A 288,358-nucleotide genomic window follows, 5' to 3' on the forward strand; every position below is an offset into this window, starting at 1 on the left:
GCTGTCAGGCTTCAGGCCTGGGGCAGGGAACATGCCAGGTGTTGCTGGAAATGAATCAGCTCTCCTCTCTACATTAGGGGTGTCGAACTCAATCAGAGAAGGGGCCAAAATCTAAAATCCAGCCTAAATTGCGGGCCGAATGATTTACTGAACAGTCATAAACTGACAATGTCATAAACTGACAGCGGAGTGCAGTGATGACAGCGCGGTGCGGGCCACATTGCAAGGCCTGGCGGGCTGGATTTGGCCCGCGGGCCTTGTGTTTGACACATGTGCTCTACATAGTAGGAGTCTTTTCATTATAAAATGCAAAGCAGCAGCTGTTTTTCATTACTCCCATCCCCAGCCCTCCTCCCCCAGGGGCATAGGAAGGGGCTGGGAGGATATTTACTCTGGGCTCTTTGATTTCTCTTATGTAACTGAGCCCAGTGAGAGCTGCTTCTCTGAACACAATGCCAGCCAGCTCAGGGCTAGCCGCACCTGGAAAGCAAGTGGCAGAGCTGACCAGGGGCTTTGACCAAGCCTGAGTGCACGGGTCACAGCAACCTTGGCCGCTCCCAGCTCTGCACCCAGCTCCCTGCTCTCCCCCTTTCACCCACAGGCGGCACTGGCATGGTGTGCCACAAGGCTTGGTGTGCCAGCGTTGCAGGTTCAAGACACTCCACCTCCTCCTGGCACTTTGAGCCATAAGCTAAGGTGACCAGACGTCCCGCTTTTGGCGGGACAGTCCCGATTTTTAACAATTTGTCCCGTGTCCCACGGCACTTTTAAAAAGTCCTGATTTTCGGAAAGAAAATTTTTTGGCCAAAAGCAGGATGTCTGGTCACCTTACCATAAGCACAGGCAGGGAACTTTCCACTCGGTCTTGGTCTTTGGTCACTGTTGAGTTTTTTTTGGACTCTCTAGACCAGGTACAGCCAGGACCTTTTCCTCTGACCAACACTGTCCTTGCAGCCTGCCTGGGGTACCCCCAGCCCTGGGAAAGCATGGCCAGCCTGGGTGAGGGGCTGTGGGGGGGGGGGTAGGGAGGTTGGCTAGACACCCCACCCTCAATTGGGGTGGGAGAGGCAGATCAGGGGTGGGGCACGGGGAGGGGCAGGGCAGCCAGCTTTGACGGCATTTCGGTATGAGGGTCAATTTGCATATTACCACTTTATTATATAGAAATACTTGACTGGATGCTCTTAAAAAGTCACATATAACACTAATATTATACTCAGAGGGGCCATTTAAAACTTAAAAAATAACTAATCCTAATATATAAAATCCCTAGGTCCCTCACATCCACAATGACCAGTGGCTCAACCAATTGGAAGTCAGTCCTGCACTCAGTGCTGGGTTGCTGTGGCAACCCAGCACTGACTACTATTGCTGCAGGTGTGGTGACCCAGGACTGACTGCTGAGGGGGTTGTGAATCATGCCCGAAGAGAGGCCTGAAGACAGAGTAGAGTCTGATCTGCAGCCTCTGTGGCAGCTGTTGATCAGCACTTGCCTCTTTCTTTCCAGACCTTGCCAGCAGCTGTGCCTCCATTTCTCTTCAGGCCTCCACCAGGACTTCTGATCAGGCTCTATTAATAGGCCCAGAGATGCTGATTGGCATAGAAACTGACCAATCAGAACCAAATCTGGGTGAAGTGTGAGGAGCCAATGGCTGCCTAGGAGGCAGAGCTTTTGACACTAACTGTCATAGAAACTGACCAATCAGAACCAAATTGGCTGGCAGGGAGGGGTAGTTGTGGGTGAGATCAGGCCAACAATGGGGAGGGCCGTTGGGGATGATTGGGCCAGCAGGGAAGCAGTTAGGTGTTAATAAAGCCAGCCGGGGAGCAGTTAGGAGGTGATCAGGCTGGCAGGTAGAAGCGGTTAGGGGAAATCAGGCAGGCAGGCAGGCTAGTGGTTAGGAGCCAGCAGTCTTGGATTGTGAGGGATGTCTCCTGAGGGGCCCCAGATTGGAGAGGGTGCAGGCTGGGCTGAGAAATACCCCCACCCCCAGTGCACAAATTTCATGCACTTGGCCTCTAGTTGATAATATAATACACTAGACTTCATGGGTCTTCATAACATTTACCAATATTTTAATTGACAATTATTGAGAAAATTTACAATACTGAGAAAATTGCAAACGAATTTTTTATTCCCCCTCCCAAATTCTAGCAGATCCCCTTTCTTTTTGTTCACCCAAAGTTTATTCTGTCGTGCCTTCTCACTAATTCTTGCTAATGCTTTATATCATTAAAATTTTACTACTGGTATTTCTTTTCAGGCAAGGATGTTGACCATTCAGTTTAAGTGAAGCTCCTTAAATGTGCAGATCTTGGGTCAGAGGTAAGGGTGGAAGGTAATCTGTTTAAGGGTTGATTCACAAGGTTACTTGGGTGAATGTCTGTCTATGTGTTATCACAATAGTATAAGTAGGAGGCTGAAAAATAACACACTTCTCTGAAATTTAAATATTACAGTAAAGATCTACTTTATTTTGTGATTTCTATAATGTTTTACTGCACAAAATATTTTTTCATAGAAAGTTAGTACTAACAGTCAATCTGGTCTTGCCTCCTAATTCTTCCTTATATGAACCTCCTGTTTTGACAAAATTGACACCTTAATGTTGCACATGCTTTCATTCTTGGCTGGTGCCATACCTTTTCTTCAGAAAGCACCATGTCCCATCGCTTTCCATCTCTATCAATTAGAATTTGGTTAATTTTTTCTATGTCTATCTTAATATTCATCCTTTCCATGAAGCCTCTCTTAATTCCTCCTAAGTGCATATGATAGCCTCCTTCTTTGAGTCTCAATAATACTTTTCCATAGTATTTCTCTTACATTCTTTAGTATTATAATTGTTGGTATTTTTGACTTTATCCCTCTGCTTATCCAAAAGTGTCCTGAAGACAGAGACTATGTCCTATTTAATTATTTATTTATTACCCAGAGCACCAGGCTTCACACATACAGAAAAAGAAATTATTTATTAATTGATTTTTGAGCTGAATTCAGAAAAAAGATATGCCATTTGTGGCAAACATATATTTCATTAGAGCTATATCAGTTTGAGCGTCATGACTTATTATGGCAACAATGGCTTTATATAAATCAGTATGTCCCCCAAAAGCTTAGTTGCTTCATATCATATGTAATGGAGAGAGAAACACATGTCTGAATACTTTTACCAAGATAGCCTGTCTGGCATGCTAGCTAACTAAAGTTTCTTAATATATTCCTGGAAAATAAATATGACAGCACAGCTTCAGGCCCAGTCAATTTGTCATCCTATATTAAAGTGATTACACCTCTGCCTAATAAGGAATAATGACTTCTTCAAGTGTTACACTGGCTGACTGGGTTGAGCAGGTTAGTGATAATAAACTACCTGGGGGGATTATTTTCATTTCTGACAATCCCTTAACAACAGACAATGCTTTGCAAGGTACTTCACATATGGCATCCGTGGAAATACTCTCTATAGCATAATGGAATAAATAGATAAGGCTGCGAGTGGTCAGTGGTAACCCTGGATCAGTATACCCAGTTACCATGGGCTGTGCCTGGCCACACCAAGGACTAAGGGAATATCAATATATCAACACACTTGAAATCTATTCCCAGTTATGTGTGGCTTGGTATACCAGTTGAGAAACTCTCTCAGACGAGATAGAATGGTGGCATTCTGACAGTATCCAACTTGAATTTGGTAAACCAAGTAGTCGACCTGTTGGAGACGCTGGTTCTAGGAAGTGGTATGTAATGAAGGAGGGAGGTTGTATATAATGAAGGTGCAACTAGGGAAAGGGTCTGGTGCTGAATAAAATTTCTAGTGAGTTTCTAAATCCCAAGGAATTATATGAGCTTCTATGGCTACCTCTCTCAAATGCATACAGGGTTAAAAGCATTGATGAGACACACTTACTGTTCAGGCCATTGCAACCATTCCAGGTAGATAGTAAAATAAGTAACATAAGAAAGCCAGAGGATTTGAAGGAGTGAGGGAAGAAGCAAAATGAACCCTACAGTTATCAGGGGTTATCTGTACTCAATGAAAATCCAAATAAAGTTCTTTAGTTTACCACAATAATGCTAACTTTATAAGCCATACAATCATTGTGAGGGGTCAGAAGTAAATTTCTTGTCATAAAGAGAATAACAATGAGAAAGCTAAGGCTGTGATTATTGGTTGTGTATTTCACCTTTCCTTAGCAGTAGATTATTAGTTCAAATATCAGTATGAGAAGTCTGATCATGAGAAATTGCCTCTGCTTGGACCTTCTCTGAGCCCTTCTACCCCGCCCACACTATAATCTTACTTTTAAGAAAATGCAATTTTCTAAGAGTTCTCAGTAAGTCAGATAATCTTTGCACTAAAGGTCAGGATGAAAGATATCCTGAAAATGTGCTTGATTTTTTCACACGTAGCTCAAGTGCAAGTAGAAATTTTACATGTCCATGAAGTGAATGAAATATCAAAGAAAGTTTTAAGACATATGACCTTGAATGTTTATGAGCTCTTGAGAAGCAATGTGAATATATCTGTATTGCTCTGCTGCCCCCTTGCAGTGAATACAGATAAGAAAGCTGCTTAAAGAGAACAGCTGTACCATCTCTTTCATTTAATAAGCCTCATCCAATGTGTGAGATGAATGGGATGTAAGAATCCAGGCTTCCAAAAATAGAACAATGATCAATCACTCACCATCATCTTGCTGACCTTTATAAAGGTTGCAGGTACATGAAGCTTTCATTGGCTACTTTGCTTAAGCTGATTGATCAATTGAGTCATACAGCCAACTAGTTTGACAGATTCTTTTCTTCTAGCTAATAGAATTGATTGGTTATTTTTATATCAAGTAGGCTCAGCCTCACTATATTCAGGGAATTATTCTAGTGGGCAGATTGCAGATAAATTATTTCATTATAGGCAGAGAAAAAAACTTTTTTTTATTTTGTCATATTTTTTATTAACAAAACATTACAAATATAGTTGGTACTATCTACATAGTTCTTTTTTGGGGGAGGGGTAGAATAATGGAAAGGAGGACAAATAATAATGGAAGGAGACTTGACTTGGAGTGGTAAAAACAGAATACAATGTGCAAAATGATGCATTATAGAATCATATACTTGAAACCTACATAATTTTATTTGCCAATGTCACCACAATAAATTCAATAAAAAAGAGACAAAACTCTTTTAGAGAATTAATAGCTGCTGTTTATGTCAGGGAATTAGGAACTTTCATATATATACATATATATATATTGGGTCGGCAACTACGTAATTGCGGATTTTTTAAAGAAAATCAAAGACAATTTTTTTCATGGAACTAAATAACTTTATTCTGTAATGTATTGCCAATTTTGATCAATGACCTTTTGCCATCTTTCAGGCAGCATCATAATCCCACGTTCAAAAAACTTCTGGTTTTTATTAGCAAAAAACTGAATCAGGTACGATTTGACATCATCATCATTATTGAAATTTTTACCATTCAAGGAGTTTTGTAAAGATCGAAACAAAAAGTAATCAGATGGTGCAAGGTCAGGACTATATGGTGGATGTGGCAAAACATCCCAACCAAGCTCCATTAATTTTTGCTGAGTGACCAAAGATGTGTGTGGCCTTGCATTGTCATGATGGAATACAACACCTTTTCGATTTGTCAATTCGGGCCGCTTTTCTTCAACTGCATTGTTTAATTTCGTTAGTTGTTCAATGTAGACATCAGAATTGATCGTTCGGTTGGGTGGTAAGAGTTCAAAGTAGACAATTCTTTTGTAATCCCACCAAACTGATAACAAAACCTTCTTTTGATGAATATCAGCTTTTGATGTTGTTTGAGTTGGTTCACCTGGCCTGCTCCACGATCTTTTCCGCTTGATATTGTTGTAAACAACCCATTTTTCATCGCCAGTTATCAGTCGTTTTAAAAATGGATCATTTTCATTACGTTTCTTTAGCAAATCGCAGCTGCTAATGCGTTGCGTTAACTGTGATTCTTTCAGTTCGTGAGGAACCCATGTATCGAGTTTTTGAACATAGCCAAGTTGTTTTAAGTGATTTTCAATGCATGTATGTGATACATGAAGCTTCTCTGCAATCTCACGTGTTGTACTGTGACAGTCTGAATTGATTATTGCTTTGATTAGGGCGTCATCAACTTCAACTGGACGACCAGAGCGTTTTTCATCTTTGAGTGAAAAATCACCAGAACGAAATTTGGCAAACCAATTTTGACACTGCCGTTCTTTTAAGGCTTCGTCACCATAAACAGCACATAACTTTTTATGAGCTTGCGATGCGTTTTCCCTTTGCGGAAATAAAAAAGCAAAATATGACGAAAATGTTCCTTTTGATTTTCCATTTTTCAACGAACGCCAAACGAAAACTACAAAACAGATCAAAAAACTTTTTTTACTGATTAACAGCTGAATAGCCAACTATCAATAACAAAATGTGTTTTACATTTGTACTACGTCTGCAAACCTAAAAATTCAACTGAAGCCATATATGTGTGAAACCCGCAATTACTTAGCTGCCGACCCAATATATATATATATATATATATAATTGATTTCATAGAGGGAAGAGAGAGGCAGAGGGAGAGATAGAAACATCAACAATGAGAGAGAATCATTGATAGGCTGCCTCCTGCACACCCTCACACTGGGGATAGAGCCCTCAACCTGAGCATGTGCCCTTACTGGGAATCAGATTGTAACCTCCTGATTCATAGGTCAACATTCAATCACTGAAGCAGGACAGGGAGTTCCACTTTTATTCCAAGTGCAGCTTTCCTTTTTTGTTGTTGTTACCTCACCGGAGGATATTTTTTTCCATTAAATTTTAGAAAGATGTTTAGAGGATATTTTAATTTTTATTATTTTATTTTATTTTTAAATAAATCTTTATTGCTCATATTATTACAAATGTTCCTCTTCCACCCCCCCCCTCCATTGCTCCCTCCACCAGGTTCCCACCCCACCCTCTGCCTTTTCCCCACCCCTCATCCATTGTCTTCATCCATAGGTGCACAGTTTATGTTCAGTCTCTTCCTGCACCCCCCTCCTCTCTTCCCCGAGAATCATCAGTCCACTCCCCTTCCATACTAGAGGATATTTTTAGAGAGAGTGGAAGGAGGAGAGAGAGAGAGAGAGAGAGAGAGAGAGAGATGAGAGAGACACACTGATGTGAGAGAGACACATTGAATTGGGGCTGGGGTTCAAACCTGCAACCCAGGTACATGCCCTTAACTAGGAATTGAACCTGTGACTCTTTATTTTATTTTATTTTATTTTATTTTATTTTATTATGTTCCTTCTTATATGTATCAAAACTCATACTGAGCAATGAGTTCTGGGTTGCAAAAGAGGCTTTATTTTTAGCACTTGTATGGAACCTGTGACTCTTTGGTGCATGACTGGACAATCTAACCACTGTGAAACACCAGCGAAAGCCAGCTTTCAATTTTTAACATAACCTTGAGTAAGCCAGCCAAATAAACTCTGATAAGCTTTAATATTCTTCATTTACAAAATATGAAATCATATCAGCATCTTAATATGATATTTTATAGTTGTATTTTTCAATATCTGCTACGTATCTATATCAGTTCAAGCATCAAATCCACAAAATGGTCACTTGCAACTAATCCAATAGTTCCCTGAGATTATACAATTGAAACAGCTGGTGATTAGTATATAAAAGGGAGTTCATCATTGTTTGCACAAACTGGTTGAGAGGTAGCATATCTGTGGGTTCAATCTCTTGACTCAAATTCATGTACAGGTCCTCCTTATAGTCTTTATGAAGGTACAGGAAGAAAAATTAATAATTTAGTATTGATTAAGAACTGGAGAGACCATTGGGGTAGTGTTGTTTGGATCTCTGAAGAAATGGAATGCAGAATTATTTTTCACTGCTAAAAATGTATTCAATACCACCTCTTACCTTTCACATTTTGCATGTGCAAAATGAGGCTAATAATATGTATAATAGTACATCGTCTTACCAACTATGTACATTACTAGAGGCTCAGTGCATGAGGGGTGGGGGAAGGGAGGTGTCCCTCAGTCCAGCCTACACCCTCTCCAATCTGGGACATCCCTATCACAATCCAGGACTACTGGCTCTCAACCGCTCACCTGCCTGCCAGCCTGACCACCCCCTAACCACTGCCCTGCCAGCTTGATCAATGCCTAACTACTCCCCTGCCAGTCTGTTTGCCCCTAACTGCCCTCCCTTGCCAGCCTGGTTGCCTCCAACTGCCCTCCCCTGCAGGCTTAGGTCCCCCCAACTGTCCCCAGTCCTTCCCAACTGCCCTCCCCTGCTGGCCATCTTATGGCAGCCATCTTGTGTCTACATGGGGACAGCCATCTTTGACCACATAGGGGCAGGCATCTTGTGTGTTGGAGTGATGGTCAATTTGCATATTACTCTTTTATTAGATAGGATTTATCTACTAGAGGTCTGATGCATGAAAATTTATGCACTGGAGGGGGGGTCCCTCAGCCTGGCCTGCCCCCTCTCACAGTCCAGGAGCCCTCAGGGGCAGGTGGTGAGCCCAGCGATCAGGGGAAGGCAATGCCCCATCACACCTCTGCTGCTGCCATTGCCAATAGCGCAACCCTTGGCCAACCCTGGTTACCTGAGCCTTGGTCAGTGCTGGTTACCAGAGCCTTGGGCTGGCCCTGGGTGGCTGGGGGGCTGAAGGGACTGGGGAACTCAAGAAGCAGGCATCCAGCCTTGCCGAGCACCTGTTGCCCTGGTGGAGCTGAGGAAACTGGGTGCTGCCATCTTGTGGCTGTGGACACAGCCATTTTGAGGGCATGACAGTCAATTAACATATTGACTGTGGGTACTGCCATCTTTTCGATGGCATGAGGGTCAATTAGCATATTCCCTATTTATTAGATAGGATTATTAAGTACTATAGAAATCTGTTTTTAAATAATATTCCAGTGCATACTGTCCAAAGCAATACACACAAATTCAATGAAATCTTTAGCAAAATCCCACAGGCATTTTTTTTCTTTTTTCCCCTTCAATATTTATTTATGGTTTTAAAATTTAATAGATCTTTATTGTTCAGATTATTACAATTGTTCTTTTTCACATCCACCAGGTTCCCACCCCACCCTCTGCCTTATCACCCCTCCCACTCTCCTCATCCATAGGTGTACGGTTTTTGTCCAGTCTCTTCCCGCACCCCCCCTTTCCCCCTGAGAATTGTCAGTTTACTTTCTTTCTATGCCCCTGATTCCATAATATTCACCAGTTTATTCTTTTCATCAGGTTTTTAATTCACTTGATTTTTAGATTCACTTGTTGATAGACATGTATTTTCTCTTAAAGAATACCTTTCAGCATTTCATATAATACTGGTTTGTTGGTGATGAACTCCTTTATTTTTTTATTTTTTTATTTTTTATCTGTGAAGCTCTTTATCTGACCTTCAATTCTGAATGATAGCTTTGCTGGGTAGAGTAATCTAGGTTATAGGTTCTTGCTATCCATCATTTCGAATATTTCTTGCCACTCCTGTTTGGCCTGCATAGTTTCTGTTGAGAAATCAGCTGACAATTGTATGGGTGCTCCCTTGTAGGTAATTACCTGTTTTTCTCTTGCTGCTTTTAATATTTTGTCTTTGTCTTTTGCTCTTGGCATTTTAATTATGAAGTGTCTTGGTGTAGTCCTCTTTAGATTCCTTTTGTTTGGGATTCTGTGTACTTCCTGGACTTGTAACTCTATTTCTTTAACCAGGTGAGGGAAGTTTTCAGTCATTATTTATTCAAATAGGTTTTCAGTATCTTGCTCTCTCTCTTCTTCTGGCACCCCCATAATTCGGATGTTGGTACACTTGAGGTTGTCCCAGAGGCTCCTTACACTATCTTCATATTTTTGGATTATTTTTTTCTTTTTGTTGTTCCAGTTTAGTGTTTTTTGCTTCTTTGTATTTCAAATCTTTGACTTGATTCTTGCATTCCTCTAGTCTGCTGTTAGGTCTCTGAATAATATATATTTTTTTTATTTCAGTCAGTTTATGTTTAATTTCTAGTTGGTCCTTTTTCATATTCTAGAAGGTCTCACTAAATTTATTGGACTTTTCTAGGAAATTCTTGAAAAACCTTATAACTGTGGTTTTGAACTCTATATCCAGTCTTTTACTTTCCTCCATTTCTTTCATTTGTGATCTGTTTCTTTGTCTCCACATTTTCGCTACTTCCCTGAGTTGGTAGAGTAGCTCTGTGTGGTAGGTATTCTGTAGGGTACAATGGCTCAGCCTCCCTAGTTACCTGAGGTGGACACTCTTAGTGCACCACTTTGTGTACTGTGTGCTCAGCCATGTTGTAGTTAAGTCTTGATTGTTGTTGGTATCACTGGGGGGAATTGACCTCCATGCCAATTGGCTGTGAGGATCAGCTGTGTCTATGCTGGGCAAACTTCTGTGTTGTAGACCCTTGACACAAGACTTGAAAAATTGCAAAAGTCTCTGTGCTCAGCTTGGATGGGGCAGAGTTTCATGGTGGAGCAGATAACCTTGGCTTCTTGTCACCCCTGCCCTATGAGACCCCTGGGTCTCAGTGTCCCTTGGTAATTGCTGCAAGCACCGTTGAGAGAAAGCTGCCCTTGAGTTTCACTTGCTGCCAGACAGTCCTGTTTCTCCCCAAATGAGTTGTGGTTCCCAGAAACATGCCTGGAACTGGAGTTCAGCACTGTTGGGAGTTTTTGTCTCCCTTCCGCTTTAGAAAGCCACCTGCGCACTCAGCTTTTCTGCACACATGCTCACACGCCTCTGGACGTCTGCCTTCTGCAGTTCCTGAGTCTCAGTGAGTTTTCCCTTTCCTGACAGTCCAGATTATCCCTGAATGAGTCTAGTTTCCCAGCATTTTGCCCAGGACTGGAGGTCAGTGTAATCGGGAGCTTCTGTCTCCCTCCCACTTTAGAAAGCCAGCTGCACACTCAGCTGCCTGTGCACACAGCTGCCCATCCTCTCTGTGTGTGCATCTCCGTACCTCAGCCTTTTGAAGCTCCTCTGAGTTTCAATGTGCTTTCCTCGTCTCTTCTAGTTGAAGAATTTCCACTCAGCCAGCTTTCCTGTGGTTCTGGATGGTGTCTGTTTTGTCTTTTAGTTGTATTTTTGATATTGTTGTATGAGACAGCAGTTTAGGTGTTTACCTCTGCTACCATCTTTATTTCTCCCTCGGCATTTTTTTTTCTTCTGAAATTGGAAAAAATACTAAAATTCACCTGGAATCTCATGAAAAACCAAATTGGTAAAACAATCTTGAAAAAAACAAACTATTGTTGGGAGGCTTCACATTTACTGATTTCAAAATATATTACAAATTTACAGTAATCAAAATCTTATGGTACTGGCATAAAGGCAAACCATAGAATGATGGAGAAGAATAGAGTACAGCCCTCACTAGCTTGGCTCAGTGGATAGAACATTGGGCAGACTGGCTGAAACTGGTTTGGCTCAGTGGTAGAGCGTTGGTCTGCGGACTGAAAGGTCCCAGGTTTGATTCCGGTCAAGGGCATGCACATTGGTTGCGGGCACATCCCCGGTGGGGGGTGTGCCGGAGGCAGCTGGTCGATCTTTCTCTCTCATCGACGTTTCTAGCTCTCTAACTCTCTCCCTTCCTCTCTGTAAAAAATCAATAAAATATATTAAAAAAAAAAAAAAAAGAACATTGGGCAGACTGGAAGGTCCCAGGTTCAATTCTGGTCCAGGGCACATGCTCGGGTTGAGGGCTTGATCCCCAGTAGAGGGCATGCAGAAGGCAGCTGATCAATGATACTCTCTCATCATTGATGTTTCTATCTCCCTCTCCCTTTTTCTATGAAATTAATTAAAAATATATTTAAAAAGGAATAGAGCTCAGAAATAAACCCTTGTTTATATGGTCACCTGACCTTTGACAAGGGCATCAAGAACACACAATGGGGAAAGTAAAATCTCACCAATAAATGGTGTTGGATAAGCTGAATATTCACAAGCAGAATATTGAAGCTGGACTTGTAAGTCATATACAAAAATTAACTTAAAAATAGATTAAAGAACTATATGTAAAACATAAAACTATAAAATTTCTAAAGGAAAACAAGAAAAATTCTTCTGGACATTGATCTTAGCAATGACTTCTTGGATATTACACCAAAAGCACATACTACAAATTGTAAAAAAAAAAAAATCAAATATATGGTGATGGAAGGAGATTTGACTTTGGGTAGGTAGTAAACACCCAAGTGCAATATATAGATGTACACTTGAAAGCTATATGATTTTATTAACCAATGTCATCCCCCCAAATTTAATTTGAAAAGGTAGAATAAAAGACAAATAGGACTACATGAAACTTTAAAAAACTGCATAACAAAGGAAACCACAACAGAATTAAAAGGCAATCTGTGGAATGGGTGAAAAAAAATTTGAAGATATCTGATAAGAGGCTAATATAAAAATTATAATATATATAACTCAAAAATAAAAAAACAAATAATTCAATTAAAAATGAGCAAAGGAACTGAAAAGACATGTATTCCAATAAGGTATACATTTAACCAACAAACATATGAAAAGAAGTTCAAAATGACCAATCACTGGAGAAATGTAAATCAAGCTCACACCCATTAGGATGATCATTATTTAAAAATTTGTTTTAATGAGGTTGTGGAGAACTGAACCCTTGTGCATCGCTGATACAAATATTAAATGATGAAGCCATTATTGAAAACAGTATGGAGGGTCTTCAAATAATTAAAACTAGAATTACCCTATGATCTGGCAATTCTATTTCTGGATATATATATATCCTATCTAATAGAGAATATGCTAATTGATCATCACTCTGTCACAAAGATAGCTGTACCCACCCACAGCTGAGGCCAAGTTCCCATAAGGAGGGAAAGTTCTCTTAAAGAGCAATCAGCAGGGACCTGAGTCTACACCATCCTCCACCCCCGTGGGGATTGACAGGGGACCTCAGGTTGCAGCCCCCACCTGTCAGGGCTTGACAGGGGACCTCAGGCCATGCCTCCCACCCTGGTGTCACCCTGGGGTACCTCAGGCCATGCCCCCCAGCCTGGTGCCAGACCAGGACACCTGAGGCCATGCCCTCTGCCCAGCAGGGCTTGATAGGGGTTGTGAGGCTGCAACCTCCTGCTGGTGAGGCTTGATGGGGAACTTGACGCTGCTCCCCCTCCTGGTGCTGGGACAGGGGACCTGAGGTTGCACCCCCTCGCCTGGGAGGGCTTGATGGAGGACCTCAGGTCATGCCTCCCACCCAGCAGGGCTTAACAGGAGATCTCAGGCCATGTCCCCCACCTGGCAGGGCTTGACAGGGGACCTCAAGTCATGCCCCCCACCTTGGTATGGGCTGGGGGACCTCAGCACTGGGCCAGGGGACCTGAGGCTGTGTCCCCCTGCCTGGCTGGGCTTAACAGGTGACCTCAGGCTGTGCCCTCCACCCAGCGGGGCTTGACAGGGGCTTCAAGGTGAATCCCAGTGCTGGGTCAGGGGAACTCAGGCCACGCCCCCCACCAGGGGGTGCTTGACAGGGGACTCAGGCCATGCCCCCCACCCCAGCACTGGGCCATGGGACCTGAGGCTGCACCCCCCCTGCCTGGTTGGGCTTGACAGGGGATCTCAGGCTGTGCCCCCCACCCAGAGGGGCTTGTCAGGGAACCTCAGGTAGTGACCCCTCCCAGCGGGACTTGAAAGCAGACCTCATTGTACACCCCCAGTGCTGGGTCGGTGAAACTCAGGCTGTGGACCCCCCACCCAGTGGAGCTTGAGGGGGGACCTGAGGCTGTGCCCCCCTGCTGGTGGTTGTGCCCCCCTCCTGGGGCTGGGCCGGGAATATCTGAGGCTGTGCCCCCTTGCCTGGCAGGGCTTGATGGAGGACCTCAGGCCATGCCCCCAACCCAGTGGGGCTTGACAGGAGATCTCAGGCCATGTCTCCCACCTGGCGGGGTTTGACAGGTGACCTCAAGGAATGTCCTCCACCCTGGTCTGGGCTGGGAGACCACAGGCCATGCGCTCCATCCTGGTGCTGGGCCAGGGGACCTGAGGCTATGACCTCTGCCCAGTGGGGCTTGACAAGGGTGGGACTAGTAGGGTCTGGATCTAGCCCAATTGTTGGGGGTGGGGGTGGGGGGGGAAGGGAGGGGGTGGGGGCGGCCAGGTCTGGGTCTCACATGATTTTAAGGTGCATGTGGTTGGGCAGGTACTTGACTCTGGGTCCCATGGTGAACCCAAGACTCTGCCAGGAGGCAGGTTTTTATACATTTTACTAATTTACTTTCATTTCTGACACTTCTATTATAGCAATATTAAATTATTTCCTCTAATTAATCCCCTTTTAATGTGCATGATTTTTGCGCACCAGACTACTACCCTGTTTTCCTAAAAATAAGACAGTGTCTTATATTAATTTTTTCTCCCAAAGTTGTGCTAGGTCTTATTTTTGGAGGATGTCTTATTTTCGGGGAAACACGGTAGTATATATATAATTTCAGAATCTCAGAAATATATTTGCATACTTAAGTTCAATGTAGCATCCTATATAATAAAAGGATAATTTGCAAATTGACCCTAACAGCAGAATGACTGGGAATGACTTGTCAATGATGTGCACTGACCATCAGGGGGCAGATGCTCAATGCACGAGCTGCCACCTGGTGGTGAGTGCACTCCCACAGGGAGAGTTCAACTCAGCCACAAGCCAGGCTGATGGCTGTGAGCACAGCAGTGGTGATAGAAACCTCTCCTGTCTCCTCTGCAGTGCTAAGGATGTCCAACTGATGTCTTAGACCTGATCATTAGATGGGCATTCTCTGAGGGATCCCAGGCCTCCAGAGTGATGTCTGACTTCCATATTAGGCCTGATCCCCTGGGGAGCGGCCTTAAGTCAGCAGGTGGACATCCCCCAAGATGTCCCGACTATAAGATGGTGCAGGCCAAGCTGAGGGACACAACCCCCCCTCAACTGCGAGTGCATGAATTTTTATGCACCAGGCCTCTAGATACTATATTTATAATATTCAAGATGTGGAAGAAGCCCAAATGGCCATTAACAGATGAATGCATAAATAATGTGTTATTTACATAAAATAGAATATTATTCAGCCTTTAAAAAGAAGGAATTCTTGCCTCATGAAATAACATGTATGAACCTTGAAGATGTTGTGCTAAGTGAAAATATCTGGTCACAAAAAGACAAATACTGAATGATCCCACTTAAATAAGATATCTGGAGTAGCCAAAATCATGAAAACAGAAGTATAACTGTTTCTAGGGTTTGGGAAGAGGGAGGAATGGGGTGTTGTTCTTCTATGGGTATAGTGTTTCAATTTTGTGAGATAAAAAGTTCTATATATCTGTTATACAATGAAGAGAATATAGTTAATATTTTACTGAATTGTACATTTAAAATGATTAAGATGGTAAATTTTATATAATGTGTCTTTTTACCACAATTTAAATAATGTCATAGAAAAAATAATCAGCTTATTAAAATATATATTTATTGAGATCCAGACTGCCCTCCCTGCTGGCCATCTTGTGGTGGCCATCTTGTGGCCACATGGGGGCAGCCATCTTGTGTGTTGGAGTGATGGTCAATCTACATATTACTCTTTTATTAGGTAGGATAGAGGCCTGGTGCATGGGCGGGGGCCAGCTGGTTTGCCCTGAAGGGTGTCCCAGATCAGGGTGGGGGTTTCCTTTTGGTATGGGGCGGCCTGGGAGAGGGGCCTGTGGTGATTTGCAGGCTGTCCATGCCCCCTGGTGACCCAAGTGGAGGCCCTGGTATCTGGGGTTTATTTATCTTCTACAATTGAAACTTTGTAGCCTGGAGCGGCAGCCATTTTTGTTGGAATTTATGTATCTTCTATCATTGAAACTTTGTAGCCTTAAGCAGAGGCCTGGGTGGGTCAGGGTGTGTGGAAAGCTTGGCTTCCTCCATCTCCTGGGAAACCCAAGCCTTCCTCCTGCTCTCTCCAGGGCCACAGCCATCTTGGTTGAGTTAATTTGCATACTCGCCTCCTGATTAGCTTGTGGGCGTGGCTTGTGGGTATAGCAGAGTGATGGTTAATTTGAATATTACTCTTCTATTAGATAGAATAATGAACCCACAGAAAGAGAAACAAACAAAAAACAATTTACCATTGCACCAAAAAAATTAAGATACTTAGGAATAAACTTAACCTAGGAGGTAAAAGACCAGAACTCAGAAAATGACAGGACATTGAAAAAAGAGATAGGGGAAGATATAAACAAATGGAAGAGCATACCATGTTCATGAATGGTAGAATCAACATAATTAAAATGTCCATACTACTCAAAGCAATCTACAGATTAAATGAATTTCTCATTAAAATACCAATGGCATATTTCATAGGCCCAGAACAAATTCATCTAGAATTTATAAAAGACCTCAAATAGCCACAGCAATCCTGAGAAAGAACTACAAAGTTGGAGGGATCAAAATATCAGATATCAAGCTATTTTACCAAGCCATGGTTCTCAAAACTGCCTGATACTGGCCCAATAACACACATATAGACCAATGGAACAGAGCAGAGAACTCAGAAATCAACCAAAGCTATTTTGCTCAATTAATATTTAACAAAGGAGGCAAGAGCATACAATGGAGTCGAAACAGTCTCCTCAATAAATAGTACTGGAAAAATTGGACAGATACATGCAAAAAAATGAAACTCGATCACCAACTTACACATACACAAAACAAACTTAAAATGGCTAAAGGACTTAAATGTAAGACATGAAATAATAAAAATCCAATAAGACTCCATAGTTAGCAAAATAGCAGACATATATCTTAGCAATATCTTTACCAACACAGCTCCTAGGGCAATGGAGACTAAGGAGAAAATAAAGAAATGGTACTACATCAAAATAAAAAACTTCGGCATAGTAAAAGAAACCATCAACTAAACAACACAAAAGCCACTGCATGGGGGAACATATTTGCCAATGTTATTACTGATAAGGGTTTAATCTCCAACATTTACAGGGAACTCATACAACTTAACAAAAGGAAGATAAACAACCCAATAAAAAAAAATGGGCAAGGGACCTAAATAGACACTTTTTGAAAGAGGACATACAGAAGGCCCAGAGACATATGAAAACATGCTCAAAGTCACTAATTATCCGAGAGATGCGAATCAAAACAACAATGCAGTACCATCTCACACCTGTCAGATGGCTATCATCAACAAATCAACAAAGGACAAGTGCTGGTTAGGATGTGGAGAAAAAGAACCCTCCTGCACTGCTGGTGAGAATGTAGACTGGTGCAGCCACTGTGGAGAACAGTATGAAGTTTCCTCAAAAAGTTAAAAATGGAACTCCCATTCGACCCAGTAATACCACTTCTAGGACTATATCCCAAGAAACCAGAAACACCAATCAGAAAGGATTTATACAAACCTATGTTCATAGCAGTACAATTTATAATAGCTAAGATTTGGGAGCAGCCTAAGTGCCCATCAGCAGATGAGTAGATTAAAAAATGTGGTACATCTGCAGAATGGAATACTATGCCCCTATAAAACGAAGGAATTAATGAATGCTTTTGCAACAGCATGCATGGATTTGGAGAGCATTGTGCTAAGCAAAATAAGCCAGTCATAGAAAGATAAATATCACATGATCTCATTCATATGTGGGGTATTATGATCAACTTAATTTGATGAACAAGAATAGATACAGAGTTAAATGATAGGGGGGGGTGAGGGTTAGAGATTAACCAAATGACTTGTATGCATGCATATTAGCATAACCAATGGACATAAACACTGGGGTGCTGGGGTTTGCTTAGGGTGGGAATAGCTGTGGGGGGTCAATTGGGGCAAAAGGAGACATATGTAAAACTTTAGACAAATTATATATATATATATGAGATGCCATTCTATGTGGTCCCAAAGGCATTTTAATTAGTATTTTAAAAAGTTACATCTTTGCATACATTTCTAAGATATTGTATTTCAATCTTTAAAATATTGCTTAATTGTAACATCTGGTGTAATCACACAAACTGTGTAAAACTATTTTATTCTCTAAACTACTGCAGTCTCAGAAGTGTAGCTTATTCAAAAATATTCATTTTGTATTCTCATATTTATAATTAGGCAATTTCATTCTAAATATTTTTATATCCATGTCCTGTCTTTCAAACACATGTGCTTTATCTTACTCAGGAATCTCAAAGGATCTGTGTTATAGCAATTCATCCACCAAGGCCCTCAATCTTTTTATTTAATGTGATAGGATGCAGAAGGTTTTATTACAGTCCTAGGATGCTATCATTTTATGCCCTTTTAGTTCCTGGAATATGATTCAACCACATAGGGGTCAATAGCCTTGCTAAACAGAAGTAGTCCTTATCTGAAAATTAGCTATTAACTTATTATAAACTATTGGGATTGAACAGACAAATAAGTGGTGCTCCCATTAAAGTAAAAACTTTTTAAAATTTATTTTTTATTATTTACAGTCTTCTACCCCATACTTCTTCCTGCCCTGCTCTACCCTGCCCCACCTCCATTCTGCCCTCCTGCCCCCTACTACCCAGCAGCCCTGTTTCCAGGATAAATTGTTAGAACAAAGCTTTCCTTGGCTGGAAGAGACTGTAGGGAGCTGCAAGCAGAAAGGCGTCCTGTACCTGCAACTGCTCTGTCCTACAAGATGCCAATCACAAATTGCGTTTCTGGAGACAGCGGGTATCAAAGTAGGCTGCAACTGTATGTCCTCGTTGGTGAAGGGTCTATTCAGGCTCTTTGTACATTTTTAATTGAAATGTTTGACTCTTTTTTTTTTTTGAGTCGTATAAGTTCTTTATGTTTTGTAAATTAACCCTTTATCAGATTTATCATTGGCAAATATGTTCTCTCATATAGTGGATTCTCTTTTCATTTGGATGACAATTTCTTTTGCTGTGTAGTCCCATCTGTTTATTTTTTTTCCCCTTTGTTTCTCTTGACCTAGGAGATGTATCCATGGCAATTGTGCTAGGTGAGAGGTCTGTGATTTTATTGCTTATGTTTTCTTTTAGGATTTTTGTGGTTTCATAAAGTGCATTTAAGTCTTTTATCCATTTTGAGTTTATTCTTTTATATGGTATAAGTTGGTGGTCTAGTTTCATTTTATTGTATGTACCTGTCCAATTTTCCCAACACTATTTATTGAAAAGACTGTCTTGACTCCATTGTATGCCCTTGTTTCCTTTGTCAAATATTAATTGACCATAATGAGTCGGTCAATCTCTGTTTTTCCCCCCATTGATCTATATGCTCGTTCTAATACCAGTACCAGGATGTTTTGATAATTGCGGATTTATAGCATATTTTTATATCTGGTATTGTGATAACTTCAAATTTGTTCTTTTTCTTTTCTCTCAAGATTACTATGAATATTTGGGGTCTTCTTTGGTTACATATAATTTTTTGGAATATTTGTTTTGGATCTGTGAAATATGCTAATGGCGTTTTAACAGGGATTGCATTAAATTTATAGATTTATTTGGATTGTATGAACATTTTAATGATGTTGATTTTTCCAATCTGTGAACAGGGTATACTAGTAAGCTTCAGCTTGTTTGTATTTTCTTCTATTCCTTTATTCAATACTAGAGGCCTGGTGCATGAAATTCGTGTACTGGGAGGTGGTGAGGGGGGCAGTGCCTCAGCCAGGCCTGCACCCTCTCCCAGTTTGGGACCCTTCAGGGGATGTCCGCCTGCTGGCTTAAGTCCGTTCCCCATTGAAATTCCTCTCACAGTCCAGGACCCCTCACTCCTTACCACCTGCCTGCTTGCTGCTCCTTACCACTCAGCTCGCTGCTGCTTAGCGCTGCCACGGAAGCAGGAGAGGCTCCCACTACCACCACTGTGCTTACCAGCCATGAGCCCTATCTTTCTGTATAGTTGTCTGTGGGCCAACTGCTCTCTTCCTTCTCATTTAGGGAGAGCAGCATGTGAAGGCAGAGCATGCTGTCATGGAACACAGAGGGCTGCCTGGAGCTGAGGGGAGTGGCCAGGCCCACGGGATGAGAAGTGGACACAGAGGACACAATCTCACCCAATTGTGGGGTGGGCTGGCTGGCCTTCATCTGCCTGACCCCACCCAGGGAGGGACCGATCATGGTGTCTGCCTCTCCATTCTCCATCCTTCCATCTGTGACAGCTGTCAACCTTGCCAGGCCTCCCCCAAAGTGAGTTCAGCTCAATCCCTGAATGTAAAAGGGCACTGGGGGCAAGAGGAGGGGGATGCTTTTTTAAGCCTAAAGGACAGGAGCCTGTCTCCATTCTTGTTCTTTGGGATTTTTTTTCATCATTGGATAAAAGGATACATACATTGGGGCAATCCCCTCGAGATACAATATTCCAGTTACACCCATGTGACGATACACCCCTCAGAGGGAGGGAGCCAAAAGGTGGGGAGCAGAGAATTCTGAAAACCAAAGCAAAGGTTCAGAACACCGAATAAGTTCTTGGTGTTCTGCTGAGAAACTTGGACTCCTTCTTCTGTGGTAACACAACTGTCACATGTCAGGTAGTCACTCAGAAATATCTTGGCATTGGCCACCTTATGGAGTTCTCTCTTCTCTCCATTCTCCTGAGCCAGACTCTGGATGTTTACTGAAGCATTCTCTTGGTCATTGCTGTTGTTTTTTTCCAAAACGTTACACATTTATATGATTATAACATACAAAGATGCAGCCTCCTTTGTAGGAACAGGGAAGGAAGGGGTGGTTAAGTAAGGCACAAGGAGCTGCAGCAAACACTAGCTGTGGGGAGGGCCAAGGGGGAGAGGAGGTTGGCATTGGGGCTGAGGCCCTAGAGCCATTGCTGGGGAAGTAGGGATCCCCTCTGGGTTTCATGTTCTGAGGCTTAACTAATTGGTCAAGCTGAGGCAGAGGTGGGCGGCAATATCAGCCATCTTTGGTGCTGTTTACCCTTTCCCACCCCAGCTCTGTTGTAAAACCTCAGAGATCTGGATTCCAAAGGCCCCATCCAGAGGAGAGACCCTGTAAGGGGGTGAGAGGAAGCGAGTAGGGCAAGTTTGAAAGCCGATATGCCTGTGTGCTGAAGGATGGCTGGAGACAGAGGTGAGAGGTAGCAGGAGAAGGACTCTCATACAGAACCTTCTGTGGGGGCCACAGGTGAAGGGGGCCCGGGGAGTAGAGTAGGGATGGAGCACCAGCAGTGTACATGGAGGAAAGGGGCTGCCTCTGAGGAGGGGCCAGGCCAGGCCAGGTGACCATCTTGAGTTCTGGCTGAGGTGATGGTTCTCACTGATGATGGTTCCAGGCCTGACTCCCACTGCATCTGCCACCACCAGGACCCAGGTGTTCGGTCGTTCATCTGGTCATGACAGCCGTAGGCTATTATTATTATTATAGATTCTACAGTTTTTCAAGTAAAGCTCTTTTACCTATTTATTTAAGTTTATTCTTAGGTATCTTGTTTTATTTGTTGGTGTTGCAATGGTAAATGGGATTTTTTTTTAGTTTCTCTTTCTGAGAGTTCATTATTGGTGTATAAAAAAGCCATCAATTTCTATATGTTAATTTTGTATCCTATTACTTTGATGAATTCATTTATTAAATCTAGTAGTTTTCTTGGTGGAGTCTTTAAGGTTTGCTGTCATCTGTAAATAATGACAGTTTTATATTCTCCTTTCCAATTAGTTTATATGGTTTTTTTCTTGTCTGATAACTGTGGCTAGGACTTCCTGTACTATTTTGAGTAAGAGTGGTGAAAGTGGACATCCCTGTCCTGTCTTTGTTCTTAAGGGAAACACTTTTAGTTTTTTATTTATTGAGTATGACATTGGCCTTTAATATGTTGCCTCTATTCCCACTTTTCTAAGAGATTTTATCAAAAATGGGTGCTGGATTTTGCCGAATGCTTTTTCTGGGTATATTGATATAATGATGTGATTTTTATCCTTTGTTTTGTTTATGTGATATCTTACATTTATTGACTGGCTGATATGTACCAATCTTGAATTCCCAAAATAAATCCTACTTGATAGTATACAATATTTTCAATGTATTGTTGGATCTGATTTCCTTTTATTTTATTTAGGATTTTAGCATCTATGCCTATTAAGGATATTGGCCTGTAATTTTCATTCTTTGTATTGTCTTCATCTAGTTTTCTGAAGTAGCATAATGGTGGTCTAATAAAAAGAGCTTGGAAATCTTTCTTAACCTTGAATTTTTTTGGAATAGTTTGAGTAGGATAGGTCGTAGTTCTTCTTTAAATGTTTGGTACAACTCACTTGTGAAGCCATCTGTCAAGGACTTTTGTTTGCTGTTTTTTTTTATTTTCTTTTATTTTATTACTGCTTAAATTTCATTAGTTGTTATAAGCCTACTCAGGTTTCTTGATTGGTTCTGAATTTTGGAAGATTGTATGCTTCCAAAAATGTGTCCATTTCACTAAGGTTGTACAGTTTGTTGGCATATAGTTATTCATAGTATTTTCTTACAATCCTTTGTATTTCTATGGTGTCAGTTGTTACTTCTACTCTTTCATTTCTAATTTTATTATTTGGGTCCTCCCTCTATGTTTCTTGAGGAGCATGGCTAGGCATTAATCAATCTTGTTTATCTTTTCAAAGATCCAGCTTTTGTATTCATTGATCTTTTGTACTCTGTGTGTGGTTTTTTTCAAGTCTCTATTTCCACTCTGATCTTTTTTATTTCCTACTTTCTTTTTACTCTGGGCTTTTCTTGTTGTCCTCTTTCTAATTATTTTAGTTGTAGGGATAAATCTTTTACTTGAGCTTTTTCTTGTTTCTTGAGGTAGGCCTGTAATGCTATGAACTTTTCTCTCAGAACTGCTTTCACTGTGTCCCATATATTTTGGGTTATTGCGTGTTAATTTTCACTTGTTTCCAGGAAGTTTGTAATTTCTTTCTTGCTCTCATAGGTAACCTATTCATTATTTAATAACAGGTTATTATTTTATTACTGCTTAAATTTAATTAGTTGTTATAAGTCTATCCATGTGTTTGAATGTTTTTGAGTATTTTTATTGTAGCTGATTTCTAGTTTCTTGCCATTGTGATCTGAGATGTTTGATATGATTTCAATCTTCTTGAACTTTTAGAGACTTAGTTTGTGTCCTAATATGTGGTCAATCTTTGAGAATCTTCCATGTGCACTTAAGAAGAAGGTATATTCTACAGTTTTGAAATGAAATATTCTATAAATGTCAAGTACATCTAGTGTATCATTTAAGTTTTCTGTTTTCTTTCTGATTTTTTTTGTCTGGAAGATCTATCCAGCGATGTCTATGGGGTGTTAATGATCCCTACCATCGCCGAAACCGGTTTGGCTCAGTGGATAGAGCATCGGCCTGTGGACTGAAAGGTCCCGGGTTCCATTCCCATCAAGGGCATGTACCTTGGTTGCGGGCACATCCCCAGTAGGGGTGTGCAAGAGGCAGTTGATCTATGTTTCTAACTCTCTATCCCTCTCTCTTCCTCTCTGTAAAAAATCAATAAAATATATATTTTTAAAAAGATCCCTACCATTACTGCATTGCTATCTATCTCTCCCTTAAAGTCCTCCGTGTGTTTAAAATATATTCCATTGCTTCTGTATGGGAGCATATATATTTACCAGGGTTATATCTTCTTGTTGAATTATGTAGTGAACTTCTTTGTCCCCCACCCCCCTCTTTAGCATTATGTAGTGAACTTCTTTGTCCTCTCTCTCTCTCTCTCTCTCTCTCTCTCTCTCTCTCTCTCTCTCGGCCCTTCTTTTTAAGTAGATTTTGTCATATAAAAGTGTTGCTACTACCACTTTTTTCTCTTTATATTGGCATGGGACATTTTTTTCCATCTCTTTTTATCCTGTGTTCTATACTTTATTCCACAGTGGCTGCTCCAGTCTGCATTCCCACTCACTGTGTGAGTCTTTTGTTCTGAGGTGAGCTTCTTGTAGACACTATGTGTGTGTGTGTGTGTGTGTGTGTGTATATATATATACACACAAAACAGTGTATATATATATATATATATATATATATATATATATATATACTGTTTTGTTATCCATTGAGTTACACATTCTATTTTGATTGGAGCATTGAACCCATTTATATTAAGGTTGTTATTGATTAGGTACTTATTTGTTGCCATTTTTATTATTTATGCTTCTATTCCTCTCTCTATATTCTTTTTCTTACAGCATTCTCTAGTATTTCTTGAAATGCTGGTTTGGTGCTATTTATTTTATTTATTTACTTATTTATTTTTGGGAGTGTTTGAAAAGCTCTTTATTTCATCTTCAATTTTGAATGATAGCTTTGCTGGATAGAATTGTCTTGGTTTCAGATCCTTGCTTTTCATTAATTTAATACTTTAAGCCATCCTCTTCTGGCCTGTAATGTTCCAGTTGAGAAATCCACTGATAGCTTTATAGGATCTCCCCTGTAGGTAACTGACTGTTTCTCTCTTGTTGCCCTTAAGATTCTCTCTCTGTCTTTATCTTTATCATTTGCCATTTTAATTATTATGCGTCTTGGTATGGGCCTCTTTGGGCTCATCTTGATGATACTCTCTGTGCATCCTGAACTTGTGTGACCTTTTCCTTTACCAAGTTAAGAAAGTTTTCTGGCATTGTTTCTTCCAACATATTCTCTCCCCTTGATTAATTTCTTTTCTGTCTAATACTCCTCTGATGAGGATGCTTTTACATTGCATGTTTCCTTGAACTATCCTCATGCTTTTAAAGTATATTTTTCTGCTCTATTTGAGTGTTTTTTCTACCTTGTCTTGCGAATTCCTGATTATGTCCTCTGCTTGATACAGCCTACTTTTAAATACTTCCAGTGCATTCTTTTCCCCCTGCAGATGGAGGTGTTTTGTGTATTTATTTATTTATTTATTTTGATAACTTATCTTTTTATTGTTTAAAGTATTACAAATAGTAGTACATATTTCTTCTTTCTCCCCCATTGACCTCCCCACCCGCCTCCCCTACCTTCTAGCACATGTCCTCATCCCCCAGTGTCTGTGTCCATTGGTTATGCTTATATGCATACATATAAGTCCTTTGGTTGATCTCTTATCCCCCCCAGCCCTTCCCTGCCTTCCTGTTGTAGTTTGACAATCTGTTCAATGCTTCTTTGTCTCTGTATCTATTTTTGTTAATCAGTTTATTATGTTCTTTATATTCCACAAATGACTGAAATCATGTTATATTTATCTTTCTCTGACTGGCTTATTTCACTTAGCATAATGCTTTCCAGTTCCATCCATCCTTGCAAATGGTAAGAATCCCTTCTTTTTTATAGCAGTGTAGTATTCCATTGTGTTTTCTAATCCACTCATCTGCTGATGGGTGCTTAGGCTATTTCTAAATCTTAGCTATTATAAATTGTGCTGCTATGAACACAGGAGAGCATATATTCCTTCTGATTGGTGTTTCTGTTTTTTTGGCATATATTTCTAGAAGTGGTCTTACTGGGTAAAATGTGAGTTCCATTTTTAAATTTTTGAGGAAACTCCATACTGTATTCCACAGTGGCTGCATTCCCACCAGCAGTGCAAGCAGGTTCCTTTTCCTTTGCATGCTTTCCAGCACTTGTTTGTTGATTTGTTGATGATAGCCATTCTGACAGGTGTGAGATGGTACCTCATTGTTGGTTTTATTCTCAGATGATATTGTACATAAAAACCCTAAAGACTCCATAAAAAAAAAAACTACTTTACTTAATAAATGAATTTGGCAATGTATCAGGATACAAAATTAATACCCAGAAGTTTATGGCTTTTTATACACCAACAATGAACTCATAGAAAGAGAAATTTAAAAACAAACAAACCCATTTACCTTTGAAACAACAAAAAATTAAGATACCTAGCAATAAATTTAACCAAGGAGATAAAGGACCTGTATTCAGAAAATTACAGGACAATTATAAAGGAGATAGAGGAAGAAATAAACAAATGGAAGAATATATTGTGATCATGGATTATTAGGATCAACATCATTAAAATGTCCATATTACCTAAAGCAATCTATAAATTCAATGTAATCCCCATTAAAATACCAACAGCATACTTCAAAGACTTAGAAAAAAATTCTCCAAAAATTCATCTGGAATAAAAAAAGAAAAAATACCCCAAATAGCTGCAGCAACCTTGAGAAAGAAGAACAAAGTTGGAGAGATAACAATACCAGATATCAAGCTATACTACAAAGATACTTCTCAAAACTGCCTGGTACTGGCACTGGAACAGACATACACTGAGTGGCCAGATTATAATGATCTCTGAATGTATAATCATCTGGCCACTCAGTATATATATACTAGAGGAGGCCCACTGCAGGAAATCCATGCATGGGGAAGGGTGTTCTTCAACCCAGCTTGCACCCTGTCTAATCTGGAACCCATTGAAGGATGTTTAGTGGGATTGGGCCTAAACGGGCAGTCAGACATCCCTCTCACAATCCAGGACTGCTGGCTCCCAACTGTTTGCCTGCCTGCCTTCCTGTTAGCCCCTAATTGCTTCTGCCTGCCAGCCTGATCACCCCCTAACCACTCCCATGCCAGCCTGATTGATATCTAACTGCTCCCCTGCCAGCCTGTTTGCCCCCAACTTTCCTCTTCTGCTGGCCTGGTCACCCCTAATAGCCCTCCCCTGCAGTTTGACCATCCCCAACTGCCATCCCTTGCAGGCCTGGTCCCTCCCAACTGCCCTCCCCTGCTGGTCATCTTCTGTCCTCATGGGGGCAGGATCTTTGACCACATGGGGGCAACGATCTTCTGTATTGGAGTGATGGTCAATCTGCATATTACTCTTTTATTAGATAGGATAGAGACCTGGTGCATGGGTGGGGACCGGCTGGTTTGCCCTGAAGGGTGTCCTGGATCAGGGTCTGTGGTGGTTTGTAGTCCAGCCAAGCCCCCTGGCAACCCAAGCAGAGGCCCTGATATCTGGGATTTATTTATCATCTACAATTGAAACTTTGTAGCCTGAAGTGGAGCCAAGCCTCCTGCTTGCTTCGTGGAGGCAGCCATTTCTGTTGGAATTTATTTACCTTCTATAATTGAAACTTTGTACCCTTGAGCGGAAGCTTAGGCTCGCCATGGGGTGTAGAAAGCTTGACTTCCTCCATTGCCAGGGAAACCCAAGCCTCTCTCCTGCTCTCTGTGGCCACAGCCATCTTGGTTGGGGTTAATTTGCACACTCGCTCTGATTGGCTGGTGGGCGTGGTTGGTGGGCATGGCTTGTGGGTGTAGCAGTGTGATGGTTAATTTGCATACTACTCTTTTATTAGATAGGATAAATATTTATTGATTTCAGAGAGAGGAAGGGAGAGGGAGAGATAGAAAAATCAACAATGAGGAGAATCATTGATCACTTGTCTCCTACACACCCCCTACTGGGGATCAATCCCAAAATCTGGGAATATACCCTTACCAGGAATGGAACTGTGACCTTCTGGTTCATAGGTTGACACTCAACCACTGAGCCATGCCAGCCAGGCCCCCCTTTAAATAGAAAGCTCCTTAGAAACAAGTATTATTTAGCTTTATATCTTTCTCACAGAGTAGGCTATCATTAAGTATTTCTTAATTGAATGAATGATCAAAATGGAATCACTTTTTTAACATGGAATAAATATACTGCTGGACTTTATCTCTCTCATTTGTGAAATGGGAGCACTAACATTCATATCTAGTCCACAAGGATGTTGTGAGGACCAAATAAGAAAAGTTGAAAAATGCTTTTAAATTGCTAAATGAAATGAAAATGTAAGATATAATTATTAATATATTATGTGGTTAAAATGAAAACTATTCAAAGTCCTCACACACATATTTATTGACATTGTAGTAATATATAGATTAATCTATCACATTTTCTTTCTGAAGTCTCCAACCTTCTTCATAGCATGTTATAATTTCCTAAATTTTATATTGATTATTTTGTCTCTTCCCCTAGAATAAAACATTTAAAAAGATAAAAATATTTTCTGTCATGTTCAGTGCTGAAACCCCAGCAAATGTTTGTTGAATGAATGAAAGATTATAGCTAATAGACAATATAGAAGTTCAGAAATATTCAACATACATTTACTGAACTACTACTCTAACCAAGGCAACACTGTATGCAAAGGTGAATAGATAATGCATTCATCTGACACAGAAGGCAGAGTGTGAATATAAAGGTGAAAGAGGTCGAATGTGGGCAAGTGGATATGAGACAGAAAGATTCTAAGCCAGTGGTCGGCAAACTGCAGCTCAAGAGCCACATGCAGCAATTTGGCCCCTTGAGTGTGGCTCTTCCACAAAATGCCACCTGTGGGTGAGCATGTACAGTGTGATTGAAACTTCATGGCCCACGCGCAGAACTTGGTTTTCGGCTCTCAAAAGAAATTTCAATTGTTATACTGGCTCTGTTGACTAATGAGTTTGTGGACCACTGTTCTAAGCAAATGTAGCAGCATAAACAAAGGCATAGAAGATAGGAAGGTATAGGTGCACTTGGGAAATTCAGATAGGCCAATATAATTGGAACATAGGATCCAGAGGAAGTAAAAATGGCTGAGTCCATACTGTGGAGGGCTTTGAATATCAAGACAATTCAGGCAAATGACGTTTCCATCAGAAGAAAACGGAGTTTGGTACATATTACCTGGAAGCAAGGGTCAGACTTGATGATTTAGTTCAACCCAGACCCACACTATTTCCTCACCTTTTAATGTTGTTGCCAATATTTTAGTTTAAAATCCAATTATAACAATAGGTAGGGATCTTAAGGTCACTTCTATTCAAAGATATTTTCTGACCCTGTAGAAAACATGTTGGGATTTTTAGAGAATCTGCATTTTTGCTAGTAATGGAAAATCTGAAGTAAAACAGGGAACAAGATAAATAAGATATTTCCTTTTGTGGTCTTACTTTAATGCTGGTGACTAAATATTGTTTCTATTTAATTTTGTTTTAATTTTCATAAGTCAGTAAAAATCAAATAGTATTAAATTATGGCCAAGAAAATGTAAATTAGATTTTGGTCAAAAGAATTCCAAAAGACTAATCATCAGATGAGAGATATAAAAAGGTCACTAAAGTTAGTTTTTGTTGGTTGCTCAATTTTAAGAATAGTAGTGATATCTTCTTATAGAAATGTATGTAAACATGAAAACATTTCACTTTTTGATCAGATTTTTAAAAAAAATTAAATTTGTTGGGGTGACATTGGCTGAAAAAGAAAACAAAGGATATTTTTTGGTCAGATCTTAATAATAAAAAATTTACTTCTTCATTCTAGTTCCACATCTCTCTCTTTCTCTCTCTCTCTCTCTCTCTCTCTCTCTCTCTCTCTCTCTCACACACACACACACACACACACACACACACACATCTGTAAAAATTTGGAAATGTGAGCCATTGCTTTATTTCATTCTCACTGAAAATTTAAAGAATTGCCAACCAAATCAGTTGCTTTACTTTACCCATTGTATACTCACTCTTATGTACACTGAGTGGGCAGATTATGATATCCTAATGCATAATAATCTGGCCACTCAGTGTAGAACTTATATAATAAAAAGGTTAATATGCAAATTGTCCCCTTGACCAGGATTTCAACCAGCAGTCCCCTCCCCCCTGCCAGGCTGGCAGGACCCCACCTATGCATGGATTCATGCACCAGGCCTATATATATATATATATATATATATATATATATATATACACACACACACTGACTGATTGGCCAGATTATTATGAGTTCAGAGATCATCATAATCTGGCCACTCAGTGTATAACAAAGTGCTTGATATCTGCCATTTTTATCTCTCCATTCTTTATTCTATCTGTTTAGGTACTACATGTGTTCTCTTAATGAGGTGACATATTTATTTTCAGTATAACCACATGCAAACTTTTTTTGTTTGTTTGTTTGAACATGATTTTTTATGGTTTTATTTTTTTATTTTGTTAAATTTTCTTGTTTAAAATATTACACATAGTAGTACATATATCTCCTTCCCCTCGCCATTGACCTTCATCCAGCTTCCCCTAACCCTTGTCACATGCCCTCATCCCACCCACCCCCAGTGTCTTACATGACTGCTGCTCCATGGATCAGGGTGGCTGCACACTGCGGCTGTTCCTCAGATGGGGCAGGTTGCTTGTGAGACTGCCAATTCTTTAACAGGAGCAGTTGCTTGCTGGGCTGGTGCTCCTCATACAGGTGAGGGCTCCTCACACAGGTGCTGCTCCTCGGAAAGGGGAAAGCGGGGGGGGGGGGGGGGCTGCTTGCGTGGCTACCACTCCTGAGGCTGGAGTGAGCTACATGTGAGGCTGCTGCTCCTCAGATGGGGGCAGGATGCTCACTCAGTTGCTGCTCTTTAGACAGGTTCAGGCTGTGTGTGGCTGCTGCTCCTCAAATGGGGGATGGGCTGCTTGCATGGCTGCTGCTCCTTGGGCAAGAGTGAGCTGCATGTGGCTGCTGCTCCTCGGACCATTGCAGGCTGGGCAGGATTGTCGCTCCTCTGACATGGGCAGTCTTCTCATGTGGCTGCTCTTCCTCAGTCTGTGGCGGGCTGCTCAGGTGGCTGATGTTCCTCGATTGGGTGTGGGCTGCTTGTGGCACTGCTATTTCTCATACAGGTGTGGGCTGCTCACACAGCTGCTGCTATTCAGATGGGGGCAGGTTGCTAGCACAGCTGCTGCTCCTCGGACAGGTGCAAGGTGTGGGCTGTGCACAGCTACTGCTCCTTGGATGGGAGCAGGGTGGACAGGGCTACTTTTCCTCAATCATGGGCTGGCTGCTCTTGAGGCTGCTGCTCCTTGGATGGGGCAGACCGCTTGCATCTTTGCTGCTCCTTAGACGAGGGATTGGTCCACTTACAGAGCTGCTGATCCTTGTACAGGGGCAGGCCATGTAAGGCTGCTGCTCTTAGGCCTGGGGCAGGCTGCTCTTGCGGCTGCTATTCCTCAGATGGGGGAGCAGGCTGCTCACAAAGCTGCTGCTCCTTGGACAGGGGCAAGATACATGAGGCTGTTGCTCTTAGGCCTGTGGTGGGCTGCTCACAGGGCTGCTGCTCACGTGTTTGCAGTGCCCTGGGCTAAAAGCCTTGGGCCAGTCAGAGGGGAGCATGCTTCAGAACTCACAGGAGCCTGTGCCCACGGTGGCTGGAGACTTGTTGACCATGGGACCACAGCCAAGGTAGCAGGTACCTGGCAGGGGTGGCTGTGGAATCCCAGGTGTTCTCTAGAGGCACCCTGGGTGGAGGTGAGGTTGGGCTCCCAGTTACAGCAGCTCTCCCCTACAAAAAGGCTAGGCCTCTGAGGACAAGCCAGCCTCCCAGTACTGTCTGCAATGGTAGCAGAGGCGAGCCCGGTTAGCCGGTCACTGGAGGTCCTATGGGATCTAACTGTGCCACCCCCACACACACACCACATGTCCACACACTCCTCTTATGCTCCCTGCCTAACTCACTCTCTCTCCCTCATTACCACTTTCTTCCTGCCTCTATAACTGCACCTGGGATGTTATTGACCCATTCGTGGATGGAGTTTCCTCTCCACGTGTCTGGTTAATGTGGCTCACTGCCTAGCTCCTGGCCAGACAGGATAAAATTTACGTTGGCAAGACACAACACAAAGGGAACAAAGCATGAATATACTCACGACACTATAAGTAACAACCTGAGGAAAGAGAATCGGGGTGAGAAAAGAGCACAAATGATATCAAAGAGAGAAAAAAGACGAGAGAAACAAAAAAGGAATAAAAAGGAGAATATATATATACTATATATATATATATATATATATATATATATATATATACACATATATATATATGGAAAATACCACAGAACCAATAGATAAACCAAAAATATATATATAAACACCAAACAACCAGCAAAGATGGTGGGGATAGAATCTGTGAATATGTAGAGGCTGAGCTTATATACAGAAAACAAGGTTAAGAATTGAATGAATATGGGAAGATCCTCAGTTCAGTGTAGAGGAAGTAGAAAGGGGATGGGTGGATAAGAAGAAAGAGAACAAGAATAAATAATAATAATAATAATAATAATAATAAATTTACAAAAATTGATTTCAAAAATGGTATAAAAATAAAAATAGCAAATAAAAATAAAATAAAATAAAATAGAGTGATGGAAAAATAATGCAAAAAGAAATAGAAAATTAGGCAACAAATAAAAACAGGGAAGCAAAGAAAAAAGAAGAAAAATAGATAGAATAATAATAATAAAAATGAAAAAGTGGAGTGTCATTCCTTTGGCTGGCTTAAGACCTCAGTCTTCTGTACTGTCTTTAGGCCAGTCCCTTTGGACTCTCAGGGACTTTTCAGATTTTTTTTTAAATCCTTTGTGCCACTCAGGGTGGGATCTGGGAGTGCCTGTATTGGTTGCCTGGAAACTGGAGGGACAGACTATCTCTTCAGGACAAAATGGCTGCCCGGTCCCGGCCTCAGACATGACTCAGCACCAGACTCACTGCCACTTCTCCTGGACCCCTTTCCCTACTCAAGCTCGAAGAGTCCACACCTTCTCCCTCACCTCAGGCCCAGGCAAGTGTCTGCATCCGAAAAGTCCTGTGCAGTAAGTCCGCTGAAGAACGGCTCAGGCCACAGAGGGAAAAGATGGTTCCTCTGTGCTCCTCTCCTGCCAGTGCTGTGTGGTCCTGCCAGCCCTTCAGGCTGCACCCTCTGGTCAGCCTTTTGTGCCTGTGGGCCCAGATCTAGGATCCCCTGTGGTCCAGCAGTACTGTGGCCCTTCTTTCCACAGTCAGTCGCTGTACTGGTCCCCAGGGACATGGCTTGGTGCTGTGCAGGTTCCCTCTGACCCTCTGGGCCAGGGGTCTTCAAACTACAGCCCGCGGGCCACATGCGGCCCGCAGAGGAGTCTGATCCGGCCCGCCAGGTTTTTTGGGCAGTGAGCGCAGCCGAGGTGTTACGGTAGGAATTAGTAGTTCATATAGTCCGACCCTCCAGCTCTCTGAGGGACCGTGATCTGGCCCCCACTTTAAAAAGTTTGAGGACCCCTGCCTGGGCTCAGAGATCCGGCAGACTTTCCTGCCCAGATTCTTGATTTTACCTTTCTCCAGGGGTCCTCTGCCCTTCCCGGCTGCAAACTGTCTCACCTGCTGAGTCCCCTTCGCCAATTCCGGTTGGATGTTATTTGTTTCTGCTGCTCATTCTATCTGCTTTGGGACAAGTCTAGGGACAAGTCTGTTTATTCCGCTGACAGTTTGTCTCTCCTGCACATTCTTGATAGGTTATAATTAAGACGCTGCCCCTTTCTTTAATAATCTGGTCTTGTAAGTACTGTTTTCATATTACTCCCAATTTACAAGGGCCATAAACCAAGAATGTAATAGTTTAGCTTGAGGAGAGGTCACTGGTGCCACCCAGACCAGACATTTAGATACAATCTAATTTTCCCATTCTAACTGACTCAGGAGGGGCTGTGAAAGCCCACCACAACAGCCAGGTAGTTAGGAAATAGATAGGAAACAAAGAAACATAGGAATCTATAAGCGGTGATGGCACTGTATTAGCGAGTCCCCTGAGCCAGCAGCACTGCTTTCATTAAAGGCTTCTTTCCTGACACCTCCCAGTGCTCAACTGGTCCTTCTCTCCTACCAATTCCACAGCAGTGTGATTAGTAAGAATAATCCTTAGAAAGCAAACCATGTATTCATAAATAGACTGGAAGGAAAACCACATTAAATATAAAATGTGCATTTAGAAAGATCATGAAACAGTTTCAAATGATAAATAACACACACATGCTTGAATAAACTAGGTTAATTTATGTATTCCAGAACTACTAATAAGTGACTAGAATTCACTTCCTTTGCCTATTACTCTAAAAAGTTTCCTTGTACCAGCATCCAGTCTATTCCCTGTCCCTATCCCAATCCTTGGCAACCACTGATCTGATTACTGTTCCTAAAGCTTTGCCTTTCCCAATATTTCATATAAATAGAAAAATACAGTGTGTAGACTTCTGTGCCTGTCTTTTTTTTCCCCTTAGCATAATATCTTTGAGGTTCATTCAAGTTGGTGTATGTATCAGTAATTTGTTCCTTTACTCACTTGATTGTAAACTAATGGCTAGCCAAAACAAAGCAACCAATACAGAATTCCTGTAGATAACTTCAAAGATCTGTGTCATAAATTCACCTGCATGTGCACACAAATTAAACTGGAGATCAGCATTTGATATATAAAAAGTCAAATGAATGTTTAAAGAACTATCTTTTTCCACAATGAATTTTGTTCATAACAATAGTATAAAACTGTATACATACAGATAACAGATCAATAAAAGTAGGTGGAATATGTTACACAATATCGATGTTTTTCAGTGTAAGGTGAGTCTGATTCAACCAGATGTCATAGCAGCTCTTTGACAAAGAAGAATGACTATAAACTTTCTAAGGCAGTTAGAAGATGATTGAGGACACTACTGATAAAATTGTGACAACCCTGCTAGTAAGATACAAAATATATATGAAATTGTTTCAAGTTGTGTTTTGAAGATGTTTGCATTGAACCACTTTTGCACAGAACAAAATTGGTAGATTGGAATTGTATTTGAATCTCTTCAATATTTTTTTATTGAAGTAATAATAATAGCATTGGCTAACATTTACTGAGTACTTTTTTATGCTAGGCACTATGCTAACCATTTTATGATAGATTGTCATATTTTTACAGCAACTTTAAGATAAGTGCTATCATTATCACAGTTTTCAAAGAAACTTAAACACATAATTCAAATAACTTTTCCAAGATCATACAGTGTTAAAACTGAGATTTGAAACCAAGACTTAACTGCTATAGTATTGTACCCTAATCGTTGCATTATACTATTGCATATACATTTAACCTTCTAGATTTTAGAGTCTAGAATTCCCTTTCTGCTGCCCACCAGTCACTGTAGTGCCCTTTATAGTTATGCCTCCCTCAAGACTTAAATTTATTCCTCTCCAGCTTTTTAAAAAAATATATTTTATTGATTTTTTTAAAGAGAGGAAGGAAGAGAGATAGAGAGATAGAAACATTGATGAGAGAGAGTCATCGATCAGCTGCCTCTTGCACACCCCCTACTGGGGATGTGCCCGCAACCAAGGTACATGCCCTTGACTGGAATCGAACCCAGGACCCTTCAGTCTGCAGGCTGATGCTCTATCCACTGAGCCAAACCTGTTTTGGCAATTCCTCTCCAGTTTTAATGGCCCACCTTCCTAACTATCTTTCTCTCTGCACCCTGCTCTTCACCCAACTTTGCAAGTAATTCATCAGATTAAGCAAATGCCACTGTGGTATAAAAAGTTTATGGACCCCATTATCTTTGTTAGGGATGATTGCATTTTATACAAAATTATTTACAATTAATCACTACTAACAAACTTCTAACAGATGCATGGAAAGTGGGTGGGAATGAACAAGAGAACCTTCCCAGAATCCATTATTTTAAACGATATAATCAACCATAACAATTGACTATCCACCCATATATTGCCCATGCTCCTTTGTGACTTGTGAAAGACTATAAGACAAGGTAAGAAACACAGGAATGTGGTGGTCCTATAGCAGAGGCTTTCCCTCCTTTGTTTAAACAATCTGAATGGAAACTCAACCTGTGACCAGTTTCAGAATTGTGCCATATCCAATTTAAGCTAACAAGCATTATTGATACCAGTTCCAACTTTATTGAAACAGTGTATCAAATGGTCTCCTAACAGCTTGAGAAAAATATTAATAAGTCTCCTTGAAGATCTAATTTTTAATTATAGAGTCACCAAAGTATTGGGAAAGATTAGAGTTTCATGTGGCTTAGGTCACAAAGAAGTTACTTGAATATAATAATTTTAGTATATATTATACTAGAGACCCGGTGCATGAAATTCGTGCATAGGGGTTAGGGGGTGTCCCTCAGCCAAGCCTGCACTCCTCTCTTCAATCTGGGTCATCCCTTTCACAATCCAGGACTGCTGGCTCCCAAATGCTCGCCTGCCTTCCTTCCTGATTGCCCCTAACCGCTTCTGCCTGCCAGCCTGATCACCCCTTAACCACTCCCATGCCAGCCTCATTGATGTCTAATTGCTCGCCTGCCAGCATGTTTGCCCACAACTTCCCTCCTCTGCCAGCCTGGTCACCCCTAAATGCCCTGCCCTTAAGGTTTTATTGCCCCCAACTGCCCTCAGTTGCAGGCCTGGTCCCTCTCAACTGCCCTCCCTTGCAGAGCTGGAGCCTCCCAACTGCCCTCCCCTGCTTGCCTGATTGCCCACAACTGCCCTCCTTTGCAGGCCTGGTCTTTTCCAAGTGCCCTCCCCTGCTGGCCACCTTGTGGTGCCATCTTGTGTCCACATGGGGGCAGGATCTTTGACCACATGGGGGTAGCCATCTTGTGTTGGAGTGATGGTCAATCTGCATATTACTATTTTATTAGATAGTATAGAGGCCTGGTGCATGGGTGGGGGCCAGCTGGTTTGCCCTGAAGTGTGTCCCGGATCAGGGTGGGGGTTCCCTTGGGGTGTGGGGCAGCCTGAGCGAGAGGCCTATAGTGGTTTTCAGGCCAGCTAGGCCCTCTGGTGACCCAAGCGGAGGCCCTGGTATCTGGGACTTACTTCTACAATTGAAACTTTGTAGCCTGGAGCAGAGCCAAGCCTCCTGCTTGCTCCATGGAGGGAGCCATTTCTGTTGGAATTTATGTATCTTCTATAATTGAAACTTTGTAGCCTGGAGTGAAGGCCTGAGCTGGCCAGGGCTGAGAAAGCTTGGCTTCCTCCATTGCCCAGGGCAGCCCTAGCCTTCCACTCTTCCAGCTCTGTGGCTGCTGCCATTTCTGTTGGAATTTATTTACCTTCTAAAATTGAAACTTTGTACCCTTGAGTGGAGGCCTGGGTTGGCCAGGGTGTAGAAAGCTTGACTTCTCCATTGCCAGGGAAACCCAAGCCTCTCTCCTGCTCTCTGTGGCTGCAGCTATCTTGGTTGGGGGTAATTTGCATACTAGCTCTGACTGGCTGGTGGGCATGGCTTGTGGGTTTAGCAGAGTGATGGTTAATTTGCATATTACTCTTTTATTAGATAGGATTACATAATAAAATGTTGTCATTTTACAGAAAATCCAGAATTGGCAAAATTTATCAAACTTACAAACTGGCTGAAACAAAACACTATAATGAAAAGAAATAATCATATTCTTAGGAAAAATTTGAAAACGTGTTCTGACTTCAACACAGTTACTATTGCAAGTACATAACGGTGTACCTAATATGAGACCTTTCATACCTAAACATGATTTTTGTTTTATTTTTAAAGTTTATAATAGTTTACTGGTGCAGATAATAAAAATGGTACTTGGATAAAAATATTAAGGAAAGCTATCTTGTAACTTGCAGCCAAAATAGAGGAACTTTATTTGTGTGACGGTAAAGAAATAACATAATTTGTTTTAAATATGGGGTAAGAAATATAGTTTTATGTAATGTATGTAGTTATTTGTCAATCCTCTAGACCAGATATATTGTCATCATTAGAAAGTTTGCTTTTTTCTTGTAAATTACAAAAAACCCTTTAGGTCCAAATGCAATTGAGAGTGAAATACCTTGGTGACAAATCCTTACATGAGAAAATGCTCTGATACATCATTGAGAGAAAAAACTGGACATATTACTGCATATGCAATATAATTCTAGTTTTGTTGAATATATGTAATATGTAATATGCACATGAAATGATTAGAATGTGATATATTAAGATGTTAATGATTATTATTGGGTGGTAGGATTACAAGTGGATTTTTATTTTATTTTTTTATATTTTTATTGATTCAGAGAGGAAGGGAGAGGAAGAGGGAGAGAGATAGAAACATCAATGATGATAGAGAGTCATTGATTGGCTGCCTCCTGCCTCCTACTGGGGATTGAGCTGCAACCAGGCATATGCCCTTTACCCGAATCGAACCCAGGACCTTCAGTCCACAGGCTGATGCTTTATCCACTAAGCCAAACCAGCTAGGGCTTGTTTTTCTATATATGATCTACATTTTTTAAATGTCTGCAATGAACATTTATTACTTTCATAATATGGTGAAATGTAAACAAATGTAAAAAAAATAGTCTTAAAGGATGTGAAACTTCATTTAATCTTATTATACTCATCCATTGACTTGTCTTTTATATAGATTTATAAAGATTTCCACTCATTTTTAAAAACAAATTATTTCACCACTTTGTCGATGTTTTTACAAATCTGAAAAAGACTTGGATCATTGTAAGTGTATGTTTATATGTATCTCTTCTTGCAACATTCTTGAAAATTTATCAACTGGGAAGGAAAACTGTTGATGTGCTATTTGAAATTCACCCCATATCGTCCCCCATTATGTAATATGAAGACTTTTAATTTGTATAAAACATTGAGAAAAAAGAGCATGGGTGTATTTTACCCAAATTAAAGGCCTGTTCAACTGGTGTCAAAGACAGCTTAAAGATAGATGTTGTATCACCACTTTAAAAAATCAGTTGTAAAACATCATTCTTTGTTTATACTGTGGCAATTTACTTGCTGACTTAATCATTTAGGTATAATACCATGAACAAATCTGTTACAGAATGTTTATTCTATTTCATTGATGTTGTAGTAATTGATTGGTAAGTAAAGTCAATAAAGGATGATATATATGTCAGCTTCGAAATAAACCAAATTTCCAATTGAGTACTCCATATTATCCCTTTTGGACCCCCTGATACTTTATTATTCTCAGCATTCTTTGTCTTTTTACAGACCCTTATTTTTTTGTGAGGAAAAATGATCTTTTAAAGGAATACAGTGCTTATAACACAAAAACTTGAGAAAATAGACATTAAAATAAAGCAATAGATGGCTGTTAGTTGGAAATCATTTATTGCCTCTATAAAAGTAAAAAAAAAAATCATACAAAAGTTTACATTAGAGTCTGATATGGTTTTAAAGTGTTAGTATGTTTCAGAGGTAGTACCAGTAAAATGGGATGCAAGATTTCTAAAATTAATTACTTAACAAGTTAATGCAACATAAAATTTCAGCATGGAACAATATACTCAGTATATACTTTAATGGAACAATCATAATTATATTCCATGAAAATATCTTTTTTTTCTCTTTTACCCCTTAGCAAATCTGTTATTAATAAAGATTTGTTTGGGGCAATGGTATTCTGGCTGTAGACTCAAAAGTTAATTGGTTCCTCCATTATATCATCAACAGAGCATAGCTTGTGAAGAGCATGACACAGTACTGTCCACCAAGGATAACACCAACTTCAAAGATAAGCTTATTTACTCATCGTTTAGACACTCTGGTTCTTATAACTCCTTTAAAAGGCAAATTTATCAGAATCTGGCATTTTTAGGATATGAATGATAATCTAATATATATTTTAAAATAAACATTATTCCTGGTATACCATTACTGCAACATGTAGGAAGGACAGCAGTTAATGTCTCTTAAAAATGATCATAAACTATCAGGCTAAGACTAGGAAACTATTCCTTGGAAATGGGCTAAATGCTCCTTCCCCTCAAAAAAGGCAACAAAGTCCATCTTAGAGTCTAGAATTCTTTTAAATAGACATCTTACATTTTATCCTACAAACTTACAGATTGTTGACTATGAGAGTACCTTGAAATAGATGCTGCTGTCTTAGGGAAAAAAAGACTTCTTGGACATCTTTTGAAGTGTTGGTAGTATACAGAGCATGGGGTGTGATTTGGCTGCAGACTATTCTTCTCCAACAATCATAAACATTTCTTATCACATGATTGCAATGGTAGTATAAAAGTCTCACTATTGCCCTAGCTGGTTTGGCTCAGTGCATAGAGCATCAGCTTGTGGACCAAAGGGTCCCAGGTTCAAATCAAGTCAAGGGCACATACCTTGGTTGCAGGCTCCTCCCTGGCCTAGGCCATGGTCGGGGCTCTATGCAGAAGGCAACCAATAGATGTGTTTCTTTCACATCGATGTTGCTTTCTGTCTTTTCTCCTTTGTTATATTCTACCTAAAAATCAATGGAAAAATATCCAATAATGGAAAAATAATCAATGTAAGAATTAACAACAACAAAAAATTCCTGCTGTTGTAACTGATCTTACAACAAAACATTCCCAGGTTCCATAAAAGGCCAATTTTCTTTTTTAAGTTTTCCTTGCATGTGTTAATGTTCCTATTTACCAGAGTAACTGCAGTTTTATTTTTCTTGTGAATAATTTTAGCTTGGTTGAGATGAGAAAGGTATCTTCATTTTTTAAAATATATTTTTTATTGATTTTTTGCAGAGGGGAAGGGAGAAAGAGAGTTAGAAACATCGATGAGAGAGAAACATCGATCAGCTGCCTCCCATACATACACTGGGTTTGAGCCTGCAACCAAGGTACATGCCCTTGACCAGAATCGAACCTGGATCCCCTGAGTCTGCAGGCCGACGCTCTATCCACTGAGCCAAACTGGTTAGGGCGGTATCTTCATTTTTTGTTTGTTTTATATCTTAATATATATTTTGGAAGTTAAGTGCTCTTAGATGCATATTTCCTGCTTAGAAATTGGTTGACTGTCCTAAACTGAAAGCAAACATCAAAGTAAAAGAGAAAAAAAAATGGCTTTTCATGTTAACATTTGTTTTTGTGAGAGATGATTCAGATAGTGTGGTCTGTTTCACTATTGAGTCACAGTCCTATAAAAAGAAACCCTAGTGGGTTTTTTTCTCCCCTTAGTCATGAAGACGTTCACAAAAGAAATCACGAACTGATGTTTTTCCTCCACTAAAATGTCTCAAAAGCAATTCCAATCTGAAAGAAACAATTTTTCTTCATAATAGAGGGGTTTTTTTTAATACTTGACACCTTGGCATACACCTTGCCTGTTATGATTTTTCCTTCTGGATACAGATATTTCCTTTGGTTTCTGCTTTAGCATAACCATATTTCACTTTAGAAATGTTTAAATTCCAGCGATGATAAAATAAATAACTCTGGTGATGAAGTATAAATGCCAAAACAAAAGGATCCCTACATGCAGTTTCTCTTTTAATGGAACTTTAAATAGGGACAAGGGAATCATCTATGCTTTCTCTCAAAATTGTGGACTAGGGTTCTAGGAATCACACCTAGCAGAATCCTTAAATCTATTCAACTTCATAGTCAAATAAACTGTATTAATATACCTGAAAAAGTGATAAATAATTGGTTTTGAAGTTTATGGCTTGTTGAGGAATTAAAATCCAATGTCCTTAAAGCAGGAGGTCAAATAATATTTGATTTAGTGACTAAATGCTGAGATGTGACAAATAAAATCCATATAGTTGAAAGATATAGGGAAAAAATCATCTTTCCTTACTTTGTAATAAGAACCAAATAAGAAGGTATTTAAATTGAAGCAGAATAAAATTAGAGTTTAAAATTAAACTCAGTGATTAGGAAGGAAATCTTATGAGAAACTTAAAGGTCTGGAATTTGTTCCTGCTACATTAAGAAATGATTTATACATTTGCTGTATATAGTAGGGACTCTTTATCTCATGGAAGAATTGGTAAAAACAAAAAACTAGATAAATGTAATCTTAATATCTGATGTTCAATTGTTACTCAGCACTCTTTTTTTCTGAATAAAATTTGACTTGTCATCAAGGAGTACTAAACATTGTTTGCAATGAACCATATGGCTGTCAGCTAAACAGGAGCATACCTAACCATTTATATATTTCTGCTAACAAAAGAACCATAGTAAGATGACAGTAACATTACATTAAATCAATAGATGATAAAAGGAAGAATTATCAATAAACCTTAGTTATTTGTGTGTGTAGTAGGAGACATTTCAAGGTCAAAGGCATTAATGACCACCTTTCTGCATTCATAAATTGGTATCTGTGAATTCCAAGATCAAAATTGTTTTTCTTAAAAATTACAAAATTATCTGATATAGAAATTTGATGGCCAAGAGTCATGAAAGCTACTTCTTTAACATTTTTTATGTGTAGATAGTAATTTAATCATGCACATGATTCCACACTGTCAACCCACAAATATATGACACTGTGTGCTAAGGGAGAAACTGGCATTTTCCCTTTTATAGGCTTTGGTGATGCCATCTGGTACCCAGAATGAAAGGTCTGCAAATTGTCTACAGTGTGTTACCAGCTGGTACCTGCTAATAGAATAAATGGGTAGTGTGCTCATAGAAGAGCGTCCAGGAAATCCAGGAGACTGGATTTTACAACCAAAGTGGTATATTATCCTTGGCTGATAGCTCTGTGCAAGCCTCACATGGAAATGAGGTAAATTTTATGGCAAAGCTGAATGACTAAATTAAACACAATCTTGCCAGGCCAGCGTGGCCAGTGGTTAAGCATAGACCTATGAACCAGGAGGTCATGTTTCAATTCCTGGTCAGGGCACATTTCCAGGTTGCAGGCTCAATCCCCAGTAGGGGGCGTGTATGAGGCAGCCAATCAATGATTCTCTCCCTCTCTGAAATCGATAAAAATATATTTTAAAATAATAATCTTAGTGGCCTACCTTGATTTTGTGTCTCATAAAATATTTAAGAAGTCAAAACTATTGTGAAGATGATGATAAACTTGTAATATTTGTGCAACATTTTATGTAACTCCGTTATTCCATTTTACTAGTAAAATGTGAATATCAATATTTTTCGTTTTCAGTGATGAAGAATTTCTATTGACTAATCTTTTACAACATTTTGTTTCTGTACACTTAATTTATTTAACTTCATGTTGGTGAATTACTTTTCTGTAGTGCTCCCTCCCCTGAAATGTTTGGGTTAGATAATAGAAGAATAGCAACAATTTACAATTATATACTAATAATCACTTCAATATTCAATCATTAACTTAAATCAAATTTCACAGGGCTTGAAAAATAAATCCCAAGACTCGTACAGGTTAAATCACTTTCCAAGTTTCATTTCAATTTTCAGTCCACTTTCCTGAGTAAAAGTATATGTTAGCAAAGGAGAGAGAAAGAAGGAAGATGTAATGACTACAAAGACAATAATCAAGCTTCAGTAATTTGATAAAGCAATTTTGAAATACTTTTATTTTGTCTCTGGCCTAAGCTATTATTAAAACTAAGATTTTTCTATAAAACCAAACAAAAAATTCAAAAGTTATACATGATGCATTTCATAGCTAAGCTCTTCAAAATTAAATATTTTCCCACATTTCTATCAATTTGGGAAAAACTCTCAAAATATGCTTTTAAATTTCACAAACAATTTTTGTACTGTAGCCATTATATCTCATCCATTCTTCACAGAACATATTGGTTTCAACAATATGTTTTTCCAATTGAAGAATTTCAGGGCAACAGAATGCAATTATATTGGAATGCACTCCTGTTAGTCAGCGTAAAAGCTGTGTCATATATCATCCCCCTCAAATCACAAACAGTCTGAGGCATTTTTCTCTGACAAAGAAGATACACCGAGTGAGGTATCATCAGGTTCCAGTGAGGTATGATTGAAATCCATCTCTTCTAATTCAGGAGGTAAATCTGACAGCAGTGCCTGAGTTGGAAAAATCAATTATTTTGAATTAGTATGTGGACAGATTTCCCCCCAATTTTATGTTAATAGTTGCAGTTCTCTGGTGTTGATTTATTCTTATGGATTTAAAGAAAGGAACATTCTTTTTCAGGACTTTGTATGATATCTTACCTAAAAGATAAATTCTTAATACACTAGTATTTGAGAGTGTAGATTATGTAAAGTAGAATCTCAGACAAAAGGAAAACCAAGAGAGAGATGAACTATTCTGTATCAAATGCTTTGAAGTGTTTCAGATATGTAATTTCCATATGAGTTTTGAGTGTTCACTGATCACTGATAAAGGGCTTTAAAATTACATTCCTTATTAAAATACCCCTGCCTAGTTATGCTGTCTTTTAGAGAAAAACACATTTCACAAAAACCTATTTTGTACTTCAGTGGGACAAAGAACTTAACCATTGAGAAAGAAATTCACCTTTTTTTACTTTAGACTAAACTTTAACAATTCTAAAAGACTAAGTAATTTTTCTTTTCTTAGACTATGCCTATATATCCACAGATGACCGAACACCCACCAGGGCACAGCTGAACCAGTGAATCTAGCTGTGTAATGATATATTTAGAGTGCTGGTCATTTCTCTACCGAGAGTAATTAGGATAAGTCAAGAGCCATGAACTAAGCTTTGCTATGTGTAATCACTCCTACTAGTGATGCAAAACATGCATCCATACAAGAGTAATAAAGTATCAATCAAGTTTTATATGGCTGACAGTGTTGATGCCCACTTGACCATAAAAAATTATAAAGAAAACGACTGATTTGCTGCTCTCAATACTACCGTGTTTCCCCGAAAATAAGACATCCTCCGAAAATAAGACCTACTTACAGGTTTCCTTCTGAGTGAAATATAAGGCATCCCCCGAAAATAAGGCCCCCCCTAGGCTAAACATGAGAGATTTGGTCCATTGATTCTGAAAGAAATGGAGTCACAAGAAATTCACCAGGAAACTCAGGAATTGGATTGTTATGATGATGTTCCAGAAGATGATGACATGATTGTCATTGAATAAATGAGTAAATTCTTGATACTGTAGGATTCACAGTTTGTCTGGTTTGTGTTGACAACTACTGTACTACCGTACCGTATACAGGTAATAAATTTCCTTTATTTTCATTTAACAATAAATGTGTACCGTATTCTTCTTTATGGAAAAATAAGACATCCCCTGAAAATAAGACCTAGCTCATCTTGGGAGCAAAAATTAATATAAGACACTGTCTTATTTTCGGGGAAACAGGGTAAAAATAATGCAGCATATCAGAGAAATTTTTAGACAGCATTATTTGTAATGTGGGCTTTGGATGGAAGGCCCAAGGGAACCAAAACAAATGCAAGCTTCCCATGACCTAATTAAGGAACAGAAAAATGGGGCATGCCGCAGAACATATGCAATCCACTGTTGAAATAAGACAGTATGCTCCTACTATCCTTATTAAAGGAAGTGAGATCTACAAATCCTATGCTTTTTATCTTATAGCAGAGAGGCAACATTAGAAACTTCCTCCTTTTTGTCAGGCAACTAAGAAAAAAACTAACTCCTGTCTGAAAAACATTATATTATTAAATATTTCTTGGCCCTGGCCAAGTAGCTCACTTGGTTAGAGTATCATCCTTATATGACATGTTTGTGGGTTTGATTCCTGTCAGAGTGCATACAAGAATCAAACAATGAATGCATAAATAAGTGTAACAACAAATCTCTCTCTCTTTCTCCCCCTCCCTTCCTCCTTCCCTCCCTCTTTCTCTCCTGTACTCCCCCTCCCTTTTTTCTTCTCTGTCTAAAATTTTAAAAAGAGTTCTTGAATTTCCTGCTGAAATTGACAGTATTTACAAAGCAGTCACCTGAGAGTACTACATGATTTTTAAGTTGTTAGGTTTCAGTAATAGGACACGATGCCATTTTCTTCTATAACTGTTGCTTACCACTAACCCAGTCCAGGTAAAACAAAGCCTTTGCTGACATTGACTGATAATAGTTTGAAGGAGCTATATAAGAGAGGGCAAAGTGTTGCAATTAACATTCACTGAACATGTGCTTAGAGTATTAAAAAGTCAAGTGGATAGCAAACTTGACATTCCAAATTCTAGTGGGCAGATCTTAAAATCAAAGAAGTACTACTATTTATTTCTTTGTCATTGCACTTCACATAGGTGACTGACAAAATAAGTGTAGTATGAAATAGAAAAACTTTAATATTTGAGGCAATATACAACACTATTGCATAAAAACCTCTTCAAAAATGTTTTTCAGTATATTACTAGGTTGCAACACTGGTACACTGAACAAATATTTGGGGTATGCCAATTGCTAGAACTGCCTTTTTCTTAGATACTAACACAATTAACTTTTTCTTCACCTAGGACCACTGTTCCCAAAAGATTTAAAACATATCTCAAATATATCATCAATCTTGAAACACTTATTCTAGGACCTAAGGTGTTAATGCCAAGTTCCATGATATTAATCATTCTGATCTTACTTGCAAAGTAGAGAAACTGAAGTTCAAGAAATGCAATTGACCCGACTAAGTTTACATAGTGAATTATCAGGAAAAGAAAGACCGTAACTAATGACAGTACAGGGCTTGCAATATTATTTTTATCATAAAATGGCCATTTATTTTTTTAAAAAAGCTTTTGAGTAGTATAATACTTCAGTCAGACTGTATCATATAAGCCTGGACTGTTTCATTAGGGCAAAATTCTCTGTACCACTCATCTCACTTAACATCCAAATCAAGATTGATGGAAAAACACTTAGGATTTTTTAAATGATAAATCAATGAAACAAATTCCTTCTAGAAATAAACTTCTAAAAATTTCATAGTTTTAAATCAGTAATTTAAGATATCACCCATATAACTTTAGTGAGTACAATTAGTGTCTCCTGTAATTTGAAACCATATTTTAAAATCCATTATACCTGATATCAACTGTAGAAATTAGTAGTCTCTATTTGGGTGCTTATTATATAAACTATGACTTTTAGTAAAATTTTTGTATAACATTTTCTGTTTCTCAGCCAACATTTTTCCCATATCTTAGTTCAGTAGTATTTATCAGAAGAAAGTATAAGAGAAGGAGAAATGTAAAATGTAAAGAAGTTACTTTTCTTATTTGTTAGTGGTTTTAGGGAAAGAAGCAAGCTGGGGATAGGTTAGAATTAACAAAGAAAATGCAATCTGTATACTATTCCTAGATAACAAGAGATACAGAAACTGCTATTTAGTTGGTTGTATAACTCTAAATTCAAAACCATACTATGACTTTGGGGACCAGGACCGCACTCCAAGTTATTCCTATGGATGGACTAATTTTTTTACAGTTATTTAAAATTAAAGTACCCACAGGACCATGTTCAAGATTAGCACCTTATTCTATAAAAATTTTAGTTCAGGTTTTCAAATTTTCAGTATTCCATGGAACAAACATAACTAACACAATAAAGCAATAGGCTTAAATAAAATTGGCTAAGGGAGTAACTGAAGGTTACTAGGATGTCTGTGTGTGTGGCACGGGGGAGCAAATTTCATGAAAATGAACACATAATATAGATGCTGGTTTGAGCCTCATTAGTAATTTTTTTAGTTTAAATTTTGTGGTTTCAGTACTTCAGTGAAACATACATATATCCTATATAATAAAAAGGTAATATGCAAATTGAACCTAAGGGTGGAATGATAGGAAATGACCAGTCACTATGATATGCACTGATCACCGGGGGCAGATGCTCAATGCAGAAGCTGCCCTTAGGTGATCAGTGCGCTCCCACTGAGGGCGATCCTCTCAGTCACAAGCCAGGCTGACAGCTTCAAGCGCAGCAGCAGTAGCGGGAGCCTCTCCTTCTTCCTGGGCAGCACTAAGGATGTCCTACTATGGCTTAGGCCTGTAAGCCGTCAGCTGGACATTCCCCTGAGGGCTCCTGGGCTGCCAAAGGAGCAGGCCTAAGTTAGCAGGTGAACATCCCCCAAGGGGCCCCAGACTGCAGGCCAGGCTGAGGGACCCCTCCTCCCGCAGAGCACAAATTTTGTGCACCGGCCCTCTAATATATATATATATATATATATATATATATATATATATATATATATATATATATATATATATGGAGAATTTTGATATGCATAGACTCTAATCTCTTCCCCTGGAGATTTCTGGGATGGTACATGCAATCTTATTAGTATATAAGGAATAGATTTTTGTACTCTTGAGATTTCTTACTGAATATAAACCTCTGAGATTACTTCTTATTCAATGGTTACCTTTCTGATAAGGAATCAAGATTGGAGTATACAACTCAGAGATAAATTTGGTATCACTTAGTATTTTTTTCCTATTTTCTTTCTTTTAAAAATTTATCTTTATTGACAAAAGTATTACAAATGACCTACTTGACCCTCTTCCAGCCTGTACCCCTATCCTCACCTCCCCAGGCCTTCACCACACTATTGCTTGTGTCCATGGGCTTTGCATATATGAATATAAGTTCTTTTGTTAATCTCTTCCCACCACCCTCTCTGAGTTCATCAGTCTTTTCGATGCTTCTATGTCTCTGGATCTACTTTGTTCATCAGTTTATTTTGCTCATTAGATTCCATATATGAGTGAGATCATGTAATACTTGAATTTCTCTGACTGGCTTATTTAATTTAGCATAACACTCTCCAGGATCTTCCATGCTGTTGCAAATGTTAAGTTCTTTCTCTTTCAGAGATGTATAGTATTCCATTGTGTAAATGTACCACTGCTTTTTATCCACTCATCTACTGATGGACACTTGGGCTGTTTCCAGAGTTTAGCTATTGTGCTGCTATGAATGTGGGAGTATATACATCCTTTCTTATTGGAGTTTTGGGTTTCTTAGGATATATTCCTAGAAGTGGGATGACTAGGTCAAATTGGAGTTCCATATTTAATTTTCTGAGGCAACTCCATACTGTTTTCTATAATGGCTGCAATAATGTGCATTTCCATCACCAGTGTATTACAGTTTCCTTTTCTTGACATCCTGGCCATCATTAATCATTTGTTGATTTGTTGATGATAGCCATTCTGACAGGTGTTAAGTGATATCTCATTGTCATTTTAATTTGCATCTCTGATGACCAATGACTTCGAGCATTTTTTCATCTGTTTCTTGGCCATTTGTATGTTCACTTTGGAGAAGTGTCTACTTAAGTTCTATGCCCATTTTTAAATTTTTATTAATCCTCCCCCAAGGATATGTTACCATTGACTTTTAGAGAGAGTGGAAGGAAGGGGGAGAGACAGAAAGAGAGAAACAACAATGCAAAAGAGATACATCAATTGGTTGCCTCCCATATGGGCCCTGACCTGGGGACAGGGTTAGAGCATGCAACTGAGGTACATACCCTTGATCTGAAACAAACCCAAATCCCTTCAGTCTGCAGGCTGATGCTCTATCCACTGAGCAAACCAGCTAGAGCAGTCATTTGTCCATTTTTTAATTCGATTGTTTGTCTTCTCCCTTTTGTTAAATTTTAGGAGTCGGTTATATATTTGTGATATTAACCCTTTATCAGATGTATCATTGGGAAATATGTCCTCCTATACAGTGGGCTCCCTTTTCATTTTGTTGATGGTTTCTTTTGCTCTGCAGAAGGTTTTATTTTGATGTAGTCCCATTTTTATTTATTAATTTATTTCCCCTGCCCTAAGAGATGCATCAGCAGACATATTGCTATGAGATATATCTGAGATTTTGCTGCCTATGGCTTCTTCAAGAATTTTTATAGTTTCATGACTAACACAAGTATTTTATGCATTTTAGTTTATTTTTGTATGTGGTATAAGTTGGTGGTCTAGTTTCACTTTTTGCATGTACCTGTCCAATTTTCCCAACACCATTTATTAATGTCTCTGCTTCACTATATTCTCTTCCTTCCTTTGTCAAATATTAATTGAGAATCATAGCTTGGGTCAATTTTTGGGTTATCTGATCTGATACATTGATCTAAGTGAATGTTCTTGTGCCAATACCAGGCTGTGTTGTATACAGTGGCTTTGTAGTGTAACTTGATATCTGGTATTATGATCCCTCAAACTTTGTTCTTCTTTCTCAAGATAGCTGCAGCTATTTGAAGCCTTTGTTGGTTCCCTATACATTTTTGGAGTATTTGTTCTAGATCTCTGAAATATGAAGTTGGTATTTTAATGGGGAGTGCATTGAATCAATACATTGCTTTGGGTAGTATGGACATTCTAAGGATGTCAATTCTACCAATTCATGAACACTGTATAGTCTTCCACTCTATCTCTTTTTTCAACATCCTATAGTTTTCCAAATACAGGTCTTTTACCTCCTTGGATAAGTTTATTAATAAGTTTCTTAATATTTTTGGTGTTGTTGCAAATGTAAATAGGATTTTTAAATAACACTTTTGGCATTTAAAAAATGCCATTGATTTCTGGGTGTGAATTTTGTATCCTGTTGCATTGCCAAATTTCTTTATTAACTCTAATCGTTTTTTGGTGGCATAATTAGGGTTTTCTAAGTACAATATCATGCCATCTGCAAATAATAAGAGTTTTCCTTCCTCCTTTTCAATTTGGATGCCTTTTATGTTTTCTACTTATCAGATTACTGTGGCTAGCACTTCCAGTAGTATATTGAGTAAGAGTGGTAAAAGCAGACATCCTGTCTTCTTCCTGTTCTTTGGGGAAATGGTTTTAGTTTTTGTACATTGAGTATGATGTTGGTCATTGGTTTGTCATATATGGCCTCACTGTGTTGAGGTATGATCCCTCTATTTCCACTTTGTTGAGAGTTTTTATCAAAAATGGATGTTGGATTTTGTGAAATGCTTTTTATGCTTCGATTGATATGATCATGTGATTTTTGTCTTTCAATTTGTTTATGTGATTTATTACATTTATTGATTTGCAAATATTGTACCAACCTTGCATCCCTGGATTAAATGCCACTTGGCAATGGTATATAATTTTTGCAATATATTGCTGGATCTGATTTGTTAACATATTGTTGAGGATTTTAGCATCTATGTTCATCAGGGATATTGGCCTGTAGTTCTCTTTCTCTGTAATATCTTTATCTGATTTAGGAACTAGGATAATGCTGGCCTAATAAAAAGAGGTTGGAAGTGATCCTTCCTCTTGGAATATTTGGAATAATTTAAGAAGGGTAGGTGTTAGTTCTTCTTTGAATGTTTTCTAAACTCCCCTGTGAAAGCGTCAGGACCAGGGATTTTGTATTCTGGGAGTATTTTTATTATAGCTTGAATTTTATAAGTAGATATTGACCTATTTAGGTTTTCTGATTTTTTCCTAATTTAGTTTTATGAAACTGTATTTTTATAGGAATTTGTCAATTTCTTCCAGGTTTTCCAGCTTATTTGCATAAAGCTGTTTTTAATATTTTCTTGTAGTCCTTTATATTTCTGCAGTGTCAGTTGTTACTTCACCTCTTTGTTTCTTGATGAGTCTGGCTAACAGTTCATCAATCTTATTTATCTTTACAAAGAACAAGCTCTTGGTTTCATTGATCTGGTGTATTTTTTTAGTCCCTTTGTCATATATTTCCACTCTGATCTTTATTATTTCTTTCCTTGTAATTATTCTGGACTTTATTGATTGTTCTCTATTTAATTTTTTAAGTTGTAGGGTTATAAAGTTTGTTAGAAATTGTTCTTGTTGCCGAAACCAGTTTGGCTCAGTGGTAGAGTGTTGGCCTGCGGACTGAAGGGTCCCGGGTTCGATTCCGGTCAAGGGCATGTACATTGGTTGTGGGCACATCCCCGGTAGTGGGTGTGCAAGAGGCAGCTGGTCGATGTTTCTCTCTCATCGACGTTTCTAGCTCTCTATCTCTCTCCCTTCCTCTCTGTAAAAAAATCAATAAAAATATATTTTTTAAAAAAAGAAAAGAAATTGTTCTTGTTTTTTGAGGTAAGCCTGTAGTGCTATGAACTTCCCAGTTAGGACTGCTTTTGTTCTTTCTCATAGATTTTGGGTTGTTGTGTGTTCAGTTTCATTTGTTTCCATGAAGTTTATGTATTTCTTCCTTGGTCTTTTTTATAACACATACATTGTTTAATAACATTCTATTTAGCCTCCATGTGTTTGCATGAATGTTTTTACTGTAGTTGATTTCTAATTTCATGTCATTGTGATCTGAGAAGATGCTTGATATGATTTCATTCTTCTTGAAATTTAGAGGTTTGTTTTGTGTCCTATCATGTGGTCTATCTTTAAAATGTTCCATGTGCACTGAGAATAATGTATATTCTGCAGCTATGGGTTGAAATGCTCTGTAAATGTCAATTAAATCCATCAGACTTAGTGTATCATTTAGAGTCACAGTTTCCCCCTTCTTGACTCTTTTCTGGAAAAGCTATCTAGTGAAGTCATTGTGGTTTTAAAGTCCCCTACTATGACTGCATTATTGTCAATTTTTTCATTAAAGAGCTCCAGAAGTGTGTGTGTTTTTTTTATAAATATATTAAGTGTTCTTATATTGGGTGCATATATGTTTACCAGAGTTGTATCCTCTTCTCTGATCAATCCCTTAAGTATTATATAATGACTAGTGGCCTGGTAATTGAAATTCGTACACATTAAAAGGGGATGAATTAGAGGAAATATTTTAATATTGCTATTTGCCCTTTCTCTATAATAGAAGTGTCAGAGATGAAACAAAATTAGTAAAATGTATATGAAAACCTTCCTCCTGTTAGAGTCTGGGTAGCACCATGGGACCTAGAGTCAAGACCCCACCTACCCACTTGCACCTCGAAATCATGGGAGACCCGGCCAACCCCACTACCATTGGGTTAGATCCAGACCTAGCCGGTTTCTTGGACCAGTGCCAGGGCAAGAGGCATGGCCTGAGGTCCCCCAGCTCACGCCGGGGCAGGAGATGCGCCTTGCGGTCTCCCATCAAGCCCTATTGGGTGGGGAACATGGCCTGAGATCCCCCATCAAGCCCCACTGGGCCATGGGCTGGTCTGAGATACCCTGTCAAGCCCCACCAGGTATGGGGGCGTGGCCTCAGGTCTCCCCAACCAGTGCCTGGGTGGGGTTGTGGCCTCAGGTCCCCTGGCCCAGTGCCAGGGTGGGAGGCGCACCTTGAGGTCTCCTGTCAAGCCCCGCCAGGTGGATAGAGCAGCCTGAGGTCCCGGGGCTGGCATAGGAGCGGGGGGACATGTACTGAGGTCCCCTGTCAAGCCCTGTCGAGAGAGGGGTATGGCCTGAGGTTCCCTGCCAAGCCTTGCTGGGTGGGGGTTGCAGTCTGAGGTTCCCTGGTTTGACACCACGATGGGGGGAGTGGCCTGAGCTCCCCTGTCAAGTCCCATGGGGGATTGGAGGGTGAGCAGCTCAGGTTCCTGATGATTGCTCATTAAGGCTCAGTACGGGAACTCAGACTTTGCTGTGGGTGCAGCCATCTGATGTTATGGAAACCCCGACTCCGCTGTGGGTGCAACCACCCTGTATTACAGAAACCCCCCTGCCTCTGCTGTGGGCACCACCATCTTTGCGGCAGAGTGATGGTCAATTTGCATATCCCCTCATTATTATATAAGATCTTTAGTCTCTTGTTATGGCCTTCATTTTGAAGTATATTTTTTTCTAATATGAGTGATTGTACCTCAGCTTTTATTTAATTTTCATTTTGATTTGCCTGGAAAATTTTTTTCACTCTCATCACTTCACTCTCATCCTATGTGAGTCATTTGATCTGAGGTGGGTCTCTTGTAGACAGGATATATTTGGGTCATGTGTTCTTATTCTTTCAGCTGCCCTATGCCTTTTGATTGGAGCCTTTCATCCATTTACATTTAAGGTCATTATTGACTAGAGTCCCATTGCAGGAAGATTTCTGCAAGAATAAGGCTTCCTGTGGCTGTCTCAGCCACCCTGCCTGCTTCCTTCCCTTCTCCCTTGCCCCGCCTGCTTCCCTCCCTTCTAGACTGCCCTGCTTGCTTACTTCTCCACAGTTTCGCTCCCTTCTGCAGATCTTGGCTTCCTCCTACATTGTCTTCAGTCTTTGCACTGCGCTTGGATATGCAAATTAACTGCCAGATTGGTTGAGTTAATTTTCATATTTGCTCCTGATTGGCTGATGGGTGCATGGCTGGTGGGCAGAGCAGAAGTATGGTCCATTTGCATGTTTCCCTTTTATTAGATAGGATAGTTCCTTATTAATTGCCATTTTAATTAAGCCATGCTTTTCTCTAGATATACATATTTCTTATTATTACAACAGCCTCTTTAATGTTTCTTGTAAAGCTGGTTTAGTGGTAAATTCCTTTAGCCTTTTTTTATTGTTTGTTTGTTGTTGTTGTTTTGTTGTTGTTGTTCTGGAAAGCTCTTTATTTCACCATCTATTTTGAATGATAGCCTTGCTGGGTATAGTTGTCTTGTTTTCAAATTCTTGCTTTTTCTTACTTTGTACACTATATGCCATTCCCTTCTGGACTGAGGAATTTCTGATGAGAAATCAGTAGAAAACCTTATGAGATCTCTTTGTAGGTAACACATTTCTTTTCTCTTGCTGCCTTTAAGATTCTCTTTTTCTTTAATTTTTGGCTTTTTAATTATGATGTGTCTAGGCATGGGTCTCTTTGGGGTCTTCTTCCCTGGGACTCTCTTTGCCCCCTGAACTTATTTGACTTTTTCCTTCAACATGTTAGGGAAGTTTTGTGCTGTTATTTCTTCAAACAGATTCTCTATCCCCTGTTCTGTTTCTTCATACTCTGGGACTCCTGTAATGATTTCCTGGTGTCCCACAGCTCCCTTATACTTTCTCCTTTTTTATTTTGACTTTTTCTATTTCACCATGCTTTTTATTTATTTTTATCACCATTGCTATTTATATATTATTTATCTTTCAAAGTATTACATATGTTCCCTTTCTCCCCATTGTCCTCTCTCAGCCTGCTCTTGTCCCCCGGCCCCAGTCTTCATCCCCATCATTGTCTATGTCCATTGGTTATGTTTATATGCATACAAGATATTTGTGTTTTCTTTTTTGTTCTCCAATTGAGTGATTTTTTTTTTCTACGCTGTCTTCTAATTTGCTGATCTGATTCTCTGCTTCCTGTAATCTCCTGTTTATTCCTTCCAATGCATTATTACTGCTATGTCATTCTTTATTTCCCACTGGTCATTTTTCATAGTTTCTATACCTTGTAATGATTATTACAAGGATGTTGAACATCCTTGTAATAATCATTCTGAATTCTATATCTGATACATTGCTCATCTCCATTTCATTATCTCTTCTTCTGGAAAATACTCTTCTTCTTTCATTTGGGGCTTTTTTTTTGTCTCCCCAAGTTGGCTAACTCTTTGGGTATGTTTCTAGGTATTAGATAGATCTGCTACAACTCCTGGTCTTTTTGTAGAGTTTCTATTGCAGGATAATGTCAGAAGATGTTTGTGCTTGGTCCTGAGTACCCTGTTTGGAGATATCAGTAATCCACAGCTTTTGCCTACCAGTGCTGGGGTTGGGTGTATTTGGACAGGACCAAGATGTGCACCCAGGTCTGCTTTTCCTAGCCTTGGGTCCAAAAGCAGATTAAACACACACAAAGTACCCAGAGATCCACCTCTTCCTGCAGGTTGATTGTTATTCTCGGTCTCTTAATGAGCTTCAGGCTGTAGACCACGGCAAGGTGTAAACTCTACAGGGTGGGGAGAGTGGTTTTCTAACAAAGTGGGACAACTGCTTCCCCCCCTACCCCCAAGAAATAGCTGCCTAGATACTAAAGGTCTGTCTGAGAAAGATTTCCTCTGCTGTATGAGGGAATGACTCAGCACAGGAAACCAGGTGGCTGCCCTCCAAGTTGTATCTCCAGAAGCCCTAATCCTGGATTCTCTTCACACACCTTTAGTCCACTCTGCCCTCCCTCTGCAGGTGCCTAAGGTGAGTGGCTGCACACAAAATTTTGTGCATTGGCTCTCTAAGAGGGTGCTTGCATTTCAAGCCATCTCTTCCTGGCAAACAAAACTTCACTGCTTTTCAAAGCTAGATATCGTATGGTCATCTTTCTCAGTTCTGATGCTCTTGGCTGGGTACCAAGGGTGGGTTTAGACCCCAGAATCCTTAGTAGGATCCTCCCACAGCTGAGATATCCTCCCAGATCTTCAGTTGCTGTGTGTGGGGGCCTAAAAAGCCATCTCATGCTTCCACACGTTTTACTAGTTTCTATGTGGTCTTCACTTTCCATCCTTGGTTATCAGGGTTCTCTCCAGCTAGTCTTCAGATGATTAATAGAATGGTTTTTCTATATTTTAGTTGTAACTTCAGTTTGGTCCTGGGAGAGTGTCAGTGTAGCTCCAATTTAATCTGCCACCATCTTGTAATCCTGTATTTTCTTCCTTAATGAACAAAATGTTTCTTCTGGAGGCTAGAAGTCTAAGATGAAGGCAGGATTGGTTTCTTATGAAGCTTGTTTCTCTGGCCTATATATGTCCACCTTCTTGCTGCATCCTCACATGATCTTTCCTCTCAGTGTGTCTAGATGTCCTCTTCTAAAGACCTTGCATCATGACACAGGACTTGAGATGGGAGCATAATACAAATATGTCCCAATACTCTTAGCATCAGAAGTATATAGGCAATGGAAGAAAAATGGGTAAAAAATGTGTGGGGGTAGTTTTCATCTGTGGAAACTTCTTACAATCAGCAAACATGTAAATGCACTCTCTGCATGTGAGCCACTCTCACAACACATCCACATGTTTACCAAGTAGGAAGCACTCTCACCCCCAGTATCACATTTAATATTAAATGGAACATTATAATTCTATTGTTTTTGTTAACAAGCTTAATAATTATAAAATTTCACATACTAGTAAAATCATACTGAAAATGTCTTTTAAGAACAATTTGTAAATGAAACAAAAAAGCAACAAAAAAGCAACAAAAAAGACATTAATTTCACCTTTTGGGTAGGGAACTCAAATACTTTAGTTGAATTAGGATAAGTAAATGATACACTGTGGTCATAAAGAATTTCACAAAGTAATTTCATATTTTTTAGTTGTGAGCAATGTATTATGAAATAGAAGGTACTCAAACATTTGTGAACTCTAGTGTAGGCTAGAAAGCAACTGAAATTCAGAAAAGAAGTAAATGTTTCATGACTTTTATTCACCAAAGACCCCCCCTAGTACGTGCCTCTCCAATTAAGGTAGCTGCCATTACAAACATGTTGAGACTTTTAAAAATTATTTTTAAAAAAATTTAATTTAACTCGTAATAAAATATGTTAATAATTATATTGCTTTTCTACCAAAGCAGCACACAAAAATCTGAATATGTAATCTCAAGAAATCTGTACTAAAAAATGTTATAAGTAACAAAGCCTTCCTTGACGGAAAGCAGGAAGGTAGTATAAAAATTTGAAAAACCCAATTGTTACATGCCATTTACAGCTTATCATTTCTTCTGGCACCTACCTGCTGTTGTTCCTTATCCTCAGTTTTCATAGCTAGTATCAGGCTTCTAACAAATGTCTGAAGTTTAAAGTATTTTTGCTTTTGAATCTCTAGCTCATTTTCAATAAATCTGACTTCTTCATTCTGAAGGAGAAAACATCAAATGATATAATTACCCTATACAAACTGGGATTGTACATAGCTGATGCACAATAAAATTATTAAAAGCAATCAAATTAGAGAGACAATGAAGTAGATAAAATTTTAGCATAAAGAAATCTAAAGCACAGAAGGAAATTGTCCTTTTACTCAAAGGCTGTTTTTAAGCAAACCGCTAACAGAAAACAATTTGGAAGGTCAAAAGTCCCATGAAATTAATCCAGTAAGAGAAAAATCAAGACACAGTTCCCTTATTAGAAAGACTCCTCCTATATTAACCTAATTTGCATTTGGAATAGGATTAAGAATAGACAGAGTCTAATTAACCCCAAGTAAAAAGCAATTACAGATCCAGTAATACTGAATGTATCATTCACAAAACCAAATACTGAGAACTAGAAAGGTTAATATTTCTTTCTTTCTTTCTTTCTTTCTTTCTTTCTTTCTTTCTTTCTTTCTTTCTTTCTTTCTTTCTTTTTTTTTTACCAAGGAGAGACTTGAATTATTACTAAAACTGTCTTAAGTAGTTCTCTGAGTCCCCTGTCTTTATTTAAGAGTCTATTACTCAGAAAATATCTCCAAATATACCACTGTATCCTACTAATTTGAGACTAATTATCTTTTCACTGTTTTTGCTAGTTGTGTAAGACAAAAGCAATAGACTAGGGTTTGGAGGATTTTAGTGCTAAGTTTATTAATAATTGTGTAAACTTTGAAAGGTTATTCTCTGTGACTTTGTTTACTCATCAATAAAATAATATAATATTAATACTATTTGGATATTTTAGGTTTGAGGGTGAGTTTCAAATAAGAAAATGGCCATTAAAATGCTCTGATATATTTAAGAAATGAATTATATACTGAAAAGTAAATCCTAAAACTAGATAAAAAAGAAAATACAGAAGATAAAATCTTTGTGTCCTTGTGTTAGACAAAGATTCCTCAAGGGGGCACAAAAAGCATGAAACCTAAAAGAAAGACTTCATCAAAGTTTTAAAAAAAAGTTTGACCTTCAAAAAATAATGTTAATAATATACAAATACAAGCTACATATTTGTAAATCAAATATATGTTAAGGATCTGCATTCAGAACACATAAAAAAAAATCTTGCAACACAATTGTAAGACCAGAAACAAATAAAGAGCAGGCAAAGCCTTTGAACACATACTTACAAAAAGAGATATGTGAATGATTAATAAACGCATTAAAGTGCTTAATATCATTTGTTATTTAAGAAATAAAAATTAAATTTGATATAAGATTGTACTATTAACATACTACAATGGCTAAAATTAAGGAGACTGACAATAGTTCACACTGATAGCAATTTGGAACAATTAAAGTCTCATACATTGTTGGTATGAGAGTAAAAGGATACATCCACTTTAAAAAATGTTTTGGCAGTTTCTTATAAAATTAAATCTACTCTTTCCTATCATTTCACTCAACAATCCTACTCTTACCCAAGTGAAATGAAAAAAACATGTCCACAAAAAGACATACATATTCATAGCAGCTTTCTTTATTCACAATAGCCAAGTACTAGAAACAACACAAGTGATCATCAGTAGATGAATAAACAGATTGTACTCATGGTTACATGACTGTGTCCATTTATCAAAATTTATCTAACTGTATAAGGAAGTGAATTTTATTTTATGGAAATTTTATCTAAAAAAACTGATTAAAATTAAAAAAATAAATTATTAGCCAGCCTTTTTGCCAAAACACATGAAAATAATCTATGAGTATTCCTTGAAGCTGGAGAATATGTTTCAAAATACACAGCAAGACCTTTAGCAGCATCTTTTCAAAAGTTACATGAAATACATTAAAATAATTTTATGAGCATTTAAAAATATATTTTTTATTGATTTCAGAGAGGAGAGGAGAGGGAGAGAGAGATAGAAATATCAGTGATGAAAGAATCATTGTTTGGCTGCCTCCGGCACAACCTCTACTGGGAATGTAGCCTACAACTTGGACATGTGCCCTGACAGGGAATTGAACTGTGACCTCCACTGAGCCACACCGGCTGGGCTGGGCATTTTTCTTCTTTCAGATGAAAGGATGCAGTTGTATTAATCCCAATAAATATATGAACACGTTTATTACATCAATTTCATCAGCTCAGTTTAGAACTTATTTTACTTAGCAAAATTGCTTCCTTTTCAGAACACTTAATATCAAGTGAATCATCTGCAAATGATGATTCAAGTTAAATTCCTTATCCAAAGACACTTTGCAGCAATCATATTTACAAGCACTAAAATAAAATTCAATATGCTTCTGCCATAATACATTTGATTAATTCTAAATTTTGGTGTGTTTTTTTTGTTTGTTTTTGTTTGTTTTTTGTACTCATTGTCAGAACTATAGTATAAATAAAGTGCTGACCAGGAAGTCTTTTTGAATACAGGAGATATCTATCATCATTATCTTAGTATTTCCAATGAATATACAGTCCTTTTAAGCTGAATTTAGAGTTCATTAAAAAATTAAAAACAGTAATTCACATTTGAAAAAATCATGAAACACCTATTGATATGCAGACCTCTAATTTCTCATCTGAACATTCCTCTTCCTCAGTATTTATGCATTTGAAAAACATAAACAATTTTAAGATAATATTGCAGACATTTTTTCTTAGAGCTGCATTTTGCAAGCCTATTAAACACTTCCAAGAGTAGAAGCAGTAATTTATGTGTACTTTATTTTCCTAAGTAAATGGAGTGTTTTTGAGAAGAACTAGTATGACAACATCAGCCACTGACTTTCAGAAAAGAATATCTGCTCATTTGTGTTGTTAAAATCTTCCCTACATTCCAGTAAAGTTTGTCAGTTCTTCTCCAAGATATTGGAGGGGATATTCAAGTTGTTATTTTATGATATAGTACTCATGCCTCAGGATCACTAATTTGTCTCATAAGCATTTGGGTTAGTTAGAACTCCTAGAAATATGGATTTTTAGGAATATATCTCAATGAGAAACTCTAGTACACCCAAACTGAACACTAATGGTTGAACAGTAACAATTATCAAATGCACATCAGAAATATTCATTCATCCTGCTACAATAAATCCCAAGAATAATGAAAGATTGTTTAATTTAGTGTAGGAAAAAGTTATTATGATCCAGCGTCTTAACTTAATTGATTTCATAGAAACGAGTACTTGCATAATAGTATTAAAATATTTCCAAGGATACTTTAATGTATTTACTCAATCAGGAATTAGTTACTGGACACCTATGTGCTAAGCACTAGACCAGATAACACATAGATAAATATGTCTTTCCTTTCAAGAAGCTTAAAAGGAATTATACTTAAGAAACCTACAGATTTTGATTCCAAAACAGGAAGTACTAACGTGTATGAAAATAAAATGCAAATGTGCTCTGAAGAAAGATTAAATTTCCAAACTGATGAGATTGTTTTAAATCAATATCCTGAAATCAGCAATGAGAACTGTTACAGGAGGTTTCACTTACCCAACAAATTCACAGGTGAAATGAACTGAAATGTTTTTAATATTGATCATAAAAATATATGTTTCTATATAGGGGCTGTTGTTTGAGAGTTAAGTTTATGTAGGACGGTTATGTGTTATAAAAGTTAACCTTAATAGGGTAGTGAATGACTCCTTGTTCCCACTGCATTTACCACAGTGGAAAACCCTGGATCATTAAATGTCTTTTAGAGTTCAATGAAAATGTTAAATAATATTTCTGGACTGGACATTCTGCCCTGCTCTGGCCTTTAGCTCCAAAGTTTCTCAAGTCTGTTGAACGGAACACCAGAGGGGAAAGGTTCTAGAAAGAATCTCAGAGTTCTGGACACAACTTTATCTGAACTGCTTGAAAGTGCTAAGAGGAACACACTTAACAGTTATGCAAACCAGTCATCTTGTCTGTAGTTTCCATAACCCGTGCCAAGCAGTGGCTTGCAGAGGCATTTTAATCCTGTTCCTGGCATTTAGAAATACAGTATATGATCATGTAGGAGATATTAGATCATGTAGGAGAAATTACTGAAGGGAGGATAAGTGGGACATCTGTAATAGTGTCAGCAATAAATACATTAAATTAAATTTAAAAAGAAATTATTGTTATACTATTTAAAATAAGAAAACAAAACAAAAAAAACAAAAAACTATTTACAATATCCCTGAAAAAAAAACAACAGACATTCAAATTCTACTTAAATGTGCCCTCCAGTGACAAGGAAGTGTTTTCCTATAAGGGTAGTGTATTTAAAGGTACTCTAAATCTAGTACTTCAGAACAGACAACTTTATAATTTTGTTAGTTGGAAATACAGTTTAAATACAGGATTGTATTGTGCTTTTTGACCACTTAAAAACAAATTTCAAAAGATAATTTCCTTCTGTGTTTACACTATTTAATATTTTAAAATCTGACATGTTATGCACATTTGGAAAACAAAATTTGCTGAATGACATAACTTTGAATTAAAGTAAAAGTGAAAAAAATTGAGAAAATGACAGCTGTTGTGTTTTTCTGATTAGAGTTATGTTATTTTATGTTAATATCTAAATATTAGACTCTGTTTTGAACTCTTATGATGTTTCAAAAAAATAATTTTGTGTATGGAAACATGATTGTGTGACCAAAATTTCAGAAGACTCCAAAATTAACTTGTAAGATATGATACTGATTAACAAAAGGAAAACAATTATACATATATGCAGAAAATGTATTAACATATGGAGTGATAGCTTTCAAAATTGAATAAAAACAAAATTGTGTATGCCATGCTATCAAAATAAGCTTTTCAATTTAGTAACAAGTGATATTAAGAAAAGGTAATTTATATTCATTTGGTATTTGCATTAGGGATTATTTTTAAAATTCTCCTACAACAGATATATTACTGTATGTTTTTAAAATGGTCTTCAGAAGTTGTAATTCAAGATAAAAATAGCAAAAGAAAAATCTGGAAAAATCCCTTTTATTTCCATTTAAAAATGAACATTAAGTTTAAAAAAAGCATTGCCATAAATTTCACATTAATCATCACTATGCACAACATCAACTTGTACACCATCAATACCTACTCCTATTGAGCAAACCCTGTGCTGATAACTATAACCCCTGAACCAGCCAGTATTAATTAAAATGACCAGCACCCTGACTGATATCGAAGTTATCTGAGAGAGTCAATGTGGAGCCCCAACATGTTTAACTTATCAAGTGGAAGTGAAATAGACCAATACATAAGCACTGTAGATGTCTGCCTCATCTAATACCTTCTCTTAATGAATTCACAATTTGAAATTACTTTTACCTTATAATCCAAGAAAGAATTCACTTGTTCTACTTCAGAATTACTTATCATGTCACTTTCTTCATCGTCAATAATTTCTATTTTCTGTAACACAGGTAGAGAAGTTTTTATAAATATAGATTTTATCATCATCACTACACTCAACAATGTATAGAGTGTATACATTCAATATTCAGCTTTAGCTAAGAGATTATCTAGTCTACAATATCCGGAATAAACTCATGTAATTGACTGGCCCCCTAGTGTTAACACTCAGTATTGTGTCTAAGCCACTTCCCTCAATCTTTAATTAATTACTGCTTAGTAAATAGAAAATTACTGAAGGGAGGATAAGTGGGACATCTATAATAGTGTCAGCAATAAATACATTAAATTAAACTTAAAAAGAAATTATTGTTATACTATTTAAAATAAGAAAACAAAACAAACAAACAAAAAACTATTTACAATATCCCTGAAAAAAAACAACAGACATTCAAATTCTACTTAAATAGTGTCCTCCAGTGACAAGGAAGTGTTTTCCTATAAGGGTAGTGTATTTAAAGGTAACCATACCTAATTGGTTTAAATATTTCTTAAGTCCTCAGACATCTCTGCAATTTCTAATGTAAAATTTCAACATAAAACATGAATTCCAAAGTCAAATACATTTTTTAAACAATTCACTTTTTTACTGCACTCCATTGGCTAAACAATTGAAAGCAGACATGTATAATGCAATGATCAAAATAGCATGGCTATGTTTCTTTCACTGGACAGTAAGAAGGAAGAGTGAGAAAGATGCTAAACTGGCCTTAGCTTTAGAGTTAAGGTACAGAATAGTTTATATAGTATCTTGTACACAGAAGGTACTCATTAAATATCTGTCAAAAGAAAAACAAAAAAAACAACTTAGCACTAATGAAAAGAATGATCAATAAGCTTCAACCCTTGGGCAAGGCAAGTTCTCTAACCCTGGAACATTTTTCCAAAAGCAAAACCAAAACATAAAATCAGATCTAATTTTTACTTTTTGCATATGAAAACCAGAGTTAAAGAAAAACTATTCTAAATGTTTAAGCCCAACCAACCCAAAAGAAATTTTTAAAAGAGAAAAGCTAAGCTAGAATTAGTCACTAGGCAGTCTTTTTAGAAAGAGCACATTAACAGCAACATATTGTAGAAAAAATTGAAAACAAGTTCCTATCCAGCAATACATATAGCGATTAAAAGTCACAATCTCGGATTGATCATATTTCATATATTTCCTGGGAGAGTGCAATACCATAACAGGCGTTGTAACCTCCAGGCTTCTGAGTCAAGAGGACAACTGCAATGAAATTGCTTTCTACTACTGCCTGGAGATGAATCTAATGTTTTGTTTTCGATTATAATAACTATAAACTTAGGACTTAATCCTGTCAGGTCTCAGCAGACCTCTGATTTGATCATTTGTTAAATGTTATTTTTAAGAATCTCAATATATTTTGATTGGTTCTGGGATAAAGTAGCTAAATAATCTAAGGAGGAAGCCACCAATGGCCTCTGTACAGATTTGTGCATATAAATAGATCTTATATGTCTTTGTGATTTGATATCCATGAATAATTGGGGACACTCCAAAGCTACAGGCAGAAAAGATCAGCCTTTGAAAGTCTGGACTTTTGTCTCTGAAAATCAATTGCTCTTGAAAAATTAAGTGACTAAGTGACTGTGGGTCACCCAATGCCATTTCTTCATTCATTATCTTCAAAGGTCTGCTACAGGGGAGATCCAGTTCAGAGAAATTTAGGCTAAAATGAGCATGTCTTTAGGGGAAAAGAGGTTCAATATGTAATTTGTATAATGTAACTCAAATCTGTAGCAGAGAAGATTATTACTTGGTGGGATTTAAGAATACTAGCACTTGTTTTCCTATGCGCCCTTTGAATGTAGTGTTAGAAGAGTCGAACATCAACTTAACTCAGTACTAAAATCAATGAAATGCAATTCTAAACAATATTTTGCATGTAGAAAACACATATATTATTGATGTTTAACAAAAAAGAACAAAACTGTATTTTATGTGCTTAACTTTTATTAAGCAGATGTGACAGGATTACAGTGTCTGGTAAACAATGTTTGTAATTAAAGCCAAGGTAAATCTTGAAGTTACAGTAATTTTTTAACAGAAAAATCCATTATAGAGACCTCTTTTTTCCCCCACATGTAGGGTGCTTGTTCATAGAAAGGCCACAGGTTTTGTTCTCCTTGTCACAATGACTCCAAATTCCTGTTGGCTCTGCTGTGAACCAAAGAACCATTTCCTCAGGCCCTCTGCTCTGAGCATGTGCCATAGGGGCCATTTTTAAAAAGTTGCATTGAGGCACAAAACACTTATCCAAAAGCAAAAACAAAGCACAATGACATTTGCCTTTATGTCTGACTTTAATACCATCTTGAAATCAGTATTACTTGACAGACTCAGAATATAAACAGATATTGCTAAAACAGCTCCTCAGAGGACATCTCTATAATACCAACAATGCTTATATTTTTACAAAACCCAGTTTAATCCACACATAGCTTGTCTCTGACTGCTATTCAATTGCTTACTACTGTTTTTCTCCATTGCTGCAATTTTTAAGATAACAGAGGCCAATTAGCTAGAAAAAAGAAAAGGTTCCAAACACACTATGTAAGGTAGGAATGGTCTGAACAGAGAGAGACCTTGGAGTAAGGAATCCTTAGATACAAGTCCCAGAAGCAACAAAGGCTTCCTTCATAATTTCAAGCTAACCTGTTTTAATTCTGTCATCTATGAAATGAGAAGAAATCTGCTCTGCTAAATGTGTTGAAGAAAATATCTTGTTATGCATAAAATGTCCTATGTGTAGTAAGCATTAGATTTTTATATTTGCAATCCCTTAAACTGAAAAAGTCTGAGGTTAAATGGACAGTGCTTTAACTTTCATTTGTTAAACTGTCAAAGATATAGAATTCATTGGTAATAGTTCTGTTTTAATTTGTAAAGTGGAACAAGACTTTATTCTGAAACCACTAATGTTGTCACCAACTAGGAACATATCCTTAAAATCCATCATGTAATGAGAAAATAATTTCAAAATGTACATACCACATTATCCTCGGATACTGCATGGTGGTCCTCCTCCTTATTAGCCCTTGTTTCATTAGGGACAACTTCATTGGACTCTTCCATAGACAAAAAAAGCCATGATTTCATTTTACATTTCTCAAAACTTTATTGAGAATGCTTTATTCAAGATCAATGAAATAATTTATTTTAAAAAGACACAAATGGCAAATTCACTTCATATATGCTTTGTTGAGCCATTCTACTTTTTAAATGTGAATAGGTAAAAATACATGGATGGTCACCATTATATTATTTATAACTGAAAAAAATGAAAGCAACCTATATGCTTAACAATGAGAATTGGAGAATTCATTTAGGGCCTATCCCTACAATAAGAGCAATGAAGCTACTAAAAATGAAGTAGAAAAATAGTTGATATTAAATAAAAGATTCATGACATAATGGAAAGTGAATAAATAAAAGTGACAGAACCTACTATGTAGGTATACTAAAAAATGTGTACATATTCCTGGAAAAAGAAAACTAACACTATTTACATAAAATGTTTCTGGATAAAATTACAGGCAATTATTATTTTTCTTCCTTTTGTCTAATTTTACTTATTTCATTTGCTCTTTCATAATTAAATATTTTTAAATGAATATGCATTACTCATTGCAATAAGAGAAAAGTGATAATTTTCAAATACATGATATGATATAAAGCTATAAATATAGTAAGTTTCCAATTTTATAAAAAGGCAGGGTTTGTGAATGCACACCCACACCCACCCACCCACACACACACACACACACTCTCACACTCCTGTCCATATGTAGAGAAAACACTGTCAAAAACTTTCCCCAACCTCTGTTTTTAGTATGTTTATCACTGAGGGGTAGGGTTATTTCCAAAATTCTTATTGTATTTTCCAATGTTTTCTATAATGAAAATATATTCCTTTTGTGATCAAAATTCAGTATGTAAAAAAATGAGAAACAACAGAAAAATTAATTCATAGAAGCCAGTTACTAAAAAGTTTCCTGTGTTGAGGTAGAGGAAGTGGCTCATTCACAGCATAGGATATCTACAATATAACCACCTGTTTTAATTACTCCTACCTCTACTTAGGAAAACAGGGAAGCAACGTTTTTCTCTGTTCCTTCTGCACAGCCATATTATGGAGATTATTTGCATACATACAACTGGAATTCTTTAGCCCCTAGTAATGACCGACATTTTATTTTGCCATTTGAAGCTCTTTTTAAAAAAATATATTTTATTGATTTTTTACAGAGAAGAAGGGAGATAGAGAGTTAGAAACATTGATCAGCTGCCTTCTGCACACACCTCACTGGGGATGTGCCCGCAACCAAGGTACATGCCCTTGACTGGAATGGAACCTGGAGCCTTTCAGTCCGCAGGCCGAAGCTCTATCCACTGAGACAAACCGGTTTCGGCTTATTTTGCCATTTAAAACAGAACAAATATATTTTCCAAATGCATTCATTTCCATGGAAAGACATATAGGTGCGCTCTGTATGATCACGGGGATGATTAGGAGGAAAACATGGTTGATATAGAAACTCACATATGAATACATAGATAATTAGTGTTTAAGCATCCAGGGAAGTTTTTTAAAATAGCCCGTCTACAGAAGTAATAGATTACTTGGTTTCTTAATTTGGAGTTTAAATGCAATGTTCAATTTATTTTTTAAAATATATTCTTTGTTGCTCTTCAAGAGAGGTTAGGGTGGGAGAGAAAAATAGAAACATTGATGAAAGAGAAACATAGATTGGCTGTCTTCTGCATGTCCTCTACGGGGATTGAACAGAATCCTGGTTCATGGGCTGATCTTCAACCACTAAGTCACACCTCCTGGGCTATCAAAAAAAAAAAAATGGTTTCTAGACAGAAGAAGCTATTATCTATTTGTTATTTAGAGATTTCAAATCATAGACATTTCAATTCTTATATAATCAGCAACTAAATGAAATGGAAGGAAAATTGTCATCAAGTTTAGTTTCATAGCTGGTATTAGTACTGAATATACGTTAGTTTGTTTATCAACATCATTACTGGAATTACACAGTTCTGTTTTTCCAGAAACATGCTCATTCATAGTTAATTATAAGATGTAAACAAAACTGTTTTGAGGATTCCTAAAATAAAAAGGTGTGAAGTGATACAGCTATATAAGGCATGTTTTCTTTAACTTACAGATGGTTTCTATGTTAGTGAAAGCTTGAAAGTTAAACATTGCCAATGTGTCTGATTATCCCCTGCCCTTCCAAAATAAGCCTTAAAATTGGAAACTAAACAAGTAAGTGGAATTATTAATCAGTGAATTCTCTAGAGAGTATTCTATGTGGCGACCATAGTAACTATATGTAGATTTATCTTTCATGTGCACACCCACATAATAGACACAGCTAAAAAAAGGTTTCATTATGAAACTTAATGTTATAGATATTCATTTTCCCATACTTCAAACAATTTGCTTCTCAGAGTAGTAGAAATCTTGAAAATTGCTCAGCCATAAACATGAAATTAAGAAACTGAGTCATCTATTACTTCTGTAGCATTTGCAGTTAGGTGAGGGATAAAGACAGGTAGCTAGGTTTGTTTTTTTTATTGTGGTTTCTTGTTTTTTAATCAATACCAACTACACCTTCTTTCTCTTTCACTCCATACAGGAAAAGAAAATGGAATAAGTGAAGAGAGGTAAAAGATGAAAGTTAGAGGTAAGTCAGAAGTTCTTTATCAGCGAAGTACCTATTCTCTCAGAAGCAAAATAGTGAAATTGAAACTGCTGAAAGATAAACTGCACCTTTTGGTGACTTTGGTTAAACCTGTCTTTTACTGTATTTTTTAAATGATCCTTAATTTTGCTTGTAGAAATTTTTTCTAGAAACGTTTTTTCATCCTCACCTGAGGATATGTTTATTGATATTTTTAGAGAGAGGGAAAGGACAAAGAGGGAGGGAGGGAGGGAGAGAGAGAGAGAGAGAGAGAGAGAGAGAGAGAGAGAGAGAGAGAGAGTTGTGTGAGAGAGAAACATCCATAAATTGTCTCCTGCACCCTGATCAGGTATCAAATCTGAAACCTAGGAATGTGACCCAACCAGGATTCAAACCTGCAACCCTTTTGATGTACAGGATGACTCTCCAACCAACTGAGCCACCTGGCGAGGGCTTTTAATGTGATTTTTAATAAATTTTAACATGTAAAATATAAGACCTGATTTAAAAAAATACTTCTTTCTTCTTGAAAATTTGGAAGACTACCAATAGCCATATTTTAAAGAACCCTGAATTTCAAGTTGTTATGTTTTTTAAATCGTATGCTCAGGTACTCTTTATTCTGTCTCTCTAGATCTACATTGTCATGCAGTTAATGAAACTCTCAAAGTAAACAAAAATGTAACTACATTTTCAAAACTGAAAGGTAATATATTTAGTGTATTTTAAAGGTATGATATTAGTCTAGGCCAGATTATACAATTCACTTAATCATCACAAAAAGATCACCCAATTAAATGACTCAGAATCCTATTTTGCATCAGCAAAACGAGGAAGCGAATAGGACAGTATATATTAAAAAAGGCTCTTTTCGGTACTTGAACATTCTTTTATGATCTTGTGGTGCAATTTGTGATGAAAATGAAAATCTTACCATGCAGCTATAAAAAATAAGCAATCAAGAGGAATTCTAGGCAATCTCACTTCCCATAAAGTATTTTTTTGTCTTATGCATTCAATTCTCTCTCCTGTTTTACATTAGATCTTGATTACTATGCCGGGTCTCTAGAGAACACACTATTAAATGACAAAGGATGCCAGTAGAAGCAGTGGTACATTAGGAACTCTAAAATTTGCTCATTTTTCCCATTAACTAATTTTTAAAATTCCCTCTTGGAGGGGGGGCGGGGGAGTTAGTGGGAGTTGGTAAATGAAACTCTCCTTAGGGGTTTATGTAATTTCTTTCTATCATATTTATATTCTTACAGCTTTCCCATCCATCCATAGAAACACACAGTCATTCTCTAAACATCTGTTTATGAATCAGTGAAAATAGTCAAGTACTCCAAGGCATTTATATATAATTTAGTAAATACAACCATTAGGCAAAATGGTTTAATGCACCCACTAGATTAGAAATAGGGGCTTGAAAATCATAATGGCTTCTCCTTTCATTCTGCTTCACAGTTTTTCCATACACTAAATTCTCCGTTATGATCATCAATATCTATAACAAATGTTGGTAAGAAAGAAAATACATGGCCCTCTCAATATTAACATCTTTTACATCCCTTTCATTACTCAACCTACTGCAATTTGGTTGCCTTTCTCACCCACGCAATTGCTTATTCAAAGAAATCCTTAAACACTGAATTCAATGGTTTTTCATTCATTTTTGTAAATTTTATTTTCCCGCTTTATTGAGTTATAATTGGTATGCAAAATTGCACATAATTAATGTTTACAATTTGCTAAATTTAGACATATGTATACACTCCTGTTACTATCACCACAGTCCAGGAAATAAACATATCCATAAGCTTAAAAAATTCCTTTGTTACTATTTTGGTGTTCAGAACATGACATGAATTACCCTCTTAAGTTTTTAAGTATACAATCCTTTATTGCTAACTATAGGCACTATATTGTTCAGCAGATCTCTGGAACTTACTCCTCTTGTATAACTGTAATTTTTAATACCCCTTGAACAACAACTCCCCATATACCTCTGCCCAATTCCTAGGTACCACAATTCTATTGTCCACTTGTATACCTTGGACCATTTTAGATTCCTCATATAAGAGGAATTTCTACTCAACCTATATGAGATAGTTGAGAGAATAACCCCTCTTCCTCATGAAATTTCTCTCTTTGGTTTTATAAATAATATAATATCCTGATTCTCTTGTACCTAAATGTTCTTTTAATGGCACCCTGTTATCTTCCAGTCCCCAAATATAGATTGTTTTTAACACACAGTCCTTGTCTATCTTACTCTTTTGTTTTCTATGTTCTCATTTAACTATATTTTCTATATCTATGGCCAGACATTATTTTGGCCTCACTGTGGGTGACTCCCAGATATTTTCTCATGTTTCAATTCCTCTCTTGAGTTCCATACCCAAATTATGAAAGGGTATGCTGTAAAGCCCCATATGGATGTCCTGCCATCATCTAAAACACAACATATGCAAAACTGAATTCTGAATTTATCTTCACACATCATGCTATCCATTGAATGCAGTGCCAATAAAAATCCTAAATGAATTATGTGGAGGAGGCTTGTGGAAAGAAATTCTAAAGTTCATCTAGAAGAATCAGGGTGTTTTTGTTACTGAGAATAATGTTAGCTAAGAATAATAAGAGCCCTACAAAATATTTACAGATTTTATAAAGCCACAGTTATAAATAATCAGATCAGTGTAACATAAGGAATCCAGAATTTGACCCACATGATATGAATGTATGCATAAGTGAATGTGCATGTACATTTATATGTGTACTACAGGCACTGTACATGAAAATTCATGCACTCAGGGGGATCCCTCAGCCTGGCCTGTGCCCTCTCATAGTCCAAGACCCCTCAGGATGTCCACCTGCCATCTCAGGCCCACTCCTCAGGGGATCAGACCTAAGCTGGCAGTCAGACACCCCTCTGAAAGCCCAGGATCCCTTGGGGGATGTCCACCTGTTGGCTTAGGCCTGCTCCCCAGGGGATTGGGCCCAAGTTGGCAGTCAGATATCCCTCTGGCAGCCTGGGAGCCCTTGGGGGAGGACTAAGGCATTAGTCGAACATCTTTAGAGCTGCTGCAGAAGTGGAAGAGGCTCCCGCCACCACGGCTGCACTGGCCAGCCATGAGCTGGCTTCTGGCTAAGTGGTGCTGCCCCTGTGGAAGTGCACTGACCACCAGGGGTAAGCTCCTACATTGAATGTCTGCTCCCTGGTGGTCAGTGCACATCATAGAGAACCAGTCATTCCCTGCAGTTCTATAATTAGGGTCAATTTGCATGTTCTCCTTTTATTATATAGGATATGTATTAGCCTGACTACTATCATACTGTCTTTCATAAATATATATGCTTTATTTAAACTCACTGGAAAATGATTAATTGTTTAATAACTGGTTTATGAGCAATTTGCTAATCATTTGGAAAAAATAAGATTGTGTATTTTCCTCATACATTTTAAAGCAAAATAAATTCAAATGTAATAAGTATCAAGTTGTAAAAATGAAATCATAAAGATATAAGAAGTAAATATAGAGGTATGTTTACATAATTGTAGTATACAAAAAGAATTTGTAATTATGACACAAAAGTCAGAAACCGCAAAGAAAGGAATTGGTATATTTGACAATATAAAAATTCAAAGAAAACAATCCAAAGTCTATGGGACACAGTGAAAGCAGTCCTGAGAGGTAAATTCAGAGCTCCACAGGCCTACCTAAAAAAAAAAAAAAAAAAAAAGGTAATAAATTATCTAACTCAAGAACTTAATGAATTGGAAATAGAAAAACAAGGAAAGCCTAGAGTGAACAGAAGGAAGGAGATAATAAATATCAGAGGAGAAATAAATGACAAAAAAATATAAAAGATCAATGAAACTAAGAGCAGGTTCATTGAAAGGATAAACAAGATTAATGAACCTGTAGCCAGGCTCACCAAGAAGTAAAGAGAGAGAACCCAAATAAATAAAATCAGAAATGAAAGAGGCAAAATAACAAACAGACCCCACGGAAATACAAAGGACTGTAAAAAAAAAATACTATGAACAACTCTATTATAACAAAATAAACAACCTGAAGAAAATACACTTATTCCTAGAAAAATACAACCTTCCAAAACTCAATCAAGAAAATTCTAAAAATCTCAATAGGCCGATAACTATGGAGGAAATTGAAGCAGTCATCAAAAAACTTCCAGGAAGCAAAAGCCCCGGGCCAGACAGCTTCACAGGGGAATTTTACCAAACATTCAAAAAAACAACTACAACTTATCCTTCTCAGACTATTTTAAGAAATTCAAGAGGAAGGCACATTTTCAAACTCTTTCCACGAAGCTAACATTACCATAATCCCAAAACCAGATAAAGACAACACAAAGAAAGATAAATACAAGCTAATATTCCTGATGAACATACATGCTAAAATCTTCTCCAAAATGCTAGCAAATTGGATTCAGCATTACATTAGAAAGATCATACACCATGACCAAGTGGGAATTATTCTGGGGATGTAAGGCTGGTACAATATCTGCAAATCAATAAATGTGATACATTACATGAAAATTTGAGATAAAAATCACACAATCGTATCAATCAATGCAGAAAAGGCATTTGACAAAACCCAATACCTTTTCCTGATAAAAACTCTCATCAAGGTGGGAATAGAAGGATCATACCTCAACATAGTAAAAGCCTTATATGACGAACTTACAGCAAAAATCATACTCAATGGGCAAAACCTAAAACCATTTCCCCTAAGAACAGGAACAAGACAGGGATGCCCACTTTCACCATTCCTGTTCAACATAGTACTAGTAGTGCTAGCCATGGCAATTAGACAAGAAGAAGAAATAAAAGGCTTCCAAAAAGGAAAATAAGTAAAATTGTCATTGTTCGCAGATGACATGAAACTGTACATAGAAAACCCCAAAGACTTCATAAAAAATTACTAGTCTTAATAAATGAATTTGGCAATGTAACAGGATACAAAATTAACAACCAGAAATCTATGGCTTTTTTATACACTAATAATGAACTCACAGAAAGAAAAACTAAAAAAAAAAAAAAAAAAAAAAAAAAAATCCTATTTACCATTGCACCAAAAAAATTAAAAGACCTAGGAATAAATTTAACCAAGGAGGTAGAAGACCTGAACTAAGAAAATTACAGGTGCTAAAAAAAGAGATAGAGGAATATACCTTGTTCATGGATTGGTAGAATAAACATTATTAAAATGTTTGTACTACCCAAAGCAATCAATATATTAAATGTAATCCCCATTAAAATACCAAGGGCATACTTCAAAGAGCTAGAACATACTCTCCAAAAATTCATCTGGAATAAAAAGAGACCCTGAAGAACGTGAGAAATCTTGACAAAGAAGAACAAAGTTTGAGGGATCACAATGCCAGATATCAAGTTAGACTACAAAGCCACTGTCCTCAAAACTGCCTGGTACTAGCACAGACATATAGACAAATAGAACAGAACAGAGAATCCAAAATTTGACCCAAGCCATTATGATCAGTTCATATTTGACAAAGGAGGCAAGAGCATACAGTGGAATCATGACAGTCTCTTCAATAAATGTGTTGGGAAAACTGGACAAATCCATGCAAAAAATGAAACTAGACCACCAACTTACACTATACACAAAAATAAACTCAAAATGGATAAAGAACTTAAACATAAGATGGGAAACCATAAAAATCTTAGAAGAAGCCATAGGCAAGAAAATAGCAGAAATTTGTCATAGCAATATATTTACTGACACAACTGCTAGGCCAATGGAAACTAAGGAGAAAATAAACAAATGGGAATACAACTAAATAAAAAGCTTCTGCACAGCAAAAGAAATAATCAACAAAATAAGAAAGCCCACTCCATGGGAGAACATATTTGCCAATGTTGTCTCCCATAAGGGTTTAATATTCAAAATTTATAGGGAACTCATACAACTTAACAAACGGAAGACAATCCAATAAAAAAAAAAATGGGTAAAGAGACACTTTTCAAAAGAGGACATAAAGTAGGCCAAAGGCATATGAAAACATGCTCAAAGACACTAATCATCCAAGAGATGAAAATCACAACAATGAGGTACCATCTCACACCTCTCAGAATGGCTATCATCAACAAATTAACAAACTACAAGTTCTGGAGAGGATGTGGAGAAAAAGAAACTCTCTGCATTGCTGGTGGGTATGCAGACTCATGTAGCCACTGTAGAAAATAGTATGGTGTATAGTCAAAAAATTAAAAATGGAATTTTCATTTGACCCAATAATGCCACTTCTAGGAATACTTCCCAAGAAACCAGAAGCACCAATCAGAAAGGATATGTGCACCCCTATGTTCATTGTGGCACAATTTACCATAGCTAAGATTTGGAAAAGCTTAAGTGCCCATCAGCAGATGAGTGGATTAAAAAACCGTGGTACATCTACACAATGGAATACTATACTGCGGTAAAAAAGGAGTTCTTACCATTTGCAACAGCATGGATGGAACTGGAGAGCATTATGCAAAATAAGCCAGTCAGAGAAAATAAATATCACATGATCTCACTTATTTGTAGAGTCTAATGAATAACATAAACTGATGAACAAAAATAGAACCAGAGTCATAGAAGCATTGAACTGACTATCCAATTTATGAGGGAAGCAGGGGATGAGGGGGAAAGAGGTCAACCAAAGCACCATTATGCATGCATATAAGCATAACCAAAGGACACAGATTAGGGGGTGAGGGCATGTGCTTGGGGTGTGGGCAGTCAAGGAGAGGTCAATGGGGGAAAAAGGAAACTTACGTAGTACTTTAAATAATAAAGAATTGAAATTTACAAAAAGACAACTAGCCGAAACCGGTTTGGCTCAGTGGTAGAGCGTCGCAGTGAGGACTGAAAGGTCCCAGGTTCGATTCCGGTCAAGGTCATGTACATTGGTTGCGGGCACATTCCTGGTAGGGGGTGTGCAAGAGGCAGCTGGTCGATGTTTCTCTCTCATCGACGTTTCTAGCTCTCTATCCCTCTCTCCTCCTTTATAAAAAAAATCAATAAAAAAATATATTAAAAAAAAAGACAACTAGTGTTGGTGCTGGTATGGAAAAAAAGGAATCCTTGTACACTGTTGGTGAAAATGTAAATTTGTGCATCCATTATGAAAAATAGTATGGAGATTCCTCAAAACATTAGCAGTCCCTCTTCTGGTTATATAACAAAATGATATTAAATCAGTACCTCAAAGAGGTATTTTCACTTCCATGTTCATTGCAGCAATATTTACATTGACTAAGATGTAAAAATAACCTAAGTATCTGTTGACAGATGGATAGGTAAATAAATTTATACACATTTTATATACATTTATATATAAATTAATATATACTTATCTATAATAATAAAAGCATAATATGCTAATTAGACTGGACATTTTTCCAGATGAAGCCGGGGCTGCAATGGCTGAACCCCTTGCATGAATTTTGTGCAAGAGTAGGCTTTCCTTCCCCCAGCTGTCAACACTGGCTTCCCTCTGGCACCTGGGACCTGGGCTTCCCTTACAGCCCTGGCTTCATCCAGAAGGTCATCTAGAAGGACATCCAGAAGGATGTCCAGTCTAATTAGCATATTATGCTTTTATTATCTATACTAATAAAAGGGTAATATGCAAATTGGTCATGACACCCTCACAGTAACAACCAAACAGCAGATGACTGACAAGCAGGCTGTGTGGGGCAACCAGGCCAGCAGGGGGGTTAGCAAGGGGCAACCAGGCCAGCAAAGGGGGGGCTGTGAGGGGCTACTAGGCCAGTGGGGGGCCACTTAGGGGTAACCAGGCTGGCAGGGGGGCCAGTTAGCGGTTATCAGGCTGGCAGACAGAGGCGGTTAGGGGTGATCAGGCTGGCAGGCAGGTGATCAGTTAGGAGTCAGTGGTCCTGGGTTGTGAGGGATGTCTGACAGTCAGACATGCCACAAGGGGTCCTGGATTGCAGAGGATCCAGGCTGAGCTGAGGGCACCCCCTTTCTCTCCTGCACAAATTTAGTGCACCAGGCCTCTAGTTATTGATAAAGGATTATTATCATATTAGCTATAAAAAAGAGATCTTGCCATTTGCAAAAACATGGATGAAAATGGGGTACCTTATGCTAATTGAAATAAGACCCACAAAAAAAAGTACTGCATGATCTCACTTATATGTGGAATTTTAAAAAGTCAAGTACATAGAAGCAAAGAGTAGGATGATAGTTACCAGGGTGGGGAGGTGGGGAAAATACGGAGATAGTTATTAAAGGGTATAAAGTTGCAATTACATAGGATGAGTAAGTTTAGAGATTTAAAGTACAACACAATTATAACTAGTAATATTATACTGCTTACTAGAAATTTGCTAAAATATTAAATTTCAGTGTTCTTATCATACACAACAAAAATGTCACTATTTGAGGATATGTGAATTAGCTTGATTTTAGTAATAATTTTACTATGTATATGTATATCAAAACATATATTTTAAATATAAACTGTGTGGCCAGAATATTATGATCTCTGAACACATAATAATCTGGCCACTCAATGTATATCCTATATAATAAAAGGCTAATATGCAAATTGTCCCCTCGACTAGGAGTTCGACCAGCAGACAGGCCAGCCAACCACCCAAGTCCTCTCCCTATGGCCAGGCTGGCTGGACCCCACCCATGAATGAATTCATGCTCTGGACCTCTAATAATCTGAGTGGCCAGATTATTGTGTATTCAGAGATCATAATAATCTGGCCACTCAGTGTATATGTATCATTGAAACATAGAAGAAAATAAATCCATTTATTTTAATATTTTTGACCAAATATGAGTTTAGACTTGAAGTCCAGTATGCTGAAAAGAAACTAAAAATGCATCAAATTTACAAAAGCTATAATTAGGATGTGCAACATAAAAAAAAATACCTTGAGAACTTCCTTCAGACAAACAGATGGATGCTTCATCATTTCTATCGTTATCTTCTTCTACTTCAGGACCAGCTTCCTCTCCTGTTGTGAGTGCAGACAAAGAACCAGACTCTGGATGCTCAGAAAAATCAGCAGGGCCTCCCCTTGGAGGTGGAACTTCAATCCCCATTAAACGATATTTTCTTCTTCTATTCCCAATCCAAGTCTTTATAAGAGAAATATAAGAGGAAGCTTTGTAAACATAGAAACTTAGCAGTCTGATCATTAAAATAATGAATGAATGTTCTATAAAACATGATTAAAAAGATGAAATAGGTATTTAGAATAATGAAATTTTATTATGGCTCAATAAGTTAAAATAAAATAATTTTCATTTTTTACTATCTTATTAGCAGAAATATTTATTTAAATATGCAGACTTTCAAGAAATATTTATTTATTTATTTATTTATTTATTTATTTATTTATTTCGGTAGAAAATAATCCACCAAATATTTCAAAGGGAACACTAATTGGTTCCTTCTCTAAAGGGACCAGGCATATAGCTGAAATTATAATTCATCTCCTATTTTGAATATTGCTCTTCATAGGTGAAAATGTCGTTTATATTAACTTTGTTTGGCTCCATGTTACCTGGTTATTTCAAGTATTCTAAATTTTCACTTCATTGGATTTAGAACCGTTTAAAATGTTTTTTTTTTCATTAAAATAAGTTTAAACTCACAGGAAGTTGAAGAGATAGGTCTTCATTCAGTTGCCTCCAATTACCTTTTTACATAATTATAACATAAAAACAAAACAGGAAATATATTACAAAATATGTGTATACACTTCCATGTTCCTTTATAACACCACTAGGGGCCCAGTGCACGAAGTTAGTGCACTGAGGGGGGGGGTGTCCTTAATCCCAGCCTACACCCTCTCCAATCTGTGACCCCTGTGGGATCAGGCCTAAACCAGCAGTTGGACATCCCTCTCACAATCTGGACTGCTGGCTCCCAACTGCTCACCTGTCTGCCTGCCTGATTGCCCCAACTGCTTCTGCCTGCCAGCCTAAGCACTCCACTGCCAGCCTGATAGACACCTAACTGCTCCCCTGCAGGCCCAGTTGCCCCGAATTGCCTTCCCTTGCAGGCCTGGTCAACCCCAATTGCCCTCCAGTACAGGTCTGGTCCCTGATAACTGCCGTCCCCTGCCAGCCTGATTGCCCCTAACTGCCCTCCCCTGCAGAACTGGTTCCCCCCAACTTTCCTCCCCTGCAGGCCTGGTCAACCCCAACTGCCCATCTCTGCCAGCCCTGTCACCCCGAACTGCCCCAACTGCCCTCCCTTGCCAGCCTGTTCGCCCCTAACTGCCCTCCCCTGCAGACCTGGTATTCTCCAACAACCCTCCCTCCCCTGCTGACCTGATCACCCACAACTTCCTATCCTTGCTGGCCATCTTGTGGTGGCCATCTTGTGACCACATGGGGGCAGCCATCTCATGTGAGGGTATTGTAGTTAATTTGAATATTCCCTCTTTATTATATAGGATTGTTATTCTCCTTCCTTCCTACCATTTCCAATATTTGGCAAATAATCTATATTTTTAAGAATTCTATCTAATAAAAGGGAACATGCTTGTTGACCCCCCCCCCACATTGTCGCAAAAGATGGCAGCACCCCCATCCAATAAGGAGGAAATATGCTAATTGATTGTACTGCCCTCAAAGATGCAGCACCCACAGCCAATAAGGAAGAAATATGCTAATTGTCTGCCATGCCATACTCAAAGATGGCAACACCTTTAGCCAATAAAGAGGGCATATGTTAATTGGCCACCACATCCTCAAAGATGGCAGCACCCACAGCCAAAAGATGGCAACCCTGCTGGTGCACCTGCCTCTGGAGTCCCTCAGTCCTTTTAGTCCCCCAGCCGCCCAAAGTCAGCCCAAGGCACAGGCAAGTCACAGATGGTGGCTGCCCAGCCGCCCATGGCTGCCCAAGGCACAGGTAACCAGGACTGGCCAAGGCTTGCGCTGCCAACAGTGGCAGCAGCAGAGGTGTGATGGTGCGTTGCCTTCTCCTGATTGCCGGATCACCTCCTGCCCTGGAGGGCTCCCATACTGTGAGAAGGGGCAGGCTGAACTGAAGGACTCCCCCTCCAGTGTCTAAATTTTTATGCACCGGTCCTCTAGTGTTATATAAATGGAGCCATATAGCACGTGAACTTTAATTTTTATGTATTTATTTGCTAGAGGCCCAGTGCATGAAATTTACGCACTGGGGGAGGTCTCTCAGCCTGGCCTCCTCCCTCTTGCAGTCTGGAACCCCTTGGGTGATGTCCACCTGCCAGCTTGTGACTGGATGGCCTTCTGTTGCTGCATGTCTTGCTGCTTGAGCTTCAGTAGCTACTGCATGTGCACAGGCTGGGAAACCACAATCTGTCCTGTGAACACCATCGAGTGGGAGAGTCAAGTGTGGAGGCAGGCTCTCCTTGAGTTTCCCTGAGTCACTGAGTTGTTCAGATTGACTGCCTTCTACAGAGAACAGCACCAAAATTGGACCTAAGCCAGCAGTCAGACATCCCTCTCACACTGGGACCCATCGGGGGATGTAGCAGTGTACCAAGCAGCAGGCAGCCAAAAAGGAGTACAAATCAGGACTGGGCACCACACTGCTGATACTCATCTTGACCCACTTCTGTTGCTCAGTAGTGTTGCCATGGAATCAGGAGATGCTCCCACTGTGGCAGCTGCACTCACTATCTGTGAGCCAAGCTTCTGGCGGAGTGTTGCTCCCCCTGTGGGAGTGCACTGACCACCAGGGGGAAGATCCTCCATTGAGTGTCTGTTCCCTCGTGGACAGTGTGCATCATAGCAACTGGTGTTTCCATCAGAAATTCTGCAGTTCGGTCAATTTGCTTATTAAGGTTTTATTATATAGGATTTTGCATGTGACTTTTTTTATTGTATAAAGTTTTACTTATGTCTCCTTTTTTCCATGATTAACTCCACACCAGCCATTCCCATCTTCATGAGCAACCCCCCAGAGCCCCATTCACTGTGTCCATTGGTTATTCTAATATGCATGCATACCAGTTCTTTGATTGTTCTCTAAATCACCTCCCCCCCCCTGCTCCCCGCCCCCTTCCCTGCCATTTATCTCTAGATCTATTTTTGTTCATTAATGTTTATCATTATATTCCACATATGAGTGAGATCATGTGATATTTATCTCTCTCCAACTGGCTTATTTTGGTTAGCAAAATGCTCTTCAGTTCTATCAATGCTGTTGCAAATTGTAAAATTTCCTTACTTTTTATACCATTGTGTAGATATAACTACAGTTTTTTAATTCACTCATCAACAGATTGACACTTAGGTTGTTTACAAATCTTAGATATTGTAAATTGTGCTGCTATGAACATCGGGGTACATATATCCCTTCTGATTGATTGGTTTCTTGGGATTACAAGGTCAAATGGGAGTTCCATTTTTAACTTTTTAAAAATATTTTTATTGACTTTTTACAGAAAGGAAGGGAGAAGGATAGAGAGTTACAAACATCAATGAGAAAGAAACATCAATCAGCTGCATCCTGCCCACTGCCCACTGGGGATCTGCCCACAACCAAAGTACATGCCTTTGACCAGAATCAAACCTGGGGGTCTTGAGTCCACAGGCCAACACTCTATCCACTGAGCCAAAACACTTATGGTGCATCTTTAACTTTTTAATGAAACTCCATACTATCTTCCACAGTGGCTACACCAGTCTGCATTACTACCAATAGTGCACAAGGGTTCCTTTTTCTCCACATCCTTGCCAGCACTTGTCATTTGTTGATTTGTTGATGATAGCCATTCTGTCTGGTGTGAGATGGTAACTCATTGTTGTTTTGAGTTGTGTCTCTCTGATTATTAGTGACTTTGAGTATGTTTTCATATCTCTTAGCCTTTTGTATGTCCTCTTTCAAAAAGTGCCAATTTAGGTCCATTCCCCAATTTTTAATTGAGTCATTTATCTTCCTTTTGTTAAGTTGTATGAGTTCTCTGTACATTTTGGAGATTAAACCCTTATTGGAGATAACATTGGCAAATATGTTCTCCCATGCAGTGGGCTTTCTTGTTGTTTTGTTGATATCTTTTGCTGTGCAGAAGCTTTTCATTTTGATAGTCCCATTTGTTTATTTTCCCTTTAGTTTCCATTGCCCTACAAGTTGTGTCAGTAAAGATATTGCTATGATATATTTCAATATTTTGCTGCCCATATAATCTTGTAGGATTTTTGTGGTTTCTCACCTTACATTTAAGTCCTTGAGCCATTTTGAATTTATTTTTCTGTATGGCATAAGTTGGTGATCCAGTTTCATTTTTTTTTTTTTTGGATGTATGACCGAATTTTCCAGCACCACTTATTGAGACTATCTTGACTCCATTGTATGTTCTTGCCTTCTTTGTCAAATACTAATTGAATATAATGGCTTGGGTCGATTTCTGGATTCTCTGTTCTGTTATGTTGGTGTATATGTCTGTTTTTGTGCCAATACCAGGCTGTTTTGAGAACCATGGCTTGGTAATATAGCTTAATATCTGGTATTGAGATACTTCCAATTTTTTCTTCTTTCCCAGGATTGCTGTGGCTATTCAGGGTCTTTTTTTATTCCAGATGAATTTCTGAGAGTTGGTTTTAAATCTTTGAAGTATGCCATTGGTATTTTAATGGAAATTACATTGAATCTGTAGATTGTTTTGGGTAGTATGGACATTTTAATGATATTGATTCTATCAATTGATGAACACGGTATTTTCTTCCATTTGTTTATGTCTTCCTCTATCCTTTTTTTTTTTTTTTTGCATCCTGTAATTTTCTGAGTATAGGTCCTTTACCTCCTTGGTTAAATTTATTCCTGAGCATCTTCATTTTGTGTGTGTGTGTGTGTGTGTGTGTGTGTGTGTGTGTTGCAATGATAAATTGGATTATTTTAAAGTTTCTCTTTCTGTGAGTTGATTATTGGTGTATAAAAAAGCCATAGATTTCTGAGTGTTAATTTTTCATCCTGCTATCTTGCCAAATTTATTTATTAGTTATAGCAATGTTTTGATAGAACACTGTGAAAGCAGTGCTAAGAGGAAAGTTCTTAGCATTATAGGCCTACTTCTAAAAAAACAAACCACAAGAAAAACTGGTAATAAATCATCTAACTCTGAAACTTTAAGAATTAGAATGAGAGCAACAAGAAAAGCCCAGAGTAAGCAGAAGTAAGGAAGTAATAAAGATAAGAGTGGAAATAAATAACATAGAGAACAAACAAACAAAACAATACAAAAGATTAATGAAAGCAAGAGCTGGTTCCTTGAAAGGATAAGACAGACTGATTAACTTATAGCCAAGATCACCAGAAGTAAAGAGAGAGGACCAATATAAACAAAATTAGAAATGAAAAAGGCAAAATAAGAACAGATCCAACAGAAATATGAAGAATCATTAAAAAATACTATAAACAGCTCTATTCCAACAAACTGATCAAACTAGAAGAAATGGATATTCCTAGAAAAAATATGACCTTCCAAAATTCAATCAATAAAAGACAAAAAAATCTGAATACACCAATAACTATGGAGGAAATTGAAGCAGTAATAAAAAAAAACTTCCAACAAAGGCATTGGGCCAAACAGCTTCACAGAGGAGTCTCATCAAACATTTAAAGTAGAATTAAAATTTCTCCTCCTCAGACTATTCCAAAAAATTCAAGAGAAAGGCATACTTCCAAGCTTTTTCTATGAAGCCAGCATTACCCACCCACGGCCACCTCCGCCACCATCTCTGCGGCTGTGCGCTGCCACCACTGCCACCTGGTATGCCCTATCCGCTGCATCCGCTGCCTTTGCTGCCTCCTGCAAATGTCACTGTGCACCTCACCCCACCCTGCCCCACATTCAATGCCGGTGCTTTCCCTCCAGCAGCTGCAGCCACCTTGCTTTCCACTTTCCCTCCCTCTTTCTTCTATGCTGTCTTCAGTCTTCACTCCTCCCTTCTTCCTTGTATACAAATTAACCGCCGTTTTTGTTGGGTTAACTTGTATACTCACTCTGATTGGCTTGTGGGTGTGGCTTGTGTAGCAGAGTGATGGTTAATTTGCATATTACTCTATTATTAGGTTAGATGTGGTTCTTTGTGACTAGCTTCTTTCACTAGCATAATGTTGTCAAGATTCATCTATTTTGTAGCATATTTCAGTATTTAATTTCTTCACATGGCTCTATAATAGTCCAATATAGGCATATGTCACATTTTGTTTACCCATTGACTTGATGGACATTCGTGTGTTTTTTTCCTACTCTTTGGTATTATGAATGACGCTGTTAAGAAAATCCATATATAAGTTTTTAAGTTGACACATGATTCATTTCTTTGGGTTATATACATAAGAGTGCAATTTCTGGGTCATATAATTAATTTGTTAAAATTTTAGAGGATGGTTTTAAAAAGTGACTAAAACATTTTACATTTTCACCAGAAGTGTATAATTGTTCCAGTTTCTCCACATCCTAGCTAACAGTGGTAATCTGTCTTTTTTATTCCAACTATCATAGTAGCTACTAAGTGGTATCTCATTGTGGCTTTAACTTTTATAATTACAAGTAATGTTGAACATCTTTTTGTGTGCTTATTAACCATTTGTATATCTTCTATGGATAAATGTTTATTCAAATTCTGTGCTTATTTTACAAACTGCATTATTTGCCTTTTATTATTGAGATGTAAGAGTTCTTTATATACTGTGGATATATGTTTCTTATTAGACATATGATTTGAACATATTTCCTTCTATTATGTGAGTTATTTTTAAAAATGTATTGATGGTATTATTTACATAACCTCATATAATTTTTAAAGCTTTCATTTAAGATGCTCATCAACAACACCATGAAAATTATTGAAAATGTCTTACCCGAACTATTTCACAGTCAACATTTAATTCAGTTGCAACTGCTTCAATTTTTTCTCTACAGATAGATCCAAGGCTGGTCATGCCATTGTCCCAGTACTTCTTAAGGGTGGCTAAGTCTCTGTCACTGAACTGAGTGCGGTCTTGTAGCTGTAGAACAAATTTTAAAAATTAGAAAAATCAAAAGAAATACTACTATAGATAGGATCATCCTGGTGAGATGTGTTATGTTACTTTCAATATATACATTAGTTAAATTTATGTAATTCTTACTCTGTGTTCCCCCATTTTGAAATGGACATTTTCATGACATTTATAACATGAAAATTCCCATGATATTTATAACATGATTTTATAACATGAAAGTGTACTAGAATAAAAATTTTAGCTGATGGCAATTAAGTGATGTTTATTGTAAAGGATTATAATCACACAATTTATGTCATTGTAAAAACTACAGATACATTTTAAAAAGAAGAGAATTTCAATTACACACAATCCTGAAAATAACATTTGTTGACATTCTAATGTATATTCTTTCAACCTTTTTTCTATGTTATATACATTTACATTCACACTACATATATTTTAAAAATAACAGGGTTAGGTGCTGGCCAGATTGCTCAGTTGGTTGGAGCGTCGTCCTGTGCACCAATGAGTTGTGGTTTGATTCCCAGTCAAGGTACATAACTAGGTTGCAGGTTTGATCCCCAGTTGGTGCACCTCCAATGTATCTCTCTCACCTGTATGTTTCTCTCTCCTGCTCTCTTCCTCTCTCTAAAGTCAATAAAAATATCATTTGCAACAACATGGATGGAATTGGAGAACATCATGCTGAGTGAACTAAGCCAGTCAATGAAAGAGAAACACCACATGACCTCGCTCATTTATGGATAATAAAGAACATTATAAACTGATGAACAAAAAGTTAGATACAGAGACAGTAAAGCAACAAACAGACTGTCAAACTACAGCGGGGAGGATAGGGAGATATGGGGGAGATAAGAGATCAACCGAAGGACTTGTATGCATGCATATAAGCAAAACCAAGTGAAGAAAAACTCGGGGGGGGGGAGGGTATTTTTGGCAGTGAAGGGGGGGGCAATGGAAAGATATGTACACATATAATACTTTAATTAAAAAAAGTTAAAAAAAAACCTATATCTTGAAGCATGGATTTAAAAAAAAAAGGAAAAAAAAATAAAAACAGGGTCAGGATTACATCACTGTGCTGCCTTTTGATAACTTAATCTAAATTTCCATACACATAGCTTCCTTACAAATGCTATAATTAATTAAAAAGGCATATAAAAATCTAAGAAGATAATGTAGTCCTAAGACAGCAATCATATTTATGACTTTAGGGAGTTTCATAATTAGCCTATCCTTTTTGTTCTTAGGGTTTTTAAACAAATAAATTATGGACTTTATATATTGTTTTAATTCAATAAATCCTGGCTGCATCCCTAGGAAGTAAATTAGAAGCAAGATAGAATATTGATCTTCGATTTGCTGATAAAGAGTCAGGGAAAAAAAGGGTCAAAGGACACATTCAACAGGGCATAGACATAGAGAGTCCATGGCAGATATAGAAATAGGAATATTCTGATTTTATTCTAGTAGCTTTATCCATATGATGTCTTCAATTATCTTAAGAGGTGGTGAAAAAAACTAAAAATGAATTTTAATTAAAATATATCCTGTAAAGCCATATATGTGTATGTGTTTGTTTATGATGAGAGTAAGTGTGAGAGAGCTAAAGAGCAAGAGAAAGCCCATGAGAGTGAGTGAGTTGATAGCAACAGTTACAAATAATGGCATGAGGAATAAGGCTGCCTTTGCCTAAGAAGATATGGTCTGGTCCCACATCGAAACTAGACTTCAGATCCTTCCCATACACACACTGCTTTCAGCATTTCCTTTCCTGCAGAAATTTAAAGTGAAATAATGGGTAATAATGGAAAATAATGTATATAATATATAAAATATAAATAAAGTTATCATAGTTAAAACTCATGTAATACCACACAATAGGAACAAATTTGTTTTGAAGCTACTTCCTTTTGAAAAGGAATTTTAGCTATCATGAGGAAAATCAATATGTGAATTCTTCATTTTCTACCATGATATTGGAGATAGAGTATATAATTAATGTGTCTCTTCATAAGAAATATAGTACATTTTTGTTTCTGTTAATTTCCTTATTGCTAAATCTGTTCTTCCACTTCTTAAAAAAACACACTGATAATAACATTTACTTCAAGTACTAATACAAATGACATGATCTCAATAAATAAACCAAGACATGCCATCCAAAGTTTTAATAAAATGGAATAACCCTCAAGTTATTTACAACATAAAAATCTCATTAGGTACCCATCCTATATTGATTGTTCAATACTTGTGAAGATAAACTTCTGAACATAAAACTGAAAGCAAAATAAATGGTAGTAAGGTCCATCATAACAGCCAGCATAAATATTCTCATATTTTTCCATTGCTATTGCACCAAATTCTTCAATGCAAGCTAGCCTAAATTACTGTCAGAAAGGAAGAAATGAACAAAAACTGAAACACACTCAGGCAATTAATTTGTAATTCATTTAGAGGACATCCAAAGCTGATTCATCTCTTAAAGTGAACTAAATAAAACCTGATTTGATTTGTTAGAAACATGCTGGATGTCATACTTAGCAACGCTGAAAATGACTTATGGCAATACCTATGAAGTAGAAACTTATGGAGGAAGAATGGTTATTTTTAAAGCCCCTAAAAGCTTTAAATAATAAAATCTATAATAATAAAAGCCTAAGCGACCATCACAACTGAACAGACGACCAAACAGGATGTGTGGGATGACTAGGGCATCAGGGGTGTTAGTGAGGGGCGACTGCCGAGGGGGCTGCGGATCAGGCCCAGAGAGAGGCCTGCAGAGAGAGGCAGGTTCTCCATAGCAGCTGTTGATCAGCAATTGCCTCTTTCTTTCTCTCCCAGCTGTGCCAGCAGCCGTGCCTCTGTTTCTCTCTGAGCCTTCTCCGGGGCTGTGATCAGCTGTGCCTCTTTGATAACCCAGCGATAGGCCCAGAGACACTGACTAGAATAGAAACTGTCCAATCAGAACCAAATCTGGGTGAAGTGCCAGGAGCCAATGGCTGCCTAGGAGGCAGAGCTTTTAACACTGATCGGCATAAAAACCAACCAATCAGAACCTAATCTGAGTGAACTGCTAAGGCAGAATCTAAGGTGGGGGCTTAGGAGGGAGGGGTTTTAAGGGCAACAGCTGTTTGGTGTAAGGTGTAAGAAAGCAGTTCAATTTTTTCATGACCAGTTTGGTAGTATATTGCATACGGCTGGTTATCAGTCCAGATATAGGGATTATGTGTTTTTGTCTGCCAAGAGCATCTCCTCCTGCTAAAAAAGGCTTTCCCACTCCCCACCCCCATTTAAGCAAACCTATCCTATATAATCTATCTATACTACTAAAAGGGTAATATGCTAATTAGACCAGGTCAAATGGCCATCTTCTGGACTTCCAACTTTCTTCCAGATAAAGCCATGGTGGAGGGAGCCGAGGCAGAGGCAGTTAGGGGTGAACAAGATGGCAGGGAAGGACAGTTAGGGGTAACATCAGGATGTCAGAGAAGGTCTGTTGGGGTCAAAATCAGGCCGGCAGGGGAGGGCTGTAGGAGGAAAAATCAGGCCAGCAGGAAGGGCAATTGGGGGCAACCAGGCTGGCAGAGGAGGGCAATAAGGGGTGACCGGGCTGGCAGGGGAGGGCAGGTGGGTGTGACCAGGCCAGCTGTGGAGGGCAGTTGGGAGCAATCAGGCCAGCAGGGGAGCAGTTAGGCATCAACCAGGCCAGCAGGGGAGCGGTTGGGAGAGGGATGTCCAACTGCCAGTTTTGGCCTGATCCCACAGTCGGACATCCCCCAAGCAGTCCCTGATTTGAGAGAATGTAGGCTGGGCTGAGGGAACCTCCCCACCCCCCATCATAAATTTTATGCACTAGGACCCTAGTATTAATTATATTCTCTATGCTATATTTACATCCCTAGGTAGTTGTAACTACTAACTTGTATTTCTTAAACTCTTCACCCCTTTCATCAAGTTCTCCAAACACTCTATTCTGGTAACATCAGTCTGTTCTCCTTATATATGAGTCTGTTTCTCTTTTGTTTATTTTGTTCTTTTAGATTCCACATGTAAATGAAACCATGTGGCACTTGTCTTTCTCTGACTTATTTCACATAGCATAATATCCTCTAGGTCCATCAAAGCTGTCACTAATGGTAATATTTCATTCTGTTTAATAGCCCAATAATACCATGTATATTTGTACCAACACTTTCTTATCTATTCATCTATTCATGGGTACTTAGTTGCTTCCATATCTTGGTAATTGTAAATAATGCTGAAATGAATATAGGGGTGCATATATTCTTTTGAATTGGTGTTTTGGGTTTCTTTGGATAAATATCCAGAAATGGAATCTCTGGGTCATAAGACAGTTCCATTTTTAATTTTTTCATAACAACATATTGCTCTCCACAATGACTAAATCAATCTGTGTTCCCACCAACAGTGCACATCTAGATCAACATGTAATTGCTTGTTGATTGATTGAAGACAACCATTCTAACTGGTATGAGGTGACATTGTGGTTTTAATTTGCATTTATATGATAATTAATGTCATTGAGATCTTTCAATATGTTTATTGGCCTTCTGAATGTCCTCTTTAAAGAAATGTCTCTTCAGGTTCTCTGTTGATTTTTCCACTTGATTTTTTTTTAGTGTTGAATTCTTCAAAAATTTTAGATATATAACTACTAAGGATGTATCATAGGCAAATATGTTCTTCCATTCAGTAGATTGTCTTTTCATTTTGTTGATGATTTCCTTGCTTTACAAAAACTTTTTAGTTTGTTGTAGTCTCAATTTGTTACTTTTTTCTTCTGTTTCCCTTGCAGAAAATATATTGCTAGGAGAAATCTATCTATCTATCTCTATCTCTATCTCTATCTCTATCTCTATCTCTATCTCTATCTCTATCTCTATATCATCTATATCTATATCTATATATATATAAATCAGTATCGGTCTTGACCAGGATGACCAAAGGACTGACCATTAGTCTCTCCCTGGCCCATAGGGGACTGGCAAGCTGTGGCAGGTGGCAAACAGTGAGTGGCTCATGCAGGGCCAGCCCCGACCTTTCCCTCTCCAACAGCACAGTGGAGCCCATGCCAGGTGGAGGCAGAAGAGTCACACCCCACACCCCACCAGGTTCTCAGACCCCTGTGCCAGCATCGAGACCTCAGATTCCTGTGCTTTGTTATCCGCCACAACTCCATGGCCCTGGCACTGCCCAGGCAAAAGTTTTGCATGGCTCATCTATCCAGCCCGGAGCCAGTTTCTCCATCAACACTTGCCATCTGCTGCCCACCTGCTGCTAAGACACCCAAGTCAAGGACTTGCTGTAGGGAGGGCCCAGATATTCCTTCCCACCCCCAAGGGTCTGGCGGCCTTGGCAGCACCTGAGCCCATGACCTGCCCCTGGTATGATGGGTCTGGGCTAGAGATCCACAGCCCCTCCTCTGCAATGTCCCACTCATCAGTGGAGGAGGGGGCCGCCTCCCTCCTTTCCAGCTCCAGGATCCCAGAACAGAGGCTTGGGTGCGTCTCCGTCTCCAACACCCTTCGAAAACCTGGGAAGAAGTGCCTGCCCACCCAGCCAGGACTGGTACCTCAGGCTCCCCATCCTTATGAGCCCACACCCAGCCTTGCCAGTGGCTGCCACTCCCCTCAGCCATCAGACTACAGGCACTGGAGGAGAGGAGGAGTGAAGCTATTGGTATGACTCTGTGGGGTTCAGTGAGCCTTCCTGAAAGCTTTCCCTGTGTGCCTCCCTGTTCTGCTTTTGTCCAGAGGACCCCACCCCTGACACATGTTCACCAGGGTTGCCACCATCTTGGGAAGGTTAATGCCTGGCTGACTGCCAAGGCCTCAGACAGTAGATGCCCCGCAGTTGCCATGACAAAGAGGTCATGAAGGGTCAAGACACTGCCTCTGATCAAAGCAGGTGCTGTGGGAGCAAAGGGACAAAAAAAAATGCTTATGTCCAACAGCCATCTAATCCACACGTAGTGTGCAAATTAGTCATTGTTGGAACAGAATTTAGTACTGGTGTGCCCCATTTTAAGCAGACCCCCCAAATAAACTTACCATATTGGTAATCCACTTTACTACAGAAAGAATGCATAAAGATTCTTAAAATAAGCAAAATATTTTACATCTCATATTAGGAAACATTTAAACACCATTAAAAATAATCTCTATGAATAAAAAGAGTTGATATTAGCAAACTCTAATATACTCAATTCAAAATGTCATTCAGAAATACATCTTCTATGTAAAATCGAAGTATGGGATCTAAGATTTGGAAAAAGCAACTTTACTCCATTCTACAATACATGCTCATCCCCTCAGCCTTAGGCTTTGCACAAAAGTCTAAATAAAGAGATGGATCAGAAGAAAAAGTAATACCTTATGGCACTGAAATTTATCAGTTTCTTCAACAAATATTTATAAAAGTTGTATTAACTTTGTGCCTGTACTATAGAAACACAATACGTACAGCTCTGTCCCTATCTTCAAAGAGCTTAAAGTCTGTGAGTTCCCAGTAAGGTAAACCTCTAAACAGCCAAAGAAGGAGAAAATCCCAATACAATTCTTATTATAAAAATTACTGAGTAAAAAACTGTCCTCACTCTCCCTAGAACAAGAATTAAAAGGAGCAAATAAATATAATGAATGAATCCAAACTCCTTTGGGGACCCCAACCTTCAGGAACTAACACAGGTTTTGTGAGGCCTAAAGTTTACTGAACCTGAAGGACTAATTTTAAGGGGGGGGGGTGAATTAAGTTTCAAAAATGACTTCATTTAGAATAAAAAAAATAAATTACAAATAACTATAGCTTGGGGAATCTGTCCCTTTCTCTTTTAAATCAATTCAGGCTGGTTATCCAAAATACTGCTGGTTGCATCTTGCTTGTTCTCTTCCCAATAACAAATCCAGCCCTCACACGGGCTCTGAAGCTTCCTTAGCATTGCCATAAAAAGAAAAAATTAAAAAATTAAAAAAAAATCAACAACACTCTTTTCTGAACAAAATTCTTTCTTTTTAAACTTTTTAATTTTATCAAAGTAGTAAATGCATAGTTCATAATATATCATTTTTACCTAATAGGTGTGTAGTGTAGTGGTATATCATTGTTGCTTTTATTCTATTGTTGACACTGTTATAGATGTTTCCCATTTCCCCTCCTTTACTCTCCTGCACCCAGCCCCCCCCCCACCTCTAACCATCACCACACTTTTGTCTATGTCCATCCCACTCCCCTCTGACCTGTCAGTCTATACCCATCCGATATAATACAATAAAAAGCTAATATGCAAATCGACCCAATGGTGGAACAACCAATCATTATGATGCACACTGATCACCAGGGGACATATGCTTAATGCAGGAGCTTCCCCTGGTGGTCAGTGTGCTCCCACAGGTGGAGTGCCTCTCAGCCAGAAGCCCTGAGATGGGATCATGGCTGGCAAGTGCAGAAGTGGTGGCGGGAGCCTCTCCCACCTCCATTGCAGAGCTAAGGATGTCTAATTGCTGGCTTGGGCTCACTCCCCTGAGGACATCCCCGAGGGTTCCTGGACTGCTAGAGGGCACAGGCCAGGCTTAGGGACCCCAGCCATATGCACATTGGGGGCGACCAGGTCAGCAGGAAAGGGCTTTTAGGGGTGACCTGGCAGGCAGGCAGAAGTGGTTAGGGGTAATCAGGCAGGCAGGAGATCAGTTAGGGGCAATAGGAAGGCAGACAGTTGAATGGTTAGCAGCCAGTGGTCTTGGATTGCGGGATTGGGCTTAAACTGGCAGTCAGACATCCTCTGAGGGGTCCCAGGTTGGAGAGGGTGCAGGTGGGGCTGAGGGACCCCCATGCACAAATTTCATGCACCAGGCCTCTAGTTTTAGATATTTTACTGCTTATGCTTTCTTCTAGAGTTTTATGGTTTTGAGTCTTGACATCTTTAATCCGTTTTGAGTTTATTTTTGTATATGGTGTAATAAAATGGTCTAGTTTCACTTTTGGATGTATCTGCTCAGTTTGCCCACACAATTTATTGAATAGACTGTATATACACCATTATATGTTCTTACCTACTTTCTCATATATTAATTGAGCATCTAGGTGTAGGTTTATTTCTGGGCTTTCTATTCTGTTCCATTGATTCATGTGTCAGTTTTTATGCCAGTCCATTGCTGTTTTGAGTGTTATAGTCTTGTACTATAGTTTGATATTTGGTAGCCTAATACCTCCAAGTTTGTTCTTCTTTCTTAAGATTGTTGTGGCTCTTCATGGTCTTTTGTGACTCCAGACATTTTTAAAAATTATTTGTTCTATTTCTATGAAAAATGTCAAGGGTATTTTGATGAGAATTGAGTGGAATCTACAAATTGTTTGGGGAAGTATGGATATTTTAATTAATGATTTCATTTCTTCCTACCAATAAGCAAGTTATATGTTCTATATATTTGTAGCTTCTTCAGTTTCTTTCTTCAGTCATATAATTTTCTGAGTACTGGTCTTTTACCACTTTGGTAAAATTTATTTCTATGTTGGGAGCCAGCAGAGTTGAGGCAAGCAACTCAGTCTTAAGAAAATAGAATTAAGTTCCTTCTAGCAGAAGTTATGCGGTGCCCTGAGGGCTTGGCCAGAAGATAAGATTAACCTGCAGCTTAGCATCTTCCTGCTTAGCATCTTCCTGCCACTTCCCCTTCCTGATCTTCCCCCCTAGATAGCCCAGCCTTGGAATGTTGCACCTTGGACTGTTACACCTCCCTGGTAGTTAGCCAATCCTGTGTTGCCAGATGCCAAAGACCCCTCTGCACAGGCAACCCTGCCCCCCTTTGTTTCTGCTGTATAAATACAGCCATTTCAGAGAATAAAATTGAGGCTTGATCAGAACCTTGTCTTGCCTCCATTCTTTCGCGTTCCTTGTTTGCCTCATTCTCTTAGGTGGTTCCTGCGTGCCCCCGTTGTTGCCCCGCGGGCCGGGACAAAATGGTGCCCAACCTAATGAAATCTGGTCAAATAGATATCACTCAATTGTAGAAAGAGCCATTCATACTCTTAAAATCATTTTTAAAAACAAAAAAGGAGGAGACAGATATAATGTGTCACCTCAAGAGAGGCTCAGTCATGCTTTTTATACTTTAAAAACTTTTTAAAATTGTGATACAGAAGATCGTACAGCAGGCGAAAGGCATCAGGCCTCCTGTACAACAGCCTCCACCGAGTCAGCTAGGTAGAAGGAAGCATAAACCAGAAAAGAGTTTTATCAGATTCAGTAATAATGCGGGGCTAGGAGTGGCTGTACATTCTTATACTAAGTTATCTAATCAAGTAATCAATGATGTCCAAGCCCTCTCTAGTATCATTAATGATCTCCAAGACCAAATTTACTCCTTAGTTGAAGTTGTTCTACAAAATAGGAGAAGGTTAGACTTACTCAGAGCAGAGCAGGGAGGGATATGCTTAGCCCTACAGGAACGTTGCTGTTTCTTCCCCAACAAGGCTGGAATCGACCGAGACAAGAAAGCAGCGGAAAGAACCCTCTCTGGAGCGGACTAAACGGACTTCTCCCCTACCTTCTCCCCATTCTGGGCCCCCTCATAGGTTTCTTATTAATCCTATCCTTTGGCCCCTGGGCTTTTCGGAGGTTAACAGATTTTGTAAAACAACATATTGACAGCATCTTGGCCAAACCCATCCAGGTACATTACCACCGTTTAGCCGTAGGTGACCATGAGCAAGATTATGAACTTTATCATCGCTCCCTCCCTGCGGGGACAGCATGATGACCAGAGGAATGCTTACCTACTCCTCACTGGGAGAAAGGTATGGGTACCGATATGGGTGCAGAGCAAAGCATTGCAAGGGAAGGTCCAAAAAATTTTCCGACCCCCTCTTCCTAAGGGAAGGTCATGGGAAAATTTTGACCCCCTCTGGATTTCCCTGTGAGCATACCTGGTTTGCATAGAGGTTGGTATCAATACAAATCCAATTGGATCTGCCTCTCCTCCCCAAAAGATACCAAGAGCTGCTAACACTGGTGGGCCTGGGAAACCCACGGAGGAACCAGGTCACTACTCCCCCAATCGATTAAGGCCCACCCTCAATTAATACAAAGGGAGGAGATGTTGGGAGCCAGCAGAGTTGAGGCAAGCAACTCAGTCTTAAAAAAATAGAATTAAGTTCCTTCTAGCAGAAGTTATGCGGTGCCCTGAGGGCTTGGCCAGAAGATAAGATTAACCTGCAGCTTAGCATCTTCCTGCTTAGCATCTTCCTGCCACTTCCCCTTCCTGATCCTCCCCCCTAGATATCCCAGCCTTGGAATGTTGCACCTTTGACTGTTACACCTCCCTGGTAGTTAGCCAATCCTGTGTTGCCAGATGCCAAAGACCCCTCTGCATAGGCAATCCTGCCCCCCTTTGTTTCTGCTGTATAAATACAGCCATTTCAGAGAATAAAATTGAGGCTTGATCAGAACCTTGTCTTGCCTCCATTCTTTCGCATTCCTTGTTTGCCTCATTCTCTTAGGTGGTTCCTGTGTGCCCCCATTGTTGCCCCACGGGCCGGGACATTTCTAGATATTTTATTTTTTATGCAGTTGTTAGGGATCATGAGATGCATAGCTTGTGTAACTTTCTGCCATTTTGTGGGGACAAAATACCATGTAGTTCCTCCAAATTTTGGAGTCCCTAACTAGTTGCTTTCTTTCCATCCTTCAAATTCTACTTTGGTGACCTCCTGTAAAACTTGCATCGTATATAGTTCTATTTTGTGCAGGAATAAAAGGAGTCTATATAATCCTGTCCAGTACTACTGACCTGGCTTCCATTTTATTATATCCAAACCTATCTAACATACAATAACTTGAGTTATCTTTTTAAAGTCAATTCATGTCTCTTGTATATTAAAATATTTTAATAATTTTCCATGTATAGACTAGTTACACCAAAATTTCCTGATGTACTTGTTAAATGCAGATTTATTGTCCTCTACAGACCAACTGAGCAGGCTTTGATGAGAAAACACAACTTCAATGTAGTTCTGTTATATTCATATTATAAACATCACAAAAGTTATATCATAAAAACAAAATTGTTAAAATATTAGTTATTCATCACTGGTAAATACCAAAGTGGACTACTACTAATATAGATTGTTTAATGTTGACTGAGATGTTTATATCAATCATAATTCAATTATATGATCAAATTAACTGGGTTCATTAGAAGTAAAAAAGTATGATGTTGTATTAATTATCTCTGAATGCTTTTTAAAACTGCAAAAACCTTCTCAAGGATTATTTAGTGTGCTGATTACTGCATTTTATTTGTTACCTTTGTAGCATGTATAAATAATATGATCACAAAATATGTTCTTTGAGATAATGCAGTCTTATTGAGGTTCAGTTTTGCCAACTTTACAAATATTATTATAGTTCTCTCAGTGACATTCCTACTAACACCATAGGAGAAAACACATTTATTCCTTTAAATGAAAGATTACTTACTGCTCTTTTTCTAGAACACCCTGTAATCCAAGGCACAGTTAGATTTCCTGAAATCTGTGGAAACAACAAATGGAATCTCAGTAAGGTATGCATTACTCCGACTTGGAAAGGTGATCAACACACACAAAAAAAAATTCATATAAGACTTCAAGGCAAGTTTTCATTCAGAGCATATTCCCCATCTAGACAATTCTGTCTTCTTACTGAATGCAACAGGCTTAAAGGGCCTTCTTTGGTGGGGAAATTTTTGAAGTGGTGCAAAGTTCCCCTGAAAATTTAAGACACATTATGGGACATTGTTAAGGCCTGGAAATCTATGGACAATAACATTTTTATAATAAAATTGCAGTGTTCTGTGAGATGAGTTACAATAATTAAATTATTAACTGTAGTCATGTTGTATAGTAGGTCTCAAGATTTATTCATCCTACATAAATTTAAGTTTATTTTAAAGCAGAAACTGCTAAGACAAATAAATACCTAGCAGCAGCTTACTATGTCAGCATTGCCAGACAAGTAGATACTACTCCAGTTGGATTTGGGGGGATTGTTATAGATACCAAGCTGATTCTATGAACTATGCCTCAGGTTAGCCTGTACTTTGCCATACTTTTTTCCTGGGGATAGACAAAGTTTTGAAGTACTCCAAATTCTCACTTGCCCTCTCCTTTCTTCTCAAATGCATACCTCCTGAGAAACTGATAAGGCAAATCAATATTGCTAAGTGGTGGGAAAATGGTATTCAATGAAGCATTTATTGTGTTTGATGACTTATATTCAGACGTAGCCTATGAATTACTATTATGCCTACTAATAAGAAGTGATGATTAGTCAATGTAAATAGTTAAGTAATATTGTCAATTATTTAAATTACTAGAGGCCCAGTGCACAAATTTTGTGTGTGTCCCTCAGCCCAGCCTGAACCCTCTCCAATAGTGGACCTCTCTCACAATCCAGGACTGCTGGCTTCCAACCACTCACCTACCTGCCTGCCTGATTGCCACTAATTACTCCCCTGCCAGCCTGATAGAAACCTAACTGACCAACAGCCAGCCCGATTGCCTATAACAGCCCTCCTCTGCTGGCCTGGTTTTTCCCAACTTCCCTCCCCTGAAGGCTTGATCTCCCCCCCCGCCCAAATTCCCACCCTGCAGGCCTAGGTCCCCCCCAACTGTCCTCCACTGCTGGCCTGGTTTCCTCAGCTGCCCTCCTCTGCTGGCCAGGTCACCCCTAACTGCCCTCCCTTGCTGGCCTGATCGCCTACAATTGCCCTCCCCTGCCAGCTATTTGTGGCAGCATCCTGTGTCCACATGGGGGCAGCCATATTTGATCACATGGGGGCGGCCATCTTGTGTGTTGGAGTGACGGTCAATTTTAATATTACTCTTTTATTAGATAGAATTACTATTCTTAGTTATTTTACTTACCATTTTACTTTGAGTTCAAAATACGCCAATATGATAAGGATAGGCTACACTGATGTAAACTCCAAATAATATTTTCAAGAAAATTTAAAAAATATATTTACTCAAGTTAAAATCCCACTACAGTAAAATGCCAATTAACTAGAATCACTGAGGGTCATGAAGTTTGATAATTTATTTTTAAAATAGTAAACTGAGAGTGATAACAAAACTTCTATGGAAATATTATTTAAAATATATACAATAGTTTCTTGTCTTCGCACCAATAATTGGCATATGATATAATGTTTATAAGCTAAATTGATTGCTAACCTCAACGAAGGAGGTAACGCTGCTAAAATTATCATTTAATATACTCTTGAAATAATAGAGATATCCAACTATTATGGACTATCTCTTTACATACTCCCATCTATTAGGATAATGTTTAAACTGACTATATAATGTTCTTAGAGAAAATATGTTAAACCAAATGAATTACAAGAGACCCAGTAACTATTAAAAACTTACATATAAAATAGTACATATAATAAAAACACTTAATGTAGTATCTTTAAAGATGGACATCATACATTTTAATAATATAAAATGTGGTTTTTTGCTTAAGCCAATTGCATGTAATGAATAAAATTGAAAACTTCTGTGACCACATTAATATACCAATGCTATAAATTCCATGAGATTTGTGAAGAGATGACTTTCACTTTTTTGTCTTATAGCCCTCTATTGTTGGCTTTGAATCTCTTCTTAAGTTCTGTATATTTCTGGTAAAACTCAAAACACCCAGGTATAGTAGTTGAATTTGTAAGCTTTTTTGATTCAAAGTACTGTATAAATATGTTTCCCATCCAACTTGGGAAATTTTCTTTTGTGCAATAGTGATGGCAAAGTTTCTCCTTCACTAGAAACTATAAAATACAATATTTCCAAACAGCAAGAAAATATTATTCTTGTTTAAATAATATTTAAATTCCAAATATATTTTTAACATCCTAGTTTAGAAAACTGCAAAATTCTACAAAGAATCAAGATGCATTTGACAAATATGTTATAACTCATACATTCAAATGAGTACTGTATGCTTCAAACTAGAAAACTTAGAAAGTTATAAAGTCATTACAATGATATTGTAATTATTGAAATCATTTAGGGAGCTCTCCTTTTGAAGTTTTTTGTTCATAACTCATCCAGAGATTCTATATCATTGCTTCATATTTCTTTTTCAATAACTGAAAATATAACAGCTCAGATTGAACATTTATATTATTCACTAAACCTGACTAAGAATAAATTTTACTTTCCAAAATCAAATTTTCCCTAAAATGATGAAGATGTGTCACAGCTGAAAGCTTTTTAAATAATCCCCTAGGCCCTTAAAACAATTGTGAAGGACTTCAAAAACTTTTTGACAAATTGAACGTTATTGCAATAAGTATAGATAACTTCCAAAGGTAACTTCCAAAGGTAACTTATTTGAATTCTGTTCAAATATTTATCAGGCATCTCTTCTGTACTAGGTTCTATACATAAAATAAAACTAAGATAGGTAAAACATAACTTCCTGAAGGGCAAGACCTACGATCTGAGAGGGAAAAATAAGACAGGTACACGAGTGACTTTAATACAAAGAAAGCTATGATAAGTGTCTTAAGGGAGGTACAATAAATGAAGTGGTATAGAAAATTAACATATGGAAAAATTGCATCAACTTGAGTATTGATATCTTAGACAAATCTTAAAAGATGAGAAGAATTTTGATAAGCAGAAATAAAAAGCACTCTGGGGGAAAAGAGTAGTATGAGTAAAAGGATAAGGTATCTTTGGGAATTGTCAGTTCAACTAGAACTATAAAGGGAGTTAGGGGTCACTTTTTGAAGGCCATGAATACCAAGTACATTTACAATATATCTAACTAAAGTCTCAGTGCATGAATTCATGCACTGGGGAGGGGGGATGGCTCATCCTGGTCAGTTGAATGGCTATGGACCGCCCTCTGAGTGGCTGTTGAATAGTCTGAACTGCTATTTCAGGGTAATGTCTTGGATAAAGGCATGTTCTGTGTCCTGGAGGAACCTGGCAGAGAGCTTTGCACCACAAAGCCACTCAGTGAGTGTCCTTGATGTGTGATGCCAGGTAGGTGACACCATCAGGGATGTTCAAAGCAGCTGTGCTCCAGTATTTTCAGCCATCAGGACAGCCTCCCTGGGGTGTCCACAGTCATGTCCCCTCTTGCCATCCACCTATGCAGCTCCCTGTGCTCTTTCTAGAACACACATTAGAAGGCCTGCATCAGCTGGTGGGGTCAGGCCAGAGTCTAGATTGTCTCTGGTTTTTGATAGGTGCAGAGACTCAGTCTCACCCTGGGCCTGCTAGCAGCTGCTCCTGCTGTGGGAGTAGCCATTTTAGTCAAGAGGTAGGTAGTCCAGGCTTGGAACTAAATTAGTGGAGGTAGAAACTGAGAAGAGAAATATAAAACATATTTCTAAGGAAAAATCTTGTGCATGAGATAGACTAAAACTAGACAGTCTATTGATTACTGAAGTAGTCTTTTTATGGACATCATAAAATTGAATGTAAATGCAGGAAGTGCCTAACAGAAATCTGCTATTTTTGGCTAATAGTAGATACACTTGTTTTAATATAAACGGAAATCACATTATGTGGCTAGTTAAGGTTTGTGAATCCAATTATCAATGCTTATCTTTTTCATGAAAAATTATACTTACAATAGATACCATAAATACCACATATTAGAATATTAATTATATGTTATATATAATCATTACTATATATTGTTACATATTCATAGAAAGGCATCTATATAGTTACTTTGATAAATTATATAAAAAATTTAAAGAAATTTTACTATATTTATTTTTATACAATTTAGACCCTAAATATAATTCTGCTATAATATTTCTGCTAAGCTATGAGCTTATTAAGGGCAGGATATCATGTTTAAAACAGTTTAGTCTAACTATTTTTATAGAGTTAGAGGGGATATAGACAAAAATGCATTTGTTTGATTTCAAAAATTTGTTCTATTATAAAGACAGTTCTACACATATGTTGGATATTCTATTTAAAATATTTAATGCAAATTTAGGAGGTTAGTAAAGTTCTTATGTGAAATAAATTTTATGTTAGGAAAACAAACGATATTAGTAATACGTCATTAAATGAAATTTGATTTACTGAAACAATCAGACAATAACTATGTCTTTCAGCAAAGTTCAGCAGTAAGAGATTCATAAATCAATGTTTTAGCTTTCTGTCAGTTGTTTTGTTATCAGTTGAGCATTAAAACCTATCAATCATTCTGTTTTAATAAGCAGTGTTTCCTAGATTTTTTCAATTATGAGGGATAGTGCACAGAGGGCATGGCTGGGCATGTGGTAGGCAATCAATACATTTATAGGCTGATGGATTGGTTGAATTCACTTGAGCCTTCATTATTCACTAGCTTCACTTGCTGAAATTTAACAAAAGGCCAAGAGTGTAAATATACAAGGCTCCGTTACATGGAGTAGGTAATGGGAGGAGGGAAATAGGTGCTTCAGGTTGAAAACAATGTGCTCAGGAGCAAAGGAGAAAAGATGTAGTGCCTTATTTTAAAATATCCACCACCCCTCTTCTCTCTACCTACTCTGGAAAAGCATTTAGAAGTAAATAAGCCTTACAATTGGTAATTTCAATCGACAACTTTTGGCCAAGCATCTAACACTTCCTCTAAGCACATGACATTTTCTTCTATTAAGTAATATGAAACTAGTGTTTAGAAAATTTTACTAGCCAGAAAACGTCCTGTAGTTGACAACCAAAATGCTAATTGAGATTTTTTTTCCTACATGATTTTAGTAGTTATACTTTTTTCCAAATCACAAAAAAAAAATAAGATCAGAAAACCTAGAATTACAAGATGTTTCAAATAAATGATAAAAAGTACTCATACATCACAAAACAAACCTGATTTTACAATGCTGATTCTAAAAATGCTAGCTGTTTTAAAAAAGTGCAGAGATATAAGTAAAACAATATAAATTAATATGTGAAATGATTATTTTCTAATCCAAAAGTCCTAGGGAGTATATAAATACAAATATTTATCTCCTAAAATTATTCTTTCTAACATTGTAAACTATATTAATTCTACTCATGTAAAAATACATTTGAGTATATATAGAAATTCTTTACTAACTTAGGAAAATAAATTGTTGAGTGTTAGCCTTAAGTCCTAAATGTACTTATACAATTGAAATGAAATGTCTTATGACATGTGTATTCAGAGTTCAGCTCCTTAAACAGCAAAATATTTATTGCTCTTATTAAGCTACAGTTCTTCCTGGGTTTGGACTTGTATTCTTAACATAAATCATGGTTCTATGTCTTCTCTTTGCACATGTCTCTTTGTTGTACCAAAAGAAGCATTTAAATTAAATCAAACAGAAAATAAGGTAGTAATAGAGAAAATTAGGGATGAAAACATAAGGCATACAAACAACAAAATATAATGGCAATAGTAAATCCTTTGCTATCAGTTATTATTTTAAGGGTAATTGGATTGAATTACCAAATTAAAGACAGATTAAAATAATGAATTAAAAAACAGGATTCAACTATAGTATGTCTATAACAGACCCATTTAATAAAGACCTTTACCTAATACCATATATAAAATTAGCTTAAGTGAAACAAAAGTCTAAATATAAAGGTTAAAACTATAAAATTATTAGAAAAAGACAGAGAAATAATTTCATTCGACTTGTCAATAATTTCTAAAATATGACACCATGGAATACTACTTCTACTTGGCCATAAAAAGAAGGAAATACTACCTTTTGCAACAATATGGATGGACCTTGAGGGCATTATGCTAAGTGAAATAAGCCAGAGTAAGACAAGTACCATATGATTTCACTGATATGTGGAATTTAATAAACAAAATAAACTGATGAACAAAATACAGACACATAGACTCATAGATAGAGTGCAGGCTGACTAGCTTTCTGGGGGTTGGCTGGGTCAGGGGTAGAGAGATTGAGCAAAAAAAAAAATCTCATGGACAGGGACTATAGTATGGTAACTGCTGAGGGAGGAGAAAAGGAGGAGTGGAGAAGAGTAAAAGGCAGATAAATGGTGATGGACTGAGAGTTAATTTGAGTTGGTGAACACACAATACAGTGTACAGATGATATGCTGTAGGATTGTATACTTGAAACCTGAGTAATTTTTTAACCAGTGTCACCCCAATAAGTGTCATAAAAAGGAAAATAAAATAAAATAAAATATAACACCAAAAGCATAGACAACAAAGGGAAAATAGATAAAATACATCAAAGTTTAAAACTATTGTGCATCAAAAGACACAATCAATGGAACAAAAAAGCAACCCATGGAATGGAAGAATATATTTGTAAATGTTATATCTGATAAGGGGCTAATATCCATAATTTATAAAGAACCCTTGTAATTCAACAACAACAAACAGGCAATCTGGTTTAAAAAAATGGCAAAGGAAGATAAAATTAAAGGAATAAATGGGTAGGGAGGGAATATAGATAATGGAAGAAACTTAATAGAAAAACCAATGAGAACAAATGTTTCTTTTTTTTAAAAGAGCAACAAAATTTAGAAAAATTTAGGTAGATATACTGTAGTGTATTAAATGGTGACATTATCCCAGTTTATTCAGATGGGACTCAAATCCAATGACTAGTACCTTACAACAGAGAGAAGAGGTAAAAGGAGAAAGTCGTGTGAAGAACAACTAACATCTATTCAAGAGCACGACACTACTGGGAAAATACTTGAACACAAAGTTGAGGCTAAAATACCTCCTGTAGGTGAGGGCATTAGCTTGGGGGTGGGGCGGCTGGAAAGATGACAATACGGGGCGGGGGGGGGGGGAGAGAATGGAGACCAAGTAATACTTTAAACAATAAAGAATTTAAAAAATAAAGTATCCCCTGTACCTCAGAGACCAAAACAGACTGCACTAGAAAGGTAATAACTGTGGCTACACATTGACCATACTGCTTCTTCTCCAGGATAGAACAGTACCATAGAAAAAAAATCTCTACTAACCAGGTATTCTCCAATAAAAAGAGATAAATTGGAGGGGATAAACATCCTCCCTCAGCACTGTGGGAGCCCCTGCTTTGATATTTCATCAGAGGGACTTCAGGGGAATCTGTGGGTCTGGCCACTGGGAATCTGATTGTGATGGAGAAAGGAATAGAGGTTTGCATCAGCTAGTACATGGATCTTGGCAGACTGTGTACATACATGTAATGTCTCAATAACAATCTCATCCAGCAGCTTTGCTCATCCCTAGAACCAACTTGGATACCCTCAAGTCAGGGAACTCAACATGGTACAGATATGTTTGATTCAGATCTACAAAAGAAGAATTTTCTGATCCTAGAGCTGGGTTTTCCCATGCCAAACTAGGTGCTCAGTCATAGCTACACTCAATGTAGAAAGTGATTTCTAGTCCCATTTGACCATAAGCGCAGTGACTATCCTAAAAGTTGAGTGAGTGGAGCTCAAACCTATAGACGGATGAGCAGAGCAGATCATCCCCAGAACAAATCTAATACCAGGTATGGAGGCTTCCAGGGCCATGTCAAAGCAGAATGATAAATTCATAGATAATCCTGAGATTGGTCCCCAGCCCCTTCTGATCACAGAACATGTTTGAGAAATTGAGAGTAGCCTAAAGCAGCCCCTCTTTCTCCTGCCCAAGCAAGGAAACTGAGACATAGTCCCATCCACTTTATAGTGTCTTTCAGCTTCATTTGACCAGAAGGATTGGCAGAAAAATAACTGAATAATGTGTGGCTCAGAAGCACTTAAGCTGTGAGATTAGACAAAGCCAATCAATTTCAGAGAAAAGCTAGTACAGCCATGGAACTGGGGTATGAGTTGGTTTGAGTTAAGACAATAAAGAGTTTTACTGGTTTTAAATCTGACTCTCCTGCTGTGCATAGGCAGGGTATCTACCCTGTTTCCCCGAAAATAAGACAGTGTCTTATATTAATTTTTGCTCCCAAGATGAGCTAGGTCTTATTTTCAGGGGATGTCTTATTTTTCCATAAAGAAGAATACGGTACACATTTATTGTTAAATGAAAATAAAGGAAATTTATTACCTGTATACAGTATGGTAGTACGGTAGTTGTCAACACAAACCAGACAAACTGTGAATCCTACAGTATCAAGAATTTACTCATTTATTCAATGACAATCATGTCATCATCTTCTGGAACATCATCATAACAATCCAATTCCTGAATTTCCTGGTGAATTTCTTGTGACTCCATTTCTTTCAGAATCAGTGGACCAAATCTCTCATGTTTAGCCTAGGGGGGGGCCTTATTTTCGGGGGATGCCTTATATTTCACTCAGAAGGAAACCTGTAAGTAGGTCTTATTTTCGGAGGATGTCTTATTTTTGGGGAAACACGGTAATTAGTAGCCTTGCTCATAACTTAATACAGCCTTCAGTCTTTCTTACCAGGGAACCTAACTAAGAGCATACAAGAAGCTGCACCACCCAATAAACAGCACTGTAAACAGTGGCACTGGAACAAACAGCATAGTCCATGGTTTCCTGCAGAGCAAAACTGGGTGCTTCACTAATCAAGGGATTCATTCCTCACACACTCTTGCCTGATTCAGGTCCCCAAACAATAATCAATATAAGTCCTTGGTCCCATCCTGATGAATTGCCAGGGAAGGGAAACTAATTCTGACCCTCATCTGCTACTGAATATATAATCCAGTCCCAATCATCTGCTAATCTGATCAGAGAATCCAGGCACCTCCAGAATCCATATTAAGGCCTCACTTGGGTTAGAAACCAAGCCAGCAGTCTTATCCAAATGTTCCTCCATCCCCATTCCTCAGAACTGGAAGAGTAGACTTGCTTCCAAATAGAACACAAAAGCAGGTTCTGCCTGCACAACGACATCATCAGAAGATACAACCAGAAGCACAATCTGGGTTAACTGGTGAATAATTGTCTGCCAAAGTGGACCTATAAAGTCTGTAAGAGGAACCCATTATTCATAAGTGCATATACCAACATAAGGAATCAAGAATAATGAGGAATCAGGTAAATAGGACATTACAAAAAGAACAAACAAAGATTCAATAATTTGTACTAAAAATTGATATCTATGAATTGTCAGACAAAAAAATTCAGAATAATTATCTAAAGGAAATTTTGTGAATATTAAGAAGACAGAGACAGAAAACTAAACAAAATTAAAAAAAAAACACACACAATGCATGAACAAATAGAAGGTTGACAAGGAAATAGCAATTATCAAAACTCCCAGAAATCCTAGGTTGAAAAATACAAGTACAATAAATTGAAGAATTCAATAAGGTTTCAAAAGTAGGCTTGACCATGCAGGGAAAAAAGAAAAATAATCTGGATGATAGGGTATTTGAAATATCCTAAGTCAGAGGAGCAAAATGAAAAAAAAATGAAAAAGTGATAAAAACCTATAGGAATTATGAAACACGAATAAAGAAACAGTATTAAATTTATGCAAATTCCAGAAGGAGTAGAGAAAAAGAGAAACACAAAAAGTATATTTAAATGAATAATGGCCCAAGTTTGGGAAAAGAAATGGGCATCCAGAATCAAAATAGGATGAACTTGAATAGGGCTACATTAGGCACATTATAACTTGTCAAAATTCAAAAACAAGGAAAGACTTTTAAGAGAAGTGAGAGAAAAGAGAGAACTTAAATACAAGGGAATCATTATAAGATTATTGGTGGATTTCTCCACATAAACTTTGCAGGCAAGGGAGAATGGGATGACAAATTCAAAATATTGAAAGACAATAACTGTCAACAAAGAGTTCTATACATGGCAGAGCTGTCATTCAGAAATAAACGAAGAATAAATACTTTCTGGGACAAACAGAAGCTGAGAAAATCATTACCAGCAGGTCTGTCTTGCAAGAAATGCTAAAGAATGTTATTTGAGTAGAAGTGAAATAAAGTTAAGTAAAATAAAACACAAAGAGGTAGTGTAATTGTAACATATAGTAAAATTTAGATTCTATATTATGGTAATAGTGGTGCATAACACAGAATTCTAGTTTAAAGGTTAAAAAATGGAGTGCCCAGGAGAGAAAAAAACAAAAAAGGTTGACAGATAGATCTGTCATGCACCTGGAAATACAACAAAATTGGAGAACATTCACCTGTAATTACCAACTGAGGTCCAGCTGAGAAGGATAATTACATCAAGGAAGGACAGAAAACACCTGGAGACCAGAAGAAAGGGTGAGATATTAACGGGAACTGACCCAGCTCCCAGCGGTGGCAGGCCAGCAGGCCAACACTGAGGAGGAATTGCTCGGTCCACAGTCTGAAGCACCAGAGCCGATGCCCATGATTCATGTGACATCCAGCCATGAAAGGCAGCAGGGCTGCTGGTCCAGATGGAGCCTGGAGCTGGTAGATCTGAGCCAGTCAGATAGAAAGTCGCAATTTTGTTTTTTTGTTGTTGTTTTTGTTTTTTAACTCAGAGCACAAATTTTTTTATTTGCACTTACTCACCCAAAGCTTTGGTGCAAGATACATGTACTCAAGATGTCTAAAGAAAAGCTGGGGTGGAAAGCATTTCAGGGAGATGTGGACAAGCAGCAGCCAGGAGTATTTGGTCCTAAGCCCCCAAACTGAAATGGCCATTTTTTCCTGAGAGAAGTAGCAACTCCCAGTAGACAAGGGGTAGGAAAAGGAAAAAAAAAACAACACAAAAAACCTTAAAAACTTCCCTAAATGATACAGCCTGTTCCAACTTCAGGAGCCCTGCATTCTGAGATTTTTCAGAGAGAACAAAAAAAGAGGCAATGCCTATGGGTTTGGAATAGTCTCAGGGAGCATCCATGACTGAAATAGGGGAGGGGCTGTCTGCCCCACTATCCTGACGACAAGGACTGATAGTTTCCCCACACTGGAGAACTGATAAAAACTCCAGGTTTCCAGCAGACCCCGTTGATCTCCATACAAGGATCTCTGTCCAACCCAGGGCAGAGTAATATTTTTTGGGTCACATGAAGTGCAATGGCTATGAGAGAGGGAAACACACCCACCACATTCCCTGAAAGCCAAACAAAACCTCCTCTGCCTAAAGGTCTTTCAGAAACAGACTTCTGAGTGATTGAGATTGATAGCTGGATAGCAGGCAAAGATGAGCAGAGGAGGAGCCATGGGAACAAAGGATGTTTGCTGACCCAGCCTTGAGCCCTAAACTGCTAACAAAAATACTTTACAGGGCAGATTGACACCTCCTGCCTGCAGCCAAGTTCTATGGAGACAGAGACAAAAGGTGGGTCTGTGAATCTCTTGGAACTTCAAGTAGGTTGCAAAAAGACAGAGGAGGACAGTTTCTGAAAGTAGTTAGTACTGAACAGCTCACAGGAAGCCCAAAAGTCCAGTCAGAACAGAAGAGTAGGATCCAAAGGGATCCCCCATGAGGCACTAAACTCTGCTGAAACAAATGCCACTTCACTTTTTTTCTTCATTTTTAATTACATTTTCTGTTTTATATTTTATATTTCCTTTCTTTCTTCATTTTTCATTTATCTTTATGTATTTGCTTTATTTATTTCTTATTATTCTAGTCTCTGTGGTTTCATTCAGACAGGGTTCAGAGAAATAATGGCAAAGATGCCCAACAGCATGAGAAAAGACATACTAACTATGAAGTATGACATAGCATTAATAAAGAACACAGTGGAAAAAATACACAACAGATTAGGGGAAACCAAGGATCTGATCAGTGATTTAGAAGACAGGGTAGAAAGGTCACGGAGTCAGAGAACCAAAAAGAAAAAAAAGAAAAAACTAAAAAACAGGAGGACAATTTAAGGGAGTTGTTGAAATTCTCACCAAGATCCTTGAAAGTCTCACTAAGTCCCTTGAATCTCTCATTAAGATTATTGAGCAACCTTATAATCATTCTTCTGAACTCTGTATCTAGTAGCTTGCTTACTTCCTTTCCATTTAGTTCTTTTTCTGGGGATTTCTTCTGTTCTTTCATTTGTGACATGTGGTTGTTTTTGTTGTTGTTGTTGCTGTTTGCTTGTTTTATCTCTGTATTTTGGTTCCTTCCCTGTGTTTCTTTCTATGTATTAAGTAGAGCTGCTATGTCTCCTGGAATTCGTAGAGATACCTCGTGTAGTAAGTGTCCTGTAAGGTCCAACCTCCCCAGTCACCTTTGCCTGGGATAAATTCATGTTCTTGTTCTGATCTCAGACAGTCCAATTCTTCCCCAAATGTGTCAGGTTCCTTTCAAGCTGCCATCCCAGTATGGGAGCCTAGAGAAATCGAGTATGAGTAAGTCTGCATACCAGCTCTTTAAGAGAAACTGCCTAGGTCTCCAGGAGCTTCTATGTCACTCAGCCACAATTCATACTGGTTTTTACAGCCCAAACTGATGGGAGTTTTTCTTTCTAGCTTTAGATCCCAGGGTTTGGGGAATAGTGTGGGACTGGGACCCCTTATTCCTCACGATAGGCCTCCACATCCACAATATTCCCACATGAGTGTGTCAGACCAGCCTGTTCTGTGCCTCCACTCCTCCTACGAGTTTCGATGTGCTTTCCTCTTTAATTGTCTAGCTGTAGTACTTCTATCCAGCCAGATTCCAGGTGGTTCTGAATGATTACTGCTCTGTATTATAGTTGTAATTTTGATATGGTTTTGAAAGGTGCCAATTACCAATGTTTACCTATTCTGCCATCCAGCAACATTTCTTTACATTAACAATAAATTATTTGAAAACGAAGTAAAGAAAATAATCCAATTTTAAATAGCATTATAAACAACAAAATAATCAGGAATAAATTCATCTAGGAGGTAAAAAGTATCTACTCTGAAAATCATAAGGCATTGATAAAAGAATTTGAAAAAGATACAAGTATATGGAACAGCATCCTGTGTTCATGGACTGAAAAAACTAATATTGTTAAAATGTCCATAAAACCCAGCCCATCTATAGATTCAATGCAGTCCTTATCAAGATTCTTAATGCATTTTTTAGGAAAGTAGAAAATAATCCTAAAATTTGTATGAAACCATAAAAGACTCTAAATAGACAAAGTAATCCTGAGAAGGATCAAAGCAATAGGGACATCACAATTCCTAATTTCAAGCTATTTGAAAAAGCTATAGTAATCAAACAGTAAGGTACTGGCATAAAAATAACTCTTATGCAAATATGCATAACCCATGGACACAGATAATAGTGTGATAAAGACCAGGGGCAGAGGATGGAAGCAGGCTAGAAGGGGTCAATGGTGAAAAAATAGGACATATGTAATACTTTCAACGATAAAGATTAGAAAAAAGATGCACAAGCCAACAGAACAAAATCAAGATCTCAGAAATATACCAGTGCATTTACTATAAACTAATAGTTGATAAGGAAGCCAAGAAAACTCAATGGAGAAAGTATTTTCTCTTCAAAAAATAGTACTGGGAAAATTGGATATTTGCATACAAAAAAATGAAACTAGATCTCTATCTTAACCCATTCACAAAAATTAACTCAAAATAGACTGCAGACTTAAATGTAAGACTGGAAATCATAAAACTTCTCAAAGAAATCATAGGAAAAATCTACTTGACATGGGCCTGAGCAATGATTTTTGCATGTGGCTGTTAAAGCACAAGCAAGAAAGAAAGTAAACAGCAATATATGTGGGACAACATCAAACTAAATAACTCTGCACAGAAATAAAAAAGATCAACAAAATGTAAAGACAACATAAAAAATGGGAAAATATTTTAAAGCCATGTGTCTAATTAGGGATTAATATCCAAAATATATAAAAGACTAATAGATACATGAAAATGTGCTCAACATCACTAATCAAAAAAGGAAAACGCAAATAAAAAACACAGTGGTGGGTGGGAGGTAATCAACCAAAGACCTTGTATGCATGTATGCATAACCCATGGACACAGATAATAGGGTGTTGAAGGCCTGTGGGGGGGAGGAGTAGGAGCAGGCTGGAGGAGGTCAATGGAGAAAAAAAGTAGAAATATGTAATAGTTTAAGAAAAAAAAATTATTTAAAAAACCACAATGGGATATCACCTTAAGTTTGTTATGATAGCTAGCATAAAATAATTAGAGATAAAAAGTGGTGACAGAATGTAGATAAAAGGCAACACTTGTGCATTGTTGTTGGGATTATAAATTGATACAGCCACCATGGAAAACAGTATGGTGGTTCCACAAAATATTAAAAATAAAGCTATCACACAATCCAGCAGTTCCACTTCTGGGAATAGATCCAAAGTCAATGAAAACATTTTGTCAAAGAGATATCTCCATCGCCAAGATATGGAAATGGCTTATGTTCATTCATTTAAGCTGTTTCCATATATTGGCTGTTGTAAATAATGCTGCTATAATATATATGTATTAGAAAAACTACATAATGTATTGTATTTTGTAGTTTTTACTATATATAGGGTGTTCTCAAAATGTATACATATTTTAAAAATATTTTTACTGATTTCAGAGAGGAAGGGAAAGGGAGAAATAGAAACATCAATAATCTTGAGAGAGAATCATTGATTGGCTGCCTCCTACACACCCCTTACTGGGGATAGAGCCCGCAACCCAGGCATATGCCCTTGACCCGAATCAAACCCATGACCCTTCAGTCCACAGGCCTATTCTCTATCCACTGAGCCAAGCCGGCTAGGGCTGTAAACATACTTTAAAGCTGATAACTCACTTAATTTTCACTTTTTTTCAGGTTTAGCTGATTTAAAATAATGGGTGAAGCCAGACTAAGCATTGAACAGAGAAAATTTAGTGCCACTAGACTTTTTCAAATAAGGATACATAAAAGATAAGGTTGCAACAGTTGATGAAATGAGGGTGCACAAATGCCGAATAAAATGATTATTGATGTGTGCAATTTCATTGCTTCACATTATCAGCAGTGCCCGGACCAGAAAAGTCATCAATTTAAAAACAGGCATTGACAAAAAATAAAAGTTACTCATTTCTGTAGATTCTTTTAAATGTTGAAAATGAACTGTGTGTTAATAAACACTGAGTTTATAATCATTCAAATTGTGTATATGTTATTTTGGGACACCCCGTATGTATTGGATAAATATTCAGCTCTGAAAAAGAAGGAAAACCTGGTATAAGTGACAACATGAATGGACCTTAGGGACATTATACTAATTGAAATATATCAGACAAAGATAAATACATACCATATTATCTCATTTATATGTGAAACGTAAAAAAAAAAAAATTAAAATCTCATATAAAAAGAGATCAGACTGTGGGTACCAGGGTTTGGGGGAATTAGATGAAGGTGTTCAAAAGGTACAAACTTTCAGTTATATAAGATAAATAAGTACTAGGTATATAATGTACAATAGAATAATTATAGTTAACATTGCTGTATAGTATATTTGAAAGTTGTTAAGAGATTAGCTCTAAGAGTTCTCACCACAAGAAGAAAAACACTGTTATTAACTAAAACACTCTATATTGACTAATCTTATTATGGCAACTTCACAATATAAGTAACTGAAATAATTATGGCTGTACAACTTAAGGTATACAGTGCTCTATGTCAATTATATTTTAATCTGAAAAATATACAAAAATAATTACTGAAAAAAGAAAAAGAAAAAGATGTAATACTCTATATTGATAAAATATAAAGAAATGCACAGAATTTCTCATTAGATACAGAAATATCATTTGACAAAAATAAATATCCTTTCACGAGAAAATCAGTTAACATACCAGGAATGAAAGAGAACCTCCTCATCCTGACAAAGAGCATCTACAAAATTCAACAGATGACATCATATTTAACGTTTTCCACCTAAGATCCATAGGAAGAGAAACATATCTTGTACCATTTCTATTCAACACGGTATTAGAGTTACTAGAAATTAGTCAATAAAAAGAAGTAAAATTTTACACAAGTAAAAGCTATCTGTGCTTGTCGATGGGATTCCCTGTTGTTTACTATAAGTAATATATTAGTTTTCAGAATTTGATATTAAAAAATTAATGAGCAATACAATTAAATTAGTATAGAAATTTCATTTAAAGTAGCATCAGAAAGAGTCATATACTTCAGAATAAATTTAATAGAATAAACGCAAGCATTATCTACTGAAAACTAGAACAAATTATTTAAAAATTAAAGAAGATGTAATAAGTGGAAAGGCATATATGGATCAGAAGACTCAATATAATTATAATGGCAATATTCCCAAATTGCTATACAATGGAACATAATCTCTATAAATAGTCCAGGTGGCTTTCTTTTGCAGAAAGTGACAAGGTGATCCTAAAAGTCATATGTAAATGCAAGGTACCTAGAACAGACAAAATTAATTTGAAAAGAATTCAGTTGGATGACTCACTTCCCAATTTCAAAACTTCTAATAAAGTTACAGTAATCAAAACAATGTTGTATTGACATAAAAATACACATATACAAATAGATATGCAAATGGATAGATTATATACCCAGAAATAAACTCTTACATATGATCAATTGATTTTGAGAAGAATAGCAAAAGCATTATTCATTGCGGAATGTATAGTGCTTTCAACAAATAGTGCTGTGATACCTGAATATACATATGCAAAAGAATCAAAATGAACTCCTCTCTCATTCCATATGCAAACACTGTATCAAAACAGATGAAAGGCCTACATACTAGTATAAGATACACAAATATAAGATTTTTAGAAGAAAACATAAATGTCGGTCTTTGCTACTTTGCCTTAAGATATTATTTTCTTTGATACAACACTGAAAGCATAAGTGACAATAGGTGTATTGAACTTCATAAAAATTAAAAACATTCATGTATAAACATTACCCTCAAGAAAGTGAAAAGACAGCATATGGAGTGGGAGACAATATTTTCAAATCATAAATATAACAAGGACTATTATAGAGAATATATAAAAAAAACTGAACACTTACAACTCAAAAAGAAAAAAAAAGAAAAACGTACCAATTATCTGAATAAACATTTCTCCAAATGAAATACTCACATGGCTATTAAGCACAAGAAAAGAGGGTTAACATTAATAGCTAACAGGGCAATGCAAATCAAAACCTCTATGAGATATTTCACACCCATGAAAGCAGCTAAATCAAAAATGACTGACATAAATATTGGTTCAGATGTGGAGAGACTAGATACATTATACATTAATATGGGAGTGTAAAGTGGTACAGGCATTTTAGAAAAAGTTTTGTCAGTTTCTTAAAATGTTAAGCATAGATTTGCAATATGAACTGGACATCCATTCCTAAATATACATCCCCAAGACTTGGAAACATAGGTCCATACAAAAATTTGTATGTGAATGTTCATAGCATTATTCACAATAGACAAATGTAGAAAAAATCCAATGTCCAGCAACTAATGGATGGCAGTATACATAAAGAGTAATAAAATGAAATGCTGACACTTACTACAACCTGTACAAATCTTGGAAACATTATGGTAACTGAAAGAAACCAGTTACAAAAGAACACAAGTTGTATAATTCCACCTGTAATAATATCTAAAATAGCTAATTCTGCAGAAATAGGAAAAAAAGATTAGTGATTGTTCTACTGCTGGGATGGGGGATTTGGTGTGCTAATGGGTACATCATTCATTTATGAAGTGATTAAATATTCTAAAATTAGATTAGGGTGCTGCTTGAACATCTTCCTGAATATATAAAAAATAATTATACACTTCTTTTTAATTGATTGATTGATTTGAGAGAGAGAGGAGAGAGAAACATCAATTTGTTGTTCCACTTATTAATGCATTATTGGTTGATTCTCGTATGTGCCCTGACTGGGTATCAAACCTGCAACCTTGGCATATCAAGACATTCTAACAATCTGAGCTACCAGGCCAGGGCCAATTATATACTTCTAATATGTGAATTCTAAACTATGTGAATTTTATCGCAATGAAGTTCTGTAAAATTATATCTGTTAACTAAAGCCATTCAATACAGACTACTGTTACTTTCTTGAAGTTGAATATTTGCCTGAAAATTATTAATATTTTAACAGTCACTGAATATTATTGACCTTCATTTTCCTCAGAGCAAAATATCATTTATACTGGTTTAGAATGCCATGATGTTTAAAATTTTTGCAACTATTAAACACACACACACACACACACACACACACACACACACACACACACATATATATATATATATATATATATATATATATATATATATATATATATATATATTTAAATGCACCAGAATCCAGAAATACTAATGAAAGTTGGAAGGCACTACCAAAGCACTTTTACTAATAGGGATAAATCCATTGAACTTATAAAGTATCTTTTAAAAGAAGCTCAACCCTTGGCTGGTTTGGCTCAGTGGATAGCGCGTCAGCCTGGGAATCGAAGGGTCCTGGGTTCAATTCTGGTCAAGGGTACGTAAAAGAAGAAGAAGAAGAAGAAGAAGAAGAAGAAGAAGAAGAAGAAGAAGAAGAAGAAGAAGCAGCTTTTAAATCTTTATGAAGTTCAGGAAGGTTGGGAATGCAGTTAATTATTAAGCCATAATGATAATTGCAACAAAAAAATCTTATAGCACTTATCTTCCTAAATGTTCCTATATCTTTACATAAATTCTTATTAATTATAAATCTTTAATAATTAAAAGCTAATGATAAATAGTGGACTAACAGCAATGGCATAAAATGTGAATGGCACTTTAGAGACCAATAGGGGCTTCAGTATGTCCTCTAAGGAGTGAAGTTAGCCTGGAAAGTTTTTTAATGTAATTGGGCTATGGTATCCTGGTACAGCAACCTCCTAACAGTTTCCTTACTACTACTTTAACTTTATTATGATTCCCAAGGGACTGCAAATAAGAGCAGATTTAAACTTGTTAGCATCCTTTAGAATTCCCTCAATTTGTACTTATTCACCAAGATAGCTTGGAATTAGACTATCCTTCAGCACTAAGTTGAAGATACGAAGTGTAACAAAATGAAGAGACAAATATCTCTGTTACATATTCCCAGGGACAAAAATGAAATAGAATTGTATGCTTAGTTTCACATCTAGAAAGCTGCCAAGATGGCCAGACATTCTATTATTCTAAGTCATGATGTTACAGAAATACAGCTTGGTAATGAGCTTTATTAAAATCTTGGAGAATAAGTAACATGGACTGAATGCTTGTGTCCCAGCTGTTGAAACCTAATGTGATAGTATTTTTGAGATTGGGCTTTTAGAAGGTAGTGAATTCTCAAGAATGGGATTAGTGCTGTTACAAAAGACACTTCCTTACTCCTTATAAAGACACAGTGAGAAGATGGTCTTCTTATGCATTAAGAAATGGAATCTTACCAGACACAGAATCTGCCAAAAACTTGATCTTGCCTCCAAAACTGGGAGAAATAAATTTTTGTTGTTTAAGCCACCAGTGTATGGTGTTTTTGCTATACTATAGCAACCCTAATAAACTAAGATGCTAAACCTGATTTATAACACTTCCCCAGGCTGCCTTGTTTCCCCCAACCATCCACTAATTAAAAGAAAGGCGGGGTAATGATGCCCCAAGAGTTCTCTGCAAACATACTGTCCCAAGCCAAGTTGGAGGAGGTCTGGTATAATATAAAGAGAAATGCATGATGCCGAAACTGGTTTGGCTCAGTGGTAGAGCGTCGGTCTGCGGACTGAAAGGTCCCAGGTTCGATTCCGGTCAGGGCCATGTACATTGGTTGTGGGCACATCCCCGGTGGGGGGTGTACAGGAGGCAGCTGGTCGATGTTCTCTCATCGACGTTTCTAGCTCTCTATCTCTCTCCCCTCCTCTCTGTAAAAAATCAATAAAACATATTTTTTTAAAAAGAGAGAAATGCATGGGATTTTAATTGATAGATGACGACGAAGTTGATAGCTGATCTCCAGTCTCCTCTCAGCCAGCACTACATCTATTATGTCCCCAACTACAATATGATATTGCAATATTTTACTTGAAATCCCATCTAATAAAAGATAAACATGCAAATTGACCATACCTCCACTAAGTCCACAAGCCACACCCACAAGCCCATCAGGAGCAAGAATGAAAATTAACCCAACCAAGATGGTGGTTACTTTGCATATCTTGGCACAGAGGGAAGACTGAAGACAGCCTAGAAAGAAGCCACGCGCTGCAGAAGAGAACGAAGCTGCAGAGAAACAAGCAAGCAAGCAGGGTAGTGGAGAAGGGGGGGAAGCAGGCGGGGTTGGAGAGAAGGGAGGGAAGCAGACCGCAGCAGGAAGCCCTATTGGAGGAATCTTCCTGCAACATGCTTCTAGAATATGAAGTCCTAAACTAGCAATTTCATTAACTGTCTAATTGTGAGGTTGTAAATATAAGAAAATTTAAACCACGGAGCAAGCAAGGAGCCTGGCACGGATTGTGCCATTTCTTGATACAGCATTCCTGAAAAGTAGGTGTTACTAACCATACTATACAAATGAGGAAACTGTCACTTGCCCGAAATCACACAAGTAGAAAGTGGCAGAGCCTAGATTGAATCCAGGTATATTAAGCTCTAAACCCATGCTCGAAATAATGTCAGACTGTTTTTCTTTAAAAATATCACTCTTTAAAAATTAGCTAAGTTTTATTCCACTTAAAGTTATTTTATGTAAATTAAATCCCTTTAAAAGTTTTTTCAGGAAAAAATAGAGACTATGAAAAATAGAGACTATAACTATAGGATAAATTGTCCTTATGGGAAAAGTTTCAGCTTATGAAAAATTAATTCTTCAGCTTATGAAAAATTAATTTTTCAACTTATGAAAAATTAAAAATTTAAATTTTACTCTCAGACCTCCAAATACTCTAATGCATTTAACATTGTTAGGGTTTATGGTAAAGCAGGAGAAAAAATGGTATATATCTGAGTTGTATCGTGGCTCTCACATGTACTGGCTGTGTGATCCTGGACAAGTTATTGGAATGTGGATCAAGTATCTGTATGTCTAGATAGCCACAGAGATTAAGTGAGATCAAGTATATAATGTAACTGATGATGCCTGTGTAAAACTTTCGACAATGCTAAACATATTGTCAATATTGTTATTAAACACAAAACTGAAGGGGTGAAAAAGTAAAAAAATAAAAGCAGGGAATGAAAGGGGTGTTGAGGAGGAACTTTATGGTATGATTCAATGTTAGTTTAAGTATGCTTTAGGAAAGAGCAAATACAGAAAAATTGGTAGACTCTCAATAAAAATTATGACTAATGATGATGATAGAGTCCTCTTCTGTTAAGGCTAGGTGCCAGGGGGATGGCTCTCATACTCTAATATTACTTTTCATTTTGAAGTAGAGTATTATAAAATGAAGGGAGATAAGGTAAGTTTATTTTTTATGTTAATTGAGAATAGCCAGGAAGCATCTTAAATTCAGATAAAATTTAAATATTGTGTTTGAACAAATTAAAGTCTAGCTAGTAGCAAGGAAAAAAAGGCAAATATTCATGCTCTGCAATTCAAATTCTCTGAAACAGATTTTTAAGAGGTGATCTATGACTTTAAAGGGTGTTCTGAGAAAGTTTTATACCTCACTCTTGAGAATATTTGAAGCACATGTAGATAATTAAATATTTGGGAAAGTAATGTAATTAATTTTTTCACAGGTACAATTTGCTGTAATTTTTATTCTGAACATGCCTTATACACATTTTTTGAAAAGATTCTGTGATTAATGTTCCACTGAACATTTGAATAAAACACTTTCTTTTAGAGAAAGGAGTTGGCTCTGACTTCCCAGCCATCACCTAGAGAAATGACTAACTTCCCTTGCAAATGTACCCAGGGAAAGCACCACTCATCCAGTGACATCCCCTCACACTACAAGTAAAAATCATTATAGGAATAAACTGTGTTCAAGGAGATGAATGTAGCCAATTGAGTCCTATTTTAGTGATGGCAAATAAGTTGCTTCCCATAAGGCTACTATTTGCTGGTCAAATCATTTTAAATGTCAGGAGAAAGCTGCCATGTTATAAAAATTATTATATTCCACAAAGAAAAAAAACACATAATTAAACATGACCAAAAAAGTGCAAGATTCTTCAAAGAGATGACCCCAAATCACCATTTTGAAGCAAAAAAGAAAAAGAAAGAAAATCTCAAAATGACTTCAAAATGTGAGTTATGGGACCCAGGTCTCAAGTCTAACTGGATACCAACACAGCTTTTTATACCAAACAATGCTTTTTAAAACCTTTATATAACAAACTTACACATTACCTGGTAATTGTTTTGGTTTTGTGATAACCTCAATTGGTTTGATGATGCAAAATGTGAAGAAAAATTATTCCGTGGTGGATTTGTATTACTGTAAATTGTTGTAGGTGCTGTATGTAATGAGGTCCGTGGTGTCAAATGGTAGTCTCTGTTTTGATACAGTACATTGTTTGACAAGTCTCTAATATTCACCATCTGTGAATTTGGCATATTTCTTCCTGGTCCTGGCAAAGCTGTACTTTGGTTCTCAGCTTGAAGGGAACTGCAACTTTCATAACATCTTGAGTAGCTTGGTATCTGTGCTCCCATCAGTGCTAACTCTTCCTCTCTGGCATATTCATCATCAGCATCTCCAGTCTCCATTGCAATGGACAAACAAGTTCCTTCTGCTGAACTAGACTTCTGTGGAGGATTTCCTCCCAGAATTCTCTGGGGGTAATCACTAACTGCCAATGAAAATACTTCACGGATTTCTAAGTTTTGTGTTCTACAGTAAGGATCTCTAATAGGTGGTTTTTGCCCACATAAGTTATGTGATGTTAGACGCGTGTGTTCAGGTTTATATGGCCTTTGAATTCCAACTGGTTCAATTTTGCAAGGTCGGTGGCAAGATGGCTTTTGAGATACCATGATATCAGAGGCTTGCATTGAAGAGCTTCCGTAGTTTTTCTTTGCATATACGGAGTTTCCAGCATTTAGCACACTTGTCTGTCTTGACAAGATAATCGTTTTTTCACCCAAGAGCAGAGAGGCATTTTTACAGTGTGCTACTTGTCTTTGAACAGGAATGTGCAGCTGAAACTCAGTACCATTTTCACTGGCCGTTTTCTGAATGGGAATTTTATGTGCTTCTGTAATTTGTGTATTTGTATATTTAGTTGTTCCTTGCCTACTTAATGAACTGGCTGGACTGTATATTCCAGTCACAATAACATCATTATTGGCAGATGACCAAGAAGACTGTTGGCTTGAGGGTTGAGAAATATTAACCACATTTTTTACTGTAATGTCTGGAGCTGACAAAGAGGTACCAGAAATAGTTCCTGTTGTTGCTGCTCCTGATTCAGAATTTTTACTGCTCATTTTTCTTCTCTTATTGCCGACCCACGTCTGGAAGAATAAAAAATATATATATATATATATATATATGTTATAGAAAAATTCTTAACAAAAAAGACAAGATAAAACGATTCCTGTATGATAAATTGTATTTTCATCTGTCAGAGAACCAAGGCCTATACATATTAAAGACAAAAAAAGAGAGATAATAAAATTAAAAATAACTAAAGTATAAGGTCCAGAATAATCAGGGACTTGTATTTAATAAATACCAAGGGACTTTGATAATGGAATTGTATTGTTGCTCCTGTCCTCAAAACCCAACCAATTAATTTATCCATAGCAAGAACTTTAAAAATGTTTATATCCTGCCAAAACCAGTTTGGCTCAGTGGTAGAGCTTCAGTCTGCGGACTGAAATTTCCCAGGTTCGATTCTGGTCAAGGGCATGTACATTGGTTGAGGGCACATCCCCGATAGGGGGCGTGCAAGAGGCAGCTGGTTGATGTTTCTCTCTCATCAACGTTTCTAACTCTCTACATCCTTCCTTTCCACTCTGTAAAAAATCAACAAAATATATTTTTAAAAAAATGTTTATATCCTTTGACCTAGTAAATTCACTTTTGTGAATTTATCCTAAAAATAATCATAGATGTATATAAGTTTGTATGTATTGATGCTCATCATATGTTTCTTTATAATAATGAAAAATTGGAAGCATAGTTAAGGTAATGTCATTGGAAAATGTTTCTAATAGTGTTAAATATATACTTGCAATTTTCAGGTTTAAGAATTTTTCTTCTATTAATATTTTATAACTTGGTTAATTTAATATTGTTAGATATTTAGGTTGTTTTTAGAAATATTCACTATTGCCAAAACCGGTTTGGCTCAGTGGATAGAGCGTCGGTCTGCGGACTGAAAGGGCCCAGGTTCGATTCCGGTCAAGGGCATGTACATTGGTTGCGGGCACATCCCCAGTAGGGGGTATGCAGGAGGCAGCTGGTCGATGTTTCTCTCTAATAGATGTTTCTAGCTTTCTATCCCTCTCCCTTCTTCTCTGTAAAAATTCAAGAAAATATATTTTTTTAAAAAGAAATATTCACTATTATGAAACACTACAACACACATCATTGTACATGCATCTTTGTGCTATTGGTCTGTTAGAATATTATTCTAGAAAGAAACTTGTGCTTTTTGATATTTTCAAAGTATCCTGCCATGTATTTATAAGAGTTCTGCTTTCTCCACACCCTTATCAAGACTTTGCATTACCTTTTTTTGTGGTCCTTTGTACTCCAGGAGTTAATAAGAGGTATATAATTGCTGTTTTGGTTTAAATTACTATGGTTATTAAATTGCTTTGATAGAATTGCTTATCCATTTCCTTTCTTTATTTTCATATTGGGTATTTGTTTTTTAATTGATTTATAGGAGCATTTTTCTACGAAAGGTAGCAATATTTTGTCATAAGTTACAAATATTTTCCTGTTTGTCATTAATTTATGGTAATTATTTTCTTCTTTACACTTTTGTCTCCGTACCAATTTTATGCTATAAATATGTATTGCTTTTAGAAACAGAAAAAAAAAATATATATATATATATTTAAATATATTTTATTGATTCTTGTACAGAGAGGAAGGGAGAGAGACAGAGAGCCAGAAACATCGATGAGAGAGTCATCAATCAGCTGCCTCCTGCACACCCCCTACTGGGGATATGCCCGCGACCAAGGTACATGCCCTTGACCGGAATCGAACCCGGGACCCTTCAGTCCCCAAGCCGACGCTCTATCCATTGAGCCAAACCTGCCTCGGCGTAGAAACAGAAAATATATTATTAATAAAATAACACTAGTGATTGGCATTCAGGAATTGATTACAAAAATGTATTTTTATATAAATAATGTATTATAAGAATCTTAGTATTATTACATTGAATCATGATTCTTCTTAAAATGTGCAATAAGAAATATTTCATTTCATAATGTGATCAATAAACTCTATAATTATTTCAAAATGTACACCAGATTATACACTACCAAAACACATTAATCAATTAAAAATTCTTAAAAAATAAATAAGTGAGAACATTAAATGAACTAGCTTCACACAGACATGGTGCAGGATAGATTTAATATTTGGTTAACTTTTGTGTGACCAAAAGTTTTAGAAGACCACAAAAATGATCCAATTTGCTATGCTCTTTATATTGTACTATAAGCTATATTAATGCTGCTGCAATACTATAAATAAAAACTACCATGTATTAAATACCCATCATATGTTTTTATAGATATTATCTCCTTTGGTAGGTGTTACTTTAAAATTGTGTAAGTAGCCGGGACCGGTTTGGCTCAGTGGATAGAGCGTCGGCCTGCGGACTGAAAGGTCCTGGGTTCGATTCCGGGCAAGGGCATGTACCTTGGTTGCGGGCACATCCCCAGTAGGGGGTGTGCAAGAGGCAGCTGATCGATGATTCTCTCTCGTCGATGTTTCTAACTCTCTATCCCTCTCTCTTCCTCTCTGTGAAAAATCAATAAAATATATTTTTAAAATTGTGTAAGTAAAGAAACTGAGATTTAGAAATGTTAAGTGACTTGTGGATACCTGCCACCAGAATTTAAAATCAATTTTCTTGATCTCAAAACTTCTCTTCCACTTTGGTGAGAAATTCCTGAAACAGTCATCTCTGTTGGCCATTTTATACTTTTGTAATTAATATTTCTCTAATAAAGAAAATGTTCCAGAAACTGAGATGGCTCTATTTTGCTTTATATGAGGCTGTGGAAATTTTAAATGAGCTCTGATTTAGTTTTACTAAACCGTAGAAGTGAGAATTATATACAGAGGGACAAATGAATATAAATGTCACAGAATAAGACAGGAGAAAAAATCTATAAGGTTTTAAAGTATATACTCAAGAGAAATATCTAAAAAGAAGGTAGGGGAGGATGAGGGTAAGGGGGAGAGATCAACCAAAGGACGTGTATGCACTCATATAAATCCAACCAATGACACAGACAACAGGGGGGTAAGGACATGAGTTGGGGGGAAGAGGGTTATGGGGGAATGAGAACATATATGTAACATCTTAATCAATAAATAATGTTTTTTAAAAAAATTATTTAGATAACTGTAATTTTGATGTATGGTTCAAAAAGGTAAATTTTACAAATATTCCAAATAAATTATTGTGATATTGTTTTTCAAGTATAAAAAATATGCAAAATAATTATAAGGCACAATTTTCATAAACATATATAAGCATTGCATTTAAAAATTATAAACATGAAACCATAGTTAATTGGCAAAATGTGAACTCAAGAGCTACTACATTGGAAGGGCAGCTCGGCAATATTTCTGAGAAAACAGATAAATAGTCTACCATGTTCTCATCACAATACCAAAATATTTACCCTAACACAGAAATTTAAGAGTGATCCCAGTGCATTGCTAATTTATAACTTATTTACATAGTGCAAATATTATTTACATAAATCCCTAGGTATTTATATTATCTACCTATCACAAAATAAAATTCAGTAGAATATCATATGCATATGACACTCAGCTATCTAACCTCAGAAGACAGACAACCTAGATGAAACAAGACCCATGTATTTTATTAAAACAATCACTGACTTTAAAATTCACTTTATTTTGTTTTATATAAAACTAGAGTCTCAGTGCACTAATTCGTGCACAGTTGGGGTCTGGTTGGCCAGCCCCCAAGTGGGGTGGTCTGGCCGGGGGAGAGGCTGCAGGCAGTTGGTGGGCTGGCCCCATTCCCTATCAGGTCAAGGGTGATCAAAGGGTGGAGCCAGCCAGGGGGAGGGGCTGCAGGTGGTTGGTCAGCCCCACCCCCTGATTGAACTCTTAATTGAACTCCTGGTATAGTGAACAATGAAGGTATTAGGCTTTTATTACATAGGATTTAATAAACTTGGTATATTATATTCTATAATAAGTTAGAAATCACAAATATGAGGGGCCTTGGTGATTGAGTTTGCTTTTGGAGACACTTTGTTAGTACCAAAGCTAAGAATGTTTACGAAATGCATATTGCTCACTAAAATGGAGAAAGAAACACACACACATAATCATACATGAGAATTGATGTGAGAAATCATTAGACTGGTGTATTTTAGTAAAGGGGAAAGTCACTCCATATACCTTAGCAAGTTGTGAGCATTATTATGTGAGCACAGTACAATAATTGATTTCCATAATGAAACTTGGAGTCAAAAAGTAAGGGTTTAATTATTTCCAATATTATCTATTGAAGTAAAGTAATAAAGTAGGTATTAAAAATATGTCCACTTAAAATGTTAAAAATAAGGAAAATCATTGTCTGATGGTTCCAAATAGCTGAAAATAAAATTTCCTAAAAGTGATTCACTTACAGAATCTAAAATTTACCAGTGCTTATAGAATACACATTATTTTTCTTTCCAAAGGCATTATTGGTGTGAGTGAAAAAAGGGGTCAAACAAATAGATATGTTAATTTGGGATTTGGACTAGGAAAGAGATACCAGATAAAAAATGGAAAGATGCTGAAACCAGTTTGGCTCGGTGGATAGAGTGTCAGCCTTCGGACTGAAGGGTCCCAGGTTTGATTCCGGTCAAGAACATGTACCTTGGTTGCGGGCACATCCCCAGTAGGGGGTGTATATGGGGCAGCTGATTGATGTTTCTCTCTCATCGATGTTTCTAACTCTCTATCCCTCTTTCTTCCTCTCTGTAAAAAATCAATAAAATATATTTTAAAAAATGGAAAGATACTTGGGTCATCACTCCTTAGTGTCCATAAGATTTTTTTTTCAGTTTTCTCTTAGAAATTCCCAACTTATTTTCCTTTTTTAAGACCTTCCTCTTTGTTTTCCTGTACCATTACCCCGTCATACTTATATTTGCATGGATATTTTAACCTTTAAATTCTATTTACATTAAGATTATGTTGTATAAAATGAAGAAAAACACAACAAACACTATATTATAAATGAGAAAAGTAATTTATGTTTCAAAAGAACGTACAGATCAAGCAAAATACTGAGGGGAGGTTTCGTTGTGAATGATGAGTTGATAAAGAACTCTCTTTTTGTCTGATTACGAAAGCTACCAAAACTGTGTTGGAATTTAGATTTGGAACACCAAATTTCTGTACACTCTCCTACAATAGAGAGAATGAATTTGTTCGACGCAATTCCTTGTAATGTATATAACATTTTACTTGTAAACTTACATTCTATAAATTTATTTCTTTTTATTTCTATAATTTGTTTTAGATTTCACATCATTTGAAGCATAAATATAAATGTGTGTATTTTAACACTCTCAATATTTAAGTACAATAAGTAAGTTATTAGGAAAGATTCAATAACAAATTTGAAATGTGAAAGGTCATAGTCCACAAAGCAGTTACCTAAGAAGGCATTTCACTTTAAAGCAATGGTAAAATAAAACGGGGAAAAAGGGAAGAAAGAAAAAAGTTACCATAGGTGCAGTGGGAATGAGTTTGTACTTATAAAGTAAAATCTCATCAACTTGAAATATCATACACTTTACTAGTGGCCCAGGGCACAATATTTGTGCACATTTAAAGGGGATTAATTAGAAGAAATATTTTAATATTGCTATTTGCCCTTTCTCTATAATAAAAGTGTCAGAAATGAAAGAAAATTAGTAAAATGTATATTAAAACTCCCTCCTGTCAGAGTCTGGGGCATGCCTTGGGACCTAGAGTCAAGTCCCCACCCACCTGTGGCACCTCAAAATCATGTAAGACCACCCAGACCCAGCTGGCCCAGCCCCATTGGTCAAGATCCAAACCTGGCCGGCCCCACTCCCATCAAGCTCAGCTGGGCAAGGCACACAGCCTCAGGTCCTGTGGCCTGGCACTGGGTGGAGGGTGTAGCCTCAGGTCCCCCATCAAGCCCCACTGGGTTGGGGGCACAGCCTGAGGTCCCCTGTCAAGCCCTGACAGGCTGGGGGCATGGCCTGAGGTCCCATGTCAAGCCCCACTGGGCAGGAGGCACAGCCTTGGGTCCCCTGCCCAGGCCCAGTACCACGCAGCCTCAGGTTCCTGCTGATTGCTCCTTAAGGCTCGTTAGGGGAACTCAGCCTCCACTGTGGGTGCAGCCATCTTGTGTTACAGAAACCCGCCTCCACTGTGGGTGCTGCCAACTTTGTGATGGTGTGATGGTCAATTTGCATATTCCCTCTTTATTGGATAGGATATTATTTTTTCTAAAGCAATTAAACATTTTTTTCTCAGGTTCACTAAAGGGCATTTCAAATATGAAATTTTAAGATATCAATAGGAAAAATTTCTAGTTTTATGATGGTTGATCTCAGTCAATAAATAATAGATATCCTGAATATCATCATACCCCTAGAATTGGTGGCACAATTCCCTTATTTCAAGATAAATATATCATTTAGTTTTTTTTAATAATTATTCATTTCTTTATTGATTAAGATATCACATATTTGTCCTCAACCCCCATTCCAATCCCCCCCACTCATGCCCCTACCCCACTAATTTTGCTTATCAAGATATTTTTATCTTTATGGTCTTTGAAAGTTCCTCTGAAAAAACAAACAAACAAAAAAGACATTATTTCTCTTTACCAAATTAGTCTGATGATGACAAGGATGGGAGAAAGTTGCTAATATTTAAATCCCTAAGGCTTCACGCCAGCAGGATTTGTAGCATGTCCAGAAAACGTAAAAGGACCTATGCACTTAGTGAAATCTGTGACTAGTTCTGATAGATTTATCTCTTGCCTCTTCTCTATCACCTTCTCATTGTCTTTTCAAATGTTTGACAGCTCTGATTTTTACAGATGAATATGATTGTGATAAAGAAAACTTTCCTCCCTTGTGATTTATTGTCCTTCACTTGCTAACCCATTAAACTGCATGCATTTTAATTAAAAGACAGAGGAAGTATTCATAAGAAAGTCTAGATTTTCCTAAAAAGACAAAAATACTCAAGTTATAAATGCCTGAAAATATGCTTTTTTCTTGTTTTTAGATAAAAGAAAATATGCTAGATATACAATAGTCTCTCAAGTAAATGCCTGTTTTACTGATATAATTTTGTAGGGCTATCTACCTATATTAATTCTAGGCTAAAGACATCATAAAATCAACAACGAATTTTAAAGGTATTCATTAGTTTGAAGGACTGGGATATTTAAATATATGATTAAATCCAACTTATTTTTAGTTAATTAGCTTGGTTTATTTTTAAATTAATGTATTTATACCAGGGAAATGAATCTGTTTATAAAGTTAGTGACTTTATACCCTCATAGTTTTTCTTATATTAAGCAATTATAATTTGGAATAAAAAGCTATAAATTCGAGAATGTAAGACCTCAATACTTACCCTGACTACACTGAAGTCCAGCTTAGTCTCCTGTGCACACTGTAATATTAGCTGAAAGCAATTTTTACTTTGATTTGTCATTCCATTTTCATAATAACGCTGTAAAATCCTTTGTTGTTCTACAGTAAATACAGAACGTAGATTCATCTAAAAATAAAAGAAGATACTCTGAAAATTGTGGGGGGAAACTGTGTATGTGTAGAATTTACAAGTTTTTAAAAAAACACTTCAGTGCTTTGAAGCTGCAAAATATTTTAAAGTCAATTAATCCCCATTAGTGGGCAAAAATCTGTGTGCCAAACGGAGACAGGTTTGCACTGAAAAATTATACATAATGGAAATACATTGAATTTGCTTAGAAAAAACACAAACATTAAAGACAATAAAGTGAAAGCTTTATCTGGATAGTGTCTTTCACTGAAATAAATATTTATGGCTAATAAAGCCAGAGATGGTGGTAGCCATACGTGGTCAATTATCAACAGGGGCACTCACTGTTCTTTGTCAAGCAAGGCATCTGGTATATTTCTTATAGCCAGAAGCTGTGCTCTGGAACAAAAAAAGTGCCTTATTTTCCTTTCTTTCTGGGTAAAAGGGTACTTTTGATATATTAAAACAAACCTCCTTTATAAAGCTTGAAAATAAACAAGTTTTAGTGACTGAAAATTACTCTAGATGATGCTAAAATAATTATTTTAATAACTATATAGTATACAAATCAAGAATCAAAATCATACTTTTTACTAAAAAGAACCCATATAAAAAGTATTTTAATTAAATTAACACCACCATAATTAGAAAAGAGAAATTTAGAAAATACTTTATCCTTCCCATCAATATATAATATACTTAATATTAAGGGAAAACAACTCTGGTAATATCAGAAGTAAAAAGCAGGTCAAACTCTTTTTAAAAATGTTAATTTTAGTAGTGCATTTTATATAAAATACTTATAATTAGATTAAGGCAATTTTAGGTTCTTGTTAAAAGCTGTCACACTGAAATTATTGCTAAAAGTTGACAGTCAGAAAAAAACCTTTCCCAAGGAAAGTGTCCCTCACAATTAGAAAAACAACAACAACAAAACAACAACACTATAAGCCAAACAAAATAGAAATAATTCTAGTATACTAGTTACGGGACACACACACACACACACACACACACACACACACACAAAAACAAGTACACTGACATAAAAATTAACTTCCCTTTGTCTGTGTTGAATGGAGCAGAGACCACCCAAGAGGCAGAGACCCCTACCCGGGAAACAACTCCAAATAGCCAATTGCGGAGTCAAATAACAAATTTTATTACAGATTCGAATCTGGGCTGCCACCGCCAGGATGGAGCAGGCAGGCAAAAAAAAAAACAGCAGCAAGCAGTTACAAATCCAGCTTTTTATATACATTTCAAAAAAGGGGGGTGGAGGTCGTTTCTATGGTTGCATGCATCGGCCAGATGGCCTAATCTCCCTTCTTGGTTTGTCCTGTTCTTTTAGCCTTGACTAACCCAGCCTGCCGATTTGGCCTTCAGCCTTAACTACCCCAGATTGTTGATTTGGCCTTCAGGGAAGGAGGGGTTAGTAGCAACTTTCTACCCTCCAGGCAAGGTCAGTTATTTTCCATTCCTCATTCCCCACTGCTTTTAGTTCCTTAGCAGAGGTCAAATCCTCGGCCTCTTTTCTTTGTAAGCAAGCAAGTTTACAAAAGCAAGAAATCAGCAGTTAGCTAAACAGCTGTATCTTCAGTTTGCACGATTCGGCTGTATTGGGTGGTTAGGGCCAACAGCTTAACAGCCTGAACACGCTCTCTCACAAAAGCTACTAACCTATTAATTATGATGGGCCCACTGATCAGGCCTAGAAGTAAGAGTAGGAGGGGTCCCGCCAAGGCTGATATCAGGGTGGTCAGCCAAGGGGACTAATTGAACAGCCCTTCAAACCAGCCCTCTTGACTTTCTTTCTCCTTTTCCCTTTCTCTCAGTCGCTTCTGTAGGGTTTTAATGCTCTCCCTTATCACGCCTGAGTGGTTGGCATAGAAGCAACAAGCCTCTCCCAGCGCTGCACAGAGGCCTCCCTGTTGGAGAAATAACAAGTCTAGCCCTCGCCGGTTCTGGAGGACTACCTCCGCCAGGGAGTCCAGGGCCTTCTCTAGGTGGCTGATTTGATCTTGAATGAGCCTGATATCTTCTGAGAACTGGACTGATAGTTTCTGAATCCCAATCTGGCCAGTAGTCAGGGCCGCAGCGCTAACGGCCGCTGAACCGGCAATTCCTAGCCCAGCAAGTAACGGGACTAAGAGGGGGGTTCTCCTTGTTTCCAGGGCGCAAAAGTCTCACAACCCCAATGGTGACAATAAAAATCCTCGATGTTCCCACACCGGTGCCGCCCTTTTCTCTCTGGACATCCATAATGCTGAGTGTGCCATAGCTGCCGAGCTACGTACATATTTCCACCAAATGTTGAGGAACACGTCACCCTTCCCAGTCCTGACATGACCATGCTCCCCCCTAGGCCCCTAAGGCCCAGTGCATCACAAGGCTCATCCCCAAAGAACTGGCTCAGGTCTACTCGGAAACTGGGGGTTCTAGAGTAGGTGGTATTCTCGGTTAACGTGGTTCCATCGGTTGTGCGAACCAACACCCACCTAGATTGGAGGGGAACTGTTGCTCCTCCCCAGCCTACAATCAAAATCAGGGGTACTGTTCTGACCCACCATCCCGAGTCAATTTGACGTTTAAGGGGTCTGAAGTAGTCTCTACCCGCCATGTCCCGTTGTCGTCCTGAGGCGGTGCTTTCTTCAACCGGGTGTGGTGAATCCAGGCAGTCTTTCCCGCCACTCGAGCTGCTGTCGGTGTGCTGATGATAACCTGGTAGGGTCCCTCCCAGCGGGGTGTCAGCTGCACTGGGTTGATCTTCTTCACGTAGACCAGGTCACCAGGAGTAAAAAGCAGCTTCTCCGCTGTGGCTGAGTCTGGATTCGGTCGAGCCTCGTTCAGTGCTGCTCGACTCTGGGTTCGGGATGCCTGCAAAGCCTGCAAAGACTGCTATCAGTGTAGATGTTGAGAGCTTTTCCTTCTCCCCACTCCAAGGCTTGAGTGAGGGCTATTAACTCGGCCTTCTGGGCGGAGGTACCTCGTGGTAGTGCCTGAGCCCAGATCACAGTGTCCAAAGTGACAATGGCTGCACCGGCCACTCTCTCCCCGTCCAGGAGGTAGCTGCTGCCATCTGTGAAAAGAGTTACCTCGGCATCCGCTAGGGGTTGGTCCTTCAGGTCCGGGCGGGTAGTGGTTAGAGTGTCCAGATAATCTCCACAGTGGTGGAGAGGCAACGTCCCGTCCGTCTCCGGCAACAAGGTGGCAGGGTTGAGCGCCGATGTCTGGCGGAATTGAATGCGGGGAGGGTCTAACAACAGTACCTGATACTGTGTGATCCAGGCATTCGTCATCCACCTGTCCGGAGGGGTGCGGAGCAGCCCCTCAAGGTTGTGGGCCGAAGTCACCTCCAGGTTCTGGCCAAACGTCAGCTTGGTGGCTTCTCGCACAAGGAGGGCGGCTGCTGCAACAGTTCGTAGGCACCCTGGCCAGCCAGCGGCAACAGGATCCAGTCTCTTAGACAAGTAAGCCACTGGCCTCTTCTAGGGTCCCAGAGTTTGGGTGAGCACCCCCTTTGCCACTCCCTGTCCTTCGGCCACAAAAAGCTGAAAGGGCTTCTCCAGGTCAGGTAGGCTGAGGGCCGGGGCTTGAAGGAGGGCCTGCTTAAGAGTTTGGAAGGCTTCTTCCTCCTTCTCTGTCCAAATTAAAGGTCCTGCTCCCCCAGCCGTAGCAGCGTGGAGGGGCTTAGCCATTTCTGCAAAGCCTGGTATCCACAGGCGACAATAGCCCACAGTCCCTAGGAATTCCCAGACCTGCCGCTTAGTCTTCGGGACTGGTATCTGGAGGACCCCTTGGACTTTGCTCTCTGCTAAGGACCGAGCCCCTTCCTTTATTCGAAAACCCAGATAAGTAATTTCCTTGCTGCACAATTGGGCCTTGCGGGCGGAGACACGGTATCCTTGTTCACCCAAGGTCCTTAACAAATCCTCAGTCACCTTAATGCACTCGCTTTCTTCCTTGGTTGCCACTAGGAGGTCATCTACATACTGAAGGAGTGTGGCTTCAGGGTGCCTGGCATGGAACTCTTGCAAATCTCGACTCAGAGCCTCATCAAACAAAGTGGGGGAGTTCTTGAACCCTTGGGGTAGTCGGGTCCAGGTCAGTTGGCCCGAGTCCCCTTCCTCAGGGTCTGTCCACTCAAAAGCAAATAGCAACTGACTCTGAGGGTTCAAAGGAAGGCAGAAAAAGGCATCCTTCAGGTCCAGGACACTGTACCACGTACGGTCTGGTGGTAAAAGGCTCAAGAGAGTATACGGGTTAGGCACGGTGGGATGGATGGTTTCCACCCTCTTATTTACTTCTCTTAAGTCCTGAACCATCCTGTACTCTCCTGTACCCGGCTTCTTAACGGGCAAGAGAGGGGTATTCCAAGGGGACTGTACTGGCACAAGTATCCCTGCTGCTTTAAACTTCTGGATGTTTTTCTTCACCCCTCTCCTTGCTTCCAGGGACATGGGGTACTGTTTTACCCTCACTGGCTGGGCGGTGCTGATAAGCTGGACCTGAATGGGGGGCTGGCCCTTGGCCAACCCGGGGGGGTTTGTCTCTGCCCAGACCTCTGGTATTTCTTTTTGCCATCGGGCTAAGGGGTTTTTCCCCCAGGGGGCTTCTTCCTCAAATAGAAGGTATTCCTCCTCTGCAGGAATAGTAATTAGGAGTTTGCCCCCGTTCAGCTCCACCTGAGGCTTGTTCCTCTCATCAAAGGTGATAGTGGCCCTTAATTTGTGGAGAAGGTCTCTTCCAAGAAGGGGGTCCGGGCACTCTGGTATTACAAGGAAGGGATGGGTTACTAGGCCCTTTCCCAAGTCCATAATTCTTGCCTCCGACAAAGGATAACTCTTGGTAGTGCCGGTAGCCCCTCACTACCCGCACTTTCTTGGAGGTGTAGGGGCCCACTGGGGCCTGTACTACAGAATGCGTGGCCCCGGTATCCACAAGAAAGTCAATGAGTTGCCCTCCTACCGAGAGTTTTAGCCTGGGCTCCCGGAGGGCGGAGGGGCCCCGAGACCCCTAGTCCACCTCCTCCACTAGGACGGGGACAGGGCCTTTTGTCTTCTTTTCTTTTAGCTGGGGGCAGTCTTTCTTCCAATGTCCCTCTTCCTTGCAATAGGCACATTGGTTCTTGCCTAACGATTTTCGCCCGTTGCCCTTGCCTCTTCTGGGTCCCCCTTTCCGGTCCTTGCCTTCTTTGGCAAGTAGGACCTTGGCCATTTTCTGAGATAACTCTTGGGTAGTTTTTACTGGGTCTTCCCTCTGATCGTATACCTTCTGGGCTATGGCCACCAACTCAGAGAGAGACTTGCCCTGGAAGCCATCTAACTTCTGTAACTTCTTCCTAATATCTGGTGCTGACTGGGAAACAAACTGGAGTACCATAGCAGGTTGGTTCTCCGGAGCCCGAGGGTCAATGGGCGTCCAGGTCCGGTAGGCCTGGAGGAGCCTCTCAAGATAAGCCGTCGGGCTCTCATCAGGGCCCTGCCATATGTCAGTTACTTTAGTAAGATTCGTGGGCTTGCGAGCTGCCGCCCGGAGCCCCCTCAAGAAAACCTGGCGATACTGGTGGAGAGCTTCCTCTCCTCCCTGGGTATTTGGATCCCACACGGGCCTGTTTGAGGGAAATTGTTTCTCAATTTCCAGCTCATTCGCGGTGACCTCCCCCCTCTGGTCCCGCACCTGTTTTCTAGCTTCAGCTCGAATTCTCTCTCTCTCCTCCGTGGTGAAAAGGGTGCAGAGGAGTTGTTGGCAATCATCCCAAGTGGGCTGATGTGTATAAAACACGGATTCCAGGAGGGTGATAACTTCCTCTGGAGCCTCAGAGAAGGATGGATTCTGATTTTTCCAATTATAGAGGTCTGAGGTGGTGAAGGGCACATAGGTACGAATTGGCCGTCCTATCTCGTCTCTCTCACCAGTCTCCCTCAGTGGGAACACTCCCATGGGAGTTTCAGGAGCCCCGAACCCCACTCCACTCCGCGTGTGGTGGGGACTGCTGATAGTGGAGTCGGGGCTCTCTCTCCCCTCCCGCGGGGCCTCCCGGGGAGGGGCTGTTGGGACTGGAGGCGCCCGATATGGCGGGGGGTTTTCACCCCTTCTGACCCGCCGGGGACTCTCAGGGGGCGTCTGAAGAACCGGGACTTTCTTTCCTCCACCAGCTCCCTTTGCCAAAAACACACCTGGGCAGTCTCTCTCTTCCCTCTTTTCCTTCGGCAACCACAGTCCTTCAGGTATGAGGGCTGATCCACAATGATGTCTATCCAGGTGTCTATGTAAGGGATCTGGTCAGGGTGCCCGGGGTTTCCATAGCACACTGTCCGGACCCTTGCTGCAATTGACATTTCAAATGTCCCTACATCTGGCCATCCAACACCAAAAGTGGGCCACTCTAACTCACAAAATTTTCTAAGATCATAAACATTCACTGTGACCCCATAGCTTCCAGCTCTTTTCTTAAAGTCAGCAAAATTCTTCATCAAACACTCAAGAGGGCTCAAGGGGCCCTTTGAATTGTCCTGTCCCATCTTGGCCGTGAGGGAGAGGACAATTAGGATTCCAGTGACCAGAGACCCAACGAAGGTCAGGGGTCCCATGCAAGCGCGGTCGCGGGCGCAAAGGCAATCAATCTTCACTGCCTTTCGGGGTCCCAGCAGGGGAAGAACAGGCGTCCCGCAGGGACCAACCGAGAGTCGCGGCGCAATTCACACACAACAGCAATAATAATAACAAACAACATTCCTAGAAGTACCAACAACCATACATACCACAACATTCTCTCAGTTTCACCCACTCAAACAACAAGAAACCAAGACCGCAGGTGGGGCGTCCCCCACTCCGGCCGGATCTGAGAACTTCTGGCAGCGTCCCGCCGTTCTCTGATCCCAAGCGCTCGCGAGCAACCAAGAACAAGAAACACAAGGAACGAATGAGGCCTCTACTTACCGGCGCCGTTCAAGTAGTCCGGACGACGAGAATGGGGCGTCTGCCCGTCTGGGGGTCTCTATATCCCAGACGAGCCCCCAAAATGTTGAATGGAGCAGAGACCACCCAAGAGGCAGAGACCCCTACCCGGGAAACAACTCCAAATAGCCAATTGCGGAGTCAAATAACAAATTTTATTACAGATTCGAATCTGGGCTGCCACCGCCAGGATGGAGCAGGCAGGCAAAAAAAACAGCAGCAAGCAGTTACAAATCCAGCTTTTTATATACATTTCAAAAAAGGGGGGTGGAGGTCGTTTCTATGTTGCATGCATCGGCCAGATGGCCTAATCTCCCTTCTTGGTTTGTCCTGTTCTTTTAGCCTTGACTAACCCAGCCTGCTGATTTGGCCTTCAGCCTTAACTACCCCAGACTGTTGATTTGGCCTTCAGGGAAGGAGGGGTTAGTAGCAACTTTCTACCCTCCAGGCAAGGTCAGTTATTTTCCATTCCTCAGTCTGAATATTTTAAATTATAAAGCCATCTCATAAAGAAATTAAAGATGACACTCCTATAGCAATCCTCTGCATTTGTACACCCAACTTCCTTTCTTACTCATACAAACATCTTCCTATCTAATGTCTAGCAATCTGATGAAAGAAAGTCAGATATTGGAGAGGACACCAGAAAGATGAGAGTAGAGTTTCTTCCTGGGACATTAAGAAATAAAAAACTCCACTAATTTTCTGAAGGGTTATCTATGAAAAAGTATAAACCTTTTATGTGAAATCCGACCAATTTTCAAGGATGTTGGGTCCAGAGGACTGCATCCATCAAAGCAATATTTACTATTATGGCTGCCAGCTTTTAGAGCACATTGTTTTTGCTGAAACAAAAGATGGAAGTCAAATACCTGAAAATCTTCATCTAGTGTGGATTTAGATGCAAAGAACTTTGGAATGAGTTCTGAGGAAGGGAATAAACTTAAATTCACTAATGCATATTTAAGGAAAAGGCACTGATCATTTTCTGCAAGGCTGTAAAACCATAAAAGGCCTAGAGTACAACATACGGGAGATAGGTGTGATGATACCTGACCTAATAATAAAGGAATATTTTTCTATTGGCTGGCTAAAACTGCTACATTTACCCAAATGTGATATGAATCTTCAAAAGCACAGCTGGTCCTTTGTCACTAATACTAACAGACAAATATAGGTAACCAGTAGAAAACAGATTTCTGGAGTCAACAACTCTAACACTAGTGTAAACTTTTTAGCTTTCCCCTTAAATTCAGTAACAACATCAGGAAGTCTACTTCACTCAAGAAATCTACTATTTTTCTTTCAAATTGCAGCAAGTAAACAACCCTTATAAGCAAGATAATTTGTCATTACCTCCATCCACCCTAGTTATTTTGGTCTATTAAGTGGAACGATATTGAATGACTATAATACCAAAACTTAATCATTTGCACAAAAATTGAGAGTTGTAAAAACCTTCAATTTAAAAGTTTGGCTCTTATACTGTATATCCTACCTAATAAAAGAGTGATATGCAAATTAACCATCATTCCTCTACACTCACAAGCCATGCCCACCAGCCATGCCCACCAGCCAATCAGAGAAAGCATGCAAATTAACCCCAACCAAGAAGGCTGCAGCCACAGAGAGCAGTTGAGAGGCTTGGGTTTCCCTGGCAATAGAGGAAGCCAAACTTTCCACACACCCTGGCCAGCCTAGGCCTCCACTCAAGGATACAAAGTTTCAATTATAGAAGATAAATCCCAAGAAAAATGACCACGGCCACTGAGCTGGAGAGAACAGGCTAGGGTTTCCCCCAGCAATGGAGGAAACCAAGCTTTCCACCTGCCCTTGCAGCCTAAGCCTCCACTCAAGGATACAAAGTTTCAATTATAGAAGGTAAACAAATCCAAAAAGAAATGGCAGCAGCCACAGAGTGAGCAGGAGGCTTGGCTCCGCTCTAGGCTACAAAGTTTCAATTATAGAGGTAAATAAATTCCAGATACCAGGGCCTCTGCTTGGGTTGACAGGGGTGTGTGGCTGGCCTGCAAACCACCACAGGCTCCTCACCCAGGCTGCCCCACGCCCCAAGGGAACCCCACCCTGATTCAGGACACCCTTCAGGGAAAACTAGCTGGCCCCCACCCATGCACCAGGCCTCTATTCTATCTAATAAAATAGTAATATGCAGATTGACCATCACTCCAGCACACAAGGTGGCTGCCCTCATGTGGTCAAAGATCCTGCCCCCATGTGGACACAAGATGGCCACCACAAGATGGCCAGCAGGGGAGGGCAGTTGAGAGGCACCAGGCCTGCAAGGGAGGGCAGTTGAGAGGGACCAAGTCTGCAAAAGAGGGCAGTTGGAGGAGATCAACTCTATAGGGGAGGGCAGTTAGGGATGGCCAGGCTGGCAGAGGAGGGAAGTTGGGGGAAAACAGGCTGGCAGGGGAGCAGTTAGACATCAATGAGGCTGGCATGGGAGTGGTTAGGGGGTGATAAAGCTGGCAGGCAGAAGTGGTTAGGGGCAATCAGGAAGGCAGTCAGGAGAGCAGTTGGGAGCAAGCAGTCCTGGATTGTGAGAGGGGTCCCAGATTGGAGAGGGTGCAGGCTGGGCTGAGGGACACCACCATCCCTCCCCCCCCCCCGTGCACAAATTTTGTGCACGGAGCCTCTAGTGTGGTAGTTAAATAATAATCCAATAGTTTCATAAAAATGGAGGTCCACTGGTTTGGGGTAGGGAAGGTAATGGAATTATGGGATTAAATTCTGAAATAAGTCATTTAGCTTTACCCCAAGATTTATTCTTTGCACTGTACCACCCACTCAGCACATGCCATCCCACAAGAATAAGTCAACCTGTGACCTACTCTCAGCTCCACTGTGATATATTGGGTAAATCACTTGATTTCTATAAGCATCCATTTCCTAGTCTCTAAAATATTAGGTTCTATGACATTTTACTTTTCAGTCTGGATTGGCCCAATCATTTGGGATATGCAAACTGATTTTTCTTAAATTATAAATTGTGTTACAGTCATAATGTATTTCTATTTTTAAGTATAACTAGACCCTTTTGTTTATAGTATTCAGGCATGGGATTTGTTAGACTGCTCTAAGCTTTAAAATTTGATGTTTTAATGAGGACCTTGAGCCATTGAGAAAATATTAAATTATGCTCAGTATATTGTATTCAAACAAGGAGAATGATGAGTAACATATTTTAGGTTTATTGCTTCAGAAGTACTTGAAAAATAGTTTCTAGGAATGACTACTTCTTTAGAAGTTCCTGATAGCTAAGGATATATTTTCACATGGGAATATATCAGGTAAATTCCTATATAACATTGTTTGTATACATCTGATGTCATACTTAAAATCTGCTCTAATAATGCCCTTAATAATGTCATAACTGGTTAACTAATTTGCAAAGTACCAAAATATTTTACTCATAAATACTCATTCTTGAAAAATATGACATTAAAATGGGGAATCCATAAAATTCGATTCAAATATTACACATTTTTCCAACAATAAAAATTTGAAGTTTGTATAAGCCATTGTTTTTCGTGTTAGTACTGTTTTTATTTAAAGAGTTTAACCTAGGTTAATATACCACCTCAACTATCTTAATCTTGGCCAATATGTCTCTATTAACATTGTCCTTTTAATTCATTATTATTATTCATCTTTAAATTTACATACAATAATCACTCTTTTGGTGTATAGTTTTATGAGTTAAGACAAATATATGTATATAGTAGTCATGAAACCACCTCCACCATAAAAACACCGAACAATTTTATCATTCCTAAATAATTCCCTTATGCTGCTTCTTCATAATCAATCCCTCCAGACACATAGGCCCTGTCAAAAGCTAATCTGTTTCTATAATTTTAATTTTTATAGAATGCCATAATAATGGAGTTACACATATGTATCCTACTGAAACTAGCTTCTTTCATTGACCACAATGCATTGGATATTTACCTGTGTTTTATGTATCAGTACTTTGTTGCTTTTTATTTTAGAGTAGTATTCCATTGTATGGATGTACAATGGTTTATCCATTCATCCATCAATGGACATTTGGGCTTTTACAAGTTACTGACTATTATTAATAAAGCTGTTAAAAACATTTATATTCAGGTTTAGCTCTGCAAATAAGGTTTAATTTCTCTTGAGCAAATACTCTGGATTGTAATTGCTAGGTATTATGGTAAGTATATGCTTAACTTTATAAGAAACTGCTAAACTGTTTTAAAAAGTGGTTTGTGTAAAAAAGTATACAATGTTTTTCTTAATAATATTCTATGAAGTTTCTTTGTGTTATTTTTATCTCCTCACCAGCATTTATCATATTTGTTTGAAGTTAGTCATTCTAATATCTGTATAATTGTATATTATTATTACACTATTATTATTATTATTATTATTATTATTATGGTTTCAATTTGTATTTTCCAAGTGACTAATAATGTTGAGCATCTATTAATATGCTTATTTGGAACCCATATATCTTCTTTGTATTATAGAAGTGTCCAAATATTTTGCAAATTTTTAAACTGGATTGTTTGCTTAGGTATCATTGAGTTGTTAAGGTTTATTACATATTCTGTATACATGTCATCAGAAATATGACTTGCAAATATTTTCTCCCTGCTTTTGGTTTGTCTTCTTATTTTATTAACAGTGTAGCTCACAAACACATTTTCTTTTTTAATTTTTTATTGTTGAAAGTATTACATATGTCTCCTTTTCCCCCCATTGATCTCTACCAGCCCACTTCCACCTCCCAGCACAGGCCCTCACACCCCACCATTGTCTGTGTCCATTGATTATGCTTATATGCACCCATATAAGTCCTGTAGTTGATCTCTTACCCCTCTTCTCACCCTCCCCTATCTTCCTTATGAGGTTTGATGGTCTGTTCAATACTTCTATGTCTCTGGATCTATTTTTGTTCATCTGTTTATTTTGTTCATTATATTCCACAAATGTGTGAGATCATGTGATACTTATCTTTCTCTGACTGGCTCATTTCACTAAGCATAATGCTCTCTAGGTCCATCCCTGCTGTTGCAAATGGTAAGATTTCTTTCTTTTTCCCCCCAAATATATTTTTATTGATTTCAGAGAGAAAGGGAGAGGGAGAGAAATATAGAAACATCACTTATGAGAGAATAATTGATTGGCTGCCTCCTATATGCCCCCCACTGGGGATTGAGCCCGCAACCTGGGCATATGCCCTGACAAGGAATCAAACCGGTGACTTCTTGGTTCCTGGGTCGACGTTCAACCACTGAGCCACATTCAGCTGAGCAAGAGTTATTTCTTTTTGTAGCAGCATGGTATTCCATTATGTAGTTTACCACAGCTTTGTAATTCACTCATCTGATGATGGGCACTTAGGCTGTTTCCAAATCTTAGTTATTATAAATTGTGCTGCTATTATATTAATAAATCAAATGTATTCTTTTTTTCTTTTTTTAAATTTATTTTTATTGTTGACAATATTACAGATGCCCCCCAATTTTCCCCCCTTGACCCTCTTTCTTCCCAGCCCCTGCTCCACCCCAGGCCTTTGCCACATTATTGTTTGTATCAATTGGTTATGCATATATGTATACTAGGGTCCTGGTGCACAAATTCATGCACCTTGAAAGGAACTGTCAGCTGTGAGGCTGTGATGGGCACAGGGGCGGGTCTCAGCGCATCTTCCATGCCCCTGCCCAGCCCCTCCAACTGCGGCCCCCTGGTCCCCTCTCTGCTGGCAGCCCTGCTCCTGCCACCGCCACATCCATGTGCTGACTGTGCAGTCCCCCTCCCATAATTGCTGATGGCATGGAGAGGATTGTGGCCGGTGCCAACAGCAGTTGCAAGCAGGGCCGGCACCGTCAGCAGGTATGAGTGGTGACTACTTCCCTGATTGCCCCTCAGCAGCAGGGAGAATTGGAGAATCCCTCAGGGGCAATCAGGGCTGGCAGCTGCCACTCACTGGCTGATGGTGCTGAACGATTGGGACGAGAAACAGGCACTGGCAGTGGCACAAGGGCCAGGCAGTGCCCACTGCCAGTGCCTGTTTCTCGTCCCAAACCATGGAATGCAGGAGCAAAGAATTTTTAGTAACCACCAGAGGCTCAACATAATGACAGCAAGCAGCACCCCACCTTCCATCATCCCACCATGGCCAATGCCTGCCATGTTCTGTGCTCTGCCATATGCTGCTGACACCTGCCATGTACTGGGTTGGAGGGGACTGATCAGGGGCAAGAGGCCTGGGGGAGGAGTCATGGGTGGTTGGCTACCTGGCTCTGCCCCTGATCAGAGTGGGGGGCTGATTGAGGGTGAAGCTGGCTGAAGGAAGGTGGTGTGAGCTGATCAGAGTGGTGGGGGCTCATCAGGGGGAGGGCCAGCTTGGGGGAGGGGCTGCAGGCAGTTGGCCCTGCCCCTGCCCCTGATTGGGGTGGGAGGGCTTGTTGGTGGAAGGGAAGGCTCTGGGAAAGAGCTGCAGGAGGTTGGCAGACCAGCCTCCCTTTCAATGGGCCCCACACCCTGATGGGGCTGGCCAGGGTGAGGGACTGTGGGAGGTTGGCCAGATATCTCCAACCCCTGATTGGACCAGTTCACTGGCCGCAGTGGGCATCATAGTGACCAGTTGTTCCAGTCATTATGGCATTATGGTCACTGGCTTTTTATATATATAGATAAGTTCTTTGGTTAATCTCCTCTGGTCTCCCTGCCAAGATTTGTCAGCCTATTCTATGCATCCATGCCTCTGGACCTGTTTTGTTCATCAGTATATTATGCTCATTTGATTCGACATGTAAGTGAGATCATGTGCTATGACTTTCTCTCACTGGCTTGTTTCACTCAGCATAATACTTCCCAGATCCATCCATGCTGTCACAAAAGTTAAGAAATTCTTCTTTTAACAGTTGCATAATGTTCTAGTGTGCAAATGTACCAGTGCTTTGTAATCCACTCATTCACTAATGGGCACTTGGGCTGTTTCCAGATCTTAGCTATTTTAAGTCACACTACTATGAATAGAGAGGTGCATATATTCTTTCTGTTTGGTGTTTCAGGTTTCTTAGGATATATTCCAAGAGTGGTATCATTGGTTCAAATGGCAAATGAATTGTGGTTCTAGTGCCATATCTAAGAAATCTTTGTTTAATTTGTGGTCACAAAAATTTTCTATTTCTTCTAGAAATTTTATGTTTTTTCATTTCACATTTATGTTTATGACTCGTTTTTCCATTTTTGTCCTAAAAGATATTACATAGAATTATTTCTCTCCTCCCTCCATTAAATCTTTGTGAGAAATCATGAATGAAGTCATCTGAGCATGGGATTTTCTTTATTGGAAAGTTTTAAACTAAAAATTATTTATTTGTGTTATTCTGGTTATATCTCTTTCTTCCTGAGTAAGCTTTGGTAACTTGTGTTTTTCAAATAATTGGTCAATTTTATCTAAGTTTCTGTATTTAAAGTGTAAAGTTTTTTATACTATTTTCTTATTATTATTTTGGTTATAGTATTGGTTTAGATGTACCTTTTTCTTATTGAGTTTGACTTCTTTCCTATTATTAGTCTTGGTCAGTTTGGCCAGGGGTTTATCACTTTTATTTTTAAAACATTTTTATCTGTTTCAGAGAGGAAGGGAGAGGGAAAGAGAGATAGAAACATCAATGATGAGAGAATCATTGATTGGCTGCCTCCTGAATGCCTCCAAACTGGGCATCAAGCCTGCAGCCCAGTCATATGTTCTTGACCAGAATTGAACCCAGGACCCTTCAATCTACAGTCCAAGGCTCTATCTACTGAGCCAAACCAGCTAGGGTGACTTTTATTGACCTTCTGAAATGAATAGCTTTTGGTTTCATTAATTTGGTCTGTTGTTTATCTGTCTTCATTTTCGTTGAATTTTGGTGTTATCTTTACTATTCTCTTCATGTTGCTAATTTGGATTACATTTTTTTATTATTTTTCAATTTTTTAAAGGTGGAAACTTAGATTGTTGATCTTTGACCTTTCTTCTTTTTTTAATTTTAGAAATTAATATTTAAAAATTGCTTCTAAGGATGGCTTTGGCTAATTTTGATAGGCTGCATTTTTTAACAGACTGATATACAAAGAACTGTACATATTTAAAGTCCACAATTTGATGAGTTATGCAAAAAAACAATGATACAATCACCATAATTGGAGTAATCAACATATCCAACACAACCCAGAGGGTTTTGCTTTCTTTTTTATCTCATGGATTTTCTGTTTGTTTTGTAATAAGAACACTTAACAGGAAATCTAACCTATTAACAAATTTTGAAGTGTGCAAAACAGTAGTGTTAACTTGTAACTACTATGTTGTACAGCAGATCTCTAGTACTTATTCATTCAGCATAACTGAAACTGTATATCTATTGAATAACAACTCCCGATTTTCCTCACTCTCTGTCTCTTGGTAACCACTATGGCTTTTTTTTGTTTCTGTGAGTTTAACTATTTTGCAGCCCTCATACAAGTTGAATCATGCACTATATGTCCACTGACTTGCTTGCTTCACTCAGAATAGTATCCTACAGATTTGTGCAAGTTGTTGCAAATGACATAATTTCTCTTTTTAAGGCCAAATAACATTCCACTGTATGTATGTATATACTATATTTTCTTTGTTCATCTGTAAATGGACATTTTTTTCCATATTGTGCTTATTGTATATAGTGCTGCAATAAACATGATAGTGCAGATATTTCTTTAAGATCCGAATTTCAAATACTTTTAATATAGTATCCAAAAGTGGTATTGCTGGGTCATATAGTTCTATTTTTAAATTTTCAAGTATCTCCATACAGCTTTCCATAGTTCCTGAACATTTTTACATCCCCACCAACAATGTACAGGGGTTCCAGTTTCTCCACAACCTTGACAAGACTGGTTATATTTTGGCTTTTTAATAATAGCTATCCAAACAGATGTAAACAACTGTTCATTAAAAAATCAACTTAAAGTAAATTAAAGACTTAAACATAAGACCTGAAGCTAAAAAATTCTAGAAGGAAGCATAGGAAAAAAGAAACAAAACTTTTGGACATTTGTCTTGCTAATGCTTTTTAAACATGTCACCAAAACTACAGGCAAAAAAAAAGCAAAAATAGATAAGTGGGACTACATAAACCTAAAAATCTTCTGCACAGCAAAAGAAACAATCAACAAAATTAAAAGTAATTTATGAAATTGGAAAAAATATTCTTAATCATAGATCTGATAAGGGGTTAATTTTTTAAAAAATATCATATATATAAGGAACTCCTACAACTTAATAGAGAAAAAACAAACAAACACAAAAACACCTAATTGTCCAATTAAAAAAAAATGGTAAAAGGGCTTGAACACACTTTTCTGAAGAAAACATACAAATACCCAAGAAATATTTTAAAAGATGCCCATCAGGGAAATGCAAATCAAAACTATGATAACACAGTGTGCATCTAAATTATAATTCAGATTAAAATACTTCCTATTTTCCCTTGTTCACTTTAATTAAAATATTTAAGGATTTCCAAGGTATCTTTGTTATTGATTTCATTTGGCTACAGTGAGAGAACATCCTATAATAAAGAGGTAATATGCAAATTGAATGTCATGCCTTCACACAAGATGGCTGACCCCATGTGGTCACAGGATTGCGGCCCCCATGTGGACACAAGATGGCTGCCACAAGATGGCCAGCAGGGAAGGGCAGTTAGGATAAGGTGACTAGAAGTCCCGCTTTTGGCGGGACAGTTCCGATTTTTAACAATTTTTCCCATGTCCCACGGCATTTTTAAAAAGTCCCAATTTTTGGAAAGATTCTTTTAAATCTTTTGGATTTTTTTAAAACGCCGTGGGACACGGGACAAATTGTTAAAAATTGAGACTGTCCCGCCAAAAGCGGGACAGTTGGTCACCTTAAGTTAGGGGCAACCAGGCCAACAAGGGAGGACAGTTAGAGGTGACCAGGCCAGCAGGGGAGGGCAGTTGGAGGCGAGCAGGTCTTCAGAGGAGGGAAATTGAGAGCAATCAGGATGGCTGGGGAGCGGTTAGACATTGATCAGGCTGTTAGGGTGTGATCAGGCTAGAAGGTAGAAGATGTTATGCGCAATCAGGCAGGCAGGCAGGCAGGCGAGCAGTTGGGAGCCAGCAGTCCCAGATTGTGAGAGGGATGTCTGACTGCTGAGATCGGGCCTAAAACAGCAGTCAGACATCCCCTGAGTGGTACCAGATTAGAGAGTGTGCAGGCTGGGCTGGGAGACACGCTACCCAGTGCACAAATTTCATGCACTGGGCCTCTAGTACTTAATATAATTCCAACTGTTTTAAAATTTGTAAAGTTTATGGTATGGCCCAACAGAATATGGTTTCTTTTAAAGACTGCTCTATACATATTTGAAAGGAACATGTCTTCTGCTGTACTAAAAATGTCCATTAATTCATGTTGGTTGATAATATTGTTCAGATCTTCTATATATTTTATTTTATTTTATTTTATTTTATTATTTTATTTTATTTTATTTTATTTTATTTTATTTTATTTTATTTTATTTTATTTTATTTTATTTTATTTTATTGCTGTTACTGTATTGTTAATCCCCACCTGAAGATAATTTTTATTGATTTTTAGAGAGGGTGAAAAGGAGGGGGAGATGCAGAGAGAAACAGCAATGTGAGACACATCGATTGGTTGCCTCCTGCATGCTACAACTGGTACATGCCCTTGACAGGAATTGAACCCTGGAACCTTCAGTAGGCTGACACTCTATCCACTGAGCCAAACCAGCTAGGACAGATCTTCTATATCTTTAACGATTTTATGATTGCTTTTTTGTTGGTGGTGCTGTTGTTAATCTTCATTCCAGGATATTTTTCCAATCATTTTTAGAGAGAATGGAGGAGAGAGGGAAAGGCAGAAACATTGATTGGTTGCCTCCTGCAGGAGCTCTGATGAAGACCTGGGTTGGGGAGGAGCCTGCAACCGAGGTACATACCCTTGACTAGAATTGAACCCAGTACCCTTTAGTCCACAAGCCAAAGCTCTATCCATTGAGCAAAACTGGCTAGGGCTGATACTTGTTTTAATAATTATTGAAAGAAAAATAATGAAATCCCAAAGTATACTTATAAACATGTCTAGTTCTATTTTTATTTAATTTTTCTATTTTTATTGAATTAATTGCGGTGACACCTATACTAATAAAAGGATAATATGCTAATTAGACCAGGTGACCAGACATCTTCTAGACATCTAACTTCCTTCCAGACAGTTAGGGAGTAACCAGGCCAGCAGGGGAGGGGAGGGCAGTTAAGGGATGACTAGGCCAGCAAGGGGGCAGTTGGGGAGGGGAGAATGTGACCAGGTAGGCAGGAAGTTGGGGGAAGCCAAGCTGGCAGGGGGACAGTTGGCAGGTAGCCAGGGGACATGTAGGGGGTGACTAGGCAGGCCAGCAGGGGGCCAGTTGGGGGGTGGCCAGGCAGGCCAGCATGGGGGAAGTTGAAGGGCAGCCAGGCCAGCAGGGGGACAATTGAGGGGTGACCAGACTGGCAGAGGATTAGTTCGGAGGGGTGACCAGGCCGGCAGGGGGGCAGTTAGGGAGTGATCAGGCATGTAGGCAGACAAGCAGTTAGGAGTCAGGTGTCCCGATTGTGACAGGGATGTCCAACAGGATAGGGCCTAAACTAGCAATTGGACATCTCCCAAGGGGTTCCTGATTGGAGAGGGTGCAGGCCTGACTGAGGAACCCCCGCTCCTGTGCACAAATTTTGTGCACTATGCCTCTAGGTTGTTAATAAAACTACTTACACTGAGTGGCCTGATATTATGTATTATGATCTCTGAATGCATAATAATCCAGCCACTCAGTGTGTGTGTGTGTGTGTGTGCATTATATATATTAGAGGCCCAGTGCATGAATTTGTACATGGGTGGGGTCCAGCCAGCCTCGCTAGTGGTAGGAGATATGGTCAGTTGGCTTGCCTGCCTGCTGGTCAAACTCCTGGTCGAGGGGACAATTTGCATATTAGCCTTTTGTTATATAGGATATACACTGAGTGGCCATAATATTATATGTTCAGAGAGTAGGTTTCAGGTGTACAATTCTATTGATATAATATATCATCTGTATATTATATTTTGTGTTCAGCACCCCAAATCAAGTCTCCTTCTATCACCATTTATCCTCCTTATATCCTCTTTAACCTCCCTCCCCCACCCCAACCCCTTGTTTCCTCTGGTAATGACCATACTATTATCTGTGTCAATGATTTTTTTATTTTATTTTGCTTAATCCCTTCACCTTTTCCTCCCAGTCCTGCAAGTATCTTCCACTCTGACAGCTGTCAATCTGTTCTCTGTCTATGAGTCAGTTTCTCTTTTGTTTGTTAGTTTATTTTGTTCATTATCCACATATGAATTAAATCATATGGTGCTTGCCTTTCTCTAACTGGTTTATTTCACTTAGTATAATTCCCAGATCTATCCATGCTGTTGCAAAAGGCAAGATTTTTTACGGCCTAGTAGTATTGCATTGTATAAATGCACCACAGCTTTTTTATCCACTCATCTACTAATGGGTACTTGGGCTGCTTTCAAACATTGGCTACTGCAAATAACGTTGCCATGAATAGGGACTTATATATATTCCTTCAAATTAGTGTTTCAGGTTTCTTTGGATAAATTCCTAGAAATGAAAACAGTAGGTCATAAGACAGTTCCATTTTTAAATGTTTAAGGTACTCCACACTGCTTTTCACAGTGGCTGCACCAGTCTGCATTCCAACCAACAGTGCATGAGGGTTCCCTTTTCTCCACATCCTCGCCAACACTAGTTTGTTGATTTATTGATGATACTCATTGTGAAAGATGTGAGGTGATATTTCATGGTGTTTTTTTTGTTTTTTTTAAATCCTCACCAGAGGATATGTTTATTTATTTAGAGAAACAGGAAGGGAGAAAAACATCCATATATAAGTGAGCGAGAAATATCAATGGATTATTTCCCCTACATGCCCTAATCGGGGATCCAACCCACAACCTAGGTATGTCCCCTAATGAGGAATCAAAAATGCAACCTTTTGATGTATCAGATGACATTCCAACCAGCTGAATCACAGGGCCAGTGTTCCCATTGTGGTTTTATTTGCATTTCTCTAGTGATTAGTGATGTCAAGCATCTCTTCATAAGTCTGCTGGCCACCTCTATGTCCTCTTTGTATAAGTGACTATTCAGGTCTTTTGCCCATTTTTAAATTGATAGTGTTGTGTTTTTTTTTCATTGTTAAGTTTTATAAATTCTTTATATTTTGTATATTTTGGGTATTAACCTCTTATTAAATATATTATTGGCAAGTATCTTCTTCCATTCAGTGGGTTGTCTTTTAATTTTGTTGATAGTTTACTTTCCTGTGCAAACGTTCTTAGTTTGATGTAGTCTCATTTCTTTATTTTTTCTTTTTATTCCCTTTCTGGAGGTAATATATCAGAAAAAAATAGTGCTACAAAAAATGTCCAAGACTTTACTGCCTACATTTTTCTTTACAATTTTTTTTTAATATATTTTATTGATTTTATACAGAGAGGAAGGGAGAGAGATAGAGAGTTAGAAACATCGATGAGAGAGAGTCATCGATCAGCTGCCCCCTGCACACCCCCTACTGGGGATATGCCCTTGACCGGAATCGAACCCGGGACCCTTCAGTCCCCAAGCCGACGCTCTATCCATTGAGCCAAACCGGTCCCGGCTTTCTTTACAATTTTTAAGGTTTTGAGTCTAACATTTAAGACTTCAATCTATTTGGAGTTCATTTCTTCTTCTTTTTCTTTTTGGTCAAAATATTACTATTATTTTTATTTTTATTTTTAAAAGTATTAGAAATTATAGGATATATGTCTCCTTTTTTTCCCCATGGACCTCCCCCTGACCTCCCCTACATCCTGAAACATGCCCTCACCCCCTTTCCCAGTGTCTTGTGACCACTGGTTATGCTTATATCCATGCATACAAGTCCGTCGGATTATCTCTTATGCCCCCCAATAGTCCCCTGCTGTAATGTTGACAGTTTAGTCAATGCTTCTTTGCCTCTGTATCTATTTTTGTTCATTAGTTTATAATCTTTATATTCCACAAAGGAGTGAGATCATGTGGTGTTTATCTTCCACTGACTGGCTTATTTTGCTTAGCACAATGCTCTCCAGTTCCATTCATGATGTTGCCAATGGTAAGAATTTCTTTTTTACAGCAGCTTAGTATTCGATTGTGTGGATGTATCACAGTTTTTTAATCCACTCATCTGCTGATGGGCATTAAGGCTGTTTCCAACTCTTAGCTATTGTAAATTGTGCTGCTATGAACATAGGGGTGCATATATCCTTTCTGATTGGTGTTTCTGGTTTCTTGGAATATATTCCTAGAAGTGGGATTACTGGGTCAAATGGGAGTACCATTTGAGTTTTTTTTAGGAAACTCCATACTGTTTTCCACAGTGGCTGCAACAGTCTGCAATCCCACCAGCAGCGAAGGAGGATTCCTTTTTGTCTACATCATCTCCAGCACTTGTCCTTAGTTGATTGTTGATGATAGCCATTCTGACAGATGTGAGATGGTACCTCATTATTGTTTTGATTTGCATCTCTTGATTAGTGACTTTGAGCATATTTTCATATGTCTCTGGGCTTTCTGTATGTTCTCCTTTAAAAAGTGTCTATTTAGGTCCTTTGCCCATTTTTTTTTATTAAATTGCTTATCTTCCTTTTGTTAAGTTGTATGAGTTCCCTATAAATTTTGGAGCTTAAACCCTTATCCAGATAACATTGGCAAATATGTTTTCCCATATGGTAGGCCTTCTTGTTGTTTTGTTAATAGTTTCTTTTGCTGTGAAGAAATTTTTTATTTTGATGTAGTCCCATTTGTTTATTTTCTCATTAGTTTCCATTGCTCTAGGATCTGTATTGTTAAAAATATTGCTACAACAAATGTCTGCTATTTTGCTGCTTATGGCTTCTTGTAAGATTTTTATGGTTTCCCATCTTATGTTTAATAGATAGAAAACTCCAAAGACTCCATAAAGAACTACTAGACTTAATAAATGAATTAAGCAATGTAGCAGAATACAAAATTAAGACCCAGAAGTATATGGCTTTCTATATAACAATAATGAACTCACAGAAAGAGAAACTAAAAAAAAAAAAAAAAAAAAAACAATCCCATTTACCATTGCAACAAAAAATTGAGATACCTAGGAATAAATTTAACCAAGGAGATAAAGGACCCATACTCAGAAAACTTCAGGATGCTGAAAAACAAAAAGAGATAGAGGAAGACATAACAAATGGAAGGATATACCATGCTCATGGATTGGTAGAATCGACATCATTAAAATGTCCATACTACCCAAAGTAATCTATAAATTCAATGCAATCCCCATTAAAATACCAATGGCATACTTCAAAGATGTATAAAAAACTCCCCCAAAACTCATCTGAAATAAAAAAGACCCCTAATAGCTGCAGCAATCTTGAGAAAGAAGAACAATGTTAGAGGGATTATAATACCAGATATCAAACTATACTACAAAGCCAATGTTATCAATAATGCCTGTTACTGGCACAAGAACAGACATAAACTAGTGGACCAGAACAGAGAATCCAGAAATTGATACAAGCCATTATGCTCAATTGATATTTGACAAAGGAGGCAAGAGCATACAGTGGAATCGAACAGTTTCTCCAATAAATGGTGCTGGTAAAATTGGACAGATACATGCAAAAAAAAAGAATGAAACTAGACCACCAACTTAAACCATACACAAAAATAAACTCAAAGTGGATAAAGGACTTAAATGTTTCTATTTTTAATTTTATCAGTTTTGCTTTATGTATTTTGAAGATCTGTTGTTAGGAATATACACAATTAGGATTCTTACATCCTGTTGGAGAACTGATCCTTTATTCATTATGGTATAACCCTCTCTACTTTTTTTAAAAATATATATTTTATTGATTTTTCTTACAGAGAGGAAGGGAGAAGGACAGAGAGCTAGAAACGTCGATGAGAGAGAAACATCGACCAGCTGCCTCTTGCACACCCCCTACCGGGGATGTGCCCGGAACCAATGTACATGCCCTTGACCGGAATCGAAACTGAGTCCTTTCAGTCCTCTGACAGATGCTCTACCACTGAGCCAAACTGGTTTCGGCCCCTCTCTATTTCTTGTACTATCCTTTTTTCTATATTCTAATTTTTCTGATACTCATATATATATTCACTTCAATTTTGAATAGTCTGTCATAGTCCATAATTTCCTAACATTTTTGCTTTAAAATTATATCTTTATATATAAAACTAGACACCCAGTGCATGAAATTCATGCACAGGTAGGGTCCCTAGGCCTGGCCGGCAATCAGGGCTGATCAGATCCTTCTAGCTGCTGGCTGGCGCCTTCTCCTGGTCAAACTCTTGTGGGGACAATTTGCATATTAACCATATATATATATATATATATATATATATATATATATATATATATATATGGTTAATAAACTTATATATATATATATATATAAGTTTCTTATATACAGAATATAGTTGGGTTTTAAAAGCTTAATATGACAATACCTCTTTCAATTTATGTGTCTAGACCAGTGCTCAGCAAACTGCGGCTCTTTGGCCCCTTGAGTGTGGCTCTTCCACAAAAATACCAAGTGCAGGCGTGCACATACAGTGCAATTGAAACTTTGTGGACCATGCACAGAAGTCAGTTTTCTACCTGGGGGAGTCTATTTTGAAGAAGTGGCATTAGAACTCTCAAGGGGCCAAAGAGATGCATATAGCTCACAAGCCACGGTTTGCTGGTCTAGACCACTTACCTTTAATGTAATTACTGGGAATCCTGGATTTAGGCATACCATTTTATTAGTTGTTTTCTGTTTGTCCTTCTAAGTTTTTGTTCTGTTTTTCTTTCTCCTACGTCGTTTGGATTATTTGAATATTTTTAGAAGTTTTTAATTCATTGACTTTTGGACTACATTTCTTTGCATGTTTTTTTAAGCGGTTGCTTAATTTATGAATTGTACTTCTAGTTCATTGTAGCCATTCTATCAAATTTTATGTCCCCAGGTTAGACAAAGTGATAAGAAATTCCTTAATTTTATCTCACTGCACTATTAGCTTCTGGGGGACAGCGAACAAAATTTCATCTTTTTAATTTTTCATCTTTGAGAACAATGTCTGGGATATAGTAAGTGCTTAAAGAGTTACCTCCACTTCTATTTCCTGAAAAAGTTTGCATATAGTTGATATCATTTTTTCTTGTTTTATAGAATTCAATAGTTTAGTAATTTGGGCTTGGAGATTTTTTTCAAAGGAAGGGTTTTAATTGCACATTAACATATAAACTGCTCAGTTCTTGTATTTCTTCTCAAAGAAGCTTTGGTAATTCTGTTTTTCAAATAATATGTCCATTTCTTTTAAATTGTTTAATTTGTAGGCATAAATTTAATAGACCACAGATATATTGTTTAATGTTGGTTTAGTCTGTGGTGATGCTTTCTCCCTCATTACTTGTTGGAAATCTAGATCAACAGTAACTAATATAAATGTGATAAGTCTGGCAGAAGGCTGATCTGAACTTCACTTTGAAATTCACTGGATGAATTTCCATTTTATGACCTGCTGCTGACTCAGTTGCCTAAAGCAAACAACCCCAAAACCTGTTGATCTTACTGTTTACTATAAACATTACCATTGATATGTCTGTTTGCATTTCTAAAAGGCAATTGTGTATTCTGGTAAATAAAAGCCCCTTGGTAAAGGAAACTCAGTGGAACTTGACTGGCTTAGTCAAGTTTGCCCTGGCCTCCCCCCATATTAATCAAAATTAATCTTGTCTTGTGTGTATCATTTGTATGTCAGCTCTTTCTCCAAGCCTTTGAACCCAAAAGCCACCCTGGTGTGGCCTTCCACAGTTGGCGCCCTTGAACTGGGACTTGGAGAAAAAGGATTCGCCTGAGCGGAAAATATCACAGGACCTGGTGGTGGAAGATTCACTGCGTGCAAAACTCTTGTCAGCTTTGGAACCAGTGGATCTGTAAGTGCTTGAATATTTTTCTTTTTTTAGCCAGATCATAGGGCAGAACTCTTCAAAAGAAGAAGATTTTCCTGTAAACTTTTGGCTTGCTTACTAAAATGTAAGGGAGTTGTAGTTTTAGAAGATCTTCTTTTACAGTTTGTACAGATTATTATAAAATATAAAATCCATGGCTTTCTGATGTGGATACATTGGATATTGAATGTTGGCAACAGGTAGGTCAGAAGTTGAAAGCTCAGCAGCAGGGGAAAATTCGCCTCCAAATTGTTTTTGTTTGTGGGAAACAGTATTGCATTTGTTAGAGCCTTTCAGAGAAGAAAGACCTCCTCCCTTTATAGCCTCTGCTCCTAAGAAAAGCAGAAAGATAAACTAGAGGAGTATCCTTCATGTCCTGACTCTGAAACATTTAAATCGCCACTAACAGAATCACCTATGCAAAGAGCCATCAGAAAAGGATTGAAGGATATGATTGTGGAAGATAGACTTGTTTTTCCTATAATACAGGTAGCTAATGCACAATTTCCTAATCAAATAATAAGGCAGCATGAAATATTTGAATTTAAAATGATAAAGGCCTTGTGTGATAGTGTAATACAGAACGGCACAAATGCTCCGTTTACTGGAGAAATTATAACCAACATTTCTGAAGTGTTCCTAGCTCCTTATTTATGATTCGTATTCTCTAGCCCATGCAACTCTAGATGGAGATTATTTGCTATGGAAAGGAGAATTTTTAGAGAAATGTCAAGAACAAGCTTCTTCAAATCTCAGACAAAATGTTCTCATAACTTTTGAGATGCTTGCAAGACAGGGGCAATTTAGTGACGTCCATAATCAGCTCCTCTATGTCCAGCAGGCATATGAGCAAATTAGACTTTGTGGAAGAAAAGCCTGGTGGACTTTACCAGCAAAAGGGGAGCCTGAAGGAGCCTTTAGTAAGTGCATGCAGGGCCCACTGAATCATTCTCTGATTTTGTAGCTCGCTTCACTCCAGCAATGAAATGGCAGATTCAACATGAGACAGCAGGAGATATTTTGACTCAGCAATTGACTTATGAAAATACCAATGCTGATTGTAAGAAATGTCTAATGTAAGGTGACCAGATTTTAACATTGGTAAAGCAGGACACCATTGCACCATTGACAGGGGTGGGGTGGGGGGGGCATTCTTGATTACAAATTTGGTCTATATGGAGCAAAAAAAATTTTTCATAAAACGCAAAAATAGTATTGTAATATATTTTTTTTAAATTTCAACATAAGTACAATTTCCAAATATAATAAATAAAAATATGTATAGTATTCTTTTATTCTTTGGCATATTTCTCATTTGAGGAACTTTTTTTTTAGTAGATTGCTGTCCTTGTTGAAAAGGTCATGAAATTTTTCACAAGAATTTGTTAAATTATATTTCACACATAAAATGGCTTTCAAAGTCTCAACACTTAATTGTAACTTAAGTCGTGTCACTTTCAAGGCCGGCGCTAGACTTTTTGCTGCCACTATAAAATATAAATAATACGAGTACTGTCTGCTAAATTCAAGAAAATTTATGTATTTATGAAATAAATAAATAAATTACCTAAATTATCTGAATAGCTGATTTGTAATGACATCACTTGTTTAACTAGCTTACTAGCATGCAGTATGATGTGTATCATCTGAGAGACAGTTACAAAATGTTTTCGTTGTTGTGAACTTTTATAAGCAGTTTTCGATAATCATTTCTCAACAGTTATTTGTTATTATTAAAGTTTAACATTATAAAATTAACAAAAATAATATAAAACTCACATCCTGGCTAAATAGCCACATGGCCGCCGAAAACCGTATATTCTCTTCCCATTCTCCTGCCATTCCCTAGCTTGTCATGCATTCTTTCAAAAAATCTGGACTTATTTTAAAACTCTGCAGGACGTGGGACAAATTGTTAAAAATTGGGACTGTCCCGCCAAAAGCAGGACGTCTGGTCACCTTAGTCTAATGCCTCTAAGAAAAAAATAGTGCTATCACAGAAATGATTCGAGCATGTCAGAATGTGGGATAAGGCATTTTTCAGGCAAGCTTACTAGCTGCCGCAATTACAGTAAGAAACAAATTATGTTTTAATTGTATACAACCACGACATTTAAAAATGAATGTAAACATCAAAAGGGACACAAGGTAATGCTCAAGGAGAAGGTGTAAATATTTCGCCTCACAACTCAGGTAATGCAGGTCTATGTCCCAGATGTAAGAAGGGGAATCATTGGGCCAATCAGTGTAAATCTAAATTTCATAGAAATGTCCAACCATTAAATCAAGACATAGGAAATGGCCAGCCATAGGAAAACTGCCAGCGGGGCTCCCCTCAGCCCCATTTTTAAATAAGGGGAAGTTCCATCCTGCCAGGACCACAGTAGATTCCCTCCTTCAAATCCCTCCAGAAAGAAATGCTGGCTTTGATCTTATAGCACAATAACAACTACCCTGATCCCCAATATGGCTAGACAAGCTGTTCCTACAGGAATTTGGGGACCTGTGCCACCAGGAATGTCAGGTTTAGTCCTAGGAAAGAGTGAAAATATGCAAAAAGGATTCACTGTTTTTCCTGGAGTCATAGATTCAGAATATAAGGGAGAAATCTAAGTAATTTTAGAATGCAAACATATTATGCAAATTATTCCAGGACAAAAAATTGCTCAGCTCCTGTTTTTACCTTATCTTCAGCAAGGTGAAGTAGTAAATAGGAAAAGAGGGACGCGAGGATTTGAAAGCTCGGATATATATTGGATACAGGAAATTAGCATAAGAATAGAGGGGAAACTGTTTAAAGGATTTGTGGACACTGGAGCAGATATTAGTGTCATCAGACAAAAATTCTGGCCTCCCAGTTGTCCATGGTAGAAGCTCTATCATGGGTATTGGAATTCCTGATAACATGCAATGCAGTCCTGCAGTGTTAAAGAGGAAAGATGAAGAATGCATAAACAGGATGGTTTCAGCCCTTTATAGTCTCTGAAATTGCAGTTAACTTATGGGGCCTAGATATTTTAGAAGGTTTACAAGTTTGTAATATTATTGACAAGGGACAACAGTTAACTCAAATGGGATATCAAACTGCTCAAGGTTTAGGAAAACATAATCAGGAGATTAAAGAACCAATTCAGGACAAATAAAACAAGGATTAGAATACCTGCCTTTTTAGGAGTGGTCACGGCTCAATCTCCTCACCCCCACGCTGAGCCTATACAATGGAAAGATGATAGGCCTATATGGGTGGATCAGTGGCCATTAACCAAGGAGAAATTAAATCATATTCATGTATTAATACAGGAAGAAGTAGAGGCTGGTCATATAGAACCTTCCAATAGTCCTTGAAGTACGCCTACATTTACAATACCTAAGAAGACATCAGGAAAATGGTCATTGTTACATGATCTTGGGGCCATTAACGCTACTATGCATACCATGGGAGTTTTACAGCCTGGACTCCCAGCGCCTTCACAAATCCCTTTAGATTGGTCTCATAGTAGTAGATCTTAAAAATTGTTTCTTCACCATTCCCTTGGCACCGCAAGATAAACAAAGATTTGCCTTTTCAGTGTCATCTATTAATAATATAAAGCATATGAAAAGAGATCAATGTAAAGTTTTGCTCAAGGAATGGCCAATAGCCCTACTTTATGTCCAAAATATGTAGCTCAAGCTATTCAGCCTTTAAAAGACAAATATTCCCAGTATTATATTGTCTATTACATGATTGACTTGCTCCTAACAAGTCCACGGGAAGATCAGACTTTAGCAATGTTTTTTCAATCAAAAAAAAAAGAACTTCCTAAATGGGGCTTAAAATTGCTCCTTAAAAAGTACAGAAAGAAATGCTTTCAAATATCTGGGTACCATAATTGAAAACCACTATATTGGGCTTCAGAAGATAGAAATATGGAAAGACTGCCTTAAAAACCTTAAATGACTTTCAAAAATTATTGGGGGACATTAATTGGTTAAGACATTATCTAAAAATCTCTGCAGGAGAAATGACAAATTTATTTAATATACTTAGAGGTGACTCTAATCTTTCCTCTCCCCGAGTATTGACAGATGAAGCTAGAAAGGAGTTACAAAGAATTGAGCAGGCAATCTTCTTAGCCCAAGTGTCACGAGTACTACCTGAATTGCCTTTATTGGGACAGATTAATCCTACTGCAAATAGTCCCACTGGAGTAATCTTCGAAAATAAAAACTCTCTTGCTATTATTGAATGGGTCCACCTAGGACATCAATCCTCTAAAACTGCAGTTACATATATAGAACTTATGGCTCAATTAATTTTTTCAGCTTAGAAAGCAATGCAGACAGCTTAGAGGACAAGAACCCCAATGTATTTACCTTCCCCTTACTGGGAAACGATTAGAAATATTATTTCAGACTGATCTAAATTGGCAAATTGGATTAAGTGGATATTCAGGGGAACTTAGTTGTCACCTACTAAAAGACAAATTATTACAATTTTTGTATTATAATTCTATTATTATACCAAAAAATTCTAGGCAGTAACCTATTCCTGAAGTGCTAACTGTTTTTAATGATGGATCATCAAATGGCAAAGCTGTTTTTTATACAATGAATTTAGACTGAGTCATCCAAACTAGTCATACTTCTGTACAAAGAATCGAGTTGGAAGCTATTAAGGCTGCATTATAGAATTTGCAAGAGCCTCTTAATGTTATCTCGGATTCTTCTTATTTGTCATATAGAACCTTTAAATAGAGTTGAAACTGCTCATTTAAAATGGCTCAGTGACCAAAGTTTATTTTTACTATTTAAACAAGTACAGCAGATTGTGCAACAAAGACAGCATCCTTTCTATTTTACTCACATAAGGGCTCACAGTTTATTACCTGGATCTTTGGCAAAAGGAAATGCACATGCTGATCAATTGGTTGCTTTTTTAAAACAGGCCTCAGAATATTATCAGCTTTTACATCAGCCTGCCAAAATGTTGTCCAAACAATTCTCAATCTCTGGACAGCAGGCAAAACAGATTATCAGAGAATGTCCCACTTACATGTTACATCTACCTCAAGGGCCTAACACAGGAGTCAACCCTAGAGGTTCGCTAAGGGACCATATCTGGCAAATGGATGTAACACATTATACTCCTTTTGGACGCCTTGGGACATTGCATGTCTCTGTAGACACCTTTTCAAACGTCCTTCAGGGGTCTTCAAACTACGGCCCGCGGGCCACATGCAGCCCCCAGAGGAGTCTGATCCTGCCCGCTAGGTTTTTTGGGCAGTGAGCGCAGCAGTGAGGTGTTACAGTAGGAATTAGTAGTTCATATAGTCCGGCCCTCCAGCTCTCTGAGGGACGGTGATCTGGCCCCCACTTTAAAAAGTTTGAGGACCCCTGTATAGGACCTATGGGCTACTGCATCTACAGGGGAAATGGCAAAACAGGTTATTAATCATTGCCTAGCTGCTTTTGCCATCATGGGAATTCCAAAAATTATTAAAACTGATAATGGGCCTGCTTGCACAAGCTGTCATTTTCAGCAATTTTGTAAAAAGTGGAAAATTCAGCACATTACAGGAATACCATATATAATTTCCAAGGACAGGCCATGATTGAAGGACAGCTTCAGCAGCTAAAATCCCAATTTGAGAAACAAAAAGGGGGGATTATAATGGAGAAATCACTTGTGGGTAGGCTGCACCAAGCCTTAATTACTTTAAAAGTTTTCACTTGTGACTCTGATAGAAGACACCTATGGAGCTACATTGGTGTCAGAATAAAACAAAAGAAAATGGTCTAATTAAATGGAAAGATCCCGAATCTGGTTTATGGAAGGGACCTGATCCATTATTAACCTTTGACAGAGGGTATGCTTGTATATTTCCAGAGAATTTTTCCAAACCCATGTGGATTTCTGATAGAAATATTAAACTGCAACATGGATCCAAGAGAGGAACTAGCCAGATTAATGAGGACCTTATGCCTGGAGCCACACCATGCATCTATAGACAATTGGCTACTCCAGCCACAAACAGCAGCCCCCGGCAATACACTGAAGATGAGTGGAAGAAGAACAAGGAGGACGATAAACAGCCCAGAGATGACTTGGGGAGTGATAAAGAAGGCCTAGAAAGCTAAATGAATTTTCGAAGAGACCAAAACCCCAAGAACACCTGAAAATGTCTTTCTTGCCATGCTGACAGTAACCAGATGTGCAGTAATTTCACCAAGGGCTAATGGGGATGTCCTCCCTGGGTAAAATCCCTTACGTGGACTGATCCCCTGCCTAGTATAGTAAATATATGGGCAAAGTATAATTACAAGGGTGTCCCCCATCCAGCTTTCCTTTTTTATATAACACAAGATTCAAACTATTGCTCTTTTGTGTGTAGAATTAAAGCTGGCTAGCATAACACCAAAGGAGGGGGAATCAAAATCTAAATACAATTACTGTCACTGCTTGATTCTGGGAGAGGCAAAGGGAATTTAACATTACTAAGGCCTCCCCCCACTAAGCCACTATGTAAGAAAGTCATGAATGGCACCCACCAGCAGCAAACTTAATAGTTTTTTATTTTGTGGACTGAAGCCCCTATGGGTCTGCATATAGTAATAATCAATGAAAATCAGCTGCTGCACTTGTACCAGTAACATGATATAGTTTAAAATGATAACTTCAATGAAAAATCACCTTCTTGGTGCTTAAAATAAAAATAACACCACCCTTGATATTTTGGAATTATCCCAGGCAAACTTCCTTAGGTGCCTGACAGCAATTTAAAGAAAGAATTTGCTCCTTTACTTTTGCCTTTTAGCATAACCACTATTTCCTGTCTCATTCTTGTTTAATTTTAGTTTGCAGAAGCAGAATAAAAATCTTAAAAGAATTGAAACTCTGCAAACCGCATATCAACATCTATTAAGAATTTAAAGAAGGGGGTTAATGCTGGAAACCAAGATCAACATAACTAATATAAATGTGAGAAGTCTGGCAGAAGGCTGACCCTGGACTTCCCTTTGAAATTCACAGGATGAATTTCTATTTTATGACCTACTGCTGACTCAGTGGCCTAAAGCAAACACCCCCAAAACATGATAATCTTACTGTTTACTATAAACATTACTATTGATACGTCTGTCTGCATTCCTAAAGGTAATTGTGTATTCTAGTAAATAAAATCAGCTGGGTAAGAGACTCAGTGGAACTTGACTGCCCTAGTCAAATTTGCCCTGGCCTCCCCCCATATTAATCAAAATTAATCTTGTCTTGTGTGTATCATTTGTATGTCAGCTCTTTCTCCAAGCCTTTGCACCCCAAAGTCATGCTGGCCATGACCTTTCACAATTACTGATAACAGTAATTTGTGTCATCTCTCTTTTCTGTTTTAAAGTCTTAAATCTAGCTTTTGGTTTCATTGCATTTCTTTATTTTTTTTTCTGTATTTTATTTCATTGACTTCTGTTCTTTTCTTGTGTTGGTTGTATTTAATTTTGAATTAAATTTATTTGGGTGACATTGGTTAATAAATTGTATAGGTTTTAGGTGTACAATTATGCAATATATTACTTGTATATTGTATTTTGTGTTCACCACATAATGACTGAAATATAGTGGCAACCATACTTTGGTAAAAACTACTGTTTGAATTTTAGCCTTGCTATCTGACTTCGGCCTTCGATTACTTGCTGAGGAGTGGAAAGTTACTGACCTTTCCTGGAGGGTAGAAAGTTACTACTCCCTGCCCCTCCTGGACCTGAAGGCCAAGTCAACAGTCTGGGTTAGTCAAGGCTAAAAGAACAGAACGCCGAAGCCGGTTTGGCTCAGTGGTAGAGCGTCGGTCTGCGGACTGAAGGGTCCCGGGTTCGATTCCGGTCAAGGGCATGTACATTGGTTGCGGGCACATCCCTGGTAGGGGGTGGGTGTGCAAGAGGCAGCTGGTCGATGTTTCTCTCTCATCAACGTTTCTAGCTTTCTATCTCTCTCCCTTCCTCTCTGTAAAAAAATCAATAAAATATATATTTTTTTAAAAAGAAAAGAAAAAAGAACAGAACAAACCAAGAAGGGAGATTAGGCCATCTGGCCGATGCATGCAACCACAAGGTTAAGCGATATAAAAACGACCTCCACCCCCTTATTTGAAATGTACATAAAAAGCTGGATTTATGACTGCTTGCTGCTGTTTGTTGCCTGCTCCATCCTGGCGGCTGCAGCCCAGATTCGAATCTGTAATAAAATTTGTTATTTGACTCTGCAATTGGCTAGTTGGAGTTGTTTCCCAGGTAGGGGTCTCTGCCTCTTGGGTGGTCTCTTCTCCATTCAACAATGACAAATTTCCTCCCAACATCATTTTAGCTCCCTTTACCCTCTTCTATCTCTCCCCACCCCCATTTCCCTCTGGTAATCACCAGAGTGTTGTCTGTGTCTTCAAGAGTTTTTTTTTTCTTGTTTTTTTCTTTTTTCTTTTTTCTTGTTTTGGTTTTAATTTACTCTTCCAGTAATAGTTCATTGTGGTGAAGCTCAAATAATAAATTTTCAAACTTTCTGTTTTTCTAGGATGTGTTTAAGGCTCTAAATTACCTTGTATGCACTGATTTAACTGCATTCCACATATTTTGATTGTTGCAAATTCATTTTCACAGAGTACCAAGTGCTTCTTAACTTCCCTTGGGGGCTCTCCTTTGACCATTGGTAACTTACAAGTATGTTATTTAGTTTCTAATTATCTGGAGATTTCCCATATAACTTTCTTTTATTGATTTTTAGTTTAATGCCTGTTATGATCAGGGGACATCCCTGATGTGATTTCAATTTTTAAACTTTCAAAAGTTTGTTTTATGACTCCAAATATAGTTCATGTTGAGCCATTATATGTACATGAATAATGTGCACCTTACTCCTTTAGGATGAAGTGTACTAGTCAATTAGGTCAAGTACATTGAAAGTACTGTTCAAGTCTTAAACAATTATTGATTTTATCTCTACTTGTTCTAGTACTTACTGGGATAAGGTGTTAAAAATCTCTGAATATAATTGTACGAGTGGTCCGGTGCACAAAATTCATGCATGGTGGGGAGGGGAAGGGAGGTGTCTCTCAGCCCAGCCTGCATCCTCTCCAATCTGAGACCCCTGTGGGATCGGGCCTAAACTGGCAGTTGGACAACCCCCTCACAATCCAGGACTGTTGGCTCCTAACCACTCACCTGCCTGCCTGCTTGATCACCCCTAATGACTCTGCCAGCTGGACTGATTGCTCCTAACTGCACCCCCCTGCTGGCCTGTTCACTCCCAACTGGTCCCCTCTGTGGGCCTGCTCATCCCCAACTGCACCCCTGCCAGCCTGATCATCCCCAACTGCACCCCTGCCAGCCTGATCACCCCCAACTGGTCTCCTCTGCCTGCCTGCTCTCCCCCAACTGCCTCCCTGCCAACCTGATCACCCCCAACTGCCCTTCCCTTCTGGCTTGATCACTCCCAACTGTCTTCCCCCTCCTGGCCTGATCACCCCTAAACCACCTCTGCCTCAGCCCTGCCACCATAGCTTTGTCTGGAAGGACTTCTGGAAGATCTCATGGTCTAATTAACATATTACCCTTTTATTAATATAGATAATTAGTCTGTTTCTGTTTTATTAGTTTTTGCTTTAAATATTTTAGAGTTCTGTTGTAGACTTAGGAAAATCTTTAGGGTTTTTATGTTCTCTTAATGAACTGATTCCTTTATTAATATGAACTTCTTTTTTTCTGATAATATTTTTCTCTGAAATATTTATCAGATGTTACAGTGGTCAGCTTTTTAAAAATATATTTTACTGATTTCAGAGAGGAAGGGAGAAGGAGAGAGATAGAAACATCAATGATGAAAGAGAATAATTGATTGGCTGCCTCCTGGGGATCAAGCCCGAAATTGAGTCATGTGCCCTGAGTAGGAATCGTACCCTGACCTCCTAGTTCATAGGCCAGGCTGGTCAGCTTTTTTGATTATTGTTTCATGATATATTGTTTTTCATTTGTTTATGTTTAACTTATCTATTTATTTATATAGTATTTAAAATGGGATACTTGTAGATATTATATAGAAAAGTCTAATGTGACAATATCTCCCTTTTAATTAATATGTTTACACCATTTTGAAATTAATGTGGTTGGGTTTAAATCTACAATTTTGTTGCTTTCTACTTGTCTTATTTAATTCTTTGTTTCTGCCGAAACCAGTTTGGCTCAGTGGATAGAGCATCGGCCTGTGGACTGAAGGGTCCCGGGTTTGATTCTGGTCAAGGGCATGTACCTGAGTTGCAGGCACATCCCCAGTAGGGGTGTGTAAGAGGCAGTGAATCGATGATTCTCTCTCATTGATGTTTCTAACTCTCTATCCCTCTCCTTACCTCTCTGTAAAAAAATCAATATAATATATTTTAAAAAAATAAAAATAAAAATAATTCTTTGTTTCCTCTTTTCCTTTTGGACTATTTGGGTTTAATTAAATACTTTATAACTTTATTTTATTTTACTGGTTAACTCATTATCCTATTGTCATTTTATTTTAGTGGTTGTTTTAGTGACCATGGTATACATTTTTAAAAAATATATTTTTGTTGATTTCAGAGAGGAAGGAAGAAAGAGTGAGAGATAGAAACAACGATAATGAGAGAGAATCATTGATCGGCTGCCCCCTGCAGGCCCCCACTGGGTATTGAGCCCACAACTTGGGCATGTACCCTGAGTGGGAATGGAACCATGACCTCCTGGTTCATAGGTCAATGCTCAACCACTGAGCCATGCCAGCCGGGCATGGTATACAATTTTAACTTATCGTCAAGATAATTTTCCATGATATTTTATATACTACCCTACAGTGACAGAAGAATTTTAAAATAATATACTTTTATTTCTCTTTTACTAGGCTTCATGCTATTGTTATTATGACTTTTGGTTTTACATGTTATAAAACACTCAATAAATTTTTACTTTCAAAATGTCACTTGAAAGTGAATTTTTAAATTAAAAAATCATTTGTATTTATCTACATACTTATTATTTCCAATGCTCTTAATTCCATTGTGTACATCCAAATTTTAATTTTGTATCACTTTTCTTCTTCCTGACAGACTTTCTTAAACATTTTTGGTAATGTAATCTGCTGGCAATGTATTTTTTCCCTTTTTGTGAATAAGAAAAATCTTTATTTTTGTTTTGCTATTTTGGCATAGATTTTGTTTAACAATGTTTTTATTTTCCAGTATGTTAAAAATATTGCTCCATTGTCTTCTAGGTTGCATTTTTTTTTCCATTGAGATGCCTCCTATCATTCTAATGTTTATTTCCCTTTACATAAGATTCCCCCACCTCATGCTGGCTGTTTTTAAGATTTTTGTTTTTTCCTGAATTTCAGCAATTAGATTATAAAATGTCATGGAAACATTTATTCTGCTTTCTTTTTCTTAGAATTTGTTGTGCTTCTTAAATATGTGAGTTTATAATTTTCATCAAATTTGGAAAATTTTAACTATATTATTACATTTCTTCTAGGACTCAAATTTTGTATATTATGTTGAGAAATGTCCCACAACTCACTCTTGCTCTTTATTTTCCCCCATATTTTTTATTATGGATAATTTCTGTTTCAATGTATTCAATTTCACAAATGTTTTCTTCTGCTGTGGATAATGTGCTGTCAAAACCACCCACTGTATTTGTAATTTCATATACTGTATTTTGTCTCTGGAATTTCAATTTAAATCTTTTAATAAATCTTCCATTTTGTACCTCATCATGTTGTTGCTTTTCTGTACTTTCTTGAACATAAAGAATATAGTGGAGAAACCAAGACTGCGGCATAGGTAAACACCTAAACTGCTGCCTTGCACAACAATTTCAAAACTACAACTAAAAAACAAAATGAACATCATCCAGAACCACAGAAAAGCTGGCTGAATGGAAATTCTACAACTAGAAGGAAAGAGGAAAGCACACCGAGAATCAGAGGAGCTGCAAAAGGCTAAGGTACGAAGACATGTGCACGAGGGCAGCTGAGTGTCTGGTTGGCTTTCTCTAGCAAGAAGGAGACAAAAGCTTCTGACTGTGCTGAATCCAGTTCCAACTGCACTGAACCCCAGTTCTGGGTGAGACCCTGGAGACCCAGGCTTATATGAGGGGAATCTGGACTATCAGGTGGAAACTCAGGGGAGCCACGAAAGGCAGATGTCTGAAGGCATGCACGCAAGTGTGCTAAGAGAGGACTGACTACTGAATGCTGCTGGCTTTCTCTATTGAGTGGAAAATGGAAGCCCCTCCACTACGCAGAACCCCAGTTCCGACTACACTAAACCCAATCTCCAGGTGAGACCTTGGGGACCCAGGCTTATACGGGGGGAATCTGGACTATCATGTGGAAACTCAGGGGAGCCGCAAAAGACAGTCATCTGGAGGTGCACGCATGAGTGCGAGAAAAGAGGACTGTTGCTGAATGCTGCTGGCTTGCTCTAGCAGGTGGGAAATGGAAGCTCCTGCACTACACTGAACTCCTGTTCTGGGCGAGAATTTGGGAATCCAGATTCATTAGGGGAGAAACTTGACTGTCTGGCAGTGGGAAAAGCTCAAGGGTGGCTTATTCTTAGAGGTGCTTGCAGTGATTACTGAGGGACAACTGAGACCCAGGGTCATCATAGGACAGGGCTGATGGGGAGCCAAGACTGTCTGCTCAGCCCTGAGACTCTGCTCCATCCAAGCTGAGCACAGAGGCTTTTGCATTTTGCAAGTCTTGTCTCATAATGCTGTCTCCATCACAGAAATTCTCCTGGCATAGACACAGCTGATACTCACAACCAATTGGCCTGGAGATCAATTCCTCCCAGTGATACCAACAACAATCAAGATTTAACTACAACAATGCTGTACACACAGTCCACAAAGGGGTGTACCAAGTGTGTCCATCTCAGGCTGAGCCACTGGGCCATAGAGAACACCTAGCACACAAAGCTACCCTACCAACTCAGGAAAGCAGCAAAAAATGTGGAGACAAAGTAACAGACCAGCCTGAACCGGTTTGACTCAGTGGATAGAGCATCGGACTGTGGACTGAAAGGTCCTGGGTTCGATTCCGGTTAAGGGCATGTGCCTTGGTTGCGGGCACATCCCCATTTGGGAGTGTGCAAGGGGCAGCTGATCGATGTCTCTCTCTCATCAATGTTTCTAACTCTCTATGTCTCTCTCTTCCTCTCTGTAAAAAATCAATAAAATATATTTTTACAAAAAGTAACAGATCACAAATGAAAGAAATAGAGGAAAAACCACAACTGGATATAGAGTTCAAAACCATGGTTATAAGGTTTTTCAAGAACTTCCTAGAAAAGGCTGATAAATTCAATGAGATGCTCAAGGATATTGAAAAGGACCAACTAGATATTAAACATACACTGACTTAAATAAAATAAATATTATACATAGACCCAACAACAGACTATAGGAATGTAAGAATCAAGTCAAATATATGAAATACAAAGAAGCAATTATCACTCAACTAGAAAAGCTAAAAGAAAAAAGAATCCAAAAATTGGAGGATAGTGTATGAAGCCTCTGGGACAATTTCAAGCATACCAACATCAGAATAATGGGGGTGCCAGAAGAAGAGAGAGAGCAAGATACTGAAAACCTATTTGAAGAAATAATGACAGAAAACTTCCCCCACTTGGTGAAAGAAATGGACTTACAAGTGCAGGAAGCACACAGAACCCCAAACAAAAGGAATCCAAAGAGGACTACACCAAGACACATCATAATTAAGATGCCAAGAGATAATATTAAAAGCAGCAAGAGAAAAATAATTACCTACAAGGGAGCACCCATACAATTGTCAGATGATTTCTCAACAGAATCTATACAGGCCAGACAGGAGTGGCAAGATATATTCAAAGTGATGAATACCAAGAACCTACAACCAAGATTATTCTACCCAGCAAAGCTATCATTCAGAATTGAAGGACAGATAAAGAGCTTCACATATAAGAAAAAGCTAAAGGAGTTCATCACCACAAAACCAGTATTATAGGAAATGCTGAAAGGTAGTCTTTAAGAAGAGAAAGAAGAAGAAAAAGTTAAAGGTCAAAATTATGAGCAACAAATACATATCTATCAACAAGTGAATCTAAAATCTGATTAACAGAGTAAACTGGTTAATATTATAGAATCAGGGGCATAGAAAGGTAGTGAACTGAAAATTCTTAAGGGGAAAGGAGTGTGGGGGATCCAGGAAGAGACTGGACAAAAATCATACACCTATGGATGAGGACAGTGCGTGGGAGGTGAGGGCAGAGGGTGGGGTGGGAACTGAGTGGAGGGGAGCTATGGGGGGCTGGGGAAGAGGAACAATTGTAATTGAACAATAAAATTTTATTAAATTTAAAAACAAAAGTCAACAGTAAAAACTGGACTAACCATATTTATTTGAAAATTAATGTCCACATAACATCTATAGTAATATATATTAGTATATCTAAAACTTGATTGTTATTTATTTTTAACTCAAGCAATTAGTAAAAAAAAAATCAGAATTATATAAAAGAAAAGGAAAGATAAGATTAAGTGATTTTAAAAAGAATATAGTTATAATAGCTATTTCAACATTATTTTCTAATAATTCTATCCTAGTCTATTATTATTCATTCTGTTTTTTTTAATTGCTTTTTCACCATACTGTGGATTGTATTTTACTATTTCTTTGCATGCTTGATGACTTTTTCATTCAATTACAAATAATATAAATTTTATTGCTGAATAGTGGATGATTTTGTATTCTTTAACTACTTGTGGGCATTGTTCTGAGATATATTTAAAGTCACTTGGAATAATTAGATTCTTTGGAGGTTTGCTTTTCTTAAGAAAATCCAGAATTGCCTTTAGTTTAGGGTTAATTTGCCATATCACTGAGGCAATAACCTTTGGAGGAGCTTTCTACACATTCCATAAAATATGATGTTTTCCATTTTGGTTATCAGGAATCTGGAATATTTTTATTCCTGGTCCTATGTGACCTCTGATAAATGTTTACCTGATTATTTCTAGTGGATCTTTCCCTGTTTTCACTAGTTTGCTCATACATTAGCACTAATCAGTATTCAGCCAAAAACTTGAGGGATACCTCTACAAATTCCCAGAATTCTCTCAGTGTGTAGTTTTCTGCTATGAGTTTTTCTTCTTTGGTACACTGTCCCTCAAATTCTAGCCACCCAGTCCTCCCTGAAATCTAAACTCTGGCTCTTCAACTCAGAGACTTTTGGGCCTAGTTCCCTTTTCCCTGGGTTGTGGTCTGGAAACTTTCTCCAGGCTGTCAGAAAAGTGGAACAATCACAGGACTCATCTTGTTGCCATTTTTTTCAGGATTTATGGTCTCGTGTTGCCTTTTGAAAAATAGCTGAAATCCATTATTTCACACACACACACACACACACACACACACACACACACATATATAATTTTTTTTTCTTTGTAAATATTTAAGATGACAGGTTAAATTCTATTACACTTACTTCATCACGGCTGTAAGCAGAAGTTCAGGTACCCTTTTGAAATGATGGAGTGGGAGCACTACATTAAAAGTCAGAATGCCTCCACTGCTATTTTCACTACTTGCTAGTCTTATGGCCTTAAGAGAAATAACCGATGTCGTAGTGCTCAGTTTCATCTAGAAGATAGGCTATAAAACCTCTCCTGCCCGTATTCACATAATGAATTACTGGGGTATATTCTTGGTAAACTATAATATTCCATGTGAAAGCTATTTTGGTTAATAGTTAACATTTTTATAACCAACTGATAAATCTTATAAGGCATAATATACACCAAGCCACCCCACAACATCCTATCAATATATAATAAAAGTATAGTATGCAAATTGTCTCCTCAGGAGTTCTTCTGAGAGTTCAACCAGGGCACAGGGTGGCCATGGGAAGGCAGAGAGGCCCTGGCTGACTGCAGGCAGCTGGAAGAAGAGAGGAAGTACCTAGCCAGCTACCAACAGCCACTAGGGACCCTGCCAGTGCATGAATTTCATGCACTAGGCCTCTATAATAAACCTCAAATGAAAAAATTATTTATTATTATATTCATGTAAAAAGAGACTAATCTTTTTTTTTATTGCTTAAAGTTTTACATATGTCTCCTTTTCCCCTGGTTGATCTGCCACTCAGTCCTTCAAAACCCTAGGAAGCCCCCACTGCCCCAGTGTCTGTGCCCATTGGTTATGCTAATATGCATGCATACAAGTTCTTTGGTTGATCTCTAACCCCCTATTCCTCAGCAATTTATGTATGGATCTATTTTTGTTCATTGGTTTATGTTGATCATTATATCCCACATATGAGTGAGTTCATATGATATTTATCTTTCTTCAACTGGCATATTTTGCTTAGTATAATGCTCTTCAGTGCCATCCATGCTATTGCAAATGGTAAAAGTTCCTTCTTCTTTATGATCCCTTCTAGGTAATAAGAGCTTGATCAGTATGGAGTTTCCTCAAAAAAAAATTAAAAATAGAATTCCCATTTGACCCAATAATCCCACTTCTAGGAATATATCCCAAGAAACTAGAAACACCAATCAGAAAGGATATATGCACGCCTATGTTCATAGTGGCAAAATTCACAATAGCTAAGATTTGGAAACAGCTCAAATGCCTATCAGCAGATGAGTGGATTAGAAAACTATGCTACATCTAACAATGGAATACTATGCCGCAGTAAAAAAAAAAAAAAAAAAAAAAAAAGGAATTATTACCATTTGCAGCAGCATGGATGGACCTGGAGAACATTATGTTAAGTGAAATAAGCCAGGCAATGAAAGAAAAAATACCATATGATCTCACTCATTTATGGAAAATAAAGAACATAATAACCTTGTAAACAAAAAGATAGATACAGAGGCAGTAAAGAACCTAACAGACGGTCAAATTACAGTGGGAAGGCAGGGAAGTGTTGGTGAGGGGGGGGGGGAAGAGATCAACCAAAGGACATCTATGCATGCATATAAGCACAACAAATGGACACAAGACACAAGGGTGGGATGAGGGCATGCGACAGGGGGTCAGGGAGGCTGTGTGAAAATCAAGGGGGGGGGCGGAAGGAGATACATGTACTACTACATGTAATACTTTAAATAATAAAACATATAAAAAAAATTTGGAGAATGCAAAATTATGCATAACACCAATAGTTATTGTCCCCATGTATGCAGATGCCTCCTCACAATTTTTAATGTAAGCTTAATATTAAAAATAACAGTATAGCATATTAAAGTAGTAAAATTCTTCTATTAAAAACTAAGTTATTTAACAGTGTTTTATTTATCCAAAGTTTAATTCAGTATAGAATAATGAACTGACCCTATTAGGGACGTCATCAGAAGATATGGCCACACCTAACCCAGGAGCTAGAACCTGACAATTGAAGCTCCTCATCCTCTTCTGTCATTGGAATGTGCATTTGGCTTACCTTCCTCTATATTAGAAACTGCTCCAAGGATACTGCTTTGAGATAGAATTATTTCATTGAGACTATTTAGAGTATGTAGATGACTGAATCCAGTTAAGGCCACCCAAGGTAAGCCTAGAAAGTAAATCCCCTTGCTTATGAAGACTGCCATCTCCAAATCTGGAGTGATCTGCCTTTCTTTTGTCTTTTCCTGCCATCTACACACAGAAGCCAGTTTCTTATTATACCTGAGGAACTACAGACATGGTCTTTGAAGCAACAATTGGTGACTCAACCAGGAGAAAGAAGAAATGGGCTTTGAGAAAGAGGCACCTCTGGGACAAATCCCACATTGGCCATTGACATCTATGAGGGGAGGGATGGCCTACATAACAGGTGCTTATGGACTGCTATGCCACTGTTGGGACACCACAAAAACACCAGTTGCTTGAAGGCACTTGTTTGAGGAAAACCAATGTGACAAAGAAGGAAAACAAATGATTGTCACAGTGGGTTAGCCTCTACTGTAGACATTTTAGCATGTCACTGTAGACATTTTAGCAGGTCACTGATGCCCAAATAAAGGCTAAAATTCAAGTTAGAAAGTTGAAAGAAGATCTGAGATTAGAGGACATGTGGTTATTCACTACTCTGCTAGCTTCAGGACTGGCAGCTAAAGTGGGAGAGTTAGATAGTAAGTTTGAGAACTTAGAGTGATGTTTTGCAAAAGTAGGAGGACAAAAAATGCTGTAGATTAAAATGCAGAAAGTTTTTGAGAAAGCCTGATTAGAACTAAGAGATGGAATCTAAGAAGTGGAAACTCTGGAAAAGTGATTAAATGAAGAGGAGGATGTTGTCATGATTGATGAGTAAAGAGATGAACTTCCCCATGACATCAGATTCCTAATACAAATAAAATTTTAAAATAACAATTATCCCCAAAATGCCTAATACAAACCTTACATTATTTTTCTATTCTTTGAAGTTGAAAGTCTTATCATGTTTTTACAATGTAAACATCCCAGCAGATAACCAAAATGTCCACAGAGACTGAATAATAAAAGGCTTTAAAAAAAATACAAATTGCAGTAGCCAACACTTACATATAAAAGAGCTGAAGTTTTGTGTTTTGTTTACTTTTGTTTTTACAAAACTATTAGAAATAATAAGGATAAAAGAAAATGACTGTATATAAAAAGTAGGATATGTGTTTCTGGTAGAAGGTATGAGGAATGGAGATGCATTTCAAGTGAAGGAGAAAAGAGAAAGTAATTTTGTTCTAAAATTTGTTCCAGAATAAGAAAGGAGAAAAATAGAACAAATCCTAATTAGATATAACAAGTTGCAAAAGACTTATAGAAAAGGACTCTTAAAAAGTAATTTTATATGTGGTCAAGCTAAGATTGAAATTGATTTAATTTAAAAAGAAAAAAGGGAGACTTTTAATATCAAATAACAGTAGTAGAAAATAAGGATTTGGTTTTCTCTCTTTTAAAAAGACAAGGATTTGCCGGGACCGGTTTGGCTCAGTGGATAGAGCGTTGGCCTGTGGACTGAAAGGTCCCGGGTTCGATTCCGGTCAAGGGCATGTACCTTGGTTGCGGGCACATCCCCAGTGGGGGGTGTGCAAGAGGCAGACGTTTCTAACTCTCTGTCCCTCTCAATTCCTCTCTGTGTAAAATCAATAAAATATATTTTAAAAAAAAAAGACAAGGATTTCTTAGATTATTGGTCTCCCCTTAATAAAAAATTATAAACCAAGGTTTTTCTTTAACTTAAATGAAAGCTGCCTAAAAACAAAGTACATGTTTTGTTTTCATTAGGTCTTTGACTACTTAAGAAAACTGAGTATTCTCTATTAAAAGAGCTAAGTTTTGTTTACAACTATGTAACTTTGAATATGTTATTTTTTCTTATTCATTTATTTATTATTGATTAAAGTGAATATGTTAAATTTTATGGAAAGCAATCTATAATAATAAAAGTGTAATATGCTAATTAGACCAGAAGTCCTTCTGAACGACCTTCTGGACCAAGCTGGTGACTGGAAGGAAGCCTGGGTCCCCGGTGCCAGAGGGAAGCCGGTGCAAGCAGCCAGGAGAAGGAAGGCCTACTCTTGCACGAATGTCATGCATCGGGCTTCTAGTCTCATATATAAAGTAATGTTAAATTTCCTATTGGCTATATTTATATGAAATTTTTTAAAAACAGCTATGTCCTGGCATAAAGTTATCAGTCATAATTTTTACATATATATTTAAAAATAACTAGGTTTACTTGTCAATTGCATCATTTTTGTTTGTGTATATGAACTCTCATCAGATATTTAACCAATACCATTTTTAAGATTTGTCATTTGTAGACACTAATTGGTTTACCTGAAGCTTTTGCAAAAGTGTTCCTATATATGTGCTTCAGTTTCCAGGAGATTGATGGGAAGACTCTGACAAGTACAGGTTTCTTATAACAGATCAATTTGCTTTCATCTGGAAAGGACAATAATGAATCTTTCAAGTGTTTCCTAAGGCTAACTGCACAGCCTAAAAATATGTCATGGGATGTAGCTCTTTTATATATCAGTTTGTGTTGCCTGCAGTTCCTATTTTTAAAGAGCCTTTCTTTTCTTCAGTCCCTGAAGAGTCTCTGAAACTTGTTCATTTTTTTTCTGAACTGTATAGTAAAATTGTATCATTACATTGATGATATAATGTTAACACGTGAAGACGCTTCTGCTTCCAGACACTAACAGTTTTGCTGGAACATCTGTGAGGTAAAATATGGGTGATGAATACACAGAAAATTCAAGGCCCAAACACCACCTTAATGTTTTGGGACTCCATTAGTCAGGTAAGATGTGGTTTGTCCCAGAAGCTGTGTTGGATAAACTGCAAACTTACCCAACCCCTAAGACTGTGCAAGAGATGTAAGTCTTTGTAGTGATTTTGCAGTTGTGGAAGACTCTTACTCCCAACCTGGTACAGTTTCTCTGTCCTTTATGATACTAGGTTAAAAAGGGGTGAGGGACATATGGACTGGGGATCAGAGTTACAAGCCACCTTTGAGAAGGGAAAAATACTTGTGAAGCAGATTGAAGTTCTAAGCATGTTCCAAACAATGCTATGCTTTAAGTTAGATGTGTCTGAGATTCCAAAATGTATGGATGCTGTGGCACGACAAAAGAAAGGGGACAAAAACCAATATGCCCCCATAGAGCAATAGGAACTATCAGTGTGCACAGCATTTCTCCAGGTGGCAAGTCTCAGAACAGAATGAACCATAGCAGCCGATGTGCTGAAATCAGAACTGTTTGGTTAGTGATCACTCATGAGCCCTGGTCTTTAACCCTTTGCACTGACAATAAACTGTTCTAAAGAGATTAACCCTATAGCTTGGACAATGGGAAACCCAGGGACGAATGACCATGAAGAAACCCTGTAGGGTCAGGATATTTGGGTCCTCCTTCAAGAGTTTGAAGTAATCTTACTATTTTCTATGTCCAGGCTCATAAATCACTGACACACATGGCAAGTTTTTAATAATTAAAAAAAGTCCTATAAATAAAATGGTCTTGGACATTATTGCAAGTTTTGTGTTCATACTTCATAAATATGTTAATGTGTCATCTTTATTAAATCACATAAAAACACAAGTGAACACCCTGAGTGATCTAAATCTCACTCTAAGGAATTTAGCAAATCGATGGTTCAAATAATAGGGCTCTTCATGGAAAAACGTGTTTTCTCTTGCATGTGCCTGTATTGTTGGTAAGGAATCTGCCTTTCATGCAGCCAGATATCTACCAAATGAGCCACCTACAAAGCTCCATGATGACCACTAAGGACACATTCCAAAAGGGATCAGATTTTAAGGGAGGTCATCAGAACACATAACTGTCACTTCACTCTTGACCTGGACTTGGCAATTAAAGAATCCTCACCCCTTTCTTTATTCTTGAATGTACATTTTGCTTGTCTTCGAGTTCACGGAAGCTGCTCCCAGGACACATTTTTGGCACATCAATGTGATATTGAGTCTATCTGGACTGGGTACATGATTGAACTCTGTTAAGGCTTCTATATAAACTTCTAAGATTCTGACGAGCAGGTGCAGAAATATCAGTCATCAAATCTAGTAATCTTACAGCCACCCAAGATAATTCTGCTAAGTAAAGTTTCTTGTTTGTTAAACCTACCCACTTCCAATCTGAAAATGTCTGCCTCTTTTTTGGTCTCTCCCTGACTTACTTAGTGTGGGGATGGGGACTAGTGAGGTTTCAGATTACACATGAGAAGCTCCCAGCCAAACTTATGAAGCAACAACACTATGAACTTAATGGGGAAAAAAGTTTCTGTGTTATACTTTTATTTTTCAGAGCACCACCCTTATTTGTGAATTAGGTGAAACATGAAAACATAAGAGATCAGATTGTTCTCAAGCTAAAAAGAAAGCTTTTACTTGGAAATCAAATAAACAAATACAGAAAGACAAATAACTATAAGTCATATGCTAAGAGCAAGTAAAACATCAGAATAACTGTACATCAAAAATAAACAAATTGCTTGAACCTTGTCCTTTCAAAAATAACCTACAGAAGGAGAAGTCAGGGTAGTTCTGGAAATTGAACTTAATGAAATTTTAAAAGGTGTAAAAGAACTGCCATTTGACGCAGCAATCCCACTTCTGGGAATATTACCTAAGAATCCCAAAACACCAATCTGAAAGAATATGTGCACCTCTATATTCATAGCGATGTTATTTACAATAGCTAAAATCTGGAATCAGCCCAAGTTCCCATCAAAAGATTTAGTGGATAAAAATGCCATGGTACATTTACTCAACGGAATAATATATAGCTATAAAAGGGAAGGAATTCTTACCATTTGCAACAGAATGGATGTTAGGGGTGTCGAACTCAATCAGAGAAGGGGCCAAAATCTAAAATCCAGCCTAAATCGCGGGCCGAATGGTTTACTGAACAGTCATAAACTGACAATGTCATAAACTGACAGCGGAGTGCAGTGATGACAGCGCGGTGCGGGCCACATTGCAAGGCCTGGCGGGCTGGATTTGGCCCGAGGGCCTTGTGTTTGACACATGTGGACTAGATAGTATTATGCTAAGTGAAATAAGCGAGTTAGGGGAAAACAAGTATCACATGATCTCACTTACATGTGGAATCAAATGAACAAAATAGGTCCAGAGACATGGATGCATGGAACAGACTAACATATCTCAGAGAGGTAGAGCTGGGAGTGAAGGAAAGAGATTAACCAAAGAACATTTATGCATATATGCATCACCCATGGACACAGATGATAGTATGATGAAGGCCTGAGGTAGGGTAGGGGTTGAGTGGAGGGGAGCAAGGGCAGGGAGGAAAATATCTGTAATACTGTCAATAATAAAATAAAAAAAAGGATTGCTATAGTAAATCTGTTCTCAGAAACTGTCACTTTAATCTGTCATTTATATTTCACTAAAGGCCTGGTGCATGAAATTCATATGGGGGGGAGGTGTCCCTCAGCCCAGCCTGCACCCTCTCCAATATGGGACCCCTCAGGGAATGCCCAACTGCTGGTTTAGGCCCAATTCTATGGAGCAAGTCTAAACCAGCAGTCAGACATCCCTCTCACAATCTAGGACTGCTGGCTCCTAACTGCTCACCTGCCTGTCTGCCTGATTGCCCCTAACTGACCCCCTGTCAGTCTGGTTGTCCCCAACTGTCCCCCCTGACAGCCTCTTTGCCCCACACAGCCTGCTGTTTGGTCATTTGGTCACCCCATGCAGCCTGCTCTTCAGTCGTTTGGTCATCTCTCACTAAACCCCTGCTGGCCTGGTCGCCCAGGCAGCCTACTGTTCAGTCGTTTGGTTGTCCCCCTGGTCGTAGGCAACCATCTTGTGAGGGTCAATTTGTGTATTACCTCTTTATTATATAGGACTAGGGGCCCAGTGCATGAATTTTTAACAACATATTTTATATACAATTTTGTGCCATTTCTTTCAACCAAGACTAGCAGGGAGTATTTTAATAAAATACCTAAAAAGAAATGTAGGTATACACTATTTGGTAAAGGTCAGAAATGACTGATTTTTTAGAAATAGTATTGGTTTCCTGGAAAACGTTATGGTATAAAACACATACACACACACACACACACACACACACACACACACTCATTAGGCTGAGTCTCCAGGGATTTAGATCCTCATCAAAGCTCTGCCAAAAAAAATCATTGCATAGTAACTTGGTCAAGTACAGCTTGGTGATGAAAAGTCAAATTGACCTACCTATGTTTGCATCCTGTGACATTTTGTAACTATGTGGTTCCAGGAAAGTCAACTACTTTGAGCCTTTCCCCCCCTCTTTTGTAAAATGGAAAAACATACCAGAAATGATCTCCTATGAATGTTGTGAAGTTTAAATGTGATAACATATATAAAGTTGTCAGCACAATTCCTGGCACTCATTAATGCTAGCAAGGTAATTCATTGCTCTGGGTTTCAGTATTTTATGTAAAATGGGGAAATTGGTTTATCATTAGAAAATCTCTATCAGCTCAAATTTACAACTTAAATGAGAAATTCCAATGTTATTCTCTCATCCAGAAAGGAATTGTAGACGAAACCGGTTTGGCTCAGTGGATAGAGTGTCGGTCTGCGGATTGAAAGGTCTCAGGTTCATTTCCGGTCAAAGGCATATACATTGGTTGCGGGCACATCTCTGGTGGGGGGTGTGCAGGAGGCAGCTGGTCAATGTATCTCTCTCATCGATGTTTCTAGCTCTCTATCCCTCTCCCTTCCTCTCTGTGAAAAATCTTATATTTTTTTCATATTTTATTTTAAGCTCTCTAAAGTAAGAAACACATTTCTAAGCATTATAGTCTATCTAGAGTGTCCTACATTTGAACAGTGTTATCTATTGGTCTACATGTAAATGTCTAGGTAATTCTTATTAATTACTATGCAAGCTGGCTACAAGCTAAAATGCTTTGGAAGGGTTCATATAATGTAGGTAATAAGAGAAAAAAAACAGAGAGAATTATCCGAGAAATGCAAATCAAAACAACAATGCGGTACCATCTCACACCTGTCAGAATAGCCAACATCAACAAATCAACAAACAACAAGTGTTGGCGAGGTTGTGGAGAAAAAGGAACCCTCGTGCACTGCTGGTGGGAATGCAGACTGGTGCAACCACTGTGGAGAACAGTATGGAGTTTCCTCAAAAAACTGAAAATGGAACTCCCATTTGACCCAGTAATCCCACTCCTAGGAATATATCCCAAGAAACTAGAAACACCAATCAGAAAGGATATATGCACCCTTATGTTCATAGCAGCACAATCTACAATAGCTAGAATCTGGAAACTGCCTAGGTGCCCGTCAGCAGATGATTGGATCCAAAAAACATGGTACATCTACACAATGGAATACTATGCTGCCATAAAAAGAAGGAATTCTCATCATTTGCAGCAACCTGGATAGAATTAGAGAACATCATGCTGAGTGAAATAAGCCAGTCAATGAAAGAGAAATACCACATGATCTCACTCATTTATGGATATTAAAGAACATTATAAATTAATGAACCAAAAGACAGATATAAAGACAGTAAAGCAACAAGCAAACTGTCAAATTAAAGCGGGGAGGGTAGGGAGATCTGGGGGAGATAAAAGATCAACCGAAAGACTTGTATACATGCATATAAGTACAACCAATGAACGCAAAACTCTGGGGAGGGAGGGTATGTATGGGGGGCAATGTTAAAATATGTACACAGATAATAATTTAATTTTAAAAAAAGAAAAAGAGAGGAAAACAATTTCTCACTTATAATAAATAACATTCATAGTTCACTTACAATAATCTATAACAATGATTTTTGAATTTACATGTTCCAATACCCTTCTGGACTTCTTTTCATCCATGTTCCTAGACCACAAACCTTGATGTAATATTGGTATGGTGCTTCCAAGTGAAGCAGCATTCAAAGTAAAACATATTTTAAAATCTCTATTTTAAATAATGGTCATGCATTCTTTCAAATAAAACAACTCTATGGAACAAATAATGCAGTTTGAAGGCCAAGGGATAGAAAAATTGACAACTGATATGCTATATAATAGTAATTATAGCAATCATTGCAATGAGTATACAAATGAGAACTATAAGAAATAGTATAAAGCTGCAGTTTAAAATACATTGCAATAAAAAGAGTGAATAATTACTAGGTTCTAAGATAAGATACATAATGCATTGTCATTTAAAAGTGATCTAGAAAAGATAAAAAGTCTTAGTATTTTTATAACTGAAAAAAAATTATAGAGAGAACCACTTCTGGGATAATGATCCTTTGGCTTTGTTGTGGACAGAAGATATTTCTGGAGGCCACCCACTATATAAAGCTATCAGCTGTTAAAGTGTGTATACGTTTTTGGGAATATATATATATATATATATATATATATATATATATATATATATATAGCTTTGTTTCTCAATTCCTAAGCAATGAGGAACAAAGACTATATATGGCTGCAGATATTTCAAATACTCATCCAGACCCAGTTGCTGTGGGCAGAAGATAAAGAAGTAGATAGCATGGACTCAACCCTTAATAAAGCCTTTAAAATGAAGTTGAGAAGTCTAGTCTAACATACACACATATACATACATACAAGTACATTAGAAGAAAATAGATCAAATTGAGAAAATGGCAAATGTAAGAAATGATGTAAAAATTCTAGAAAAGTTGAGCTTAATAAGGGTTGGGTTTGACTTGGAAGGTACTTTTGGAGAAGTATAACTTGAGATAAGCTTCCAAAGTGGGTAAATGTGAATAAGGTGAAGAAAATAGTAGTGGTGTAAGGAGCAAAATTCTGGAGGTAGACTGTTTAGGGACATTAAGGACAGTCATGCAATGAAGAACAAAGTAAAATAAGGTAACTCTGGTACAATGAAACCAGATTATAAAGCCATTTTCAATCCAAGTGGAATTGGGCTTGGAAAAATAGATTATAGAGAACCAATATTATTTTGGTGAAGAAAAATGACTTGATGAAAGAAGTGTTCATGGACCATTAGTCTGGCAGAATGAATTAAGGATTTGGGGCAAAAAGGAAGGCTGACTAGAAAGCTTCTGATGTGACTTTATGGGTGGTGATAAGAAAAAAATGGTAGCAGAAGTCTTTCAAAGGAAAATTCACCAGGACTTGATAACTATCAGTTATATCACCAGGACTTGATAACTATCAGTTAACTATCTCTTAACTATGAGAAATAGAGGAAAATCCAAATTTTGCTGTGAAATACTCAACACTTCATGATCAAAGAGTAGAGCAAAATTAATACTACTGTGCAATGTATCCACCAAGGAGAGGCAGGCAGGTTGTTTCTCACAGTTTCTGAGTAATGTAGCCTCTCCCAATGAAGGGGAGTTGGACGTGGTCTCTCAAAATAGTATTTGCCATTGGTGGTTCTAGCAGAGACACAGGGGAAGAAGAAAGAAGGACTTAGCACCAAACCTGAAACAGAGTCCAAGGCTTTATAAGAGATAGTTTAAAAAAAAGAAAAGAAAAGAAAAGAAAGAAAGAAAGAAAGAAAGAAAGAAAGAAAGAAAGAAAGAAAGAAAAAAGACAAGAAAGAAAAATGTCTTATTCTGAGTCTCCAAAATAGACCCCATTCTGATTATCCCCAAAGAGTTTGTTTTACAATCACAGAGTGGCACTCCAAATCAGAATTCCTTGAAGAATAAAAGTTTGATTCACTTGAATAACTAGTGTTTCTTTTCTTCCAATTTGTTTCTCATCTCAGTAGTTTCTATTCCACAAATGCTTCTCTGAATTCTTTGCATTATTCCAAACCTGATATTTGTAGATCAAGAATTTGCCTTATTAAATTAATCAGGCCCATTTTGGGTCTGGGTATACTCAGTAGGCCAGTTTCAAAAGTAACTGGCAAATTCCTCTTCATCAACTGGCACTTGTAACATCACAGGGCCAACCCCTAACCCTCCTCTTATTCTTCCCAGACAGAGCCAAACCCCACCCCTTCCAGTGAAATGTTAAAAGCGCTTGCGCACACTCCAAGCCTATTCTCCTCGCCTAGAACTGCCCCCTCCAAGTTGTTAGTGCGCAGGCGCAGCACCCACAGTGCGTTTGAGTAGGGTTATAAGAAATCTACTGTCCAGTGAAATCTAGAAGTGATAGAATTCACCCCACCACTACCACCACCACCACTCCTTTCTTCTGAGGCAGAGGCGCCACTTCTTCCTATCCCAGGGCCAGAAGCTCCTCCCCAAAGTCGCCTTATCTCTAAGCAAGGTCCTTTGCTTTCTGGCAGTGCCCACTGTATCGCTATTCTCAGCTCATTTGGAACCTCAAGCTGCCTTCAGCCTTAGCTCAGGAATAGAGGCAGTTAGCTCCCCCAAACCCCCACCAGTTTGTTGTTAGCCTCATTAGGCCTCTGAATCTAAAGTCTCTCCCCCCCCCTCCCCGCCTCCCCACTGGGCAGAGCATAAGCTAGGTGCTTTGCTTGCCCTCCTTCGCCCTTCACAACCCACCCAATCTGGGTGCTTACCTCGGGCGTGATGCAATCACGAGAGGGATCAATGATCCCAGATCAGGCCACTGTTGGGGCCGGCGGATTCAGCGAGATTTTTCCTGGGTCTCCACTGCCTTTTCACACAATGAAATCAGCGTGTCCGATCATCAATTCTCATCATGATCGTGACGTCACAAAAGACAGCGGCCAATGGGAGCCTGAGATCAGCTCCGGACAGTCCCTGGCCCCAGCCCAGACCCAGGAGTAGGGAGGGGGAGTGGAGATGGCTGCTTGCAATGGAGCTGCTTCTTCCCTGCACCTCTGAGCTGAGTGCAAGGCTAAGCCTCTCTGTACCTCTCCTTTCCTGAATAGCTGTGAATGCCCAGCATCCCTGTAGTAGTTATAACCAGCCATTTGAGCAGGTGCTGCCTGGTCTTACAACTTGAGATTAGCTTTCAGCAGAATTATTGAAAGCTGCCAAAATCAAATGAACACATACAGAAATTATAGCCTGTCGTGGTCAATGTTGAATTGACAGTTATATAGTCAGTATTCCTAAAGTCAAGGAAGTGTTCATCGAGCCTTTGAATTGGTCAATAAGTGATAGTGCACTGTTTTATTTGACCTTTTCACTCTGACTACTGAAGCAAGAAATTAAAATTATGGATTCTGCTCATCTAAACTCAATCTCTGTTCTCTCAGAAGTTACTTGATTGATCACCATTGCACCATTACAGAAAAAACAAAACAAAACTCAAGCCATATGCTATATCCTTTAACACTCACTTAATACAGTCCCAAAATTTGTTGGATGTAATGATAGCTGTAGAATGTATTGGTCTTCTGCTATTTTAGAATTGCACCATTATTCAGAAAACAAGATTAGCACAGATTAAATATTCACAACAATAAAATAAAGGGCATGATAATATGCTCAGTCAAGCTACATCATTTAATGACTAGAGACATCAGTGCAGTGATGATAGTTGGGGCAGCATTCTATGCTGCAGTTAAAGCTTGAAATGGTCTTGAATGGTGGATAGGAGAGGGTAAAAATCACTGTCATAAAGGGGAAGAAAGAGGTAAAAGTAAAAAAATATATATAGAGAAATATATGATGTGACAAATAGAAGGTATTTGATTAGGACTAGTGGAGAATAAGACAGACTGATAATAAAAGCTTTTAAAGTAGGCAAGTACTTTGATTTTATTAAAAGCCACCAATGGTCCTAAAATCAGGGCTCCTCAATATTCTACTATTGTCGATTAAAGCAGTTAGCGTGATTTTTTTTTTTAAAAAGGATAAGTTAGATCATGTCTACCTCCAGAATATCCAACGTCTTCCATTCATATATACTATAAAGTGCAAGCTTCTTATCATAACTCAAAGGTCCTGAATGCTCTGCCTTTGCCACTTTTCTGGCCTCATCTCCTGCCATTCACTCACTTTCCAATCACACTAGCCTTCTCTTCATTTCTCAAACAAATTAAGCTCATGTCAGCATCAGGGCGTTGCACTGTTGTATCCTTTGTCTTTGAATGACCAACTCTCTCACTTGATTCAAGTCTCTGTTCAAATGCAATCTCTTTAAAATTAGCATTTAATTTGTTTAAATGTAACAATTTAAAGAAATTCTGTAACTACTTTAAAAGTAACCTTTTTAAAATTTTTAAGAGATTGCACTATAACCCTATTTCAAATTATGATCTTTTCAGCATTCCTTATACCTGTCTATAATTCCTTCTATTTTATTTGTATTCATAACACTTACTGCCTAAATATACTCTATATTTAGTCATTGCAAATATAAGCTCAACGAAGACAGGATTTTTGAGTCTGTTTTGCTTATTATTATATTCCTGCCATCTAGAAGACTTCTAGACACAAACTAGAACAATCTGTAAGCACTTGTTGATGGAATGTCTGAATGCAAACTCTAGTTGAACTCCTATCTGATTATTGCAAATAATAATATAATTGATAATTATATAAATAATATAAAAACGATAATTCAGTCATCATTTTTAATTGAAACTGATCAACTAGAGTGAGATAGTCCAGATAGTTGTGGTAATCCAGCTTCTAGAAAACTTGGGCTTATATCAGGATATGAAGAGCAGAAATGACGATAAATGATTAAAATTTAGACATTTTAAAGAAGGAATGATAAAGGTGAAAGTGTAGATTCAGAGATGATATACCTATGATGGATTAACACATTCATTATGAACCACTGCATATTTTGAATTTGGTTGATTTGAGAGCAAAAACAGGGCATGGTTCTTATCCATGAAAAATGTGTAGAACAACTGACAAGAAAAGACATATATGAAACCACAATATAAAAAGATAAATAAATCCATGTAGTTGCTCATTCTTCTTTTCCCCTCACACTCCATATCAAGTCATCAGTAAGTTCTATAGATGACTCCTCCAAAATATGTCCCAAATCTGAACACTACTTACTTCCTCCATCACTACTATACTAATTAGTCACTATCAACTCAAGCTTGAACAAGTACAAAAGCATCTTATATGGTTTTCTATTGTCTACTATTGTCCTTCTTTAATACTTACCTTAAGAGCATACAAAATAGTCTTTATAAATTTGAATCATATCACTCCTCCAGTTTAAAGCCTTCCAAATATTTCCCATTACATTAACAATCAAACCCTGAATCTTTGTTACAACTTACTTCTCACCACTTGTTTTTGCTTTGTTTCACTGTGCCACATTGGCCCTAAACTTGCCTCTACTCCTTATAAAACCTATTCCCTCTTCAGACACTAGCTATGCCTCCTCAGGAAACTCCCATATCTTTACCTAGCATATTTCTTCAGTTTTAGTTGTCTGTTATATTTAGCCCCTCAGATGTGTCTTCATGGATCAATTTATTTAAAATAACATTCCCAAATCACTCCATCTCTTTTACTTTATTGCTGTGCTTTACTATTCTCATATCATTATGGTAAATCACACAATTTGCATACTTGTTTATTTTGTTTTTTTTCCCATGTAGTAAAAACTTTATTTCTTTTATTTACTGTTATAACCCCAGTACCTATAACTGCACTTGTCATGTAATAGGCACTCAGTGAAGCTTTATTCAATAAATGGATATAGGAAAGCATAAGTTGTGTAGTTAGGCTAGAGTAACAAGTATTCAGAAATCATATATGCTTTTAGTACCATGTGTTAGGTATCCATACTTATCCTGTTCAGAATTTATCTGTGCTTATTGCATTTATAGGTGAAAATAAGTTGGGAGGAATAATGAAAGCATGGATATTAAACAATATTTCAAAGATCTCAAAGGACTCAATATACAAACAAAACAGACCTAAACAATATGTCTTATTATTAGGTTTACAAAATTCAGGTGTAGAATTAAAGGATAGTAAATAAATATTTAAGGTGGGGAATTTTTATACTAAAATATATATATATAAATTTAATATGAGTTGGTATACCATAGCTGTTAAACAATACAATTGAGGCTAAAACTACATTAAGAAAATTTAACATCTGAAAAAAAAAAAAAGTTAAGAGCCCTACTGTCTTCTATGCTAATCAGACCATATCTACTATGTTCATCTGATAGTCCCTTATTTTAAAAATAAAACATAAATGAAGTGGTATCTAGAATATATGATTTAATGCAAGGCTCAAGGAATTGATGTTTATTTTAAAGCGGGGAAGACCAGGAGAAAATATCACTATCCTCAAATATTTGAAAGACTACAGGTGCAAACAGATATGACTTATTGTGTAGTTATGCAGGATTCAAAATGAAAACCAAAAAAGAGAACTAATAAAGTTATTTAAAATTACATTGATTTATCTGGAAGAGCTGATTTTCATTAATAAGAGTCTCAATGCTTTGTTTGTGGGTTATTATCTCTTACTTTTTGCTGTCCAACTTTTAGGCATTTTGCAGCTTACTGACATTACCAATCAAAGTTGTGCATGAAAAATTGTTGAGGATATTAAAATTATGGGTTTTCCATTTAAATCCTCTTGATTAAAAACATAATGACAATAATTTTAAAATAAATAAGTGTTTGAATTATCCATAACAGTCTTATTCTTAGTAGTTTGGTTAAAGAGATGCCATTTGGATTAACTTCACTCTCCTTACTATGGTCAGGTAAGAGTAAAATCAAAAGGAAAAATATACACTGGCACAAAACTTTGGTGAAAATTTTCTTAGAATCATTAATATATCCTCTTTTGCTCTAATAGTTCTGTAAATAACCTCTGCAGAATACCAAATTTCCTCTTTTTATTTTATTTATCAAGATACCTCATTTTAGAGAAAATATATTAATGAAACCGGTTCACCTAACAGATTTCTAAAATAAAGCATTTCTGAGTATACTGTTTACTTATTTGTTTGTTTTTTTGGTATGATATATCATTAATATTCTGTTTGTTTCTACTTTAAAATGAGAGTGTTTTTCCAGGATCAACACATGGGAACCTGTTAGAAGTGAAAATTTGAGGGCCCAACCCACAGATTCAGAAACTGAGAGTAAGACCTAGAAACCACTGTTTTTTTTTTTGTTTGTTTGTTTTAATATATTTTATTGATTTTTTACAGAGAGGAAGAGAGAGGGACAGAGAGTCAGAAACATCAATGACAGAGAGTCATTGATCAGCTGTCTCTTGCACACCTCCTACTGGGGATGGGCCCACAACCAAGGTACATGCCCTTGACCTGAATCGAACCTGGGACCTTTCAGTCCACAGGCTGAAGCTCTATCCACTGAGCCAAACTGGTAGAAACCACTGTTTTAGCAAACTCTCCAGGGAATACCGATGTATGATAATGTAAATTCCTATGTAATAAAACTTTGCATAAAATAATTATTTTTGTATGATTCCAATGTATTAAGCAATAAATATAAAGGGTAATAATAGAGATAATTACATTCTGAAAATATTTACTTGTTCCTATTATGCATCAGCCACATTGAATTTATTAAGACATGATTTTTTTTTTCGCAAAATATTCACAGCTTAGTACAGCAGTTACAAACTTAAACAGCAAATGCAAAATATTCAGCTAGAGATGAGTGAGGTAAGCACAGGAGTCTTGGGTGAAGGTAATGTGAAGATATGAATATGAGTAAAGTTGTATTTCTGACCAACATCTATATTGCTGTATAGCTTCAATTTAGCAATTGTGCAATAGCAAAGTTTAACCTGATATCAAACTAAACTACAAAGCCATTGTAATCAAGACAGCCTGGTGCTGGCAAAAGAACAGGCATATATTGTAGATCAGTGGAAAAGAACAGAGAGCTGAGAAACCCACAACTTTATGGTCCATTAATGTTTGACAAAGGAGGCCAGAGCATACAATGGAATAAAGATAGTTTCTTCAACAAATGCTTTTGGGAAATTGGACAGGTATAAGAAAAAGAAATGAAACTAGATCACAAATTTACACTATACACAAGAATAAATTCAAAATGGATAAAACACTTAAATGTAGGTGGCAAAATGATGAAAATTCCAGAAGAAAATATAGGCAGTACAATCTCAGACATCTCTCATAGCAATATTTATTTTATTTTATTTTATTATTTTATTTTATTTTATTTTATTTTATTTTATTTTATTTTATTTTATTTTATTTTATTTTATTTTATTTTATTGTTTAGAGTGTTAGAAGTAGTAGTACATATGTCTCCTGTTTTTTCTCCATTGACCTTCCCCCGGCCTCCCATACCCCCTGGCATATGCCCTCACCTCCCCCACCCCATTGTCTTGCATCCATTGGTTATACTTTTATGCATAAATACAAGTCCTTCGGTTGATCTCTTATCTCACCCCATAACTCTCCTCAGCCTTCACGCTGGACAGTATGTAGGATGATAATCTGCCTCTGTATCTATTTTTATGTTCATCAGGTTATAATGTTCTTTATTATTCATAAATGAGTGAGATCGTGTGGTATTTTCCTTTCACTGACTGGCTTATTTCACTTAGCATAATGCTCTGCATTTCCATCCATGCTGCTGCAAATGGCAAGAATCCTTTCTTTTCTATAGCAGCTTAGTATTTCATTGTGTACATGTACCATGGTTTTCTAATCCACTCATCTGCTGATGGGCATTTAGGCTGTTTCAAATCTTAGCTATTGAAAACTGTACTGCTATGAACATAGGGGTGCATATATCCTTTCTCAATGGTGTTTCTGTTTTCATGAGATATTCCTAAAAGTGGTATTACTGGGTGAAATGGCAGTTCCATTTTTAAATTTTTGAGGAAACGCCATATTGTTTTCCACAGTGGCTGCACCAGTTTGTATTCTCACCAGAAGTGAAGAAAGGTTCCTTTTTCTCTATGTCCTCTCTAGCACTTGTTGTTTGTTGATTTGTTAATGGTAGCCATTCTGAGGTTGTACCTCATTGTTGTTTTGATTTGCATCTCTCGAATGATTAGTGAGTGAGCATTTTTTCCTGTCTCTTGGCTTTCCGAATGTCCTCTTACCAAAAGTGCCTATTTAGGTCCTTTGCCCATTTTTTTTATTGGATTATTTATCTTTCTTTTGTTAAGTTGTAAGAATTCCCTATAAATGGTGGAGATTAAACACTTAACAGAGATAACATTGGCAAATATGTTCTCCCATGCAGTGGGCTTTCTTGTTATTTTGTTGATGGTTTCTTTTGTTGTGCAAAAGCTTTTTATTTTGATATAGTCTCATTTGTCTATTTTCTTCTCAGTCTGTCTTGCCCTAGGATCTGTCTGTAAAGATAGTGCTACGAAATATGTCTGCAATTTTGCTGCCTATGGAGTCTTGTAGGATTTTTATGGTTTCCCGTCTTATATTCAAGTCCTTTAGCCATTTTGAGTTTGTTTTTGTGTATGGTGTAAGTTGGCGATCTAGTTTCTTTTTCTTTTTCTTTTCTTTTTTTTTTTTTGCATGTATCTGACCAAATTTCCAAGCACCATAGATTAAAGAGGCTGTTTTTTACCCCATTGTATGCTCTTGCCTCCTTTGTCAAATATTAATTGGGTATAATGGCTTGGATCAATTTCTACATTCTCTATTCTGTCCATTGATCTATATGTCTGTTCTTCTGCCAGTACCAGGCAGTTTTGAGAACCGTGTCTGGGTAATATAGCTTAATGTCTGGTATTGTGATCCCTCCAACTTGTTGTTCTTTCTCAGGATAGCCATAGCTATTCAAGTTCTTTTTTTATTCCAAATGAATTTTTGGAGAGTTTATTCTAGATATTTGAAATATGCCTTTGGTATTTTAATAGATATTGCATTGAATCTATAGGTTGGTTTGAATAGTATGGACATTTTAATGATGTTGATTCTACCAATCCATTAACATGGTGTGTTCTTCCATTTGTTTATGTCTTCCACTATCGCTTTTTTCGATGTCCTTTAGTTTTCTGAGTGCAGCTCTTTTACATCCTTAGTTAAGTTTATTCCTAGGTATCTTAATTTTTTTTGGTGCCATGGTAAATGAGATGCCTTTTTTAGTCTCTCTTTCTGAAAATTCATTATTGGTGTATAAAAAGGCCATAGATTAGTAGGTGTTAATTTTGTATCCTGTTATATTGCCAAATTCTCTTATTAGGTCTGGTAGTTTTTTAATGGAGTCTTTGGGGTTTTCTATGTATAATATCATGTCATCTGTGAATAAGGACAGTTTTACTGTTTTCCAATTTGGATGCCTTTTATTTCTTCTAGTCTCATCACTATGGCTAGTACCTCTAGTACTATGTTGAACAGGAGTGGTGAAAGTGGTGATCCTTGCCTTGCTCCTGTTCTTAGGGGAAATTAGTTTAGTTTTTGCCCATTGAGTATGATATTGGCTGTAGGTTGTCATATAGGACTTTTATTATGTTGAGGTATAATCCCTCTATCCCCACTATGCTGAGATTTTTTGTCAAGAAAGGGTGTTAGATTTTGTCAAGTGACTTTTCTACATCAATTGATATGATTATGTGATTATTGTCTCTCAGTTTGTTTATGTGATGCATCACATTTGTTGATTTGTAGGTATTGTACCATCCTTGCATCCCCAGAATAAATCCCAGTTGGTCATGATCTTTCTAATGTATTGCTGAATCCAATTTGCTAGAATTTTGTTGAAGTTTTTAGCATCTGTTCATCAAGGATATTGGCCTGTAGTTCAATTTTTGTGTGATGTCCTTATCTGGTTTGGGGATTAGGACTGTGCAAACCACACTAGCGAGCCACATGTGACTCTTTGGCCCATTGAGGTGTGACTGGGCATTAGAACCACTTCTTCACAATAGACTTGCCCAGGCCAAAAACCGGCTTCTGCAAAAGGGCCAAGAAGTTTTAATTGCATTGTACTTGCATGCCCACAGGTGGTATATTGTGGAAGACCCACACTCAAGGAGCCAAAGAGCCACATGTGGCTCGCGAGTCATGGTTTGCAACCACTGGATTAGGGTAATGCCTCTTCATAGAAAGAGCTTGGAAATATGCCTTCCTCTTGTATTTTTTGTAATAGTCTGAGAGGGATAGGTTTTAGTTCTTCTTTGAATGCTTGGTAGAATTTGCATGTAAAGCTGTCTAAACCAGGGCTTTTGTTTGCTGGAAGGTTTTAATTTCTTCCATAATTATCAGCCTATTCAGCGTTTTTTATTTTTCTTGGTTGAGTTTTGGGAGCTTGTATTTTTTCTAATGAAATGTATGTCCATTTCATCCAGGTTGTCCATATTGTGGGAATAGAATTGTTCATAGTATTTTGTCATAATCATTTGTATTTCTGTGGGATAGGTTGTTACTTCACCTCTATCATATGAATTTTATTTGGGTCATTTCTCTTAGCTTCTTGGTGAGCCTGGCTAGAGATTCAGCAATGTTGTTGATCTTTTTAAAGAACCAGCTCTTGGTTTTATTTATCTTTTGTATTGTTTATTTTTATTATTGTCTTTACTAATACTGCTCTTAGAACAATGGAAACTAAAGAGAAACAAATGGGACTACATCAAAATAAAAAGCTTTTGCACAGCAAAAGAAACTATCGACTAAACAACAAGAAAGCCCACTACATGGGAAAAACATTTGCCAATGTCATCATTGATAAGGGCTTAATCTCCAACATTTACAGGGAACTCATACAACTTAATAAAAGGAAGATAAACAATCCAATCAAGAAGTGGGCAAAAGACCTAAATAGATACCTTTTGAAAGAAGACAGAAGGAAGGCCAAGAGGCATATGAAAACATGCTCAAAGTCACTAACCACTTAAGAGATGCAAATCAAAACTACAATAAGGTACCACCTCAAACCAGTCAGAATGGCTATCATTAACAAGTCAACAAACAACAAATGCTGGCGAGGATGCAGAGAAAAAGAAACCCTCATGCATTGCTGGTGCAGCCACTGTAGAGAATAGTATAAAGTTTCCTTAGAAAACTAAAAATGGAACTCCCATTTGACTCTGTGATCCCACTTCTAGGAATATATCCCAAGAAACCAGAAACACCAACCAGAAAGGATATATGTACCCCTATGTTCATAGAAGCACAATTTACAATAGCTGAGGTTTGGAAAAAGCCTAAGAGCCCATCAGCCTATGTGTCCACCAACTGATGGACACAGACACCAGGGTGTTGAGGGCATAGCATTAGGCTGTACATTGACAGGCAAAAATTTGGGTAGATTCAAACACAAAGGTCATCTACACAGTGGAATACTATGCTCCTGTAAAAAAGAACAAACTCCTGCCATTTTCAACAGCATGGATGGACTTGGAGATCATTATGCTAAGAGTAATTAGTGTGTCAGAGAAGGATGAATATCACATGATCTCACTCATTTGTTGAATATAATGAACAATATAACTGATTAACAAAAACAGATGCTAAGACAGAGAAGTATTGATCAGACCATCAAACCTCAGAGGAAAGGCAGGGGAAGGTGGGGATAAAGGTGAGAGATCAACCAGAAGACTTGTGTGCATGCATATTAGCATAAACAATGAACACAGACACCAGGTTGTTGAGGGCATGAGCAGAAGGGTGGTTGCAATGGGGGAATAAGGACACATTACCTTAATCAATAAGGAAACATAAAAAAATCTTTAATCATTTGATATCCTTTTGATAATTCACTTATCTATATAAATATTTTTTTATCAATCTTTATTGTTCATATTATTACAAAGGTTCCTCATTTCTTCCCCCTTCCACCAGGTTCCCACCTCACCCTCTGCCCTTTCCCCACCCCCCATTGTCTTCATCCATAGGTGCACAGTTTATGTTCAGTCTCTTCCCGCATCCACCACTCCCCTTCCCGTATCTCGGATTCTAATATAATTAACAGTTAATATTGTTCATCAGTTTTTTTAATTTCCTTGGTTGTTTTTTTTTTAATTAACAAACTTTTATATTTTTAAGAATAAATTTTAAAATCTAATAATTTTAAACCTTGTTTTTTCTGCCCTGGGAACTGAGAAGCAAACTTGTTTACATGTAAACTTGCCCTTAGGCTATCAAAAGGTGTAGCCATTCAAATGTAAATGTACACATTGTTTAAAGATAGCTGCTGGCTGGAATTGGATTACCTGTTCTTGGTGGGAAGGGCTTATCCTCCCTTTTCTCCATTGAAATTAAGCTTTAAAACCTCTTTTTGGCAAGAGACCTTAAACTTTCAGAACTTTAAATTTTTCAGGTAAGATAATCAATTACTTAGTATTTTCTCAAATCAATAATACCTCCACATGCCCAAAGATACACTTCATACAAAAGACACTTCCAAATAGATCAACCAACCTCATCCAGGCCCCACACAAGGCACTCACAGATCAACACCCCAGCGCTATATTAACTCAACACATCCAGATCTAAGCCTTCATCACTTGATTCAGCAGGCCCTCAAGTTCCCCCAAAAGATTCCAGCCATGTCTGAGAAGCAGCCCTGGGGCATGGGCAGGTGAAGAGCGAGCTATTCCGGGCCTGCTGCTTTGGGCCTGGACTCTGTTGCTCTGGTCCACTCCACAACCAGCTGCTCCAGGTCTGGATGCTGCTGCTTCGGGCCTGGCTGCTGCTGCTCTGGGCCTGGCTGCTCCCAACCCGGCTGCTAAGGGCCCAGCTGCTCCGGGCCTGGACACTCTGGGCCTGGCCACTCCCAGCCTGGCTGCTCCTGGCTTGGCTGCTGCTGCTCAGGGCCTGGCTGCTCCCGACCTGGCTGCTCTGGGCCTGGCTGCTCCAGGCCCGGCCACTTCAGGCCTGGCAACTCCTGGCCTGGCCTCTCTGGGCTTGGCTGTTGCTGCTCTGGGCCTGGCTGCTCCCGACCCGGCCGCTCCGGGCCCAGATTCTCAAGTCCTGGCTGCTCCCAGCCTGGCTGCCTCAGGCTTGGCTGCTGCTGCCCCAGGCCTGGATGCTCCAGGCCTGGCTGCTGCTGTTCTGGTTCTGGCTGCTGCTGCTCCGGGGCCCGGCTGCCACTGCCCTGGGCCTGGCCACTCTGTGCCTGGCCACCGCTGCTCCAATATTCTATCTTTTTTTTTTTTTAACGCATTTATGTTGCAATGTTGGCTGCTCAGTTGAGTTCTGTCTTAATCTTCGATTTTTCAAGATCTTCTTTGTATTCTTTCTTAAGTAATTTTACTATCTTTTGCTATAACTTGATTTCTTCACATTAAAAACTTCTTTGGTTTCTTCCTCCTCATCCTGGAAGCTCAGCAGGCTGGCCTGCAGCGCCCCTTTGTTCTTCGCAGCCTTCTGTGCGGCTTCAGCCTGTTGCCGGGGATGGTGTCGCCCAGGAAGCAGCCCCAGGCCTCGGCTTTATGGCCAGAGATCAGCGGTCGAGTGGCCAGTGTCACCTCCCTCCCAGGGGCCCTGTGGCCTGGCTCCTTGCTGGAGCCCAACTTGCTGGTGCCCTGCAGCAACTCCTGCTCCTCATCACTTTCTTCCCAGACTAGAGTTTTTATCTCCTTCCCCCTAGGGCAGTCCAGTATCAGAGTGAACAGACCGTCCTCTGCACGCAATATGCGCGACTCCGGGGCTCTACTTTTCGCTGCTCCTCTGGAATTCCGCCTCTCAGCCCCGTCTCCCTCTGTTTGAGGCTGGGTCCCCAGGTACTGGCCTAGAACTGGGGTTCAGAGCAGTCGGAACTGGGTCTCAGCACAGCCGGAGCTTTTGTTTCCTTCCGGCTAGGGCAATCAGAGTCAACATTCTGTCCTCTGCTTGCAATGTGCACGACACAGGGGGCTCTGATTTTCCCTGCTCCCCTGGGATTCCACCTCAGAGCTCAGTCTCCCTCTGTTTGAGCCTGTGTCCCCAGGGTCTGGCCTAGAACTGGGGTTCAGCTCAGTTGGTTCTGGGGTTCAGCCCAGTCCGGGGCTTTTATTTCCTTTCTGCTAAAGAATGCCAGCCAGGCACTCAGCCACCCCTCCTCTCTGGCTCTGTCCTCTCAGTGCGTGTGCAGCATGTCTCCGTACCTTAGGCTTTTACAGCTCCTCTGATTTTCTTTCTGGTTTTCTCTTTCCTTCTTGTTGTAGAATTTTCAGTCAGTTGACTTCCTGTAGCTCTGGGCAATGTTTATTTTATATTTTAGTTGTATTTTATTGAAATTGTTGTGTGCAGCTGTGGTTAGGTGTTTACCTGTGCAGCCATCTTGGATCCTCTGCCTATAACAATATTTTAAAAAAACAAAACTGAATTTGCTATTTTAGAGATAAATTGAATAAGAAAAAAAACCTAATTTTTATACTATTTTGCCATCACTTTTATTTGTAAGAAAATCAAGTATATGAAAGAAAAGTGAATTACCTAGAGAAGAGGTCAGTGATTTACAAATTATATATTATTGATAAAATAGAGTTGATGGTCATTTGGAAAGTGACCTTTAACAATCCTGTCATTTTCAGTCCTAGTTCATAGATGAAAGTTGAAAGAGGTAAGGTTTGGCAAAGGAAATTAATGGATCCATCCAAGGGCTGGGCCTAAGTCAAGGTAGAACTAGTGATCTGAAGCCATTAGAATAGAACAAAGTAGGTGTACATGAAATGTCCAATAGTCAGAACCAAATAGCAAGACCAAAATTATAGGTCATCGGGGAAATCATGAAAGTTTAGACATGTAACAGAAGTCACAGCAGAGAACATTCTGGATTCAGACTGGGTTATAGAAACCAAGAACTCAGTTAAAGAAAATAAGCTTTAGAAATTAGGGAAAATAGCATTAGGCTGTACTTTGACAGGCAAAAATCTGGGCAGATTCAAACACAAAGATCATATCAAGCAATATAAACTCAGGCCAGTTTGAGTTATTTAGTGATCAAGAAAGTGAGTGATCAGGTGAAACCGATTTGGCTCAGTGGATAGAGCATCGGTCTGCAGACTGAAAGGCCCCACCCAGGTTCCATTCCGGTCAAGGGCATGTATATTGGCTGCGGGCACATCCCAGGTAGGGGGTATGCGGTATGCAGGAGGCAGCTGGTCAATGATTCTCTCTCATCTATGTTTCTAGCTATCTATCCCTCTCCCTTCCTCTCTGTGAAAAATCAATAATATATATATATACAATATATATATATATATATATATATATATATATATATATATTTAAAGAAAGTGAGTGATCAGGAGTCAAGGCAAATCAGAATACAGAAGCCATAGAAGTTTAAAGCACAGAGCATGTGAAAAGACAGATATTAATGGCAAGGTAGATCTTGATGAATGAGATAGTTCTTCAGCCTTATACTTTTTTATTTAATAAATATTTATTGTTCAGATTATTACAATTGTTTCTCTCCCCCCCACATAGCTTCCCTCCACCTGGTTCCCACCCCACCTTCTGCCCTCATTCATAAGTCTACCATTTTTGTCCAGTCTCTTCCTGCACCCCCACACCCCTTTCCCCTGAGAATTGTCAGTCCACTCCCTTTCTATGCCCCTGATTCTATCATATTCACCACATTATTCTGTTCATCAGAGTTTTTATTCACTTGATTTTTATATTCCCTTGTTTATAGATATGTATTTGTTGTTCATAATTTTTACTTTTACCTTTTTCTTCTTCCTCCTCTAAAAGAATAGCTTTCAGCATTTCATATAATACTGGTTTGGTGGTGATGGACTCCTTTAGCTTGTTCTTATCTGTGAAGCTCTTTATCTGCCCATCAATTCTGAATGATAGCTTTGCTGGGTAGAGTAATCTTGGTTGTAGGTTCTTGCTATTCATCACTTTGAATATTTCTTGCCACTGCCATCTGGCCTGCATAATTTCTGTTGAGAAATCAGCTGACAATCGTATGGGTGCTCCCTTGTAGGTAACTGGTTTTCTCTTGCTGCTTTTTTTTTTTAAAATATATATTTTATTGAATTTTTACAGAGAGGAAGGGAGAGAGATAGACAGTTAGAAACATTGATGAGAGAGAGTCATCAATCAGCTGCCTCTTGCACACCCCCCACTGGGGATGTGCCCACAACCAAGGTACATGCCCTTGACAGGAATCAAACCCAGGACCCTTCAATCCCCAAGCCGATGCTCTATCCATTGAGCCAAACCGGTTTTGACTCTTGATGCTTTTAATATTCTCTCTTTGTCTTTTGCTCTTGGCATTTTAATTATGATGTGTCTTGGTGTGGCCCTCTTTGGATTTCTTTTGTTTGGGGTCCTCTGTGCTTCCTGGACTTGTAAATCTATTTCTTTCACCAGGTTGGGGAGGTTTTCTGTCATTATTTCTTCAAATAGGTTTTCAGTATCTTGCTCTCTCTCTTCTTCTGGCACCCACATAATTCGGATATTGTTATGCTTGAAGTTGCCCCAGAGGCTCCTTACACTATCTTTATATTTTTGGATTCTTTTTCCTTTTTGATTTTCTAGTTGGGTGTTTTTTGCTTCTTTGTATTTCAAATCTTTGACTTGATACTTGAGATCCTCTTGTCTGCTGTTGGCTCTCTGTATATTATTTTTCTTTTTTTAAAAAATACATTTTTATTGATTTTTTACAGAGAGGAAGAGAGAGGGATAGAGAGTTAGAAACATCAATGAGAGAGAAACATCAACCAGCTGCCTCCTGCATACCCCCTACTGGGGATGTGCCTGCAACCAATGTACATGCCCTTGACCGGAATCGAATCTGGGACCTTTCAGTCCAGAGACCGATGTTCTATCCACAGAGCCAAACTGGTTTCAGCTATTTTTCATTTCACTCAGTGTATGCTTAATTTCTAGTTGGTCCTTTTTCATATCCTTGAGGGTTTCATTAAATTTATTGGCCTTTATAGAAAATTTTTGAAAAACCTTAAAACCATTATTTGGAACTGTATATCCAGTCATTTGCTTTCCTCCATTTCTTTCATTTGTGACCTGTTTCTTTGTCTCCACATTTTGGCTGCTTCCCTGAGTTGATAGTGGGTTTGTGTGCTAGGTGTCCTATAGAGCCCAGTGGCTTGGCCTCCCTAGTTATCTGAGGTGGACACCCTTGGTGCACCCCTTTGTGGGCTGTGTTCACAGTCTTGTTGTAGTTAAGCCTTGATTGTTGTTGATATCACTAGGAGGAATTGACCTCCAGGCCAATTGGCTGTGAGTATCAGCTGTGTCTACACTGGGAGAACTACTGTGCTGGAGACACCTTTATGAGACAGGACTTGCAAAAGCCTCTGTGCTCAGCTTGGATGGGCAGAGTTTCAGGGCAGAATAGACAGAAATGGTTTCCTGTCAGCCCTGCCCTAAGAGGCCCCTGGGTATCAGTGTCCCTAGGTAATTGCTGCAAGCACTTCTGAGAGAAAGCCACTCTCAAGTTTTGCCTGCTGCCATATATTCCAGTTTCTCCCCAAATGAATCAGGCTCCCCAGTGTCTTGCCTGGAACTGGAATTCATAGAATTCAGGAGCTTTTGCCTCCCTCCCGCTAGAGAAAGTCAGCCACTTACTCAGTTGCCAGTGCTCTCTACATGAGTGTTTCCATATCTCTGCCTACTGCAGCTCCTCTGAGTCTCAGTGTGCTTTTCTCTTTCCTCCTAATTGTAAAATTTCCACTCAGCCTACCTTCCTGTGGTTTTGGATGATGTCCGTTTTGTCTTTTAGTTGTAGTTTGAAATTGTTGTGTGAGGCAGCAGTTTAGATGTTTACCTATGCTGCTGTCTTGGTTTCTCTTCAGCCTTATACTTGAACTTTTATAATCTACTGTGGCAAAAGTGGGCCTTGGGAGTGGGAGTAAGTGATTAGGAACACCTGGCTGTGATAAAGAATGTGACAGTGGAAAAATAGTATCTTCTAACAGTCAGGTTTTTACAATAAAATCCCATTCATGTAAGAAACATACAAACCTGTTGAGAATTTTTATGAGTTAGTTTGAGCCAATTTCACCACTGCCGAGAAGCAAAAATCTCAATGGACTGAGAAAATACTCTGGAAGATTATGATTTTGCCATTTATTTTATACATTACAATGAAGTGTGAAGATCTAAAAATGATTACATGAAATCCATTGGTTGTAGATTAGGGACGTGAGAGAAAGCAAAGCGAGGAAATATCTAAGATTGAATAAAGAGTAAAATGAAAAGAGACATGTTTCTTTTACATTGGTGAGTATAGGATAGTTAACAACATTTACAGCACATATAGATGGTATATGGGGAACAAGGAAACAATGAGGAGTTCATGGTCTCATGCTCTGGTGAGAGATAATGCCCTGAGGGGTCTGGAAAAGGGGATTATTGCGACAATCCAATTGCATGTTATTATAGACTATAGGTCCAGTGCATAAAAATTCATGCACTTGGTGGGGGGTGTCCCTCGGCTCAGCTTGTGACCTCTCGCAGCCTGGGAGCCCTCAGGGTATATCCAATGGAAGGCTTAGGTCCACTCCCCGTGGCCTCCCTCTCAGGGGGGTGACTGGCAGGCTGATAAGAGGAAGGTGCAGGTGGCAAGTGACTGGCCCCGCTCTCCATTGCACCACAGCTACCAGCGGCCTCCCTCTGTGAGAGGTGACCCTGACTCTGGCAGGCCTGTATGGGAACTGTGAGTGGCCATCCCTGCCCTATATCACCCCGCTGCTGCCTCAGCCTATGGTCTCCCCCTGCAGGAGGCAACTGGGCGGGGATCAGGGGATGGCGTTAACACCCCCCCACACTAGTTGCTGCCACACTCTTCACCCCATCACAGACCCCTTCCTATACCCGCTGGAATGAGCCTTAGCTGGCCTGGCACCACCTGCTCACCGCTCCCTAACCCACCAGTCATTCCACTGTTTGATCGATTTGCATATTACATTTTATTATATAGGATGTAAAAATACAAAAGGCTCAGTTAAGATACAGATTTACTTTTTTAAGGAAGATGCTGGTCTAAGGCATGACTACCTATAATGACTTGCTTTTAGTTAAGAAGTTTTAATTTCTGACCATCATATGTGGTTATTTTTGGTCTCTGAGTTTGTATGGCATTTAATTGGCAATGTAGCCTGAGGTTATGCATATATTTGTGCTGATGTTAATCCACCACTGCTTTTGTTCTTCATGGCCAAGACTTTAGTATTAAGATCTTGTGTAACAATTTCAAAACCATGGTTCATTATTTCTTTAAAAGCTGGAAAATATGGTGTACTGTGTGAATTGTAGCTTCAGTATAGCTGTCGTTTTAATTTGTTTTAAGTATTAATGTAGTTTTTTTTTCCCCTACCTACATTTTCTTCCTTCTGTTCCTCAAAACTATCTATCTATCTATCTATCTATCTATCTATCTATCTATCTATCATCTATCTATCTATCTATCTATCTATCTATCTATCTATCTATCTATGCCTAAGCAACCGACTGGTAGCTATGATGCACACTAACCACCAAGGGGCATATGTTCAATGCACAGGCATGGAAACATGGATCAGACTGATGACTCTCAGAGGGAAGGGGAAAGGGGGGAGGGCAGGAAGAGATGAACCAAAGATCTTATGTGCATACTAGAGGCCCAGTGCATGGATTTGTGCATCAGTGGGGTCCCTTAGCCTGGCCTGCAAGGATTGGGCTGAAACCTGCTCTACAACATCCATAGATTGGTCCTTGATTGTGAAAAGGAACAGGCCAGGGCGAGGGACCTGACTGGTGCATGGATTCGTGCACCAGGCCTCTAGTATTATATCAAATAACTTGATCATTTTATAAATAGGCACATTAAATATTCTTCTTATTGGAATAAGTGGGTAGGAAGAGGACTAGGTGAATAATGACAGTGGTATACTAGAGTCTGTGAGCACTTGCTCCAGAGAGATGATTATGTGCATTTATTCCCAATTCTGTCACTTGTTATGGTGGGGGGAGCAACGGAATGAAAATCAGAAATCAGAACAAACCAGGGCTTCCCCATCACGACAGAGCCAGTTTAGGTATTTGCATTTTCCAGCACACTAAGGGTATAGGACAATGAAACTATGAAGACAGAATATTAAAAAAGTAGTTGGAAGCTAAGTGGGAAGGATTGGTTAATTTATTTTTACTACTACTAACATATGAGTTATAGCTGAAAAATGAATTAATGTTTGAAAGGAGTGAACCATTTCATTGTATTTGTGCCTTACAAATTCACTTTTCTAATTTTAAATAAAATAACTTACTTAGGGAGTAAATTTAATTTACTCTTTTGGCATATTACTATCAAATAGTTAAGTTATTCAGTAAGGATAATACTTTAACTTATCCTAATTTTTATTTTACCTTTAACATTATAAAAATAATCAAAAGCATCCTTAAATAATTTGAAGCTAGGGATAACAGTTATATCTTCTGAGGAAGTCCATTTGAGTTGGGTGAATTAGCAGAAGAGAGTTTAAAATTTAAGATGAGTCTCACAAAGGCTTTATGAAATGGGCCAGAGTTGTCACTGAAAGTCTAAAACAAGCTGCAGAAACAGAGATGGGTGCTCAAATAATGTGTAAAATATTATGGGCCTAAAAGTAATGCTTGTTCAATCAAAATGGGTATTAAGATAGCCACAAGTCTGGCAAACTCTGTTTTAGAGACACAAGGGTTAGATCTATTTTTCATTAGTGCCTTCTTTGTTCGGAACAAATTCACCTAGAGATAATGGCCAAAACCTTCAAATTTTAAGGATAATCTTTACCTGGACACACATCCTTGATGGTATTCTAATATTAGAATTACAGGTCTTCCAAGGATCAAAAGTGTTCATATAGTTAACTCTCTTCTTTCTAAGTAAAACAGCACTCTGGTAAAACTTTTAATCCATGTACATTATGAGCAATAAACTATGATGAAGACTCAAGATACATGAATAATTTAGTGTGGTAATCAAATAAAACTTATAAACAGACATTTTAAATCTCATATCTATTTCACACTTATTAAGTTCCTACAATATTGAACACTATACAATTCCCATATGTCATTTCATTTATTCTCCTGGAGAGGAGGGATTTAACTCTGTTTTAAGATGAGAATATAAATTATGAACAATCAATATTTTACTGATAGCAATGAAAAAATTGCAAACATTTCATTTAAATGACTTTAATTAGCTTGAGTTTTATATGGTCAATTGATCAGGGTGTTGGGGGCCGATTAGGGTTGGGGATGGCCAGAAGGAGGGGCATGGGGCCAAATGGGGCAGGTTGTTGGCAGCTGGCCCTGTCCCTGATCAGGCTGGTTGGCTGCCGCAGTGCATGTCATAACCACGGGATATTCCAGTCTTTCTGGTCTTTTTGTCATTCCGGTCTGATATATATATATTCATACCATATACCAAATAAATTCTTTACCAATATTCTCTCATTTAAGCTTCACAACAATGCTTTGAGAGATCATTATCCCCATTTTCAGAGGAAGAATCTAGTCACAAGAAGTTAACCTCACAAAACTTGTTTGAAAAAAAAGAGACAGAATTCAAATGTAATTGTGACTAACTTTAAAGTCCAATATTTAAAAGCCCTTTGCTATATTTCCTTCTATGTTTATGTGATATCCATGTTCTTTAAAAAATAGGTCATACTGGGGGAATTTGATTATGGACTGCAAAATAGAAGACACTCACACACACACACACACACTACAAACAAACAAACAAACAAACAAAAACACACACACAGACAAAAACAAACCCACCCAAAAAATGCCAACCTTTTGTTTTTGTTAGGTGTGATGTTAACAGTGATTATGTAAAAAATAAAAAAGTGCATTCTTATTGAGATGTATACTGAAATATATAGATATGGAAAGAAGTGGTGTCTGGGTTTTCTTTTAAATATTTCAGCAAAAGAAAAGTGGCAAAATGATGATTGTTGAATATGAGTTATGAATGTATGGGGGTTTTATCATTCTCTCTTTATGTTTGTGTGTATTAAACATTTTCATAATTATCACAATAGAGAGGGCATGAACCTAATATAACAAGCCCTCTATGGATAATTCTTCCTTAGTTTCACCTCAATGTCCAAGGGCAGATGTTTTCATATTATTACACAATGGAACTGACTGGTGCATACTCCCTATTTCCTTCCATGAATGAACTACTTTATATCTTGAGCATCAAAAAGTCTTGAAGGCAGTAAATTCATGACTACAGAAGTTATAACATGCTTATTATGCCATGTCCACCTAACTAAAAAAGTTACACTCCCTTCTGATACTCTATACAACATTACACAGCCTTAATTTTTCTCATACAACTTACCATTATATGACATTATGGTATATATTTCCTTATTCTTTTTCTTTCCCCTTATACTGTTAGCTTCAAGAGAAAAGGTATCTTGTCTGTATTATTTATAGCTATATTTCAAGAAGGTGGAATACATAGTAAACACTCAATAAATGTTTATTTGAATGAATTGACAAATAAATTAAGGGCTAGCTTAAAAATTTGTGGATTTCTACCACTACACAAGAAAATAATTAATACATTATGATTCTTTATTATATGCTTAACTAAGAAAAGTCAAGCTGAGCGCTAAGGAAGAAGTAGCTTTACTGTGATGGCCAGGTGGTGGTACAAGTGTGCCTAGGAGTTTGGAGTCCATAGTTGGCTTGAGTGATATATTACTTATTTACACTGTGAGCAATGGTTAGGGTAATGAGGATCACTAACCATCTGTCTTGATATAGGTGTTTGCATGGACCAAAGCTAAGAGCATTGAGTCAAACCATTATGGACTTTAAAATCCAGGGTTTCTGAAGAATCTAGAATTATTTGAGGTCACTGAAAAGTTGGTAAGAGGGCTCTAGGTCCCTTCTGCCTCAGGTAGATCAAGATTCTTACTCAGCATTCATTGTTATACATTTGTTAACTGGGGCTGTGGTTGGGACTGACACCCTGCTTCAGCTTTGTTCATCCTACTATAAAGAAAGAAGAAAAAAGAAACAATTTCTTAAATTACTACCCAATGCTCAAGAAAATGTTAATGCTAAACTATACTTTATCAACAACAAATCAGTCCCTTTATTGGACTAAGGTAGAGGGAGAGAGCAGGTAGGCACTGAGACCATGATAGGGATAGAAGATAAAGAGGATTGGGTGTTACAGAGAAAGGGTGAAAGTAAAGGCACATTTTGACTACATCCCAATTTAAAGCATGAGTAATTTAGGTCCTACATGATTGCACTCTTAAGTGTCTCTCTAAAATGTTGCACCTTCAATCTCTATGACAAATATTATTATTGAAGAAAAATAAATGTTTAAATATTATTATTTTATTGATTGTGGTATCACATAATTGTCCTCATCCCCCTATTCTCACCCCAAACCCCTCACCACTTATGCCCCCACCCCTGTTGTCTGTGACCCTGGTTTGGCTTACATGCATGCATACATGTCCTTTGGTTGATCTCTCCCCTTTCCCCCCACCCTCCCCTACTATCTCTCTGAGGTTTGAGAGTCTAATCGATGCTCCCCTGTCTCTGGGTCTGTTTTTATTCATCAGTTTATGTTGCTCATTATTTCTCCTAGATATGTGAGATTATGTGTTACAAGAAATACACCTGTAATAACCGAGAATGAGATCAGCCATAATGGTTATGCTGAGAGGCAAATGAATCAGTCTGTAGTGAGTTTCTTTCTGGGCCAACAGTTTTTTTGAGTCCCAATTTCTATGTCAAACGTTTCCTTATGTGTAGATATCAGCAATGATATTTCAGTTTTAGATGGTGGACAAATGGTGGTGATGCAGGTCCGACCAACTCTGGTTTGGCCCTGGGCATCCTTCAGCGACACACAGCTGCTGTCTGCTAGTATGGCAAGGCAATGTCAGCGTCTTCCATCTCTGGACTGTTTCTCTTCTGTCTTCATGGCTGGAACAGTCCTGTCAATCCCTCTCTGTTGCAGGAATCCACATGTTCCTGGAGTTGTTTTCTGAAAATATACAAACATATTCTAGACCAAAAGTTAATAAAGGAATATTTTCTATAAATTTGACTTAGGATCCTTTTTCATTTTTTGCCCAAATGATTTTCCTCTGGCTTGTTTTGACACCATGTGTGTTTTTCATAGGTGTCTTGCTATTAGCTTTACAATTGAAAGTTAATTATCTAAAGTACACATTTTCTAGATGTAATTTACTTATAGGATCTTTTTTCTTACATGATATTCTTCTACTATCACCCCCTTTTTATTTATATATTAGGAGGCTTTTGTAAATTTTATAATGTAGTCAGATATAAGCCTTGTTCAAGTTGAGATGTTATGTATCTGTTTTCAAGATTTTTTTACTGCCGAAACCGGTTTGTGTCAGTGGTAGAGCGTCGGTCTGTGGACTGAAAGGTCCCAGGTTCGATTCCGGTCAAGGGCATGTACATTGGTTGCGGGCACATCCCTGGTGGGGGGTGTGCAGGAGGCGGCTGGTAGATGTTTCTCTCTCATCGACGTTTCTGGCTCTCTATCTCTCTCCCTTCCTCTCAGTAAAAAATCAATAAAATATATTTTTAAAAAAGATTTTTTTACTAGTAGTATAAGATAATGTGGTATAGTAGAAAGGACAGATGACAAATGGAGATTTTTTTTTTTTACTGTAGTTTGATAAGTAGAGTATACTTGAATTTTTACTAGACCTATATGTTATTGTTACTTTTGAAATAATTTTAGGTCATGTCCACCTAGCACAAACAAATTTGGTCCTATTTTTTTCCATTAGTGTCTTGAAAGTATCCTAACAGATCATTTGTCTGGAACACCTGCCAATTATAATAACAAAAGAACAAAATTTCATTTTCAAATTTTTAGATTATTTATTTATCTGGCTATGGATTTTTGTTTATTTTGACAGTTGGTTATTTGCATTTTACTCAATTTTGATTATCACTTTTTCTGAGATTATCTCTTATAAGAAAAGGCTGTTTTTGCAAAGATTGCAAGAGGATGATTGTGAATCTTTCTGAAAAAACTTGTAGCATACTGAGAAGTTGACTAATGCATTTAAATATATGTTCACCTTTTAGTCATTTTTTTTAAAAGAGAGAAAGAGAGAAACATATATTGGTTGCCTCCTGCATGCTCTAAGACAGTGGTCGGCAAACCATGGCTCATGAGCCACATGTGGCTCTTTGACCCCTTGAGTGTTCTAAAGCCACTTCTTCAAAATAGACTCACCCTGGCTGAAAACCAACTTCTGCGCATGGGCCACGAAGCTTCAATTGCACTGTACATGCATGCCCACATGTGGTATTATGTGGAAGAACCATACTCAAGGGGTCAAAGAGCCACATGTGGCCCGCAAGCTGAGGTTTGCTGACAACTGCTCTAAGACCTTGACATAACCCAAAACCTAGGTATGTGATGTGCCCTGTCTGGGAATCTAACCTATGACCTTCTGGTGCATGGGATGATGCTGTAAGCAACTGAGCCGCACTGACCAGAGGAAAAAAAAATATGTTTGCTTTTTATTTATTTAATTAATTAATTTATTTAATTTCTTTATTGATAAAGGTTTTACATATGTCTTTATCCCCCCATTCCCCCCTCCCCCCACTCATGTCCTCACCCTCCCCCCCCCCCCCGTTGTCTGTGTCCATTGGTTAAGCTTATATGCATGCATACAAGTCCTTTGGTTGATCTCTCCCCCTCCCCTACCTTCCTTCTGAGGTTTGACAGTCTGATCAATGCTTCTCTTTCTCTGGATCTATTTTTGTTCTTCAGTTTATGTTGTTCATTATATTCCATAAATGAGTGAGATCATGTGATATTTATCTTTCTCTGACTGGCTTATTTCACTTAGCATAATGCTTTCCAGTTCCATCCATGCTGTTGCAAATGGTAAGAATTCCTTCTTTTTTACCACAGGGTAGTATTCCATTGTGTAGATATACCACAGTTTCTTAATCCATTCATCTACTGATGGGCACTTAGACTGTTTCCAAATCTTAGCTATTGTAAATTTGCTGCTATGAACATAGGGGCGCACATATGATTGGTGTTTCTAATTTATTGGGATGATTCCTAGAAGTGGGGCCACTGAGTCAAATGGGATTTTTACTTTTAGTTTTTTGAGGAAACTCCATATGTTTTCTTTTTAAAGTGCACCAGGTGCTCAGTGTAATACACAAGAACTGCCATTGTTTAAAAACAACAACACAGAAATAAACTGGATGTATGGTAATTGTCTTAATATGTCCTTAACAAGATAGCAATTTCAAAAGGTCTCAGATATACTTGTTAAGTGTTGGTAGATTGGTCTTAATCCTCCCCTCTAACCCCCCCTCCACCTTTCACTCAGACCTAACAAACAAACAACAATATTCAAACTGCCTACCATAAAGACTTAAAAAATATATAGAATTTTGGCATTGTAGACAGAGTTCATTCATACTCATATAGTCATTACAAGTGTGCTTTCACCTCCACACTAAACTGAAACATCTCATCGTTTAGGTTCATTATTGTTGTATGTGACTTTTTAAAAATTTAAATTCTTTATTGTTTAATGTATTACATCAGTCTCCTTTTCCCCCTTTTGACTTCTCCCTGGCTGCCCCCAATCCTCAACACATGCCCTCACACCCCCCTGTCTGGGTCCATTGGTTATTCTCATATGCATGCAAATAAGTCCTATGGTTGATCTCTTACCCCCTCACCCTCTACCTTCCCCCATAGGTTGGACGGTCTATTTGATGCTTCTATGACTCTGGTTCTATTTTTGTTCATCAGTTTATGTTGTTCATTATATTCCACAAATGAGTGAGATCATTTTATATTTATCTTTCTATGACTGTCTTATTTTGCTTAGCATAATGCTCTCTAGGTCCATCCATGCTGTTTGCAAATGGTAGGAATTCCTTTTTTTTTACAGCAGCACAGTATTCCATTGTGTAGATGTACCACAGATTTCTAATCCACTCATCTTCTGATGGGCACTTAGGCTGTTTCCAAATCTTAGCTATTGTGAATTGTGTTGCTATGAACATAAGGGTGCATATATCCTTTCTGATTGGTGTTTCTATTTTCTTGGTATATATTCCTCCTAACAACAATGAGGTGCCATCTCACACCTGTCAGAATGGCTATCATCAACAAATCAACAAATGGCAAGTGCTGGTCAGGATATGGAGAAAAAGGAACCCTCCTACACTGCTGGTAGGAATGCAGACTGGTGCAACCACTGTGGAAAACAGTATGGTGTTTTCTCAAAAAATTAAAAATGTTGTATTTGACTTTAAAAAATAAGTATGTAACCAGAGATTGTCTCAAGCAATGGAAGCTGCCATAAATGTCAATGTTGTTTTAAAGTATGAGTGTATGTGAAATATCTGAATCCATTGCTGGATTTTTTATGTGTTTGTACATTTTTTCCTTAAGTAGATGTGAGGTGTACTCAGTTTCTCATTGTAAGGTTTTGTCAGCTTTTCCAAGTGAAGGGGAATTGTGGTAGAAGTTACAGAGGGAAGTAAAGGATGAATAAGAAAATGTAAAACTGTCTGAAGAGTAAAAGTGGTGAATTTAATTAACCATCAAAAAGAAAAATGATGAGAATGAGATATTTTAGGTAATACTGAGTTGAAAATTCTAAGCCTGTACCAAGACCCAGGCATCCTTTTGAGGCTTTGTTATTATATATATAGTACATATCCTCGTTTTTCTCTACAAATGGTTTATGCATCATTACTGACGTCTTCTCTGCAAGTGTTTTGACCTTTTATCAATGGAATATTTTTGAGTGTTTTTGACCCAGAAAAAAATATTTATAAACCGTATTTATAGTAGATGAACACATATCTGATTCACCTTTGTTTTCTGAACCAATCTGGTATGCATAGTTGCAGAAATGGCTATAAAATAACATTTCATTTTTATTTAATTAAGATTACAAAATCCTCGGAGCACAAACCTCATCTTCCATATATTCTAAACTATACATACTGAGACACCATGAGATTTATTCTCTCAAATGTCTACATAACATGTGCATTTAGCCTGTTTACCTGTGTATATAATGTTATTCTAGTAATGGCTCTGACTCTAATTTTAATCATCTCCTAAGCTGACATTTGTAGCTATGGCTACATATAGTCACTGACACTAGCACCTACTAGGAAGTCTGTAAGAGGTACAAAAGTAAGGCACGCAGGCCATTATTAAGTCTGCTCTGATTTCCAGAGTATTTCTAAGGAACCGTACAACCTGCATTTATCACAGAAGCTCCCTATATATTTACAACAGCTTACAATCTATGGCTTTAAAGAACCAGACTGAATAGATTTAATCAGGATTGAGTATCAACAGTGCTGCTTCTAAATTGTTTATCTCTCCTCGAGGAATTACTTTCAGTCCCAGTTTAAACAACAGAATATGGTTCCCTTCATTCTCAAATAAATTACAGACTAATTCCGTATAATTTTAAACAAATGGAGTAAAATTGCACCAGACAATTTTAAAGGGGCTGCCTTGTTTTAAAATAAACAACATAAAAGCAATAAGAATTGTTATAATAGCAAACTCCTTTATACTCAATATAACTGATCTTTTTTACAACTTTTTATAAAACAATAAATATATGCCAAATGCATAAAATTGTTAAAACACAAAAGAGGACAAAAACCAAAACCTCATTTTCAATATCACCACCCAGAGAAAATCATTGTTAACATTCTTGCATATATATACATATCTTTACTTACTCTTGTAGCTATAATTCTGTATATACCCTAAAGTGGTACCATATTGTACAAACTGTTTTGAAGCCTGTATTTTAACTTAACACTGGATTGCATTTTCACATGTCAATAACTATTCTTCAACAACATTATTTTTAATGGCAGTATAACATACCTCCATATGGACTTTCTATAATTTACTTAAAATAATTTTCCGTTGCTGAACATTTTTTTCTAGTTTTCCAAAACTATAAATATTATCATGGATAACTTCTTATGTACTACATTTTGCATATATCTTTGATAATTCCCTTAGTCTAAATTATTAAGTGAAAGATTGCTACATAAAAGGTCATGCATATTTTAATACTTATTATGTTTGTTGCCAAACAATTATTGTCCTTATCATAAAATGTTTACATCACATATTTGTATCATGTTGCTGTACAAAGAGAACACATCAGTTTTTTTTTTTACATAAAGAAACAGCTAGACATATATTCAGATAGTTATACTAATTATTATGTTTTGCACATGATGAAACATCTGTAGTTATATACATTTATTTCTGTCTGGCTATTAATTGTGTGCCAAACCAATGTTGCACACACATATTTTTCAATAAATTTAGGATACTAAATAAATGCTTTTACTTTAAGACAGATATTATCAAATGAGAATGAAAAAAACAGAGCACCGAGTGATTTTCCATCAGCAAAGATGAACATTTGCAGAATGTGTGTATTCTGGATATACAACATACCATGATAAATGAAAGTGTAGTGGTGTCAAAATGGCAAGGGTCACTCAACAGGCCTATATCAAATGTTTACTTTGCACAAGGTATTATGCTAAGTACTCTGAATTTGCACATACATTGGGTGAGAGAGCAAAGATTATATATATATATATATGAAAGAGAGAGAGACTCTGCTTTCAACAACTGCCAGGAAATGATTGCTAGAGAATGGGATATTTTATTAAAAAGGATTCATGGGATATATAGCAAAGCCATTTCACCAAACAGAAACAAATCTAAATGAGTAGATTAAAATTATAAAAATTGGTTTGTAGTGGTCAGAATAAAAGTTTTCTCTAATAACTCTGTATTTTAATTTCACTACTACTCTCCAAATATGAAAAAGGATTTTCCAAAATTAAGCTATAATGCAAAAAGAAATAGTCATACACAGAATGTAGACAAATAGCACATTTTCAAATCATTCCTGACAGTAATGCTCCATTGTGAAAAATCGATGTAGAAATTATCATAAAAGGCAGACAACTTTAGAATTGAGGTGGGAGTTAGAGAGAGGTAGATTAAATTTCTGAAAAGCATTTTTGCTATGATTTATTAAATTGATTCTTTACATTTTTTTCTTTGATCACCAAATGTATTTTTGTTACTGTGCTAGGCTCTGTGGAAACAAAAATAACACAAGGTGTCTGCCCATCTAGTGGGTAATAATAATGAAAAATAATAATAATGTATATAATTTATAGTAAAGTCTTAATATATGTATCAGGATTCTTGGTTGCAAAATACCAATTGACTGTGAAAAAAATTAAGCCAAAGGGTAGTTTGTACACTTTCAGTTTAATGAGACCAGACAAAAACCCTTGAAATTTTCATGGGTTGCACTAATGAGATTATGGACAATGAAAACTACCACTAGCTCGTATACCACCCCTTCCTCCAGTAATTGGTCATAGTTGCCACTACTACCACTACTTATCACTAGAATTATTTCTGGATGATACCAATGTCATCACATTTCTAGCTTCCTTTCAAAGTTGGTTGAGTTACTCTGACTGGCAGAGGCTTAATATTATCATGCCTTAATTGCAAGGGAGGTTGGAAAAGAAAAGTTTCGGCTTCAACAGTGGAAGGTGGGGTATGCCTCATAAAATAAATGATTGGAAAGCATAAGCAGATATTGAAGATGCTATGCAGCTATAAGGAATGAAATTATTAATTATGATTAGATAGCACCCTAAGTGATTTATATACATTTTATTTTTTAATCTTCAGAGAACCATCATGGTGGCTATATCTGTCAGATTCAAGTAGGTAACATTGGGGGAAAAAACAAATTGCCAAATTTCAATTATTTATAACAATGAAGACTTATATCTCACTCATGCTACATGCTCGGTGAGAGTCAGCAGGATAGGGAGATAATTTTGCTCCAATTGTTCTCACCTAGGGACCCATATTTATAACACTTCACCATCTTATTCTATCAACATCTCAGTATGAGATTCTAGGGTTTACTATCTTAAAGGAAGGGAGAGCAAGTCATGCCAATTAAATGCATTGGAAGTGATGTCAAAGGAATAGCAGTGTAAGAGATCCCCTTGTTCTCTCTCCCTAAAATTTCATCCAGTTAACCAACTATAATTCAACAAAATTACCATGCTCAGCACAGAGACATGCCTAAGAGATACATGCATTGAAACATCTATAGGTGAGCAACCAGGAATAAATGGATGCTGGGACTGACCGGCAGACCCTAAGTGAAGGATAAATAGATTTTTCTGACACATATTTTTGTGAAAGAGACATTACAGAACCGTTTATCCCAGAACATCAGATTATATATTCTCCTCCAGTGCACATGCAACATTCTCAAGGATAGACCATACATTAAGTAACAAAACTAGCATCAAAAAATTCAAGAAGATTGAAATTATACCAGCATATACTCTGACAATGAGGACTTGAAGTTATAAATCAATTGCAAAAAAGAGTAAATGCATTGGAAGTGAAACAAGTCAGCTCTTCTTCCATTTCATTGGTTAGAACTACTCATGTCATCATGTTTAAGTTAAATGGGGTATGGAGACATGATCATTCATATATCCACAAATAAAAGAAGAAGCATTGTAGGGGAAATATTAATAATGTCTACCATAGTAGACACTAGATTTACTAGGACCTACAGTTTTGAGGAAAGTTAAGTAGAGAGTTTAAGTTGTACTGAATAACAACAGAACTGGAATATGAAATATTGGAAGCACATTGGTTTACATAGTAATGATATATAATATGCATTTAGAAACACTAAACATCATTTTAATTTTTACAACATTCCTGTCAGATAGGTTGAATCATTATCTTAATTTATGAGGAAACAAGAGCTCTGAGACTTTCACTAACTATTTCAAGTTTAGATAGCTAATAAATAAATAATGGATCAAGCTTAGATGTAGGAGTATGATTTCAAAGTTCATGTTTTAAATACTCTACAGCCACCATATACAATGCTTTCTAACACTATATAAATAATATATTGTTACCAACTAATCCTACCTAATAAAAAAGTAATATGCAAATTAACAATCACTCTGCTCCAAAAGCCACACCCACAGCCATGTCCACCAGCCAATCAGAGCGAGTATGCAAATAAACCCAACTAAGATGGCTACAGCCACAGAGAGCAGGAGGGAGGTGTTTCACAGAAACAGAGAAGCCAAGTTTTCCACCTGTCCTTGCTGGCCTAAGCCTCCACTCAAAGGTACAAAGTTTCAATTATAGAAGGTAAACAAATCCAAACAGAAACAGCTGCCGCCAATGAGAGAGTAGGAGGCTTGGTTCTGCTCCAGGCTACAAAGTTTCAATTGTAGAAAGTAAATATATCCCAGATACCAGGGCCTCCGCTTGGATTGCCGGGGTGTGTGGCAGGCCTGAAAACCACCACAGAACCCTTGCCCAAGCCACCCCACACCCCAAGGGAAGCTCACCCTGATCAAGGACACCCTTCAGGACAAACCAGCCGGCCCCCACCTAATAAAAGAGTAATATGCAGATTGACCATCACTCTAACACACAAGATGGCTGCCCTCATGTGGTCAAAGATCCTGCCTCTATGTGGACACAAGATGGCCAGCAGGGGAGGGCAGTTGGGAGGGACTAGGTCTGCAAGGGAGGGCAGTTGAGGGTGATCAGGCAAGTAGGCTGGCAGGCAGAAGCGGTTAGGGGCAATCAAAAAGCCAGGCAGGCAAGCAGTTGGGAGCCAGCAGTCCCAGATTGTGAGAGGGATGTCCGACTGCCCTTTTAGGCCTAATCTTGATGGGATCGGGCCTAAACAGGCAGTCGGACTTTCCTTGAGGGGTCTCAGATTGGAGAGGGTGCAGGTTGGTCTGAGGGACACCCCCCTCCATGCACGAATTTCATGTACCAGACCTCTAGTAATATATATGTCTCTTAAATCTACATACCACACTTATATGTACTTTTTCACTGTGTAGTTTTCTTTGAATTATATCATATGATTTTTATGTCTCCCCTACTTAACTATAAATTCATAGAGAATAGGACTTAATATTTCCTACCCTCAGTATTCAGTACTTCATGATCTAGTACCTACATGATTTAGTACCTGCTTATATATTCATCTCCTCTTGCATCATTGTACTCCTTATTTTGTGTATTTTGGTCATGTTGACTTTTCTGTTCCTAGAAAGCACCATGTTTTTTTTTACTTCAGGACATTCAAACATACAACTCTCTCTACAAGGATTATTTTCTTCAGGAGACCTTCCCTGTTATACAATCTGAAAGCACCATGTATTTTTGTCATAAGTGACATAACTTTACTCTGTAGTTGTTTGTTATCTTTTCTCCACACTTTTCATGAAGAATAAGAACATATTTTGTATTCACATTTTATGTCCCAATCTCTATTTTACTTCTTTTAATCTGTTTTGTTCACCTAACTTTATATGATGAATATCTTTCCAAATTAATAGATGTAGACCTATACCTTTATTTTAATGGTGCAAAAAAGTCTATTTTATGGATGATCCATTATTTATTTACTAATCTTCTATTGAACACAGTTGTTTCAAATTTTTCAATAATTTAAACTAAGCTTCAATAAACATCTCTGGGCACTTGCCCTATTTTTTCTTATAATTAAATCTTAAGAAGAGACTTTCCATAATTAACGAGTGTGAGATTTTAAAATGTTCAGACTTTCAGTTTTAAGACATATAAAGGCTCAAGGGTCATAGCTCCTGTCCCTATAACAACAAGACACATTGCATATCAACCACTTTTCTTGTCCCATGAGAGAACTAATATCAAAGGACAAAGTGTCTCTTGAAAGTCTGCAAGGACAGGCAAATCCAGAGAGTAGCAGCTGAGATCATCTTATATAGATAAGTGCTGGAGACATAAATGTTACAATACCACTTAAATAATAATTTTGAAAAATTGCTGGAAGCTGAGCAAAAAGAGTAATACCTCCCAAACAAGTACGGTTCATTCCAGGTTTTCAGGGCTGTTTCAATAAATATAAATAAACCAATACCATTCATTATGTTTACAGTTAAATAAAAAATATGATTATATTAATGGATGCAAAATAAAGCATTTGATAAAATAAAATACTCATTCAACGATAAAAACTCTCAAAAAACTAAGAGTAGTCAAAAACTTCCTTAACTTAAAGAAGTTTGTAAACAATAACGTTACAGGTAACATTATATACAATGGTGAGAGATTGAAGGCTTTCTCCCTAAGACCAGGAAGAAGACAAATACATCATTTCTCATTACTGTTATTCAACATAGTACAGGACATCTTAATCAGGAGAAGGAAATAAAAGTCAAACAGATAGGAAAGGAAGAAATTAAACTTTTCCTACTTGCAGATTACATTATTTTCTATGCAGAAAATGCCAAAGAATGAACAAAAAGAAAAACTGTTAGTATTATCGAGTTGAACATAGTAAGGTTAGAAGATACAACAAAAATTAATATACAAAAGTCAATTGTTTACCTATATACCAACAATGAACACCTGAAGTTTGAAAAACAAACTACAATAGCATAAAAATAAAATGCTTAGGTGTAAATCTAAGAAAATCTATACAGAATCTGCCTGCATGCATAAAACTATAAAATGCTGATGAATGAAATAAAAGAATATAAATGAGAAACTATTCTATTTTGATGGATTGGAAGACTCAATATTGTAAAGACTTAATTCTCCCAAGTGTGATCTGCAGATTGAATATAATTCCAATAAAATTCCCAGCCAAGCTTTTTTTACTCTAAATTTTATATGGACAAGCAAGGGACATAATAGCCAACACACTTCTTAAAATCATAAACTAAGTTTGGAGATTCACTTACCTGATTTTAAGACTTATAATCATCAAAGTTTCCATAGTCAAGACAGTTTTGCATTGGTGAAAGAATAGATGAATTTGTCAGTGGAAAAAATAAAGTACCTAGAAATATATTCAAACAAATATAATAAACTGAATTTTAACAAAGGTACAAATAGTCTTCAATAAAAAATGATAACATTTTCAACACATGGTACTAGAAAATTGGAACTCTCAAAGTAAAAATTTGAACATAGATAAAGACCTTACAGAAAATTTAGCTGAAAATGAATCATGGACCTAAATTTAAATATACAACTATAATACTTATAGAATAAAACATAGGGAAAATTCCACATGGCTTTGGGTTTTGTTATTAGTTTTTTTATTTATAACACCTAAAGCACAATATAAGACATTTTAAAATGATAAATTGGATTTTGTTAAAATTAAATAATTTTCCTCTGTGAAACACTGTTCATAGAAGGAAATGGTAAGCTGGAGAGTGGGAGAGAATATTTTCAAATTCAAGACACTTAAAGGATTCTTAAAGGTGAACAATAATAAAACCAACCATATGATTAAAATGGGGAAAAGAGATAAACACCTTAACAAAGAAGATATGTTTGTCAAGCATTTAAAATATGCTCAAAAACATTTCTCATTAGGAAGATTCAAATTAGGAAAACAATAAAATACCAGTGTAGTCTTAGTTATAATGCTAATAATAACTAGACAAACTAGCAAATCACAAATAATTAAAATTATTGGAGAAAATCTGGAGCAATGGAAACACTATTTATTGCTGATGAGAATACAAAATGGCCCAGTTCTTTTGGAAGCAATCTTGGAAGTTTCTTACAAGATAAACATAGTCTTAACCAGACAACTTAGTAATGCTGTTTCTAGATATTTTTCCTAATATATTTTTCCTAATTCAAAACTTATATTCACATGAAACTTTAACACAAATGTTTATAACAGGTTAATCATAATTATCCCAAACTTCTTAACAGGTTAATTATGATTAACAGGTTAATCATAATTATCCCAAGTTTCTTACAAGATAAACATAGTCTTAACCAGACAACTTAGTAATGCTGTTTCTAGATATTTTTCCTAATATATTTTTCCTAATTCAAAACTTATATTCACATGAAACTTTAACACAAATGTTTATAACAGGTTAATCATAATTATCCCAAACTGGAAGCAACTCAAGTGTCCTTCATTGAGTGAGGGGGTTAACAAAGTAGTACATTCACACAATGGAATCAGTATTCAGTTATAAAAAGTAATGAATTATCAATCCATCTAATAACATAGATTCTTTGATGAATATTTCTAAGTGAAAGGAATTATTCTCAAAACTTACATACTGTATAATTTCATTTATATGATATCCTGGAAAAAGCAAAACTATAGAAATAGTAAGCAAGTAAATACTTGTCAGGCATTTGGGGAGGATTGACTAGATGAAACAATGATTATTTTAGGGTGGTGAATTTGCATTATATGATATTGTAGTGCTGAATACATTATACAATGCATTTGTGGAAGCCCATAGACATTTATAGCACAAAGAGTAAACCTTAATTTATTCAAATCAAATCAAATCAGTTAGGAGGTAGGGGAGTCTCAGCATATGGTGCTGTTTGTAAAAAAAATATACATATATTTTAAATGGGTACAAACATAAAAGAAACTCACTGAAGGGGATGATAGAATTAAAATACTGACCTAAGTAAGTCTGGCAGTGAATGAAAATGTTAAGACTAAAAGCAATAAAGACTATACATAAACACTATAATTTTGTTGGTAGGTGTTTCCCACAGGGAATCAGTTAAAGCTAAAATCACTATACCTGCATACTTGAGTTGAACAATTAAGTAAATGATGGCAAATAATGGGAGCCTGGCTACCTATTGTTGGAGTGGGAGGTTAAAGTCAAGCAAGGGGATAAGGCTAGAATGATCCATGTGATAATGGATCAGTGTTGAAATTATTATTATAAACTCATATTTAGCTTCATGTACTTACAAATGAATATATATAGAAATATATATATGTATATATGCATGGTTTAGTATACAAACTAACTTTTTGTCACCTGATATTGTCTAGAAATAATACACTGCAGTAACAATGAGCACACCTAAAACCTCAAGGCTACTTGGAGAGATGACAGATGTTTCCCAAACTTTTGACATATGTGTACCCCTGCTATAATTTTCGTAACGCTGAGTACCCCTCGTACTCATGAGAATGAAGAATTAGGCGCAGCTAAGCACAGTGCAGCGCATATCACCACCAAACTCCGGTGCAACGCGTACCCCCACCAACTCTTCCCATACCCCTGGGGGTACGCGTACCACACTTTGGGAAACACTGGATTAGAAAGTTGGAGAAGGGAATATATAAAATGAGCCTGTAACTTCTTTTAGTGCTTGAAAATAAAGAACTACTCAACACATAGGTAGAGAAAGAGTTTGAGAGATATTGAAAGAGACATAGACACACACACACACACACACACACACACACACACACACACACACAGAGCGATGTCAAATGATAATAGCAGCCAAATGAAAGAGTTCCCGATTCACAAAGCTAGGATAATTTGAGCAACAAAATGAATACAATGGAATTAGATTATAATCCAGAATATAAAATAAATACCCATGAATGGATAGTAGTTTAAATAAATAGTTGGATAGCTAAATAAATGAAAAATTAGAAAAACACTCCGTTCAGAATTTCAAATAATTTTTGTGGATATTCTACTCTCAAGGGAGTAGAGCATAGTATCCACTACTCAAGGGTGGATTACATATAGTGACTTTCTTCCATAAAGTATAATATAAAAAAGAGAAACTTTTACAGTGGTAAAACCTGACAAACACTATTTCAGTGATAATGCATGTTGATAATATATATACTTGATATGATGTGATACAGATTGCATTTTACCATTTTAGTCTTCCCCCAAATCCATAATTCTAGTCTAAGTATGAAAAAATATTCAGACTAACTCAAATTGTATAAACCATAGACACAGACAACAATGTGGTGATGGGCAGAAGGAAGGGGGGTGGGATCTTGGGATCGTGGTGGAGGTGGGAAAAAGGGGGAAGAAATGGAGACATCTGTAATATTGTTAACAATACACGTAAAGTTAAAGTCGAAACTGGTTTGGCTCAGTGGATAGAGCGACAGCCTGCAGACTGAAAGGTCCCAGGTTCGATTCCGGTCAAGGGCATGTACCTTGGTTGCGGACACATCCCCAATAGGGTTGTGCAGGAGGCAGCTGATCCATGATTCTCCTTCATCAATGTTTCTAACTCTCTATTCCTCTCTCTTCCTCTCTGTAAAAAAATCAATAAAATATATATTTTTAAAAAGTAAAGTTAAAAACATTGAACCTTGGAGGGAGAGTAGCATAGGTTGGGGGTAAAGGGGAAAGATCAACCAAAGGACTTGTATGCATGCATATAAGCCTAACCAATGGACACAGACAACAGGGCGGTGAGGGCATGAGTGGGGTGAGTTAGTGGGGCAATGGGAGAATAATGACACATATGTAACACCTTAATCAATAAAGAAATTAACAACAATAAAATAATGACCAAGGGCCCACCTCCACAAGCTCATGGAAGCCTCTGAGCACTGGGAACACTCACTATTTTAGGGGCTTCAGATGAGTGGGGGATGCAGAGGGGTCAGGAAACCTCCCTGAAGGATGGCTGGTAGGTCTGATCTTGGATTCATCACTCCTTTCATCTGCCAACAGCCGCCACTGTGGAGAATGGGAGAACATACTCCAGAGGAAATCCAGGGTCTCAGGTACTATTCCCCACCCACTGACAATGCAGCTATGAGCGCACTGACGCAGCCAATCAGCCTGATCCCCCCCCACCTGCTGATCACAGACACAGGGAGCACACCTTCTGAGGGGAGACCCCCACCAGGTATACAGAAAGTATACAGAAGGTGCTCAGCGAGGAGTCCCTAGGGGTTGTGTTTGCACCTTCATGCTGCACCCCCCACTGCAATACCAAAAGAAGCCTGACTTAGGAACACCCCATTCGGACCACCCACACGGAAAACAGGATGTGATAAACATCATGTCCCCCAGAAGCCTGAATCTACCTCAACAGGAAGGTGCTACGGACCCGGAGTGGGAAGATCAGGACTGAGACAGGTCTGAGAACAGCAGGGCTGCTGATGGCTGGGTTCTGCGTTTGCTGCCAGACCCTGCTCCCCAGCCCCTTCCCTAGGTGAAGCGCCTGCTTCAGAGCCCTTGGACGGAGGCCTGTGCAGAAGTGCAGTACTGTGGCTGTGCCTGTGGCTGCACTCGGCCTTCTGCCCTGGTGGATAAGCAGGAAACATATTTACATGCCAGAATCTAAAACCCTCTTTATCGATAATAGAGCAAATAATGCAAGCCCTACACTAATGCAGGACTCTGTCTGGCTGCGTCTGAACCCAGATCAAAGGCCTGCTCTCCATCAAGGAGGCTGCAAATGCTGCTCCTCTCTCGGAACTAACGCAACCTGGAGAGGAAAGGAAAAGGGAGATATAAATAACACAAAATAGCAACAAGCTCTGAAGCTGCTGCCAATTCCATCAAACTTTCCGTGGGTGGTGGTGACGTCAGAGCCTGTCTCCCAGAGCTTGGGGCTCAGACAGCTGATCCACTGACACCTACCAGGTCACCTGGCACGGGCCTCATCTATCAGGGCTACTTTCAACCTTTCACCAGCTCCTGGAGGCGGGTGGGCTTGCAGATGGAGGTTTCTGTATTAAAGCAACCCTGTCGGTGTAGCACAGACACATGTGGGCTTTTTTATGAGAATCCATAACATCCCTTCAAGAAGGTGATCACGATTCCAGCCTTGGCAAATTTAAAAAAGGCATTAGCCATCCACTTGTTCAATGCAAAGACTGACTCGGGTTTCATGGATGCCAAACCCTCGGCCTGGAGCAGGCTGGTAAAGAAAAGCAGGGTCTGACCACAGACCCTATGGCAGTCAGTGCTGGGTCAGTGTAGTGGAAGTCAATCCTGCAGTCAGTGAACAAAGGGTCAATTAATATCTCCTTGAGAGGAGTTGAGAATATAAAGTACAGTGTAGAGCAATTACTTATATTATTTCACATAAAACTCTTTTCAACTGAGATATTTTTCTTTATTTCAAACTAGAGGCCTGGTGCACGAAATTTGTGCACAGGGGCGGGGTGTGCGTGTGTGTGCGTGTGTGTGTCCCTCAGCCAAGTCTGCACCCTCTCCAATCAGCACCCTCAAGGGATGTCCGACTGCCTGGTTAGGCCTGATCAATCCAGGACTGCTGGCTCCCAAGTGCTCGCCTGCCTGCCTTCCTGATTGCCCTTAACTGCTTTTGCCTGCCAGCCTGATCACCTCCTAACCCACATGTGTCAAACACAAGGCCCGCGGGCCAAATCCAGCCCGCCAGGCCTTGCAGTGTGGCCCGCACCGCGCTGTCATCACTGCACTCCGCTGTCAGTTTATGACATTGTCAGTTTATGACTGTTCAGTAAACCATTCGGCCTGCGATTTAGGCTGGATTTTAGATTTTGGCCCCTTCTCTGATTGAGTTCGACACCCCTATCCTAACCACTCTACTGCCAGCCTGATGAATGCCTAACTGTTAGCCTGCTGGCCCAATCATCCCCAACTGCCTTTCCCTGACAGTCCGGTCACCCCCAAATGCTCTCCCCTCCATATTCCCTCTTTATTAGATAGGGTGTTTTTCTTTAACATATTGGACAGTGTACCTGCTGTGGTCTTCACAAACCAGTAAAAATGTAAACCCAAACTAAAAGTGTCATAAAATAAACTTAAACAGGAATTTCATGAGACCTTGGAAAGGTGACATCGTATGGTTGTTCCTTCCTTTTTTCTTTTTCTTTTCCTTGATGTTTCATCTTTTGTTCTTTCTTTCTTTTTTCTTTTTATTCCTGTTCTGTTCTCTCTTTCTCTTAACTTTTCCATTGGTAGAATTATCAATACTTGAATCTGTCTTGCTTCCAGAAGATGAAGAAGAGGGAAACATACTGTCATCTGAAGAAAAAGATGACCTATGTTGGGATCTGGGGTGTTTCTGGTTTTGCTCTTTTCTTAGTTTGATTGTCCTTTCTTCTGGTCCCAGCATCTTCGGGACTTGTTCATGGGCACTTCTTATTCATGTCTACAAAACCTCCCTGCCTTGGTGAAAACTGTAGGGGAAAAGGCCTTCCTGGGTAGGCTCGAGCCCTGCCCAAGTGCTGAGGAACCAGAGTGGAGAGCACCCACCACCACCCTTGCAGAGCCAACCTCTTGACCTCAGGGTACTCTCTAGTAATGTAATTACAGTGTCCAGGTTTGCCTTCAGAAATTAGTTGTAAGTTACTTCCGATGTGAAACCCTACCTCAGACATTTCCATTGCGGTTTCTAAAGATTTTACGTAAACAAAACCCATTTACCTCCCTAACCTGGTCAGAAGTTTTTACCCTATGGGAGAGGTTTGCTGGGCAGCATTGCCCAGATATCCACCCCCATCTCCAATCACTTGGCTGGGGGCAAGGGAAGTTCCAAGGCTATAGTGTGTGGTGGGGGGGTAATCACTCCATGGGGGTGCATCCTGACACCCCAGGATGCCTCTGGGAGGGAATAGCTCTGGAGGGAACGCCTGCTTCCCAAGTCTACACCCCACAGCTGCAGATGGGAGCTGGGGAGGGAAGGGAGTGGGTGTATAGGCAGCCCGGGTGTCTCCCAGGCCCACAGCCCAGGCAGGGACGGGTATCAGATGGCACAGGCCATGCACGGGCGCCTCCCAGGCCCACAACCCCTGCTGGGGCTGGGAGAGGATCATTTGTGCCTCACAGGCCCATGACCCGAGCTGGGACGAACAGCGGATCATGCCGGCTGTGCAAGGATGCCTCGAATGCCCTTGGCCCAGGCCAGGTGGTCAACAGATCATGCCAGCCATTCTGGGGTCGGGGCGGGCAGCGGATGGCTCTGGTCATGCGCGGGTGCCTCGCAGGCCCACAGCTCAGGCCACGCCGGACAACGGATGGCCAGCATGGGCAGCGGATCGCGCCAGCCGTTCACGGGCGCCTCGAATGCCCTCAGCCCAGGCCGCATGGACAAGAGGTAGCCAGCGCGGGCAGCAGATCACACCAGCCATGTGTGTGCGGGCACTTCCCAGGCCCACAGTGCGGGCAGCTGATCGCGCTAGCCATGCGGGGGCACCTCCCAGGCCCACAGACCAGGCCCCGGCTGGGAGAGGATTGTCTCCCAGGCCAACAGACGGGGCCGCTTGCTGCCTGCTTTCAGGATGTATCTTTATTGTTGAAAGTATTAAAGATGTCCCTTTTTTTTCTGGTTGCCCCCGCCCATTGATCTCCTCCACCCTGCACCTGCCCCTTCCAGGCCTTCACCAGACTATTTTCTGTGTTCATGGGCTATTCCTATCCAATACATAAAAATCTAGGAAGATTTGGAGAAAAGAAAAGAAAAGAAATGCCAGGTAAATATTGAACAGAAGAGATGAAGTTGCTGTATGAATACTGGATACAGGCTTGAAGCCAAAATACAACTCATGAGATAAAGTTAGTCATTGTAACATAACAAAAGGTTCCTTTCACTAAAGAGATAAGATGGTTCCCAATACTTATACACATAATAGAACAGTGTGGGGGTTCAGAATGAGCCTTACCAAGATATGTCTCAGTTATACACAGATTTTTGAGCTAAGGACAATTTTAGCTTCAGGCTCAAGTGAAAAGTCTGGCCCTCCTTTTAACTACCTAAAAAAATTGAATTAGAGGCCTTGCCCATAATGAGACATTATCCTATATATAACAAGAGTCTAATATGCAAATCGACCGAACAGCAGAACAACCGATCACTATGACATGCACTGATCACCAGGGGGCAGATACTCAATGCAAGACCTGTTCCCTGGTGATCAGTGTGCTCCCACAGAGGAGAGCTGGGCTCATAGCTGGCTCATAGCTTAGCAGCAGTGATGGGAGCCTCTCCTGCCTCCGTGGCAGCAATAAGGATGTCCGACTGATGGCTTAGGCATGCTCCCCTGAGGATTCCTGGACTGCATGTGAGAAGGTGTAGTCCGGGCTGAGGGATCCCCCCTCCAAAGGCACAAATTTCATGCACTAAGCCTCTAGTAGAGAGAATAAGATGGAGGAAGAAGAGGCAAACTTGCTGATCACTTTACTGTTTGCCCTGAAAATCAAAAGTCTCTTGGAGATTACTAACATAAATTGAATAGTTGGCAACTCTGAAATCTGGGCCCAAGGAAAACAACTTATTTTCTCCAACCAAAATTTATTGAGTTGATACAAAATGTTTATGTACCAGTAATAGATCTGATATAAATATAGAATGCATTAGTCATTTTAGAGCTTCTTATGTCACGCACTTATTTTCTTAGTAGTGAAGGTACTAAATTAGAATTAGAAAGTTGCTTTTTGAGGTAGAGTTACTGAAGGTAAAAGGAGTCATAAGATAGATTTGAGGGTTATTTCATTTTGTTAGAGGTAATAAACTTGTTATTGTACTTAGAACACAGTTTTCTAGTGGCCATGATGTTAATGTCTAGCCAAGACAAAATCTATATAGGAGAACAGGACTGGGAGATACACTGTTATTTCCCCAAGTTTATAATCCTTGGAATGCTGATCTCACTATTCACTTCTTCTACTGACTTCAACTTTTCTCAGAAAAAACTCAAATCTCTTTGTAGTAACTGACACCTAATTTGAAATAATCTTATTTTCGAAGCATGTCCTTAGTGGCTTCAGGGAAGGTATCTAGAAAATTATTTTCTGCATTTGATAATTTGACACCAGTCCAATTTCTCTAATCCAGATCTTAAAAAGAGGCAACTCCAAATAGACCTCAGCAATTAGTAAAGTGCTCTACAGCAAGCACTGGTAAAGTGACTTGGAGGAATCAGGAGTATAAAAGAAGAGGGTTTCCTTTCTTTGATCTTTTATTTTTCTCATTTTATCACAAAGGTTCATTTAAAAAGGAATACATATAATTGTTATTCTCTATCTCTAATACATAGGAATTAAAGAAACACCGACTTTAGAGAGCTTTATCCTCCTAAAAATTATAACTTGATCCCCTAAGTTTTATGAGCTTGTTCTCACTCCTGCTCTCTCTCACACAATGAGAAAGTGGAGACACAGGTGCCAACATGCTTCTCCTTAGATAAAATACCACTCCCTTCCCTACTTGATCTCCACTCTTCCACACCACTCCCAAATCCTACCACTATTCCAGCCAGCTCACAAATACCAGAGCTGGAGAAAATAGGTCCTAAATACAGACTCAGGCCTAATTCAAGCTCTGCCATCTATCCTGTTTTTAGTGAGGGAGGATTTGTGGAACCTTAAATCAGTAACACATAAGTTTAGTATCAAATTAGTCTTTCTGCTCCAACTTTATATCATTATAGGAAATGCCATGAGAATTTAGTTCTTGCTCTATACTCCTCCTTCCATTAATTAAGAGGTTCTGTTGGTGCCCTATCTGATTCTGTAGACCAGTGTTTCTCAAAGTGTGGTACGTGTACCCACAGGGGTACGGGAAGAGTTTGGTGGGGGTACGCGTTGCACCGGAGTTTGGTGGGGATATGCACTGCACCGTGTTAGCTGCGCCTAATTCTACGTTCTCATGAGTATGAGGGGTACTCAGCATTACGAAAATTATAGAAGGGGTACACATATGTCAAAAGTTTGGGAAACACTGCTGTACACCAGAGTTTTGCCTTGTTCTTCCTGATATGCTGTGATTGATATTCTTTACTGGCCCAAAGTGATTCTGACTACATAAATATACTGGTGTTTAATAAAAGAATCACTAATTTCTGAGGCATCTCTAGGTTTGCCTCTTCTACAGCTATGACTGCCCTGCTATCAAATGATGCTTCTACATAGAATTTTGATATTATTTCAAGGATGATTATTTTATAAGTAAGACAGTGTCTACACATTTCCTCTAAGACATTTCAGAATAAAGTCATTTGGCCACCTCACTATTGCTGAGTCCAAGTTGTATAAGACCCTCCCAACTGGATATTAGAAGGTATTAAAGAATTATTGTTAATTTGTTAGCTGTAATAATAGCATGGTGTAATATATTTACAAATAAAACAAAGTCTTTAACAATAAAAGCTGCATACTGACATGTTTTGATATAAATGGCAGGATATCTTAGATTTGTTTTAGTACTCTTGTGGGAAAAGGTAAATGTGAGAAGGGAGCTTTATGGGTTGAATATATGAAATAATATAGGTAAATTGTTAAAAATTGTTGTAAATGGGTGATAGATACATTGAAATTAACTATACTATTCTCTCCACTTCTGTATATATTTGAAAATTTCCTCTATAAATTTTTATAAATAAGACTTTCTTTCCAAAACTATTAAACATTCATATGTATACATAATCATAGACGTATTTCAGAATTTTAAGTCCCTGTGGTGTAGTTGAGAGAACATGGGGTTGGTATTAGCTATATTTGGTTTCTAATCCAGGCTTCATAGTGATAAATTGTGAGAGGCAAGAACATATTGCTTAATCTCTTTAAACCTTATTTTAGTTAACTCTACAATGGTAATGCTAATACTTACCTTGTAGGTTTGTAATATAGATAAAATAGTATCTAGCACATAGTATTACATACCTATGTATGTATGTATGTATGTATGTATGTATGTAACTAGCTAGCTAGCTAGCATCTATCATCAGTGGTGGTCATACAGAATTTATTGGTCATCCAAAAATATATATACAGTTATATTAACTAGAGAACTATGACATGGTTAAATCAACTTTTCTTATTTTCTGGCTCACAAAAATGTCTTCACATTTGAATTGTTGTATTAGGAATTAGTTTGACTTTTTTTGGCTATTTCCATGAAAAAAACAACTTCCAACATTTTGCAAATGGGACTCAAGACCTGGAAAGGTAAAGGTGCTTTCTTAAATTCATGCATAAAAGAAATGGCAGTATTATAAATATACTATGTATTTTTAGACATACTATTTATATCTTTCGGTGATTTTTTTTCTACTTCATCAATTTGCTGTTAAATCTTCAAGTTACCTTGATTTTCTTTTCCATGCACTGAGTAGGAAAAGGAGCAGAAACATCAAAACACCACCTTTAGCTTTTAAAATGCCAGTGATTAACTGAAAAAAATCACTCTTAATGAATATGTTTTATTTAATTAGAGTCATTATCTTGACTTTAAGCTTTCTTCTCAAAAATGCTTTCAATATATTTATTCTCTTTGCAAGTAAATGGTTTGTTTAGTTTGTAAACATTCCACTGACCTGGGGCTTGGCAAACTGAAATTTAGCCTGGGGATTACTTTAACTAAATAGTACACACACACACACACACTATCCCTAAAGTGTAACAGTTGCTAGTTCAATCCATTTGTCAAACATAAACCTCAACTGTTCCTTTCCCAAAACAAAATTACAGTACACTCACTGGTTTTATTAGATCTATACAAAGCCTTGGTGGGCTGGTTACTAGGAACTCCCCTAGTTGGAAACAAGGGCATCATGATGATTTTTCTGTCCTGTTATTATTAACTAGAGGTCTGATGCATGAAATTCGTGCACGGAAGGGGTGTGTCTCTCAGCCTAGCCTGCACCCTCTACAATCTGGGACCCCTTGAGGGATGCTTGACTGCCTCACACAATTTAGGACTGTCTCCCAACCACTTGACTGCCTGCCTGCCTGATTGCCCCTAACTACTTCTGCCTGCAAGCCTGATCACCCCCTAACCACTACCCTGCCAGCCAGAGCTGCTGCTGGCTAACTGCTCCCCTGCCTGCCTGATTGCCCCTAACTGCCCTCTCCTGCCAGCCTTGTCACCCATAACTGTCCTTCCATGCAGGCCTGGTTGTCCCAAACTGCCCTGCCTGGTCCCCCACAACTGCCTCCCCTGCAGGCCTGGTTCCTCAAATTGCCCTTCCCTGCCAGCCCAGTCGCCCCTAACTGCCCTCTTCTGCTGGCCTGGTCAACCCTAACTGCCCTTCCCTGCAGGAATGGTCACCCCCAACTTCCCTCCACTGCAGGCCTGGTACCCCCAACTGCCATCCCTGGACAACCTGGTCCCTCCCAACTGCCCTCCCATGCTGGCCTGGGTCCTCCCCCCCCCCCCACAACTGTCTTCCCTTACAGGCCCAGTCACCCCCAAATGCCCTCCCCTGCTGGCCTGGTCACCCCCAAATGCCCTCCCCTACAGGCCTGGTCCACCTCAACTTCCCTCCCCTGCAGCCCTGGTCTCCTCCAAATGCCCTCCCCTACCAGCCTGGAGCCCCCAACTACCTCCTCTGCATGCCTAGTCCCCCAAAACTGCCCTCCCCTGCCAGCCCAGTTGCCCCTAGCTGCCCTCTGCTGCTGGCCTGGTCAACCCTAACTGCTCTTCCCTGCAGGCCTGGTTGCCCCCAACTGCCCTCCCCTGCAGGCCTGATCCCCCTCAACTGCCCTCCTCTACCAGCCCAGTTTCCCCTAACTGCCCTCTCCTGCCTGCCTGGTCTTCCCCAACTGCCCTTCCTTTCAGGCCTGGTTGCCCCCAACTGCCCTCCCCTGCAGGTCTGGTTGCCCTGAAGTGCCCTCCCTTGCAGGCCTGGTTTCTCCCAACTGCCCTCCCCTGCAGCCCTGGTTGCCCCCAAATGCCCTCCCTTTCAGGCCTGGCCCCCGTCCCAACTTACTCTTCCCTGAAAGCCTGGTTCCTGCCCCAACTGCCTCCTCTGCAGGCCTGGTCATGCCCAACTTCCCTCCCCTGTATGCTTGGTCACCCCAACTGCCCTCCCTTGCAGGCCCAGTCACCCCCAACTGCCCTCCCCTACAGCCCTGGTCCCCCCCCTCCAACTTCCCTCCCCTGCAAGCATGGTCCCCTCCCTACTGCCCTCCGCTGCAGCCCTGGTCACTACCAACTGCCCTCCCCTGCAAGCCTGGTCCCTCCTCTAAAGCCCTCCCCTGTTAGCCTGATCTCCCACAACTGCCCTCCCATGCCAGCCATCTTGTAGTGGCCATTTTGTGTCCCCATGGGGGCAGCCATCTTTGACCACACAGGAGTGGCCATATTGTGTGTTGTAGTGATGGTCAATTTGCATATTACTCTTTTATTAAATAGGACTAGAGACTGAACTTCAGATGGCCATAAAAGTTGGGAGTAGGCATTAAAACAAAAATAATGACTAGTGTACAAAAATATACAAAATATTTATCACTGAATGAGTTAAAGCTCTTTCCTGTAGATAGGAACATGAGCCTGGGTCAAGTTAGTTTTTTGTTAAGTGCATATGAAACCAGAGCTGAAGAGTGAGTGACAGGCATTGTTCTGACCTGGTTTTAGAGTACTACTTTGCTATTTTTTTTTTTTTTTAACAATGCAAGGCTAAAGGGTAAAGTACTATCTGAACTTTTCATATGATCAGCAAAGTTAAGACTAAAATCTAGACATCTTGGTTTTTTTTGTTTTGTTTTGTTTTTTGTTTGTTTTTTTTTTTTTTAAATATATTTTATTGATTTTGTACAGAGAGGAAGGGAGAGAGATAGAGAGTTAGAAACATCGATGAGAGAGAGTCATCGATCAGCTGTCTCTTGCACACCCCCTACTGGGGATATGCCCGCAACCAAGGTACATGCCCTTGACCAGAATCAAACCCGGGTCCCTTCAGTCCCCAAGCTGACGCTCTATCCATTGAGCCAAACCGGTTTCGGCTAGACATCTTGGTTTTTTAACCCAATGTTCTTTCTATAAATAATAACTAATTTTACTTCTATGAACCTCAGTTTCTTCATACTATATAAACCAAAGATAATACCATTAGCTAACTTGGAGGGATGTAGTGAGGACTAAAGAAGATAATACATATATTGCACTTGGAATAGTGGCTAGCACATAATAAAACGGTTGTTAATTGCATGCTCTAACCTAAAAGGCACCTCTTGAAATCTTGAACAGCATCCAGTATGTTCTGCTCCAGAGCTCAATATTTGCTTTTTTTTAAAATATATATTTTATTGTTAATAGTAGTAAAGATACTTCCTATTTCCCTCTCCTTAGATATCACTATTTGCATTTGCATTGTTTCTGGTATCAACACACAAGGTTGCCTCTAATACTAAGATATGAGCCATTAAATATTGTACAGTAGTTTTCTTTTTAAAAAATATATTTTTATTGATTTCAGAGAGGAAGGGAGAGGGAGAAAAAGAAACATCAATGATGAGAGAATAATTGACTGGCTGCCTCCTGTATGCCCCCTACTGAGGATAAAGCCCACAACCCAGCCATGTGCCCTTGACCAAATTAAACCTGGAAGCCTTCAGTCCACAGGCCAATACTGAGCCAAACAAGCTAGTGCTGTACAGGAGTTTTCATAGAGGCTTATCAAGTAACTAGTTAAAGTACATCTAGAATTAAGTGGTGAATCTGGAATTTGAACCAAGAGTCTTTTGACACTGAGCTTGGTTCATAGCAGGCTCACCATTAATCTTGCTAATAGTAAATGAATGACTCTCATTTTTATTTTGCCCTTCATTCATTATATTATTAATTAAATATTCCCTGTTCAGGGAATTACATTTTTATTAAGAATCTAAAAGTTGACTGGCATTAAGAAAAAAAAAAAAACACATTACATTATTGACTTATATTGAACTAAGTACTGATCAGATTCAATTCACCTGATTGCATTAGCCTATATTTAAATGTATGATTTATATGAATATCATAAAAATTTCCTGTCAAACACCCTGCTTAACTCCATATACAGTCTTCTATAATATATTATTTTAAAATTATATAATGTTAGGCTACTTCCTAGCCCTGTGTGATTTGGCAAATTACTTTCTAAAAGTTTTTTTTAAATTGTTTTTCCCCTTTTATTGAATTTATTAGAATAACACTGGATAAAAAAAAAGTTATACAGAGAGGAGAAACCAAGATGGAGGCATAGGTAAATACCTGAACTTGCTGCCTCGCACAACCACTTCAAAACTACAACTAAAAGTCAAAATGGACATCATCCAGAACCACAGAAATGTTAGCTGAGTTGAAATTCTACAACTAGAAGGAAAGAGAAAAGCACACTGAGACTCAAAGGAGGTGTGGAAGTAAAGTGCGGAGGTACCAAGGTGTGCACGTGTGGAAAGGGGCTGGCAACTGAAGGTAAGGTTGTCTTTTCCAATCGAGAGGGAGACACAAGCTCCCAACTGTTCTGAACTCCAGTTCTGGGAAAGACTCTGGGGACCCAGAGTCATACAGGATAGGGGAGGGGGGCTGGACTGTCTGGCATGGGGCCAGAACACAAGGGTGGCTTTCTCTCAGAGGTGCAGCAATTACCTAGGGAGACTGAGACCTAGGGGCCTCTTAGGGAAGGACTGAAGGTCAGTCATTGCTATTTGCTTCGCCCTGTTCATTCCCTGAGACCCCACCCCACCAAATGTACAACCCCACCCCAGCTGTGCAGACAGGCTTTTGCATATGAATGGCCTGGCCCTTTGAAATCTAAAATTATCTAACAAACTGAAGCTGGGTCAGAGATCTCCTGAACTTCCAAAAGAAAGCTCAAGAACCCACATTAGCTTGCATTGCTTCACAGCTGGGCCTCATCTGGGCACCTCCAAATCCCAAACAAAGAAGAGGAATCTTCAGATCTCTCCATAGCACCTGCTGGGTGGCAGAGGCTAAATTTGCACCACCTTAGAGATACAAGAGCCAGTGTACCCAGTGGTCAGAGTGGGACCATCCAGATTACAACTCCTCAGATCCATAAGGGACACACTCAGGGGGCAGACTCAGGGAGCACCAAAACCCCACTGAAGCAACGCTTGCCCCATAGGGTGTCTCCAGCACCGAAGTTCTCACATCGTACACAACTGATCCTCACAGCCAATTGGCCCTGGAGGTCAATTCCTCCACAATCAAGGCTTACCTATGACAAGACTGTGCATACAGACCACAAAGGAGTGCACCAAAAGTGTCCAACTCAGATAACTGGGAGGCTGAGCCACTGGGCCCTATAGGATACCTAGCACACAAAACCACTCTATCAACTCAGGGAAGCAGCCAAAATGTGGAGATGAAACAGGTCACAAATGACAGAAATGGAGGAAAGCAGACTACTGGATATAGAGTGCAAAACCACAGTTATAAGAATCTTCTAGATAAATTTAGTGAGACCCTTAAGGAAATGAAAAAGGACCAACTAAAAATTAAGCATGGACTGATTGAAAAAAAGAATAATGTACAGAAATCCAACAGCAGATTAGAGGGTCACAAGAATCAAGTCAAAGATTTGAAATACAAAGAAGCAAAAAACACCCAACCAGAAAAGCAAAAAGAAAAAAGAACCCAAAAATATGAATATACTATAAGGAGCCTCTGGGATAACTTCAAGTGTACCAACATCTGAATTATGGGAGTGCTAGAAGAAGAGAGAGAGCAAGATATTGAAAACCAATTTGGAAAAAATAATGACATAAAACTTCCCCTACCTGGTGAAATAAATAGACTTATAAATCCAGGAAGTGCAGGGTACCCCAAACAAAAGGAATCCAAAGAGGACCACACCAAGACACATCATAATTAAAATGCCAAGAGCAAAAGACAAAGAGAGAATCTTAAAATCAGCAAGAGAAAAACAGTTAGTTACCTACAAGGGAGCATCCCTATGATTGTCAATTGATTTCTCAACAGAAACGATGCAGGCCAGATGGGAGTGGCAAGAAATATTCAAAGTGATGAATACCAAGAACCACAACCAAGATTACTCTAACCAGGAAAGCTATCATTCAGAATTGATGGTCAGATAAAGAGCTTCACAGATAAGAAAAAGTTAAAGGAGTTCATCACCACCAAACCAGTATTATATGAAATGCTGAAGGGTATTCTTTAAGAAGAGGAAGAAGAAGGTAAAGATAAAAATTATGAACAACAAAGTGACAACAAATACTTATCTATCAACAAGTGAATCTAAAAATCAAGTCAATAAAAAATCTGATGAACAGAATAAACTGGTGAATATAATAGAATCAGGGGCATAGAAAGGGAGTGGACTGACAATTCTGGAGGGAAAGAGGGTTTGGGGTGTGAGAAGAGACTGGACAAAAATCGTACATCTATGAATGAGGACAGCGGAGAGTGGGTTAAGGCCAGACGATGGGGTGGGAACCAGGTGGAGAGCTATGGGGGGAGAGAGAGGAACAACTGTAATAATCTTAACAATAAAGATTTATTAAACATTAAAAAAGTATACAGGTTTAAGGTGCACATTTCCACAACACATCATCTGTACCTTGTATTGTGTGTTCACCATCCTGGGTTAAGTCATCTTGCATCACCATTATCCACCCTTTACCCTCTATTAACTTCCCCCACCACATTTTCCCTCTGGTAATCACCATACTGTTGTCTGCCTTTGAGGGTTTTTAAAATTTTATTATTGACACTATTAAAGATGCTCCCATTCTCTCCTCACAGTACTTTGCTGACCTCCATCCAGCCCCACCCCTTCTCCCTCTGGCTTTAACCATACTGTTGTCTGTGTCAATCTGTCATGCATGCGGTATATGTGCTTTGACTAATCCCTTTACTTTTTTTTTTCCACCCAACAACCCCTCCCTGAGTCTATTTCTATTTTATTTGTTGGTTTATTTTGTTCATTATATTCCACATGTAAGTGATACCATGTGGTATTTGTATTTCTCTGGCAGGCTTATTTCGCTTAGCATAATAATCTACAAATCAACCCCATGCTTTCACAAAAGTAAGATTTCTTCATTTTTTATGACCAAGTAGTATTCCATTATGTAACTCTACCACACCTATTTTGTCCACTCATCATCTATTGGGTTGCTTCCAAATCTTGGCTATTATAAATACCACTACAATGAACTTAGGTATGCATATATTGTTTCAAATTAGTATTTTGGTTTCTTTGTATATATTCTTAGAAGTGGAATCTCTGAGTCAGAAGGCAGTTCCAGTTTTAATTTTTTGAGGGAACTCCGCACTTTTTCCCAAAGTGATTGTACCAATCTGCATTCCCACTAACGTGCATGATTGGTTCCCTTTTCTCAACTTCCTCCCCAACACTTGGTGTTTGTTGATTTGACGACAGACATTGTGGCATGTATGAGATGATACTTCCTTGTGGTAATATTTTGCATTTCTCTGATGATTAGTAACACTGAGCATCTTTTTCTATGTATTTTGGCTATCTGTATGACATATTATTTTTAAGGTGGTTTAATGTCTCTAACTTTGTATCTTCATCTGTAAAATGGGACTATTCATATCATAGGAGATAATTCTATAGCAGTATAAATTAATGAGATTGGTAATACAACTCTAAAGCACTTTTAAAGACTAAATATATATATGAAGTTCTTACCACAATTCCTGGCATAGTAGTTAGTGTTATTATTACTATATCTCTCAAATTGATATAGCAAAATACATCATAGGATGCATGTAAATGCTATACATTTAGCTGCACCTTCTCTTCCCTAACTTCCTTCGTTGTACCTACTTTCTTCTCCTTTTTTCTCACCATCCTCACAGCCCAAGTGCTCAAGTGTTGACTTTGGACAGATCAATTCAGAAATCCTGGCAATAATAATTAATTCTCCATGTCCACCTTTGCCTTCTATTCATTTCCTCGCTAATATCTGTGCTGTGAGACCTACAATCCTCCCCCAAAATATTAGTTTTCCAATGGTACTTTCACAGACCACTGCTGAACCAGAAGCCATTGAAAATGTTTACTCTCTGGTGATATGGCTCCATCATATTTAGTGACTGAGGGATGAAGATAAAGCATCTGAGCTAGCCAGTCTTCTGCATGGTATCCCTGGTAAGAAACAACTGTGACTCATAACTTGACATAAATGAGTCTATATAACAGTATTTCACTGGTCCCTTCTATTTGGGGTTTTAGAATACAATGATTAACTGCCCATAGTTGTGTCCTGGTGCCTACTGATTGAATAGAGAAGGAGACATAAGAGTCATCACAGAATTAGTAGGTTTCTTCATTTCTATTTGTTTGGGTATTAGATTACCATAAGTCACTTCTAATTTCTAGATCTCAGTTTCCCCATAACACCTATGATATATAGGTGTCCCTTGGATAATTTATAGTTTTAAATGTTTATTATCCAATGTGATTTGGGTTTGTTTTTTCTTGTACTATTGATTTGAAAGTGATAATGCCTCACATTTGCAAAAGTATTTTACCTTTTTTAATGAAAATTATTCTATGGAGATAATCTCACATTATCCTCACAATCATCTTGTAAGGCACCTATGGCACCAATAAACTTTAACATATAGCACATATAAGTAAAATGACTTGCCAGTGACCATACAGTATATTAGTGTTAGAACCACGATAGGATCCAAGTTCTCCTGAATCCTAATGTTGTGTTACTACAGAGAAAGATGAATTACTCTAATATTGCTGTGTTCTGGAAGGAACACCATTTTAAAAATTGTATCACCTGTAACTTTATTACTTTTAAGGTGATTTATCTTCATTATTTTTAAGAGGATAGAGCTATCACTTTCTTCAAGTATTTGTTCTTGAGTACAAAACTTCCTATATAAAACATAGAACAACAAGCATTGTCTGATAACCATTATAATGGATAATAAGCTTCCAAAAGTTGGGTGTTTTTCTCAGTGACTGTAATATAATGATTCACATGCTGTGAAGTTATTTTAACCCCACAGAATTTATGCAAGTTGGCTAAGAAGTAGATTAAGACCTTTAAATGGGGGTGACTCCAAGACAAGTGTGTCCAGAGTTATCCACAATAATTCTACTCAACTGGTCTTAGCAATTCAGCAACCTAACAGTTTTAGAATAACATTTGAATCCAATTAAGAAGTAAAAAATATCAGAGCAATAAAAATTATTGTTAAAGAGGAGAGAAAACTGCAGCCAAATAGGTGAATTTTCTTGCACCTTCTCCCAGGGCCAGGCTGGAAATAAAACTAAATTGGGGGAAATATATTCAGAATTACCAACTGAAGTCCAGCTTAGTAGGAGACTTATATCAAGGAAAGTCAGAAAACACTTCGAAAATGCACCTCAACAACAGTTTGCAGGACATGGTGGGAGCTAAGCCACATAGTTAGCCATCCTGAGGGGAGATTCCATCCATGAAGAAGACAATATTCAAGACCCAGTTACAACAAGAGAACCAAAATAACTCAAACAAGGGGCATTCCTTGAGCACACAGGTCAAGAGATATAAGAGGTCACACCACTGCATCCTAAAAAACAACTACTACATAAGACTACTCCATAAAGTCTGGGAGGCATAGTAGTTTGATCTAATACATAGAAACAAATACAAAGGGACAGAAAATTGGGAAGACAAAGAAACGACCCCCAAATGAAATAAAAGGAGGACTCACTCCCAAAAAGGAACTAAATGAAATGGAGACAAGCAATTTGTCAGATATAGAATTCAGAGCAATGGTAATGAGGGTGCTCAAACAACTTAGTGAAAAATACAAGCAACTTAATTAGCATTATGATACTTAATGAGAACTATACCAGCATGAAGAGATGTTGAAAGAATAAATAAGAATCAATGGGTAATGAAAAAATGACATAGCTGAAGTAAAGAGCACTCTGGAGGGAACTAACAGTAGGCTTGAAGAAGATGGGGACTGAATCAGTGAATTGGAAGACAAGGTAGAAAACAACACCCAGTCAGAGCAGCAAATGGAGGCAAAAAGCAAGAGAAAAATTTAAGGGAGCTTTAGGACAACATGAAACATAACATTCTCATCATTTAGGTCCCAGAAGAATAATCTGAGAAAGAAATAGAGAACCTGTTTAAAGAAATAATGGCAGAAAAAATTCCCTAACCTGGAGAAGGAAAATGTCACTCAAATTCAGGAATCACAGAGAGTTCCAATCAAGATGGACCAAAAAAGACCCACACCCAAGCACATCATAATTAAAATGGCAAACATTAAAGGTAAAAAATTAATCATAGTGGCTGCAAGAGAGAGACCAAAAGTTACCTACAAGGGAGATCCCATTAGACTATCAGCTGACTTTTCAATAGAAACACTACAGGCCAGAGGGACTGGCATAAAGTATGCAAAGTAATGAAAACCAAGAGACTGAACCCAAGACTACTCTATCCAACAAGGATATAATTCAAAATCGAAGGTGGAAGAGAAGAGCCTTACAGACCAAAAAGAAAAAAAGAAAAAGAAAAAAAGAAATGACTAAAAGAGTTCATCACTACAAAACCAGCACTGCAACAAATGCTAAAGGGGCTGTTGCAAGTAGAATAGAAAGAGAAGAGCACAGATATAAATAATAAGAATGGTAACAATTAATTAGACTGATAAAAGCCTAGGTGGTCCTCATGCTCTCATGCATGATGTCATCACAAGATGGCCACCACAAAGATGGCTACTACAAAGATGGACATGTGCATAGCAGAGGCAAGACCCAGTGGCCACTCTGTGTGGTGAGGCCTTGGGGGAGTCCTGTGGCTCCACACAGTGCAAAAGAGGCAGGTCCTGACATCTCTGCCACCTTGTGCAGAGGAGATGGGTACCAGCAGAGGAGACAGGTCATAGCAGGGGAGGGTAGTTGTGGGAAATGAGGCTGGCAGGGAAAGGTCATTGGGGGAGATTGGGCTGACAGGGGAGCAGTTAGGCATTGATCAGGCCAGCAGGGGAGTTGTTAGGGGGCAATCAGGCAGGCGAGCAGTTAGGAGCCAGCAGTCCTAAATTGTGAGAGGGATGTCTGACTGTCAGTTTAGGCCTGATCCCCCAGCAGTCGGACATCACCCGAGGGTCCCAAATTGGAGAGTGTGCAAGCTGGGCTGAGGGATTGCCCCCTTGCACAAATTTTGTGCACCAGGCCACTAGTCTATCTACACTAATAAAAGAGAAAGATGCAAACTGACCGTACCTTTGCAATGCCTACCAGCAAGTCAGGAGTGAGTATGTAAATTAACCCAACAAAAATGGTGGGTTAATTTGTATACATAGATGTCAAACTGCCATGGTGACAACACAGGTGTTCCGCACCACCCCAGTCACTCTGGGCCTCTGGGTAGCATGGGAAAGCTGAAAGGTGGCTCTGGGTGGGAGCAAAGTTGGTGCTGGCAGCTAGGGGAAGGAAGGCCCATTCTTGCACAAATCTTTGTGCATCAGGCCTCTAGTCAATAATAACATTGAATGAAATTGATTAAATTCTCAAATCAAAAAACATAGGGTAGCTGAATGGATTAGACAGCATGACTCAAATATATGCTGTCTATAAGAGACCCATCTCAGAGCAAAAGACTCACACATAATGAAAGTGAAGGGATACAAAAATGTTTTCCAGAAAAATTAAAATTAAAAAAAAATCTGAGAAAACAATACTCATACATATCTGACAAAATACACTTTAAAAGGAAGGCCATAACAAGAGACAAAGAAGGTCACATCATAATACTAAAGGGGTCACTATAACAAGATGGTATAACTCTGGTAAATATATATGCACCCAATATAAGAGCATCCAAATATATTTTAAAAATCTAGAGGATTTTAAGGGAGAGATAGACAGAAATACAATCATAGTAGAGGACTTTTCACACCCTACTGTTATCACTGGATAGATCTCATAGTCAAATAATTAACAAGGAAACAGCAATCCTAAATGACACATTAAATCACATGGAATTGATTTACATTTTGAGAACATTTCACCCCAAACCTATATAATATACATTCTTCTCAAGTGCACACAGGACATTTTCAAAGATAGAGCACAGATTAGGACACAAACTAAGTCTCTACAAGTTCAATAAGGTTGTAATCATATCAAGCATCTTCTCAGATCACAATGGCATAAAACTAGAAATCAACTATATTAACAAAACACAAAAAACATTATAACACATGGAAGCTAAATAGTATGTTATTAAAGAATGAATGAGTTGCCAAAGAGATCAATGAAGAAATAAAAAAAAATTTCTACTGGAAACCAATGACAATATTATGTACGTGCAACAACCCATAATAAAGGGGACACAGAGAAAGCAGTCTTGATAGGGAAGTTCATAGCATTTCAAGCCTACCTCAACAAATGAGAAAAACTTCTGATAAAATATCTAACCCTACAATTTAAAGATTTAAAAAGTGAACAAAAAAGTCAAAGAGTAAGTAGAAAAATAAAATAATAAAGATCAAGAGCAGAAATAAATGTCATATAGTCTAAAAACCAATACAAAAGATCAATGAACCCAAGAGCTGGTTCTGTGATAAGATAAAGTGATTGATGAAGCTTTAGCCAGAGTCATTAAGAAAAAAAGAAAGAGAACCAATATAAATAAAATCAGAAATGAAAGAGTAATAACAACTGAACCCAGAGAAATACAAAGAATCATAAAAAATAAGGTGAACAACTATATTCCAATAATCTGGACAACCTGAATGCAATGTATATATTCTTAGAAAAATATAATCTGCCAAAACTCAATCAGGAAGAAACAGAAAAACTGAATAGGCCAATAAAAAATTATGAAATCGAAGCAGTAATAAAATAATTCCATCAAACTAAAGTCCTGGTCTGTATGACTACACAGGGGAATTTAATTAAACTTTCAAAGAATAACTAACACCTATCCTCCTCAAATTATTCCAAAAATCCAAGAGAAAGGAAAACTTCCAAACTCTTTTTAGGAAGCAAGAATCAGCTTAATTCAAAACTAGATAAAGAGAGAGAATTACAGGCCAATACTCTGATGAACATAGATGCTAAAATCCTCAAAAAAATATTAGCAAATCAGATCCAGCAATATACTAAAATGATCGTACAACATGACTAAGTGGGATTTATTCTGGGGATGTAAGCCTGGTATATTATTCAAAAATCAATAAATGTGATAAATCACATAAACAAATAGGAAGAAAACATCACATTATAATATCAATTGATGCAGAGAGAAAAAAAAAGAGGAAAAAAAAACTCGACAAAATCCAAAACGATTTTTGATAAAAACTCTCAGTAAAGTTGTAATATAGGGATCACACCTCAACATAATAAAGGTCATAAATGACAAACCCGCAGCCAACATCATACTCAATAGGAAAAACTAAAACCATTTTCCCTGAGAACAGCACCAAGACAGGGATGTCTGCTTTTACCACTCATTCAACATAGTACTAGATGTTCTGGATACAGTTAAGAGACAAGAAGAAAAAACTAAAAGACATGCAAATTGGAAAGGAAGAAGAAAAACTGTCATTATTCGCAGATGACATGATATTATACATAAAAAACCTAAAGACTCCATAAAAAAAACTCCTAGATTTAATAAATGAATTAACCAATGTAGCAGAATACACATTAACACTCTGAAATCAATGGTATTTTTATACAACAATGATGAGCTCTCAGAAAGAGAAACTAAAAAAATCCCATTTACCATTTCAACAAAAAAATTAAGACAGTAGAAACCGGTTTGGCTCAGTGGATAGAGCATCTGCCTACAGACTGAGGGGTCGCGGGTTCGATTCCGGTTGAGGGCATGTACGTTGGTTGTGGGCACATCCCCGGTGGGGGGTGTGCAGGAGGCAGCTGGTCGATGTCTCTCTTTCATCGATGTTTCTGGCTCTCTATCTCTCTCCCTTCCTCTCTGTAAAAAATCAATAACAAATATATTAAAAAAATAAATTAATTAATTAAGACAATTAGTAAAATTAGGTGGTAAAAGACCTGTGTTCAGTAAACTATGGGATGTTGAAAAAAGAGCTAGAGAAAGATATAAACAAGTGGAAGAATACACTGTATTCATAGATTGGTAGAATCAACATCAGGAAAAGGTCCATACTATCCAAAACAATCTATAGATTAAATGTAATCCCAATTAAAGTACCAATGGCATATTTCTCAGATCTAGAACAAACAATCCAAAAATTTATATAAAATTAAAAAAGACCCCAAATAGCCACAGCAATATTGAGAAAAATATTGAACAAAGTTGGAGAGATCACAATACCAGATATTGTTATACTACAAAGCAATTGTAATCAAAACAGCCTGGTACTGGCACAAGAAAAAGCATATAGGTCAATAGAATAGAACAGAGAACCCATAAATTGACCCAATCCATTATGCTTAATTAATATTTGCAAAGAAGGCAAGAACATACAATGGATTAAAGATAGTCTCTTCTATAAATGGTATTCAGAAAATTGGACAGGTACACGTAAAACATGAAACTGGACCACAAACTTACACCATACACAAGAATAAACTCAAAAGCTATAAAACACTTAAATATAAATTGTTAAGCCATAATAATCCTAGAAAAAGCTGTAGGCAGGTAAATTTCAGACATCTCTCATCTTAATACATTTGCTGATACATCTCAGAGGGCAAGGCAAACTAAGGAGAAAATAAACAAATGGGCCTATATCAAAATAAAAATCTTTTAACAGCAAAAGAAACCATTAAAAAAATGAAAAGGGAGCCCACTGTATGGGAGTATATATTTGCCAATGATACATCTGATAAGAGGTTAATTTCCAAAATATATAAGGAACTCATAAAACTTAACAAAAGGAAGACAAACAATCCAAATTAAAAAAAAAAATGAGCAAAGGCCCAAATAGACACTTCTCCAAAGGGGACATCACATTTATTGGTTTCTGAATATTTCAGACATGAAAAAATAATCAAAGTCACTAATCATCAGAGAGATGCACAGTAAAATGACAATGAGGTTTCATCTCACATTTATCAGAATGGCTATCATTAACAAATCAACAAATAACAAGTGCTGTCTGGGATGTCCAAAAAATGGAACCTTAATATATACTGCTCTTGGGAATGCAGACTGTTGCAGCTACTATGAATGAAAGTATGGAGTTTCCTCAAAAAAAAAAAAATATGTAACTGCCATTTAACCCAGTTATCCACTTCTGGGAATATATTCTAAGAATCCTGAAATAGCAATCAGAAATAATGCATGCACCCCTATGTTCATAGCCATGGAATTTGCAATAGCTAAGCCCTGGAAAAGGCCCAAGTGCCCATCTGTAGATGAGTGCATAAAAAAGCTGTGGTACATTTATCCCATGAAATACTATGCAGCTGTAAAAAAAGAAGGATCTCTCAACATTTGAGGCAATATGGGTATACCTGGAGAGTATTTATGTTAAATGAAATAATCTAGTCAGAGAGAGATAAGTATCATATGATGTCACTCATATGTGTAATCTAATGAACAAAATAAAATGATGAACAAAATAGTTCCAGAAACCTAGAATGAATAGTGCAGAGTGAGGACTTTCAGAGGCAAGGTGGGGTGGGGAGGAAAATGGGGAGAGATTAACTGGGAAACATATATGCATATATACACAGCCCATGAACAAAGACACTAGTGTGGTGAAGGTCTGGGAGGGGTGGATGTGAAGTGGAGAGGGTCAATGTGGAAAAAAAAAAAGACCATATCTGTAAATCTTTCAACAATAAATATAGATTAAAGAAACACCAAGAAACAAAAACCTACTAAGGAGCCTCTACTCATGGGTCTCAATTTCCAGTGTGGGGATCAAAGATGAAGAATCACATAGATATAACAGCACATGGTGATAAAACATATGAAAATCCAATCTGTATAAGGAATATGTTCATAGAAGCATTATTTACAATAGCCAAGATATGAAAACAATCCAAGTGCCCATCAGTAGTGGATAAAAAAGTTGTACATTTCACAATGGAATACTATTCAGCTGTAAAAAGGAAGGAACTTGGTTTCAATTACTTGTCAGGTCACAACATGGATGGATCTGGAGATTATTTTGCTAAGCAAAAGAAGCCAGAGAAAGATAAATACCATATGATCTCATTTATATGTGTAATCTAATGAACAAAATAAACTGACAAAATAGAACCAGAGTCATAGATACATGAAACAGAGGGGAGAGGATGGTGGGGACTGGATAAAAGAAGTTGAAGAGATTAGCCAAAGAACATACATACATAGCCCATGGGAACAGACAACAGTAGTGCGAAGGCCAGAGGAGAAGGTATGGGGATTGGGAGGAAGTGAACAAAGGGCATAAAATGGGGGACATCTGTAATAGTGTCAACAATAAATAAAAGATGTTTATTTAGTGGAAAAATTATTGTTAAAAGCCAATGTGCATTATCTCATGAGGCTGGATGGATATCTGATTTCTAAATTCTTTGCATATTACAAGTAAGAGGGGCTATAACAAGATGCAGGCACACTGACAGTGAAATTGACAGCTGGCAGTCTTACAAGAGATGGGGAAGAGACAGGAAAGCAATAAATACCTAGAAAAGATCTAAAAAAATAACAGCAATCTAGGTTAATTTTGCATGGCAAGCTTTATTCAAGGGCATCACTGCATAATAACATAATATACTATTTCCCCTACCTGGTTGCTTGGAACATGTTCCTGTGTATTAAAGGGTCTCAGGTTTGATTCTGATCAGGTCACATACCTGGGTTATGAATTTGATCCCCGGATGAGGTGTGAGAGGAAACTGGTTGATGTTTCTCTCTAACAATGATGTTTATATCTCTTTCTTTTTATCTCTCTCTTCTCTCTCTCTCTCTCTCTCTCTCTCTCTCTCTCTCTCTCTCTCTCTCTCTCTCAAATCAATAAAAAATAATATACTATTTAGATTCCAAATAATATCCTTAATTAAAATATTATCCAAAGAGAAAAGATTAAAAATGCATATATTTTTCAACTATGCCCTTCCCTCTGCCCTCTGGCAATAAATATAATGTTATATGTCAACTATAATTTAATAAAACATTTTTTTCTCTGCTTAGAGAAACAGGAAAATATTCTAAGGAGCAACAATCTTCTCAAGTGCCCACCTTTAACTTCTGTGAAATATGAAAATAAAGACACCTATTAATTAAGTCTTATTTTAATTTTCATTTCTTTTTACTTCAGTATATATTAGCTTTAATCAAAATGAAGATAGAGGCAGGCTTGTTTTATTCTGAGAGAGAGTGGTTAATAAACCTCAGCTACCTTGAAAACTGTGCTGATTGGAATGATTCATTACTGAAGGTGCTTCATAGATGGTTTCTTGAACTTTATATAGCAAGTTAGTCAGCATGAGTGATTTTTTCCTTAACTTGTCCATCACAGACAGAAAATTGCCTACACTGAAATATCTGTTAAATTGACCCTCAATTAATCCCTTTCTGGTAAAGTCACAGAGCTCTTTAGGCAATGAGATACTAAATGCTAAACTGGCTGAAAATCCCTTTGAGCAAAAAGATAATGTTTGGAATCACAACAATAAAGGTGCAAAAGAAACCAGTCCTACATTCTTAGAATCAATGTTTTCTGCTTAAATCATATACATTCTTTGTAGACATGAAAATATTTGTTTTTATAATACGTAGCCTCTTTCCAAAAATTCATTCCCTAATATATCAGAAAAAAATTCTATCCTCTCATCCTATGCAAAGGTAGCTGGGAATGTTTTAATATATCTTCTTCTTCTGGGTGAGTACTTTTATCTACCTGTCTCAAATAATGTGAGAATAAGTACAAGATAAATATAAATTTAGTATTTTAAAAATTTAGAATAATGAATAATTACCTTTGGGAGAGAAAGAGAAATAAAAACTTTCATGTTGAGCCAATGTGCAATAAAGAATTTGGGAGACAGAAAAAAAACATTTATTAAACACTGACAAAATTATGATTCTTCAAATACTGTGTTTCATCTTACTAGTCTCAAAATTCTGAAAATTATTGTATATTCTAAAATTAAAATTAGGGACACATGTCCTAAGCTTCATGTATTTTTTATGAATTATTAGATTCAAGTGTGCAGCTTTATTGCTGATGCCAAATAAATTATTACATTTATATTAGAAGCCTGATGCATGAAGATTCATGCAGAATGGGCCTTCCTTCCCCTGGCTGCCAGCACTGCCTTTGCTCTGGCCAGAGCCACCTTTCTGCCTTCCCACGCTGCCCAGAGGCCCAGAGTGGCTGGGGTGGTGTGGAATGCCTGTGTCATCGTCATGGCCCACACTCAGCCACTTCATGCCTGCGTATGCAAATTAACCTGCCATATTGGTTGGGTTAATTTGCATACTCACTCTAATTGGCTGGTGGGTGTCACGAAGGTAAGGTAAATTTGCATCTTACTCTTTTATTACGAAGATGTCTCTTTAAATTCGAATAACAGCCTATTTCTAGCATAGATAAGACAGTCAGTTAACAAGTTATAGTTGTGCTATTTTCTCCTATGCTGAAGTGACATAGTCTGGAATTGATTGATATAAGAAAAGGAAAATCGTTTGGTCAAAAAATGAAAAAGGATCCCAAGTCAAATTTATAGAAAAGATTCCTTTATTAACTTTGGGGTCGAGAATATGTTTGTATATTTTCAGAAAACAACTCTGAGACCATGTGGATTCCTACAACAGAGAGGAATTGACAAGACTAACTACGCCAGCCATGAAGACAGAAGAGAAACAATCCAGAGATGGAAGATGTTGATGACACCTTGCCATACCTGCAGTCAGCAGCTGCCCATCACTGCAGGTTGCCCAGGACCAAACCAGAGAAGGTCGGATCTACAATACCACCATCTGCCCACCATCCAGAACTGAAAAATCATAGATGACATCTACACATAAGGAACTGTTTGATATTGAAATTGGGACTCAAAAGAACTGTTAGCCCAGAAAAAAACTCAAACTCACTACAAACTGATTCATTTGCATCTCAACATAACCATTATTGCTTGTCTCATTTTTGGTTCTTATAAGTGTATTTCTAGTAGCACATTATTTCACTCATCTAAAGGAAATGATGAACAACATAAACTGATGTACAAGAACAGACCCGGAGGAAGTGTAGATCAGACTTTTGGACCTCAGAGGGAAGGTAGGGGAGGGTGGGGATAAGGGAGAGACTTGTGTGCATGCATATGAGCCTAACCAGTGGTCACGGACAACAGCGAGGTGGTGGAATGCATGGGGAGGGGTTTGGGATGGGAATAGGGGGATGTGAACAATTATGTGATACCTTAAATCAAATAAAGAAATTAACAAAAAAACAAAACAAAAAAACAAAACAAAACAAAGAAAACCGGTAATTTCAAAAGAAACAGAAAAAATAAAAACAATTAAAAATGCTTCAGACAATTTTTAGTCTAGAGACTCATAAGCCTGACTTGTTCCAAAGGACTTTACTTTTATACTTCTGAGAGTCTAATAAGTAGTTCTTGAGATTGAAACTAATTGTAAGGGCATATACACTGAGTGGCCAAATTATTATGATCTCTAAATAAATAATATTCTGGACACTTAGTGTACTTCTCTTGAGTACCTCATTTATTTGATATCAAAGATACTATAAATTGTGCACCTGATCAGTTTTCTCCTTTGCACTGGCTGATAGAAAGCTCAGGGCAAATAGGGGGTTGATCTCCAGCAAAAGTCTAGAATACTTTTGGTACCCATTTGAGATACAAAAACACTGAGTGGCCAGATTATTATGCATTCAGAGATCATAATAATCTGGCCACTCAGTGTAAATTAGGTTAGTTTCTGGTCCCATATATTGCTGCTCTAAGTTGGTTGAGGGTGCTGTGCAGCAGAAGTGTAATAGGTAACCATTAGGGATAATTGTGCTTATTATTTATTTTTAGTGTGGTGAAAAAATAATTCTCTTTTCTTTCTCTCTCTCTCTCTCTCTCTCTCTCTCTCTCTCTCTCTCTCTCTCTCTCACACACACACACACACACACACACACACACGCGTGCGCATGCACATGCACGCACACGCACACACGCACACACACACACACACATGATCATGGATTTTGGGGGGGCTACATTTTAAACTGGTAGAGCATTCCTCCTCTGCACTGCTTTGAGAGGAAAATATTCCTCCCCTCCTTCTCCCCTCATTTTCTTTTCTCTCTTCCACTCTCTGCTGTTCTGTCTTCCCCTCTAATTCTTTAGTAGCAGTGAGAAAGTATCATCAAACTGTCAGGCAAAGAAGATACCTCAGCATATCTTGCACAGAAGGTAATGTTTTCTACACACTTGGCATGCATGTTCTGCTTCTAATGTAATTCTTGGTCTGATTTTGAGGTGGGGGTGGTGAATACTGTTGGGTTTAGTTAGTTGTTAGTTCACTTTGAATGTACTGTGTCATATAGTAGTTTCTGTTAAGCTGGATTAAATGAGGCTGATTGAGCTTCACAGTAAGCACACTGCCAGAATCTGCTCAGCAAGACGTGCGATTGAAATTGAATGCTTCAGTAGACAAACACAGGCGAGTCTATATACTTCTTTATATACTTGCTGATATACTGAGTTTATATTTGCGTGGCTTTCAATCTCTCGGATCAGATGCTTTTTCTCCTTTAAAATTAGATGATGTCGTGCAGTGAGAAATCATGTGTGTATGCAGCACGTGTGGAGAGTTTTTCAGCAGGTTCGCGGGAATGCTGATGAGGTCTGGAATAAAAGATTAGGCTAATGTCAGTGACCCCAGTTAATTGTCAGGCTTCTTCCTTGTTTTGTGTGCATTTGTTTTGAAAATGCTTATGCTTTAGTACAGTCACTAGCATGGGAGAAAGTACGGTCTTTTCAGTGTAGGAACTGTGATAGGAAATCACAGAGATTGTCTTTTCAGTGTGTACAGAGTCAGTAGGGAAATACTTTAGGAATCTTTGTCTTGTTGTATATCTATGGTTCATAAGATATAGGTAGAAAATATTTTTGATACATAAGTGAACTAGATGCAAGGTTTTTAAGGTGGATAAAAATTATTATACTCTTTTACTGAACATGAATGAAATCAGTGTTTTAAATTTAGAGGTAAAAAAGAGACACAGGAGAAGGATCTATTTTCTTATGCATGATTTTATACTATTCTAATGTAATAAAGTGCATATTTATTTTTTATGTGGCTGAGAGTTGACTTGTTTCTATTTTGAACAAAGCATAAATAGTCTGTTTACATACCTGTTACACTGGGAGATTTTTATTTTAAATTAAAATATTTTTCAATTACAGTTTACATTTAATATATATTTGTGTTCACTTCATGTGTACAGCATAGTGATTAGAAAGTCATATACTTTACAAAGTGTTTTCTCCAATATTTCTAGTACACACCTGGCACCATACATAGTTATTACATTATTATTGAATACATTTTCTATGCTGCATAGTTTTGTATATTTAAACATTGATATTTCTAAATTACATACTATCTAGAAGGCAAAAACCTGCAAAGAATCTATTTCAGCATTCATGAGAAAATCATACACATGAAATAAATTGTCTCTTATTTAACTCATACCACAGAAGTTAATCTTGCTAATGTACTACTTACTACATTGCATTAGAGACAAAATATGTACTGAATGTGTCTCCCCCATTACATCAACGGTTTAATTCTAAATCATTTTTTATTCAATTCTATATCATCAAGCCTGGCATATACTATTTTTGTGAAATATGTAAATCAATGGATAAATCAATCATGTTTGGTCTCAAGCAAACTGAATAGATGCATAAAAAGAGACTAGAATCAAGATTATATTAGATCAATATACAATATGAAGGTTTTAGTTTATTTTTTGAGGTAGATGCTCTATTTGATTGGCCATATTCTAATCAGTAATCCACTTATGTGTTTCAGGAAGATCTGCGAGAGATATTCTTTGTCTTAGACATTTAAAAGCATCTTGTAAAAATAACAGAGGTGCAAAGTTCATTTAAAAATATATTTTAAGCCGAAACCCCTTTGGCTCAGTGAATAGAGTGTCGGCCTGTGGACTGAAAGGTCCCGGGTTCGATTCTGGTCAAGGGCATGTACCTTGGTTGCGGGCACATCTCCAGTAGGGGTGTGCAGGAGGCAGCTGATCGATGTCTCTCTCTCATTGATGTTTCTAACTCTCTACTCTCTATCCCTCTCTCTTCCTCTCTGTAAAAAAAAATCAATAATATATATATATATATATATATAAAACAAACAAAACTTTAAAAGATGTATGTGTATACTGAATGCTCTTTAGGAGTAAAAATGAAAAAAATTAATTGTCTGAAATATTCAATTCATATAAAGAAAAAAGAAAGATAAAGCTACTTGTAAGCTACTGGAACTGTGAGTTTTGAGTCAGCTGTACAGCCCATATAACAACTCCCATCCTCATAACTGGAATGTTCCTCTCAAAATCAAACTTGAAGTCAATATATACCTGGGCAATAATGCCCAAGTGAAGATCATGGTCAACCAAAAGGGAAATTAAGCTTCTGTACTCAGACAATCATCAATGAAAATGTGGAAGAAAATAAATCCAACCCTAATCTTATTTTTACTCATAATCCTTTATAAAGAATCCAAAACAAAAATATACCAAAACAATTGAAGGCACCATAGTCATTTCACAAACTAGATAAAGAAATAATTTGCCATTTCCATTCATTTGAAAATTTGCCTGATATTTCAGAAAATATTTTTGTTATTTGTAGTCCAGTTGTGTATATGTATGTATAATATGTTTAGATGTAGATTTAATTTTTCTATATTTCCCAATATTTAAAATAATACTTGTAAAAATTATTTGACAAATAAAATGTATAAGAGAGAAAATAGTTCCTCTATATTTTAACCTCCTAGAGATTATTGGTGTTTGCTTCTTCAACCTTTTTTTATGCATTTACAGCTGTGTATACACTTTCTCTCATAAAAAATGGGATCACAGTATACATAGATACACAACTAACTCATTTTCTGAATGAGTTACCACAACAAAATTATACATCATTCTTTTAAATGTCAGCATAAAATTTCACTGTATGATTGTACCCCAAATTTATTTAACCAATCTCCAACAGTTAGCTAATACATGGTTAATTTTAAACTACACAGAATTTAAACTTTAGGAGCTGAAAAAGACATTAAAGGGTATATCATGGAATCCAAAGTTGTCACTTCAAAGATGAAAATTTGCCCAGGTACTGGAGCATATTAATCAAAGGAGCACAGGTCATCTTGGTGGTACACAGGATAATGTGGGCACAGAGACTCCCAATATTTAGAAGCTCCAACTCTAGAACCAGTCATCCGGGCTTGATTCCCAATCTCATCTCTTACTAGCTGAACCACCTTTGTCAACCATGTAACATGTCTGGGATTCTGTTTTCTTATCTCAATAATGGCAATAATAATACCATTATTGGCAAATTCAATCTTGTTGCCGAGGGTAAATTTGTTATAAAGTATTTAGAATATTACCTTGGCAATAAAGTAATAGTAGTAAGTGCTAATTATTGTTCTAGACTGAATGTTTCTATCTCCCTAGCCCCTCTGCTCAAAATTCATATGTTTAAATGCTGACCCTCAATGTGATAATATTTGGAGGTAGGGCCTTGGGTGATTAGTTCATGAGGGCTTTAACCTCATGAATGGGATTAATCTATAATAATAAAAGGGTAATATGTTAATTAGATCAGATGTTCTTCTGGATGTCATTCTGGAAGTCCTTCCTGATGAAGCCAGGGCAGGAGGGAAGCCAGCCCAGGTCTTGGGTGCTGGAGGAAAGCCAGTGCCAGCAGCCAGGGGAAGGAAGGCCTACTCTTGCATGAATTTTTGTGCATCAGGCCTCTAGTATCTTTATGAGTCAGAAGAGAATTCTCTCTTCCTTATCATCATGTGAGGACACCAAGAAGACAGAGCTGTCTGCAAAGCAGAAAGTTGGCAGACTCTGATGTGCAAGAACCTTCATCTTGAACTTCCAGCCTCCGGAATGGTGACAAATAAATGGCTTTTTGTTTAAGTCATCTATTCTATGGTACTTTGCTATAGTAGCCTGAAGTAAGCGATTATTATTATTTTTTATTATGACAATGTACTTGAAATTTACTTTATAAAAGTATTAAAATTTATGTTCTTGGTATGTGTAAAATAGAAAGCACAAGCTTCTACTTGTTGTTTAAGATTTTGGTATTTATATTCATACTACTTCTTAATTATTCTTTACTAAAATATGAAACTACTAGAGGCCCAGTGCACAAAATGCATGCACCTGGGAGGGGTGTCCCTCAGCCTGGCCTGCACACTCTCATAGTCCAGGACCCCTTAGGGGATGTCCGCATGCCGGCTTAGGCCCTAAGCCAACAGTTGGAAATCCCTCTCACAGTCCGGGACCCCTCGCTCCATATCACCTGCCTGCTCACTGCTCCTTACCACTCAGCTTTCTGTTCCTTAGGGCTGCCATGGAGGCAGGAGAGGCTCACACTATCACTACTGCGCTCACCAGCCATGAGCCCTATCTTTCTGTTTAGTTGTCTGTGGGCCAACTGCTATCTTCCTTCTCACTTAGGGCGAGCAGCATGTGAGGGCAGAGTGCACTGTCATGGAACACAGAGGGCTGCCTGGAGCTGAGGGGAGTGGCCGGGCCCACGGGGTGAGAGGTGGACACAGAGGACACTATCTCACCCAATTGTGGCGAGGGCTGGCTGGCCTTCATCTGCCTGACCCCACCCAGGGAGGGACCAATCATGGTGTCTGCCTCTCCATTCTCCATTCTTCCATCTGTGACACCTGTCACCCTTGCCAGCCCCCTACCCAAAATGAGTTCAGCTCAATCCCTCAATGTAAAAGGGCACAGGGGGTGGTCCACTCCAGTGCCCCCTGATTCCCAGTGACAGGACCTGGTCGACAGGACCTGATCTCAGAACAGTGGCCACAGCTGCAGAACATAGATCGTTTCAAGAAAAGTTGGGAATGCAGACTTTCGTATGAACCCCTATTCCAAAGGGTGGCAGCTTATTCACATTGTGGCAAAGACACCTTCAAGAGTAACATAAGTGGGTAAAGTCAGGGCCAAACCAGGCCATTTCCTCATCCAATCTCTCTAGGGCGCGTACACAGAACCAAGTCTCAGCTCTTCACAGGACACTTCTGAGGCTTTTTTAAGCCTAAAGGACAGTAGTATGTCTCCATTCTTGTTTTTTAGGATTTTTTCATCATCAGATAAAAGGATACATACATTGAGGCAATCCTCTCGAGATACAATATTCCAGTTGCACCCATTGACTATGATAGCACCCCTCAAGGAGGGAGCCAACAGATGGGGAGCAGGGAATTCTGAAAACCAAAGTGATGACAGAGGTGCTAAGCCTTTCCTTCAAGTGTCTGACACCCCCCTCAGGCGGCCTGCAGGCCGGGTGTCTGCTGGACCTTTACCACTTGATATCCTGGAAGGCTGCCCTGGGCCCTGATAGGTGGTGTTCAGGGCTGCCTGGTCCCAGGGGAGTCAACTCCCCACCTCAGCCACCCTGATACAGCTCCTGCACATGGGCGCTGATCTCTGGGGGCCACCAGGACGGCAGCGTAGATGCCTTCCATCTGCCACAGCAATGCCCTGTCTGCATGCCCGTTGTCCACCTGGGCCTGGCCTCTGCCGCTTAGGCATCCCCAGCGCAGGCCAGGACCTCCACAAAGTGACAGGGGAACTTGCCCCTCTACAGCTTCAGGACCATTTCTGGATGTTCCGAAAGCTGTAAGCAGCCTCAAAGCAGGTTCTGCCATCACCCATGATCTGCTGGGAAGACTTGGCCATGAAGAGGTGGGGGTAATGGGGTGACCCAGCACATGCTCTGCATATCAGTCGCAGCCGGGGCAGGTGGAGGTCAGCATGGGTAGCTGGGGCTCTTCATCACAGTGCTGGCAGTACCTACACGTAAATTTCTTCTGACTCTCCAAGATGCTTAAGTCCTCAGCTATCTTCATGTCTAAGACAGTGCACCCCAAGGCTTTTGAGAAAGCCGCAGAGTCTTCTGGATGCATCAGAGACACTGAGGCTGAATTTAGCAGCAAAATAAGGCAGAGACTAAGGACACAGGGACACTGCCAGCACCTTGTGCTGTGAGGTATCACATTTATTATTAAGGTTCAGAACACGGAAGAAGTCCTTGGTGTTCTGTTGAGAAACCTGGACTCCTTCCTCTGCGGTCACACGCCAGCAGTCACTCAGAAATATCTGGGCATCGGACAACTTATGGAATTCTCCCTTTTCTCCATTCTCCTGAGCTGGACGCTGGACGTTGACTATGGCATCCTCTTGGTCATCAGTTTTTTTGTTTGTTTTTTACTACATTCCTTCCATGTGCAGTGATCACACTTCATTTGGAGTGGGGTGGGCGGGGGCCAGCTCAAGTGACCTGGAGGAAGCACAGGGAGAGCAGCGAGTTACCACTTGTAACCCCTGGTGCTGCTGGCTGTATCCTTTCTTCCTTGTAGAGCGTCTAGGGAGGGGAAAGCGGCCACAGTGCCCAAAACCGAGTTCCAGGAGGATGGCAGCACTGTTGGGATCTTGCCGGAGGCGCTGGTTCATTGGTGCCTCGCCTGTCCTCTGGAGATTGAACCTGGAGGACTACTACGGAAGCTAGTCCTCAGTTCCACCCCGCCTCTGCCACCAATTGATTGGAGTCTGAGGGCCAGGAGGAGGGACCAAGAGGCCTGCCTTCCAGCTGCTCACCAGTCCCTGTGCTACTCACTCTGGTTCCCTGTTAGCCATCCCCCAGTCAATGGGAGCCTGCGGGCCGGGGGAGGGACCATGCTGTCTGCCTTCCACCCGCTCGCCAGTTTCTGCTGCCTTGAATTCATTTGAGCCTGAGGGACCCCAATTCCCCCATTAGCCATCTCCTGATCAATGGAGCTGAGGGCCGGGGGATGGAACAGTCATCTGTTTAGTCATTATGGACCCTGGGTTTTTATATATTAGGATTTTATCAGCTACAGTGAGATATTTTAAGAATTCTAAAGGGATTAAGTATATCCAATTGAAATGGAACTTAAATGTGAACAAACATTTACTTGAGTCATCAGTTACCTATATATAACTCTTTGGAATGACGAACGGAGGGGGAAAGAATATAAAAATTATTAGTCATACTGTATTTTCATTCATATGAAAAACTCTAAACTCCAAAGGATACACCAGTGTATATATGTATTGGTTCTCAAGCAGTAAGAACATCCATTCCAGGTAATGATTAACATTTTGCAGGAAACAGCTGTGGTGTTCTTTGTGACTTGTAAGATTCACAGTTCTTTTAATATTAGTGGTATTATTGGTTTTCTGCTATTTTATTCTTTATTTTTACTTAAAACAGATTAGACTGAAGTATATTAACAGAATCCAGATGCCAGAACATCTTTAAAAAGCAAGAACCAAGTCTAAAAACCACCAGGAGAAGCAGGAGCTCTGAGTCCCAAATCAGAATATTTCAGTTCTCATCCTTAAGCTGATCCCCTAAGTATCCACCAAGCTACATGGTCCATTTTTCCTAACTGTTCAAAATAATAAAATTTTAAGTTATAAGAAAATTTGGCACCTAAATATGATCCAATAGCTTATTTTATTTTATTGTTGACACTATTACTATTGTCCTCTATTTCCCATTTTTGCCCCCCTCTACCCAGATCTGCCTTTCCCTCTCTCTGGCCATCACCACACTGTTGTCTATGTAAACAGGGTATGCATATATGTTGTTAGCTACCTTCCTTCATCTGCCCACCTCCTCCCTATACCTTCCCTCTGACACCTGTCAGTCTGTACTACGAATCTATGATTCTGGTTCTATTTTGTTTGCCAGTTTATTTTGTTAATTAGGTTCCACGTATAAATGAAATCATATGGTATTTGTCTTTTTATAACTGGTTTATTTCACTTAGCATAGTATTCTGTTGTGTAAATGTACCACAGATTTTATATCCATTCGTCTACTGAAAGGCATTTGGGCTATTCGAGGTCGTAGCTATTATAAATAATGCTGCTATGAATATAGGTGTGCATATGTTATTTCTGATTTGTGTTTTGGAATTCCTAAGATATATTCCCAGAAGTGGGATCACTGAATCAAAAGGCAAATCAAATTTTTATTTTTTGAGGGAACTCCATACTGTTTTCCACTTGCTTGCACCAGTGTGTGTTTTTATAAACAGTTCATGAGGATCCCCTTTTCTCCACATCCTTGGCAGTACTTCTTGTTTTATTTATTGCTATTAGTCATTCTGACAGGCAATAAGTGATATGTTTTCTGATTTTAATTTGCATTTTCCTGATGATTAGTAACTGAGCTTTTATTTTCTTTTTCCATGTGTCTATTGGCCATCTGTATGTCCTCTTTGGAGAATTGCCTATTCAGTCATTTGTCCATTTTTTAATTGGATTCTTTGTTTTCCATTTGTTGAGTTGTAATGAGTACTTTATATATTTGGAAATTAACCTGTTATCAGATGTATCATTGGCAAATATGTTCTCCCATGAAGTGGGCTCCCTTTTCATATTGTTGATGTTTTCTTTTGATGTACGGAAGCTTTTTAGTTTGATGAAGTCTCATTTGTCTGTTTTTCTTTTGTTTCCGTTGCCTGAGTAGATATATAGGCAAGCATATTGCTATGAGGGATTTCTGAGATTTTACTTCCTATGTCTTTTTCTAAGATTGTTATAGTTTTATGACTTACATTTAAGTATTTTATCCATTTTACACTGTAAATTTTTTCAAAGACATTTGTCCTTATGGAAGAAAATAATTCAACTTTCACTCAAAGATTGTGATTTCTCAGAATTCATGATGAATAATTAAATTATTTATTTTGATGTTAATTTTGCTTTTTATTAAATATTAGTTCAAACATAGATTGGTTTTGCTTATTAACATGTTCCTTTAGAAAGCCTACATATTCCTATTATCAATGGCCAGCTTAAGAGTTTTTTTCTAGAGTACTGTGGCTGTCAACTCAGACTAATGGAAATGCTAATTACCCTAAGTGTTTTATCCACTCTGATTTCTGGTGTGACTATATAGCTGGCAGATATCTGTATATGTACACTGAGACAGAAACAAACCCTCTGTTGAAAGATGAGATGCATCAAGTGCCAAAAAAAAATTTGTCAATACAAATTATTTTCTAAACTGTAGAGGGAGATAAGCAAAAAAAGAATTTGTGTTGACGGTGTAAGATCAGACAAGTCTAGAGTGATAAAAATCTAGTTAACAAATTAAATAACACTTGTTGCTATTTTTTAAACCTGCACTGATACCTTTGTAGCAAATTTAATTACATCTTCATTAACACATTTGCCTGTTATTGACAACTAACTATATGTTTCTTTGTATTTATTTTGCCATCTCCACATAAAAATTGTGTTTCTTAATATCTAATTAGATTTTTAATCTTATTATTCTTAAAATTTTGTTAATATAAATGACGGGAAAAAAACACTTATCAGTCTAAGACTCCTGGGTTTTCCAATGTTCTAACATGCCCTCTGCAAGTCACTTACTAAATAAGACAATTTGAAATCATATTACTGTAGAACCCTAGTGTGTAAATATGAGTGAAAGCATATGTAAACTGACAATACTTTGTTACTAAATTTATATGCCTATTTTTGAGATTATCTTGTAAGTACTGGCTCTACATGTAGCCTAAGATATATTTTCCAACTCAGAAAATATGCCATTAAACTATGTTTTAAAATATTTTTGTTGTGCATTTTCATTGCAAAAAAAATCATTTAAAGGCTTAAGCAGTATCATGGTGCTTTAATCTTTTCACTTAGCAGAAGGACCATTAGTTCAGAAGTAACTTTCCTGTCATTTTCCTGATTAGTGCCACTTTACTGCCTGCATTTAGCAGATGGCTATTTCATTACTTATCAAGATAAACTCTAGAATAATACTGGTATTCAAGTGATATTTACTGTCTCCATAGAATTACCTCAGACTCATCCACAGGCTGGAATATACCTTTTAAATATATTGCAATGCCAACAATTGATTAGAAACCATCTTTTTGTTTTCTGGTGTATTCTGACAGCTCCTTTGGGTTAATTATATTTATTTAAGATCTACAATGTAACTGTGAAAAGTCAGAATATAATAAATATATAACAAGAAATGCAATTATAAGTTTAAAGCTGATAAACTCTGGCATTTAGTCAGTTATTTGATTATTATAATTAGGTTGCCCTAGCACCGATGATACTGAGATCTATCTTCTTTATTTCCTATGAAGAAAATTATAATTTGGATATAGACATGTTTAAGGGATTTAATAACATTTTATAAGAGTCAAATATTATATCTGTTTAATGATGATGGAAATAAGAGCTAAAGTGATGAGGGTTTCATCCTTCATTAGGGAGGGTTAATAAAAAAGGAATTAGAAAAATACATCATGTTCCATTGCTAATTCACAGCAACAACTCAATAAATCACCAGGTATTTATTAAGTGCTTTCTGCGTGTCAGGAACATGCAGAAAATTATTAATTAATTGTTTAAGTAAAGACGACAGCTAAATGCTAAGCCTATTTAGAAACTGGTGCATTTATGCTAAGAAGCATTCACTATATGTGGTCAAGCAATTTTTTGCACACTGATTATAATGTACTACTACTACTAATACTACTACTAATAACGTATTTAATAAGCAGTTACAGGATTTTAAAAATGTTGTAAACAACAGTAAACTTGAGTTAGGGGTTGATGCTATAGTTTCCGAAGTATACAAATCCTCCTCCTATATTTTGATCTTTTTTTTCTTCCTTGAAGTCTGGACAAACATTATTTTATACATTCAATTTTCCTACTTATTAGTCCCCATATGAAAAATTTTGATGGAAAATAAAGTTAAAATAAGAGACTGGAGATGACCTGTGAGTTGATTTCAATTATCCATACTCATTATACATTGGTATAATGGCTAAGTAGAAGTTGACTATAATATCTAACGATATATAAAAGAATGCATCAATATTTTTGTTCAAATTTCAAAAGTGACTAGACCCTTCCTCAATGCAGAAACAAAAAGAAAAGCAGATAGTGTGGAGAATTTTGCTACCATATAAAGCCCTGATTGAGTTTTACAACTAATATAATATTTGAGGGCTATTGAATATTAATTTTCAGTTGGGGAAGTTTAGTAGAATACAAGTGAAATAGGCATTACCATTTAAGACAGAGCCTCTGCTAGTCCAATAAAAAGGTTAAGTAAGCTACTATATGCCATCAATGGTGTTTACCCTGATGAACTGTAAAACAGTTTTGGCTATGTGTAAGATTCTTTGGAGTTGCCAGCAGCAGGGGGATTTGAATCCCTATCCCTTTTCTTAACCCATATCTAAATAACAAGAGTTAAAAATGAAATTTCTAATTTGAGCTGCTGAAATATGGCCATACTGAAAAATAAATTTTGAAAAGTTAAAAAATATGAAAAAATGAGAAACATATAAGTAGCAAGAAGATAGCAGTCAGATGCTGAAAAACACCCTCAATATAGATGAGCTATTAGCTGATACTGGCTGATTCCTGCTTTAAATGAGCCAAACTTTTCTTTACTGAATGGCAGAGTAGAGATGACTTAAAACTTAGTCAGTTCTGAATTATTTACATAAATGGAGTTTTAAAGTGATATGGATATTTGTAAATTGTCTATATTTAACCAAATTGGTTATATGTTACATAATATATTATGAAATTATTTTTGGAGTGGGCATGGTGATTTTAACTTTCTAATTGGATATTCGGTTTACAATGGCAACGGAGAGGGGGTAGAGGACAGGGGAAAGTCAGATTGAGATTTAAAAGATGCTAAGGGTAACCTATACACAGTTAATGTAGACTTAGTTGTTTATTTTGATGTTCTGCCAAACAATCATTGAAAAAGCTCTCTGTTTTACATTTGCAGATTTTGCAGATGTCCCCAGAAGGCATAGTTTTAATACAGTAAAAAAACAGAAATGACATAGGTTTCTAAGTATGTAAGGTTTTTATCCACATATCAATATGCATTACCATCACAGAAAGCAGAGTTAGTCATTCTTCATGTTAATCATGGAAATACTAGAGTCCTTAAGGACACAGTGGTGATAGTTGGGGGTGAGATAAAGTCACTAATCATCCAAGAGATGCAAATTCAAATGACAATAAGGTATCACCTTACACCTATCAGAATGGCTGTCATAAAAAATCAAGAAAAAACAAGTGCTGGCAAGTATGTGGAGAAAAGGGAACCTTAGAATACTATTGGTAAGAGTGCAGCGTGGTGCAGCCATTGTGGAAAACAGTATGGAGTTTCCTCAAAAAATTAAAAATGGAACTGCCTTTTGACCCAGCAATTTCCTTTCAGGAAATATATCCTAAGAATACCGAAATGCTAGCAGAAACCGGTTTGGCTCAGTAGATAAAGCATCAGCCTGCGGACTGAAGGGTCCCGCATTTGATTCCAGGCAAGGGCATGTACCTTGGTTGTGGGCACATCCCCAGTAGGGGGCGTGCAAGGGGCAGCTGATCCACGACTCTCTCTCATCGATGTTTCTAACTCTCTCCCTTCCTCTCTATAAAAAAATCAATGAAATATATATTTTTTTAAAAAGAATACCGAAATGCTAATTCGAATTGAATATGTGCACTCCTATGTTCATTGCAGTGTTATTCACAATAGTGAAGATTTGATAGCTGCCCAAGTGCACATCAGTAGATGAGTAGATAAGAAAACCAGAGTACAGCCCTAACCAGTCTGACTCAGTTGATAGAGAATTGGCCTGTGGACTTAAACAAGTGTGAGGTAGTATCTCATTGTCGTTTTCATTTGCTTTTCCCTGATAGCTAGTGAAGTTGAGCAGTTTTTCATATATCTGTTGGCCATTTGTATGTCTTCTTCGGAAAGGTGTCTATTTAGGTCCTCTGCCGATTTTTAATTGGGGTTTTGTTTGCTTGGTGTTGAGTTGTATAAGTTCTTTATATATTTTGACTACCCCTTGCTGGTGCTGTTGTTTATAAATATCTTCTCTCATTTGGTTGATTTCCTTTTTGTTTTGCAGGCGGTTTCTTTTGCTGTGCAGAATTTTTTAAATCTTAAACGATAAATTATATAGATGAAAACACAGAAACTAAACTTATGGGCCTTGGTCTTAGAGAAGAGTTTATTAATTTGATCCCAAAGGCAAGGGAAATAAAGGCAAGAATAAATTAATGGGAGCCCTGGCCATGTGGTTCAGTAGGTTGGAGCATTGTCCTGTACACCAAAAAGATTGTGGGTTCACTTCCTGGTTAGGGCACATACCTAAGTGGCAGTTTCCATCCTCAGTGGAAGCGAGTGTGGGAGGTAACTGATAGATGTTTCTCTCTCACATTGATGTTTCCTCTCTCTAGAAAAAAAAATCAGGCAAAACATATCATAGGGGGAGGACAAACAATTAAATAAATAAGTAAATAGGACTGTTTATGGCATTTTGACATATAGAAGGGTTTTCAAAAATTTGTCATCACATAGAGTTATTCAGCAATTCTTATGCTTAGAAAGTCCATTGATTTTAAGAGAAAGTGGAAGGGAGGGAGGAGAGAGAGAGAGAGGGAGAGAGAGAAACATCAATATGAAACACCTTGATTGGTTGCTTCCCCCACACTCCCTGACTCCGGCCAGGATAGAACCTGCAACCAAAATATTTGCCCTTTACCAGGAATTGAACCCAAGACTCTTGGGTTAGAGGGTCAGTGCTCCAACCACTGAGCAACACTAGTCAGGACACCACATATTTTTAAATTGCCTCCCTACCCATAACTTAATTAGGAAATAAATATAGAATACAGGAAAAAAATACATGTCTTATAATATCATCTCAACAAATTTTTAAAATTCCTAGTTCTAGGGTGAATTAGCAATTCTGTTTTGTGTTACAAAGTACACTTAATGAATGACAATCAGATGTTGTAATTAGAAATCAAAATAATATTAATTCTGAAATTGATAGCACTAACATATTTACTTAAACATAATTATCAAATTTGAGGTTAAAAAATAAAACTGACTGTGATTCAACTAGGCGTGGTCTGATAATAAGTTAATGATGTGAAGCCAGTTATTCCAAGTTGTTGCTGATTGATCCCAGTGATTGTCTGCAGAACAATGACTTTTCATATACAAGCACTTATTTCACAAATGCAACTTTTATTTTTCATTGGTATTATTCCTTGTTCTCTTTATTACTAGCAGGTGATCCAGAGACAGGCATTCAAATAAAATAAATAATTAAGTTGCTAAACTGAATAACTGGGCTACAATGATCTTAGCTCAGATGAATTAAGTTTGGATAAATGGTTTTTCTTAAAATGTAATTCTCTTGATTTCAAACTGGCTCATAAATGAAAAAGAATTCAAGAGGAAGCAGAGATATTGGTGATGTTAGTGGATCTTAGTATTCCAATCACACGAGCCTCTTGTGATTCCCTTTCAATTTTTTTTTCCTTTTCATTAAATCAGCTACTTGCTTTGTGTTCCTCCAGCATGGTGAACTCTTCAGTTTGTATAATATTTTTTAAACAGTGATTTAATTTGTGGGCACAATAATAAATATAAGAACACGATGTGTGCATTGTTCAGAGGTTTCATCTCTATTCTTCCCAAAACTCTGATCCTCCACAGTATGTAATAAAATATTAGAATTCTAACAACTGGCAGGGGCAGTATACCTGACTGTTAAATCTGAGACCAAAAATTTAGATTTGACTCAATAGAAAAAAGTGAGTCTTGGCAGTAACTTAAAATATATAACAAAAGAGAGACGAGAGATAGAAGAGAGGAGAGAGAGAGAGAGAGAGAAGGGAGGGAGGGAGGGAGGGAGGGAGGGAGAGAGAGAGAGAGAGAGAGAGAGAGAGAGAGAGAGAGAGAGAGAGAGAGAGAGAGAAAATCAACACACAATTTCACACATACTGTAGGTATTTTTGTTTAGGTTTTCATGATGTTTTTCTTACTATGCAAATAGAGAAACAAAATGAGGTATTTATTGCTCTGGTCCAAAGCAGGCCTGGAATGTTTGACAACATATCAGAGTCCTATCCTTCATGTCAGTTGTGCCCCTGGCATGAACTTAGCCGTGATACTTACAAGGACCTTCTACCCATAGGACAGTCATAATTAAACAGATGATGTGAATTATCAGCCACTATGATTATTTCTAGTTTTTCTACCCCTTCCTCCTCTATATCATTTTTCTCAATAGAACATTGAAATGGCATTGTAATTTGAGGCAGTCCCATTACAGCACTGTAGCCAGTTAAATTGGCCACTTAAGAAGGCCAGGATTTTTCTGCCAAGTATCGCTACTAGAAAATGTTAAATTATTATAAAAACCGTAGAGCAGGTGGTCAGTATGAAAACCAGACTGTGATGAGCAATCTGCTCTTATCTGTGTGTTTGTCTCTTCTCTCTAATAGGCTCATTAGGGGCTTGCACATGAGAGAGAGAGAATACAGTGTTGAGCTCTCCTTTCTAAATGCCCCTGTTCAGGTGTCTCATTGTAAAAAGACAGAAAAATATTAGAGAGAGGCCACTCTGTCTTACTTTATGACATTAAAAACAAAGATTTCCTTTATTCCCATTCTAAATTTTAAGGAAGGGTGTACAATCAGTTTAAAAGAACAAAAAATTGTATCCTTTAGTTGAGTACTATTTTCATGAAATAAGGGTTTACCTTCCATTTACTGTACAAAACACTTTCTCATAAATTATCTCATTTGATCCTTAAGCAGCACTTTGATGTGTGATTGGCCCCTTTTTTAGATGAAGCAATTGAGGTTCAGAAATATTAAATGACTTGCTAAGACAATTAAGCAATACAGCAGTAATGAGACTGTTGGATTTCTAGGTAAATTAAAAAGTAGAGAAACTCAGAACAGAAATAATTTAAATCATATGAGATTTGGGAAAATTCATTTTTCAGTGCCAGAGGTAGTAGGTCTAAGACTCTATTTTTTTTTCTCCAGGCTAACGCAGGAATTTTGAAAGTAGCCTAAATTAGCACAGTGAAATCCCCATTTACAACCGATCTATGAAAAATAATAGCTCCTGGAAGAATTTTAAATTTGTCCATATTCAATGCACCCTGTCAATGCTAAATATTATATTATTAGAAGAGATAAATCCCTATTTTGTATAGTCAAGAAACAATGTAAAGTCACATTAATAATAAAAAATTTTGCCTTTCAGATAGGCAAAATTACTATTATTAAAAATTTAAGAGACACACTGTCCCATACACAGATACGTATGATTTCTGAAGTTATCATATATATATAGGCATTTCTTCAATGAAGAAGAAATATTAAGAATGCAGCCAGTTTTCCATTATTTGAAACTACTTTGGCTGTGGCGACCATACTATTTTACCATGACATCAAATCACTAAGAAACCTGGTAATTTTCTTTACAAATAGATGGGGGGATATTTTTTGCAAGGTTTAGATTGGCAAGATATAGTATGTGTTCAGCAAAGCTCTATGTATCACCTTCCAGATATTTTTAGTATGTATTTGTTATTTTGACATTAACTAATTTCTCTTTAATTTTATGCTGTGCATTTTTAAGAGAAAATGTATTTGATTAGTTTGATAGTAGAACAGATTTACTTAGGAAAGAGGCCAGAGAAAACACCAAGCCCTCATTCCCCCCACTTTTGGGGGGAATTGTGCTGAAATTTGAAAGAGGAAGAACTGATAGATAACAAAGCTGATAGATGACAAATTCTTTGGATAAACTGTTAAGTAGGCAGGTGTGTCTTAGCCCAATGTCCCACCTTTCTGTCCATGTATATTTTTCTGATATCTTTTCCCCTTTTCAAACTCAAACTTTAATGTTCTCTGCCTTATGTTTTTGGCTAGGGAACTTAAAAACTTCCAGTAATTTGTTAATGAACACAAATGTGGTTTAATCTGTCATCCTCTGGACTTTCAGATTTGGACATTAACTCAAAGAAGGGAGTCAAAATATTACCTACTGTAATACGCTGCTAGCTACTGAATTTCATGTATAATGTGTTTTCCATATCCCTCATATAACACTATGTATATAGATTCCCACCGCCTGTATGTGTACTGCAAATTTTGTCAAAAGATTTAAAAACTAAGAATGCTATTGTGATAAAAAGGGGAAGTGGGAGATGTAGCTCAAATTAATGTTATTGATTTCAAAATATAAAACATCCTACACTTACCCACATTGCAATGGTTTATTCAGAATGGTTTTTTTTGGGGGGGTCATTTACACATTTCATATGCTCACTAGTACACCAATCTAGTAAATGCCATACTGAGAATCCAAAGGTCCAAAGCCATTCTTTTACAACATTAGAATTTCTATACAAGGCATGATCCACTCTCCCTGACCTCTCTTCCATGTTTTCAATCCCCTTAAATTCATTTCTATTTATTCTATGTTCCTCATCCTGCCTCATCTGTCCACTTCTCTGGTAGCTCAAATATTGTGCATTTCAACATTCCCATTGTTTTGGGAACAAACACTCTATATCTGTCTATGTGCAAGGAATCTAGAACCAGATGGCTTGGGTTCAAATTTGGAATCCATCACCTATTAGCCTATTTATGTGAACTTAAATTGGATAATTAACCTTAACCTCTTGTTCTATAAAATGGGGGACCTTTAGTTCTTACATTACAAGGTTATTTATTGGATAAGTCAAAATACATAGAACAGTGCCTGGAATATTTTAAATGTTCAAAGTGTTGGCTGAATATTATTTTTCTTCCACCATCTTAATTTAATTAAAATGTGTATTTTACCTGAAATACTACTTAAAACTTTACCTTACCCTTGTGCTTCACATTCTCAGTGTATTCTCAGGACATTCTTGCCTCTACAATTGCCACTCCACCTTAACATTTCCTCATGTATTTATCCTTCTTACCCTCTGCTGTAAATGAATGTGTTCCTGTTTTTCTTTCTTTTTAAAAAATACATTTTATTGATTTTTTACAGAGAGGAAGAGAGAGGGATAGAGAGTTAGAAACATTGATGAGAGAAAAACATCAATCAGCTGCCTCTTGCACACCCCCTACTGGGGATGTGCCCGCAACCAAGGTACATGCCCTTGACTGGAATCGAACCCGGGAACTTTCATTCCGCAGGTCGATGCTCTATCCACTGAACCAAACCAATTTCGGCCCTGTTTTTCTTTTCTTTCTTTTTCTTTTTCTTTTTTTTATTTTAAAGTATATTTTATTGATTTTTAACAGAGAGAAAGGGAGAGAGATAGAGAGCTAGAAACGTCGATGAGAGAGAAACATCGACCAGCTGCCTCTTGCACATCCCCTACCGGGGATGCACCCGCAACCAATGTACATGCCCTCGACCGGAATCGAACCTGGGACCTTTCAGTCCGCAGACCGACGCTCTACCACTGAGCCAAACCGGCTTCGGCATCGGCCCTGTTTTTCTTGATTAATCCTTTATCTCCCACTTTTTAAGCAGCTTTTTTCTTTCTTGTATTTTTTATCTTCCCTCTCCACTAGCTCCTTCACCTCAGTGTGCAACTGTCCCCAAGGACTGTCGCTTTTCCTCAAATAATCCCTCAGTACTATTGGTTACTCAGGTTTTCATCTTTTATCTAATGTTTATATTATTGTTAAGCTTTTTAAAAATTATCTTTGTTGTTGAAAGTATTACAGATTTCCTCTTTGTTTGTTTTTTCCCCCCTTGACTGCCTCCACCCTGCACACACCCCTCCCAGGCCTTCAATACTCTATTGCCTATGTCCATGGGCTATGCATATCTATAATAATGAAAGCATAATATACTAATTATACTAAAGGGCCTAAAGATCTTCCCGACAAATCCTGGGCTGCAAGGGCCGAGACAGCCACTGAGGCTGTGAGAGCCGAGCCCCTTGCATGAATTTTGTGCATTGGGTCTCTAGTCCTAAATAATACACTGAGTGATCAGATTATTATGATCTCTGAATGCATAATAATCTGGCCACTCTGCGGACTGAAAGGTCCCAGGTTCGATTTCTGGCCAAGGGCATGTACCATGGTTGCAGGCACATCCCCAGTAGGGGGTGTGCAAGAGGCAGCTGATCGATGATTCTCTCTCATCAATGTTTCTAACTCTCTATCCTTCTCTCTTCCTCTCTGTAAAAAAATCAATAATATATTTTTTTTAAATAAAAATAAAATAAAGAGGGAATATGCAAATTTTCCATGACTTTGCCACAAAGATGGCAGAGCCCACAGCAGAGGTCGAGTTCTGTAATGAGCCTTGATGAGCTATCAACAGGGACCTGAGGCCGCACCCCCCCACACCCCCCCGTGGGGCTTCACAGGGGACCTCATGCTGCACCCCCTGCCCAGTGGGGCTGGATGGGGGACCTTAAGGTGTGCACCCCCCTGCCCCAATGCTGGGTCACGGGTCCTCAGGCTGCTTCCCTTGCCCCAGGCAGGGATACCTCAGGCCATGCCCCCCACCCAGCAGGGCTTGACGGGGGACCCGAGGCTGTGCCCCCTCCTGGCACTGGGACAGGGGACCTCAGGCCTTGACACCTGCCTGGTGGAGTTTGACAGGGAATCTCAGACTGCATCCCCCACCCAACCAGGATTGATGGGGGACCTCAAGGCACACGCCCAGGTGGACCTCAGGCTGTGCTTCCTTCCCCAGCACCAGGCCAGGGGACCTGAGCCTATGCCTCCCATCCAGTGGGGCTTGACAAAGATGGGACCGGCTTGGTCTGTATGTAGACCAATGGGGGTGGGGCCTGGGTCTAGGTCTCACAGAATTTTTAGGCCCAAGTGGGTGGGCGGGGACTTGGCTCTGGGTCCTGTGGTGCGTCCCAGACTCTGACAGGAGAAAGATTTTCATATACATTTTACTAATTTTCTTTCATCTCTAACACTTCTATTATATAGAAAGGGCAAATAGTGATATTAAAATATTTTCTCTAATTAATCCCCTTTTAATGTGCATGAATTTTGTGCACTGGGTCACTAGTACGCATATAAGTTTCCAGGTTAATCATTCCCCCAACCTTCCCTATGAAATTTGTCAGTCTGTTTCATGCTTTTATGTCTCTGGATCTATTTTGTTCATCAGTTTATTTTGTTCATCAGAATACACATATAAGTGAGATAATGTGATACTTATACTCTGACTAACTTATTTCATTTACCGTAACAAAATGCTCTCCAGGTACAACATGCTGTTGCAAATGGTAAGAGTCTTACCTTTTTTACAGCTGTATAGTATTCCATTGTGTAAATGTTCTACAGCTTTTATATCCACTCATCTGCTGATAGGCACTTGGGCTGTTTTTAAAGTCTAGCTATTGTAAATTGCACTTTTTAAAGGCAGATGTGTGGCATGAAATTTGAAAGTAGAGACAAAATATTGCAATTCCTCTCTAATATTTATAAATTGGATAATCCTGAACATGTTAATAACTCTGAGTAATTTTCTCATATGAAAATGAAAATAATAATTACTTCATTGGATTGTTATAGGAATGAAATACTCTCTCCTAAGTGTCTAGTTGAGGTAATGTTTTGTATCTTGATCCTGGTGCAATTAAATAGAAATGCTCATGTAGTGAAAATTCATTGAACTGTAGGCTTATGACTTGCACCCTTTTTGTGTGTATGTTATAATTTACATTTAAAAATTAAATAAATGATAGTACAGTTTCTGCTATGGAATAAGTGCTCAATAATTGTGGCTATTGTTATTTTTATTTCTAGTAATTACAATTTGGATACCATTTCTACCACTCTAATTTCATCAATGACCCCTAATCAATATATAGCCAATACCTTTTCCTCTTTGAGGAATAAACACCATCATTTGAATCTTTTCTTCCCTTGACTTTCTCAGTATGGCTGGACTATTCCATTCAAATGCCAATTAACTCAGCCAGAATAAATATTTCCATAAATTAAAAGCAAAAGAGCTCACCACCTGGTCTGTATTCTGGAAAAGGCATAGGAGGGAAATTATATATATATATATATATATATATATATATATATATATATATATATATATATATATAATTTCCCTCCTATATTTGACTGGCGAGCCATTATCAATAAGTTAGTTAGAGATGTTAGTTTTCACAGGTTGAGTTGATAACAAAATGTGTGGAGATGGATATACATACAAGGCAGGATATGGAAATCAACTGTATTGTGTAATAGTTTAATTTCCAAAATAAATAATATCATTATGGAGGTGTATAAAAAGTTTACATTTGTTGCCAAAACCGGTTTGACTCAGTGGATAGAGCGTCAGCCTGTGGACTGAAAGGTCCCAGGTTCGATTCCGGTCAAGGGCATGTACCTTGGTTGCAGGCACATCCCCCCGTGGGGGTGTGCAGGAGGAAGCTGGTCGATGTTTCTCTCTCATTGATGTTTCTAACTCTCTATCCCTCTCCCTTCTTCTCTGTAAAAAATCAATAAAATTAAAAAAAAAAGTTTACATTTGTCAAAGTGAGAGATGCAATAGTAGTGAAGGGACAGAAGAGGATTGGAGCCACAGCAGTGTATTTTACAGTAGTCAAAACTTGGGCTTATGATAGCCGATTAATTATACACGAGTCTCTGGAGATGGAGTTGAAATAATTGCAACAAAAGGTACAAAACATCATTAAAAGACATTAGTTAAAGAGAATACTAAGGCAGAAGTTACACAATCTGGGTTCACGTATCAGCTATTTTACTTAGCTAGTAGGTTGCATTAGGTAAATAATTTAAACTCACAAGCTTACATTTTCATCTTCTGATGAATATAATAGTTTCTCCTATCAATAATTTTAAAAACTTTGCTATGGGGCTCAGATAAGGTAATATATGCAGAGACACTATGCAGCTCACATGGCATCACACAGATGCAGGAGATTATTTGTGAGGTACTTGTTACATTTCCCTCTCCTTTGCACCTGCCATGTGATTGGATTCTACTACAGAGCAACAAATGATGTCAAAGAGAGCTATGACCAGTAAATGGATGAAGCCTGTATCTTAGGGGAGTAGGTTGGATTTGGGAAGCATTTGTCAGAATACAGATCTGGTGGTGAGCTCTGTTGCTTTCGAGTCAGTGTGTTGTTTCAATTCCATCCTGAACGTGACAACCTGCTGCTCATTCATAGGTGAGTCATTCTTTCTTATAAATTTACAGTTAAATCCCGTAATCAATTGTGACTAACTTGTATGGGGTTTCAGTGAAGAAATAGGAAAGAAAAATATGTGAGGTGCTTTTGTTGCTACTGCTTTTACTAGGTAATTTTGTAAAGATGAAGAACAGATATTTTAAGAGTTAGAGGATCAACTAATGTGTTCTGTTTGGATTCTGAGAAAGGTATTTGTGGCTTTGTAATCTAGAGAATTGCATTTTATTGGAAATGTTAAATTTCAGGGTTAAATATTTGGTAAATGGGACTTTATAACTATTATATTTTTAATTTAATGTTTCTTGCTTATCTATCTTGTCTGAGATACTTGAGCCTTATAAAAAAGGAAATGAGAAATATTAATCAAGTGTGATTGATTATATGAAAAAATATGATTCATGATTTCACTTATAGCTTAATAAAATAGGGAAATGTGCTTATAGCAATTTTACCCTAGTCCTGCTCTGTAGCAGAATTTTTCAGATGAAGTAGGAGAGACAGGAAAAATGTAAGTTACTCTGTTTAGGAGATTATATATTTGAAACGGCAAATCTATAATGTATCCGAAAAGCTTGGGAAGCTATAATTTATGTATTAATGTGTGGTATAATTAGTATTACGGAACTCGTGCTAGAGAATCTTTTCAAATACTCTCCAGTATTAAAGCAAAACTCTGAAGCAGTTGTAACATTTATCAAAATAAGTTTTTGTTAAGTTTTTATTAATTGTTATTATCAAGTCATGAATTTAACTGTTTCCCTTAACAAAATGTAGCAGTGGCTATATATTCTAAGACTTTAACTTTGCTTTCTAGCAAATGCTAAATCATTGGTTGAAGGAAATGAGGAAATACATGTGAAAGCCCTTTAACATCTGTGGCATGATATTTATAAACTGTATTATAGTGTTTTTAATTTTTAGGTTTTTAATTTTTGTTATATATTTAATTTTATAGTGTTTTAAATTTTTGTTATATATTTAAATATGTATTATATATTTACTATAGCATATATATATATATATATATATATATATATATTGTTTTTAAATCATAAAGGACAAACAAAAGGGGATTGAAGAATAATTAAACCTTGCCAGATTTCACTGATTACCATTCAGTACACAAAGTTACTGCTAAATTACAACCTTATAAGGGAAGTTTGTAACAATTACTAACAATTTAGCATAGATTAGTTTATCCGATTAACTTGCATGAAGCTGAAACCCTGGGAATAACAGCAAATGAAGTGTTATGCTCCAATCCCAAAGAGATATATCCCACTAATTAAATAACAAAAAGTAAAATCTTTGCTATTTGAATGTACCAGTTTCCATCTATTGTAGTTTCTGTGAATACATAGGCTTTTTAATAACACATTCACCAACCAAAAAGATTATAGTTTTGGCTACACAAACCCAAAAGTTATGTAAATAATAACAGATATTTTTTTTTATAGCAGACATGTATAAGATTCAGAGGTTGAGCAAACAGGAGAGAAGCTGCTTTTTTCTTTTTTTTTTTTTTAAGAGAAGCTGCTTTGAGACAGCTGTGAAGGTGATAAACATGTCTTTGTAAAAGTGGATGTGAACCAGAATCTTTTACTATGCTTGCTGATTCTAATTATTTCATTTGGTCGGAAGTAATTAATTATGTTCAAACTTGTAAAAGAGTCACTGTTTACTTTATTGCTTCTAACTCTTCCCACTAACCATCCCATGCTTTCCTTTCTCATCATTAGTTTTTAGATGTTTTAGAGTTGTTTCTTTTTATTTTTTTTCGCCCATTCTTGTGTCTAAGTCCTAGGAGAAAGAAACCCTTTGTGTGACTTTTCCCAAAAACTTTCTCATTTTGCTTGACATGCCATTTAATTCTGATATGTATGCTGTTTGCTGGAAGGAGCACTGTACTGAGATCCAGATGCCTGGGATATTTTTCTAGTTCTACTGCTAAATTGCCTGACTTGAAACAAGTCTCTTTTTATCTAAGCCTCGGTTTCCTGATCTGTAAATGAGAGGAAAATATAGTATTATTTTTTCAGGTTAATTTTAGTTAAATTCAGCATTCAATTATTCTATTTGGTGGACCAGATGGCCTCCTTTGGTGATATGGAATACCCAGGAAAATGTTTTTCAGTGAATAAGGCTATTAGTAGAAATTTTGATTTAGTTTATTACAGCTTTTAGATGTTTGCTTTGATAATGGACTTTAAACATAAATGTATTTACCTATTATAGTACCATATCTGGGTGCCAGCTTCAGCAACACTTGCAGGAAAATGAATACTCAGATATGATATGTAGGAGGACTCTAATAGTATGAGAGAATAATTTCAGCTTTGTTTAAAATGGGGTTTACAAATTTGTCAGATCGAGGGATGCAGTGTTTTGGTGAAAATTAGAAGAACACATTCTTCTATGTTTCAGTTTGAATACTGAGTACTAGTGCAGATGCACTTTAAAGCAGCATTATCTAGCCGAAACCGGCTTGGCTCAGTGGATAGAGCGTCAGCCTGCAGACTGAGAGGTCCCAGGTTCGATTCCCGTCAGGGGCATGTAGCTTGGTTATGGGCACATTCCCAATAGGGGGTGTGCAGGAGGCAGCTGATCGATGTCTCTCTCTCATTGATGTTTCTAACTCTCTATCCCTCTCCCTTTCTCTGTAAAAAAATCAATAAAATATATTTTAAAAATAAATAAATAAATAAAGCAGCATTATCTAAATCCATAAAATATCAAAATGGGAGCAACTTCAAATAATCACTGGAGTGTAAGGTTCAAGTCTTCTCCCACCACCTTCCTTTCCCCAGTCTAGGCTTCAGTTTTATGGTTTTAAAGTTAAATTAAGAAAGGGAAAACAAAAGTAGATTTCCCATAAACATAGAGAAGCACATGCCTTTACTGCAGTATTCTGGAAACCTGTCTTTTATTAAGAAACCTGTGACCATCTGCTGATGGGCACTTAGGCTGTTTCCAAATCTTAGCTATTGTAAATTGTGCAGCTATGAACATAAGGGTGCATATGTTCTTTCTGATTGACATTTCTGATTTCTTGAGTTATATTCCTAGAAGTGGAATTACAGGGTCAAATGGGAGTTTCATTTTTTTTCTAAATATATTTTATTGATTTTCTAGAGAGAGGAAGAGAGAGGGATAGAGAATTAATTATTGATCAGCTGCCTCCTGCACACCCCCCCCCCACCAGAGATGTGCCTGCAACCAAGGCACATGCCCCCGACCGGAATCGAAACTGGGACCTCTCAGTCCACAGGTGGACGCTCTATCCACTGAGCCAAACCGGTTTCAGCTGGGAGTTTCATTTTTAACTTTTTGAGGAAACTCCATACTGTCTTCCACAGTGGCTGCACCAGTCTGCATTCCCACCAGTCTGCATTCCTTTTTCTCCACATCTTCACCAAGACTTATCATTTGTTGATTTGTTGATGATAGCCATTTTGACTGATATGAGGTGGTACCTCATTGTTGTTTTGATTTGCATCTGTCAAATGATTATTGACTGAGCGCTTTTTTCATATGCCTCTGTCCTTCCTTATGTCTTCTTTGAAAAAGTGTCTATTTAGGTCCTGTGCCCATTTTTTTGACTGGGTAGTTTATCTTCCTTTTGTTAAGTTGTATGAGTTCCCTGTAAAATTTGTGGATTAAACCCTTATCTGAGATAGCATTGGTAAATATATTCTCCTATTTAGTGTGCTTTCTTGTTGTTTTGTTGATGGTTTCTTTTGCTGCACAGCAGCTTTTTATTTTGATGTAGCCCCATTTGTTTATTTTCTTTTTAGTTTCCTTGCCCTAGGAGCAGTATCAGTGAAGAAATTGCTTTGGCATATGTCTGAGATTTTGCTGCCTGTGAATTCCTCTAGTATTTTTATGGTTTCCTGTCTTATGTTTAAACCCTTTATCCATTTTGAGTTTAGTTTTCTGTGTACCCTGTAAGTTGGTGTTCTAGTTTCATTTTTTTTGCATGTATCTGACCAAATTTTCCAGCACCATTTATTGAAGAGACTGTCTTGACTCCATTGTATGCTTTTGCCTCCTTTATCAAATATTAATTGAGCATAAAGGCTTGTGTGGAAAATAATATGGAGTTTAATCAAAAAAAGTTAAAAATGGAACTGCCATTTAACCAAGTGACCCCATTTCTGGGAATATATCCCAAGAAACTAGAAACACCAATCAGAAAGGATATATGCACCCCTATGTTCATAGAAGCACACTTTACAATAGCTAAGATTTGGAAATGGCCTAAGTGCCCATCAGCAGATGAGTGGATTAAGAAACTGATAAATGCCAAAACTGGTTTGGCCCAGTGGATAGAGCGTTGGTCTGCGGACTGAGGGGTCCCAGGTTCGATTCCAGTCAAGGGCATGTACATTGGTTGTGGGCACATCCCGAGTGGTGGATGTGCATGAGGCAGTTGGTGGATGATTCTCTCTCATTGACATTTCTAACTTTCTATTCCTCTTCCTTTCTCTCTGTAAAAAAAAAATCAATAAAATATATTTTTTTAAAAAAGAAACTGTGATACATCTACACAATGGAATACTATGCTGTGGTAAAAAAGAAGGAATTCTTACCATTTGCAACAGCATGGATGTAACTGGAGAGCATTATGCTAAATGAAATAAGCCATTTGGAGAAAGATACATATCACAGGCTCTCACTCACTTGTGGAATAAAATGAATAACATAAACTGATGAACAAAAATAGATCCAGAGACTTAGAATCATGGAACAGACCGACAAACCCCAGAGAGAAGGCTGGGGAGGAGGGGGGAGAGGTGTGGGGATGTGGAGAGGGGGTTGAAAGATCAACCAAAGAACTTGTATGCATATAAGCATAAGCAATGGACACAGACAATAGGGGGGATGTTGAAGGCCAGACGAGGGGGGGGGGGGGGGCGAGTGGGAGAGGACAATAAGGGGAAAAGGGGACATGTATAAAACTTTTTACAATGAAGAATTTAAGAAATAAATTAAAAAAACAAAAAAACAAAAAGTAAAGATTAAAAAAAGAAAGAAATCTGTAACCACCTGTTACTTCATGTTACTTTTTATCTTCTCGAATTCATTCTCATTGTGTGTGTGTGTGTGTGTGTGTGTGTGTGTTTAATCTCGTGAGAATGAGCTTAAAAACATTTAGACAGTATATCAAGAAAAACCAATTTTCTCAACAGTTAAGTGCCTGTTAAAGGGTGGATGTAGAACAACTCCCCTGTCAAGCGCCCCACCCCCACCCACGCACCTCTTTGGTCAAGGGCTACGTCACTCAGCCAGCGACTCCTCTGGCTCCCCCACAATCCCCAGGCGCTGTGGGAAGCCATGATCTTCGCGAGGGGCTCGGAACAACCTGGAAAGATCCTTCCGCTCTCCGACCACCGGGTTGGTAACTAAGGGGATTTTATCCCCGTGGTGTGGGGTCTGAGGGGGTAGAGAAAGAGGAAGATTTAAATGTAGCTTGTCTTGGCACTCTGGTGGGGCCGTACACAGAGCCCTCTGGTGGGACCTTAGACGGAGGCGGTTACAGTTCTGAGGAGAATCCCCTTGAAAGGTGGAAGCCAGGAGAAGGTCAGGGGAGAACAGGGGTTCTTTGGGAGGGAAAACGCCAAGGTGGAGGGGTGGGGAAGCTGTGAGAGTGACTGGGTAGCCCTAGGTCTCTGGCCTCTGGGGGTCAGGCTACTTCCCACACTTCCGCTTTGAGCCCCACAATGTAGATGGAGGCCCTAAAAGACTAGTGGGGATCCTTGTGTCAGGAAAAGGCTGGGGAACCACCCTACAAGAAACCGAGGACCAAAAATGGGTGCGCGGTGACGGTTAGTGGTTAGTTTGGCCAACCGACAACTTGGTGGGAAAGGGCCGTAGATTGACTCCCAGCTGAGCGTCCTGAGAGACTCGGACAGCTTGAGAGCGAAACAGGACAAAAATAAGGGGGTGGAGGCTCAAGTACAGAGAAAGTTGACTTTAGCTCAACATGAGGAACATTTCGTACAGAAATTTAGCTGTTGGGAAGCACAGATGCCGCGGTTCTCCGCCATTTCTATGGCGACTATTCTAAGAGTCGAATTCTAATCTTACTTATATGCCACCTCTAGTTTTTTTTTTTAAATTCTCTGAGTCAGTGGTTCTCCTTTTATGATGTAATAATCTGCCTCAGCATTATTTATATTACCTTAACGTAAAAAGAAAGCCATCATGCTCAGCTCAGCAAATGATATGATTAATAATTTTTCATTTGTTTTAAACTCTAGCACCTTAATGTCTAGGATATGGACAACAGGATTTCTATGGTTGTGGTTTAAAATACATTAAACTTTGCCGAAACCGGTTTGGCTCAGTGGATAGAGCGTCAGCCTGAGGACTCAAGGGTCCTGGGTTCGATTCCAGTCAAGGGCATGTACCTTGGTTGCAGGCCCATCCCCAGTAGGGGGTGTGCAAGAGGCAGCTGATCAATTACTCTCTCTCATAGATGTTTCTAACTCTCTATCCCTCTCTCTTCCTCCCTGTAAAAAAATCAATAAAATATATATTTTTAAAAATAGAAAATAAATAAAAATAAAATAAAATACATTAAACTTTTTAAAATTTATCTTTATTATTGAAAGTATTACAGGTGTATTCCCCATTAACTCCTGCCTCCCCACTCCCTCCCCCCACGTCCCACCTCCCCATACCACCCACCCCCAACACCACCCCAGGCCTTCATCACACTATTGTCTATGTCCATGGTTATGCATCTATACATATATGTCCTTTGGTTGATCTCTTCCCACCCTCCACAAACTTCCCTCTGAAAATCTTCAGTCTGTTGTATGCTTCCATGTCTCTCGATAGGTTTTGTCCGTTAGATTCCACATATAAGTGAGATTGTGTGATACATTAAGTTTCCATGGACACTATGGTGATTGCAGGGGTGGAGGGAGATGGATGAGTTGAGGTTGAAGAGGGCATAGAGAGGATAAATGGTGATGGGAAAAATAAAATAAAAACTTAAAAATAAATAAAATACATTAAACTTAATTAAAATGCTAACAATTAGGGGCCTTTTCAGCTTCTAGTTTATCTACCTACATAGGCTATAGACCAAAGCATTTTTAAGATAAATGAATATGATTGGAAAGAAAATTTTCAAAGCTAGTCAATATTCATAAGAATAAACTGAAATAAGCTAGTCAATGTTCATTAAGAACAGACTGAAGTTTTGAAGAGGGAAATATTTCACTATCTTCCATCAATGATTTATTTTAATTTTTATTTATTTATTTTTTTGCCATTTCCTTCCTCCTTTCCTTTTTGAGGAAGTGGGGAGGCTTTTAACTCTGAAATAAAATAAAATAAATAACTTTTGTAAATATTTTACATAAATAGTCATATGGATTTCCAAGAGGAGAAAATAGGCAATACTACTTCTTTTATCTGTTAAGGAAGAAAGCAATGGAAGCTGGAAAGGCCAAAACAAACAAATGTAAACACAAAAAGAAAGATAAAAGAATAAGAAACCTAGGTAGATTAAAAATGTAATGTGAATATTAAATAGCCAAAAATTATAGGAAAACCACTGACCACCAAAAAATTCTTTTCTTGAAATTAGAGGATATTGGTTGATATTATACAATCATAGAAAACATAACCACATCTTTTAATCAATGCAATTCCCTAGCTCCACACATAGTAAGCTTATATTACCTATTTGTTAAATGTCCTTGAATGAAAATTTGTTCCTCTTTATTTTAACAAACTCTCTGCTGAATGCCAGAACTTTGTTGTTTCTGAGTTAATAATACTTTTTATTTTTATTTTTTTCAGAGTAACTGAAACAGCTTGAGTGTTCATTTCACCACTGGAGCCAACCCAGACCTCCCCTTCTTTTATCCACCCCCAACCTGTACCACCTCTCCTACCTTCATACCTCAGGTAAAGGGGAAATTAGAGTAAGACCAGGAACTTGCTGGTGTAGGTAGGCTTATTGCTACTTTTATCATGGATTTTAAGACTCTGGATAATCTGACAGTAAGCAATAGGAATCTTTCAGTTCTTTGCTTCCCTAGAAGCCCTCATTTTTAGTCTGAGTTGTCCATGAAATATGTAACCCTAATACTTGATTAGTGATTCTAAATCTGTTATCCAAATAATAGCCACTAGCCATATATATAATTTCAATCAATAAAAATTAAAAATTGTGTTTCCAAGCAATATCCATATGTGCCAGTAACTTTTGTATTTAATAGTGCAGATGTAGAATATTCTAACATTGTACAAAATTCTGTTGGATAGTGCTGCTTCAGAAAGCCTGTCAGCCCCTTGCCATTTCTTTAGTTTAAAAGATATTGAACAACAAATCTATTGTACTGTGTTTCCCCGAAAATAAGACATCCTTCGAAAATAAGACCTAGCGCATGGAAAGATAAGACATCCCCTGAAAATAAGACCTAGCGCAACTTTGGGAGAAAAAATTAATATAAGACACTGTCTTATTTTTGGGGAAACGGGGTATTTGAGGGGCAAGATGAAGGTTATTAAAAGTATACCATAGTATTTTGAGAAGTAGCTGTGCAATACAGGGCTTGAGTTAAATGGCTGAGTAATGAGGCAGCACCACTCTCTAATTTGATATTTAGAATGAGAAAGTGAGACTTACATTCAAGTTTTGTGTTTGTTTTGTTTTTTTCAGGAAGGGCTTTGGCTATGATTTTAGACCATTTGTTCAAAGTGAACATTAATGATTTACATTTGTAAAACGTTTCTACATGTAAAATTAGGTTATAAGAGGGAACATTGAAAGGGAAAACAGTTGATTCTGAGAGCATCTGTGTTATCACAATCTTACTTTTAAATTGTCATTGATATATCTTTTGTATCTTCCCTCTTATGGGTTTCAATAGCTGAGTAATACAAATAGGAATACTGCAAACTTCAACAAATCGGAGCTTCAAAACTACCAGGACTAATAAATGATTCACATTTCCTTAATGAATGTTTTACATTTTTGAAAATGTTATCTTTCTCATTTTTTTTTCCTCCATAAATCTCACAAGAACTCTTCTGATGTAGGTCGGGCAAATATTGCTTTTTTACAAGCTTCTTTTCTTTTTAGTCTCCTTTGTCTTGACACAGATGTCACCTGCTGCATGAAGCTGTCTCTTTTCCTTGCAATTAAGCGTAAGCTCCTTAGCACTTTCTCTATATGGTTTTTGTCTTAAGCTAATCAAGAATGCTATTCATGAGGTATGTAGGCCTTTAGTGTGAGATTTTATGTTTATCTGGCTAGGGATTAGGTTGTATTTACTGTTTGCTATAGTTCAAGTGTCAGAAGCTAAAATTTCCTCTTTTGTTACTGTTTTTGTCTCCCCTATTGTCTTTGTGGTTTCTAGAAGCTTATTTTTTAAATAAAGTCTGAGAAAAAAAGAATGCTGTTTAAGTTGCTTTTGATCCTTCTTAATAGATTCACAATTCCAATAGGATAGAAGTGGTGTCTTATTTATATATGTGGGTTTTATTTTTTGCCTTTTAAAATGTATTTTATTGATATAAAGTCATATAACATAAAATTAATCATTTTAAAGTGTGCAATTTAGAGGTTTTTAGTACACTCATTATGTTGTGCAACCATCACTTATATATATTTCCAAAACATTTTCATCACTGCCAAAGGGAACCCTGCACCCATTAAACAGTCTCTCTTCCCTGCCTCTACATAGCTCCTGGCAACCACTAATCTTTCTGTGTCTATGGATTTACCTATTCTGGATATTTCAAATAATGAACTCATGTATTGTGCAACCTTGTGTGTCTGAATTATCTCACTTAGCATAATGTTTTCAAGGTTCATCCACATTATAGCATATATCAGAATTTCATTCATATTTATAGTTGAATTTTATTTTACTAAAAAATACTCAATAAATATTAATTAACAGTAGACTGTTTTACCCCAAACTCTCAACCTGGGAGCATATGCTAATGCTAGAGGCCCAAATGCATGAAATTAGTGCAAGCAGGGGGGGCTGGGGGAGGGGGAAGAGTACCTCAGCCCAGTCTGCACTCTCTTAAAATCCGGACCCCACCACAGAGTATGTCTGACTGCTGGTTTAGGCAATTGGGCATCCCTCTCGCAATCTGGGACTGCTGGTTCCTAACTGCCTGCCTGCTGCCTGATTGCCCCTAACCACTCTGCCTTCCTGCTTCATCACCCCCAACTACTCGCCTACCTTCCTGATTGCCCCTAATCACTTTACCTGACTGCCTGATTGCCCTAACCACTCTGCTTGCCTGCCTCATCACCCCTAACCATTTACCTGCTTGCCTGATTGCCCCTAACTACTCACCTGTCTACCTGATTTCCCCTAACCATTCTTCCTTGCCTGCCTGATTGCCCCTAATTGCCTCTGCCTCCCCCCACCACTGCGGCTTCTTCCAGAAGTACCTTCAGAATGATATCTGGAAGTTTGTCTGGTCCAATTAGCATATTACACTTTTATTAGTATAGATAATGCAGCCTCTATGAATATATAAGGACTGAACCCAATTACATTCTGCTATTTCATTCTTAGATAATTAGATCATCTATGGCTTAAATAATAACCACCAGAAGATTCTCTCTATCCATTCTGAAACATGGCACAATCCTTTCATCTTTTCCATGGAGAACCTACAGTGACATCCTCTCCCACTGAAGTTCGTGTGTGGGTAGAAGGTAAGATGTTTTGAAACATCTTAGTTCTGCACATCACATTTAACCTTTTCAGACTCAGCTGCTCTGATCCCACACAAAATACATAAAAACATATTATTTTGCAGTTTTTTTTTACAGAAAATGTTCAATATTAAAAAGTCGAACGTGAACTCTATAACTTTAAGATCATAACATGCTTTATTAAACATTCTAAGTATGATTTTCTTGATTTTATTAGTGATTTCATTGTATGAATATCGAAATTAATGTTTTATATTTAATTAATGTATTAATTTGTGGTTTGGGATTAGAATTAATATTGATTATTGGAAGCAACAGAACATTCCAAAATAATACAGAAAAGCACATTAACTAACATATGATTTACATTCTTCTGTTGGAAGGAGTCAATGCTAACTGAAGAAAATGGTTTGTACAGAGAAATGCAATGAAAGGGGGATTTAAATGTATTAATTTAATTAATTTTATTATCAATAATAATTTATGACATTAAAATACAGTTAACTTTTGATAAAAAAGGGTTGGCCTGCCTGCATCACTTGCCTTTCACATTAATAGATTTTATTATTATTATTTTAATGTCTTTATTGATTAAGGTATTACATATTGAAAAATAAAGTTTACTGATTTAAGAGGAAGGAAAAGATTCAAAGTCTTCTTTTAACAGATGTGTTTATTAGCATTATACCCAAAAGCACTTTAGGAAAGATTGTGCTTAACATTTTAAAATTATAGATGATTATAATTATAGATGATTAATTACTACAAAGATTTGCTTTATTGCAGTGTTTTCTTTTAGATAATGATTAGTAAAGATTATTTAGCATATTTTGTTGTGTTAAGTAAAATGGATTAGGCAATATGTAGATGGAAATAATACATTACCACTACAGAATTATAGTAGCTTCTTTTAATTTCCCATTCGTAAAATAGCTTCATATTAAGATTTCCCTCACATTAAAGTTGAAATGATAGAGCTATACAGAACAATATAGCTGAGAATTTATTACAAAGATAATTTAAATTATCTCAATAACATTATTTTTATGTAGAGACATTTCAATGAAGAATAAATTCCAAGTTTTTTCAGTTCATGTTTTAATTCTAACTTTCATAATTTTTAATGTCTGAAAACTTTAACACTCTAACGTCACTATCATTTGGTAGTTTAGGGAAGAAAACCTTGGTTCCTGATTTTGGAAATTCTGCGTTTTTCTCAGCTGCTATTGCAATTTTTTTTTCCCTGAGTAATTCCTTTTAATTTTCAGATCTTGCATTTGCAAACTACTGAAAATAGTACTCACACAAGAAGAAATGTCTTCCTCCCTTGTGCTCCCATAACATTTCCTTTATTTCTTGAAGCACTTTCTGGCTTAATTTTTGGGGAGGTGTATATGTGTGTTTTATGTTTTCTCTGTAAAATCTTAAGTAGTTTGAAACTAAGGGTTAATATTTCATTTATCTTTGCATCACTGACAACACTCAACACAATACCTTGCAGAGAATAGGTGCTTAGCAAAATTTCTTAAAGTGACAAAATAATTACTTTAATATTTCCCTTCTCAATTTGCTATAAAATTGACCTTATAAACAGAAAATTGCAGGTTGCCACTCTTAGTTAACTTTTCTTTGTTGATATTGGCATATTCTTATAACAGTAATTGTAAGAGAATAAAGTAATTTCAAATAAACGGGAATGAATTACAGTCATCTGACCTCAATGCTTTTAATTTTCCAATAAATGTAAGATAAAAGACCTTTTTTAATTGTTTAAAGTATTATATATAGTAGTACATATATCTCCTTTTTCCCCCCATTGACCTTCCCCCAGCATCCCCTACCCCCTGTCACTTGCTCCCTCCCCCCCAGTGTCTTGTGCCCTAGAAGGTTGTGCTTATATTCATGCATACAAGCCCTTTGGTTGATCTCTTCCCCGCCCCCAACACTCCCCAGCCTTCCCACTTTAATTTGACAGTCTGTTCGGTTCTTTATTGGTATCCTAGCTTTGATTTAGTCTCTGACTCAGTAAGTTACATTATTAGAACAGTGAAAGATTTCTGTTATCTGAACAGAAAACCAAAAATCATTGTACCAATTTGACTTACTGGAAACATTTTGGAGGAAAAAGCTAGAGCAGGCTAACACTGTTGAAATTGAGAGCACCAGTTATCTTTTAAGATAGCTGTTATTTTTAGCATATCTAAGATATTATGCAAAAACACTATTCATTACTCATGTAATTGAAGTTGGGGTGCACTTTGGGACTCAAAATGGACTTTAAAGGAATATTGTGGTATGGAAATTCCCAGTGTTTAGAAAAAATATTATTAAACTTTAATTTTAATTTTTTATTTTTTTATTGTTTAAAGTATTACAAATAATAGTATATATGTCTCCTTTAACTCATGTAGATAGAGAACTCTGTAGGATCCAAGTTGCATTTCTAGCCAGATCTCCAGCCTTCCAAAAACTTTTAGGTTCTCTCTGAAATCAATGAAGGTTCCAGTCAAAACTCAAGTTGGTGTGGATTTAATCACAGAGTGTGCTTTTTTAAATTACTTATTAAGTTATAATTGAAACATAGCATTATATTGGTTGTGATTAATTTTTTTAGTTTTTTTTAATTTATTGATTAATGTATCACATATTTGTCATCATCCCCCCAATTCCCATCCCAACCCCCTCCCCACACATGCCCTCACCCCTCTGTTGTCCATGACCACTGGTTAGGCACATATGCATGCACACAAGTCCTTTGTTTGATCTCTGTCCCTTATCCCCACCCTCCCCTACCTTCTCTCTGAGGTCCGACAATATAGGCATTTTCTAGGTTGTAATACAAAATAGAAAGTATGATTTAAATTCAACAAGTGAAGTATCTTGAATCCATTAAAAAAATATAAGCTGGGAGTTTGGAGACCTGGCTTTTAGTCTTGATTATATCACCAAACCCATTGTGACATTTGACAAGCCACTTGACCTTTAAGATCTCTAAAGTTTTCTTTATTTCTTTAAATTGGTCTTCTTTATTTCACTTATTTTTTTATTTTTCAAATAAATTAGAAATACAGATATGTATGCTTAAGAGGTGTATTGTAACAAAAAATAAAAATCAATAATGACAAAAATATTTGGGAATGGTTAATGTATAAAATAAATGTGAAATTCATATCATTGTTCTACTTATTTTTATCTCACTATCAATTACATTTTTGTGATTATTCGAGAGTGGCTACACTGTCAGTAGCATCAACATATTATTACTCTTTATGGAACTCCCTAGATATAGATATAGATATAGGCTCTGGAGATGAATATTTAGCTCTGAAAATTCATATCAGGTTGGGATGACTACTACTGATATTTGGCTGTAGCAGATTTACCAAAGTAAGTTTTACTTTCAGATTGTAAATTGGGCACTTGGGAAGCGGTCTTAGTTTTTAGAGTTCTAGATGCTATTACTGGGTTTAGAAGATGGTTAGATCTGTCTATGGGTTTTAATAACAAAATACAGTGTACCTTAGCTTAGAACGTTTTCATTAGAGGGTATTTTTATTCAGGAAATATTTGTTGATGTGGATATAATAAATTAAATTGGGAAGCTTGAAAATTATAAAATTAGGAAAGACCATAATAATGGGCATGTAAGGTCCTGTCCTTTCACTTATGACATGTGTTTAACATTGCCAAAATCATTGGCTATGCGGGATGTATTTGATAGGAAAACCATTCCACTATAGTGATTATATTAATATTGAATTTATCATTGTGACTTGTGAATGAGCAGAAAATCTTCAAATTAAAAATAAGTTAAAAATAGTAGGTATCAGAATATCTGAAAAGGGAACAAGTAATCATTAGATCATATTATCTATAATAATAAAATACATACATTTTGCAAGCGCTTGGATATAAATAATCATTTATGAAATACTAGGGACACAGTGCATGAATTAGTGCACCTTAAAAGGAACTATGGGCTGCAAGGCTGCGGTGGGCACAGGGGCAGGTGTTGGCCTATCCTCTGTGCCCCTGCCTGGCCCCTCCTGCCACAGCCCCTGATCTCCTGTCTGACAGCAGCCCCACACCTGCCTCCGCTTCTCTCACTGACAGCCCTGGCCCTGCTAGCACCCGCTGATGGCACAGAGCTGTTAGGACCTATGCCAGCAGCAGGTGAGAGTGGGGCTGGTGCCTTCAGCAGGCATGAGCGGTATCTGCTGTCCCGATCACCCCTCAGGAGCAAGGGGAGGTTGAGTTGCCCTCAGGGGTGATCAGGACTGGCAGCTGGCTCTCATACCCTCTGATGGCGCTGAGCAATTGGGGACAGTGCCTAGCACAAGCAGATGCAAACGGCAGTTCTGCTGCTGGCAGTGGGTGCAAGCGGGGCCAGTGCTGGCAGCAGGTGCAAGCACTGGATGGGACTGTGGCTAACAGAGAAAGAATTTTCAGTAACCAGCAGAGGCTTGCCTCAATGATAGTTGGCAGTGCCCCACCTTGGTCTGGGACCCCCACTCACCTGCTCCACCATCCTGCCATGACTGACACCCGCCATGTTCTGTGCCCTGCTGCCAATCAATGCCTACCATTTTCTGCATGCACCCCCTGGTGGTCAGCGCATGACATAGTGACCAGTTGTTCAGTTGTTCTGCCATTCAGTCTATTTGCATATTAGCCTTTTATTGTTTTGGATGATGCATTAACAGGAGAGAAAAATACTTGTGGACACTTTCAAATACCTCTTAAATTACATTTCACTTATGACTGGCTGTGGTGTATTTATCTCACATCTAGGGCTAGCACAGAGTACCAGGATAGCTATAGACACTTCTGAAAAGAAAGCATGCCACACTTCCTCATCTCTATCCTTATTCAAGCTCTGGGGATGAAGATTTAGCTCTGAAAATTAATATCAAGTTGAGATGACGACAACTGATACTTGGCTGTAGCAGATTTACCAAAGTAAGTTTTACTTTCAGATTGTAAATTGGACACTTGGGAAATGGACTTAATTTTCAGAGTTCTAGATGATATTACTGGGTATCCTATCTATTAAAAGGCTAATATGCAAATTGATCAAAGGGTGGAACAACTGGTAGCTGTGACACGCACTGACCATTAGGGGGCAGACGCTCAACTCAGGAGTTGCCCTCTGGTGGTCAATGCACTCCCACAGGAGGAGCACTGCTCAGCCAGAAGGAGCACCTGCTGCCAACACATGGCTGGTGAGAGCAGCCTTGGTGGTGGAAGTCTCTCCTGCCTCCACAGCAGCACTAAGTATGTCCAACTGACAGCTTAGGTCATCCCCTGAGGGCTACTGGACTGTAAGAGGGCACAGGCCAGGCTGAGGGGATGCCCCCCCCCCCCTAGCGCCCAAATTTTGTGTACCAGGCCTCTAGTACTAATATCAGAGTTTCATTTAATAGGCTGTTTCGGTGACCATCCACCTATGACATTGAATAGAAGATGGCTTCTTAAGCAATTAATAATTACACATCCTAACCCCTTTGAAAATCTAATGAAAACTATAGACTCCTTTAAAATGATCATATAAACTCTATTTTGCATACAATGTGATTCCAATGGTTTATATACAAAGGATTCCAGACCAAGAAACTTCTTTTTTATATATATTTATATTTTATTGATTTTTCACAGAGAGGAGGAGAGAGGGATAGAGAGTTAGAAACATCGATGAGAGAGAATCATTGATTAGCTGCCTCTTGCACACCCCCTACTGGGGATGTGCCCGCAACCAAGGTACATGCCCTTGACCGGAATCGAACCCGGGACCTTTCCTGGGATATTTGTATCACATAAGGATAGCACCACATCTTAAAATCAAATACACTAACACCTATGTTATGGACCTTGAATGTTTGATAATAATAGACAAGGAACCACAGGATGCACTCTAATCGACGATTGGCTTTTCCTTTACCAGAGAATTTGTCTCAAGAACCTTATGGTATCATTCAGCTTATTTCAACAGGCTCATTGTAAATTTTCAATGGGAACTCATAATTATTCATGACAATCTTTGGTTTTCCCAAGCAGTAAACACCTTATAGATTTAAACCATAAGAAAAAGTTTGTAATAAAATGGTTGCTGCTGCTTGAAAGGTCACTTGAAGGGCAGAAAAGTAACAAGCTATGTAACTCTTTTTAATGCAAAACATTTAAAAAATTCAAAAAGTGTTTTCTGTGCTTTATGCTCAGTAACATTTTTAAGGAAATAAATGCATTATTTCTTGTGAAAGTGGCTAAAGCTATAGTCTATTTTTTTCCACTTATCATTCAAATAATATACACCATAGGCAGAGGCTAAAAAAAAATCTGTTACTTGCTTATAAACACGAGCAAATAATGGGTACTTAATTACTGGGTTATTTAGACTCATATAGACAAAATGCTTCATGCTCAGTGAAACAATATTAATTTTACTGTAATACTCATTTCTCATGTAAAAGTAGCCTTTTGACAGCATATCCCAGAGGTATTAGTCATCTCAGAGAATGCTGAGTGTATTTTGTTAGTCTCTTGTTATGAAAATGAGCTATATCATACTTATTCTTTTCATGTAATTGCAGATGCTTTCCATAGTATTGATGATTTTTTTCTAGTTTTTCCTTTGCCTCCTACAACAATTCAGTTTTTGAAAATTATGGTAAAAAATAGGGGACATGGCTGTGGGTGTAGCAGAGATTGATGGTGTGTTGTTATGGACAGAATTATGGCTGGCCATAATTTACGTGTTGAAGACCTAAACCACTATGAACCTATATTTGAGGATAGGATCTTTTGGAGGAAATTAAAGTTAAGTGAGGTCATAGGAGTGGGGCCATAATTCAATAGGATTACTGTATTTACATGTAGAGGAAGATAAACCAGAGCTCTTTCTCTCCCTCCCTCTATCTTATGGGAGGACACCGCAAGAAGGTAGTATTCTTCAAGTTAGGAGGAAGAGAGCTCTCAGAAGAATCTGATAATGCTGGCACATTGATCTTAGACTCCCAACTAACAAATCTGTTAGACAATAAATTTCTGTTGTTAAGCCACCCACTCTACGGTATTTTTTATGGCAACATGAGCTCATACATTTATTATCATAAAATCTTAATTAACTTGATGCTATAGTTAGTAGTCCTTACGTTGGACTAAGAAATTTTTATTAGAAATAGAAATCAGAAAAATATGTAGGGATATAAAATAAATATTGAAAAACACACATCTTTTGTTTGTTTCAAAGTCAGTAGGTACACAGGGAGTTCAATCTCTTATACTATTATTTTCAGAACAATTCCCTAAAATACTAAAATGCATTTGTTGTCAAGTAGAGGTTCACTTGACTGTAATGAGGCTGTACTTACAAAAGAGCAAAAAGGTTTAGATTTCTTAGAATTAGCAAAGATAGCTCAAACAAAAGTCATTTGATATTAACTCTGTGCCAATTCTGAACACATTAACTAAAAACTATAGTACCTGAACATTGTGTATTTTACTACCAATTTATTATGAAAGTAATTCATAATATATAAAACCATATTTAATGAACATTTAATAAAATATTGTTTGTTCCTTTTTATTGATTTTGTTGGGATGATACTGGTTAACAAAATTAAACAAGTTTTATGTGCACACTTCTAGAACACTGTATTGTGTCTTCAATACTCCAAGTCAGGTCTCTGTCCATCACCATTTATCCCCCCTATAACCTCCTCCACCGCTTCACACTCCCCACTCCCAACAATCACCACAGTGTTGTTCATTCACATAAGTTTTTCTCTTTTTATTTATTTTTTTGTTCAATCCTTCCACTTTTTAATTTAGCTTCCCACACTGCTCCAACAGCTGTCAGTCTGCTCTCTACCTCTGAGTCTGTTTCTATTTTGCTTGTTATTTCATATTATTCATTATATTGTGTGAAACAAGCTAGTTAGAGAATGACAATTACCATATTATTTCACTCATAAGTATTGACTTTTTAATTTGATATTTGTATATATTGTGAAATTATCATCATAATAATCAGTTAACATCCTTTACCATAGATAGTTATAGATTTTTTTACTTAATACTAATAAAAGAACTATTAAGATCTACTCTCTTAGAAACTTACATATATTTCATATAATATTAACTGCAGCTACCATGCTGAATATTAAAAGCATGGCATTTATTATATAACTGGAATTCTGTACCTTTTTCTAAAATATATATTTATTGATTTCAGAGAGGAAGGGAGAGGGAGCGAGAGATAGAAACATCAATGATGAGAGAGAATCATTGACCAGCTGCTTCTTTCATGTCCTTTGCTGGGGCTCAAGCCCGCAACACAGGCATGTGCCCTTGACTGGAATCAGATTCGGGACTCTTCAGTACATAGTCCAATGCTCAGGCAGCAGCTTCCCCGTGTTTGTTTCTTTGCATTAGATAGAGCTGCTATGTCTCCTGGAATTGGTAGAGTGCTCTTGTGTTGTAGGTGTCCTATGTGTCCCAGTGGCTCAGCCTCCCCAGTCACCTGAACTGGCAATCTAGGTGAATGCCTGAGTGGGCTGTGTGCACAGTATTGTTGTAGTTGAGATTTGATTGGTGTTATCATCACTGGGAATAATTAACCTACATGTCCATTGGTTGTGAGGACCAGCTGCAACTACAGTGAAGGAGCTGCTGTGCAGGAGACACCCTATGGAGGAGGACTTGTTTCAGTGGGGCTTTGGTTCTCACTGAGTCTGCCCCTCAAGTGTGTCACTTGTGGATGTACAGAGTTGTAATCTGGCATGGTCTGAGCTTTCCAGTGGTTGCACTGACTCTGGGGCCCCCCTAGAGGTGCAAAGTCAGCTGCTGCCTGTGCCTTGCCTGGGACCATTTATTAAGAGCTACAGAGTGGTCCTAACCGATTTGGCTCAATGAATAGAGCGTCATCCAGTGGACTCAAGGGTCCCAGGTTCAATTCCGATCAAGGGCATGTACTTTGGTTGTGGGCACATACCCAGTAGGGAGTGTGCAGGAGGCAGCTGATCTATGTTTCTCTCCTATAGATGTTTCTAACTCTTTATTCTTCTCTCTTCCTCTCTGTAAAAATCAATACAATCAATACAATATATATATATATATATATATATATATATATATATATATATATATATATATATATATGAGCTACAGAGTGATCTGCAGATTGCTGCTACTTGTGTTGGGCTTGGGAGTGCCCAAGAGAGGAAAAGCTGTGAAACAATAAGCTAGTACAGGACCTGGAGCCTCTTATTGAGAGGTATGGGGCATGCTGAAGCCTGCTGCTACTTGTTTGAGAGATTTTAGGAAAGTCTGAAGCTTGAGCCAGGACAGGCCATTCAAAAGGAAAAATTGCTGCAAACGGTTTTGGGGGGTGTCAGAAAATTGGGTTGGGTCTCATAAATCATCAGGGTGGAGTGAATAGTGTGAACTAGATTGATGGAGACTCATATATAGTGCCTCTCAGTTAGCTCTGTGATGGGGGCAGTCTCAGCATAGGAATAATGACCTCTGCCTGCACTTTTGTCTGGGAGAAAGCTGCCCATTTTTGCTTTGATGACAGACCATGCATTTCCTCCTTGATGCCCCTGGATTCCCTCAAGCTGTTTCCCCAGCACTGGTGCTCAGAGGGAGCTAGTCCCTCTAAGTTTGCCTTTTAAGAGTAACTGTCTGGGTCTCCAACAGCCTCTGTGTCACTCAGCCATAATTTCCACTGGTTTTTAAAGCCTTAATTTATGGGGATTTCTCTTCCTAGCATAGGAACCCTATGTCAAGGGTCAGATGTGAGGCTATGACCCCTTGCTCCTCATTGGAAGCCTCTGAAGCCTAGATATCCCTTCCAATTAAAAAAAAATTGCCACATGTGGGTGTTGTACCAGTTCGTTCCACGACTCCCCACCTCCTACTAGTTTCAGTGTGCTTTCTTCTTTACTTCTCTGGTTTTAGGACTTCAATTCAGCTAGACTTCAGGTGGTTATGAATGATGGTTGTTCTGCATTTTATTTATAATTTTGATGTGGTTATGGAATGTGGCGAGTATCTGTGCTTACCTATGCTACCATCTTGGTTCTCTGTATAACACGTCTTTAAATCCATTTATTTATTCAACTGCCAATGTACATTTAGGTTGTTTCTATATCAGTCCATACTACCTAATAAAAGAGAAATATGCAAATTGACCATATCTCCTCCATACACACAAGCCGTGCCCACCAGCCAATCAGGAATAAGTATTCAAATTAACCCAACCAAGATGGCTGCGGCCACAGAGTGAGCAGGAGGCTTGGTTTTCCCTGGCAATGGAGGAAGCCAAGCTTTCCACCTGCCCTGGCCTGCTTTGGCCTCCGCTTAAGGCTACAAAGTTTCAATTATAGAAGATAAATAAATCCCAACAAAAATGGCGGCAGCCACAGAGCTGGAAAAGAGCAGGAGGCTTGAATTGCCCCCAGTGATGCAGGAAGCCAAAATTCCTCAGCTCTGGTCTGCCTTGGCCTCCGCTGAAGGCCACAAAGTTTCAATTATAGAAGATAAATAAATCCCAGATACCAGGGCCTCTGCTTGGGTCGCCAGGGGTCATGGCCAACCTGCAAACCACCATAGGCCCCTTGCCCAGGCTGTCCCATGCCCCAAGGAGATCCTCATCCTGATTTGGGACACCCTTCAGAGCAAACCAGTAGGCCCCTATCCATGCCTCTTATCCTATCTAATCCTATCTAATAAAAGAATAATATCTAATAATCTAATCCCATCTAATAAAATAATAATATGCAAATTGACCACCACTTCAACACACAAGATGGCTGCCCCCACGTGGATACAAGATGGCTGTCACAAGATGGCCAGCAGGGGAGAGCAGTTGGGAGGGACAAGATCTGCAAGAGAGGGAAGTTGGGGGCCATCAAGCCTGCAGGGGAGAGCAGTTAGGAATGACCAGGATGGCAGGGGAGCAATTAGACATCAATCAGGCTGACAAGGTAGTGGTTAGGGGGTGATCAGTTTGGCAGGCAGAATCGGTTAAGGGCAATCAGGGAGGCAGGCAGGTGAACAGTTGGAGTCAGCAGTCCTGGATTGTGATAGGGATGTCTGACTGCCAATTTAGGCCCCATCCTACCGGG

General features: G+C 38.1%; 1 protein-coding gene across 1 annotated transcript; it reads right to left on the reverse strand.

Annotated features, from left to right (window-relative positions):
- Positions 1-42,829: 42,829 nt before the first annotated feature.
- On the reverse strand, positions 42,830-180,406 carry HDX (highly divergent homeobox). The gene is made up of 10 exons (XM_084869597.1): positions 180,314-180,406; positions 127,065-127,211; positions 118,610-119,716; positions 95,863-95,916; positions 84,222-84,368; positions 77,284-77,491; positions 65,632-65,708; positions 62,538-62,621; positions 57,094-57,216; positions 42,830-43,609 (listed from the first exon to the last, which is right to left on the reverse strand). Exons 2-10 carry the CDS (start codon positions 127,209-127,211, stop codon positions 43,484-43,486), a joined length of 2,073 nt encoding a protein of 690 aa, XP_084725723.1. The 5' UTR covers positions 180,314-180,406; the 3' UTR covers positions 42,830-43,483.
- Positions 180,407-288,358: the final 107,952 nt, after the last annotated feature.

Source organism: Pipistrellus hanaki (genome assembly GCF_964339955.1).
Source record: "Pipistrellus hanaki genome assembly, chromosome: X".
Classification (NCBI taxonomy): Eukaryota; Metazoa; Chordata; class Mammalia; order Chiroptera; family Vespertilionidae; genus Pipistrellus; species Pipistrellus hanaki.

Bases quoted from the DNA above. Each gene is read 5' to 3' on its own strand.
- HDX (XM_084869597.1), bottom strand. From the start codon at position 127,211: ATGAATCTACGTTCTGTATTTACTGTAGAACAACAAAGGATTTTACAG. The intron at 95,917-118,609 runs GTAATGTGTAAG...TTGTTTCCACAG, and splicing joins AAAACCAAAACAATTACCAG to ATTTCAGGAAATCTAACTGT. The intron at 43,610-57,093 runs GTAGGTGCCAGA...TTTCCAACTCAG, and splicing joins AGGATAAGGAACAACAGCAG to GCACTGCTGTCAGATTTACC.